The 285,928-nt window shown below is 37.7% G+C and overlaps 28 protein-coding genes and 3 pseudogenes across 30 annotated transcripts; 17 read left to right on the top strand and 14 right to left on the bottom strand.

Annotated features, from left to right (window-relative positions):
• Positions 1–19,741: 19,741 nt before the first annotated feature.
• LOC145907918 (DBH-like monooxygenase protein 1) lies at positions 19,742–26,435 on the bottom strand. Its single transcript, XM_082995034.1, has 15 exons — positions 26,263–26,435; positions 25,359–25,469; positions 24,658–24,807; positions 24,512–24,587; positions 24,117–24,298; positions 23,665–23,739; positions 23,123–23,227; positions 22,887–22,989; positions 22,466–22,635; positions 22,289–22,383; positions 21,906–22,062; positions 21,347–21,480; positions 21,178–21,277; positions 20,891–20,977; positions 19,742–20,149 (listed from the first exon to the last, which is right to left on the bottom strand). Exons 1-15 carry the CDS (start codon positions 26,416–26,418, stop codon positions 19,934–19,936), a joined length of 1,917 nt encoding a protein of 638 aa, XP_082851160.1. The 5' UTR covers positions 26,419–26,435; the 3' UTR covers positions 19,742–19,933.
• Positions 26,436–28,025: 1,590 nt separating this feature from the next.
• On the bottom strand, positions 28,026–35,492 carry LOC145908314 (DBH-like monooxygenase protein 1 homolog). Of its 2 annotated transcripts, XM_082995566.1 has the most exons (15): positions 35,320–35,492; positions 33,950–34,060; positions 32,889–33,038; positions 32,742–32,817; positions 32,438–32,619; positions 31,980–32,054; positions 31,387–31,491; positions 31,151–31,253; positions 30,729–30,898; positions 30,549–30,643; positions 30,273–30,429; positions 29,932–30,065; positions 29,769–29,874; positions 28,978–29,064; positions 28,026–28,676 (listed from the first exon to the last, which is right to left on the bottom strand). In XM_082995566.1, the coding sequence occupies exons 1-15, from the start codon at positions 35,473–35,475 to the stop codon at positions 28,398–28,400; spliced, it is 1,986 nt and encodes a 661-aa protein (XP_082851692.1). In that variant the 5' UTR covers positions 35,476–35,492; the 3' UTR covers positions 28,026–28,397. The 2 variants fall into 2 exon arrangements, with proteins under 2 accessions (XP_082851692.1, XP_082851691.1); XM_082995565.1 differs by having other exon boundaries at positions 29,769–30,065.
• Positions 35,493–36,534: 1,042 nt separating this feature from the next.
• LOC145908473 (ATP synthase subunit C lysine N-methyltransferase-like) lies at positions 36,535–38,748 on the bottom strand. Its single transcript, XM_082995765.1, has 5 exons — positions 38,556–38,748; positions 38,295–38,414; positions 38,002–38,076; positions 37,740–37,853; positions 36,535–37,607 (listed from the first exon to the last, which is right to left on the bottom strand). The coding sequence occupies exons 1-5, from the start codon at positions 38,697–38,699 to the stop codon at positions 37,467–37,469; spliced, it is 594 nt and encodes a 197-aa protein (XP_082851891.1). The 5' UTR covers positions 38,700–38,748; the 3' UTR covers positions 36,535–37,466.
• A 288-nt stretch (positions 38,749–39,036) lies between these two features.
• Positions 39,037–40,031, top strand: LOC145908169 (tRNA wybutosine-synthesizing protein 5-like). Its single transcript, XM_082995371.1, has one exon. It carries the CDS (start codon positions 39,056–39,058, stop codon positions 40,001–40,003), a length of 948 nt encoding a protein of 315 aa, XP_082851497.1. The 5' UTR covers positions 39,037–39,055; the 3' UTR covers positions 40,004–40,031.
• Positions 40,032–40,044: 13 nt separating this feature from the next.
• On the top strand, positions 40,045–44,113 carry LOC145908167 (uncharacterized). The gene is made up of 10 exons (XM_082995370.1): positions 40,045–40,533; positions 40,735–40,859; positions 41,012–41,509; positions 41,770–41,890; positions 42,004–42,157; positions 42,214–42,380; positions 42,671–42,852; positions 42,948–43,071; positions 43,359–43,594; positions 43,822–44,113. Exons 1-10 carry the CDS (start codon positions 40,219–40,221, stop codon positions 43,976–43,978), a joined length of 2,079 nt encoding a protein of 692 aa, XP_082851496.1. The 5' UTR covers positions 40,045–40,218; the 3' UTR covers positions 43,979–44,113.
• Positions 44,114–47,680: 3,567 nt separating this feature from the next.
• Positions 47,681–56,232, top strand: LOC145908166 (baculoviral IAP repeat-containing protein 3-like). Its single transcript, XM_082995369.1, has 14 exons — positions 47,681–48,675; positions 48,747–48,818; positions 48,983–49,193; positions 49,538–49,604; positions 49,714–49,847; positions 50,003–50,447; positions 50,586–50,775; positions 51,113–51,335; positions 51,706–51,833; positions 52,472–52,586; positions 52,946–53,150; positions 54,981–55,112; positions 55,188–55,319; positions 55,807–56,232. Exons 1-14 carry the CDS (start codon positions 47,817–47,819, stop codon positions 55,945–55,947), a joined length of 3,054 nt encoding a protein of 1,017 aa, XP_082851495.1. The 5' UTR covers positions 47,681–47,816; the 3' UTR covers positions 55,948–56,232.
• A 582-nt stretch (positions 56,233–56,814) lies between these two features.
• LOC145909559 (uncharacterized) lies at positions 56,815–59,931 on the bottom strand. The gene is made up of 6 exons (XM_082996940.1): positions 59,820–59,931; positions 59,576–59,633; positions 59,397–59,512; positions 59,033–59,152; positions 58,870–58,935; positions 56,815–56,996 (listed from the first exon to the last, which is right to left on the bottom strand). Exons 1-6 carry the CDS (start codon positions 59,929–59,931, stop codon positions 56,815–56,817), a joined length of 654 nt encoding a protein of 217 aa, XP_082853066.1.
• A 1,082-nt stretch (positions 59,932–61,013) lies between these two features.
• Positions 61,014–65,606, bottom strand: LOC145908234 (protein NLRC5-like). 2 transcript variants are annotated; one of them, XM_082995465.1, is made up of 10 exons: positions 64,880–65,606; positions 64,705–64,783; positions 63,392–64,465; positions 63,113–63,331; positions 62,634–62,690; positions 62,207–62,451; positions 61,995–62,150; positions 61,782–61,937; positions 61,368–61,529; positions 61,014–61,217 (listed from the first exon to the last, which is right to left on the bottom strand). In XM_082995465.1, exons 1-10 carry the CDS (start codon positions 64,925–64,927, stop codon positions 61,197–61,199), a joined length of 2,217 nt encoding a protein of 738 aa, XP_082851591.1. In that variant the 5' UTR covers positions 64,928–65,606; the 3' UTR covers positions 61,014–61,196. The 2 variants fall into 2 exon arrangements, with proteins under 2 accessions (XP_082851591.1, XP_082851592.1); XM_082995466.1 differs by lacking the exons at positions 61,014–61,217; positions 61,368–61,529 and having other exon boundaries at positions 61,805–61,937; positions 61,995–62,101.
• A 1,598-nt stretch (positions 65,607–67,204) lies between these two features.
• On the top strand, positions 67,205–70,957 carry LOC145908236 (cytochrome P450 2C3-like). Its single transcript, XM_082995467.1, has 9 exons — positions 67,205–67,389; positions 67,717–67,862; positions 68,012–68,114; positions 68,175–68,284; positions 68,786–68,907; positions 69,054–69,181; positions 69,776–69,920; positions 70,108–70,271; positions 70,620–70,957. The coding sequence occupies exons 1-9, from the start codon at positions 67,327–67,329 to the stop codon at positions 70,926–70,928; spliced, it is 1,290 nt and encodes a 429-aa protein (XP_082851593.1). The 5' UTR covers positions 67,205–67,326; the 3' UTR covers positions 70,929–70,957.
• Positions 70,958–90,460: 19,503 nt separating this feature from the next.
• LOC145909558 (NACHT, LRR and PYD domains-containing protein 3-like) lies at positions 90,461–93,982 on the bottom strand (the record flags this gene model as incomplete). The annotated part of the gene is given in 7 exon segments (XM_082996939.1): positions 90,461–91,322; positions 91,393–91,554; positions 91,647–91,808; positions 92,042–92,268; positions 92,381–92,476; positions 93,072–93,425; positions 93,427–93,982. Coding segments are annotated over 7 exon segments (1,800 nt in total), but the record flags the coding sequence as incomplete, so codon positions are not given.
• Positions 93,954–94,972, bottom strand: LOC145908237 (uncharacterized). Its single transcript, XM_082995468.1, has 3 exons — positions 94,867–94,972; positions 94,681–94,759; positions 93,954–94,380 (listed from the first exon to the last, which is right to left on the bottom strand). The coding sequence occupies exons 1-3, from the start codon at positions 94,918–94,920 to the stop codon at positions 93,983–93,985; spliced, it is 531 nt and encodes a 176-aa protein (XP_082851594.1). The 5' UTR covers positions 94,921–94,972; the 3' UTR covers positions 93,954–93,982.
• A 7,004-nt stretch (positions 94,973–101,976) lies between these two features.
• On the bottom strand, positions 101,977–108,113 carry LOC145909557 (uncharacterized). The gene is made up of 7 exons (XM_082996938.1): positions 108,060–108,113; positions 107,864–107,942; positions 103,334–104,662; positions 102,614–102,715; positions 102,369–102,508; positions 102,166–102,223; positions 101,977–101,990 (listed from the first exon to the last, which is right to left on the bottom strand). The coding sequence occupies exons 1-7, from the start codon at positions 108,111–108,113 to the stop codon at positions 101,977–101,979; spliced, it is 1,776 nt and encodes a 591-aa protein (XP_082853064.1).
• Positions 108,114–110,521: 2,408 nt separating this feature from the next.
• Positions 110,522–114,900, bottom strand: LOC145908312 (transmembrane protein 115-like). The gene is made up of 2 exons (XM_082995563.1): positions 114,013–114,900; positions 110,522–111,415 (listed from the first exon to the last, which is right to left on the bottom strand). Exons 1-2 carry the CDS (start codon positions 114,867–114,869, stop codon positions 111,190–111,192), a joined length of 1,083 nt encoding a protein of 360 aa, XP_082851689.1. The 5' UTR covers positions 114,870–114,900; the 3' UTR covers positions 110,522–111,189.
• Positions 114,901–117,043: 2,143 nt separating this feature from the next.
• Positions 117,044–118,397, bottom strand: LOC145908623 (transmembrane reductase CYB561D2-like). The gene is made up of 3 exons (XM_082995940.1): positions 118,211–118,397; positions 117,844–117,962; positions 117,044–117,603 (listed from the first exon to the last, which is right to left on the bottom strand). The coding sequence occupies exons 1-3, from the start codon at positions 118,395–118,397 to the stop codon at positions 117,169–117,171; spliced, it is 741 nt and encodes a 246-aa protein (XP_082852066.1). The 3' UTR covers positions 117,044–117,168.
• A 370-nt stretch (positions 118,398–118,767) lies between these two features.
• Positions 118,768–121,692, bottom strand: LOC145909755 (WD repeat-containing protein 82-like). Its single transcript, XM_082997107.1, has 6 exons — positions 121,514–121,692; positions 121,195–121,292; positions 120,728–121,011; positions 120,393–120,505; positions 119,451–119,563; positions 118,768–119,293 (listed from the first exon to the last, which is right to left on the bottom strand). The coding sequence occupies exons 1-6, from the start codon at positions 121,675–121,677 to the stop codon at positions 119,121–119,123; spliced, it is 945 nt and encodes a 314-aa protein (XP_082853233.1). The 5' UTR covers positions 121,678–121,692; the 3' UTR covers positions 118,768–119,120.
• A 1,973-nt stretch (positions 121,693–123,665) lies between these two features.
• LOC145909753 (tyrosine-protein kinase RYK-like) lies at positions 123,666–190,410 on the bottom strand. The gene is made up of 16 exons (XM_082997104.1): positions 190,262–190,410; positions 129,966–130,033; positions 129,726–129,895; positions 129,455–129,517; positions 129,173–129,356; positions 129,024–129,098; positions 128,794–128,935; positions 128,518–128,609; positions 128,364–128,460; positions 127,438–127,541; positions 127,218–127,364; positions 126,621–126,745; positions 126,063–126,133; positions 125,690–125,849; positions 125,050–125,186; positions 123,666–124,304 (listed from the first exon to the last, which is right to left on the bottom strand). The coding sequence occupies exons 1-16, from the start codon at positions 190,309–190,311 to the stop codon at positions 124,193–124,195; spliced, it is 1,797 nt and encodes a 598-aa protein (XP_082853230.1). The 5' UTR covers positions 190,312–190,410; the 3' UTR covers positions 123,666–124,192.
• LOC145908762 (uncharacterized) lies at positions 131,098–132,880 on the top strand. Its single transcript, XM_082996098.1, has 4 exons — positions 131,098–131,110; positions 131,996–132,162; positions 132,343–132,478; positions 132,573–132,880. The coding sequence occupies exons 1-4, from the start codon at positions 131,098–131,100 to the stop codon at positions 132,878–132,880; spliced, it is 624 nt and encodes a 207-aa protein (XP_082852224.1).
• LOC145909754 (uncharacterized) lies at positions 144,373–147,790 on the top strand. The gene is made up of 10 exons (XM_082997105.1): positions 144,373–144,396; positions 144,706–145,083; positions 145,201–145,389; positions 145,602–145,744; positions 145,832–145,949; positions 146,117–146,245; positions 146,476–146,546; positions 146,611–146,824; positions 147,045–147,111; positions 147,190–147,790. Exons 2-10 carry the CDS (start codon positions 144,861–144,863, stop codon positions 147,296–147,298), a joined length of 1,263 nt encoding a protein of 420 aa, XP_082853231.1. The 5' UTR covers positions 144,373–144,396; positions 144,706–144,860; the 3' UTR covers positions 147,299–147,790.
• On the top strand, positions 153,778–154,819 carry LOC145909757 (uncharacterized; annotated as a pseudogene).
• On the top strand, positions 183,446–213,764 carry LOC145909555 (uncharacterized). The gene is made up of 8 exons (XM_082996936.1): positions 183,446–183,452; positions 211,550–211,738; positions 211,933–212,075; positions 212,163–212,280; positions 212,451–212,579; positions 212,732–212,802; positions 212,866–213,079; positions 213,745–213,764. Exons 2-8 carry the CDS (start codon positions 211,687–211,689, stop codon positions 213,762–213,764), a joined length of 747 nt encoding a protein of 248 aa, XP_082853062.1. The 5' UTR covers positions 183,446–183,452; positions 211,550–211,686.
• Positions 183,618–186,379, top strand: LOC145909756 (uncharacterized). Its single transcript, XM_082997108.1, has 7 exons — positions 183,618–184,101; positions 184,201–184,318; positions 184,489–184,617; positions 184,848–184,918; positions 184,982–185,195; positions 185,425–185,491; positions 185,577–186,379. The coding sequence occupies exons 1-7, from the start codon at positions 183,961–183,963 to the stop codon at positions 185,683–185,685; spliced, it is 849 nt and encodes a 282-aa protein (XP_082853234.1). The 5' UTR covers positions 183,618–183,960; the 3' UTR covers positions 185,686–186,379.
• LOC145908760 (uncharacterized) lies at positions 192,498–193,593 on the top strand (annotated as a pseudogene).
• On the bottom strand, positions 196,556–197,548 carry LOC145909556 (protein NYNRIN-like). The gene has a single exon (XM_082996937.1). The coding sequence runs from the start codon at positions 197,546–197,548 to the stop codon at positions 196,556–196,558; it is 993 nt and encodes a 330-aa protein (XP_082853063.1).
• Positions 203,863–205,150, top strand: LOC145908758 (uncharacterized). Its single transcript, XM_082996094.1, has 5 exons — positions 203,863–204,015; positions 204,099–204,168; positions 204,261–204,427; positions 204,613–204,748; positions 204,843–205,150. The coding sequence occupies exons 1-5, from the start codon at positions 203,863–203,865 to the stop codon at positions 205,148–205,150; spliced, it is 834 nt and encodes a 277-aa protein (XP_082852220.1).
• Positions 213,765–219,575: 5,811 nt separating the features above from the next.
• LOC145909554 (uncharacterized) lies at positions 219,576–220,556 on the top strand. Its single transcript, XM_082996934.1, has one exon. It carries the CDS (start codon positions 219,606–219,608, stop codon positions 220,554–220,556), a length of 951 nt encoding a protein of 316 aa, XP_082853060.1. The 5' UTR covers positions 219,576–219,605.
• Positions 220,557–239,280: 18,724 nt separating this feature from the next.
• Positions 239,281–240,716, top strand: LOC145909752 (uncharacterized). Its single transcript, XM_082997103.1, has 4 exons — positions 239,281–239,474; positions 239,583–239,755; positions 239,974–240,040; positions 240,126–240,716. Exons 2-4 carry the CDS (start codon positions 239,623–239,625, stop codon positions 240,232–240,234), a joined length of 309 nt encoding a protein of 102 aa, XP_082853229.1. The 5' UTR covers positions 239,281–239,474; positions 239,583–239,622; the 3' UTR covers positions 240,235–240,716.
• Positions 240,717–245,141: 4,425 nt separating this feature from the next.
• Positions 245,142–245,750, bottom strand: LOC145909553 (uncharacterized). Its single transcript, XM_082996933.1, has one exon. The coding sequence runs from the start codon at positions 245,748–245,750 to the stop codon at positions 245,142–245,144; it is 609 nt and encodes a 202-aa protein (XP_082853059.1).
• A 10,776-nt stretch (positions 245,751–256,526) lies between these two features.
• Positions 256,527–259,408, top strand: LOC145908455 (uncharacterized). The gene is made up of 9 exons (XM_082995739.1): positions 256,527–256,642; positions 256,761–256,949; positions 257,140–257,282; positions 257,370–257,487; positions 257,658–257,786; positions 257,934–258,004; positions 258,068–258,281; positions 258,500–258,566; positions 258,652–259,408. Exons 1-9 carry the CDS (start codon positions 256,561–256,563, stop codon positions 258,758–258,760), a joined length of 1,122 nt encoding a protein of 373 aa, XP_082851865.1. The 5' UTR covers positions 256,527–256,560; the 3' UTR covers positions 258,761–259,408.
• A 2,483-nt stretch (positions 259,409–261,891) lies between these two features.
• On the top strand, positions 261,892–266,584 carry LOC145909550 (uncharacterized; annotated as a pseudogene).
• A 2,832-nt stretch (positions 266,585–269,416) lies between these two features.
• LOC145909549 (tolloid-like protein 2) lies at positions 269,417–277,878 on the top strand. Its single transcript, XM_082996932.1, has 9 exons — positions 269,417–269,474; positions 269,680–269,876; positions 270,197–270,350; positions 270,681–270,874; positions 271,174–271,327; positions 276,129–276,328; positions 276,645–276,820; positions 277,573–277,770; positions 277,821–277,878. Exons 1-9 carry the CDS (start codon positions 269,417–269,419, stop codon positions 277,876–277,878), a joined length of 1,389 nt encoding a protein of 462 aa, XP_082853058.1.
• Positions 277,879–278,252: 374 nt separating this feature from the next.
• On the top strand, positions 278,253–281,178 carry LOC145908456 (uncharacterized). The gene is made up of 10 exons (XM_082995740.1): positions 278,253–278,272; positions 278,348–278,557; positions 278,675–278,863; positions 279,070–279,212; positions 279,300–279,417; positions 279,588–279,716; positions 279,948–280,018; positions 280,082–280,292; positions 280,511–280,577; positions 280,663–281,178. Exons 2-10 carry the CDS (start codon positions 278,488–278,490, stop codon positions 280,769–280,771), a joined length of 1,107 nt encoding a protein of 368 aa, XP_082851866.1. The 5' UTR covers positions 278,253–278,272; positions 278,348–278,487; the 3' UTR covers positions 280,772–281,178.
• The last annotated feature ends 4,750 nt before the right edge of the window (positions 281,179–285,928 follow it).

Below are 285,928 nucleotides of genomic sequence, written 5' to 3'. Positions count from 1 at the left end.
GTGTTCTAAATGTTATAAATTTTCTTGTCTACCAACGAAAGTATTGAAATGGGTAGAATTACAAAAAATGCATTGATGAAAGCTAACAATATATTTACTGTATGAACCAGTGAACGTCACAGAAGTGGGAAATACCGTACGTACTTTAATTACAAAACTGCAAAAACACATGTTAAAGATGATTCAAAAAACATTTTTTTATCCGACGGTTTTTACTAACAAGGTCATAGTATGACAGGGTACCTAGGTATTAAGACCCGCTTATCGAACAATTTAATACCGAACAATAATTTGTTAATCATTGTTAATCACAGGTACATTTACATTTTTATAAATTATATCAAGAAAAACAAGGTTTATGTTTCGATATATATGCAATAGGGCTTTTATTTTTTTACCCAGACGATATTCGTTACCTTTAGAAATTACTCTTCTGTTGCAAAAATTATATTGTTATTATTATTGTATCATTTGAAAAAGTAGTTGCTAACCTGTGCCATGATTTTGTTACAAAAATGACAATTTCAGGTTCAAAAGAACACAAACAGGTCCAAACAACACAACTTCAGGATCAAGCAACACAAACAACTGAGGTATGTCGCAATATTCCTTTGTTTAATTTTGATATGGCGGGGATGATTCGTTTATTCCGTATTTGCGTGTGGTTTGGTTATCATTAATGACATTTGCATGTAGTGTTTTCAGCTGACTGAGGAATTCATTATTAAAGTGTATATATTTTATTATTAAAATGTAAATAAGCGATACCGATGATGCCTGTATGCACAGGCGAAATATATGTATCATAAACAAAGTCAAAGACGTCTTAGGATTATTTACAGTAGTTGTTATAAAATCTGTTATTGACTCATTTTTGGTCACAAAGACAACAAGGGATTCCAAGAACACAAACTTTAATTTATTGTAAAATTAAGGTTTGTTAACATGAAGGAAATAATAGGCAAATTGCTTGTGTTAGAACTGTGACTTTGTTTTCCGTTTTTATTGGCTTACTTGATGATTACGGTATAAAGTTGTTTTCCTTTAATTTGACTTTGCTGTAGTTAAATTGCACGGCCAGTCTATAGCACAATGACTTGAAGTTCAATTCTGACGAAAATCGATTATTTACCAGATCTAAAAAAATGTCACCGACCTTTTTTTGCTTAGAAAATCAGTGTAAGGGAGATACGTCAATTTAGTACTGGCAGCATTTTCGGTAACGACATGATTTTCGAACAAGGTAAGTTTTTTGCAAGTGGCACTTTTCAATATTTTAAACGTCCAGACAATACGTTTTCTAACCACTATAATAATAACAACAACGTGAGTCAAAATAGTTTCGCCAGTTTAACGTGGTTGTGAACTGAAATTTAATGCTGAAAACTTCCAACAAATTTGAGTAGCATAATTACAATACGACACAAGCATATTTAAAGGTCGCAACCAGATCGAAACTCCATATCGTGAAATTAACTAAGATTAGAGTTGAGTCATACAGTGTGCAGTTGAGATTGATGTAGGCCATAGTACCACATCTCTAAAGGCACTGTCGGGTTAGCATAGCGTAAAAAAATAATATCACAACAAACTTGTAGTCACTTCCCTTGCAAACCCCTGAAAGCGGCCCTTACATGACAGACCCTCACGTCTGCTTAACACCTATTAAGAATACTAAAAGTATTGCTAAAATCTCAACATGGCCTAATCTGCGTTGATAATAATGGTATTCGACAGGCGAATCGAAAACATTTCGGCCATAAAACATTGCCGTTGAAATCCTGTAACAGAGTGTGGCCAAGGTATCGGATACGGTGGTAGAGATCCCCTACGTATATGTGAAGGTTGCCTGGCAAGTTGAGCGCTTGCGCACCAGTGTACCTTGGTCACAATATACCCCGTGAAACCAATGAGCTCCTGTAGCTCAGTTGGTAGAGCGTTGGGCCTGGTTAGCCCGCAGGGTCGTGAGTTTAAACCTCACCGGGAGCTTGATTTTTCAAATCTCGCTCCGGCTTGTCAGGAAAAAGTGGCTGATCCAGCTGGGCTGCATTGCCTGGGCTGCCAAGCCCGAAAACCTTATGATTGTCTCAAAGGATGCACACTAATACAGAACAGTTGGCAGTAATTAAGTTTACCAGCAAATTGGTTATGGACAAGATTGCAACACACAAATATAACCAATGCTTTTAATAAACCCATCGGCATTAAAAAGTAGCGTGTTAAAATTTCCATCGGAAAACGTTCCGGGAAAAAGAAAACAATTCAAACAATAAAATCATGTCTGACAAACGCTCAAAGGTAAAGCAAAAACAAACCTTTTGCTTGAACATCTGCAGTTGTGCAAACATGCAAATGAAATTTGTTGTGTTTTAAATGTTTTTAAATTTTCTTGTATACCAACAAAAGCATTGAAATGGGTAGAATTACAAAAACATGTATTGATGAAAGCTAACAATATATTTACTGTAGGAACCAGTAAACGTCAGAGAAGTGTAAAAAACCGTACGTACTTTAATTACACAACCGCAAAACACATGTTAAAGATGATGCAAAAAATAACTTTTTATCCGACGGTTTTTACTAACCAGGGCATATATAGTATGAAGCCCAACAGGGTACCTGGGTGTTAAGATCCGCCTATCGAAGAGTTTAATACCAAGCGAACATTTTTGCAGGTGCATTTATATTTATACAAATGATATAAAGGAAAACATTTACCGATTTATGTTTCGATAAATATGCAATGGGGCTTTAAATTTTTAGGTTCAATAGAATACAAACAGGTCCAAGCAACACAAAGAGCTAAGGTATGTCGCAATATTACTTTGTTTAATTTTCAGTATGGCGTGGATAATTCGTTTGTTTCGTATTTGCGTGTGGTTTTTGTATCATTGATGACATTTGCATGCAATGTTTTTAACTGACTGTGGAAGTTTTATATAAATTTTGTGGGTGTGTTGGGCATCATGGCCATTTGAATGAGCGATAACGATGATGCCTGTAAGCACAAGCGCAATTTATGTATCATAAACAAAGTCAAAGACGACTCAGGATTGTTTACGGTTATTGTCATAAAATCTGTTATTGAGTCATTGTTGGTCACAAAGACAACAGGGAATTGCAAGAATGCAAACTTTGATTTATTGTAAAATTAAGGTTTGATAACATCATGGAAATAATAGGCAAATGGCTTGTATTAGAACTGCGAGTAATTTTCAATTTCATACTTACAGCATAAAGTTGTTTTCCTTTAATTTGAGTTTGCTGTAGTTAAATTGCATGGCCAGCCTATAGCACAAAGACTTGAAGTTTAATTTGGCGGAATAAAGTTAAATTGACGAAAATCAATTCACCAGAGCCAAATAACTCGCCTTTTTTCTCAGGAAATCTGTTTAAGGGAGATACGTGCATTTGGCGGCGTTTCCGTTTACGACATGATTTTCGAACAAGGTAAGTTTCTTTACATGTGCCACTTTTCAATATTTTGAAGTCCAGTCAATACGTTTTGTAACCACAACATCATTAACAACTTTTTCTTGCACTAGGACACAAAGAATAATAGCTCAACCATAATGCTCATATTTATATATTGGTTGTTCATTGGAAATGTGTGTATATTTTGATGTGAGGCGGAAAGGTAGGTATTTACCCTTTGATTATTTCGAATTATTAAGATGGGTCTTATTACCACGCATACAGCAGGCCTTACAGTATTATGAAATGTTCTCGTTTTCACAAGTTTAGGAAACCCTCTATCATCGTCTTTCATACACCTATTGAAATGTGTTCTCGCGACTTCCGAATGACATTTTAAACCTTTCTACGATTGTTGCAATACTTGGGGTTTCTTTCTTTAATTCCTAAAATAGTAGGCCAACTTATGTCTCAGTAGCAACCTGAAACAGAACAAATGCTAATCGACGCCTTACGAGATGACAGCATGCCAAATTTGACCTTTACAAGAGTTTTTAACTTTTCTTCTCAACCATGCTACCCCCATAGCATGACAAGCCAGGATTGCTTCACTGCACAGGCCCTTGCGGCGAATCTCTCGTATTTCGATTATGAGGTTCACTGGCTTCAAACCTTATCATTGGCGGTCGGTTACCTATAGCGGGGTCGATTTAGTTTAATTGTTTAATTACACCTTTCCACGAGCCCATATGATTGTTGTCGATCTGCCATCGTCATCATCGTATGATGAATGTTAAGAAATTGTATTGCATTTTTCCACATTGCTCTAGTAAAGTTGCAAACCTCGTGGTGACGACCTTTGGATCTCTGTACAAGGCAACCAGGCATGAGGCATTTGAGTTTACATCCCGGTATTGTATATCAGGGCAGTGGATATCCCGACATTGTATATCAGAGCATGAGGCTTCAGAGCATTGGATATATCTGATACATCAGGGCATGGGATATCAGGGCGGTAAAAATCACGGTAAACACACTAATAATGGCGACAACATTTAACCAGTAATTTAATTATGAAATGAAAAGTTCTATTAGGCTTGTCTTGTATTATCCAAAAGTTTTAAAATCTCCATATACGCGCTTCGATGGCATACGCTGTAAGGTACAAGAACTACAAAATTGAATTTGTTTTTGAATTTACTACGTCTTACGAGTAACATCCATTATTGTGTCTCATGACATTTACTTATCTGTGAAACGCATAAAGAAACACGCCCATCAAGTCTTTCGTTAGAAATCAACTCAAACGAACAACTTGTAAAAATTTCCGGGATTTCCAACTGAGTCTGTTGTGGCATCCTCAGAAAAGCTTATCCCACTACTTTATCCCTAAGTTAGTTTGAAACATGTACTGCGTTTGTGCCAAATGCAAACACGATTTACGCAACATTGTGACGTCACAAAAATCAAAACAGATTTTAGGTTTAAATCAGTCGAAAGACGTACCCTGTTATGAAGAGACAACCGGGTCTGGCAATGACCCTTGTGTTTGCGAGCCCTATGGCGTTAAATACAATTATGTGCTCAGTATTGTGACATCATAAATATACTCGCAATCGGGATAATGTATCTAGTTTATATTGTCACAAAATTGATGCGATTGGCAAACGCCAGACAACTGTATTATGTCATTTCCGAATTCCCTAAAGGGGTTGTGATAAACACAAAGGTTACACAACATTGCACGATATCGGAATATACTGTAAGTAGTTTCTCAACAACACATTATCGTCGGAAGTTGTGAACATGTTATATTCATGCCATGGCTGTTAACCAAATAAGCATCTTTGTGTGGCGTGGGTATACGTTCTTTCTGTAAGCAAGCACGTGGTGCTACAGTTGCCAACCTGTGTGTTTTTTGTAATGTGCTTTACAGTTTCAGGTGTTGCTCCACAACAAAGTCAATATAAGGTATGTTGTATCTTGTTGGTTTGTAAAGTTCTCAAAAAAAAACAAGTTTTACCGTATAGAGTTGTCACGTGTAAATCATATTCATTTTTTGCTTGCATTATACAACACATTTCCAGCTGAGTTGTTTACCATGTTGGCCTAATCAATTTGACTAATATTATGTAAGCAAGGGTATGTAGCTTTAAAAATCCCAATATTTTGCTGATAATTCTGATACTTCTGATTTCTGTATTTCCCTTAATCTATTTTTACGACTGTCAACATAAGCTGATTAAATGCAGTTGCTGTAGTTTGTCCAATAACCGCAATAGTCCGGCTATGTGATGTTGCTTGCCAAAACTCACCGGTTTGCAAGCGAGCTAGAAATATATGGAGTACCTTCAAATCTAAAATTACTTGCTTGTGGATTGGATAAACACTGCATTGACCACCATCATTGATATGTTACAGTGGGAACGTAAATAAGTGCATAATAGCCAACGTTATTTCAAACTCGTAGTCATCATCCATTGTTTTGAACGGAGCAACTATTTATAACCCTGGTATGAAATATCATTTGAAAAGGTGATAAAGATTTTCGCGCGCGACGCCCTTGGATATATTTGCTACACTTGCGACGCACCAATTATAAATGTAACAGAACGATTGTTGTAAGGTTTGCAATTTAAATAAAATTTGAATGTATATTTGTGCATATGCAAGACAACACAAAGAGCTAAACTAAAAAACATAGTCGTTCTTACAGGCGAAACGTTAAAAAATACAGTCATGCAAAAAGTGTATATTTGTTGTATATTCACCAGAAGAATGAACAGGTTAAAAGCTAAAATGCTCTGGAAGATGGCTTTGATCAAAAACAGTTTAAAAGTTATGGAGCACACCAAATGTTACAAAACGCAAGAAACATCAAGTTGATTTCAAACCACGTTTCTGTCTCGTGAATGGAATATCCAAAGGGGATGTAATTACTGAGGAAACTATGTTAAAACCAATCAGAACGGCGTTGCATCGCATAACGACATTCACGTTTTTCGGTTGGCTTCCTGCCTCTTTGTATGTTGTCTAAGTGGATAGATGAATTGAAATAATATGAAAATTTGGCTTGTTTGGAACACCACGACGCTCAGGTACAGCGGCAATTTGGGCAATTTGCAGTAAATCTTTATATTTTTCGTGAGTTTTAAGTACGATTAGTTTATAGTGATGGCTTCACACGCAATTGAAATACAAAAATACATTTTACATTGTAGTTATTTGATACAGATCTTAATGAAAACTAAAAATATGTTTTCACCACCACAGGCAACGTAATGAAATACTATACAAACATATTTGTTCGCACAGGCAAATTGGCAGAAAAACACAATTCTTTCAAAAGATACAGATATCTGACTTAGAGGAATGTGTGAGTCAATCCAATGACTGTATGTTCTCAACTGATTTGGGTTTACAATATGTGAGGAAATTCATTTGGGACTATGTAAATGCGCTTAAATGGACTTCAAGGACTCTTAAAGTCCTGACAAAGAGTTCTGACTGAACGAAACAAATCGATCATTCACTTTTACTTTTTTGTATACATTTCAAATATTTGTGAAAGATATTCGCTATTTACAAATTAACTTGTGTGTTCTCTTCCCTTGTGAAAGACCCGTCAGGTTCCTTGCATATGCAGCTTGACAAAATCTTAGGCCATGACTCAAAGGACAGTAGAACGCTTACTAGATTTACCATCATGTTGGCCTCGTACACCAATCCCGAAAGCTGACTGGTGTCTTCTTGAGGCAAAACAAAAACAAACAATGCCATTGTAAGAATATCACTGGACACGCAGATTCCCGCAGTTATCACTGAGCGACGAAGAAGTTTTTTGATTCTTTGCGCGTTACTTCCTTGGATGGTTGAGCGAAAGGGGTAAGTGAACAAAAACAAGAGCAAAATCTGGGCCACCACAGTCACACCAATGCCTACGTAAAGTCCGACTTCCTTTTTGGTTTTCATAAGCCCCTGGCATCCAAATTCCGAGGCTTTGTTCTTGCTTGGAATTGTGTACGCAAGCAAAGCCGAAAATCCTCCGACAAACATGAAAAACAAAGTGCCAAAGTTAACATAACGGACCCAGGGTTTACTGATGGAGCTCATAGACGGATGCTGGTAAAGCGAGCGTTGTCTGAACCACATGAACACGTGCACTGACATGATTGTTAGTGCGTACCCCGTGACTGACATATCAGATGCAATATCACATAATCCAGGTGGGCTTCCGGGATATCCAACGTTAAAAAGCAACTGATCACCAATTAGTCGTATGTAGCTGAACATGACAGCAATTACAGCTGCTGTGTAAACACCTCCTGCGTTTACATGCAGAACATTGCTTATATTCTTCCGTTTCCATTTCCCTGTGCGAATACCATAGGTGACGAGACTCACGCCCAACCAGGTAACAGCTAGAAAGGCGACAAAGTTCAATGATTCGCCCACAAACCACAACGGTTGGTTAAATCTGCTCGTTATGTTTGCAGATATATTATTTTGCACCATGTTGCGGCCTAATCATTCCTGGTTCATATTTCAATGAAGGTTTCTGGAAAAAATACATGGCTGAAAATTTAGAAGGAAAATCACAGTTGAAATCAACGCTCGACTGCTTCCTATTCACAATTTTGATATCTTTTTTTCATAAATAAACTATCACAGGGAATAGTTGTCTTGATGGCACCTTGTTACGCATATTACTTCCTCAATGGTTTCCTACAGCGTTGAAGAGTGGTCATAACGACTGTTTCTGTGTGAACGAACTGGTATTTTAAGGTCTATTCATGAAACAAAAACACTGCCAAGTTTGTTTTTCGAGAGACTTTTCCTTTACGCTAATTCAGCTTGTAATGGTTACAGTTTCTATTGTATTTTCAATGATTTGGATATTTAACTTCCAGTAGTCTACTTTAATTTTGCTTTGAACAGTGGAATGAATATATCTCAACAGATTTTCAAATATAATCGTTTCCCTTATTTAAGCACACAACAATATAGGTTTTCATGGGACAATCAACAGACTTTATATTACTTAACTGGTGAAATTTTTTGTTCTAAACAAATTCAGTTACTGACGCATACGTTTCAATTTAACCGATGTATACAGTTCTGACCAAAGTTGTTTCAACATGTCTGCAAGATGTAATTATGCGTGACAGCGAAAATTCTGCCAATACACAACGTTACGAAAGTCAGCCAATTTTGTCCTGGCCCGAAATAACATTTTAATTAAAGAGACTGACAAGGTCGCATGCAATGACGTCACGCAAACATGACATCAACGTAGAAACGCAGATATTAATTCCACGAACAAAAATGACGAATCTACTGATTCATAGAATAAACAGTCCGAGTTACCGAAACGTCGGAATATGAAATATAGTGAGGAAGTTTGAAATGTTATCTTAATGTTAATCTTTAGCTTAGAGTTACAACAAATACAGGCATTACATTTTTTAACGCGCAATGTTCCGACTACTTTCATTAAATTGAATTTAATTGTTAAACTGGTTTAAACAGAAAAGGAAGAAAACTGTCGCAAATATTCAAATCGAGAGTCACTTAACTTGAGTTTCCTGTATATTATGGACACAATATATCTTCACTCAACTTAAAATATATTTTCCCGATATGCTGCCGTGGCTGCGTGCATTTGCGTATACACAGCATACCAACGTCAGATGAGAAATGAATTGATTATCGCCTAGTTGACTGGAGTAAGTCACCAAAAGCAGGAAGTTTAAAACGTGCGAAGTGCGAGGAATAACGGCATGCGGTTAATAATTAAAGTAACTTGTTTAGATACGGTATTGCGTCAAAAAATACAGATAGCTTTAAAGGATTTGTAAATAAATCAAAGGACTGTATGCTCTCAGCAGTTTTGTGTTTACCAAATGTGAGATATTTCATTTAAGACTATAAATTGGCATAGATGGAATGCCCAGAACCAACATGAAACCTAGTCAAACGAGTTTCAAATATAAACAAAACAAAACAGGCATTCACTGTTGCTTTTCTGTATATGTAATCTACATTTTGAATGCGTTCGAAAGATATTTTCTATTTTACCAATTAAGTTGCAGGCCATAACTCAAAGGACAGTATAGAACGCTTACTAGATTCACCATCATGTTGACCACGTACACAAATGCCTGAAGTTGACGGGTGCATTGGTTAAGTAAATTCCCACTTACTGATGGATCTTATACACGGGTGCTGGTAAAGCGAGCGTTGTCTAAACCACGTGAACACGTACACTGCCATGACTGTAAAGACGTACCCCGTGACTGACATATCAGATGCAATTTCACATAGTTCAGGTGGGCTCCCGGGATATCCAACGTTAAAAAGCTGATCACCATTTAGTCGTATGTAGCTGAACATGACAGCAATTACAGCTGCTGTGTAAAGACCTCCTGCGTTTACATGCAGAACATTGCTTACATTCTTCCGTTTCCATTTCCCTGTGCGAATACCATAGGTGACGAGACTCACGCCCAACCAGGTAACAGCTAGAAAGGCGACAGCTAGAAACAGCTAGAAAGTTCAATGATTCGCCCACAAACCACAACGGTTGTTTAAATCTGCTTTTCACATTTCCAGTTAAGTTGTGTGCCTTGTTGGCCTAATTAATTTCGACTTAGTGTGTGAACAGAGGTATTCTGCAAAACTTTTAAATTCTGTGTTTAATCTTATACCCTCTGGTAAGTCTCATATGTTTCATCAAAAATCCCAATGTTTTGCTGATAACTCTGATACTTTTGCTTTCTGTATTTCCATTAATCTATTTAGCCTAAACGACTTTTAACATAAGCTGAATAAAACTCAGTTTCCCTATAGTTTTTCCAGTCATCGCAATAATCTGGCTGTTTGACGTTGCTTCCCAATACTTACTGGTTTGCAAGCGAGCTAGAAAATTAAGTTGTACGTTCAAAACTAGCTCGAAACTCTGTTCTTGGATACACAATGGATCGAACACCTTTGACTCCACACTTTTTCGTGGATGTGCCACAATGGAAACGAAAATAGGCTCACAATATCCAAGGTCATTTCAAACACGTACCCATCATCCATTGTTTTGAACGGGTCAAGTAATTATAACCCAGGTATGAAATATCATTTGAAACAGTGACAAAACCATTGTTTTGCAAATCGTCTATTCTGCACCGCTGGCAGTTTAGATCCAATTAGAAGCTGACCTGGCGCGGGTCTTGTATTTCTGTACGCAAGCAATGACTTTGGTGTATTTGCTTTTTCCAATGCCGACTGGAAATCAATCCATCCGATAGACGTCGTTGACGTCGATCCGCGGCGTCGCACAGCATTGTGAATCAGATCCTCAATGTTGCATCCTTAAACAACTTCCGAAAGCTCTCCTGTCGAGTTGAAATCAATTTCTTGACTTTCCTTGATAATATCCACGACTCGCTTTGCTTTGTATTTGAACGTCTTCGGCATAGAATCAATTACACGACTTTCGACAACATTTTTTTTTGTTTCCTCAACTTCTCCAGTGACAATTTTTCCTCGGGCTTCTTTGGTAACCCTAAACTTAAGTGGTTTATTTACAAGGGTATCGTTATAAAATTGATACCCCTGAAGTGCCTGGTTGTAAAGTTTTACTTTGTCTTCCATCGTCCCAGGCTCGTTTATGATGTCCTTCATTTTCCGATCCAGTGCGATAATGCGTTTTCAACAGGCGTCGTTTGTGAAGGTGTGTTTCCCTGTACAATTTTCAAAATATGAGGGTCCACCAAAGCGAATTTTTGAACACTTTTACTTCCCACCAGACAGAAGACTAGTGACGGCGGGTGTTATATAAATATTATATCAATCAATGGAGGTAACAACGCTGATAAAAATCCTCAACGTTGTATAAGAACTGGAGCTTGGTTATGTATAGTCGCCTTGACATGCTACAGAGATTTTGGTACGTACACAATCTGGGTTTCACCGCGAAAAATGTTGGTTCTTTAACGAAATTTTTCTGCTGTGCTCTGCTTGTCAAGTCAAAAACAAATAACCGTGTGGACGAGATGTCGCGTCACTAAACTTGCTTCGCAAGATGAGTTATTTGAGATGCGTCTCTTGGATTTTTAAAAACAACGAGGTAATGCGCGTTCAAGCTGATAGTGCGTTGCTCCTTTCCTTTGTGAAATAAATTCTGAACAATGTATATCACACTTATATTTTTGTGGTGGCTCCCCTTTGCGAAAAGATGGTCACGCTTTTGTTGCATTTACTCAATCATCAATATTCAAAAGTGTTCTCTCTGACGAATCAAAGTCAGTTGCCTATCCCCGAACAAGTCCATACCGCTAGTTTAACGTGATTGTAAACTGAAATTCAATGCTGGACACCAAAAACAAATTTGAGTAACTACAACGCTACAACCTGTCCAAAACATCATAGCCGGAATGTAAGCAAAGAGTTGTTATGTTTTTGGCACCTATCACGATGAGAATTTTTTCTGCACTTGATCGACCCAAATGAGGCAGGCATACAATTAGTTTGTTTCTTGCGTAGCAAAGTATTTACAATCACAAAGCGTTAGGATTGGCAAACATCAGAGAATTGTATCATGTCGTTTACGATTCCGACAATGACTGCTGCCAAAACGGTGTTAGGTAAGTATATTTGGGTGGCGTGAGAACATTTTGTCGTTAGGCAAACACGTGACGCTACAATGGCTAACCTGGGCGTTTTTTTATCAGTTCCACAACAATTCCAATATGAGGTATGTTGCATTTCATCGGGGAGTAAATTTCACATGCTTTTCAAGTACGGTGGTGCTACATTTACCATTTGGTCTTTGCTATGAAGAAATAGCTTTTAGCAGTATCCGTTTGCTAACGTTTAGGATATAATAGGTGAAAGTTTTACATTACAATTGTGGCTTCGTTATCCTGGCAGGTCATTTTCAGTAGCTTATTTTCTGCTTGCACTAAACAGTCGAACAGCCAATATTAAGTTAAATATTGCTCTCCTTTTGTATAATTTTACTGAAGTATATTTGCATATAGCCACCCTAAAGCATAATGACATTGGAATAAAGTTTTTCTGACTAATGTTTTTTTCTCCGCCGCCAACCTGTCACCGACTTTTTTTTATTTCAGTTATTAAGTGAGAAAAGGATTTTGCGTAAATAACTAACGCGATTAGTGTACTTTGTTTTAAGGTTGGTAGATTGGCGTAACATAACACTTTTGATCACAATCTCAGTCAAAATCTAGAAGACTAAGAGAAAATTTCATTTAGACAGCAGGAGTCAGCCTGTTGCTCGTCGGTGCCGGATATGTCATGTCTTGTCTGATATCCAAATTAACTAACACAGAAATAAATTTCAAATAAATCATCGCCTGACACTGATCGTCCACATTCTGTGTAATTAAAATCTGGAACTGTCAAATAATATGTCGGTAATAACGCAAGGCTAATTTTAAATCTTTGCAAAAATTCCTTCACCCAGTCTTCCCACTCGAAAACCTCCAAATAACTTAGTTTGATGATACTCAATGAACCCATACACGTATAAAATTTCAGCATATTGCAATTTAAAAATGTGCTGCTCTTTGGCATAAAATATACGTGCTGTTCTTCGACGTTTCTTCTGCCATGCGGCGAGACTTCAACGAATCATGAACCAACACACAGGTCAGTGAGGAATTATCTGTTCACAATGACATGAAACTAATATTCGAAATAATGTGTTGAGTAGAACAAGATATATACAAATATACATACTGCATAAGTTGCTCGCTGTGATGAAAACAACACAACGAAGGAATGAATTAACTACAGCTAAAACAAATGCAATTGTATCTACGAAACTTTAAGCGAATTTTTTATACATGTTTGACTTAAGAAAGGAACATGTTGATGAGCACAACAACAAGAAAAGCCATGGATGGATAAAAGGAAAATCTATGGGCGTTGGCACCAGAGGTTGTGGAGACTGTTGATGTCACTGTAGACGTGGAGGTGGAGGTGGTTGTAGGTGATACCGTGGTACAATTTACTGGAGGTTCAACGTAAGGTGTGTCGATCTTGGTGAGATTAATGCTTGTATAACCCTGCGCAAATAAAATTTGTAACTAGCGTGGCTTTGGTTGAATGACTTCCAATGCATGGAAAACTCTATGGGTTTTTATATTTTTGTTAAGTTTGGAGAAATTGCATAGGCGTCGATTTTTTAACGTTTTGTGAAATATTGAGGGTGACCTTCCGCCTTAAACATAGGCAAACTACGCAAATTCCGTTTCGTCTTACTTTGTTTTTACACCGAACCATGTTGTTATAGCACTAAAGTTTGAAACACTTCAATTACGAATCCCTTGACTGAAACCGGCATATTTTTATTTCACTGAGTCTATTGCAGATTTAGTAATTATGAAGTAACATACAGATCCATTACGCAACAATGCCGATTCCTAACATTATGCTACAACAATTGCTGTTCTGCGTAACAATCCAGAAGACACTTGAGTTTGTCATGATTATGACGGTGATAATACAGGTCGTTTGAAACTAGCTTAACGTATTCTCTGACAATAATTTTTAATTTAAAACGAAATCAAGGGGTGATAATACATACGTTGTCACCCCTGTTTGATTGTGAGGGGTGACACATGTCACCCCAGTCACCCCTAAATCGACCCCTACGGTTGTAGGTATATGGTATTCACAGAAAATATGTTTGGACTTAACAAGTCAGATCAGTGCAACTTAGTGATTGCTGTCCAGTTAAAACCAGACTTGTGAAAACTTCTTCCACTTTGTCGAAACAGTGGAACTGTAGGTCACTGAAATATCACTTGAGACATATTTTTGGTTCCATTTGATTGCCAACATAATGTTGCAATGACAATAAGATATATGATGGTTGTACATAGGTGTGATATATACAAAATCGGTACTCACGTTTACCAAAGGATGACATCTTTGGTCGTGGGGAATAGCATCCAAAAAGGCAGCAAATTCATCAGCAACTGTTTGATTCCATGGAATCTGCTCAACCAAACAGAATGTTTTGTGATCAGGATTTGTGCAGTCTTGAAACAATTATCCGACTCCGCGAAAATATTATCGTTCGACACCAACTGTTTTTGTTTATACTTGTGTTCTATTATTCTGATTTATTCCAAACCCAATCCGAGTAATTGTTGTTTTTTTGGTTTTGCTTCTACAAAAATGTAAGCCTAAAAAGGCAATTTACCTCATTAAGCACTTGAGTTACAGTTTTTCCAGCAAGGGAAGCTGGTTCAAGAACAGTAAACTCATCGTAGTTTGTGTAGCCATCAAACGATGTTGGGGTTCTGGAAGTAAAAATATATTTCATACTTACATGCTATTTACATGGTTCAACTGAAGGATTGTACATACGTGAGGTTTGTGATTCCGAGGTAATATCCTACAATGGCAGCGGTTGAAGGACCAGATGTACAATCCGTAAGTGGAATTTTAGGGTAGTAATACATGAATGCCATGCACATTTCTTGTAAGGTTCCAAATCCACCCTTAAAAATAAAACAATATGTCAAAATTTATTGGGAAAATCAACTTATGCCATGACCATTTGTGACTGAGGTTGGATTCACGTGCAGAACATTGCTTATATTCTTCCGTTTCCATTTCCCTGTGCGAATACCATAGGTGACGAGACTCACGCCCAACCAGGTAACAGCTAGAAAGGCGACAAAGTTCAATGATTCGCCCACAAACCACAATGGTTGGTTAGATCTGCTCGTTATGTTTGCAGATATATTATTTTGCTCCATGTTGCGGCCTAATCATTCCTGGTTCATAATTCAATGAAGGTTTCTGTAAAAAATACATGGCTGAAAATTTAGAAGGAAAATCACAGTTGAAATCAACGCTCGACTGCTTCCTATTCACAATTTTGGTATCTTTTTTTCATAAATAAACTATCACAGGGAATAGTTGTCTTGATGGCACCTTGTTACGCATATTACTTCCGCAATGGTTTCCTAAAGCGTTGAAGAGTGGTCATAACGACTGTTTCTGTGTGAACGAACTGGTATTTTAAGGTCTATTCATGAAACAAAAACACTGCCAAGTTTGTTTTTTGAGAGACTTTTCCTTTGCGCTAATTCAGCTTGTAATGGTTACAGTTTCTATTGTATTTTCAATGATTTGCATATTTAACTTCCAGTAGTCTACTTTAATTTTGCTGTGAACTGTGGAATGAATATATCTCAACAGATCTTCAAATATAATCGTTTCCCTTATTAGAGCACACAACAATATAAGTTTTGATGGGACAATCAACAGACTTTATATTACTTAACTGGTGAAATTTTTTGTTCTAAACAAATTCAGTTACTTACGCATACGTTTCAATTTAACCTATGTATACAGTTCTGACCAAAGTTGTTTCAACATGTCTGCAAGATGTAATTATGCGTGACAGCGAAAACTCTGCCAATACGCAACGTTACGAAAGTCAGCCAATTTTGTCCTGGCCCGAAATAACATTTTAATTAAAGAGACTGACAAGGTCGCATGCAATGACGTCACGCAAACATGACATCAACGTAGAAACGCAGATATTAATTCCACGAACAAAAATGACGAATCTACTGATTCATAGAATAAACAATCCTAATTACCGAAACGTCGGAATATGAAATATATTGAGGAAGTTTGAAATGTTATCTTAATGTTAATCTTTAGCTTAGAGTTACAACAAATACAGGCATTACATTTTTGACGCGCAATGTCCCGACTACTTTCATTAAATTGAATTTAATTGTTAAACTGGTTTAAACAGAAAAGGAAGAAAACTGTCGCAAATACTCAAATCGAGAGTCACTTTACTTGAGATTCCTATATATTATGGACACAATATATCTTCACTCAACTTAAAATATACTTTCCCGATATGCTGCCGTGGCTGCGTGCATTTGCGTATACACAGCATACCAACGTCAGATGAGAAATGAATTGATGATCGCCTAGTTGACTGGAGTAAGTCACCCAAAGCAGGAAGTTTAAAACGTGCGAAGTGCGAGGAATAACGGCATGCGGTTAATAATTAAAGTAACTTGTTTAGATACGGTATTGCGTCAAAAAATACAGTTAGCTTGAAGGATTTGTAAATAAATCAAAGGACTGTATGCTCTCAGCAGTTTTATGGTTACCAAATGTGAGAAATTTCATTTAAGACTATAAATTGGCATAGATGGATGCACAGAACCAACATGAAACCTAGTCAAACGAGTTTCAAATATAAACAAAACAAAACAGGCATGTATTGTTGCTTTTCTGTATATGTAATCTACCTTTTGAATGCGTTCGAAAGATATTTGCTATTTTACCAATTAAGTTGCAGGCCATGACTCAAAGGACAGTATAGAACGCTTACTAGATTCAAAGACCTCCTGCGTTTACATGCAGAACATTGCTTACATTCTTCCGTTTCCATTTCCCTGTGCGAATACCATAGGTGACCAGACTCACGCCCAAGCAGGTAACAGTTAGAAAGGCGACAAAGTTCAATGATTCGCCCACAAACCACAACGGTTGGTTAAATCTGCTTGTCACATTTCCAGTTGAGTTATGTGACTTGTTGGCCTAATTAATTTCGACTTAGTGTGTGAACAGAGGTATTCTGCAAAACTTTTAAATTCTGTGTTTAATCTTATACCCTCTGGTAAGTCTCATATGTTTCATCAAAAATCCCAATGTTTTGCTGATAACTCTGATACTTTTGCTTTCTGTATTTCCATTAATCTATTTAGCCTAAACGACTTTTAACATAAGCTGAATAAAACTCAGTTTCTCTATAGTTTTTCCAGTCATCGCAATAATCTGGCTGTGTATCGTTGCTTCTCAATACTTACTGGTTTGCAAGCGAGCTAGAAAATTAAGTTGTACGTTCAAAACTAGCTAGAAACTCTGTTCTTGGATACACAATGGATCGAACACCTTTGACTCCACACTTTTTCGTGGATGTGCCACAATGGAAACGAAAATAGGCTCACAATATCCAAGGTCATTTCAAACACGTACCCATCATCCATTGTTTTGAACGGGTCAAGTAATTATAACCCAGGTATGAAATATCATTTGAAACAGTGACAAAACAATTGTTTTGCAAATCGTCTATTCTGCACCGCTGGCAGTTCAGATCCAATTAGGCGCCGGTGACAATTTTTCCTCGGGCTTCTTTGGTAACCCCTTAAGTGGTTTATTTACAAGGGTATCGTTATAAAATTGATACCCCTGAAGTGCCTGGTTGTAAAGTTTTACTTTGTCTTCCATCGTCCCAGGCTCGTTTATGATGTCCTTCATTTTCCGATCCAGTGCGATAATGCGTTTTCAACAGGCGTCGTTTGTGAAGGTGTGTTTCCCTGTACAATTTTCAAAATATGAGGGTCCACCAAAGCGAATTTTTGTACACTTTTACTTCCCACCAGACAGAAGACTAGTGACGGCGGGTGTTGTATCAATACTATATTAATCAATGGAGGTAACAACGCTGATAAAAATCCTCAACGTTGTATAAGAACTGGAGCTTGGTTATGTATAGTCGCCTTGACATGCTACAGAGATTTTGGTACGTACACAATCTGGGTTTCACCGCGAAAAATGTTGGTTCTTTAACGAAATTTTTCTGCTGTGCTCTGCTTGTCAAGTCAAAAACAAATAACCGTGTGGACGAGATGTCGCGTCACTAAACTTGCTTCGCAAGATGAGTTATTTGAGATGCGTCTCTTGGATTTTTGAAAACAACGAGGTAATGCGCGTTCAAGCTGATAGTTCGTTGCTCCTTTCCTTTGTGAAATAAATTCTGAACAATGTATATCACACTTATATTTTTGTGGTGGCTCCCCTTTGGGAAAAGATGGTCACGCTTTTGTTGCATTTACTCAATCATCAATATTCAAAAGTGTTCTCTCTGACGAATCAAAGTCAGTTGCCTATCCCCGAATAAGTCCATACCGCTAGTTTAACGTGATTGTAAACTGAAATTCAATGCTGGACACCAAAAACAAATTTGAGTAACTACAACGCGACAACCTGTCCAAAAGATCATAGCGGGAATGTAAGCAAAGAGTTGTGATGTTTTTGGCACCTATCGCGATGAGAATTTTTTCTGCACTTGAACGACCCAAATGAGGCAGGCATACGATTAGTTTGTTTCTTGCGTAGCAAAGTATTTACAATCACAAAGCGTTAGGATTGGCAAACATCAGAGAATTGTATCATGTCGTTTACGATTCCGACAATGACTGCTGCCAAAACGGTGTTAGGTAAGTATATTTGGGTGGCGTGACAACATTTTGTCGTTAGGCAAACACGTGACGCTACAATGGCTAACCTGGGCGTTTTTTTATCAGCTCCACAACAATTCCAATATGAGGTATGTTGCATTTCATCGGGCAGTAAATTTCATATGCTTTTCAAGTACGGTGGTGCTACATTTACCATTTGGTCTTTGCTATGAAGAAATAGCTTTTAGCAGTATCCGTTTGTTAACGTTTAGGATATAATAGGTGAAAGTTTTGCATTACAATTGTGGCTTCGTTATCCTGGCAGGTCATATTCAGTAGCTTATTTTCTGCTTGCACTAAACAGTCGAACAGCCAATATTAAGTTAAATATTGCTTTTCCTTTTGTATAATTTTACTGAAGTATATTTGCATATAGCCACCCTAAAGCATAATGACATTGGAATAAAGTTTTTCTGACTAATGTTTTTTTCTCCGCCGCCAACCTGTCACCGACTTTTTTTTATTTCAGTTATTAAGTGAGAAAAGGATTTTGCGTAAATAACTAACGCGATTGTTTGTAAGATTCCTCATTAGTGTACTTTGTTTTAAGGTTGGTAGATTGGCGTAACATAACACTTTTGATCACAATCTCAGTCAAAATCGAGAAAATTTCATTTAGACAGCAGGAGTCAGCCTGTTGCTCGTCGGTGCCGGATATGTCATGTCTTGTCTGATATCCAAATTAACTAACACAGAAATAAATTTCAAATAAATAATCGCCTGACACTGATCGTCCACATTCTGTGTAATTAAAATCTGGAACTGTCAAATAATATGTCGGTAATAACGCAAGGCTAATTTTAAATCGTTGCAAAAATTCCTTCACCCAGTCATCTCACTCAAAAACCTCCAAATAACTTAGTTTGATGATACTCAATGAACCCATACACGTATAAAATTTCAGCATATTGCAATTTAAAAATGTGCTGCTTTTTGGCATAAAATATACGTGCTGTTCTTCGACGTTTCTTCTGCCATGCGGCGAGACTTCAACGAATCATGAACCAACACACAGGTCAGTGAGGAATTATCTGTTCACAATGACATGAAAATAATATTCGAAATAATGCGTTGAGTAGAACAAGATATATACAAATATACATTGCTCGCTGTGATGAAGACAACACAACGAAGGAATGAATTAACTACAGCTAAAACAAATGCAATTGTATCTACGAAATTTTACGCGAACGTTTTATATATACATGTTTGACTTAAGAAAGGAACATGTTGATCAGCACAACAACAAGAAAAGCCATGGATGGATACAAAGAAAATCTACGGGCGTTGGCACCAGAGGTTGTGGATACTGTTGATGTCACTGTAGACGTGGAGGTGGTTGTTGGTGTTGTAGGAGATACCGTGGTACAATTTACTGGGGGTTCAACGTAAGGTGTGTCGATCTTAGTGAGATTTATGCTTGTATAACCCTGCGCAAATAAAATTTGTAATTAGCGTGGCTTTGGTGGAATGACTTCCAATGCATGGAAAATGGGGTTTTAATATTTTTGTTAAGTTTTGAGAAATTGCATAGGCGTCGATTTTTTAACGTTTTGTGAAATATTGAGGGTGACCTTCCGCCTTAAACATAGGCAAACGACGCAAATTCCGTTTCGTGTCACTTTGTTTTTACATCGAACCATGTTTTAGTAGCACTAAGTTTTAAACTTTTTAATTACGGACACCCTTACTGAAAGCGGTGCATTTTTGTTTCACTCGGTCAATTGCAGATTTAGTAATTATGAAATAACATACAGAACTATTACGCAACAATGCCGATTCCTAAAATTACGCTACAACAATTGCTATTCTGCGTAACAATCCACAAGACGCTTGAGTTTGTCAAGATTATGACGGTGATAATACAGGTCGTTTGAAACTAGCTTACCGTATAGTATAATGTATGTGGTTTCTCTGACAATAATTTTTAATTTAAAACGAAATCTAGGGGTGATAATACATACGTTGTCACCCCTGTAGTGATTGCTGTCCAGTTAAAACCAGACTTGTGAAAACTTCTTCCACTTTGTCGAAACAGTGGAAGTTTAAGTCACTAAAATATCACTTGAGACATATTATGCGCTTGATTTGATTGCAAACATAATGTTGCAATGACAATAAGATCTATGATGGTTGTGCATAGGTGTGATATATACAAAATCGGTACTCACGTTTACCAAAGGATGACATCTTTGGTCGTGGGGAATAGCATCCAAAAAGGCGGCAAACTCATCAGCAACTGTTTGATTCCATGGAATCTATTCAACCAAACATAATTTTTGTGATCAGGATTTGTGTAGTCTTGAAACAAATATCCGACTCTATATTATCGTTCGACAGCAACTGTTTTTGTTTATACTTGTGTTCTATTATTCTGATTTATTCCAAACCCAATCCGAGCAATTGTTGTTTTTTGGTTTTGCTTCTACAAAAATGTAAGCCTAAAAAGGCAATTTACCTCATTAAGCACTTGAGTCACAGTTTTTCCAGCAAGGGAAGCTGGTTCAAGAACAGTAAACTCATCATAGTTTGTGTAGCCATCAAACGATGTTGGGGTTCTGGACGTAAAAATATATTTCATAATTACACAAGCAATTTACATGGTTCAACTGAAGGATTGTACATACGTGAGGTTTGTGATTCCGAGGTAATATCCAACAATGGCAGCGGTTGAAGGACCAGATGTACAATCAGTAAGAGGAATTTTAGGGTAGTAATACATAAATGCCATGCACATTTCTTGTAAAGTTCCAAATCCACCCTTAAAAAATAAAAGAATATGTCAAAATTTATGGGAAAATCAACTTATGCCATGACCATTTGTGACTGAGGTTGGATTCATGTTTTATCATTGGATTGTTACTTTAACCAAAATCAAACTGCAGTTATATACGGTCATGCTTTTTCATGACCAAACTTTTAACAACGCATGCTGTGTTCGCCAAACATTGACGTGTTTTTACAAAATTACAGAATTAAATTTTCGGAATATTTCCAGTGAATGTGCAAAGAATTTTAGTCATTTAAAGTCGCTTGTGAATCACCAATAATTACGATGCTAAAATAACGCTCGTCGACGTTTTAATCGAAACGTTACTAGAACGATAAATGCCCTCCCTCTCCCTCACACACAAATACACTATAACAGTGGTTGCTGTTTTTGCGATTGTTGTTTTCAAGACTTACATAAGTCACGTTGGATCTTGAGGTTGAGTCATAATTGCAAACCATCTGTAAGGTGTCTTCAGGTTTAATTGTAATTTCCTGGGGCAGCGTCCTTGTTTCTTGATAATTAAAGTCGTAGTTTGTGTCTTTGGAAATTGGAGCCATTTCTGTTCCATTTCTGCACATGGTTTACATAGAGTTATTGAAAAAATACCTATAGTTATGACCTTAAAGCTTATTTGCAATTTTTGGTGAACTTCCAAACAATAGTTGGAATTGCTCTTGTGCCACTTTAGATTCGAAAGTGTTTATGCACTAAAGTGCCAGAAGTGCAATTCCCATCAATTGTTATGCCTGGCAGCAAAAATAGCAGTTAATTGTTCTGTTTATAATTTCTATTATACCTTATGTGTTTTAATTCAAGTGACCGCCCCAATAAATGACTGTGAAGTTCGCATGCAAAAGCATTGATCGAAGACAAGTTGGCTGCGCTGAGTGCCTTTGAAACAAAACAAAAAGTAACTTCAAAGTTGCAGGTTAATTAGGGCTAAAATACATTCTAGTTTAATTGTGCATTTTACCCCTGATAGACATTGGGTGTTGCATTCCGAATAATCCAGGTACGTCTGGGCGTTAGGTGGAATAATATGATTAAATGCAGACACACCATGACCAATCAGCATGATTCCAGCATCGTATTGTCGAAGGTTAGGTGTATAAATAATCTTCAGTCCTGAGCTGTCCACGATGTCTGAACAGGAACAACACATTTATTCTTACATTCGCAACATAAAAATGTGTTTTCAAACGCAGTTTAAGGAGATTTGGCATGTTTTTGTCCTTCCTGTTAAAATGTGGCCCTTTTGAAACGCGGGGCTCAATAAATTAAATCGTTCAAATGTGCCTAAAGACCAGCTTAAAGAGTAGTATGTAACTTGTTTGCACCTTAGTTGAAATATTGAAAATTTAACAATAGTTAAATAAGCTCAAATTAGGAATTACTGTTTTTCAACGTAGGGTTGTCGTAATGTGTTTCCATCAATACATATTTTGGTGAATCAGAAGTTCCGATTGGAAAACCAACGTGGTTGGGAAAGTAAAACGCCTGTAGGTAATATTTTGTATGTAGGTTTAAAACATATGAAAAAATTACAATTATGTATTTTAGCGTGTTTGTATTATAAACCAGCAAGAGACGAATTGGTTAAATTGGAGCTCAAGTGAATTTTTACACTTACCGATGCTCCAATCGCCCATGCAGCCATAAGTTGATTGCAAAATCCGTGTTCTGGTGGTGACCCACGTGTAAAGCATCGACTGTCCTGACCAAGACTGGTCCCATTCTACAGAACAAACATGATTCTTATTTGTGCTGTATTTTTAATAACACACGTAATGGTCAAGTGTAAAAATGTAGTGTTGAAACTGAAATTTTGGTCAAAATCAAACGAAAAACGGTATATGTTGATAGTGATTGTGTATTAGTTTCCATTGTCGTTACCATTACCGTTATTAGCCAGGGTAAAATCTCTATGTTAGAGTTCGGTAAATTTTGATTTTGCATCATTTAATATCCAACTTCATTTTTGTTAAAATAAATTTTAATTAAATACGCGTAGTGTTTCTGGTTGGTCAGGCGATATTTCAAAACGCAAATTAAAAGCTTTTACCCTCTTAAACCGATAAAATATTTTTTCCGGATCGATTGGGCATTTATTTTTTTACTCTTATAGGATTATCACGTGTAGTTTGTAACACGTTTCTGTGTCTTTATACTTACTACTGTCAGTTCACATTGATAAAGCAAAATGTGGTGGACGTGATTTTCATTTCCAGCTTGGACAACTGGGGCAATCTAAAAAATACAAAACACGTACCAATGCTAATAAATTGATATAAGTGTTGTTAATGTCCGTTTACCAAACACAGTGAGATTAGTTTAGCGGGGAGTTTCCAAGTGAGTTCCACGTAACCCAGAGTTTCATAAATAAACATGGAGAGTTCCACTAGCTACTGATGGCCTATCAGGCAAGTTAAAAGGGGTGAATATATTTAATAAGCTTTTGGTCAACAGAGTTAAGACTAAACGGAAGAAAATAACACCGATAAATTAAGGTAAAATACCACAATCTTGGCGCTTTTAACGTTTTGGGGGTTCCTAGTTAGTTGAATAAATTTACATGGTTTCGTGGACAAAAAGTCTGGGAAACATTGATTTAGAGGTGACTTTACCTGCACTACATGTTGTTTCGTGGTGATATTTGGGGGAATTTGGATCACTCGGCAGTTGTAGAAAGTGTCGACAGAGGGAACGGCGAAGTTGTCGTTCAACAAGTCAAAACTTGAGGTGGTCTCGCCAGCAGGTTGTTGATTGCCGGAATTCGCGAAGGTAAGAACTATTAAACTACGGGTGCCTAAAAACAAAGTGATTACAATATAAGCCTGACAGAAAATGCCTACAGCAATGTTGGAAATCAACTGCCAGCAATAATAAATTTTATATCAGAATTTCATAAAGATGCATCAGCGAAGAAAGATTTTTGCAACAAAGGCTAATGCAAGAACTGGAGTTCCTTTAATAGCCAGTTGTATATTTATAGATAAGGTTTCTATCTGCCTGTTAATACCTCTGTTCGAGGTATGGTATGCAATATCAGGTCCGTCTGTACTTCCGAATGCATAGATCACTTTCATTGTGTTGCTCTGAAATTGATTCATTTGCAAGTAAGTTGTGTGTTCAGCTATATAAAGTGTTGACATGACTTGTGCTCACAGTTATAGTCATATCATCTGTATCACATGCTGTGATAGGTCTTGTAAATTTAATTTGAGTCCATCCGTTTTGTTCCATTCCACCAAGAAGTTGGACGTTTTGTTCCGCATCAAGAGGGGGGAAGGTATTGGAGTTTGCCCCGTGTCGATCCTGAAAATCAGGACGCCATGAATATGTAAGTGTTTTTTTTATAACCCGACGGGTATAGAATAAAGCAGTTGTCCGCTTTATTGAAAAGTTTTCGTCAATGAAGAAATCGCTTTCTACAGCGCATTGTTTTGCGACAACAAACAAGCGAAAACGTGGATTCAAAAAACGTTAAAATTCGAGTGCTTAAACGGTTCAAACAAGTTGGGTACCATTAACGTCACAATGTATGAAACATGCTTTGGAAGGCCTGGGAAGAGTTTCATTCAGCAATTGATGAAACTGCTATAATGTTTAAATTCACATGATAAAAAGGTTTACACATGCTAGGTTACATTAACGTTGTCGCATGCGGGGTAGTACCATAGAGCTATTCAATGACAAATGGATTACATTCGAATAACCTTAACACTGCCAACTCACTATCGACTGACAATAACTATCTGTTACTTACATACAAGTCGCATTGTGACATCATATTGCCTATATTGTGTCAATATACTAGTATAGTGCCTATAGCCTACATGTGTGCAATCGTAGAGCTAAATACTTACTGTTATGTTGGCTTGGCCATTTGCAACCCATCCCACATAAATATCAGCGTTCGCCATTCCACCGTTAGGTGAAAATCCAATACCGACCCAACCAGTTGTTTGTCCTTGAAGCTGCAATAAAACGATACTTGTTAAAGATGATACTGCTTCAATTTAATTCTGGATTTAAATCCATTGTTGCTTGCTTTGTTGCAACAATCGATTTTATATTTGTAACAAAAAAAAAACAGGCCTACTGTGTTTCTTGATAAAAAATGTGATTTCAATTAAAAAGGACCGTTATAATGTAAAACAAAAGATAAACAAAACCGTTTTGAGTATGTTTGGAGCTCATTTGGATGACTTTGCATTTACAACAAATGAACTTTTACCTAAAATCAAATCAGTCGTTGTTCCAGTCGCACCCCTTGACTCAATATTACGCAACTAAGTAAACGGCCCGCAACCCGAGAGGTCAACAATCAGTCTATTTAAAACCGGCGGTTCATTATTTAGAGGTAGATCAATCAGCTTGCATGAATAGGCGGCTTTGTGACAAATGTTGACAAAATGCCACAGAACCTGTGGGTTGTCATGGTAACAAATGATGCAAAAAATCAAACAAATAACTTGTAGATGTTGAAATGTTGAAAAGATTTTGTTGTGAGGTCATATATTCATTTCATAAATTTATCCTAATTCTTTGCTGTTGGGATATGGATAAATTTATTGGAATGTAAATTAACCTTAAATTTTACTGTTTGAGTCAATATGAATTATGTGAGCTGCATTATAGTCCATAGTCACACCAAGCCACAGTGATGAGACCTTATACGTCAAAACAGTGGCCAAATGTATGCAGCTCACAGATGTATGATTAGTTTATATTGACTTTATAAGTCGCTGTAATGCAATTAACACTTACCTCGAATGTGACGTGTGTATCATTCAAATTCCACCACAGATAAACCTTTCCATTGTTATCAAGCATCGCTGTGTGTTCGAATGTTTCGGTTGGAGCAAGTTGTCCCAATGATGAAACAGCGAAGCACATTACCAAAACAATTGCAACTTTATGCATGATTATCCTATTTTTTTCGCACTGGAAGTAAACGTACTTATTCGCTAAAAACTTGTGCATTGTTTTGGCATTGAAATTTGTGAAAGAATCAATCTCTTATAACTTATAAATTTCTTTCTATAGTTAATATGAAAAAAGTTTTTCCTCACTATTCTATGCTTTTATACGAACATTTTTTAACAAATAGAAGTACGTTGTCCACGTCGATCCACGTTTCACAAAAGTTGTCCATAAATGAACCTCACCAATGCCAAGGGACATTTAAATGGAAAGTTTTAAAATCCCAAACGGAATATTTTTTTCTTTTCACGGCAGGACATGTGATCGGGGTATACGTGACGTCACACTCGAGTGAGGAGAAACCGGAAAATTTGCACGTGGTGTGTTCGTAATGAATAGCGAGTGGATCCGTGATGCCAATAGGCCTGTACTAAGGTGCTTGCTATAGTAAAATGACCCAAATTTCAAAACAAAAATCAGTTTATCAGTGTATTTTTGCTTTCGCAAATCAATTTTCTCTGCACAGTAAGTTTTATTTGAATCAAAGAGAAAATTCGAACACATTTAAGTGTAGGTGGTTAAAAACTGTGTGGAGGGAACCAGACGAATCCAGTCAAGCGTTTCTAGCCTTCAAAAAGGCAGAATTTAAAATCGGGGTTTGGCTACTCATCAATTTAAAACCATCTCGACCGTATAGAAACCACGCGTATCGCTTGTGTTAACGACGGTAGGAATAATCATAGTGTTACACAAAGGTGGTGCCTAATTTTGCTTTATCAAAGAACTAATACCAAAGCCTATAAGAATCCAACTACACCTTTGTGGGAATAACTCCAAACCAAATTTTAGACGGAAATTTTTTTTTCACCATACGAGCGATGACTTTGCATTTTTTCCAGGAGTCGTTCTTTTTTCTGTTTATTTTGCGGTATTTCCTTTTTCTCTTCGTCGTGAGATCGTTGATGGAAGTTGGCTTCGTTTCTTATGAACCGTGTCGTTTGTTGATGTTGTATAATATTGGCGAGTGATGAAAGACTAGACTGCCTGTACAGAGTTCAACTAAGCAAGAATACACAAAACAACCTTTTCTTGATAACAACGCATTTATTTTCCAAGCGTAACTTTTTTCTTTGCTTTAAACTTTGAAGCTTCATAACATTTATACCAGATTGACAGTTTTTCCAAAAACTAATGTAGGTAGGTTATAGACTTCGTTTCGAACAGGGACTTCAAACAACTTTAAAACAAAAAGCCACCTTTATTGTGATTACACCTTGCATTAATATGTTAGTTCGTATTTCCTTTCTCGAGCTGAAAACAGACCTCCGATTTTCATTTAATTGAAGACTATATGCCCTAGGGCAGTGTTTCCCCAAAATTTTGTCCGACCTGCGCAGTGGGGAAATCCTGCCTTTGCATGTGATATTACTGCGTTATCTGACGTTGGTAGAGATCCCCTACATATATGTGAAGGTTGCCTGGCAAGTTGTGCGCTTGCGCACCAGTGTACCTTGGCCACTATATACCTCGTGAAACTACTGAGCTCATGTAGCTTGTGGGTGCGTGTTCTATGCAGAAAACCCCGCATAGATCTGACAACATTTCAGAATAAACAATCTTTTATTGAGATGGCAAAACTTGACAGACATCAAAACAGCAAATCCAAGAGTTGAGTTATCAATTTAAGTTCGGTATCGAAATAGTTAGAATGGCATCGAGTTGAGTTGTTAGAGTGATCTGGTCTGAATGACTGAATCTTTGAAATCTTTGACAAAAATTATCTGTTCAAATTGACATTATAATAATATTCGAAATCATGTGTTGAGTAGAACAAGATATATACAAATATACATACTGCATAAGTTGCTTGCTATAATGAAGACATAATACAAAAAAGGAATGAATTAACTACAGCTAAAATAAATGCAATTGTATCTGCGAAATTTTACGCGAACGTTTTATATACACATGTTAAATTCTTAAGAAAACATGTTGATCAGCACAACGACAAGAAAAGCCATGGATGGATACAAAGAAAATCTACGGGCGTTGGCACCAGAGGTTGTGGAGACTGTTGATGTCACTGTAGACGTGGAGGTGGAGGCGGAGGTGGAGGTGGAGGTGGAGGTGGAGGTGGAGGTGGAGGCGGAGGCGGAGGTGGAGGTGGTTGTTGGTGTTGTAGGAGATACCGTGGTACAATTTACTGGGGGTTCAACGTAAGGTGTGTCGATCTTGGTGAGATTTATGCTTGTATCACCCTGCGGAAATAAAATTTGTAATTAGCGTGATTTTAGTGGAATGACTTCCAATGCATGGAAAACTCTTTGGGTTTTAATATTTTTGTTAGGTTTTGAGAAATTGTATGTTTGAACTTTAAAGTCAGATCAGGGCAACTTAATGACAGTTGTCCAGTCAAAACCAGACTTGAGAAAACTTGGTCACTGAATTATCACTTGAGACATATTATTGGCTCCATTTGATTGCCAACATAATGTTGCAATGACAATAAGATATATGATGGTTGTGCATAGGTATGATATTTACAAAATCGGTACTCACGTTTACCAAAGGATGACATGTTTGGTCGTGGGGAATAGCATCCAAAAAGGCAGCAAACTCATCAGCAACTGTTTGATTCCATGGAATCTGCTCAACCAAACATAATTTTTGTGATCAGGATTTGTGCAGTCTTGAAACAATTATCCGACTCCGCGAAAATATTATCGTTCGACAGCAACTGTTTTTGTTTATGCTTATTTTCTATATTATTCTAATTTATTCCGATTCGAATGCGAGTAATTTTGTTTTGCATCATTCCTACAAATGTGACTTCGCCAAAATAACTGACTGTTATCTTAGCAATTATAGGAGTTGGAGGATTTTTAGCCACTCCGACTCCAAACACAACTTTGTTACCCTAATTTAGAACACTTTTTTCGCCTGGGGTTGCAAAAAAAGACGTTTAAACTAACTGCTATAATTACAAAAACCGCTGAGATAACGTCAAAAAGGCGGGGATCATGCAAAACGAAATTGCTCGAATTGGTATCAAAGTACAATAGCGTACAGATATTTTGCCAAATACGGATATACTCGATTTAGCGGCATTTTTAACAAAAGGAGTCAGAATCGCCGGATTCGAAAATATTTTCCGACTTCTCAACCTTGCACGCTTTACGGATCCTTGTGGGTAAAAATTCTCAAGAACCTGTGTATTTTGCTCACAAATATTGGCTCAACAAGGTCACTGACAAAGCACAGTACGACAACACACAGTAAATACCCAAGTGCAGATTGTGAATACCTTGGTTTTGCTCCTACAAAAATGTAAGCCTAAAAAAGCAATTTACCTCATTAAGCACTTGAGTCACAGTTTTTCCAGCAAGGGAAGCTGGTTCAAGAACAGTAAACACATCATAGTTTGTGTAGCCATCAAACGATGTTGGGGTTGTGGAACTAAAAATATATTTCATACTTACATGGTATTTACATGGTTCAAGGAAATGTACATACGTGAGGTTTGTAATTCCGAGGTAATATCCTATAATGGCTGTGGTTGAAGGACCAGACGTACACTCTGTAAGGGGAATTTTAGGGTAGTAATACATGAATGCCATGCACATTTCTTGTAAGGTTCCTAATCCACCCTTTAAAATAAAACAATATGTCAAAATTTAGCAGGAAAAGTGTCTTAACGCGCTTGAAAATCACCAATAATTTTTGATGTACCTCAATGCTTAAAGATCGTTGAATCGAAACGTTACTACAACAATAAATACTCCCCCCTCCCCCTTACACACAAATACACTATAACAGTGACTGCTGTTTTTGCGATTGTTGTTTTCAAAACTTACAAAAGTCACATTGGATCTTGAGCTTGAGTCATAATTGCAAACCATCTTTAAAGTGTCCTCAGGTTTAATTGTAATTTCCTGGGGCAGCGTTCTGGTTTCTTGATAATTGAAATCGTAGTTTGTGTCTTTGGCAATTGGAGTCATTTCTATTCCGTTTCTACGCACGATTTTACATACAGTTATTGACAAAAAACATATAGTTATGATATTCAGGCTTATTTGCAATTTTTGTGAACTTTCAAACACTAGTTGTTCTGTTTTCAATTTCTACTTTACCTTATGTGTTTTAATTCGAGTGCCCGCCCCAATAAATGACTGTGAAGTTCGCATGCAAAAGCATTGATCGAAGGCAAGTTGGCTGCGCTGAGTGCCTTTGAAACAAAACAAAAAGTAACTTTAAAGTTGCAGGTTAATTAAGGCTTAAATACATTCGTCTAGTTTAATTGTGCATTTTACCCCTGATAGACATTGGGAGTTGCATTCCGAATAATCCAGGTACGTCTGGGCGTTAGGTGGAATAATATGATTAAATGCAGACACAGTATGACCAATCAGCATGCTTCCAGCATCGTGTTGTCGAAGGTTAGGTGTATAAATAATCTTCAGTCCCGAGCTGTCCACGATGTCTGGACAGGAACAACACAATTATTCTTACATTCGCAATATTAAAATGTCTTGTGTCCAAACGTACAGTATAAAGAGTTTGTCATGTTTTTTTGGTCCTCCTAACCTTATAAAATGTGGTCCTTTCGGAGACCAAATTAATTAAATCGTTCAAAAGGACCAGTTTGAAGTGCAGTTTAATTAGTTTGCATCTCTTAGTTGATGGCATATTGAAACATTACCAATAGTTAGAGAAAATTCAAATTAAGAATCACTGTTTTTTAATGTAGGGTTGTCGTAATGTGTTTCCATCAATACATATTTTGGTGAATCAGAAGTTCCGATCGGAAAACCAACGTGGTTTGGAAAGTAAAACGCCTGTAGGTAATATTTTGTATGTAGGTTTAAGGCACAGGAAAATCTTATAACAGTTACGTATTTTAGCGCATATCATAAAGCAGCAAGAGACGAATTGGTTTAATTGGAGCTCAAGTAAAGTTTGTACACTTACCGTTGCTCCAATCGCCCATGCAGCCATAAGTTGATTGCAAAATTCGTGTTCTGGTGGTGACCCTCGTGTAAAGCATCGAATGTCCTGACCAAGACTGGTCCCATTCTACAGAACAAACATGGTTCTTATTTGTGTTGTATTTTTAATAACACACGTATTGGTCATGTGTTGGTGTTGCCACCAAAATTGTGTTTAAAATCAAATGAAAAACCGGTTGCTGGTAGTTATGTATTAGTTACCATTACCGTATCATTACCGTTACCAATAGCCAGGGTAAAATCTACATGTTAAAGTTTCGTAAATTTGTTTTTGGGTCATTTCATATCCAGCTTTATTTTCGTTAAAACAAATTTTAATTTATTGCATCAGCTCTCCAATATTATGGCTTTTTTTTGCACATATTGCTTAATTTAATACACATAGTGTTTCAGGTTTGTCGGGCGATATTTCAAACCACAAATTAAAAACTTTTACCCTCTTAAACCGTTAAAATATTTTTCCCCAGATTGATTGCTGGAGCCTACATTGATTTTTTCACGACTATAGGATTACCACGTGTAGTTTGTAACACGTTTCTGCGTCATTTTACTTACTACTGTCAGTTCACATTGATAAAGCAAAATGTGGTGGACGTGATTTTCATTTCCTGCTTGAACAACTGGGGCAATCTAAAACATACAAAACACGTACCAATGTTAATAAATTTGTGTTGTGTTGTTAATGTCCGTTTACCAAACACTGTGAGATTAGTTAGAGGGGAGTTTGTAAGTGGGTTCCACGTAACCCAGGGTTTCATAAATTAACTTGGAAAGTTCCATTAGCTACTGGCCTATCTGATTTAGGCAAATTAAGGGAGTGAATATATTTAAAAAGCTTTTGGTCAACAGAAACATGAGTTAAGATTAAACGGAAGAAAATGGCACCGATAAATTAAGGTAATATACCAATCTTGGCGTTTTTAACGTTTTTGGGGTTCCTAGTTAAGTTGAATAAGTTTACATGGTTTAGTCGACAAAACGTTTGGGAAACACTGAATTAGAGGCGACTTTACCTGCACTACATGCTGTTTCGTGGTGATATTTGGGGGAATTTCGATTACTCGGCAGTTGTAGTAAGTGTCGACAGAGGGAACGGCGAAGTTGTCGTTCAACAAATCAAAACTTGAGGTGGTCTCGCCAGCAGGTTGTTGATTGCCGGAATTCGCGAAGGTGAGAACTATTAAACTACGTGTGCCTACAGCAAAAACAAAGTGATTACAACATAAACCTGATAGAAAATGCCTACAGCAAAGAACTAGAGTTCCTTTAATAGGCAGTTGCATATTTTTAATAAGGTTGTCTATCTGTCTTTAATACCTCTGTCCGAGTTATGGTATGTAATATCAGGTCCGTCTGTACTTCCGAATGCATAGATCACTCTCATTGTGTTGCTCTGAAATTGATCCATTATGCAAGTAAGTTGTGTGTTCAGCTATATAAAGTGTTGACATGACTTGTGCTCACAGTTATAGTCATATCATCTGCATCACATGCTGTGATAGGTCTTGTAAATTTAATTTGAGTCCATCCGTTTTGTTCCATTCCACTAAGAAGTTGGACGTTTTGTTCCGCATCAAGAGGGGGGAAAGCATTGGAGTTTGCCCCGTGTCGATCCTGAAAATCACGACGCCATAAATATATAATTGCTTTTTGAAACCGACGGGCATAGACTATAAGAAGCAATTGTCCGCATTGTGTTTTAGTTACGTCACAGATTTTACCACCGTTGGAAAAACACTGAAATGATGAAATACATCATTTAGAGTTAGACGACAATGGTTTTCCAAATGGGGCGTCGTTGCGCATTGTAAAGTTGCTGTTATGCTTCGTTGAAAAAGGTTTTCGACCATAAAGAAATCGCTCCATCGCTCTCGCTGTTTTCTACAACGCGTTTTTTTGCCACGACAAGCAAGCGAAACCGTGTATTCAAGAATTGCTTTGCCCGTACAAAGGTGGGTCCCAGCACTAATGTGACATAGTGTATAAAAGTATTGTTTAACCTTTAGAACACTTTTTTTATTAACATAATTTTGCGGAACACCAAACTGTTGGAAGTACTGCGGCATTGTTCTTAACCAATAAGAAGCTCGCGCAATTACATTCTTATTGTTACACAACAATAAATTAAGCAATTCGCGATGGAACATTCAAACTTGTGATAGTGGATGACTACTCTCATAAAAAAGAGATTTTCGACCCGTGTTCCACGTATCATCAGTAAAACTAACAAAATTCTTGCGGAAGACCTGACGATCTTTCACGGAACACCGGTTGAAAATCACTGGTATAAAAACATACCATGAAAGGCAGGGAAAGAGTTTCGTTTAGCAATTTATGAAACTGCTATAATGTTAACATTTAGACGATAAAAAGGTTTACACAGTTTAGGTAACCATCACGCTGCCGCACACCGGTTGATCACAAATGACATACATTCGAATGACCTTAGAACTGCCAACCACAACCAAGAAAATTTAACGTCAATTACCAGAAACCATATTTTACAAAATCTAATAAACACTTACTGTTATGTTGGCTTGGCCGTTTGCAATCCATCCCACATAAATATCAGCGTTCGCCATTCCACCGTTAGGTGAAAATCCAATACCGACCCAACCAGTTGTTTGTCCTTGAAGCTGCAATAATACGATACTTGTTAAAAGATGATACTGCTTCAATTTAATTCTGGATTTAAATCCATTGTTGCTTGCTTTGTTGCAATAATCGATTTTTTATTTGTATCAAAAGATAACATTAGGCCTACTGTGTTTCTTGACAAAATGTGATTTCAGTAAAAAAGGAGGCGTTGTAATGTAAAACAATACACAAACTAAACCGCTTTGAGTTTGTTTGGAGCTCATTTTGATGACATAGTACATACGAACTTTTGCATAGAATCAGATCAGTCGTTAATACAGTCACACCCCTTAACTCGATATTACGCAACTAAGTAAACGATCACCAACCAGAGAGGTCAACAATCTATTTAAACCAGTGGTTTATTATTTACAGGTAGATCAATCAGCTTGCATGAATAGACGACTTTCTGCCAAATGTTGACAAAACGCCACATAACCTGGGGTTGTCATGGTATAACAAACAAACAAATAACTTTTCGCTGTTGAAGAAAATATTTTGTTGTGAGGTCATATATTCATTTGCTTTAATTTTATCCCAAACTTACGGATCTATGCTGTTGAGATCTGGATATGTTAATGGAAAGTAAATTATCCTTAATTTTCACTATTTGAGTCCAATATTGCTTGTGACTTTACCTTTACGCGCCAATCGTTGTACTGGCGCTGAGTATAGGCATCGCCGCTTTCGTTGCTAAAGGGCCATGGTATAACACTAAAATGCCTCTTAAAAAGATCAAATTGCTCTACTTATGTCATTGCGTTATGCTTTACGTTTTTAGCTGTACTAGCAATACAGCGGTATTCCATCGAAAGGCCACCTACTGCATTAACCAGTAAATCCCAGTGTTTGCCAATAGCACCGTTACCAATATTATGCAGCCATGCATTCACAAAAACATGTTTAGTGGTGTATTTGTTCAATGGCCTAGAAAATGCTATTCAATTCGCATTGTTGATGAATGGCACTTGCTCCTACACACGCAACGAAAGGATGCTATGACACTAATATGTTGCGTTGGGTAAGTTTGAGGATGGTTGTGTGGATAGTCTACAAAATTTTTTTGTGATTTAAGCATCATGTGATCAAGCATGGAGCCAATGATATGACTTATGTGAGCTGAATAATAGTCCATATAGACACATAAACCACAGTGATGAGACTTTGTAGGTCGAAACAGTGACCATCTGTATGCAGCTCAGACATATGAATAGTTTACATTGACTTTAGAAGTCGCTGTAATGCAACGGCCACTTACCTCGAATGTGACATGTGTATCATTCAAATTCCACCACAGATAAACCTTTCCATTGTTATCAAGCATCGCTGTATGTTCGAATGTTTCGGTTGGAGCAAGTTGTCCCAATGATGAAACAGCGAAGCAAATTACCAAAACAATTGCAACTTTATACATGATTATCCTGTTTTTTTCGCACTGGAAGTAAACGTACTTATTCGCTAAAATCTTTTCAATCATTTTGGCATTTAAATTTGCAATATAACTGCAAAATATCTCATAAATTTCTCGTTATATCTTATAAATTTCTGTCTATAAATTAATATGATAAAAACGCGAAGTTTTTTTCCATTGTTCTATGTTTTCAAAGGAACATTTTTGCTTTTAACAAATAGAAGTACGTTATCCACGTGCACGCTTCACATACGTTGTGCATAAATGAACCTTCACCAATGCCAAGGGCCATTCAGCAAATGGAAAATTTTGAAATTGCAAACGGCAGGGCATGTGATCTGCGGGTTCGCGACGTCACGCTCGTGTGAGGAGAAACCGTCACGCTCGAAATGAAGTCACGCTCTTGTGTGAAGTAGGTCTACACTAGGCTTGCCATGGCAAAAAGACCCCAAATTTACAAAAATCAATTTATCACTGATTGTTGCTTTCGTATATCAATTTTCTTGATGATTTCTTGTAGTTCGGTTGCTGTTAGCCTGCACACTAAGTTTTATTTTAATCAAAAGAGAAAATTCGAACACATTTAAGTGTAGGCGGTTAAAAATTGTGTGGTGGGAACTAGACGAATCCAGTCAAGCGTTTCTCGCCTTTACAAAATACTGAAGAACCCAAAATCGGGGTTTCGCCACTTGTCATTTTAAAACCATCTCGACCGCATAAAACAAATGAAGTGTTTCGCTTGTATAACGACAAATTATCATAAAGTTTTACACATAAGTGGTGCCTAATTTTGCTCTGTCAAAGAACTAATAGAAAAGCCTATGGGAATAACACCAAAACAAATTTTTAAAAATTAAGCATTTTTCCCCAGCTTACATGCGATGACTTTGCGTTTTTTTCTGGAAGCCGTTAGCTTACACTAATATCTTTTTCGGTATATTTTGCGGTGTTTCCTTCTTCTCCTCGTCGTGAGGTCGTTGATGGAGTTGCCAAAGGTTACCTTTGTTCTCTGGGACCGAGTCGGTTTGTTGATGTTGTGTAATATTGGCGAGTGATGAAAATGAGACTTGCTGTACAGAGTTCAACCAAGCCAGGATACACAAAACACCCTTTTCTTGATAACAACGTATTTATTTTACAAGCGTAACTTTTATACCAGAAGGACAGTTCCACCTTTATTGTGATTACACTTTGCATTAATATGTTATTTCGTATTTCGTTTTCGAACTCAAAACAGACCTTCGGGTTTCATTTAATTGAAGACTATATGCCGTAGCGCAGTGTTTCCCAAAAAATTTTGTCCGCGAAAGAAACAACGCAACAGAAAGTCAGACGATAGTAAATTTGACAAACATTTCCACGGCCGTTGTGAAAAAAAATTTGTTTTAAATATTTTTGCACAATTCTAATCCATTCCATGGCTGGTTTGTTATGTGTTTGTTTTATTTAATGAAGAAACTTAGTCGTAAAGAAAATCGAAACGCCTGTAAAATACATCCTTTTCCAACTAACGTGCATGTTTCGTTGTTTTCACCTTTTTGGAACGCTTTGGTTCCACGAAACCCACGTTGGGGGTTGAGCCGATGCCGGAAAACAAGAGCCTCATCCACGCTGGCGCAAAGACTCCTAAGATTTTTTTTGTTATCCTTGCCAATTTTCCTTATGTAAGTTTTGATTTCCATTGTATTCATTCGCATAAAGCTTATTTGATTTGGGGAAACAGCATGTTTGGAAAGCAAACACAGTAAATAAACAAGTCTTCCTAAGCTGGCAACACTATTTAACCTGACAAATTTCAATTGTTGACCTATATTCCAGCAGGCTCATTAGTGTTAAGTACTGTACTTATGCAGTGACTTAGTTTCAGTTTTAACTCATTTGACTTGAGTAAGGCAATGTGAAAATGCTGTATCCTATTTAAAAGATCAACATTAATACAAACAAAAATGTAGTTGTTTAAAAAATCCATTTGGTAAGTCACCAAAGATACTTTTTTATGCAATATAGGTCCACACAGTGTCAACGCCTTTTCCATGAACAGATTGTAAAGCAAGATTAGGAAAGGGAAATCGACAGGCAATTACTTTGGATCCAGGTTTCAGTTCCTTCACCAGCTTCTTTTCCAGATCCGGCATCTAACAATGACATACATTGGAACTAAACAGTTCTTTTACTGTGTGTTTCAATTGAAAACTAAGACACAAGCAAACATAAAATGGCACTGTTTTTGGTTTTCAGTGATCATGCAACTTTAATCCAACACTTACCAACTGGTCGACTCCAAAAATAACAACATTACTGAATTGAGAATAATCAACTTTCCACAAATCCTTTCTTCTAAATTTGGCTTGTTGTGAAACTCCATGTCTAAGAGCCTGAATCTTAAAAAAAAGAAAAATTAAAAGTTACAAAAAAGTTTAAAATTAAAATTTATTTTTTAAAATTCATCGCTTTTTTTGGTAAAACCTCTGAAAACAACTTGCCAAACATTTCATGCACAAAGTTATTGAAACAAAAAAAGCAATTAACCTTGCTGTAGAACACAAGCCAACTATTAAGTTCATATCCCACTGCATGAAATCCAACCTTTGCAGCTTTGATCACCTAAAGAGTCACAACAGTTTAGGAAATGCATTGTTATATGCCTGGCCTATTCTATTCATTTTAGGGGTAGTGCTTAAATAAGTAGTGCACTTTCATTGTAACAATCAAATCATGTTTTTGCACACAAAAAAACAACTACGCAGATAAACAATATACAAAAAAATAAAATGGCATGAGCACCGATAAAACCATAAAGGCAATCAAGTAAGATAGCCTACCACACGTCCATCTCCACTTCCAATATCAACAACATTTTTTCCATGTTTTGCTGGGTGCCTCAAAGCAGCGACAACATTTCTTAGCTGTGTGTCAGTGGCAGGAACATAAGGCAAACAAATCTGAACAATGACGGGGGTTATGTTTAAGAACCTAATCATCACTAAAGCCAGAACATCATAATGCCAGTGTTAATTTTACACAAACCTGTTTGTTCTATTTCACTTTCTTTTATCATCGAATTCAAAAATATATTTCCATACCTTCCTAAGAGCTGGGGCAATGAAAGATCCACAGACAACAATCAGACCAGCTGTGGCAGTCGTTACCACTCCCAACACTGCTAATCCGCCATTTGACTTTGGTTTTGGTAGTATTTCGTCCGATTTTGATGAAGGTTCCTGCATGTAACTTTCTAAAATGCGTATTTAAACAAATTCACACAGAGATAAACACTTTCTTCTGTCACATTTTAGTCTACATGAGGGAAACCCCCTGGTAATTACTAAATTTACTCATGCGTAAAAGAATTAATTTTGGACAGAAAACCGCAAATACCAGAAAGTAGAGATGTTTTGTAAATTTAATTCTACCTCAATCGCATAACAGAAACCCTGTGATATTTTTCCGTTTCATATCAGTTTGAGTAGAAAATACAACAATCACATTCGTGTTAGGCCTACTTGTTGTTGTCTGTCTTGTTACATTAGGCTGTTTACTAAATTATTTAATGCTGTTTTGTGTTTTAATAAATTAGTGGTAAATGTCCACAATTATGTCAAAAATTATTGAAGTTGAAGTATTGTCTGGTGTGGATGAAAATGTGTTTGAAACTTATTCAAAATCAAGAAAGCCAATTGTAATCAAAGGCAATGACATTGGACCTTGTGTTGAAAAGTGGACTGTGCAATATTTGTGTGAGAAAATGGAAGGGAAAGAAGCTACTGTACATGTTTGTCAAGACACTGCCATGAACTTTATTGACAAAAACTTTGTTTACAAAAAGTTACCCTTTTCTATGCTTGTGCAAAGGGCGTCAGAAGAGGTTCATGCAGAGTATTTTTTGTCATCAAAAGAGTTTTATTATTTTCGTTCATTAGGTACAGATGTTAGAAAACGGCCATCAAATATTGAAGAACAATATCCTTCTCTGAGGCAAGACATACAGTTACCTGATTTTTTTCCAAAAGAAAGATTTTTTTCCAGTGTGATGCGCATTGCATCTGCTGGAATGCAACTATGGACACACTATGATGTCATGGATAATTTTCTAATTCAAGTTGGTGGTCGCAAAAGAGTGGTTTTATTTCCGCCATCTGATGCACTCAATTTGTATCTTGTAGGTGATAAATCTGCTATCACTAATATTGATAACCCTGACTTTGCAAAATACCCACAATTTGCAAATGTGACCAGATACGAATGCACACTGGAGCCCGGTGACATTTTATTTATTCCTGCTTTGTGGTTTCATAATGTAGTTGCACTGGAGTTTGGAGTTGCAGTGAATGTGTTTTGGAAGCACTTGGATGAAAAACTTTATGACGCTAAGGATGTTTATGGAAACAAAGACTTGGTTCCTGCTGCTCGTAGTCTGGACATGGTTAACAGAGCTTTAAAAGTTCTTACTGAATTGCCAGAATCATACAGAGATTTTTATGCCCGGAAACTAATTGCCCATATTGAAGGAAAGGCTTTATCATATAGTTAGCATGTTTTACTGCCAAGAACTATTTTTATTGGAACTGGGTGAATTTTATTAAATTTTGTTTTATAAAATTAATGGAGAAATAGTTGTGCATTTTGGGTCACTTTATATATGTTTATAAAGTTGAGACACTACAAGCCTATTCTTGTGCCTAATTATTTGTTAATTTATTAAGATTGTGAGAAACACCTTGTGAGAAACATTAACATAAATAGGTAATGGAATCGGTAAATGGCCTTTATGAGTCTTGGTTTCAGTCATTTTCTGAGATAAATTTGCAAAACAAGATAACTGGAGACTGCATAATTGATTGGTCAGTTGACCACAACATTGCGATTGCCACAAGCGGAAAAATAGTTGTTTGCAATACAGCTCAACTGGGAAAAGCATCTGGTATTGATTATGATATTTCCACATTGCCAATACCCCAGGATGAATCTGAAGTTGAGATGTTAAACAAGCTGAATGATTACGGACATTTAACTTTACAATCCTCCAATATTTTATCCCAACCAGATTTTGAAATATACCAGGTAGGATTTTTGTGCCATGAGCATGTTTAACAATGGATGTTGTTTGAAAGCTAAGTCACTTTTTATTTTTGAAATAAATTCGGTCAAGTTAAGTTTGTGTATTTCTTCATTATTTTTATCGAATTTAGTATTTACTGAATTGAAAACAGTAACTGTACCTAAATTATTAACCATGACAATTTTGTTCTTTTTTTAATTTAGCTTCAACTTGATCCAAAGTTTACTACAAAGAAACAAGGTGCAAGCAATGGCTTTAGAAAATTGGAATTTCACCACCAACCTTCAGCACAAAAGTCAATTCTGGCAGCAACAACCTCAAACCAAAAGTAAGAGTGATTCTTTTTAGGTGTGATAAACAGAATGTAACAAAAAATAGTCATATAGATGCCAACTTATCTGTGTAAACAATGTAGGAAATATTGTTGTTTTTTTAAATTTTGTTTGTTTTACAAATATAGTTGGTTTTTATTTGGTTTAGGCTTCTGGTTTTCTGTAATGTTCCAACCGATCTTTGTGGAAAATGGCAGCTTGTTATTGACCTGTCGACCTTTTTGAAAGACTATTTTGAGTCACATAATAACATTTTATGTGAACATTTGAAACAAACTGAAGTTACAGCGCAAGAAAAAAGATGTTCGTCAGCTATTTCCTCATTTACATGGAGCAGTAATTTTCAGAATATCTGTTACCTTGTTGCTGTGACAGAAAATGGCTTATTAATAGTTTGGAAAATGAAGCTTCCATTTAAAGATTTGGATGATTCTTTGCTGGTGCACATTTCAAACCTGGAGCGTGGAAATATTTGTGACTTGTCTTTTTATAAACCAGTCGAGAGTGATCCTGTCAGATTGCACTTAACTCTCTCCAATTATCAAGGCTTGGTCTTTTGTATTGAATTCTCTATTGGTCCTGATGATAATTTTGTCAAATTAAAAACTCATGACCTGTGGACTGAAAAAGACAATTTACCCTGCAAGTAAGTTTTCCTGTCATCAGTTGGATAAGTTATGTTTGCTATTAAATTCTATATTAATACAATATGAAAACATTTGAAGGTACTTTTTAAGGTTTTTAAAGTGCAGAGAATTTGGAATATTTTTATCGTGTATAAAATCAGGGCGTTTTACTCACAATAAACTTTCGTTTCACAAACTCACATGTGCACACAAACGTATGAAACACGCTTAAATAAAATCATAATATTGTGGAAGGTGATTTAAAATATTTCTTTTATAGAAATCTCCGGTGGTTATCATCAGGTGATGCCAACACAAGTTTAATTCTTGGAACTAAAACCTGTCATTTATTAGCATGGAAGCTAAATGAAAATATGGAAATTTTGGGAGAATGCATCCAGGTCAATACCTTATTTTAAATTTTGTATAGTTTACATATTTGTTGACAGTAAATGCAAATAATAAATGTTTTCCTAACAATCAGGGTCCAACAAAAAAAGATTTTTACTTTTAGACCAGTGATGACTCAACAATTATAGATATTACTACATGCAAAAAAAACCTTCAAAAATTCTATCTTTGCAATGAGAGTGGAAATGTTGTTGAATGTAAAATTGAATATGATCCAACATTAAACATCATTCCAAATGAAACTATATGCATGCCAGGTATTTGTTTGAGAATTTATCATATATTTTGTGTGTTAAAATCGTAAATTGTGTAGATGAAGGATGTTACCGAAACTTTTCGCCTGTTACATATCATGGCCTATCTCTGTCACCCAATGATGCATTTCTAGCTATTGTTAAATCTTTTCCAAAAGTGTGTAGAAGTGTTCAAGTGGACAATACAGCAATGCTGTCCATGCGTCGTCTTATGGCAGTTGATCAGGTACAATGTTCTTATTATTTTGTTCATACATCAATTGTTTTTATACGTTCAGTGTTTGATGCATTTTTTTAATTTATAACATTTAAATAAAACGTTTGAAAAAGCGAATGGTAAACAACAGTTTTGTTTAGACTTTTGAGTTTCTTGTTTTACCAAAACTTTAGTTCATGCTAATAAATAGATAAATTTTATGAATCAAAACAAATTCCAAAGAATGCAAAGTCATAAATTGGGTATTTCTTTTTGGTATGCTGGTATTTTCAGTAGTTACTGTATCTGCTTTAAATCAGGCATCAAATCTACTTGTTCAATCTACCAACATTGCTTCAAATGAAAATGTCTTTCACTGCTTGGATTTAATTGAAATTGTCAGACAACACTACTTCATGACACAAGAATTTCCTCCGGCTCTAAAACAGTTTCTTCTGTCACCTCCAAGTGAAACAGATAGTGGTAGAACTTTATGCCTCAGGTACAACTTTATCTTAGGTGCATAAATGCAGACTTTATTTTATGAAATAATGTTTAAAATGGCTAAATTGTATTTACATATTGCAAATTTTGTAGGTGGTATTTATTGAAAATAAAACAGCAACACCTCAATACCAAAAATGGAAATATTGCCCAAATTGAAGATTTGTGTTTTGTTGAACTTCTTCTAACCTTAAGACAAATGGTAGAAGTTGTAAAGGTAAAACCATAAAATAAGTACTTATATAATTGATTTAAATGTTGTTTACTGATGTTGAATAACTTTAAATGGGCTTGCACTCTCTTAACATGCATGAGTTTGGCCATGAAATGGGTTACAAATTTGATGTACTTGATTTTGTCAAAATGTAACCAAATATATTTTTGATGAAAATAAAGCAAATGATTGAATCTTAGAATTTGTAATTAAAAACAAATGTTGGATTTTATATGTTTGAAAATTCCCTTGTATAATTTTTATTTATTATTTCTATGTATCAATTGCAGTGCTGGATGAATGCAGACAAAGAGATTTCCAAACAAGCCTGTCAAATTATAGCAGTAGTGGATTGGCTTGAAACACACAATAATTTATTGACTGAGGAGCAGAGATCAGTTATCAACCAAGCCAAGCATTCTGAAAAATTTTCTAAAATGCCAAGATATCTCACTTGTTATTTTACTTCTCAACGTATCACAATATCTGGTAATGCAAGGGAAGGAATGACGTCAGATGGATCCCGGTAAACACATGTTCTTTTTTTCAAAAATGACAAATGTGTTTAATTTCACAATAATTTTGTTGCTCTTGGTAACAAAAAAATTGAAAGTTAAACCATGTAATAAGCCATATATAAAGCAAAAAATGTTACAATTTGCAAAAAAACATTGTTTTTTAAAATATTGTAACACGATTTTATTGTTGCAAACCTTGGTGAAGAGTTTAATAATCACATCCAACATTTTGCAGTTGGCCTTTGTGTTCATTAACTTTCAACGTTCTTCAAACACCAAATAAGAGACTTTGTCGGCTATCAGGGCTTTTTGCTGACAAAGTTGTCGGCTCAAGTTGGACTGACACTCTGCTGGAGTCGCCATGCATTTTTTCACAAGCTCCTTTTACTTAATCGGCGTTTTCTAATCACAAGCAAGAAATTGTGTCTGCTTGGTTTTAATAAACTATTTTCCATCAGTTTTAGCGTCTTGTTTGCTGACTGTTATTGACGTTCCCTAAAAAAATTTTTTTGAAAACAAGAGGTTGAAAATAAAATCCCCAACTTTACTGAACAGTTTACAGTACTGCAAAAATTTGGTTCGATATTTTTGTCTGGGCTACATTTTTGTTAACTTCTTAATTGACACAAGAGATTAACAAACGCACTGCTTTAATTGTTTTTACCAAATAGTTCTGGTTTTTTTGGACTCTTTATGTAGTAGGTATATCAGGCTACCTGTTATCCATTTGTCCCATTGTTAACCACTTCAAAATATTGACAAATGCATGAACTCGACAAACTATAGCCTTCATCGCTTATATACGTGAGCATCTTCTATACTCCAAACCAGCACCATCTCAAGCACTGGCGAACTTCAGACCGCATATCAGTATTTCGATTAAAAAAGTTTCGCCCGCGGGGAACGCCCGTCTTGTACTTTGTCATAGAGAAACTCAGTGATGTCACAAGGCAACCGGTGAGGTCAAATTTATGGTTGAATGAGCAGGGAGTCACGTGCTGTTGGCATAGCGATTTTTAGCGTGTTTGGTGCAGTTTTAGTGCATTTTTCGCCCTTCTCATTCAGCGAGTCATTTGGTGCTGGGTGCTGTGAAAAAGATAGTTAAAAAAGCACCAAAATGCAAGTGTTCATTGCTCGCAATTGAATCACGGAAGTTTGTGATTTTATGCTAGCCCCGCCTCTTGTCTACGCATTCAGGTCAAAAATGGTTACAGGATAGTTGCCTAAAGTGCCCCCAGGAGGCATTTCGCCCCCTGGTCGTACATTATTTTAGCTGAATAGGCTATAAAAATTTTAAATTGGTTTTGCGATAAACTGAATCACAAAAACCTCATCCAATTTGCAATTTAATGTTGGCCCTAACCCTTTTCTACGCAATGGCAAAAAAATTGTCACAGGAAATTCTATGGGACATAAGATATTCCTGCAGGCTCTTCAGGTCCTTGCTGTGTCTCGTCCGATGCAGCTGCAATCTTTTTTTTTCTCTTTAAATTGTACAAGTGGATCTTCATGGGTCACCGACCACAGGAATTGTTGTTGGCAAACAAACAAATCACTCAGTTAGGTATTAATGCTGATAGCCTTCAAAACTAGATTTTGGGGATTTGATACTGACATGGTACAAGAACAAGGTTAAGGGTACTATAAAACAATGGCGTATCGTAGCTACCTGATAAACAGGATGTTTTTTTGGTTCACGAAGGCGTTATTGGGTCAAGTTGCGCAGGAGGCTGCTATCGGTTGCAATTGCGTATGTATGGTGCTTGTGCAATGCTGCAATAAAGGCATGACGTCACGATATATAAGGTTCGCATGAGTTACTGTTACACATGCCTATATTGATCTGACACAGTTCATAAAATTATTGTTATTTTTTTTCGCGACAGTACATGCCCGAACCTGCTGCACAGGACACAGTTTTGAGAAATCTGGTATGGATCATCGATATAATTTTGATGGTGTTTACCATGTACCTTCGGTTAGTCGAATTTATTTGGCCAAATCAGCGATTTTGACGAAGATTCATTTTCAGCCGAATAATTTGTTTTGATTGGCCAAAAGCAACCTTACCAACAATAATATTAACTGGAATAATGACGTGTGGACCTTATGTATATTTTTTAATACCGTGATAGTAGGCTATATTCGGGCAAAACTTGTCTTTTCCGCGTTATTGCGTATCACACAATGTTACAAACTGCGCTGAAACTAATGGCCAAGACAAACTTGAAACCCAAAAAACTACGATAATAATTCAACAACTATCCTTTTGTAGCACGATTGTTTGTCTTGCAGTAAAACTTCTAACAAAAACATAGCGTACGCGTTTTCGTGATGTCAAAAATGATTCAGTCCAATTTATTCGGCAAAACTGCTGAATATTCGGTATCGGTCCTAACCGAATTTAGACGATTCGATACACCACTATTGTTACTGCAGCGTACAAGTAGGATTCCCTATGTCACTGCTGTGCTAAAGCTAAAGTCTGTTTGCGTGTTCTTGCTGATATAGACTACTGAATTAAAAGCTCCGTGAACAGACTTCTTTATTAATGGAAACACACGATTGCAAATACCAGGTGGCTTAAGTTTAACTAGTTTCAAGCGCGTTTAACACGTGACTGAATTGCAGCGAATTTAACTATTAAAAGAACATGCGAACGTTTACAGCGCGATGGCAAGAATAACGACAGGGCCGAGAGAATACGAGCGACTGAGAGCAGGCAAGACTAGCCTAGACTGGGCTATAGACTGAAGAAGTTGAAGGATTACGAAATGAGCGTTTTATAACAAAGTGTCAGAAAAAATGTGTTGTCCAGCAGGATGCCAGAAAGCCTGTGGGAGCTCCTGCAGGAAAGCTTAACACCGTCTGCAGTCTTCGGTCCGTATGTGTTCCAAATGTGTACAGAATTAAGTAGGGAAACATGCGTGTTGCTACATTACAGCGAGAAATGACTTGTATGTGCTTTCTTTCCCTGTTTCTAGTTCATGTCAGTGATCTGACTTCATTAACTATGACGTAACAAGGCACTTAATTACCGTGATTGGTTAGAAAGCCAAAAACGTAACAATGCGTGTGATGTCATTAGGGTCGCAATCTTGTGCTGACCACGTTTTACAGTTTCTTTCTGTGCTGTAAGCAGCAGTTTCAGTTGTCGCAGTTCATAGTTGATCCAATTTAGTTTTGGAAATGTTTTGTTCTAACATTAGTGTTTTATGTGTAGCTATAAAAACATGAAAGTTTAATCAATTGAAATGTTAAAACGTCTTAGTCCTTTAAAAGTGCCTGTAATTCAGTCCTGGACTCCTAACAAGTTGGTACGTAATTGAATGTGAAATTGTGTTAGTTAAATGTCGTGATAATATTTGTGTATGAGTTAAGAGGTGTTGACTTTCTTAATGTAACATATTTCTTTGTGTAAGTTTATTGGCCATATTGAATGTGCGTATTATTGCCGATTGTGACACGTTTCTGTTCGTTTAACAGAGAACCAATGGTGTTGTGCAAGCGAAGAGGAATTTGTATCCGAAAAGGCAGGCGGTGTTGCGTTCAAAACAAATTAGGAAACCCCCTAGTGCGTGCGGCGGTCGGTGCAGGTCCAGGCCGCACAGATTTGAGTAAATTACGGCCGCTACAGCTATGTTTTTACGACCCTACCATTTGGACTATGATCCTACGGCAGATGGACAGTATATCCTCTACAACACCGCACGGCGGTTTTTTAACTATGTGTTATGCTGACATGTCTCTTGCCCCGCACAGTGGAAGCTTTCATGACGTCATAATAATAATTTCAGTGATCCTATATCGTGCAACATAAGCGGTGTTAGTTTCTCGTTCATTATATTAGTCTTCACTTTTCAACTATCTATTTGGGCAATAAAGGCGCCCAACTGGCCTTTGTTTGTCATGGTGACGCCATTATAAAAAGAGGAAGTAAAGTTACTAATTGTTTGTTCTGCTTGGTCTTGGTGACATAGAGTTTTGCTTTTTTAACGTTTAATAGTGAATTCTATTCAGACAATGTAGTATTTTTCCCTAAATAAATGTAATTTATGAATATATTTGTTTTTTGATGTATTTGCTGTAGAAAATTACATATTATATAACCTACATTGCACTTAATTTTGACATGGTAGATTTCTCAACCTATTGGACGTTACCATAACCGTACCAGTACCAGAAAGTGCTAAAAAATTGCCTGTTTCAAAGAATTATGAGGAAGATATCATGAATTCTCTGAAAGACCCAATGCGCCAAAGACTGTTTCATGATACAACGGACCACTTCGGATTGCATCTGCACACAAGAAATCAGGGTATTGGTTTTGAGGAAGTAAAAAACTGCTTTAAACACCATGAAAATCACACAACAGTGAAAGAAATTAGGCAACCTTCAACCAACTTGTATCAAACTGAAAGGAAACTTTCTGTGGAAGCATTTGTTGACATGGAAGATGAAATCAAATTTTCAACAGCTGATATGACAACTGTTAGTTCAAGTGCATTGCATTTTCCCGGTATAATGACCTACCCTCGTAGACTTTTATCTGACTGGTTCACTAGTCCAGTCCAACGTTTTGCCTATATAACAATGGTTGATGGAACATGTAAAAGCATATCAGAAATAACATACATTTTGCAGCTTAGAAATATGGTAAAGTTTTCTAAACCGAATAACTATGAAGATTGCAAAACTACCACTGCTAGTTTGTCACCTTACATGCTTCAGGTAGAAGCAAGCACAATAAACTGCACTTTAGAAAGGACTATTAATAGCAAGGCTATATATGAAGATAATAATGAGAACTCTAATCCAGGTAGACATTTGCGAATTAATGATGATCCACATGAGAACTTGAAACAATTTCTCAATCGGCTTGGATATTTGTACTTCCAAATTCTGTTAATATTTTTTTCTGCCGTGAAATTTTTATTTCCAAGTTTGAAGTGGAATCTAAATGCAAGTGGACAGTCCAATACTTCGGAATACACTAGAGTTTTCCAATCTGTAACTGAACAGAGAACATTTCAGGAAACAAATACTGATGTAAAGACGAGTTCCCCTACACCTGCCTTATATGAAAAAGGTAAGTTAGTAGCTATAATTGGAAAGTCAATTGTTTTTGCAGTGTTTCATGGAAATTATCTTGTGTTTCAGTATTAACCCACCAACAACAAGTAGAGAGGGTAGCTGATACACAATCAGATCCTTTCACACCTCGAGCTGGGTGTAAGTTTGTTTAAAATTGTTTAGTTGTTTATAATGGTTGTATGTTGGTACTATTTTGTTGCCAGAATGCGATTTTGTGCTTATAATGTAAAAGTATGTATTAAATTTACTGTTTAACGTTATTTGTTGTCACAATCTCTCAAAGTGCTTTGTTTACTTGACAGCAAGCAAAAGGCCAGAAGATCTATGCCGGGAAATCTACCGAATTACCACCTTTGAGACTTTTCCCCAAGACATTAGAATAAACCCAAGTGTATATGCAAAAGCGGGATTCTATTACCTTGGAACGAATGACTTGGTCAAATGCTTTGCATGTGAAAACATCATTGACAACTTGACCCCTCTAATTGACCCATTCTTACTTCGCTATCACAAGTAATGTATTGCTACATATTATGAGGAACTGAAATTCATTATGCTATGTAATTTGCATCACTTCCTAATATAAAAGCATTGCTCATTGTTCATCCAATTTTGCACAATATAATGTTGCAACATGATTGGTAGCCAAAGCCACATATTGGTATGTCTGTTGTACAAACATGCACCAATGCTTGTGATTCTTATTTTTTTTTAAATGTGAACATACCTTTTTTGCTTCAGAAAATTCTTGCGAATTTGCCCGCCAAACTGGTGACTGTGGCAATGTACCATTTTTTAAGTGGTTTTTATTTCACAAAGGATTGTTTTTAATTGCGAATATACCTTTTATGCTTCAGAAACTCTTGCAAATTTGCTCGCCAAACTGATGACTGTGGCAATGTCCCATTTAACACAACTTCTCGGGTAAAGACTGACTTGACTTTTTTAATATTTTTGTTATTTTACGCAGGTTTTTTCTTTTGAAAGCAGGTTTGTTGTTAAAATTTTAACTGAACATGTTTGTGATCTCAAGGTTGGAGCTGGTCAATCTACATCTATGCAAAGACGGCCTGCTGGCGAACTTTTGTTGTCAAGAGGGCCCACAAGCTCTTCACAACCCAACAATCCAAATGTTTCACAATCACCGATTCCAACGAATTTTAACCGGTAATTATGTTGCAACCAAAAATCATGATATACAAAGTCTTAGGTTTCAGGAAATTTAAGCTCTAATTATTTTTTCTGAAAAGCATTAAATATTTAAGTGTTTGGACCAAAATTGGACAGAATTTTAACATTGTTTTTATCAATAATATTTAAAGTTCATCTTCTGGTGCAACTCGCAACGCCACATACCAAACAGCACAGCCCACGTCCCAGATTTCTCCTTCGGCTTCCCTCCATCCACCCTACCCTCCACCATCATACCAAAGCCAGTTTCCTGTGATGCGAGAGCTGGCTTCCATTGTTGACCCAAATCATGAGCGTTTCATAAGAACTCTTTCATTAAACAAAGAAGCAGATAGATTTCAAAGTTTCACATCTTTATGGTCCACTACTAATAGCCCTTCGCCTCGCTCCATGGCAAGAGCAGGGTGGTTCTACCTTGGCAACTTGGATCGTACTCAGTGCTTTGTATGTGGTCAAGTCTTGAGAAACTGGAGAAGATCTGATGATCCAGCGGAGGAGCATCAACGACATTTTCCAGGATGCACCATGGCACAAGGAAACGATCCACACAATGTTCGAGATCGCACAGAAACTCAGGTGTTGTGTTGAATAAAAAGATTTTTTGCAAATAATTGGCTTGGAAAATGGTCTTTTAAATTGTTCCAGGATGTTGTTGTTATGATACAGTTGTTTTGTAATGGTACAAGTAGATTTTTACCCAGTTTATACTTTTAGACACAGAGACCTGTCAGAAGAACAAACCTGTCCGAACAGGAGAGGATGGATCTCCGAGACATGTTTCCCTGCAGTCATCCAGCTAATCAAAATATGAGATCTCATCAGAACAGAGCGGCTACTTTCAGAAACTGGCCTTACACCCGAGCAACTCCTAACATGATTGCGGAAGCGGGATTCTACTCATTAGGTGCATATTTAAAAATTTTATTTTCAACTGTTGTTGAACTAATGAAATTAGTAAATATAATTTTTATCTAAATGCTGAATTTGTTGTAGTCTAATAACTTGACACCATTTATAGGACTGAAGTGTTTCATTTTACATGAGTCGTTTTTTTGCAATCAGTGTCCATATTATTTTTTTTTGCAATCAGTGTCAAAAGTGGCTATTCTGTGTACTTTTGTTTTCATATAGCTTTACTTGAAAATTATGTAGATTTAGAATTTGGTATGCAAACAAACCCAGATCCAATATTCCATGATTCTAAAAAGTTTGACAAAACTTTACATTTTTTACCCCAACAGGAGATGGTGACCGTGTAAAATGCTTCTACTGCAACGGTGGACTTCAAAACTGGAAACTGAACGACGACCCTTGGGAGGAACATGCAAAGTGGTATCCAACATGTGAATATATCCTCCAACATCGAGGTCCAGAATATATTCACTCAGTTGTTACTCGATATCCTGATCTCGCTCGGCCAGTGCTTCGAGCACCAGGCCAAGATGTTCCTCCATCTCAACTACAGTATGTACTTATGTCAAACTTCCATTTAAATAAACTTTTGATCGTTTGTTCTGACCTAAACGTTGCCTGCAACTTCTGGGTTATTTACCCTCAACCAGCTTTTGTCCATAAATGTTTACCAAATAATGCTTAGCTTCTAGTACTATTTGTTTCACTTGTTTGTGGTTTGTAAACTTAGCTTTTTCCAGACATTGTAACAATGAAAACAGCAATTTAACTATGCTAAAGAAATGAATACAGAATGTGGCAAGTGTTTATGTTCAGCAATTTGTAAATATTTAGGTGTTTCTTTAGCCAAACTGTGCAGTCAAATCATTCTCAAATTAAAAGTTAACTTTAAATGTAAATGTTATGGAAAGCATGTTTACAGAACAGTTGAAAGTGGTCCAGAGTGGATAGATGAACCTGTACATGAAAACAACCCGAATGCTGAGGAAGATTTGAAAAAGAAACTTTTAACTGAAGCAATGCAATCAGATGTTGCAAAAACTGTAATAGGTATATATTGTAAATAACTTGTGCTTCATAAAGTTCAAAGCTTTTCTTAGTAAATCGTTTTTAAGGAATCTTTTAGTATGATTTTCCCTAAAATCTTCATTTTTTTAACAAATATAATGTTACTACTTGATTTCGTATGCTAATGCTAACTAAAATAATCACATTGTAATAAGTGACATGCTATTTTACTGTTATAAGTGCCAATAATTAGCGAAAATATGTCAATATTGCACCACTGGGCAAATGTTTCACACCTGTCTGTTTTATTTCTGAATCAATACTTGCCTATGGCACACTTTAAATATTGTGTACTCAGCTTGGTTTTTCCTAAATGCTCTCACAATGCACTTCATTTTGGAGTTGTTTATTCATGGCAAACAACAATAGTGTGGTTTGCAACCGTGCATAGTATAATTGTGGTGATATAATGCCACAAAGTGTAGCTAATGATTGACATTCATTCCACCAAACTTTACTGTTCCACCTTTTTATAGAAACCATGTACAATATATGTACATTGCTTATGTTCTCTTTGCAAAAAAGAAGGTTTTTGGCAATTTGTGTGGATATATTAAATTTGCAAATGAAGCTTGCAACCTTTTTTGTTATTTCAATGTAAATGTTAAACTTTGTCACAGGAATGGGATTTGATGAGTCAATTGTACACAAGTTAATGCAAGATAACATAGAACAAAATGGTGCAGCTTACCAAAGTGCAAGTGCACTTTTTGATGCTGTCTTCGAATATCAAAGGTATGTTCTATTCTATTCCCCAAAACCCTATTCAGTCCCAAAATGTTCCAATGTAACTAAATGTGCCATGGGGCTGTGAATGCCTTTGTCTATACAAAAAGAATTTGGCTTTATTATGGCAAGTTCCAAAATGGGTTTAATGAGCTATTTTGCTACATTTGGTCAAATGGTATCGTTTCGAAATTCACCAAATCCCATAGGGTTTCTATTACAAAACATAAAAGGTCCCTGAGGTTTTAAGCAAAACTGATGAATATAGCAGTTAAGACTTAGGTGGTTCCTTCCCAACTTAAATAACCAAGGTTTTTGTTGACGCAAAATTGTTGGGAAACACTGCTTTATTCTGATATATATTTTAGCACTCTGGAAATGGAAGAAACTCCACCTGCTCCTGCTCAGGAATTGCCCCATGCCGGAGCATCCACATCTCGGGAGTCACGCGTGGAGAGTCCAGTGGAAGAACTCTACGAGTCCGGTGGAATCGATTTTGGTAGTTCTGAATATTCTCCGTCAATTACATCAGGAGTTCAAGAAAGCCTTCACCCATCTGTCAACGAAATTCCGGTACGTTGCCTAGAAACTAACAACAACTTTTAGCTAGGTAGGCTTTTCCCATTCTTTTGCAATCACCGTAACGATTTTCCATTTATAACTTTGTTAACAACGATTTTAAAGTAATCCTTCTTATGGTTGTGGCTGAGCTAGGCTTGAATAAAATGTGGAATTGAAGTCCGTTGGTCCGTGCTACAGTAGCCAATGTCAAAACGTTTGTTGTGGAGTGTTTTTCTGTGAGGTGTTTTACCCAGAGTCAGTCCCCACAAGCGTATAGTTCCTTTGCCCTTCAAGTTAATGTTACAGCGTGGGTACGCGAGCAGGAAATGTCGCAATGTTTGTTTGAATGACGTTGTATAGTTGTGTATTAAGGACAGGCCTTTATGTTAATATTTTTCTTCTTTATTATTTACAATTTAAATACAATTAGAAATACTTTCTGTATAAATGTAAATCCTGGCCAATATTGTTTTTAAAGCTAGTGCTTTGTGTGTATATTTCCATTACGGAATACAGTGATCGTCAGGGCAGCATCTGTCGTCCATAGTTAAAATCTCTTTGAAGTCATTTATATATATATATATATATATATATTATTGTAATAGGGCGACCGACAGCCTTCCAGTTTTTATTTGAATCTAGTTCTGTGCATTACTGTTATTTTTATCAAGTTTTCGTACAAAACAACATTAAACTGTGGTAGTTTCTACGCCTCCAGACAAGTAGGCTATCGCTAAATATACTAAAAAGTTTACGAAAATTTTCGCAAAAATCACTTTTTTAAATATTTAAATATCAGATTTCAAACCCAAAGGGTCAACGAAAATTTTGATGAATTGAAAGAAACCGCGGGCGAAAACGTTAGGAAACGCTTGCTCTAACTACAACTCGGCACATGGGAAGTTCAGACATAATTGTCCAGGTTGAAATCACAATTAAACGAGTTAAGCGTTAGGATAAAATTCACAATCAAACCCACAGTACAAAAAAAACCTTCAAAAAGGATTGAATGCGAACTAATATGCTGTTTTTTTCGATGTATTGAAGTGAACTACGTTTGACACAAGGAATTTGTATATTGGGAGTTATTTTGTATACTCTATCATAGAGTAGTCCCTAATCAAACAGTAACATTCTCGTGTTATTTGCTTCAGGCCTATGTGTTTTTGCTCTTTTTCGTTGTGTTTTTTTACAGACACTGAAGATGCTTTACAGCGAAATATATTTGTCTTACATATAGGCGTCGATTTTTCAACGTTTTGTAAAATATTAAGGGTGACTTTTCAAGGTTTTAGAAACACGCAAAAATATTTCGTCGGTCGTATCGCCCTAAACATAGGCAAACGACGCAAATTCCGTTTCGTGTCACTTTGTTTTTGCACCGAACCATGTTTTTGTAGCACCAAGTTTTAAACACTTTAATTACGGACACCCTTACTAAAAGCGGTGCATTTTTATTTCACTCAGTCTATTGCAAATTTAGTAATTATGATCTGACAAACAAATCTATTATGCAACAATGCCGATTCTTACCATTAAGCTACAACAACTGGTGCGCTGCGTAACAATCCACGAGACGCTTGTGTTTGTCATGATTGTGACGGTCATTTACAGGTCTTTTGAAACTACTAGCTTAACGCATGCATGTGGTTTTTCTGAGAATAAATTTTAATTTAAACGAAATCCAGGGGTGACAATATATACGTTGTCACCCCTGTTTGTTTCTGAGGGATGACATATCACCCCAGTCACCCCTAAATCGACTCCTATGGTCTCATATGATAATCAATAGATTTTATCTCAGAAATCATATTTTCCCGTAAATGTGTTTATTTGCTACAGGATGAATCTCCGCACAACAGTTTCTTCGGCAACTCGATAAGCGCCTCAAACAATGCCCTGCTAAACCCTCTCTCGCCACACAGTGGACGCATGAATCCAAACCAGCAAAGACACCACTCGGGTCCTCCGCGCGTAAGAACTAGAACCAAACTTGGAAATGACCTTTGTTCTTTCACAGCATAACAAAAAAGGGGTTTTAAATCTCAGGCGTCGCATTTGGACCAGCCAACATCAAGTAGATCGGCATCTATGCCTGAACCACGTGATGTACGAAGGAAAGTTAATCCTGAGGAACTGAAGAAAACACTCGAACAACTTGAAGATCAGAAACTTTGCAAGGTTTGTTGTTAAAGACAACAGCAATCCGACTGTGTTGTTTATGTTGACCGATGGGTCTATTTTGTACGTAAAACTGTCCAGTAAAGTTGCAGACAACCACGTCCAGCATTATTTTTTCTTCATAAAAGCATAAATAGTAATTTCGCCTAGAAGCATCGTCAGTTTCTGCTTGTAAAGAAAAAAACGAAAACGAAAGACAACGTAGAGTCTGGAACACAATTGACAACTAGTCAGACTAAATAGAGGGGACAAAAACGATAAACTTGTCAGCAACAAAGACCAATAATGAAGAAACTAATAAAAAATGCTGCTAAGCGAATAAATATTTGTGGTAAATAAATAAATATTAGATGAACCTAACAGTGATCGTCTGTCACCATCTTGAATTTTCTGGTTTAAACAAATAATAGAAGCGTTTTGTTAAAGTATGGATGGCAATTTATTCACATTCATGTTTAAATATTTTGTTGTTTTTGCGTTAACTCAGGTGTGTTTGGACCGTGAAGCAGACGTTGTATTTATTCCCTGTGGCCACATTTGCTGTTGCATGGAATGCACGAGGGCTCTTAGGGCTTGTCCTATGTGCAGGGTTCGTATTGAGAGGGCTGTGAGAACCTACACCAGTTGAACTGGTCAATTGTTGTTTACATTTAAGATTTCGTGAGCAGTGTTACGAGCTAATCTATGTACAAACAGAAAATATATTTATCTCTGTATATTTAGAATTACCAATTGATTTTTGTAAAATTCGAATTGTATTTTTATTTTTGAAAGAACATTTGTCCATGTTTGACTTTCATTCTCATATATAGTTTGAATATGGGCTTGGTGAATTACAATCTACGAGTGTGCTTTTGTTCGGCACGAAAATGCACCGTTTTACTTAGCAATGGAAATAAAGTTTAGCACATCACTGGTGCTTTGAAAGTTTTGGTTAATTTTTGGAAACATTGTAGGAACCTATATGCCAATTAAACCAAAGAATTCGTGTTTTTAAGGCAATTATTCAGCAACTAACCTTGGTGGAGAGATGGTCCTTGCATTGAACCACAATAGATGTGATACTTAAAACGATTCATTTTTTCTGCAAATCAAATAACATTTTTTTTTTTTTACCCCAAATAATGTCCACCAGGGAGGGTTCAAATCCCCCAGGGGTCAAAAATGCACCAGTCAGACTGCGTAAATGACGGATCTTAAACTGCACGAAACTGGCTCAAATTCGCATGCATATGTGCTCACTCAACCATAAAATTAACCCCTGCATCACTAGTTGCTTTGTGGCAGAGAACTTGTTTTGATAGAAATACATGCATCAAATCTCGACCACCGTTCTTACTACATGAAGACCTACGCTAAATTACAACGTGTATTAGATTCTTTTTTCAAGATCGCTTGTTTATTAATTTTGAGTCCATGCAAATTAAAAGAAAACGTCCAAAGAAAATGTAACAGTAAAACTACCATTCAGTATCGCACGACACAATGCACACTTCTATCTTAAAGCCTTCGCAATGGAAGCAAATGTCCTCGGTTTGTTTCCACCCTCGTTTATTCTACTTCCGTCCTTCTTACGTGGGTCAACACCCGTTTTCGATGGAGAAATTCTGTCTGGTGTACGAATCCCACCACGCCTTTTTACTCTTTCAATGGATCGAAGTACGTTGTCTATTCTCCCTATTAGCGTGAAAACTTGTCATGTGAGAAAAATTAGTAGTTATTCGTCCACAGGTTTTGTATTATATCAGCATATATAATAAAGTTTACAAAATCACTGTAGGATATTGTCGCAGGGCATTCTGGAAAAATGTCTTAAGGCCGCATATCAGTATTAAATCCCAAAAATCTAGTTTTGAAGGCTATCACCATTAATACCCATACTGAGTGATTTGCTTTTTTGCCAACAACAATTCCTGTGGTCAGTGACCCATGAAGATCTACTGGTACTATTCATAGAGAAAAAAAATTGATTGCAGCTGCATCCGCCAAAACACAGCAAGGATCTGAGGAGCCTCCAGGAGGATCTTTTGTCCTATAGGATAGCAAAAACAGTCCCAGGGGGCAACCAAAGCAACTTTCCTGTGACAATTTTTTTTGCCATTGCGTAGAAAAGGGTTAGGGCCAACATTAAATTGCAAATTGGATGAGGTTTTTGTGATTCATTTTTTCGCAAAACCATCTTACATTTTTTTGCAGCCAATTTAGCTAAAATAATGACTAATCGGGGGCCTAAAAGACCCCTAGGTGGTGCTTTAAGCAACTATCTTGCAACTAATTTTCACCTTACTGCGTAGCCAAGAGGCGGGCCTAACATAAAATCACAAATTAAGGTATACTTCTGTGATTCAATTTTGAGCTACATCCCCTTGAACATTTTGGTGGTTTTTCAATTAAACTTTTCACAGCACCCTGCACCAAACGTCTGACTGACTGAGAAGAGCAAAAAATGCACTAAAACTGCACTAAACACGCTGAAAATCGCCCTGGCTACACCACGTGACTTCTTGCTCATTCAACCAGAAAATTGACCCCAACGCATCACCGGTTGCCTTGTGACGGAACTGAGACTATCTATGACGCAGGAGTACAAGACGGGCATTCCCCGCGGGCAAAACTATTTTAATATAATTACTGATATGCGGTCTTAAGGCCGCATCTCTCAATTAAATCCTAAAAATTGAGTTTTAGAAGTCATTTGTTATTGTGCACCTGGTTACAGTTTCTCTTATTTGCCAAAAACAATTGCCGGGTCTGATGACTCATGAAGGGGGACTACTATTGCTGAACAGAAAAAAAATTGATTGCAGCTGCATTAAGACAGCACATTGGGGGGTTTTGCAAAGGCTAACTGCTAAATTGTCAGTCCTAGGGGGTGTACAAACAGCCCCGGTGGGGCCCCAAGACAATTACAAGACATCTAATTCTTCATGAATTGTGTAGAGGAGGGTTGGTGGCTTCACTTAATCGCAAATGGAGGTAACTTTCTGTGATTCATTTTTTCACAAAACAAACCTACACTTTTTTCTGCTTTTTTGACCAAAATAATGGCCAACAGAGGGTCAAAATGCCCCCGGGGGAGCAGTTTAAGCAGTTATTTCGATTATAAATTTGGCCACAATTCCTTGCCAAGGGTCCGCACTGACAGAAAATCACAAATTGAACATACTTTCTGTGATTCATTTTTTCACAAAATCAACCTCAATATTTGGGTAGTTTTTCAGCTACATGTACAACAGCACCCTCTACCAATTTACTGCCTGACTAATAGCCCTGAAAACCAAAGTAAAACTGCCCCAAACACGCTGAAAATCGCCCTGGCAACAGCCTGTTCATCTGCGCTCATTCAACCAAAACACTGGCGCCCATGCATGACCCATTGCATTGTTACACATAATTTTACACTGTTACGCAGGACAGAGTTCGAGAAGGGCAATTCCCAACCGGGAAAGTCTTTTCCATAGAAATACAGAGATGCGGCCTTAACCTGCAGAACGCTAACTGCAAATTAATCAAGATTTTTTCGCCGACAAAACCCAAATACTAAACTTACTTGTATATTCGACAGGCGTATTTAAAACCAAGGGAAGAGCTTCTTTTATAATTCCTCCGCTTGTTCCTGAATGCATCAGTCAATGCTACAGTTAATTTATACGTTTGGCGGAATTACCTACATAAAGTGTTCCAAAATTTTGAAGCATTACTAGGAAATTTACGTTTAACTTGGCTCAGCATGTAAACTCCTCTGTCGTGCACGAAATTTCGAACTTTCAGCGACGGGTCGCGATTGCAAACTTCAGCAGGCATTGCACCATCGTCCAGCAGGTCAAGGCAAACTGTAATTTAAAGCATATTCGTCTTTACAACAAACAAACGTGGGTATTTTTAATGGTTATCAAACCAAACAAAAAGCAAGACTGAAAGAGAATGCCTGTGGCTAAAACAGCCCCAAAATAAGTCGTAATCAACAAGAAATTGTATTTTATCCAAAAACCTACGACTCCAAAAACCTTCGACAATGGAAAATCTAAACTACTATACATCTACTGCTGACTATATTATACGTCCTTTATTACGCACCTATCAGAGAAAGTTTCAGGCGACTTCCTTTTGTAGGAGATCTAACTCGTTCTACGTTGCTTGGAACGATACAAGTGTCGCTGGATATATTTCCCCCTTCCTCAATATATTTTTCGCTTAAAATTGCAGTTGCGAAATGATTTTTCCTTGTCCGAAACATAAAAATTAAAACTACCTACCTCAGAAATAGCATGAAATGCCGAATTGCGCAGTCTGTGTTTACCAGAATTTTTTTGTCTAAAAAACAACAAACAACTATAGGCTACTGGTCTGGTTTCACCAGACTTTAATTTGTTTATTGGGTAAAGGACACCGTGGAATAATTTGCTCGGCATTAAGATATACAAGCAGTAAAGTGAACAGGCTTAGCTTGATAATAAATCAAAACACTTTTTACAAATTACAAGCATATTCAAGACTTACTGGCGTATTTAACGGTTATAAACGTTGCATCAATCTGTGGTACGTCGTCGTGAAGTAAATCAAAGTTTGACTGTTTGGCAAACCTATCTGCTGCTTTTAGTGACCTTATCATTTTTCTTCCTTGTAGTTCTCGATCAATAATACACGGTTTATAAAGATTTGAAATGATATTTAACAAAGGACATTGTGTGTCATAAAGACCACATGACGTTTGCAAAATTGTAAATCAAGCATGGTAAGAGCATAACTATAACCGGTTACCGACAAGGCAAATTACGAATGTATATTTTTGATGCAAAGATCTATTGGGCCGATTCTGCCTTGGTAGACGATAGTACAGTTTTTGCAACTTTCAAACCTGTGTTAGCAGCATGTTGATAAGACAGTGCTGGAATTGTAAACAAATTGTTCGTTTTTATTTTACCGTGTTTATTTCACCTTTTCGCAGTTTAATTTGGTACGCTTGAGCAGTCGAGTTTGCGTGGCAGACGTGTGGTACGCTGATTGGTTAAGGTGCTGGCGGGCGAAGTTATCAGTGGCAAGCCAGACAGTTCATAGGTGATGGTGCGCGGTGAGCATGTGTATTTTGTTTTAGGCGCCGTTGTGTGATGGACGGAGTTTGCAGCGCTGTGGTCTGATAGAGACTGGTTGTTGGGCGCTAGATGAAGTGCTGTGCTGTTGTGTGTAAGCAGTAAAACAAACGCTTTGATCGTTTTAGCCAGTTTTATACGTATTATCGTCTGTTTTTATCAATACAAAGGTAGCCATCAATGTTGTTGCACGCTTTTAGGTAATTGCGGTAGGCCGCCTTTTTTTCCCGAGTTGCACTAATTTCAGTTACAGATTAAGGTTCTCGTCTGAGGTAAATTGTGAGTAGTGGACGGAATACTATAGGCACCTGATACATGTGTTTTGTTTGCCTACAATAAATCCAACACTGGGTTTAACCATATAGAGATTCGCAATTCGATATTGGCCATGTCTGCAAGCTACGACTTTTATCACTTAATTGTATATTCTTTACTAAGGCAAATGCCTTGTTGCCCCCATATGCTCTATTTTGCTACCCGCTCTGGGATAATTTAAAGGGAATCCCATGTCTTACGTTTGGGGTCCAAATACGTTTATTATTCACAATACGGTTGGTAAGCAGACAAATTTTCACATTACACATTTTCAAAAGATGTGCAAATTATTAAACTGCTAACATGACAAAACACGCATGTAAAAATAAAATTATCAGATATTTTGTTCAATTTGCGAGTCTAGAAATAACAACAAAACAAATTTGTTGAAAGGTTACATGATAAAAACAAATAAACACTTTATTGAGTAATTTCTTTGGGAATTGCGACAAGGTAGTTTGTTGCGCCGAATTTACCAAATCACTCTTCTTTCCTGTCAAAAAAACATTTTCTTTAAAATCGCAAGATCTAAATCGTTTGTTTAAAGTTTAATTTGTGCATCATTGAAAAGGAAAATTTTGTATAACATCTATTACAAATAGGGGATGGGGATTTTAAAAATGTTAGACTTTGATGTACTTACGGGAAGATTCAGCTCCCTGAGTTTTGCGCGAATTTGTTGTTTGCTTTGTGCAGAGATCGGACATTTGTACAATCTCACTCTCTCAATATTTGAAAGACATCGGATGAGAGCAGGAACTCCTTGATCGCCGAAAGGATTAAACGACAAATCAAGAAGTTTTAACTGAAAAACAAAACATAAAAAATTGATTTTTTTTAAGTTAAACTTCGTGAACAATGCATTAATGTACGGAAACACTATGGCCAGCAAATGCTAAAACCATTAGTATCGAAAGGCCTTGTGTCACGAAAGTTTTTGGCTCTACTCTTTATTTAATTATTTTATCCATGTGCAAATTCAAAAATGTATTGGATGAGGTTAACGTTTTAGTGATAGGGTGAACATAGAACCAAAATATTTTCATATTTTTTGAACCAAGTGGTTGTGTTCCAAAATGCTGTCAGCTAAACTGTCGATAATGGTGATTCCCCCTTCCCGAACTTCAAGTTCACTGATGTTATGAACGCACGAAGCAAGTGAATCTGCTCCTTCATTTCCAATTTCGTTTCCACTAAAACTGAGCTGTCTCATCTATAAACACAAAAATAAATTCTACTATAACTGCAAGAAAGTATTGTTCTATCAAACCGGTTGAATGATGTTGGCCACTGCTTGTGTCATAGGTCTGATGTTGGTGATGTTACACAATCGAAGATCCATTTCATCAACGTTGTGAACGCAGTGGGAAAGTGCCGCTATACCATGATCCCCCATAACACAACCACGAAGGCACAAATGGGTTAGCTATACATACAACTATAACATTAGCTGCAAAAACAAAAGAAATAACATATGCGTACCCTGTGCTTCATTGCTCCAATGCCCATGCAGATTTCTCTTAGGACGTCGGTCACAACGCACTCAATCAAGTCAATTTTTTTCAAAGGTTTGTCAACTTGTTCCAAAATCCGTGACAAAGCAAAACTGTTGCGTGAATCAAATGTGACCCACCTGAACCCGACAACAACAGGAAAGACGTCGACGAATGAAGTTAAGAAACGTTCGTTTGCTTCTTGCAGATCAATCAATAATTCAAGAAACTCATCTGCAGGTGAAGGATGTATACAAAGGTTATTTACTTGTTAAAGCGCAATATGTTTCGCTCATGTACTTCATTTGTGCCATGGAAGTAGGGACGAAATTTTACCGAAGTACAGAAAAGGCCTTAGTTCGCTAAACCCTGATGTTTCCTATATAAAAAAATTTGAAGTAATATGAATGGATTACCTTCGGTGACGTCTCGGTAATGCTCCATGAGTTTTCTATGAAACTTTTCTGTCTTTTCTAAACAACAAAAATGTTTCAAATTATGCATGAACAAAAAACGAGATTAGGTCGTGCTAATTTAAATGCAAAATACGTGCATTCTAAAATAGAAGTGAAAGACTTTCATAACGTGGACATTATTTCTGTCAACTTTACATAAACAGCGAGCAAATGCATGTAATCGATCGCCTTCGTTCAAGCCTCGTAACGCAGTATTACATGGCGTCCAGTGTGTTGTAAATGTAGTCGAAAAAAGGTTTGAAAACCAATACGTTTTACAACAATGAATCACGTGATTCCTTTTTGCGCGTGATTTTCTCCTACCGGTACAACCTGTGGCAGTGTTTTGGATGACACAGTACCCGCTGTTTGAGAAATTTGGCCGTCACCGTATCAACATTAGACTAACGTCAGATGTTGCTTGGACAAGCAATAATCACCTTTGTCAGGTGTGGATTCTTGCAGGAGAATTCCGCAAACAAATCTTCTTACCATCGTCCATCTGCTATCGGAAACGAGAACATCAACAACGATGTCGAACTGATCATGGGAGAGAAAGCAGCAGATGTAACGAGCGGTGAAATACTCCTGCCAGGTTTGATGAACAAAAAAGTACAGATGATCACCCGCGAGAAGTCGCTGCCCTGGACCATGGTAGCCTGTTTCAAAACAATATTCTGTGAACAGAAAGCAGAAGAAAAAAAGAGCAATTTCTATACCAGGAAGTGCAATAATGTAATCTTGAACTTCCTTTTCCGTAAGCTCCTCTCGTTCCAAATCTTCCACGTCCATCATTACAGCTTCTCTCTGTGTTGCATGGTACGCTAGTCTCCCAATCTGACACATTTTGGCAATCCCGGCTCCACGACTCAAGTCGGAGTGACTGATGTTTTCGAAAAGGGTGGAGTAGATCTCTGTGATTGTCTGCAATCCCCTCAAACCTTCTCTACGATTAATTGTGGCAAGGATGATGAAATGCAGGAGACCTGGAGTGCGACACAGCTTTAAAAGGAGCGGTGAGGATTGTATAAAATTATTCCAAATTTCGTCGGCGTTTCCACCAGCCCAAGCACTGAACAAAATACGCATTCCCTCTTCCTCCAATTCATGAACAAGAATTGTGAGCTTTGGTCTCAGTGCCTCGTGAATAGGAATCATGGAATGTGGTCGTGATGTGAAAATTACGGTCGCTTTTGGAAGGAACTTTCCATGACAAAGATTTGCCATGTGTTGTTGAATCAACAACGGGGTGTCGTAGTCACAATTTATCAGATCCGTTTCTTTCAGGCTCCAGGTAGCTTGATCGTAACCATCAAAAATAAATGCACATTTTTGTTGGTTATTTCTTATCCAATTAAATGCTGCTGTCTGTTGCGTTTCGCTAAGCTCTCGGTAAACGAAATCGATAAGCAATTTTTTTAAAGTAAATCTCTGGTCACGGTAGTTCATTTCCATTAGCTTATAGTGAAAGCATTTTATGCCTGAATTTAGCAGTGCAAGGCGTTTGGAGATGGTGGTTTTGCCACAACCAGGCGGACCAATTAGAGCGCAGAATCTTGTTTCTTTGGCTTTTTGTAAAACTTCTTCAATTTGAAGATTGGTATGATAATGAAAGCAATTGGCGTCTGGGTGATTGGAAGGACGAAACGCGGTAACATCGTTACCACCTCTGTAGAAATCTACGTCAAGCAGGATTGGATGAACCATTGGCAGATCTTGGTCATTGGCGCACTTGCGCAATTCACTACGCAGCCTTTTTGAAAGCTCATCAACACACAAACCTACGGCGAACTCTGTAAAACGACATAATTAGTTCGTTAAATTGTTGGTGCAGGGGGTTAAAATATCCTGAAGCTTTGGCAAATCTTTGGCATATCCCAAGATTGTATGTAATTTGATATTTCTTCTCTAAAATCAAAAATGTACAGTATTTATTTTGCGATACATAAAAAGTTTGCATTACATGCTATAACTAGTGACATAAATTATCCCCAGTACACACAAACTTTTAAATATTACATGATTTTGTTACCTTCGTCATGCGGGACTGGCGGGGTGACTGGTGGACTTTCCTGATTCACATGGATATGCAAGTTTGTATCTCCAAAGATCTAAAATTGAATCGAAAAACTCACTAGATGGCACGCTTTTTATAACGTTTACCAAAATTAATGCAAATATTCTTGGGAATTCGGGGATTTCCTTACCGTCACGCCATGCTGACATAGGTTACATACATTGTTTCCATCTGCCATTTTTTGGGTTTTAATCCTATTCCTGACAAACAGTAAGATATATGTTTTCTGTAAACATCCATGATTTCTATTTTAGAGACCTAATGCAATTATTCTTACAAAACGGTTTGAAACCGCCATACGTGAAGTTACTGGAAATTCTGTCCTGGTGGTTAGTTGGTTTTCAAAACGAAGCCATGCGGGTTTTTTGTGACCATTGTTCTTGCTACTTCTCGCAAATGCTTGTGTTCAACCGACGCCTGTGACTGTGTTCACAAATCACAACAATGATCAGACTACACTTCTCTGTATCAGGTTTCCCTGGGATAACATTCCAAGCTGTACGCGCCACAAAGCACTGAGGCTTGAAGGATTTTTGTTTATCAGCAGTGAAAACAAAAGTGAAAAATGCACATGAAGAAAAAAAACGTCTTTGTTAGATTCGGTGCCGAAGCTATTATTCCAAGTCGGCCTTCGACTAATAATAGTAATTGCTTTGTTTTTTAACGCACGTTTTTCGACTCGATGCTTTTTGTTGTGGCGTGCTGCCGTGAATCCCATTTCAACGCTACTCACAGATCAGCACTTTCTCGTAACTCCATTAAAGCACAACTAAGGTCATATGAAGATATCTACATTATCCCAGTTTGTATTTTCCGATTCCCTTTCATAAAGTTGCGGTCGTTGCGGGCAATGACAGAAAATTACCCCAGTGATGAATTTTGTTGATATTGTCGCATGTGAAACCGATTGTTTTTTTATCATAGAAAATGTGGCTGATGCTATATAAATTGTCGAGGTTTATCATACCTTGATGAAAAACAACTTTGCAGGCCACTGCATTTGGTGCAAATAATGTATCAACATGGTAGTGATTAATTAAAGCTTTGGTTTTGAAACCGTGAAACAATTTTGTACATCGTTACAAGCATTGGTTACAAAAATAAAAATTGATCTGGATTCGTATATACTTGTAAAGGGGCCAAAATAAATAAAATTTGGGCAGAACACGCCAATGCAGCGGGCCTACACACCAATGTGTCCAGAGAATGTACCTGTATTGTAAATGCAAGTGAGTGCAAGGTTTGAAGTTTCAACCGAGCCCGGGGTGCGGATCACTGATCTCTTTTAAGATCAGTGGTGCGGACACACCTATGTTGTAAAAGCTAGTGAAGCGTAACGTAACGCCTTGACGTGCATTGTTATTTTAGCAAAAGTTTAAAAAAACTTATTTATGAATAAATTTGAATTGGCTAAAAACATAATATAATTGTGGTGTATTTAAACGCATACATACGAGAAATCTCGTCATACACTTTTGAAAAAAGTGATTAGTCACGCTTTGGTGACTTCACTGCGAAGAGCCCGAGGGTAAAACACCAATACTGCAAAACTGTCAGATTAAAACGCCACCATGTAGTTTTATACACTCATAAGGAAATCATCCTTTTATGTGAAAAAAAGCATATTCAATTATCATTAGATGACAGGACAGAGAGAAATCATTATAGTAAGAGGCAGTGGAAGTAAAAGTGAACAGTTTTAAATTTCCAGCAACTATAGTATTTGCAAGAAGTGAACTCTGATTGCAATGAAGTGCAAACGCTACAAAATATCTCGACACGAGTTTATAGTAAGGTTTAAGACTAGCTGGTAAAATTGTTGAGGCAATTTTTTCGTGACCAAGAAACGTGATTGTTGGCTGTATCACGAGTCAACAATGCCGCATCCCAGCAGATTCACGAAATTCGTGCTGACATAAACCGAAAGCATTTTTTTTTAGAATGCCACACAGAGAACGGCTTTAAGTGTTGTTTAAACCTTTCATAAGTTGTGAAAGTCGTATTTATTAGAGTTTTTAACTGCGTAGCAATGTTTTATCGCCCATTAAAACTAACTGTGGAGGAATCTGGCCCTCGGCCAGGCATTGTCTATTTCACTGCGACAGTAAATTGCTGCAATTGTTATGCAGCAGCAAGTCTCTAATTTATCTCCGCAGATTTTATTTTGAAAATCAACTTCGCTTATGTAGACTGCTATAAGCTTATGTAGACTGCTATAAGGTAAAATTATTTTTTGGATGCTTATGGAGACTTGCGTCATGTATAATGGCCTCACAAACATCTAAGGAATTGGCCGTCGGTTCCTCAACAAATGTCACTAAAAAACTAATATTACTTTTTTTCTAATATTAGAACAAAATGTTACTGACTACATTTTCGTTTGTATTTAATATTTTTGACAACACCTATGTCATACTTGTTGTACTGGTGGCAATTCTGCTTCGGTCGTGGTGGAAAAGGCCCGAAAATTTCCCACCAGGTCCTCGAGGAATTCCCTTTTTCGGGGTTCTGCCCTTCTTGGGAAAATATCCAGAACGTGTTATTAAAAAATGGAGTGTTGATCGTTATGGACCGATTATGTCAGCGAGATTCGGTCGAGAAGATGTGATATTCCTAAATACTTTTGAAGCAGTAAATCAGGTTAGTATAAAGCAGTGAGTTTCAACCAGGTGCCAATTCTTACCTTCAAGGGTCCCACCTTTTTTTAAATTCCCCTTTTTTCGCCATATTGTTTCCTATTGAGGGTTTTTATGGTGATATTAACCACATCGATTTGCGGCCATTGGGTTCCGCAATATATGTTCGGAAGTTTCGCAGGGGTGCCATGAGCCAGTAAATGTTGGGAACCACTAGTATAAAGTACATATTATTTCGCATGTTAAGTTGATTAAAGGTTCAATTCCAGTCATAAAGTTTATGTACAGGAATATAATAACAAAGCATTTAAGCTTCAAATTGAAATTTCAGGCATTCGTAAAGCAAGGCTCACAATTTTCTGGACGACCACCGTTGTTTTTCTTCACGAAACTCACTGATAACTTTGGCCTTGTGACAAAAGATTACGATCCCGAATTCAAAGAACTAAAACATTTTGGCCTCAAAACTCTTCGCAGGTAAGAACAAACACACGATTCAGGTAAGAACAAACACACGATTTTTGGTTTGTTTAAAAAATTATTTCTTAAAATTAGTTTAGAACAAAATTAAATTTTACCTTGAAATGTTACTGGACCGAAATTAAGAATATAACGATTTTTCCTAGTTACGGTCTTGGAAAAAAGGCAATGGAAGATATTGTTAACGAAGAAACAGATAAGTTTATGGAATATCTTCAACCAAAATCTGGCTTGCCTTTAAACTTAAAGGTGCAGATATATTGCCATTGTAACCTAAGCTTAGCAAGAAATTAATTAGGAATCTTATAGGAATTATTCTTTTTCTTCACCGCCAACATCATATCGGTCACAGTCCTCGGGACGCGGTTTCAATACAGTGAGATGGGAAAGGCGCCGATGGTGGAGGCCATGCAAACACTGTAAGCTTGTAGGCTTGTAGCCATAGCTATATAAAGCCGGACGTCAAGCAACCAGACATGTTATTTGTTACAATTTTGACTTTTGTATCAGATTTTTAAACTCACGAACATGATTTTTTTTTGCAAACCTTCTATGTAGATAAGGTTGCCATAACGTCCTGATGTCTGAGATGTATCCCTAATTTTAGGGTCATTGCTAACAGAAGTACTTCTGTTCTTTTTCTATCAAATGTAAAGCCAGGGCAAGCGGAAACTTAACTAAGACACCTTTAAGTTAGCGTATACCGCATTCATAAAACACAGAAGTTTTTGTTTTACATAACGATGTGATAGTGTTATTCAAAACAGCCTAACCAAAATGTTGTGTTGATTAAATGTAGCTTTGCAGGCATTGCAGCCTAGCTGGATCCTGCCAAACATGACATTGTATGAAACATTACTGCGTTGTTTGATTAAACGCACAAAGGAATTTTAAATATTCTATTTTTGTTGCAAATTTAGGTTCGGAACACCCATGGAAGCGGCACTTTTGCTGGGTGTTGACTTGTACAGAAGTGCAGAAAATTTGCCGTTTATTAGTTCGATATCAAAACGTTTCTTTAGTAGACAACAGACAATTATAAGTAAGTGCATACGCTATTTTGAAAAGTTAAAATTACATCTAAAATTCAGAAAAAAATATTTAGATACATGATTCTTTTACTACATTATAATTTTTTAAGTTAAATATTGCATTACTTTCGCCATTATTATTATTTTTTAACTGCAGATCACATAGAGATTCTTGTTCAACAACATAAAGATAAAATAAAACAAAACGGCGAGAAAAGGGATTTTATTGATGCATTTTTAAGTGAAGAGATGAACCATGTCCATGAATCCGACAATCTCTATTCTGTAAGTTTAAATATTTTATTACATGTGATGATGATTTCCAATCCTGTCAAAAGTAACAATCAATATTTCCAAGATTGTAAGGTTGCAAAAAATTAGTCGACACTGACTGCTTTTGTTCAAAAAGTGCTGACAATTTAAGTAATAGTATAGCGTAGCGGTGGTGACGTCATGAATGGTTTGTTTTCAATCTTTCCTATATTCAACACTACCTAAGTGGCTGACCGTAATTGTAGTAAATAGTTAAAGAAGACGGACTCGTATTATTTTCGGCGACTCAATCACACGGAAACCATTAAGTTGGTGCACTTCGACTTCACAGCTCCGATTATTGCTGTATTTTGCTGTAGCGGTGGAAACATTGAAATCATATACTGAGTGTTTTGGCATTTGGAAATTTCACAGCATGTGTAGACAAAACACCACATCTTGATTTCCTCCAAACGGTTTTAAGACATCCACCTTGGGGTCTAAGGGAGAAATTTCCTATTCTTCGATCATTTTTTTTTGGTTCCAGAATGCTCCTAAATGCAAAAACTTTACACGAACCTTTTTGAAAAAAAATATATTTTGGAATTCCTTGTGGTCCCTTTGTAGAGCGAACAACTTGTTGCCTACTGTCGGGATCTGTTTACTGGCGGAACGGAAACTACAAGTACAACCTTGGGTTGGTTGATTCTCATCTACCTCCATCATACGGAATACCAGGATGTTATAAAAAGAGAAATAGAAGATATTATTGGTAAAATGCTGATAATCACTACATTAAAAATGCTATTTCATTAGATTAGGGGTACTTAAACACGCTCCGAGAGAATTTGATATTATAAAAGGGGTTTAAAACCACCAAGCCCTTCGTGGGGCGTTAAGGGAAACAAGTTCAAGAAAGACTGCATTAGTTGGTCAAGTAATCAGTTTTGTACACCTAGGTTTTCACGGAACTCCCACCATAGAAAAGAAAAGGCAAATGCCATTCACCAATGCATTCCTACATGAAGTTTTAAGATATAGAACAATGTCGGCGTTCGGTCTACAACACAAAACCACTGAAAACACAGAAATTAGCGGCTACACGATTCTTAAAGGAACAAGGGTGAGTAAAAATAGTTGGTATGTGCAGTGAAGCGCAGATGGACAATCTTTCAGACTGGATCACCTCATGAATCAAACAAGCTAATTTTTGCGGTTAAACTTTAGGTCGCAAAATGCGAGAAAACAATAAAGGATCCAGCGATTATTGATCTTGTCATTCCTTTGTTGAAGTGGAAACCAAAACGTGACTTTTAGGTTAATACACTATTCTACTGTTTCAAATTAGTTTTTTTGAAATACAGCGCTTTAATAAACTGAACTGCTGAAGTTATGCATTAAAACCAGTGACCTTTTTCACAATGGTTTCAGATAGTTACGAGCAATTACCTTCAATCAAACTTTGTTTCAGGTATTTTCAAATTTATGGGGTGTTCACAACGATTCAAAGACTTGGAAAAGTCCAGAAAAATTTGATCCCTTCCGACACATAGACGATAGTGGCAAATTCCGACCATCCAGTAAAGTTATTCCGTTCTCAATGGGCCCTCGATTCTGTCTAGGAGAAAGTCTTGCTAAAGTTGAAATCTTTGTGTTGTTTGTAAAACTAATACAACAGTTTAAGATTGAGGCTAGGGGCAAACTACCGTCACTAGATGATGGTATCAATACTTTGGTTTACTCTTGTATGAAATATGAGGTTGTGCTTACAAGAAAATAGATCTTTTCGTACCTTCCACGGTTCTTGATTTCTTTCTCGTTGTTTTGACTTTACTCACCTGTACCTATTCTTGTGGATACTTGACCTCATGTCAAATAAAAATTTTTTATAAGTGGTTCCCGATATTTTCTATGCTTTCTCGGTTTTTGCAGGTTTCGGGCGTTTTGCAATATAGTAATGGAAATTCAAATTCATTTACGTCGGAAAATATTTTATGTCGGTAACGATACAAAAGTTTTCTACATTCGCTGTAGGACTGTGAATTACTTTCATGTTTAAATGTATGTAATCAGTTGGTAAAATACAACCCAAACAAATGAAGTACAAACGCAAAGTATGAAGAAATGAAGAAACGGTTGCAAACAGTCGTTGTTGTCAAACAACGTAACTTTTTGTGCATTATTTGAATTAAAAATACGTCGTTCAACATGCCCTCTCAAAATTGATGGCACAATATACAGTATGAAAGATTAAGTTTCACTTTATACAACAAACTAAACGTACAAATGCAAACAAGGACAAACTGTATCTACATAAGCGACCCCTTTCGCAGCATATACATCAACAAATGTGTAAAGAGTTAGAAAAACAAATTTAAAGATCCGATGCATGGTGGAGTTGCGCCAGTCCTTAGATGAGTCAGAGAAACCACCAGTTCAGATTATAATTTCTTCGGATGAGCTTGAAGATGAATAACTTGAAAACAAACCTTTCAAAAAGTCATCATCAGTACCTAAAGGCCAAACAAATTAGATTGAACGCTTCAGGACACATGTTGGTATTTCAATTGATATAAGTTTTGCCGGTGGGAATAAATGCCCACCTTGTCCTCAATCACAATAGAGAAGGACGTCACAAAGCAACCACTGATGCATGGGGGTTATTTTACATGTTTTACATGCACATGTGCATGTTTTAAAGTTGTTTTTTTCCGATTCGCCCTTCAGGGTCAAAACCATAAATGAGGATAAAAAACGCCGGCGCGACGAAATGGAGTTTGCGTTTAACCGTTGAACAACATGGCAATAAAATCGTTGTAGCTGTAGTAAAACGTACCAATAACCGAGGCCGTTCCGACATCAAACACTACAACGTCGACTATAAAGCACTTTATGCACAATAGGTGGCTTCCAAACTATTTCGTTACTCAATAAAATCACCTTCTTTCAACCCCGTGACAGACACAAATTGAAACGCAAGCTATTTATTGCGTTTGGTAAACACACTGATGCAACAATTACATTGCACAAAATCCTGCAGTGGCAAACGAACGCGTTTATTGCCGCAGTAGGAAAGATACATGTTGCGAGACAACAACACCAATCATTTGACGTCACCATCAGAAATCCAATTTTTTCTTCTCAGTAAACATACCTTTGATGGCTTCACTTGCGTATTGTGAATTCGCTTGTAAATACTTGACCTGAACGAATTGACTTTGGATTCCTGCTGGTCATGACCTGTTCGCAATGACATGCTATCATTTGCTTGTTTCAGCTTCAATATTAATAAAATGTTACATCGTGATACTACTGTCTATTCTGAACTGCGAAAACTTTTTCTTTTACGTGCTTCACTTTAAAGTTATACCAATAGGCATTGCAAGGCCGATTCACACGCTGTCTATTTGGCTGTGACCATGCAATGCTGGGAGTCTGTCGTCAAAGCGAGCTTGTGAAACGTAACTCCTTGACATGTTGACTGATAACTATTCCCATGAGATGATTCATCGTTTGTCCTCCGTTTATTTAGCGAACGTCAATGCGCGAGGCATTTAAACAATACCGTCATTGAAAAATTTGCTGAAATTTTTTAGCTTTGTTTCAAGAAACAATATTTCACCGTATGTTGAACGAGCCAAGAATGATAAAAATCGCCCACTTGATTCGACACATTACGTAGTTGGATATCTCAACAGACCTTTAGCTACACTTTGTGGTATAGTTAAAGCTAAAACAAAAACTGTGGAACAAAATGGATAGATTATGCACCAAACACTTGAAAACGAAATTTCGTTCCCAGAAAAACAAGTGTTCGGGACCGCAAAATAAGATAAAAAACAAAATGGAGTTTGCGTTTAACCGTTGAACAACATGGCAATGAAATCGTTATGGCGGTAGTAAATCGTACCAATAACCGAGGCCGTTCCGACATCAAACACTACAACGTCGTCTATAAAGCGCTTTATGCACAATAGGTGGCTTCCAAACTATTTCGTTACTCAATAAAATCACCTTCTTTCAACCCCGTGAAAGACACAAATTGAAACGCAAGCTGTTTATTGCGTTTGGTAAACACACTGAGGCAACAATTACGTTGTACAAAATGCTGCAGTGGCAAACGAGCGCGTTTATTGCCGCAGTAGGAAAGATACACGTTGCGAGACAACAACACCAATCATTTGACGTCACCAACAGAAATCCAACTTTTTTCTTCTCATACTTTCTATATAAGCGATTGCGTATTCCCAATTCGCCATTATTCTGATTGCGAGTGAGTGATGAAAATTTATTGCTATGATAAGGGTTGGTATTTTGTGATAAGTCTTGTGTCAAAAATCATTACTTTTTTTCTTGAGAAAGAACTTTGTAGTTTCGGTACAACTTGACTTTTTTGGTTATAGTTCCAGTTCCTTCTTTATTTAGTTTTGTTGTAATTTTCATAAATTACTTATCAAAAAATATAAATCTGTTTTATTCGTTCTCTGTAATAGTTAAGACAGTTTAGGTAGTATATAAAGTGGCCCAACGGTTTCAATCATTTTTTCCACGGTGATGTCTTGTTCAAATTTATAAAGAAATGTATAAGGAACGCCATCCCCGGGAACATTAACTTTGCGTGCGAAAGTCAAAAAAGCTTAATTCGGTTTGGAACGGTCTTGTTGAACACTTTTTAAAAGAATTATTTTTGCAAATTTCTGACAAAAAATTGTGTAAACAAATAATAATCTCTCTACGTCTTGCACGTTGGTATATTATGTTACGGATGGTTGATTCTGCGCTTTGAAAAGAGGGGTATCGAATGGCGAATGTAGGTCAATCTTTACGAGATTACAAATAATCAATATTTTCAAAACGCAAACCACTTCAGGTCAATACACCTGTTATAGCAACAGATGAAAATTATTGACCAACATTTTTGTGTTACGTCATTGAATTAAACACAAACAAATGCTTCCGCATCAGTTTAAAGTATAACTTGTGATGTTTGATGTCGTAACAACACTAAACTTTTATGTTTATGCAACAAGCACAAATTTATGTACTGTAACTGATATACAAAGTTCCTAATACAAGAATGTCCGAAGAGCAAACCGACAACGAAAACAATTCACAAAATAAGGTACGGTAATTGTTCTTAAATATCAAGATTTTTGTTCTATGCGGCTTGGACAAGTTCAATCAGTACACATTTATAGCTAACCTGTCTTCAAAACTTGTTTGCACAATTATTTAGTAGTTTTTATGTTACGTTGCATTCCAGCCTATCAACGTAAGCATCGGTGATAACATTATCACAGAACATCATACCCATTACCATGAAGCAATCGGTTCCACATCTGTGGTTCAACAAGGTATGACATTTGCAACTGAATGTATTCGTAATCATAACCCTAACCCAGTTGATTCCGTATTTGATTGAATTTTATGGAAAGGGAAGATCATTGTAAAGGAAGTCATTCAAAATATTCATAGCAAAACTGTTTTAATTTTAATATCACCTCCGATAATCATTCATAGGGTTGTCGAATCTTCGTGTGTAGAAATCATCACCAGGATCGCACATTGTGCGCAAAAATGTTCTCATTAAATATTCGCACAATGTGCGCAAGGCATTGCCCGATGTGTTGGGAAATTTCGAAAAACGCCAAGTGTGACCGCCGTTATGTTGCCGAGCACATGTGTGTGGAATGTTAACATTTACGTAAAATTATGTGATGTTATGTTAAATTGGAAAATAAAAAGCTTTGCAAAACAGATGTGATTGGGTAAAATAGATCAATTTTGATGTAATTAATTCTCAAACGTTGAATGCAATGAAATGGAATACTAAATGATTATTAATACGTGGACTGCGGAAACAAGCGATGAATGTTTCCTGCAAATAATTGACACACTGTAAAAGGCTTATTTTACAGTTAAGTATGTGTACACCATAATGTTACTAGAACTTTTATCAAAACAAGCTCTAGGTATTAAAGAGTTTCATTCATACAACATAGCAACTTTAGCACAGAGTTAGAGATACTGCCAACTTCTAATACTGCCAACTCAAACACATTCCACACGCTTTTATTTATGTTGAATACATGCAAAAGTATAAAAACATGCTGGGGAGGTTTAATTGTGCATATCGTACTCAATGCCGGTGAAGGACAGAACAACACCAAAACACTAATTTGTAGCATATGCGGGACCTTCTCTTGGCTTAATTACACAAAATGCATCTCTTCAAGTCTTTGATACAATAACAAAAACAAACAGTTACGAAGTTTAGAGAATAACAGACCCCAAAACCACCACTGTTTAAAAAAGTAAGAAACGACCCCAAATATTTGTAAAACGTCATCCCCTTTTCGGGATTTGCGCCAAATACGGCGTATTTGCAGAAGTGCACAATAAGAAAATACTGGAAACAAATCGAGGTTAACATGCATACGCTGAAGGCAGATCTCACACAATGTGCAACTCTCTTACAACATTTTTCAACTAATTTTGGAAAAATACGCCGACACCCCATTCCACTCATAAATGTTTACATTGATAAATGTAAATGACATTGAATTCAAACACGGCCCTGTGACGTGTTACAGCAGTTGTACCACTGCCAATATTAACCCTGCTGCGCAACATTCAAAAGATGAATCAAGAAGCATACAAGTGCCTTTCATTTAAAGTTCCTACTATGTATCAAATATCAAGTTCAAATGGAGTTTGCGTTTAACCGTTGAACAACATGGCAATAAAATCGTTGTGGCGGTAGTAAAACGTACCAATAACCGAGGCCGTTCCGACATCAAACACTACGACGTCGACTATAAAGCACTTTATGCTCAATAGGTGGCTTTCAAACTATTTCGTTACTCAATAAAATCACCTTCTTTCAACCCCGTGAAAGACACAAATTGAAACGCAATCTATTTATTGCGTTTGGTAAACACACTGATGCAACAACTACATTGTACAAAATGCTGCAGTGGCAAACGAGCGCGTTGATTGCCGCAGTAGGAAAGATACATGTTGCGAGACAACAACACCAATCATTTGACGTCACCAACAGAAATCCAACTTTTTTCTTCTCATACTTTCTATATAAGCGATTTCCCAACTTACACGAAGCGTAAAGTGGAGAAGTCGCTGGATATAGGCGAACATTTGAAACCTTTCCGGGCCGTAGGATTTTTTTTAATTTTGCACAGAGCTTGCCTGGAGCATGCAGATGAACGCGGTAATATTTGAAATCCCAACAGTTTTCAAGTTTCCCAGCGAAATGAACTTAACTGCAGGTCACCCGCTGTGACGACATAGAGCCCTTTACGCGCGTATAGGCTGGCCACAAGGCCTATCGCACAGGCGAACATTTGAAACCTTTCCGGGCCGTAGGATTTTTTTAAATTTTGCACAGAGCTTGCCTGGAGCATGCAGATGAACGCGGTACAAGTTTTCAAGTTTCAAGAAATAGCAATGCAACACAAGAGAATGCATTGGTTTCGTTTAGCTGTATTGTCTTTGTATAGCTGCAAAACATCGCTAGCCTGTTGGAATGTTGATTCAATGTTTCTGTGTACACTACTACATACAACGGCACCCCGTTGTGCGTTATATTATTTTAATGGTTTATTCGAATTTGCTATTGTGGCACTTAAAATCTGTATTCTCTTTGCAAAAACTTCCATCCTGTAGAAGACGAGAGGAGAACCAAAGCTTTTATCAAATATTTAGCCAACTTTTAAATGTGCACCTGCTATGAAACATGTATGGCGCTAGTATCGACGTTATGAGTTATATCGTCAGTGCAGACTTGATGGTTTTTATCACAAAAAAAAATTAAAAATATTTTTGAAATGCAAATGAAATGCAAAGATCCTATGATTACATCATTATAGGCAAGTCACTAGTTTGAATGAAATGTAAACATATCGTTGCACAAAACTCTCTTTTAGGAACACATTAGACTCTTCGCGCTGGGCAACTGTATAAACACCTTGCCGAAATTAACCCAAATTTCTGGGAGTAAACAACGTTTTTAGAGGGATATGTGATTTGCTAGCAATTTTTACGATTTTTCTAGAAGTTTTATTGCGCTACTTATAATATAAAAATAAAAACGAATGTGGGTCTTGAGTTTAAGCTTCATCCAAAGCTTGATTTTAAGACTTGTCGGAAGTAGCGTTGATTTGCCTAGGTTGCAAAGCAATGAATGTGATGCCCGTTAACCTAGTGATTTCTTCAAAAAGCGACAATATTTAGTATAAACGATTTTGCACAAAGCGTAAGACTTGCGGATATGGTTTACAGCAGTGGTTCCCAGCCTTTCCTTTTCAAAAATTTACCTGTTGCAAAAAGCAAAAACCAAAAAAATTTACCTTTTAAATTTTTAAAAATGGATGCGAAATAGTAAGTAGCAAAAAGCAAAAACCAAATATATTCGAATTAAGCAACATCACGAAAAAGTGTAGTTAACGATAAAACTGGCTGTATTTAATCTCAGACCCCAGGTTGGGAACCACTAATCTGCAGTATTTCGACCACTTCCATGTCGGAAACCATGCAGGCACTTTCTGCATCAGTTGGGCTGCCATGATTGCGCTGTTTTGCCACTGTGTCATTTTTTCAGAGAAAGAACTCCAAAAAGCAGTTGATGAAATTAAACAACATCAGTTAAGTTCTGATCTAGATGTGGTTCCATTTATTGATAAGACACCTAATGATGAATCTGCCGTACCTGATGTTGATCCCGTCTTGATGTCACTAGACATTTACAAAGGACGTGTTGCTGAATATGCCAACAAATCTACAGATGTACATCGGAATGTAAAACAAATTGGCAAAGAGGTCAAACTTGCAGATCTCTTCTCAACGTTTGGAAAAAAAGATACATCTTTCATTTCATTCTATGGCCCTGCTGGTTGTGGAAAGTCCACGTTATCAAAAAAAATAATTAAACATTTGAAAGACTCCCATTTGGTACTTCGCCTCTGTTTCAAAGATAACTATGGTGTTCAAAAACTCACACTTCAGCAGCTCCTACTTGATAAACAGTTTCCGGATGTTGAACAATCCGTACTTGATGCTGTTTTTGCGTGGATTAAAAAGAATCAGAGCAAATGTGTAATAGTATGTGATGGTTTGGATCAGGCCACATGGTCAGCAGCAGACATGAAACCAGTTCAGACAACTTACGTCACAGAACTGACTGTCATAGAGCTTTTTGCAAATCTTTGCAGCAAAAAGTTCCTAAAAAAATCTTCACTAGTTTTTACTTCTCGCCCACATTCCCTGCTTTCAATTCCTTTAGGGCTTAGGCCAAATCAAACGATTTATGTCCACGATCTTTCTTCTGATGATATGAAGGAGTTGTTTGATTTCTATGCTAGAAACGAGGCACAAACACTTTGGAAGAGGCTTAAAACCAAATCTCCACAGGCACTTAATCTCTGTTACAATCCATTACTTTTGCAGTTTGTTATATATGCTGGTTTATATGGACCCACAGAAAAGATAAACTCTCTTACAAACATATTTGATGCTGTTCTTCAACTACTTGGTAACTCTGAACATACAGAAAAACGAAAAATAGAAGATACAAAAGTGCCTCTTGGTAATTTTGCTTACAATGGAATGAAAAATAAATCTGTAATGTTCAAAAAAACTGACTTACAAACAGTTGGTTTGGAGTATCTTGAAGTGCAGGATTTAGTTATAAAATTGGCAAAATATAGCTGGCTTCCAAACCGAAAAGTGTTTGATGGGGAAGAGATTTTTTGCTTTTGTCATCAGCTGTTACAGGAGTATTTGGCTGCTCGATACATTTCCATGTCAATGCCAGATAAAGAATTTGACAAATTGGTTGATGATTTGATTGAAAAATCTCACTGGCGTGCAACACGTCATTTTGTTTGTGGCCTCTTGCTTGGACAAAAATTTGGTGAGTAGAAATGATAAACCAAGCTCACTGTAATCTGACTTTTTGTGGAAAAGGATGAAAAATAATACATAATCTAATGTCTTAAAGCTCACGGCTAGATAATGTGAACGTTTTTCAGACTGTTTATTATTGAGTTTAAATAAAACTTCAGTAAGAATGCTTGGACGGTGTTTTTTAAAGTAAATGTTAATTCTTGTAATTTTTAGACAAACGTGGAAATATTTTTTTGAAGAAGCTCTCCAGTTTCTTCCAAACAAAGCTGGGAAGAGAAGATTTAAGAGGTTAATAGTTATGTCCAATTAAATTATTGGGTATTTGAAAACCTAATTGTGAATTATGCCTCTATGAGTGTTAAGTCCCGAAAATGAGAGTACAAATCACTCATTTAGATGGTTAAGCGTTTTTCAGACTGTTTATTATTAAGTTTAAATAAAACTTCAGTTCGAATGCTTGGACGGTATTTTTTAAAGTAAATGTTAATTCTTGTAATTTTTAGACAAACGTGGAAAGATTTTTTTGAAGAAGCTCTCCAGTTTCTTCCAAACAAAGCTTGAAAGAGCCGATTTAAGAGGTTAATAGTTATGTCCAATTAGATTATTGGGTATTTGAAAACCTAAATGTGAATTACGCCTTTATGAGTGTTACATCACAAAAATGAGAGTACAGATCACTCATTTGGATGGTTGACCGTTTATCCGGCAAAGATGGACATTCGTTGTCTTTGTATAATGCATTTGCGTGTGCCCATCAAAAAAGTCAGATGTAATATTGGCTTTACTTCAAACACATCCCAGTTATGAATAATTAATATTACGCAACAATCATAATGCAAAAATATTCGTGACAAAACAAATTTAGTAAAGCACGAATGTAGGTCATTAATTTCTCTCTGAATTAAAGTTTTCGATTAGTCGGATTGCAAGTTTTTTGATTGAATAAACCTCAAAGAAAGTCAAACCCCTTTCTATTTTAGACTTCCTCGGAGATTTACAAGAGATGCACGAAGATTTCAGAGATGAAATTGCCCTCGAGTGTCCTGAGGAGTTGGATTTGGACCCCATACCACTGAAGATCTTCGATTGCCATTCTCTGGTTGATTTTCTTCTTCGCACTCAAAGGCCGGGTCTGTGGCTGTGGTTGAACAATTGCCAGCTCAATTCCCAAACTTTAGACATAATCTGTGCTGGGATTATGAAGATGGAACACAAGGTATATTTATTTTATTATTTAGTTTGTAAATGTTTTTAAAAATCAAAAATATTTTGGTAAAATTGTCTTTTATTGTAGGTTTAACAGGCAATTAATTTTAATTGGATTTTCAATAAATTGCTTATTTGCAAACTAGATTAAACAAACATTTTCAATCAATCTTTGCATTTTAAATAGTTGAAAATTCTGGGTCTCAGTTTCAACAAATTTGACAAAAATAATGTTGAAAAAATCTGCCTGATTTTGCCGAAAGTGGAGCAGTTGTACTTGCGCGAGTGCGGATTGGATTCCGAATCTATTCGAGTTGTAAAGGAGGAACTCAGAAAACTGGAATGTCCAGTAAGAATTCTATTCTATCTGTAATCATTTGTAAACATGATTTATCATTCATTTTGATAAAAATTAAATTTTGTGCTCTTTTTTTCAGCCGGAAGTTGTTGATTTGGACATTCAGTAAGCAGTTCTTTCAATGGAAAAAAAAATCAACAGAAAATGCCTATTTTGCACGCAATTTTTCACATTTTAAATAATAACTGTACCAATGATAATCTTTTGCTGTTATTGTTTAAGCCTAGTGAGTGGTATTTATGTTATTGGAACACCACCGAGACAACTTCCAATTATTTTAATTTGACTATTATTTTCAAATGGTACAACGTTGTTTGAATCATGTGCAATTCCCTACATTTTGTACGTATTATCTTAGTGCCTCGCTGAACTTAACTCAGTATTGTTGATTTATTGTGTAAATTGTAAATCGTGCCAAACTGATTTTCTGTTGTTATTAGTAGATGTATCGCTGATGCTCGGATCACTGTAAAGTCGAGGAAAAATTTTGTGACACATTGTTATGATTTCTATATCTTCAAAATCAAAGTGAGGGGTCGCAGCTTAAACTTCTCGTGGGGCCGAATTAAAACGTGCAAAGTAACTCGAGGGATGCACTATGAGAACTATGCTTTTGTTAAAATGATAAAATGTCGCCAAACACACACAATAGGAATAAACTGTAGTACTGTAGTTGAAAAGGTGACAAAAACGGAATGATAGCGATGTAAACAAATAAGCGGTGCTTCTTCAAAGACCAACTAATAAAGGAACAATAGCATCCAGTGACGAAACACTATCAACTGCATTAACAATAGCAATCGCCTTCCAAAATAGCTTTCTCCAATCTTTACTATAATTTGGAATTTTAAAATGTTTCACGATCCGCACAAACTGCCGTCCAGGGCAGCATACGGTAAGCCGGTCGCATGTTTGTGACTCCTGATCTAAGCAGTGTTAATATTAAACTGCAACTGTTCGAAATTTGATTTTTAACATGGGTCATATTCTTATCAAATAAGGAGCATTCGCTCTTTCGGCATTGTAGTTTTTCGTGACGTAAATTTGGATTGTTTTTGTAAACTAGATTAATATATTATCACTGAAATGGAGGAGACTTTATGGGTCGGGCGCTCTTTAATCATATTAAAGTTAAAGCGTCTGGCATTCAGTTCCATTCACACAACATCGTTCACATAGCACCATAATTAACGCAATTTTTAACGTTATAGTCATATATTTCCACAAAGTCTGGATGCTTTTGAAACGCAGTAATATCACATTGTTTTTGTTTCTGGGTGACCAACAAAAACGTTAGAAGGTCAAAAAAGTCATATTTTATATGCATTAGGCCATAGGGCAAGGGTGCTCAAACTTTTCAGCGATTGTGACCGACAAGGAAACTTTTATTATTGCCTTTCCTTTTGCTTACATGTTTTATGCAAAGGATTTTGTAGGTGCTGAGTGTTTTAAAAATTTTATTCCTTCTGATAGTTGACTATGACAGCGCTGAAGTGTTTCCTGCTATCTGCGCTGTCTGACATGGTACAGATCCCCTACGTATGTGTAAAGGTATAGCCTGGCAAGTTGTGTGCCTGCGCTCCAGTTTTAGTCCAATCTTTGTATAAGTTATGCTACTTCAAAAAAGCCCTTTCTCGCATGCTGAACTAAAAGATATTGTGTATAAGCTGCAGACAGATGGCCACTGTTTCGACCTAAAAGGTCTCAAAGTGGAAGTCTTTGCTTGGCCGTTTGGTCAGCAAAGTCGTCTGATAGTCACACCAGCTGCACTGATGAGACCTTTTAGGTCGAAACAGTGGCCATCTGTCTGCAGCTCATACACAAATTCATATTATTGGCTCCACATTGCTTATCATATGATTATTGTGATACGGGGCCTGACGGCACTATTGGTTGAGCTTGCTTGGCCGTAGTGTTTCCACCTTGTTTGCTCCGTAAGGTTGCACCTAGTTTGGTGCCCAACGGATGACGGTGACTGTGTAGTCACCACAAAGTGGAAGTCTTTGCTTGGCCGTTTGGTCAGCAAAGTCGTCTGATAGTCACACCAGCTGCACTGATGAAACCTTTTAGGTCGAAACAGTGGCCCTCTGTCTGCAGCTTTTACGCAAATTCATATTATTGGCTCCACATTGCTTATTAAAAGATATTGACTCTGACGTCACAACGAATTTTATGTATGTCACAATGTGTCACCAATCAACGCTAAATAACCGCAGAGTTTGGAATTGAAATATTAGAAATCAAACGAAATTTGTGTCATTGCACCAACTTTCACCCAACGCATTAAAGTAACAAATAAATTCGTTGTGTTTTTTGTCTGTTTTGTTGGGCGCTGTTAAATGACCAAGCTGTTTGGGGGGCGGTACTGAAAAAGTTTGGGAAACACTGGTTTAACCGCTAAGCTCCCGTAGCTCAATTGGTAGAGTATACGTTGGGTCTGATATGCTCAGGATCTTGACTTCAAACTCTCGCTCCGACTTCTCATGAAATACCCAAACATAACGATATATAGTTTAGAGCATATTTTATTAGGTCATGAAAACTCGTCCACCTCAATTTTAGGAGGCTGACAGGCACATGTAGGTTGTTGTTCCAACAATTGTACAACAGGAAACGGACAAAAAAATCTTCACCCAATGGAATAGTTATCTCGACCAGGAAATCGGCGGGCCGCGTTCGTAGGGGATATAACCCTATCGATTATTGGAGAACTGTGTCATCTCAAGTACGAATCCATCAATGTCAGCCAAAGTGGATCCGGTAGCGTAGAAAAGCTGATTTAAATTAAATATATGGCATTATACGTACTTTTTGTGCAAGAACGAGCAACATTACATCCCGGGCACACAGATTTCCTTTGTGATACCTTTCGGTGAACGTCGATCCGTTGGGTACCCTATACTGAGTACCAAACAGAGACGATTGTTGAGCGCACTGTAGGACGTTGACCGAAAGGTATCACAAAGTGGAAATCTGTGTGCCCGCTAGTGTAAAAGCTAGCATAGTGCCACAGTCAACAGCTGCACTGATGAGACCTTACAGGCCGAAATGTACACCCTGTCTGCAGCTCTCCACATCTATAATTGACTGGTGGACCATGGTACAAACGCTCATAAGAATACAACAAATCACTAATAGAGGCCACAACATCATTGGTTTCAAGGTCATTCGGTGCTGCAGCTACATCACCTTGAATATGGTGATGTTTTTTTTGACTAACTTTTTCACAGCACCCAGCACCAAATGACTAGCTGATTAAGAAAGGGCAAAAAATGCACTAAAACTGCACCAAACATGCTGAAAATCTCCCTGGCAACAGCACGTGACTCCCTGTTCATTCAACAATAAATTTGACCCCAATGCATCACCGGTTGCCTTGTGACATCACTGAGTTTTTCTGTGACAGAGGAGACGGGCATTCCCCGCGGGCGAAACTTATTTCAAAGAAAATACTGCATGATATGCGGCCTAAAGATTTTTTGGATTTGCCAGACAAATAGGCTTACTTTCTTCCATAGAACTTTAATACGCCTTTTTCATTACAAAAGTATGCAGTCGCAACTTATTTAGTAATGCCACATTTATTTACAATGCTTCAGATTAGATTAAATCGCTGTACACACATTAGAGCGTTCACGCTAACACAAATTTACATTTGAAAAAAAGGTTAACAACGGGATTACTAAACAGGGTTACATTTTATGACTTTAAGCAGAATACACAACTTCATAATCCACACCACACATCCACACCCTATGATTTCTGTTCGATCATGATGGGTTGTATGCATATTCGCAAGAAATAATGCAGATTCGTGCCGACATTATGTGCTGACATTATTTCATGAATTAGAATACCATGTCACCAGGCAGTCAGGACTCGAAAAAAGGCGATAAATTCTTCAAGTATGCAACTTACGTTTAAAAAAATGCGTGCACAGGAAAGCCAGTGATATACGAAAAAGATAGGAAAACGATAGCCAAACTGCGGATGCGATTTTCTAGGAGTTATAGAAAATATTGCAGGAAATTTTTAGTAGACAGCAAATCAGTTTGGGTTAAGTTCAAAGTCAATATCGCGAACACGATATGGGCTAACTCACAAAAACAACGTTCCTGAGTCATTCCAGCGCCTCCCACGCAATCCATACGTAACAGGGGACGTTATATCGAGCTAGTTTGCATTTTTTAGAATTACCTTTAGCTACTTATATAAAACGCAAAAAGAATTTACTTTTTTTAAAAATGCAGGCTAATCTTAACAAATATCTGCGTATATTCTATAAAAGATGTGACGAACAGCAAAGCGGATGGAAGGAACCACTATAAATGAAATACTGTAAATCCATCAAGTTTTCATGGTACGCAAATTATGTATTTACACACAAAAATAAGAATATTATTGTTTGCTTTATAGCCCTATATATAATATATATACATATATACATGCAAACACGATGATCGAAGGGGCTAACCATTTCATAATTTACATTACAATCAGTTTTCAAATTAGAGCAATATTAAGACATATTTTTTGGGTTGGCGAACTTGGATTTGTAATTACCAAGGAACCACTCTTTTGGTTTTTTAGCGAGACGCATCATTGTTTCAGAAGGAAACAAAGATAAAAACCAAGATCCTAAACCCTTTAAGGTTATTTCGATATCCCAAAGCTTACGAACATAAATAAAATTGTGAAAGTTGCTGATGACTCCCCACATAGCTGCAGCGGCTTCTAATTCTGTTTTGAGTGAAGTACGTTGTGTGCTTGCAAACTCAGGTGGTAAACTATCTGCGAATTTCTGACCCTCGATTCTTGTGTTTTCATGTAAGGAATCAAAGTGCTGTTTTGTAACCTTTTTCTCAGCCAACATCTGAAACACAAAGTACGGATTAACATTTAATGAAACTCTGGATTGTAGTGTATGATGATGATGGTGGTAGCTTTGTTTTACCCAACGCATTTCATCGTGGTATTTTTTTATAATATGCTTTCTTTCGGCTGTTGTTCTTTCTAAGTCGAATTCCTGTTACATAAATAAATAAATAAATTAAAATATAGTACGAGAAATGAACACTGTATGTCACCTTTTGTATTTCTTCATGCATTTCTTGTGTATTTTTCCAATTAACAATTATTTTCTGAATGGAGCGGAACCTCTCCAAAACCAAAAGGTGCATGAAACCATGGTCCAATGAGATCAAGTTCAATTGTTCTTGTAAATTATTCAAGTTCTTTGAAGGTATGGTAAACAATGCTTTCAAGCGATCCAACTTAAAGGAAAGTTATTTTTAGTTGCGCAAAAAACATGATGCTTAAAACAAATTACAGATATTTTTTCATATGTTGATGTAGGATTATGTTTAATGCAAAATGTTTTCAATGCATTCTCAAACCTGTCAAATGCCTTTTCCTGTAAAATTTCTTTGTAACAATAAAGTTTCTAAACGGAATATTATCATAGCTCTCAAAATACGCACCTCGATGTCCACTTTTCATTTACAACACATGTAAATTCTACTGTTGAAGAACTGATTAGAAATGTATAAATGATTTCGTTCAACACCGATATTCCAGGCAATGGCAGATATTACCTCCAAAATGAGAGAGTACGTCGTTGCTATAACAAATTATTGCAAATGTGATGTCACTTAAACTTTTGAGATGGCAATATATGCATGTGTTGCTGCTTTGCGCAAGTAAACACTAACTGACGTATGCATGGGCAAAACATTCCTCTGTGTTAAATCATATAACATGTGGTTACTTTTAAAGCCAAGAATGCAGTAGCTTCATGAATGGAGTTAAATGTTTTCCGGTAAATGCTTTTTTCTGTCGTCTCTCCCAACGTAGACTACGTTCTCATACACACATCGGTCAAGCGCCCGCCCCCATATACCTAGAAGAAAACCTGATCGGAATTCGTGCCCAGGAAAATCCCGGTGAGGTCAGAAAAAAACACAAACGCGTGGGAGAGACGACAGAAAAAAGCATTTACCGGATAACATTTAACTCCATTGTAAAATTGTCAAAGTCTTACAGTTTAATTTAAAAAATCAAGAATTACAAAGAAACCTCAATAAGTGCGTCCGCTCCAAACTTCTTCTCTTCCACAGTGTTGGAAAACTTGATAGCGACATGAATAATATTTTCTCCAGTGATGGCTGACTCATCAAGTTCTTTTACTTCAACTTTTTCAAACCTTTTTGTCCAAAATTTGGTCCATTGCTTCCAAAAAATCTTCGTCAACATCTAAACAACTTTGTTGCTTGTGAAATTTGCCGTCCCTACTTTAAAACGTCTTGCCTACATTGTTGGTGAGTAATTTTTACCGATGATTTTTTATACGTTAAAACTAAGCGCTAAAATAGAAACACTACACCACATTACTAAACCAATTTTTACCTCAAATATTTCTTGAAAAATAGAAATTGGTCTGTATTTCAAAAATACCTTTGATTAGAGCACAACTGTCTGTTATCTTTTTTTTTTGCCTGGATGTGGAAACAGAGCACACTTAACTTCCTTAAATGAATCTCTTCCTTAGCAAATTGGCAAAATAGAAAGAACGTTTTAATGACATAAGGCCTTCACATATATAATTTCTAATCGTATAAAGTTCTTCTGGAATACGGCTTTTACAAAATAAATGTAACAGCAAACAGTTTTTTTATAATTTTGTTCCTACACCACCTTTTCGTATTTGTCGCTGCTTAGCCAGAAAGGTTCACTCCACACCAATATACTCTCTGTATGTCTTTCGGTACCACCACGCCAATCAAAACTTTCGTTAATCACTGCCTCGGAATCTTCTCTCCACTGTGGAACTTTTCCCGAGGCAAGCATTTTTGTTTTTCCTCCGGTCTGTAAAAAAATCTCTCCGTTGCAAACAGACGTTTACATATTTGAACTTATTTAAGAAAATACCTCATTAAACTTGTGAATTTGTAAATATCTGGCGACCAAGTTAAGCATGAAAGATTTTCCATTTCCTAAACTTCCTGCAATGGAATAGATCGCAACAGGGCATTTGTACACATCATCCCGTCCGAAAACATTTTCGATTGCTTTCTCGTCAATCATTGACACAATTTCGCCATCTATTTCGTTCATATTGGTAATCTGAATTGCTATCAACGCCAAAAGCTTTCTGAATTATGTTTCGTAGCATCTAGAGCTCGAGCAAATTGCGCTTTTTAAAACTAATACACTGTAGGGACACAATTCACGGATTTACTCATACTCATATAATTCTGAGAATAAAAAGACTGATCCATACTGTTATTAACATTGTCATGTTTAAAACGTTTCGGCAAAAACTTATGCCATCATCAGTTAGAATGACACGGTTGGTGTAGCTCCATCATAAAAGGAGCTGACCTGACCGACATCACAGATAAGGCTTGCGCGGGTGGTGACGTCATGTTGCTATCGGCCACACACCACTAGAGGCGGAAAATGCGTAGTGAGCGACGCAAAACACAAAATACACAATAAACGACATAAGACGCAAAAAAACACATTAAACAATAAATAAAAATAGTGGTGCAGAAGTGCCGTCCACATTAAGTTGTGGTTGTTGCTGTTGTATGGACAGTGACTCCATCAGCAGGAGACGATCACTGTCTCTCGCCAGAGCAAGGATTTGTGGCTCATTAAACTTAACCTTGTGAGTTGGGTGGTCAAGTAGGTGTTTACACACCTCCGATTTTGGCGAAACGATTTAGCAGTCGTTTTGAACACGACATTATCAGTGTTGTAAATAAGTTGCTGAGACAAACTTTCCCCCCAAATTTTAAACTTTTTGCAGTGTATTTGAGGAAGCGTCTACATTTTTTTCCTTACGTCGTTCAACATGCGTTTTCAAATTTGACGGTCCAATATACAGAATGAATGCTTAAAATTTCACTTCACACAACAAACAAAATGCACAATGCGAACAAGGAAAATCTGTATCTACATAAGCGATTTCTTTCGGTATATTCAACAATAAATGTGTAGAGAGTTTCGAAACAACAAATTTAAAGATCCGATGCATTGGGAAAGCCAGAGGAAGCTTTTCGCGACGCCTTTGGACATAACTTCCCGGAGTTGTGAGGGACCTTAGATGAATCAAAGAAATCCACAGTTCAGCTTGTCACTTCTTCGGACGAACTTAAAGATGAAGATCTTTAAAAAGAACCTTTCAAAAAGTCTTCATCGGTATCTGAATGACCCCACAAACCAATTAAGATTAAACGCTGTAGGAACAACCCAAGATAACTTATCACTACATTTTTTTTTAATTTCTTTTACAGGGAGACCTAACTTTTCAAGGTTTTCGCTAATCTTAACAATCCCGAATGGCGAAGCTCCACAACCTTCCAGGTTTATCTTATTTGACATTCTGCTTGTATCTTGTAAAAAATATAGTCCTTCGTCGCCGATGTGATTGTCACTGAAATCAAGGAGTTTCAGCTGTAAATCATAAATTAAAATATGGCTGAATAACTGATGAAAATAAAAAAAAAATCAATTCAGATAATAAGTTCTAATATTCAAATAGAAGCAATACTTACTATTGTTTTAATATTTTCGAGTGCCTCACATAAAACTTGAAATCTCTTTGTCGAAAATCGACAGCCTTTGAGCGAACACCATCACCAACATCGCCAATGTGATTTAATCTAAAATCAATCCAAGCCAACTAAAAGAACGTTTTATAACATGGAGAATGTCCAAGAATTCCAGCGTACTGCACTCATGCGTCGTGTTCATTTCTCTAAATATGTTGTCCACCCATTGCAGCTGGTCAGAGTGCCGTCTAGTATGTTAGCACCTGCGGTTTATACTGTTGGTCGGTATTAGCATTTAAAAATTTATTTGTGTGATTTCTGTTTATTTTGTTTAGAACTGAGGATGCTTAATAAAGCGAAACATGTTTTCAAAAAATAAAAGCGTTTGACATAAGGTTTATTAAAATAGTATTTAAAAATGACATTGAAGTTTTCACTTGTGTCACGACCAAGAAGTGTTGTTGGTTGGGTAGATTTTGTGAAGCAAAAATATTTTTATTATCAACATGAAATAATACTTTGTTCTTCCCCAGTAATATTACATGCAATGGCATAATAGGCAAGATCGCCCCACTGCGCAGGTCCTTGCTTGGCGATCACAGCTAACGTATCGCGATCATGAGGTTTTCAGGCTTGGCAGCCCAGGCAATACAGCCTGGCAAGATCAGCCACATTTTCCTGACAAGTCGGAGCGAGATTTGAAAAATCAAGCTACCGGTGAGGTTTGAACTCACGACCCTGGCCTAACCAGGCCCAACGCTCTACCAACTGAGCCACAGGAGCTCAGTGGTTTCCCGGGGTATATTGTGGCCAAGGTACACTGGTGCACAAGCGCACAACATGCCAGGCAATATTCACATATACGTAGGGGATCTCTACCACCGTATCTGATAACGCAGTAATATTACATTCAATGGCATGATAGGCAAGATCGCCCCACTGCGCAGGTCCTTGCTTGGCGATCACAGTTATTGTGCCACAATATACCCCGTGAAACCACTGAGCTCCTGTAGCTCAGTTGGTAGAGCGTAGGGCCTGGTTAGCCCAGGGTCGTGAGTTCAAACCTCACCAGGAGCTTAATTTTTCAAATCTCGCTCTGACTTGTCAGGAAAATGCGGCTGATCCAGCTAGGCTGCCAAGCCTGAAAACCTCATAATGGTTGTTCTTCCCCATTGACTTTTTTATTTGTGATCATAAAGCGTTAAAGACGGCTTCAATCATTTGCCAACTCTACACTCTTCATAAACTAATCGCAATGTCATGCTACACTGTTAATTGATGACATACTTTGCCACGATGTTTGTTAACTAAAGCACAGTCGAATACAACTTTACAAACCGGAGCGATGACGAAAAAGTGAACAACTGTTCGACTAATATCGGCCAAGCCAGGCATATGCAAAGACACAAAAAGTAGAAAAAAATAAGTAGGCGGTAAAACAGAAATCATGGCAAACGTGGGATTGATCTGACACCTTTCCAAAACCTTTTCATCAGAAAATGTTTGTATCTATAATTGTTCATTAAAATACATTAATAATGTTTTTCTGCTGTCACCTTTGGGCGTATTGGAGTACATGAGTTACTGAAAACATGAATTTGCCGATCGTGTTTGTTTTTCTGACTAAGTGCTGAATTTTGATCGGGGCAACACGAAATCACACGAATAGCATACAGTGATTAAAAAGTGCAGAAATCTTGGTTAAAACAAGAAGTAAGAAAAAATAGATATACGAACACGGGGAATTTTTATGTCCTTAAGTATGACTTTATAAATTGCTTTAGTGCAAGAAAAACAAATAAAAAACTGGTTTGTACAATACATGACCATCGCTTGGTATCCAAATAACGACAGACACCAATAGTAACAACATTGATTACAAGAAAAAGAGCTAAAAAAGATAACAACACATGTGGGTTACTTTGGGTGTGCCAGGGGACTCTGTTGGTGAAGTAGGAGCTGCATCTGAGGCATCATCAGATTCTTTTTTAGATTCGGGACGATCCTCCGATGAGTTAGAAGAACTTTCAGTCGGATTTGAATCTTCATCAGACGAGCTTGAAGAAGATGAATTTGACGATAAACCTTCCAAAAAGCTTTCATCGTTACCCCACAAACCAAATAAGGATGAACGCTGAAAACATAGAAAAAAGTCAACCGGGATGTGTGATGGATTTTAGTCACACTTTATAAGTTTTTCTTACAGGGATGCTTAGAATTTCAAGATTTTCACTCAATTCGACTATTCCGACTGGCGAAGCTCCACAATCTAGCAGAATTATTCTTTTTGCCGTCTTCAAGAATCTTGGAATAATTTTTAGTCCCTCATCACCAATTTCGTTGTCACTCAAATCAAGGATTGGAAGCTGCGTGATAAAAAAATTAAATACAGCTAAAGTAGAACCCAATTAAACAAACAGAATAACAAATTCATGGCGATTAATAAGACACTGCTTACTATTGTTTCAGTATTTTCCAGTTCTCCACATAAAACTTCAATCCCCCTTGCGGAAAATCCACAGCCTTTAAGGGACCACCAATAGACATTATTCAAACATTTTGAAATAATATTTGCACCAGCATCGCCAATGCGATTTAGACTCAAATCAATCCAAGCCAACTAAAACAAAACTGAATAAAGCAACTAGAAAAAATCTTTTTATGGATCTTTTGAACCAACAGATAGCTATACTGTTGCCAAACGTTGTGTTTATTGCATTATTAGTCCGATTTTCATCAACATACCGATTTTTAAATCAAGCTCTGTGCACTTTTGATACATTTTGCCTGGTGGTTATACAAACACCTTCAACACTATTGGAAATTTGCAAATTTACATTATAGACTACTTGCCTTAATGTTACGGACTCCATTGCAAATCCTTTCCAATGAATCCATGTTTAAACTACATGCAGAAAGCAGCAAGGATAAACCTGGGTCGCAACTTGGAAAAATGGTCGATAATGAATGGGCAGCAGTTGTTGACACTGGCGTTAAATTAAGGTCGAAACTATCCGGAAGGAAATGTGCAAGTGAAGCTTTTCTCTCTTCTGAACACTCTTGCAAATCAATGATAAGGTCTGAAATTCAAAATATCACTTATGTAGCTTAGCCTAAAAGGCTGGACAAAAAGGAAAAAAGTTAATTTTTTTATGTAGAGGAAAGCAGTTAAATGTAACAGTTTGTAATGACCCAACAGCTCGTTTCCAAAAAGTTCGTCCGACGTGTCAGTCATGAACTGAACCATGGCGATAAAAAAAACTTCCTTTTTTTCTAGTGAAGTTTCAACTGAAACACAAGACACCATTTAGAAAGAGAAAACAAGGTAAAATAGCAGTAAAATACTGGCTGTACGTTTACTATTGTGAATTATTCTAAGAGTGTTCTAATTGCCCAACAAACGACAAGAACATAAAAGTTATTCTATAGGTTCTTTAATTTTTTTTTATTGGAATAGCAATTACATGTGTAAGAAAATGTGGTCAATTATTTTTGTCAAAAGCGAAAATATAATTGCTTTCTGTTGGTGATGTGAGTGTTATGTTTCAGTTGCATATTTTTTCGAATATTCTATTGATTGGGCGTCAGGTTTTCCGCTCCTTGTCACTCATTTTGTTCAGGCCAAAAAGTCTAGAGGTCTTGTTATGTAATTGTGTCGTCAGTAATCTCAACAAAAGGGCGTTCTTTGTTTGCAGAGTAATTAACATTTTTTAACATTTTGGCTTAGGTCTGCGGAATTACTGTCTGCGTGTTTGCGTTTCTCTACAAACCCGCGCACCGTTCTTGTGAATAGAACAGGAGTCTAGAAATCCAATACTATTTTCAATTCGCGGGTTTTAGAAAAAAAGGTTTTCTCGAACATAGCTTGAGAAATATAACTCACCAGTTTGCAAACTGTCTCCAAGGAGCAAACCACACAAGAACCTTCTTATCATTTGCCAATGACCTTGTGTGACCACGTCTAAAACCACTTTTTCAAATTCCTCAATTGGCATGTACATAGCCATATAGCATGATGCAAATATCTCCTGCATCAGCTGGTGCGAGAAGTACAACAACATACTTCCTTCAAACAATCTTCTGTTTGAAAGGGAAGAATCCGGAACCTTAATCAAAAAATCTTGCACACTTGCATCCTGAAGACCTTCCCTTGTCAGATCAGCAGACTTAAAGGTTACGGTTTTATCCACCATCATTTTGTAGGCCATTCTCCCAAGTGGTTCAACGAGATCGTCAAATTCATGACTCAAGTTGGCGTGAAATAATTAACAAAACTTTGGTTATCGTATTAACTTCCTCGACGTTGCCATGTAAACCAGCGTAGACAATGAACTGGAGAAGAAGAGGATTTTTACAAAGGTCAATTAATTCGGGAAGACTGCGGTTTAATGTTTCCCACAACTCGGCTGCTTTGAGACCAGCAAACACGTTGAACAATGCCATCATATTTTCAGTAGTAAGGTCATAAACCCACACTGCAATACTTGGTCGTAGCTCGAAGCTCAATGAAACCACTGGATTTGGCCGAGAAGTGACAACTAGCGAAGATTTGCTCAAAAACTTTTTGCTGCAAAGGTTTGCGAAAATCTGCTGAACTGACAAGGGAGTTTCATAGGATGCATCAACTGGTGTTACTTTTTGCATTGCCCAGGTTGCTTGATCGAAACCATCCAACACTATGACACATTTGTGTTGGTTTTGTACTATCCATTTAAATGCGTTACAGTGAACCTCTCTGTCAATATCAATAAACTGAAAATCAAGCAAAAGCTGTTGAAGAGTGAGCTCGGTGTTTCACTCATAATTTAAATCCATAAACTTGATGCGTATTGCAAAGTGCTGTTTGGTGAGAATTAGTGATTTGGTAATACGTTTTGATAAAGTGGACTTTCCACAACCTGGAGCACCAACCAAAGCACAAAACCCGTTTTCAATGATGGTGGTCAACAATCTATCAAAACTAACTATTTGCGTGGTATCGAAATTCTCGCGGTTGTTTTGTTTTGATGAAGGTGCAAATTCTGTTTCTTGGCGTAGACTTTTCCCCTTGTATATATCAGATATTACCAGTTGTGGATGAACTTCAGGAATATCAGTGGCATCTGTTTCAAGACCATGAAGCTGCACTCCGTCTTCAAGGTTTTTGAGTTGACATTTCATGATGCAATCAACAGCAGCTTTTAAAGTGTTTTCTACAAGCAAAGTTTTTGAAGTTTTTGATCGTTCATGTTTTATTTCAGTGGATATAAAGTTATAGAAAAAAATAGATGGTGTTGGAAGAAACCATGGTCGTTTCGACGCAATTAAAATGGATGCGTTAGATTATTTGGGGAAATTCCTCCATTTTTACTGTTGTTTGTGTTTCAGCTTCGCAAACTACAGACGATCATTGCACACAAAATGCAAAAATCTGCCACCAGGTGGCATTTGCAGATAATAAATAACAAAAACACAGGACTTAAATAAAGTCATTGTCAAAAAATGAATACTACCTTCTTGTTCATTTTCCTCTTGTGTTTTTTTGCTGTTTTCATGATAGTGAAAGTGATACTGGTCTCCAGTATTAAGGTTCTATAAACAAGTAAAATTGTTTAAACAGTTGCGAAAACAAAAAGGAATAAAATCTTAGAATTATTTCCGAATATCATTTGCAGGCAAGTATATTTTTAATAATATACCTCGACGTTTTCAATACTTGTGTTTCCGATTTCTTCAACATGTTCTTGTGACATTGTTATATCGACAAATTGAGTAGGAGAAATTAAAACTCAAAATCTAACCTTAAATAACAAAATAATAATATTCATTTTGGATTATCGCTGCGCTACGTGAATACACGTAAAAAAGCCCCCAAAATTATAATTATTTCAAATCTAGCAAACACGATTTATGGCCAAGAGTTTAAAACCAATTGCAATCACATGGGAAACGCATGAGTAACATGCGGGGCCATTAGATGTAATGCGAAAAAAATCATGTGCCTGTATAATTTCCTGATTAGTTCAAGGTTCGAACGGACAATTTCGTAACGCAAACTTGCCAAGCTGGCCGCAGATAAATAAAAAACAGTCAATAGAGGCAAGACCAGGCAGCGACGACCTAATCGGAAAACAACTTTATGCTACCTAAACAACTTCCAGCTAAACAGTAAGCAACTCCACATGAGGTGAACACAACTTCCAGCTGAGCAAACAACTCCATATTGGGTGTCACCCAATTCGGGCTAAAAGATAAACAAGACCATATCAGGTGCGGATGCTGTAAACTAGACAGGTACAATGTACAAGTAAACAATACTGACTAGTATAAAAACGACTAGCACCTGCCAAATAGTGTTTTTAACAGTTGCTACGTTAGATTCTAGAGTGTTGCTTCTTCTTTGGGCACCTAATGGAATTATTGTGTCCAAAACGGTTGAAAACCGCCATGTCTGAAGCAACTGGAAATTCTATCGTAGTGCTTGTTTGATTTTCAAAACAAGCCATACGGCTTTTTATTGCCATTGTACTTCTTACAAATGCTTGTGTTCAACCGATGCCTGCCATTGTGTTCACAAATAACAACAATGATCAGGCTACGCTTCTCTGTATCAGGTCTCACCGGGAAAATATTCCATGCTGTACACGACATAGAAAGGAGGCTTGGGGGGAAAGTAATTACAGACCAATATCATTAATACCAATCTTGGCTGAAATATTTAAAACAATACAATTATACATAAAAGAGTGATAGACAACTTACTAAAATTTTACCTTCTCACCAAATTTCAAAATGGATTAAGGCCTGGACATTCTACTGACTTCTACAGCACAGATCTATGATCACATAGCCAATTTGTTAGACCACCAACAGAAAACATTCGCAATATTGCTAGACCTCCAAAAAGCATTGACACAGTCAACCATGACATCATGCTACAAAACGTAGAATTTCATGATTTCGGGGAAAAATCAAAACCTTCCTTAAGAGCCACCTAACAGGCCGACAGCAATATACAAAAATTATTTTGCTACCACAGCGGCGTGTCGTAGAAAACAGTTTTTTTTTAAATCGCTTTGTTTTTTTGCCGTGGCAGCCCCGAAAGTGGACTTACTGTTGAATTATTTTCATCTCTTTAAAACATTTTTGGAGAAAACAGTAGCTTGATACGGCGACTGGTTTCTGAGATATACCCGATCAAAGTAGCATATTTACAAAGGCAAAAAATGTATTATGACTTTACCCTTGTGAACGAAATCGTGCGAAAGCAAGATTATTGATGCGTGAAGTCTGTAACATTTCAAAATCACTCAGGCATACTACTACGTCATACAGTACGTCTAAGTGACATAACAATGGTATTAGAACTGCATTTCTTTCGGCCATTCTTGGTAACTTAGTTGTTGAGGTGTGTGTTGTATAGTATAGGGTGCTCTGAAGTTATAAATATATTGTACTGCAGTAAAAGTTAATCGATTCTATTTGAATAAGGCAATATAGACCTTTTATGGGTCAAAAGGGGTCTAGTGTATACTATTGTACGTACCTATCTTCTAAAAATCGGGAAAACCCCAAATTATGTAACAATGAAGGTGGGGGTCAAGTTATGACGTCACACCAAAAATTACGTCACTGTGACGTCACTAACTGAAGATATGCAACGACGAAGTTTCTCGCCTACACACACATACGCGGTTCTCCTGCAGGCATCTGAAGGTCGGCAAAAGGCACAACAGCAACGAAGAAATATATTTTTACGCTTCATTGTTTACATATTGAAACAAACCTGTGAGAAACTTGAGATTGGGTACGATCAACCACAAGGGTGCGTAAACCAATATATGAAAAAAATGTAAGTCGGGGTTAACGCGCTTTAGCGCCGTTGGCGGTAAACAAGTCCCAAAGTATACATCCATACGTATCAATAAGGGAGACGTCACACAAACTTTAAATTTGGTAGAGACAACCACAAGGGTGAATACACCAACATACTTAAAAGTTAACTCGATAGCACTTTATTAACCTTTTGTTTATTGACGACAAATATTTGTTTGTGACGTAACAATTACATTTAAAGTCGATTTTAATCCGTTCTCGAATATTATAAAGAAGAGTCCCTCCTTGACAATCGAGCCAATTCTCAACACAATCCAACAACTGTTTCTCTCAAAAATCATTAAAACGTCAACCGACGTTAACACGCTTTAGCGACGTTGGCGGTAATAAGGTTCCATAGTGTACAATTGTACGTAACAATGAAAAAGACGTTGTATGTACTTAAAATTAGGCACAAACAACCAGAAGGATTCCTACACCAACATACTAAAAAATTAACCCGATACCGCTTTATTAACCCTCTCTAAATCGACAAGGAACTTTTATTTGTAACGTAACAACTACATTTTACGTCGATTTGAATCGGTTCGCGAATATTTTAAAGAAGAGCTCCTCCTTGACAATCGAGTCCATTCTCAACAAAAACCAACATGCATTTCCTTCACAAATCATCAAAACGTCAACCGAAGTCGACGCGCTTTAGCGCCGTTGGCGGTAAAAAGATTCCATAGTGTACAATTGTACGTAACCATGAAGGAGACGTCGTACAAACTTTAAATTTGGTACAAACAACCACAAGGGAGTCTACACCAACATACTAAAAAATAAACCGGATACTATTTAATTAACCCACTTTTATTCGACGACAAACTTGTGTTTATGACGTAACAATTACACTTTTAATCGATTATAATCGGTTGTCGAATATTTTAAAGAAGATCTCCTCCTTGACAATCGAGCCCATTCTCAACGGAATCCAACCAGTATTTCTTTAAAAAAATCATTAAACGTCAACCGACGTTAACACGCTTCAGCGACGTTGACGGTAATAAGGTTCCATAGTGTACAATTGTACGTAACCATGAAGAAATTATTGCAGGGACTTAAAATTGGGTACAGACAACCACAAGGGTATCTATACCAACATAGTAAAATCTTAACCCGATACCACTTTATTAACCCTCTCTTAATGGACGACAAACTTTTGTTTGGGATGTAACAAATGCATTTTTAAAATGTACTGCTCTTCTGGCATAAAATAACGTACTGTATTTATTCGTCGTTTCGTCTGACATGCGGCGAGACTTCATTTGGTATAACACAAAAAGTGAACTGCACTAAAACACACAGGGGCACAAAAGAAAAAAGGTCACGTTGACACCGCTTGTCAAATCACGTGCTAGAGGCAAAAACGCCAAACATTGCAGGAGACACAACAGTTACAACAAATTAATATAAACTGCCGGAAAGAAAGCACATTGTTCTTTATCGTTGACGCACCCACTATTTTGTGGATGTGAAGCAACTCAAGAAACAGCCGCTTGAAGTGGTCCAACCCCTTTTCCAGAACTTGGGCTTTATCGAAGACAACTTCGTGTCGCAATGTCACCGCATGCTTGAACAACGCAGTCTTGCTGGCATCTTTCGATGCGACATCAACAAATACTGTTTTGAGCGACTCTTAATTATTATCAAGAAGAACCCCTCTTTAACAATCGAACCTATTTCCGCACTGTAATATTTTTTGGTTATTTGAGATTTTCCAACTGCACCCTTGAGGTAATCTCCATGCAGTCGTTAGGTTTTTTTGCAGCAGGACCCTTCGCCATCAGCCATATTTTACCTGCACGAGAGTTAGGTTTTTTGCAGCAGGCCCCTTCGCAATTAGCCATATTTTACCTGCACGAGAGTTAGGTTTTTTGCAGCAGGCCCCTTCGCAATTAGCCATATTTTACCTGCACGAGAGTTAGGTTTTTTGCAGCAGGCCCCTTCGCAATTAGCCATATTTTACCTGCACGAGAGTTAGGCTTTTTGCAGCAGGCCCCTTCGCAATTAGCCATATTTTACCTGCACGAGAGTTAGGCTTTTTGCAGCAGGCCCCTTCGCAATTAGCCATATTTTACCTGCACGAAAGTTAGTTTTTTTGCAGCAGGCCCCTTCGCAATTAGCCCTATTCTAACTGCGCACATGCGTCTTCCGCAACGGGAACGCCAGTCTATCTGAAAAATTACATTCGTATAAACTGTCAAAATGTACCACATTAATAACACTTACATTTACACTTGATATTTTGGATTAGTGCTGATGCCCAGCACCAAATCATGGAAATAGTGCGATTTTGGTCTCCTCTGACGCCACATGAATTCGTCCAGGTACGTCGGAATATACTCCCGATGAACACCATTTCTTTGGCGTAACTGTCGTTTAGCCGCCGATCACAGGCTTTCTGTAGTGTTAGTGTGGACGCCTTGTGACGTAACATACTACACAGAATGATTAACTGTTCTGTGAGTGTATCCGATGTCTACAAGTGCATAAACACACGTTTAAAAATCTACATTTACTGGTCACTAAGTGAAGTTACTTCCTAAATTGTTATAGGCACGCCACTCGTCGGACCAAATTTCTGTGCCGGGCAAAATATGTCGGCGTATAACTGCCTCCAAGGTTACTTGGTCCCTCGAAGGAACCAATTCCATAAAACAGTGCCTGTCAATATAGTTCTGTGCAATATGCAATTAATACATTTTTTAACTAAAAATACACGCATTTTTCGAAATTGAGACAGAGTGCAACTTTGCAACCTTGGTGTGACGGCCTCGCGGTGCCAGGCGCGAAAAATTCTGCCGTTACAATGTCATAGCAGGTGCTTTGGTTGTGCAAGTGCTGATAGCATCATGAATGGAAAACATTGTAAAACCGATTTATAATAGTATTGTATTAAACAGGGGACAACAAGTGAACAAGTGCAACAGACGGATTTTGATGTTAATTTGAGCTACAGACAGATGACCGCTGTTTCGGCCTATTATGTCTTATTTAGTTGTGTAATAGTAAAACAGATACTGGGACAGGGTGGTCTTGTTTACTTGTGAGTATAAAGCGTTACAGACGGCTTCCATCATTTGCCAACCTTACACTCTTCATACGTTAAACTAATCGCAATGTCTTGCTACACTGTCAGTTGATGTCATACTTTGGCACTATTTTTGTTAATAAAACACAGTCGAATACAACTTTACAAACCATAGCGATGACGAAAAAGTCAACGACTGTTCGACTAATATCGGCCAAGCCGGACTTGCAAAGACACGAAAACGGACCATAAGGCGCAATTTAAATCCTTTTTTTCCTCATAAATTGATCGTGCGCCTTATAAGCCGGTGCGCCTAATGTATGGATCAAGTAGTGCTTTATTGCCTACACTCAAAACCAGTACCGAAACTATTATTATATAAATAAACCACTGTCTTACACAATAAACTACGGTAAAAGCAACTAGCAACTGTGATATTCACTAGGCTAATTTTTTCTTTTGCTCATTGTACTATTGTGACTTGCTTACAATTATTACGTAACAAGTTTTTGTTTAATGAGCTTTATACGGTAACCCATACTCCTTAAAATGCGCCTTATGTATGAGCAAAAAACTAATCAAAGCAATTTATTGACAGTGCGCCTTATAATCGGGTGCGCTTTATGGTCCGTAAAATACGGTAGACGAAAAATAAGTGGGCGGTAATACAGAAATCATGGCGAACGTGGGATTGATCTGACACCTTTCCAAAACCGTTTCATCGGAAAATGTTGGTATCGGTAATTGTTCATTAAAATACATCCTTAATGTTTTTCTGCTGTAACCGTTGGGGGTATTGGAATACATGTGTTACTAAAAACATGAATTTGCCGGTTGTGTTGCTTTTTCTGACTATATGTGGTGATATTTATTCGGAGCAACACGAAATCGCAAGAATAGCATACAGGGATTGAAAAGTGCAGATATCTTGGTTAAAACAAGAAGTAAGAAAAAATAGATATAAGAACACAGCGAATTTTTACGTAAGCATGACTTTACCAATTGCTTTAGTGCAAGAAAAACTAATAAAAAAATGGTTTGTACAATACATGACCATCGCGTGGTATCAAACACCGGCAAGCTCCAATCGTAACAACATTGATTACAAGAAAAAAGAGCTAACAAAGACATATACACGTTGAAGGCCGCCCTGATCGGTAAAAATATATGTGTTGTAAAATGCCACTATGGGCAGGTTTAAAGGTAGGTTACTTTGGGTGTGTCAGAGGACTCTGTTGGTGAAGGAGGAGTTGCATCTGGGGCATCATCAGATTCTTTGTTAGAGTCAGGAAGATCCTCCGATGAGTTAGAAGAACTTTCAGTCGGATTTGAATCTTCATCAGACGAGCTTGAAGAAGATGAATTTGACGATAAACCTTCCTAAAAGCTTTCATCGTCACCCCACAAACCAAATACGAATGAACGCTGAAAATATAGCAAAAAGTCAACCAGGATGTGTGATGGATTTTAATCACACTTTATAAGTTTTTCTTACAGGGATGCCTAGAATTTCAAGATTTTCACTCAATTCGACTATTCCGACTGGCGAAGCTCCACAATCATGCAGAATTATTCTTTTTGCCGTCTGCAAGAATCTTGGAATAATTTTTAGTCCCTCATCGCCAATTTCGTTGTAACTCAAATCAAGCATATAAAGCTGCGTAATGGAAAAATTAAACACATCTGAAGTAGAACCCAATTAAACAAACAGAATAACAAATTCATAGCGATTAATAAGTCACTGCTTACTATTGTTTCAGTATTTTCCAATTCTCTACTTAAAACTTCAATTCCTCGTGCAGAAAATCCACAGCCTTGAAGGGACCACCAATAGACATCATGTAAACATTTCGAAATAATATTTGCACCAACGTCGCCTATGCGATTTAGACTTAAATCAATCCAAGCCAACTAAAAATAAAATCTGAATTTAAGCAACAAGTAAAACTCTTTTTATAGATCTTTTGAACCAGCAGATGATATGCTAAGCTAGTGCGTAGCACTCTTTGAGGGCACATCGCTATACTGTTGCCAAACGTTTCTTGTGTTTTTTGCATTATTATGCATATTTTCACCACATACCCACTTTCAATTGTAACTTTACGCGCTTTCGATACATTTTGCTTTTCTGGTAAAACGAAAACCTTAAAAACAGGACTAATTTCGTCAAAAACACACTATTGGTAGTATACAAATTCACATTACTTGCCTCAGTGTTACGGACTCCATTGCAAATCCTTTCCAATGAGTCCATGTTTAAACTACAGGCAGAAAGCTGCAAGGATAAACCTGGGTTGCGAAAATGGTCGATAATGCATGGGCAGCAGTTGTTGACAGTGGCGTTAAATTAAGGTCGAAAGTACTCGGAAGGAAATTTGCAAGTGAAGCTTTCTTCTCTTCTGAACACTCTTGCAAATCAATGATAAGGTCTGAAATTTAAAATATCTTTTATCTGACTTAGCCTTACAAGCTTGGCAAAAAGTTAGTTAGATTTTTTTTCAGGCAGAAGAAGGCAGGTAAAAGTAACAGTTTACAATCACCCAACAATGCATTTCCGAAAATTTCGTCCGACGTGTCAGTCATGAACTGAACCATGGCGTTGAAAAAAACTTCCGTTTTTTCTGGTGAAGTTTTAACTAGAATACAAGACACCATTTAAAACAGAAAACAAGGTAAAATAGCAATATACTGGTTGTACATTTGTACTATCGTGAGTTATTCTGAAAATATTCTGATTGCCCAAGAAAAATCGAAATCAGAGAATTAGTTAAATAAGTTCTTTCAAATGGAATAGCGACCTGCAAAAAAATGTGGTCAATTATTTTTATCAAAAACAAAAAGCTACACTACTCCTATTTGAAATACTGCACCAACAATAATGCGACACAAACTATTTATCACAATTGTCTTATGTTTGAACTAGCTGTGTCACCAACTTGCTGTTGGTGACGTAGGTGTTATGTTTTCGTTTTATGTTTTTACAGATTATTGAAACGTTAGGCGTCAGGTTTTCCGTTGCTTTTTACTCATTATTGGCGAAAAGATGCAAAATGAAAATGAAAAAAAAGACAAAATCACTATCACGCCAAAATGTCCAATTAAAAAGGTCCTTGTACGTAATTAGGTCGTTTTCTGTCCTCCAGTAAACTCAACAAAAGGGCGTTGTATGGTCCCAATAAATCCCAATATTATTTGCAACTCGCGGTTTTTAGAAAAACGATTTTCTTGATCATAGCCCTAGAAATATAACTCACCAGTTTGCAAACTGTCTCCAAGGAGCAAACCACACAAAAATCTTCTTATCATTAGCCAATGACCTTGTGTGACCACGTCTAAAACCACACTTTCAAATTCCCCAATTGGCATGTACATAGCCATATAGCATGATGCAAATATCTCCTGCATCAGCTGGTGCGAGAAGTACAACAACATACTTCCTTCAAACAATCTTCTGTTTGAAAGACAAGAATCCGGAACCTTAATCACAAAATCTTGCACATTTGCATCCTCAAGACCTTCCCTTGTCAGATCAGCAGACTTAAAGGTTACGGCTTTATCCACCATCATTTTGTAAGCCATTCTCCCAAGTGGTTCAACGAGATCATCAAATTCATGACTCTTTGAAAGATCGGAGTACTTAAGTTGACGCGAAATGATTAACAAAACTTTGGTTATTGTGTTAACTTCCTCGACGTTGCCATGTAAACCAGCGTAGACAATGAACTGGAGAAGAAGAGGATTTTTACAAAGGTCAATTAATTCGGGAAGACTGCGGTTTAATGTTTCCCACAACTCAGCTGCTTTGAGACCAGCAAACACGTTAAACAACGTCATCATATTTTCAGTAGTAAGGTCATAAACCCACACTGCAATATTTGGTCGCAGCTCGAAACTCAATGAAACCACTGGATTTGGCCTGGAAGTGACAACTAGCGAAGATTTGCTCAAAAACTTTTTGCTGCAAAGGTTTGCGAAAATCTGCTGAACTGACAAGGGAGTTTCATAGGATGCATCAACTGGTGTTACTTTTTGCATTGCCCAGGTTGCTTGATCGAAACCATCCAACACTATAACACATTTGTGTTGGTTTTGAACTATCCATTTAAATGCGTTACAGTGAACATCTTTGTCAATATCAATAAACTGAAAATCAAGCAAAAGCTGTTGAAGAGTGAGCTTTGTGTTTGACTCATAATTTAAATCCATAAACTTGATGCGTATTGCAAAGTGCTGTTTGTTGAGAATTAGTGATTTGGTAATACGCTTTGATAAAGTGGACTTTCCGCAACCTGGAGCACCGACCAAAGCACAAAACCCGTTTTCAATGATTGTGGTCAACAATCCATCAAAACTAACTATTTGCGTGGTATCCAAATTCTCGCGTTTATTTCGTTTTGATGAAGGTTTAAATTCTGTTTCTTGGCGTAGATTTTTCCCCTTGTATATATCTGATATTACCAGTTGCGGATGAACTTCAGGTATTTCAGTGGCATCTGTTTTAAAACCATGAAGCTGCACTCCGGCTTCAAGTTTTTTTAGTTGGCATTTCATGATGCAATCAACAGCAGCTTTTAAAGTGTTTTCTGCAAGCAAAGTTTTGGCCGTTCATGTTTATTAAGTGGAAGTTACAAAAAAATAGATGATGTGTGCGATGAAAGCAAAGAAAGCAAAGAAAGCATAGGGGAGACCGGGGATACCTCGGACCAGATATTTTACGTCATAATTAGGTATTGTTAAGACACTTTTACAAAAGCTTTATGTCTCCATCAAACGTTAACAGGAACTTTGGAATTAAATCATGTCTGCTTAAAAAATTATAATCGAAAAAGTCAATTTATCAGTGAAACCAAGTTTTTCAATTTGTATGTGCAAGGCTATATATCAGTCACAGTTAATAAAAATGCAGTAAGTTTTGGTTAATTTCATATTCAAATATGCATTCTTCGATGGGACAATAATGATTTTTTGTAACCTTAAAAAATACGGCCATATTTTAATAATTTCTATGTCGTCACGTAGTCGGGGATATTTTGGACACCATGGCAAGAAATCGCGAGAAGACAACACTTTTTGAGTTGTGGGAAAAATTATCAGATCATAGAAAAGAATAAACAGAGGCTGGATGAAATGATCGAATTTTGGCAGGAAGAAAAAGCCCCAAAGATAAAAAATCGTTTGTTGACCAGAAAATCTATGATATCCGTGCTACCGTTAAAAGTACACGAGTTACCTAAAACATGAACGTGTGGAAGGGTCGAAACGATAAGTGGTCACGCCCCGATTCCTGAAAGCTGGAATGATATCTTATGCGCTAATGCCCCAATGCTGATTTTGTGCCAAGTTTAATTTCAGTTATTTGTCAAATAAACAAAAAAACGTCTGTTAAAACTTGCTGTCCGAGATATCCCCAGTCACGTCCGATGTTACCCCGGTACCGGGTTGACTTCGGACATTTGAAAAATAAATGGGCTGAATGAGCATTTTTAGTGAGCTAAAACGAACGAAAAACCTTTTGTTTTTTTTAGCAATGCTTTACTAGTTACAACAAAATAAAATTTAAGAATGTAGTTCATAATTTAAAAAATTATGAGCAATTTTCCAAAAACCGTCCAATCCCCGGTCTCCCCTACATTATTCGATGGGGAGGTGCCTCTAAAATGTGTTCGTGCGACTTTGTGCTGATACGTGCAAGTATGTGTCGCTATGTGCAACTATGTGGAGCTATGTGAAACCATGTAAAGCTATGTGCAGCAATATGCATCTTTATCGACGACGCTAATTCCGGAAATCATGCAGACCCTTCTTGGCCAGAAAGACGCCATCGTTATATAATTAACTGTTTACTTCAAGCAGCCATCTATAGAAAGGCCCAAGATACATATTCAAGAGCTTTATATTGCTTTGGTATCGTGACTACCACGCACACAATATGACAGAAGTCTACGAACAGGTAGGCCTACAATATCTGATTTTATGTGACGAGAAATTTCAAAAAGTATAAACCCGCAGCCATTGACCGGGACTTTCTGAATGGGAGACGCACGTATGCAAACCTATATTCTGCTGGGAAGCCAACACATATGTCGGTTAAACGAACATGAAAGCGATAAAACAAGAAGCTTTATTGTAGATTTATAGCTGAGCAAGAAGGAGGAATAAATCCAACTTTCCAGTCAAGTTGACACAGGGCATCTTGGTAAAGTCCAGTAGACGTATGGCAATTTGTTAATGACAAAGTGATATCGACGTGACTCTAAGGCGCACAAACACAGTCATTGTCAACCAGATAATTCGTCAATCGTCTCTATATGAAATCATTGTGCATTGTGTGGGCTTAATGCCACCAATGATCGATGTTTAGGACGATTACAGTCCTTCGGACCCCAGTCGACACAATCGAGTTGCGTAAGTGTAGGCAACTACATTTAGCTGTTATGTCATTTATGTACAGATTGCCAAAAATGAGGGGCTAAGTATACAGGGAGCAGAAAATTCGATGGGATTTAGTGCTGTTATATAGCGAATTATTCATAATTCAAATTTGTAGAAATTTTGTTAAACAAAATTACTCAGATTTAAATCCCAGTAGGCCTTCAAATCCAACAGCCAGGTATGTGGCCAAATATAAATGTTCGTGACGTCCCAACCGCGACCATATTAAGTTAATTATTAAACAATAGAAGGCGAACATTTTCGCAACTGCCAACAAACCTTACATCAAAGGCCAGATAAATATTCGCACATTGTAAGATCAACATTATTGTGCCATACTTGAATTTACTATCCCCAAGCTGTTTGAAGCCTATGTAATTTCCACCTTTCTTTACTGACGAAAGCCACATGTAAGTCTCACTGTTTTTTTAAATGGACATAGTTAGACATAGCGACACGTAGTTACACATAGCGGCACATAGGTCTGCAGCAGAACTTTATGTTATTCTTTGTGTATTGCATTTATTTATTTTTTGGGTCAATCGCTTCGTTTCTATCCAACATACAGGTTAATCTTTGACATATGTGCAAATCGGCTTTGGGTTTTAATTTCACATCGACATTTTTAATAATCCTCTCGAATTTATTGTTTTCTGTAATCTCAATAACCGTGTATATATCGATGGCCGTAAGCCACAAAAGGGAAGCTAGAGGGAAGCAAAGAGTACGAGAACTAAAACTAAGACACAGAGCGATAAGGCCAAGTTACGCGCACACTAGGAAACATCGTGGGGAGAAAACTGCATTGAGTGCTTATGTGTATTGAACTGAGGTATGTCTTGTGGTTTGTTTGTGCGCCAATTAAAAGTTTGTAAAGGCAGTTCTTGACAGATGTTTTTAATAGCCTTAGGAGTCAGATACACGGAGTGTGTTCTCTCTGCAAACCCGGTCCCTGCAGGTCCACATAGCGACACATAGCTTCAGATAGTTGTACATAGCTTCACATAATGGCACATAGCTTCAGATAGTTGTACATAGCTTCACATAGTTGCACATAGCTTCAGATAGTTGTACATAGTTGCACATAGCGACACATAGCTTAAAATAGTTGCACATAGCTCCACATAGTTGCACATAAATCCACATTGTTGCACATAGCAGCACATAGCCCCACATAGTTGCACGAGCACATTTTAATAGGACCTTATGTAGACTACTTTGGGTGTCTGTGGTGATTATCGCGCAAATAATGTAAAAACCTGCTGTCGGGGATGTAGCCAACTAGCTGTAGACATTAAATAACAAAAAACACATGACTTTATAAAATCATTGTCAAAAAATGTATACTATACCTTCTTGTTCATTATTCTCTTGTGTTTTTTTGCCGTTTTCATGATAGTGGTAGTGAAAGTGGTCTCCAGTACTAAGGTTCTATAAACAAGTAAAATTGTTTAAACAGTTACGAAAACAAAAAGGAATAAAATCGTAGAATTATTTCCAGACATCATGTGCAGGCCTTAGAAGGTGAGTATATTTTTTATAACATACCTCGACGTTTTCAATACTTGTATTTCTGATTTCTTCAACGTGTTCTTGTGACATTTTTTACATTGACAAATACACTGGGGTGAAATTAGAACTCAAAATCTAACTTCTAATTACAAAATAATATTATTCATGTTGTATCTATAAATGTGTCTCAATGTCAAACTCTGCAATTTCCACAATTCTGATCGCCACTAAACAGTAACATTCGAATTGTAAGTGTATACTCTGTAAAATGCCAAGTTTAAATTGTATCTAAAAGTTCATCAACACTGCACTCCTCCCTTGCCAACATTCATTCGCTTTGTGCCGAATGGTGGAAAATAATTAACTTGTGAAACCACAACGTATTTGCTTTTAGATTGTATTCTGCTTGCACAAGTGCATAAAACACAATCAGCCAATACGTGGCATTCGTTCTCGCATGTTTGTTGCTTTTATGGTTTTAACCGGGAATAATGCTTTATGAAGCTCAAAATGCCATGTGTTTGCGTGGCTATTAATACCTCTGAATATATGTTACCAATCTTCTGTCAATTATTTATTGGGCGATAAGCGGGAGCTAAAATCGTATCGATGGAACTGTAGTAATTAGTTTTTTGACAATGCACTGACAATGTTCGTTAGCGCTTGCGTGAACCTCAAGTAAGGCTAAAAGTCCTATAGGCTAATTGTCTATAAATTGTCGGTCAGTCCGTGGTCTGAAATGACTGAAAATCTTTCAGGAAGGGCGTATTGTATGAAATCTTTTTTCGATGCATAAAATTCGGCCTTACTTTGGAAGCCCGGGTTTAAATAGTAGATCACGTGACGTGTTCAGTACTGTCTTGTGAGAAAATAAGGGTACTAGGTGGTGTTTATTAGCATGCACTGGGGGAATTAAATATTCACTCAGATTTAAACATTATCACGCTGTAAGAATTTTATGACCTCCGCGAGCCTGCATGTTGTTTCAATTGGTAACAAGCATATAAAAGGCCTATGTTTCATTTTAAGTCCCGTTACTTTACAGATTTACAGAGGGATGTTTCAAGACAGAAAATATTCGCATTCGGCCGAGTCCGAATAGCTGCATCCAATATGCTGCCGAATGCTGAAAAACACCTGCTATTGGGCCCAATCTCGGTCCGTCACATCATTTCTATATTCCCGCAGCTAAATGCTATAAATAGCCCTAATAAAGTTACAAACTTACAAAGTACGCGTGTTTATAACGCATTATGCAGTAACAATACAGGAGAACTTGCATTTAACTTTTTGAAATACGTTTTCAATTCATGTTTACGCTGTTCCAACACTGGCAAGCAGCACGTAGGCTAAATATATAGTTAAAATAAATTTTGCTACATTTCCTTGTAGAGAATTCGACTTGTCATGATTTGAAACCATTTAATAGTTTGTTTAAACATGGTTTTTGAAACTGCTTTCTACTCTTTCTAAATTACACCCGTCTTTCTAAAGCCATTGCTAGTTATCTCGTTTGCGCTACTTCTTCTAAGTCTCCTTTGTTGCTTAATCGCAGCAATTATTCCTTGTTTCTTGTTTCCTATTTGACATTTCCCAATATATTTGCGACGCTTAAACGGATTATGGTTTTCGGTTTAACTTCACATTTTGGTCTCACAGATTAGTCCAGATCTCGTGTTTTTGGTCTCAATATATTTGCGACAATCAGTAATGGGACCTGCAGCCAGCATGGTGTTGGACTGAACTTAGGTCGCAGTGGTACAATTCAAAACATCCCTCCACATCCCTTCGTATTTAACGGACAAACTTTTTTTTACAGAATAAGAACCAGAAACGGTTGTAATCGCAGTACTGACATAACTGATTAGCTGTTCCAGCCATTATTATCCGTAGCACGACATTTACGTCAAGTACAACTCCATGAACCCGATTGACCGCTTACAATTTAAACTATTGTTTTCACCCTTGCAAGCCTGATTCGGCTAATTTGGACCAAACAATAGTTTAAATTTTGTGTGGAGGAAAATGCCCACGCAGGCAGCTTCTATAAAAATGAAGGTTGCGGTTTTTGTCAATTGTGTGATTAAAGTGCACTAAACGATATCAAAGGTGCAAACTCCTTGCAAAACTACCATAATAATAGAGGAAAACGCGCAGTGTAATACGAGATAGGCAATATACTGATAAAATAAATCAGGGCAGAAGATTCTGGGAATTCCACACCAATTCGGACTTTGACTGTTGTATGCCTTTAATTCAGTTTGTCCAGCTCTGGAATGTATTATTTACATTTTGAACTTTTTTATGGGGAAATTCGTTGGCTGGCAGCATATGTTGCTTTGGCACACTCTCACTGCAATTCGACGCCTAATTTTTATGCTTGCGGTCAGACAATATCTCGTCCCGGATGCTCACGAATTTAAACCATCTGCACTAGCAACCACATCGTTAAGAATCAAAAAACGTTTCAATACATATCCAAGTTAATATTTGCCTTTCTTTATTAAGGACATTCTAGTTAAGGCGCACAAATAAAACTCTTTAAAATAATGCAGAAAAATACGCTAACACAAGAATTATTCGAATGAGCACTGCAAAAAGTAAATAAAGCTACTATGTGTTAACCACAGAAAGCAGATTCAATTTTTTGAAATATTGATTTGTGCAAAAACACTTCTGAAATCCTAATGCCAGTAGTTATGCATTTAAACAAGCTGAGTAAACATATATTTAAAATTAGATATATGTACAACTGTGTAATATGTACATTTAATAATTGTTGTTGTGGAACAGTGCAGCTTCCTTCCAGACATATAATAGCATGCTTTACATTGTTAAGGTATATGTAATCCTTATTCAACCAAGACTTTTCATGAAACCTGGCCAAAAGTAAATAACAGTTTGGAACATGCCACAAATAGATCTGTTTGTAAACAAGTGTGTTTACTTTGCAAATACATTGCACAAATGGTAATGGTAGAAAAAACTTTTGAGTAAAATTTTCTGATTAAGGTTCTCTCTGCCTTAGAAGTTACCACAGAGCAAAATAAGTATATACCTTGAAACTGGTGCTTTTAAACCATGCCTTGTAATACGTTTAAGTTTCTTAAACACATTTGCATCTGTCAATTGTTGTGGGTTACCCAAAACTACATTATAATATTAATCACAGTGTTGTGTTTTCGTCGGATGGTGATGATGTTTCAACATCTATTCTTACAATATCTGAAGGTGATGAACCAGAAGAATTTGAAGCAGCATCTTCTGTTTGCTTTTTACCAATTGGTTTCAAAGGTATTTGGTCTTCATCCAAATCTGGCCATTCCGATGTAACATCTTGTCCGGAATCTGTTTTTTGGAGCCTTTCATCCAAGGCCTTTATTGCCTTATTTCTGTGAAACAAACACCAAATGTCAGTATAAGCACTAAACTTGACCTTCATGTGGTTTAAAATAAAGTACAAAACATGTTGTTCGAAGGATGGATTTTTTTTGAAGCATGAAGAACATTACCACAAATAGTATCAATTACTACTTCCTGTAATTTCGCAAAATAAAGAAAATTTTAGCTCAGGAGAATAGCTTAAATTACTCTTGGGTCAGAATTATTTCTGTCAACAATCTTGAAGTAAACAGCTCTATTGAGTGAGTTGTGATCAGTCCCAACACTTTACATTCAAACCAAAAATAGTATGAAAATTAGCCTGAACCTGACTAGAAAAGTCAGGTACGACATAGGACTACACTACAACTCTTAACTACTCAGTATAAAAATGCATCATCTTGCAATAAATAATAAGGGGATAACATTGGAATTGCCAACAGTACAGCCAGCAGTATACTTGTTTGCAGTCTCTGACAAAAACACTACAAAACGGTTAGCATTTATTTTAGTCATGTCACCCAGATTGATTGTAAGTATGGATGGGCAATATAGAATAATACACTATTGTAGAACATTCTAGAATAGTTTAATCGAATCCAGAATACCGAATCCTATTTTGTTTTTGTTTTAGCTTGTGCACTGAAGCACAATTAATATAAAAGATTTTTTTACATGACTCCAACAACAAAGCACAATCAAAGAATAAAGTTACTGCACAGTCTATATTTAGGCTATATGTGCTTGCCTGCCAAGCGACAACATAATTTTGTGGCTGTCAAACTTGCACGTCACAACCGTAGCAGAAGATTGAGAAAATCAGATATTTACTCGATTGTAAGCCGCAGCATATGAAATTGTTAAAGCTAACGTTTGTGAAGCTTATAATCGAGGGCGACTTATATTATTCAATGTCAAGCCGATAATTTGTCTGCGACTCTGAGTTTCAATGAAATTCACGTTTAACTCCCTCTGCCGTACCAATATGTTTTAAAAAAACAGTTGTCAGTGTACCTGACAATTTTAAACAACAGATTTGTAGACAGTTATTGTAGGGCACTAAAGTTTGCCTTTAACATCTATGTGCGGCTTGCATTCGAGGGCGACTAACATTAATTTTTTAACACCGTCGCATGCGCATAATGGAAAGTTCCCTTACATAAAAGATAAATAACGAAACCTATGATTCGGTTTGAAGACATTTTTGATTCAGATAGTTTAAGATTCGAATCTTTCGGATTCGCTATACTGAATTGCACATCCTTCATTATAAGCAATGCTTCAATTACATGTGCTGATTAGACACAACTAATGGTAACATCACAATATCCAAAGATCATGAATGATAATTTATTATGTCCTGAATTTTAAAGAACCGGAAAATGTTGTGACGACGCACACAAAAATTGTCTATTTAGGTCATCTTTGAGTACCGAAAAGTAACAGAAAATATTGTTAAATTCTTCATTACACATTTTAGCGGACTAAAAATATTTTTTAGCAAAAATAAGATGAATATAGGTGATGGCGTTTGCAGACAAAAATGATTGGGGCATGCGCAAATAAATTCTGAAATGCACCCACACTCTAAAACAGGTGTAATTCTCACCATGTTAACCATCCACACAACAGATTTTCATGTGCGGATGGTCCCACTGGTTAAAAGGCACTGTTCTTTTAGTCTTTAAAATATTCATTAGTGACGCTTTATTAATTTAGTCCATTCATTTATACTTTACCCTGAAGCCTAAAAAATTTTTCTGGCAATCAAAAACGTTCGCATTTCTAACTGTTGTATTATACATACAGAATACCACATGTTACTTAGATGTAAGTAAAAACAGTGTTAAACTTTTTGAAAAACTCACAACCAAAAAAACTTTTATAAAAATGCCTATAGCCCAGCGGTTCGTAACTGGGGGTGGGGGGGGATAGGCGCGCCCCCCCAGTGGGGCGTTAACCAATTCTCATGGGGGGGCGCAAGATTTATAACAAAACTTCATTTTTTGTAGTGACTTTAATGTCCAATGCTGTCTGTCATATTTTTCTTACAGTTTCGGAACAAAAATCTTGTAGTTTCAATGAAAAATCCGCCTGTGCAGTTAAATTACTGTTATGTCACAAAGAAACCTTTGCGTCATAAAATACCTTTTGTAATGATTCATCTGTTTCGTTACAAACCGTTTATTGGTCCCGTAATTTTTTAGTTAAATAAGCAAACTTAAATTGATACATATTATGTTTTTATCGTGTTGCAGTGTTTAGCTCGCTAGATTATTTAGGTACATCGACAAAAACAGAATTGCTTTTGGTATGAAACTTATTTACAGTTTGGGGGGCGTAAGGCACAAGTCCGTTACTAAAAGGAGGCATGATAGAAAAAAGGTTAAGAACCACTGCTATAGCCAATTCAGTTTCACCATGACAAAGACTGTGTTTTTTGCACAGCAAGATACATATTTACAAACTTGTTGATTCAACTTGGCACAATTATTTTTTATTAGCTGAAAAAAACTCTGACAGTTAATGATGAATTCTGGCTTTAGGAAAAAAAACACTACATTATCGACTATGCAATAAACATATATTTATAAACAGTGAGACCAACCTTCTCCTCTCAGCATCCAGTTGCTTTACGCCAGAAAGAGTTATAGTAATTTTACTCGGAGCTCCAACATCATATGTGTATGAAGTTTTTCGACAGATCTTTAACTTCAGAAGAACATTGAACACTGCATTGCTGAATACGCCCACAGGGCCTTCTATGGGACCAGGAAAAAATGTTTTAAATGCAAACTTCTCTGCACTGTCACCTCTTCCCCTGCTGTGGCCTTGGTAGAACCTCAAATACGTCCAGGATACCAAAAGACCAAATGATACATGAACAAAACTCGATCCAGGAACAATTCCAATCAATTTCATGGCAAGCACCATGAGGATAAAGAGCAATGGCAAATGTTGAACATATATTCCCAATGCACCAACTACCATTTGATCTCCTTTACTTTGTTTCAATGCAACTAAAACCCCTGCAGTGTAAGCTCCCAAACCACATATGCTCACATCAAACAGATAAGCGAGTTTAAATGTCACCATGTAGCAGAATAAATAAAATACACCTGTAAGTACTCCAGACAAAACTGTCACAATGCCAAAAAATGTCATGAAACCTACTATGTTCCATGCTTGTTCAAAGGTTCTCGATGAAAAAATCAACACTAAGCAACTGAATATCAGACTCCACAGATTCACCTCAATGAACTGATGAGTTACAATAGTCCATATCCAGAAGTTTGGTGGAATTAAATTTCCCGGTGTTATTCCAAATGGCTTCTGTAGGTTCACCAGGAATGAGAGTGCGTACAACAAACTAAGAAGCACGCATCCAATTTTGGCAAAAACACTTGTTTCATGCAGAAATGAAACAGCAGAAAGTCTAGCATTTACAAGTAATCCAGATGCCATTTTATGTACAGGCCATGAACTAACCAATCTATTTCCTGCAAAAAAGGCAAATTGCAAGGTTGGCAAATTTTGTAATTAAACACTTTAAAACTATTTTTCATTAATCACATATATAAATATATTTATAAAAATATATCACTTCAAATATTTAAAAATTGAGATCTAAACTATAGACTGCAGATGCTGGCTTAGCTCTATACATTCCAGAATGGCAATGAACACAAAGCACTAATATTTGACAACAGGATCAGCTTGGCTGCTGTTTGGAATATATATTTCGCCCTGTGGGCATCTTCAGTTCCTTTGTTACAGAAAACACAATAATAAAACAGGTTGAAGTTGTTTTTTATCCTTGGTCCATTTAGTGTTGTTGTCTTTCAGACACTTTTTTAATCAATTTATAATTTATTTTATATGTGTGCCCACAGGGCGAAATATATATTCCAAACAACAGCCTGATCCTGTTGTCAAAAGCAAGTGCTTTGTGTGAAATAATGTATTTTTCTTTCTGTAAGTTTTTTACTGTTAAATCAATCTAGTAAGTTACCAAACTTAGTTGGCAAATATGAGCTTGACCTGACTAAAACACCAGAGGGATGTTAGTTGACAAAAAAAAAATCGCCAGTTAACAAAAGTTTGAACGTGCGTGACTCGGCTGCCTTACGAGGTAGCGACTTACTTTTTTCACACAAAGATAGATCACATGCTGAACTTTCCAACGAAATTTAAAATCACAAAAAATTCGTATTAATATTTGAATATGAATATGATATGTTTGCTATGTCATAACCATAAGTAAACATCGATTCCCGCTGAAATCCTTAAGGGTAGATATTCTTTGGTGTCTGTACTATCTAAAAATAGTAAACTTTTTCGCAAGAAAAAACGCGCGCCCTCTCAAATTTGAAGAATATTAACCATAACCCCCATATTTTTCGAATGTTTACTTATGGTTATGACATAGCAAACATATCATATTCATATTCGAAAATTAATGCAAATTTTTTTTTGATTTACTTTCGTTTAAAAGTTCAGCCTGTGATCTATCTTTGTGTGAAAAAAGTAAGTCGCTACCCCGTAAGGCGGCCGAGTCACGCGCGTTCAAACTTTTGTTAACTGGCGATTTTTTTTTTGTCAACTAACATCCCTCTGGTGACTAAAACACAAACCATTCCCATATACCACCATGCAATTAGTCACATCTATAAACGATTGCAAAAAAATGTTTTGTTTTTTTTGCAATCAAGTTTTCATGCCTCAAGGAGGTATAAGCACCAAAATTTAATGTATAGTAATGTGTATTAGGATTTTTTGAGAATCATTTTTACTGTGTGGGACCAAAGTTTTTCGTATGTATTTGTATCAGTTAGTTTTTTCTGCATGAACAGCCAACAAAAATGTGCTTTCCAATCTGGTAGTGTTCGAATCATAGAGACAACTGTTAAACACACAACATCACATTGCAAAATGTTGATTACATTGACAAGATTATGCCATAATATTGACTGTTTGTTGTTACAAACACACATAGCCCAAAATTTTTTCTAAAGTCACTCGCATAATTGTGTGTATAATAGTTTATACACAAGCTTTGTTTACCTTCTTCCAAGGTACATAGCATTGGTTTAAACTTACAAAACATTAATTTCAATGGTTTTGTAGCTGCAAATGTTTCCCACCTAAAAGCTTACGTATTTTGCAATATATTTTCTACCTGTTGCACAAGCGGCGGAAACACATCCAATTCCGCGACGTCCTGGTTTTCGTGAGCGCATATAAGGTTTATCCTGTAAATTAGGCTTGCCCTCATCCTTTTGCTGACCTTATTGTCGTTCATTTGTTATGGTCAGCCTGGCACGTCATGCTAACGTTGACAACTGGTTTAGTCTAGTCACGTGTCACAGTGTACAGTCGTAGGTACCGGTAGCTAACCCACTTCCTGTTTATATAATGCTAAACAAAATACAAAAGTAAATCGGAGGTACGCTATAACCTTAGCGTACTGATGTGATAGTTTGTTACGACAGACGATCAGTTCGTATACGTCGGCAATAACCCGGACTCATATTACTCACCACAGCGAACAGTCCATCGAAAATCGTTGATGGGTGACGATATCATAGAATTATACAATGGTCGCGAAAAGCACATTCTCTCTATTTATTTTACTAGTCCAGGCGAGTATGCCATTTATTCACAATTATTCACCACAACTTTGTTGCACAATACAACATAGAAAATAGCAACGCTCTGTATATTGTATAGCACATAGGAATTTTTACAAAAAACTTAAAAAAGGTTAGAGTGGAGCTGACTTGCGTGTAATTGGTAAGTAAGTATTGGTGACCTGATTCATGACAATAAAACCACACCACATTGGGCAGATGAAGCAAATTACCCAAGCAATATCCTTAACATTGGCAACAATAAAATTAGAATAAAGCGACAAAATCACTGTTATACAAGCCAGAGTAAACCCTAACAAGCCAAAGGTGGCATGGTAAACTTTCAGTTGTATCAATTTCCAGTTCCACCTTTTTGCTACTTGAGGATACAAAAGCAAAACTCCAAACGATGCTTGTACAATGCAATAAATCATTGTTATCAACCCAAAAGTCCCGTGCCATGATTTAAAATGCTCCTTGTTGTTTTGTATTTTGTTGATCACAATTGCTGTAAACCCAAGGCTTGCACATGCTATTGCACTTGTTTGCAGTATCCAGTGAATACGGACCTAAACAAAACACAAAAAGATTATTTCCACACAGAGATCCATGCTAAAAGAATAAAAAAAAACCAAACAATCTTTAAAAAACAATAACCTATGGCATAAATGCCTATGCACTAGTGTTCAGTATATACCAACAGACTTTAATACATCACTGACCTTATTACAGTTTCAATAACACACATACAAAAACAGAACAAAACATACTAAAAAAGGCCAAAAAACATTTAATCAGGTTATTGATACCTTGGTTTTTCTGGAAGCCTTTGAGATTAAACTGCTGTCAGGAGAAAAAACAAGAATTGCTTCTACCATTAGACAGCAAAATGCAATAGCCATCAGTGTAGGATGCCATGAGAATAAACCTGAAACAACAGTCTTTACTATAACACTGCTTCACAAGGTCCAACTGATATCAGTAACAAGAGAACTTGTCCAGCTACAAATTTGTCTTACTGAGGCAACAGCATGTGAACAGGCTGATCGGTTGATATTTGGAGTTACCCAACAATAGTGAGATCAGACAGTGAAATCAGGTTATGACACCCAAAATTTTAACGAAAAAGGTTTTACTAACGTCCCGAACACACAAGCATACGAAAACACAACTCACTTGAACCAGGGACGGCAACGTATATAATATACGCAGTAAATGCAATCGCTGCTAGATGTGCCACCATTCCGCAAATTGTTCGTAGTCCAGCAAGGACTCTTTCACTTTTCGAACTCGAATTTCGCATTAAATCTTCGCGAGGATCAAGATGACACTTCTCCGTTCTCTCATCGTCGGAAGCCACCATTCTTTTTAATTTTTATTTTAACGACGTCGCCACTCAAGCGTAAAGTTTGACAATTATATTTAAAAGTTTCGTAGGTCTTCTGAATATAAAATACGAAAGACCAGTCATGTAGTTGCAATGCGCCACAGAGAAATTTTTTTTTAAATCTGAGCAACATTAGCTTCTGCCACAGATTTCCTGCAACTGTCATCATAATTCATCATCACCAAGGTTGCATGGAAGTAGGGAACTGTATTTGATTGATATCATTCACAATCATAGCTTCAGTAACACTTCCCATAGTGATGTAGGTGCTATTTATTTCTCTCATCATTGGTTTTGTTTTATTGTTCTTATTCACATAACACTGTCAATTATGTTAAACTCCAGGTAACCAAACAAATGCGCCCCTTTTTATTGTCAAAGATCGCTATTCAAAATAATTAACACAGGAAGAGAAGTGAATTGCAGCTCAAAGTAGCACATAGCAGCTGTTGTGGAATATCCTGCTGATTAATTTAGAACATACACTGCTATTGATGTTGAACAAAAAAGGCAGAAACATTTTCTGTGTATCAAATCAAAACAATTTTGGTTGCACTTTGGTGGCAGTGTGAAAAAGAACAAAACAAATTAGATACCACTAAAATCCTCTCCTTGGGACATAAAACCAACCACTTGGTGGGAAGGAACAGTCTAGACAACGACCAAGCAGTAACAGCATGTGTCACAACAGAATTGGTCTCATTCTTCCACGGTTGGAAGCCAGAAAGCCATATTTGAACATGATGAAGCCAGCATCATATACTTAGGATTAAATTTTACACACTGCAAAGGTCCAGGGTGTTTTCCATCAAGTACTGCAGTTTTGCTCCCATTTTCAGAATTCCATACATGTATTCGTCCATCTTGTGAGCCTTAAATTATTGTTGATGGTAAAATTGGACTGTTTTCAATTTGTTTCACCAAATCACATTTTATTTTGTATAAAACATTGGTTTTTTGATGTTTTCAAAATGAAAAATATTATTTATATACTCATACAATCTAAAATGAATCTACAATTACACTCACCAGATAAAACATATTGAGCATCAGGACTAAAACTTGCTTCTAATGGCAAACCTTTTGTATTTAAGTGACCCATGAATGTCTGTAGAGGTTGACCATGAAATGCATCTATTAATCTGCACAAAAAATATTGCAATACAAATCAACAAAATTTGCAGCACAAAAGGTAATTTATTGCAAACTTTAAAGGAAATGCTTTTTTTAGTATGACTTACTTGCATGCTCATTACCACTATTATACCCTGTATTGTTAAACTCACACTCAACAATTAGGAATCGAAATAAATTATTTTCTTGAACCAAAAATTCAGTGCTACATCTAAGCACTTAAACTAAATCTGTTTGTATTATATACATGGGCGTATCCAGGGGGGGGGGTCCGAGGGGTCCGGACCCCCCCCCCCCCTTTTGTGAAATATTTTGGTCTTTTTTGATAACTAAACAAGCGCCACTGTATTTTTTGTCAAAATCCGGTGAAAACCAGAAATTTTCTTTGACGTTGACCTAAAAACCGCATCGTGTTGCATTCGCCATTGTTTCCAAACAGGGAGCATTGTTACCGAACACTTGGCATTGTTACCAAACATGTTGCATTGTTACGAAACAAGTGTCATTTTTCGTCAGTTCACGGACGAAACGTCGTTTTTCAGTGGCCACGTTGTAATGACAAGCGGTTTATTTGCGTGATAGTCAATTAGTTTCGTTGTTAAACTTTCCATAACGTTACACAATTGCGCAAGCCAGAAAGCCACCGTTTATGTGACGATTTGCGCGAACACCGGCGTTCGTATTTTGCGATTCTCGCCCATAATAGTTTAGTTTGTACTTGAAAATCGGGGAATTCCCTAAACAAATTTGGACCCCTCTTTTAAAAATTCCTGGATACGCCCCTGATTATATACACTTTATCTGTATCCGTTTCCATGTTTATATTACATAATATACCTAACAACTGTTCCATTTGTTGAAATCAAAATTAACTTTCCATCAGAACTGAACTTCAATCCAGTCCAATCGCAGTCTTTGTCTTGTTGCAGCCGAAAAGTTGTAAAAGGTCCCTATAAAAATGGCAGTGGACAATGGTGAATTAGTCAACTTGACTAAACAACAAAAATATTTGCTATGCAAGAATTTGATTTTAGTCTTAGAAAAACGACTTTTCATAATCCCGGATGGAGGTTTAATAGAATATAAGCAATGTTGCCTAGAAATGGCCATTTTTTTCAATGCTTTTGATAAACACATTTTATCATCGTAAAGGCCATTATTTCTTGCCATACCTTATCAAAAGACCTCAGATCATACAACTTTATCATTTCTGAATTAATTCCAGCAGCAAATATTAATCCTTCTGGGTCAAAGGATGCCACTGGCCTTCCAGGCATTTGCATTAGCCCTTGACAACTCTGGGATCTTAAATCCCACAATCTTATCGTTTTGTCCAAAGATCCAGAAAGGAAAGAATCATCAACAGGAGACATACACAGACACACTACACGCTTAGTGTGTCCAGGAAAATATCGAATATATTTGTTGTCATGGAGGGATTGGTATCTTATCGCATCTGCACACAAAACTTCATGGTAATAAACAAAATGTTGTTTTGCATAATTTGGTTAATCTTATGTTATTTTCCATAATAACACAAAAACATCACTACAAGATATATATACTATTTTATACAGATTTCTAGCAAACTAACTGCTAGAAAATGTATATATACACATAAATATATGTAAACACATACCATCAACCTTGTTGGAACTATATATTACTGTATTTCCAGCATGTGTGTAATTAATATTGTCAACTCCATACTTTTTGCTGAATAAGTTTCGCTTCTGCCTGCAAAATACAGAAATATGAGTAAGTGAAGCTATAGTATGCAACGACAAGAGTCTTAACTATTTGGGATTACAAGACAATGTAATAGTTTACAATATGAAAATTATTTTATGACAGAAAAATTAAATATATAAAATGTTTTCCTTTTTGTAAAGTCGCAATACGTAAATAACTTTTAGAAAAATCACATTAAAAAAACACATTTATTTGTAGGAACTCACTTTCCTTCATTCGCACAGTCATAAATAACAATTGTGTCATCATCACTTCCAGAAATCAAAGTTTCTCCATTCGGAGCAAAATCAACGCTATTAATTTTGTCAGAGTTGTCCCGAAAAACTTTGGCAACTCGAAAGCTTTTCACAACACTATCTCCCAGCTTCATTATAAAGTTTTACTTCAAAACTAAAAACATACCACAATGTTAGAAAGGACTGGCTATCTATTTCTACCAAATCTGGTCCTGGTTTGGAGTGAATTCTAATGTGCACCATGTTAAGCGAAATCGACATTCATAAACTACAAAAACTAGCTGACATTGGCCCAATTGCAAAGACTGTAGCTTATAAGAATCCCAAAGAATGTCGCATCCTACATAAAACGCACAAACACGTTGATGCCTTGCAAACAACGAAACACGTGTTTAAAACTAATTTATATGGCTGAAATGCACAAACGCTCAAACAACTCGGAGTCTAACGCCATAATTGTCCAGCCTTACTCAAAACGGACCCCCGTCATTTGTGTGTAACGTGAATCAAAAAATAAAACAAAACACGTTATATCTCATTTTTCATGTACGCAAAACGCTTGTAGCGATATTCAAGTTTCGCGAAACCGGTAAAAAAAACACGCAATACTGTGTTGACAGGTGCCCGCTGATGCGTAACGCAACGAAGCGGTGCGGTGCGGCGTGTAACAACTTGCAAATTTTTTTTTGAAAAAGTCTTAACTGATGTCCTTTACTTAAAAGAAAACTCCGCTGGCATCTTCCTAGTATTATTATTATCATTACTTCGCTTGTAGTCGTTTTGGATTCCTTTTTTCGCGTCGTATATTGCGTTTGTTCTTTATATCTTCCGTTTGTTTTCTATCAACCACTGTGTAGGCTACTTCCGAAGAACAATTTACTGCCGCCGGATCTGTTATAGTTTTAAAGTTAGGGGGGGTGCAAACCTACATGACAACGTGCGATTCTTCATAATTGGACTGACCTCGGAACATTTATGTTCATCGATGTGGTTCCCAAAGTGGGCGCCATGCAGCAGCGCCCCCCTAGGGGCGTTGGCAATCCAACCGGTGATACGTTTACCACTAGTGGTATGCGACCGCATTCCGAGTGATACGCGAGCACCTTTCCGTAATTATCTTAGCTCTTACTTGGTGGAACGTGCGTTCAGCGCATTCACCACTCTTTTAGATGGAAAAATAAATCGTCTTGATAAAGACAATTGAGGAGACTTACGATTGTTTTTGTCCGACATGAAACCTAATGTTGAGAAATTTTTGTCATTGCACCAACCTCATCACCACCATCGCATTAATTGACAAGCAACAAATAAATTCTTTGTGTTTGTTGTATGTTCCGTTAGGCGTTGTTAAATGACTAAGGTGTTTAGGGGGGCGGTACAGAAAAATAGTTTGAGAAACACTGACATAAATCCAAAGAAATGTTCCGAGTCGATTTGTTGTTTTAGTTTTGAAGGGTTTTGCTTTGGTCAGCACAGGGTGGCCGCCTAACGTTCAATGTAACCCTTACCTACCAATGTGAATGGCTGCGATTCTGCAGTGGAGCGTGCTTCTCCACAAGGAAATTACCGTCACATGGGCGCTTGAATCGATTTTGTATTTTGTCCACGCCATTTATTTCAGTGTCCTATGGCATTTTATTTCTTGTTATAATTGTTCAGCATTCGCATGTTAGGCTATACGTAAAATGCAAATGATTTGATTTAAGGTTTCTGAGAAAAATAAAGAAATGAAATTTCAAATAGCCTATCAGCACCTGCGTGGCTTCGTTCTACAATTTGTGTTCTCTGACATAGAGATCCATTGGTACATTTTTTTGACCCTGATTGTTAAATGCAATACAAATAATTGCCATTTTTAACTATACTCCCCTGGAATAGGTGTATTAATTTGCATCCAGAAAAATCCAGCCTGACACTGTCACTTTTTTTTACAGCGGATGTTGTTTCAAACATACAACAACACGGTAAATTCCATTATTGCTTGTTTTCTTTTGAGTAAAATCCATTTCGAATCTTGTTGGTAATTTATACAGGAATTCACTGTAGGAATGAATTAAGCAAGGTTGTTGACGCTTTAACATTTAGCCTACTTGAATAATTGTAAACTTTTCACACAAGTTCATGTATTTGTTGTTGTATTTATTTCAAGTGACAAAAATAGCAGGTAAGAAAAAATTTAAAAAAGTAAAAGAAACGCCAACATTTTTGATCGAGCTGAATTTTTTGCACCGGCAGATTTTAAACGAAATTCCGGGAAAACAAAACAGCGGGATGACCAGTGCTGTACATAAAAATGACACAAAAATCTGTCAATACTTCAACCTTTGCCAGAAACAACTCCGATCTTGTCGTTATCGGTGTCCCCACTTGTCGTTCGCTTCCGAAAACGTCAGTAAATACAAGAAAAAGGATCAAAAACTGTGTGTGGCAGTATGACGGAAACTGCACACAATGTCTCTAACATAAGCGGGTTTTACGTGAAAAATTACAACAAACATCGCCACTTTCCAACGTGCAACTAAACTCCAAACACAAAGACTGGTTAAAACATCTCGTATAAAAACTTGCATACCCAGTCGATAGAATTTGACGGATATATGAAAGTTAAAATCGTTATAAAAAGGCACCAAAGTAGAAAAATGTAAATAGTTAAACATAATCCCCGAGCTCAGCGTTAAACTCGTTGAGAAATTGTAGTAAGATCGAAAACGACGGTCGTTGGTCTGGTGAGTAGTGCCAACATCTTGCCATAATATCGTATCTAAAAATGCAATCAAAATGGCCGTTTACAAAATGGACAAACGAACGGTTGCCAAGCTTTTGCTTGCATTTAATTGAAACCAACATTAAATTAAAAAAAAAACTATTACGGTACACTGGGGATGTGGCAAAACACAAAAAGATTCGGGTTCGTCCGAATCCGAATACCTGCACCCAATATTCTACCGAATCCAAATACATATCGACGTCATAAAATATACATATTGGTCGTAAAAAATCACATTATATATTTTCGATGCAGTAACATAATTCTATTCTGATGTCGTTATTTATCAGTTAAATTTGCCGTGTGCAAATCCCAACGACAATACGGCTTTTCTAATAATCGTATGTTTAAACTAAGGAAAGCACCACGAATGTAGGATTCGGAGTCAATATTCGGATTTAGTCTAACACATCCCTACGTTATACAACTAATTATAGAGAAATAATAACAATTTCAAAAATTTAAAACAAATAAAAAAAATCAATGAAAGAGGACAAGCGTTGTAACTGCCAAGAAATACAGTCCCTCCAAAAACCGATTGTAGGCATCGTAGGCATTGAGTCTAGGCATTGACAGCTTATACGATGCCTAGACTCAATGCCTGCAATGCCTGCAATGGCATTTTAGAGGCACCCAAGAAATAGTGGTCAATTTATTTTAGGTTTCGTAATTCCTCATTCACGGTATTAAACTCGGAACACAACTATATTACTGGAGGATATAATTGAACGAGGCTTACAAAGGATCTGGGCAGTTAATTGGTTGAACAAGTCGGTAACCGTCTTGCAAATAATCGGCCATCTCAAAGTCATCAATGTCCAAATATGGAGTTGCTGCGAGCGACTGAAGTTCCCATAGCAACACTCCAAAAGACCACTGAAAAAAATGATTGTTGGCTTAATATTTGTAATGATTGCCTGAAAATCATTGGTTTATTTTTATTGGTACATCAACACGTTTTTCTTATTCCAGTGGCCCTGGATACATTGGCGTAGCTCAGGAAGGGTCCAAAGGTGTCATGATCCCTAACTTGAAAGATAATGATTTGCAAGTTATGGGGTTTTCATAATTTTTTGTTAAAATAACGCACGCTTGATCGTTTTCTAATGTGTGTGGCGATTTTTCAGTCAAAAACTTTTACTCGCCTTATGGGAGAATCCGCGTATTCGCGATAACACAACTGCGACCATTTTATCATGGTTGACGGCATTTTAGGCGAACGGGGTCGACGAATAACGGATAATATTTCACTTGGCAAATCGGTTGAAACGGTTTCGACAAAAAAAAATAACCAATACAACAAATTTAAACAAAACATGCATCAAGCAATAATGACTTTTTACCAAAAAATACATTCCAGTACTGACGGGAAAACTTACTACGTCACTCGCAGACGAATAAACTTCATGTACAAGACTTTCCAGAGCCAGCCACCGCACCGGTCGGTTTTCGTTGTCACCAAGGCAACAGTAATCACCAGGAAACGTGTCTCTCGATAATGCGTTGTCAGTTATTTTGATTTTTAAGTCACTGTCGATGCTAAAAAAATAAAAAAATCATTATCTTAGATGTTGCTGAAAATCCCTGAAGCGTGAAAACAAGAATCCCATTATATGTGAATCATTAAAATACTGAATATATCGAAGAAATTTATATTCATAAAATGTGTTCATTTGATGTCACACCATACTTTATACTGAAAGAGTTTTTTAAGTGACAAAAATTTGAACAAATCAACTCCTTAAACCTTACACACAGTTTCTTGTGGCCAAATCTTTGTGCACGACTCCACGTTTGGACAAATGTGTCATACCACAAGCAATCTGCAAGAAAAACTTCTTGTTAATTTTCTTTTACTGTTGGGTTTATAAAAATAAAACAATCATTGCAAGCTTAATTTGAGCATTTGATCTTTTTTTATTTTTTCTGGAGCCAAATTTTAAAGTGTAGCCTATTTTTCTATTATTTTAAAATTTACAATTGGATGGTAAAGGTGTTAGGGATCGGGATACACTTTTTTATACTTACAAAATGTAGACATGTTTTGTTTATTTAAGACATTTCGGCAACAACTTTTGCCATCATCATTTCAATAAAATGACATGAATTGTTGTTGAAATACATTTAAAAAATGAAAGTGTTTTTGCAATATGGGCCGAGCATTTATGTTCTCACAAATTACACAAAAATGTGTTTTAGGGATAAATTTAAGTGTAGAGTATTTCGTTAACATAATTTGAATGTTAATTTACTCGATATGGAAGGTTCGCCAGTTAATGATACATTCTTTATCACATTGAAAACACTAACCTGTATTGCCATCTCAACAAGATCCTGGGTTGAAGCTTGCTCAAAGTTTGTGTGGACAGAGGGATAATAACAACCAGGTACATCAGTTACTTTCACTCTTTGCAAGTAATGTTTTAAGTTTCCACCTAAAATAGTTATTCTGGTCTTTATAAGATAAACTTCGCTCTCAGGTGAAACTCTGCTAACCGACATAACCTATATTCTTATTTCAATTCTATATCAACTATGCTATGTGCAGTCAGTTGGATAATTTTAAACAAAAGTGACGATTTGCTCGTCACAGTTTAAACTAACAAAACCAGTTCTTTGTTTATGACCATAATCATGTAACAAAGAGTTTTTGAGAATTATCGCTTATTTGAATGAACCAAAAAAAGTTTTGATCAATGGGAGTCTGCAAAAACTGACCAAGTACCAATGAGTTACATGGATAAAAATTTCAAACTGCATTTAAAAAAAAATATTATATGAATAATCTGATGTGAACAGTAGGATGCAACAAATCAAGCCATGTCTGCATGCAGGGAAGCATTTGGACCAACACAATATAGTATAATATATATACAATAAAAATGAACCAAGGAAGTGGGTACATACCATAACCAAATGGAAACAACATTATTGGTGGCAATTGAGCATCACTAATAACCACCCATTTTACAGATAATAAATATTTGTGATGTAAACCCTTTAACATAGAACCTTCCAACAACAGCAAACGTTGCTGTTTCTCAGTGGCAGCCTCTGTACACAACAACGTAATAATTTTAAAATTGGTTTCCCAAAACAAATATATTTACTAAGAATAACATTGTACCTGATACAGTTTTAATCATGACCTGGGTTCCATCTTGTAAATAGCCTTTGTAAATTCTTGCAAAAGTCCCCTTTAATACCAGATCGCCAAACTCCACTTCTGACCTATTTATTACAAAGAGAAAACCTTAACTTAGAAAACACTAACAATGTTGTTTTTAAATTAATCCTTACAAACGTTTATAAATTGAACAATAAACTTGGAAAACCCACATGACTTCCTATATTCCTAATACATACATGCATGGGCGTATCCAGGGGGGGGTTCCGAGGGGTCCGGACCCCCCCCTTTTGTGAAATATTTTGGTCTTTTTTGATAACTAAACAAACGCCACTGTATTTTTTTGTCAAAATCCGCGTGAAAACCAGAAATTTTCTTTGACGTTGACCTAAAAATCGCATCGTGCTTGCATTCGCCATTGTTTCCAAACAGGGAGCATCGTTACCGAACACTTGGCATTGTTACCAAACATGTTGCATTGTTACGAAACAAGTGTCATTTTTCGTCAGTTTACGGACGAAACGTCGTTTTTCAGTGGCCACGTTGTAATGACAAGCGGTTTACTTGCGTGAAAATCAATTAGTTTAGTTGTGAAACTTTGAAAGCAGTAACTTGCATCGAGTGTTCCATAACGTCACACTTGCGCAAGGCAGAAAGCCATCGTTTATGTGACGATTAGCGCGAACACCGGCGTTCGTATTTTGCGATTCTCGCCCACAATTAACCTTAGTTTATACCTGAAAATCGGGGAATTCCCTAAAAAATTTGGACCCCCCTCTTTAAAAATTCCTGGATACGCCCCTGCATACATGCACACATACATACAATATTTCTTAATCTCATGCATTATATCAGTTGCAAAATCTGAATCTAGGAAAAAGCTTTACCTTATTTAAATATTTTTATCCATCAGTAAGACAACCTACCTGGGAATTGCAATGTCAGAAAGTTTGTTTCTTATTTCACTGATATCGGTGCCCAGATCATTAATGAATGGTGTGAAGTGCATTATTCCTGTAGGAGCTGGAAATAAATATTGATATCAATGATTTCCACGAGACAGTCAGTATGTTCAAATACCGTGAGGTGCGTGGGCATTGTTGGGCAGATCAGGTCGAAGAAATTGTGCCAACTGGGGGGAGTGAACTTGTAATGACCGAGCATTTTTGTTCCTAAAATTAAACGCAGGCACTAAACATCCATTCACCACAGAAATGTATATAATTCTAGTTTGGTAAGCATTGTTTTTTTTTATGTATATCAGGGTTAAAAAAATTACAAATTTATATGGTCTGACAATTGCTACAATGTTATGGGTCAAAATATGGAGATATTTTGAATACATTTCTAACAAACCTGACTTCAGCATTGAGTTTGCTTGTGTGACAGTGCCACAAGCCACATCCTACTACAATTAACACAATCAAAAAGGAGAAGACAGATATAGAAATATAAAACACATAGGTGCTTTTATCTGATGGGGATCGAAAAGTTGCATCTAAAACATTTAAAAATGATTGTATTAATGTTGTACAATAACATTCATTGCCACTGTTGTACCCTTATCATAAAAACATACATCCTACCTGTCAGTGACTTTTCAGTGTTAACTTGTGTTGTTGTTGTTGGAGGTGGTGGTGAATACAAAAATCTGTTCAAATCTAAAAAGGAGACAATTTTCATGTGTTTACATGTTATCATATTCACAATCAGCAGCAACTAAGTTTACTCTTACCCTTTTGGCACTTTTTTAAACGGAAAATTTCCAAGTTCAAAACACGGGGGGAACCATCGTTATTTTTTTGAAACTTTATGCTGGTTATCACAGTAACATTGCCATTAAATTCACCAGTGCAGGACAAAGTAAGGGAAAAGGGTTTATTGCTTGATGGAACTTGGCCACTGATTGGAATAGTCAACTGAAATGCCAAATATAGGATCATATTATAAGCATGTCAAATAATCTGAAAAAATGTAAGATCCTTCCAAGGTTGTATTGGGATATATATATATATACCTTAGGCTCTTTAATTATTTCGCACACATCTTCATTTGAACAATAATCTTCATCCAAATATTTCTGTAAACATGTAAATTAATGCCATGACAACAACCTCTTAAATATCCAGATTTGAAAGTTTGTAATTTGTGAGGGGGATTGTTTTAGAAAATGTTCATTGCATGGAGAAACTGGCGTTTTTTTGTATATATGTAATGCATTAGCTAATTGTTTTTGCAAAACACTCTGCACAAGTCATTATTTCCAATCAGAATACAAACTACTGCACATTTTCCTCCTTCCATGTTATATCATATACGACCAAATCCTTCTCTGGAGCAGTTGTATGCCAATAAAATGTAAGGTTTTGGTGTTCTGGCTGAACATGTGCAACAAACTTCGCAGCATTTTTATTTATATTTCCATCATTGATGTAAAAAAGTTGAGCATCTTGAATGCCTGAAGAGATGGTAGATTATTTTGAAGAGTTATTGCTAACTTGTTGACATAAAAATGCAATGCGCCTTACCAAATAATTTGTAAACTTCATCCTCTGCAAGATAAAAGTTAATGCTTGCAGATCCATACCAAATAACACTTGAGTAAACAAACAAAATGATCCCCAAATTTTTCAACATGACTATCAACAGCACACATTATAAGTTACATATAAAAAGGCTAAGATTGAAATTGTGTAACATAAAAAAAAGAGACGCTGTAGTCGACTAAATTTCAAACGCACATAACTCTGTCGTTACTCGTGGGATTTTGATAATTTTTTCGCAAGATGCACAGATTGACATTTTCAATCATTTTAATAGCTTTTGTTCATCCATGAAAAAACAAGAGAATTGTTTTTTGCCAGGATCGACCAAATGGTCGCTTAAACTTTAAACGCACGCAACTTTGCTGTGTCCTAATGGATTTTGATGATTTTTACACTGGGTGCATAGAATTACATGTACCGCATAGCATTGTTACAAGTTCTACATAAAATTACAACTTGCTCAAATTGGAGAGGAGAATGTATGTTTATAGACCCAATATTAATCATCAACGTCATTAAAAATTGCATTTTTCTTCTTTTCACAACTACGCGGCCCCAACTATACCTACACCATCAAAATTTTATGTTTTTTATGGTTTGTTATAATACCTTTCAAACCATACCCAACTTTCTTTAAATTGGCAAGGGGAATGTATGTCTACTGAACTCAATAAGTTTCTTCGTTTGTCGGATGTATAAAGTCTTGCATTCATTACATCTGGTACAATATATATATCAACATTCATTCATAAGTCGGAGCAAGATTTGAAAAATCAAGCTCCGGTGAAGTTTGAACTCACGACCCTGGGCTAACCAGGCCCAACGCTCTATCAACTGAGCTACAGCTGGTTTCACGAGGTATATTGTGGCCAAGGTACACTGGTGCACAAGCTCACAACTTGCCAGGCAACCTTTACATATAGGTAGGGGATCTCTACCACCGTATCAGATAACGCAGTAATATTTCATGCAATGGCATGATTGGCAGGATCGCCCACTGCGCAGGTTGGCGATCACAGCTATCGTATCGTTGGACCTGGTTAGCCCAGGGTCGTGAGTTCAAACCTCACCGGGAGCTTGGTTTACAAATCTTGCTCCGACTTGTCAGGAAAAAATGGCTGAACCAGGTAGGCTGCAATGCCTGGGCTGCCAAGCATGCAAACCTAATGCTCATTGGATTGTAGGCATGGATTGTCGCAGCCAATCAGAATTTCCAGAAATTTAAAGCAATTCGTTTCTTAAAATGTAACCGCAGATCTATTCCAGTTTCTGTGACTTGATAAACGAGTGTTTGCTGCTTTAGTTGCTGTAAAATTTTATTTCTACATTCACATTTTTTCTGCCTTGACACATTCTGAAATCAAAATGTTACCTATTGTAAATCATATCTTGGACAATAAAATCGCAAAGACATGTGACGATTGAAAACTGCCAACACATTACTTGCTTGTCATTAAGCATTAATCCAATAATGTTGTTTACTCCATGGTCAGCAGAAACACGAAAATCGCAATTGCGGACCAACGAAGTCGTGACGTCATAGTCAACTAAGTGTTAACTTTTTAGTTCAACTCTGACGAACTGTTGGCAGAAGTGCTTGGTCGCCTTATAAAAGGAGCGTGGGCTCGTCTGCAAATCATTACCATCTTGTTCAACGGATATATACTGTATCACACGAACACTTTTTCAACACCAAACAAATCAAAGGTATGTCTAGAATTAGATTTGTCAATTTTTGATCAACATTGTCATATTTAAAAATCGTAATGAAATCAAGTTTGATTTTTTAGATGAATTCGATGATTTTCGCCCTTTTGTGCATCTTTGTCGTAACAACTCATGCAGTCAAGTATTATCCTTGTTAGATCAACTTTCATAATAGAACTATTTTCGTATTTATAATTTAAAATCTTGAAGTAAAAGAGCTAGGAGGAAATACCCATGCAAAACAACAATTTGTGAAAGTCATATTTGGCAAGATTTCCATTAAACAAAGATCTTTTCTCTTTCAGTTACTCTTAACAATCTCGGATGTTGGGCGGACTCTGAAAACAGGGCAATCCCCACAAGAGAAGGAAATCCTATTCTTGATGGAGCAAATTACAAAGCAAGAGTGAATGCGATCGCCAAATGTGCCAGAGTCGCTCACAACAATGGTGACGACGTATTTGCTGTCCAGGTATAATTCTTAACAACAATAATTTATGAATAAAAATTTTCCAAAACTGGGAAAACTGACAAAATCACTAAAATACAGAGTTTGTCGCATGCTAGTTTTACTACAAAACGTTTATTGCATATTCTAATCCTATTTTGGATCACAGTTTTTGTTGGTTGGTAAACACATTGCAATTTGTAGGACGGAGGTTGGTGCGCAAGTTCTGCCACAGCAAGAAACACATACAGAAAATACGGAAAAAGCACATCTTGCGCAATTGACGGAGAAGGTGGAGGTTGGGGTAACCAAGTTTACGAAATCGCCACCATATCACGAGGTATATCTTTTTTCGATATTTTTTGCACGGTTTCCATAAAATGCACCTTTGTGTCACTTATCAGTTAAATTTACGGTGTTATTTTGTACATTAGTGTCGCTTACCGATTTGGGTTGTTGGCGGGACACTGCAAATTACGCCATCCCGACGCTTGAAGGGTTGGAGCGAGTTCTCGACGGGCCTTACCGAAGCCGTAATGAGGCGATCGCCAAATGTGTGCAAGCCGCCTACGCCCGTGGATACAACATCATTGCGTTGCAGGACGGTGGTTGGTGCGTCGGATCACGTGACGCAGTAAAGACGTACAAGAAACATGATGAGAGTCACGCCTGCCCTGCTTCTGGAAAGGGTGGGTCTTGGGCAAACCAAGTTTACCGAATCAACGTTGAAGTTACCACGTAAGTTATGTGATTCGATTCAAGAATTTTTTTTTAACATTTTGTTGTTTTTTGTAACTTACTGATTTTTGTTACAGAACGTACTAAATCACACCATCGCTGCATGAAAATGAAGAAACTATTCATTTGTATTTGTATCATTATCTCATGTTTTTAACGCCTATAAATAAAGTTTTGCAAATACATGTCACATGTAACCGAAAATCTACATTCTTTCGTGTATGATACAAAACCACTCATTACTTTGGAGGATGATTAAATACCAATAAATAAGATGTTATTTGACTGTTCAATGCACACAGTCAATAACAACAGAATTGCGACAAACCAGTGGTCTCATACAACTTATTCTCATAGTTTGCAAATTAGCTAATAAGGAGCTCTTGTCCTTTATATCATTCTAATTCAGATTTTTTTAGACAGAAAATCATTGTCATAATATCGATTTTAAGTTATCGTGTTTTTGTGAGATGTGAATGGTTTTAACTGGTCAGGTTGTTGCCTGGTTAATAAACAAAGGAATAAGACGGCAAGCATTGTTGTTGACTACATGTTTTCCTCACCTTCATTAAAATACACCCTTGAAAATAATCATTGTCAACCTCGGCTTAGAGAGTCGCATGAGCTCCCCAACAACCTTTTTCAAGACCACACTGTAACTCAAAAACTATGGGAAATCCCACCCATGCGCATGGTCTTTTTTTTCCACGATAATGTGGAAGAATCCACTGCTTCAAATCAAAAGGTGGTAAATTCCACAACTTCAATTCCACCACTATGGGTGGTGTTTTCCATGGTCTGTGTTGCAATTTTTTGTGAGTTTTCCTAGAATTTCCCACCCCTTTTCTTGTAAAGTTCCACGGTTACATGGTAAATTTAACAATATATTTGCCCTTTCATCTACGTTCTGGCAAGCTACAATCTAACATAAAAACAATTCACAGTTCGCACAACAAAGAAACTTTATTTTCGGGAGTCACAAATTATTTAACGCCCGTTGCACATGGGTGCAAACCGAAATTTCAATTCCCAATAGCCTGCACAGGAACTGTAGGCTCTTCTTTTGCTTAGGGGCAAATGAAATATCTAAGCTCCAATAAGCAAACAATAGAAGCATGACTCCATGGTTTACACTTGGGACCACACAAACGTTTTTGCATTCAACATGCAAAAACATGCCCTTGTCACCGACACAAATAACCACTGGGTACGGCGAAGGTGCCATTACATCCTAAATGCAAGAACAGTCAGAAAACAAACAAAGTTTACATATTGTATCACTACCTGGCTATAAACAAAAAAGGCATCTTCCTTAAACAAAGCTGGTAGTAATATGAAGCATCGCTCTAACTCTGTAACATCATTACCACAAGTTAATGAAATAAAAAAATAGTTGAAGAATTAAGCTTACCCCCATTAACAAAAGATGACATGTCCACTGGAAATTGCTTCTTTGACAATACCAATGAAAATTTTTGAAGTTTGTCATCAGTCATTTTAATATCTGAATTTATGTTTAAAATCCTTCTTCCCTCGTTAATGAGCTGCAATAAAACAAAATGTTCATATGATAACTAGGCTTTTTTTTAAGAAATAGACTAACATACCCCTTCATAACTACACAACCCTGGATATTTGTCCAAAATTTCAACTACACTTAGTTTTCCTTCTTTAACTTCTGCTCTTCTGTAGTTAAATGTGCTCGCCATATTCTCCTCAATAAATCCATAGTCTGGATTTTCCTTTTTGTATTCTGTAGCCATGTCTTCTATGCACTTTGCTGGAATATCACCAATCTCTGGAGGCTCCTTAACATATTGCAACGAACCTACTTAATATTTCGATTACAAGTAACTTACACTATCATGCATTTTGCTACAATAACAACTAATTCTTACAGGACTTGTTGCTCTTCTTTTTATCCCATACTTTTGTTTCATCAATGACACCTGTTTATTGGACGTGAGTGGACGACAAAGGTCCCTAAACCTCTGCCTCAAACTTTCTAGCCATGTTCCCTGCATACAACAAAAAAAAACATGGACTGCTGTTTTCAACTGAAGTTAAAAAATACATACAATTGGATTGTCTGAATGTCTATCTGCCAATACAGGGTACTGTCTCACAAGCTGCATACAAACATTTCTGGGTACCTAAAAAGTCTTTTTTTGCATTCTGATCATACTTAACACAACCATTGTATATACTTACAACCATGGGCGTATCCAGGGGGGGGGTCCGAGGGGTCCGGACCCCCCCCTTTTGTGAAATATTTTGGTCATTTTTGATAACTAAACAAACGCCACTGTATTTTTTGTCAAAATCCGCGTGAAAACCAGAAATTTTCTTTGACGTTGACCAAAAAAACGCATCGTGTTGCATTCGCCATTGTTTCCAAACAGGGAGCATTGTTACCGAACACTTGGCATTGTTACCAAACATGTTGCATTGTTACGAAACAAGTGTCATTTTTCGTCAGTTCATGGACGAAACGTCGTTTTTCAGTGGCCACGTTGTAATGATAAGCGGTTTATTTGCGTGATAGTCAATTAGTTTAGTTGTTAAACTTTCCATAGCGTTACACAATTGCGCAAGCCAGAAAGCCACCGTTTATGTGACGACTGGCGCGAACACCGGCGTTCGTATTTTGCGATTCTCGCCCACAATAGTTTACACTTAGTTTGTACTTGAAAATCGGGGAATTCCCTAAACAAATTTGGACCCCCCCCTTCAAAAATTTCTGGATACGCCCCTGCTTACAACGTATAAACAGAAATTTAATTAAACAAAATTTTCCCAATCGCTCGTCTTACGCAGCCACTGATTTCCTGGTTCTGTATGGCATGCACAACCAATAGTGGAAAATCTGGTAGATTATACTTCAGCAACCAATTTGGGTCCGGTTGTTGTATGTCTGCTCCAACACTCTCAGACGTACTAGTATTTGCCAGGGTTTCTTCTGAGCCTGTGTCATCTTCAACTAAAAACAGCATTTATCAGCTACATTTCCAGACCACATGTGTTTGTAGCACTCAACTAGAAAACCTTTATAGGACGTAGGTGGTACCTAAGATTTGTATAAAATGATACATTACATGACAAACAAAACCTAATAAACACCTTTTATTTGACAAAAGCACATGCAATCAACACCTATTCTTCGCTTGTACATACTTGATTGAATCCTAATCTTTGCCTTGTATTCAATTTGATCTCCCCTTTCCCAGTCAATCCATTCGTCAAATTCGCTGCAGTATACTTGGATTTTCATATCATCGACACCAAATGTTTGTTGCATATTGTCATACAAATTTGATGGATCACATTTTATTATTTTCTTCAAACTTCTATACTCAACAAGGTAAGTTCCAGCACTTGACATGATTATGTTTATATATAACCTAAATTTTAGTTCTGATCACCTGGAAGCATAAACAGCAGTTGCAAAATCATGCAGTTAACCAACACAGTAATGCTACATGCAAAATACCAGGTTACAGAAGTTCGGGAACACAAATGCGGTAATTTAATCGAATATATAGCTTCGAGTTTTGACTATAAATGTCTAAGGGGTGTGATGATACTTCACAGCCAGCCTGAAAAAACATATGCTTTTGTGTAGTTTCAACTGCAAAACATTGAATGTGTCTGTTAAAAGAAACAGGCCTCATGTATTTTCCGATGACCAAAAAATCATTTTCAAAGCAAACAATCCATCTCGCTTTCACAAAAACTGGAATATCATCCAATACATCGAGCACATAAACACTGTCAACAGCATAATTAACATGATTTACCATTGCCCAGGCAACAGTTTTTACAAAAGTATCCATAGTAACTGATTGAATTACCGAAATAACATCTTGAGGAAAGCTGCTAAGTGACATGCATTTTGCTTTAGGAATATCAGTATCTGAAGTGAATGAATTGTCTGCATAAAGTAAGCATTTTTGATGTTGAACACGTTTTGCCACAGTGCAACATATGTTCTTGAAGTTGCAGCATTTTCTTGCTACAGTTTTAATTTTTTGATGAAAAGATTCGAACCTCATACACCATAGATGTCGCAATGGTCCATAATACAGCATCATTTTTGGATAGTGCAAAATGTAATGACATTTTGGCTTAACAAGATCTGGGGCAAAACTCACAAACCCAGAGTAAAACTCAGGTATTTTTAAGGATAAACAACTGACCAAACCTTTGGATACAATTAGAGCACAAACAATCTCCATAATTTTGGAGAGAATTATAAGCAGTTCCCATCCTTTATCAGTATTTGGAACTTGATCTCCAAGTATAAGTGGCAGAAGCTTGAAAAGGCAGAAGGACTCGCTAGCTGATAAACGAATTTTTCCAGATTGGTGAACAACATTCAAAGGCAAACATCTTGGTTTATTTTTTTGGTCATGTACACCAAATCTGAATGACCGAATTTTCTCATTTAATAAGTTTATTGTGTAAATCTTGACCTTCAAAAGATGTCGAAACAAAGCCCACATAAAGTGCTGCAGAACCCCTTCAAAACAATCATGCATTATGTCAGGAGGAAAAGAGGATGTTGCCAAAAACCCACAAACCTGACTAAAAGCACACTTGTTACTAACTCCCATGAAATGTGATTGCAAGGGATTGTGCTCTAGCATTTGCAAGTGAATTGAATGGCTCTCCTCTGTCCTCTTGATAAAATTTTGTTCACAAAACTTAACCCTCAAATCATCATATTCACACAAGCAGTAACGACATATTTTTCCACTATTAAAACATTTTCTAAAGCCTCCAATTTCATGGGCTGCTAAATTGTCAGCAGACAACGTCACTACTGTACCATAAATAACCACTGAACTATTATCAGGAGACTTCACTAAAAATCCACTTTCCAAAATTGCAATGTCATGTAGTAGAGGTTTCATAACAGTTTGGTAACCATATGCCTTCAGATCATTAGTTTTGACAACCAAAGCCAGAAATATGTGCTTTAAAGATGCATAACACTTTGTTTCAATATTTCCAATGAAGTAATAAAGACATGTTAGCTTGTTTTTTACTCTTGATGTACCAAGCGGATTACATACTTCAATTTCATCACAGTACAGGTGGATTCTTATGTATTTTTCATTGCCATGCAAATAACTATGTCCCCGAAAGTATTCACCATCAGTAAAAGTGCTCAAAAAATTCTTTGAAACTTGTTTTTTTTGTTTATTAACCATTTGCCAGACAGCATCATTGTGGAGATAATTTGACAAAGTTTGTAGTATCGAAACATACTGAAATGAAATACATTCATCTAAACTTATTCGGGTTGGTGAAACATAACCAATAGACTGACAATAATTTGAAAAAAGTCCAGGGTTTTGAATTTTAGTCCACATATCACCTATAGTATGACTATCCAAAAGATATCTGTACTGCGAATCGATCTGATTGTGATCGCTACAAAGTGCCATTTTCAATACATCATTATGAAAAGTAGAAAAGAGATTTGCTATATCCTCCATAACTTCCACATAAGTTGAATGCGGCAAAACAAAATGCTCCTTCAATTTTAAACAAAAGTTAAACATATTTTCAGAGAAAGTGCCTTGTGGCACACAAATCGCTTCATTGTCAACATGTGTGAACTCCATTACTTCCACCACGTTTGTGTTATCGTCCAAATCAATTTGATCCACACTATCAGTAGTTGACGTTACCTGTTCCAACCGATGCATTCGGATTAAATGTTTTGAAAAACTTCCAATTGTTGAATAAATTTGTTCACAACCGGACACTTGACAGGGAAAAGAAGTTTCCATAAAATGTTCTAATCTGAGATGCTGAGCTAATTTTCTTCGAACATCATTAAAATTGCACGCAACATTAAAAGGACAAGTAAACATTACTTCCGACGACATTTCGCAGACTTCCACTTACAGTAACCGCTCTCATGGAAGTCATCCAACCGTAGCAGCCACGTTTTGGGCAAGGCGCCACTAGTGGATATTTTTTTAATGGGAAAATATCACTGATCTCTATAAATTGTTTGTTTTTTGGGTAAGTTATCTACCATACAAACGATAATACATTATACTGTGTTGCTACAAAAAATACCTAAATTAATAAAAAAAGGTTTCTATTAAATCCATTTGCTATGTTGCATTTCAAAGATGGGTTGATAAGGTCCACCATATTTGCACCTTTGTGTTGATGTGCTGCAGTCGATAAAGTAATAACTATTAGGAACGCATTGTCCGACAACAAAGCTTTAATTAAACAAAATTCCACCTTTAATCCTTAGCACAGTGTAGATTTCCACCATATAAAGTGTTTTATTCTAAGGGGTGGATTTTACCACGTTCGAACAAAAATTTCCACCACAATGGTGTAAAAATCCAACCATAATCCACCCTGTATTTATTTTCCCACCCTTGCGATTTACAGTGCAGGAATGTTTGTAGGAAACGCGGGAAACGATTCAGAAAATGTTTAGTTTGTATGACGCCAGAATTTTGCATCGAAAGTAGAATACTCACCTTTACTGCACTACCAGAGAACCTCACATATTCATTGACCCTTAATGAAAAACGCGGTTTGACAGAAAATTAACAATCTCCTTTTTTTCTGGTTTTGAAATATTTCAAACTTCCAATAAATATGTCCAATCTTATTCTTACCAAGTGTCAATTGAATTGCAGGACGCAAGGTTAACCTCAATCCTTTGCGCACAAGCAGTTTACGTGACGAACTATAGAAATAGAGTCGATTAGAAAAGAATGACCAGCAAGCAGCGAACTGCAAGCACAGACATGCCAGAGTAGAGGAAACAATTTACGCTGTAACATTGACTAACATTCAACAGTTCGCATGAAGAAACATTTGCTCAACACAAACATGCATTGAACATATTGCACAACTCAGTTGCCTTTGTTGTGATGACGTTCTTATTGCACTAATTTAACTTGGTAATTATAAATACCATGCAGACACATTGAATAAAGTAATAACACGGATGCTGCAGGTAATGAACGGCCAATGTTTACGTTAGTGTATTCCAATTTTGTTGTCCATGGAACTATGCAAAGTTATTTGACTTGGCTGGGAATTCCTCAAACATTAGTGTCACATGCGAAAGCATGGCAACACTCTCGGATAATTATGTCGTCGTGATTTTTTTTCTTTTTCTTTGCTCTTGTTGCCCAAAGGAATATTGAACACATTTACCAGCATTTTCCTAAACCCGATAATACCTTTCCATTTACTTAGACCCCTCTTAAGGAAAAGCCGTTTTACGTCAACCGAAACTTAAAGAGTCAATAGAGTCAAACTTCCTGGTTCAGACAAACCTACTATATTCATGTTAGGTTTTAGGCAAATTATATTTATAACCGAAGTAGAAACTATTCATAGTAAAACAAACGTTTCGAACAACTACTGTGTTCATCATCAGTGCTGTTAGGTAAAATATTTATACTACTGTCAAATAACAACAACATACAACAGATCATAATTAACATCGCAACTTCTTCACTTGTACCATAACTTACGTGCTGTCATTATCCCGTTCATCTTCCGGACTTTCCATTATGATTAGCAACACTGAAAAGCCTTTACTACATAACAATAAATCTTCCAGTGCGATAACAATAGCTGTGGCTTTTGGCTTTTTGAACCAGGAAGTTTTCGCATGGTTGAAACTTGAAGTTTCGATTCACGTAAATAAGTTTATCTCCTGTTGCTTCACTTCTCGGTTAAATTGGGCTCTCGAAGGTAGCTGAGACTTTTGTTTCAATCGCACTGGAAGATTTAATGGCTTTTGACTGCAGAGAGCGAAAATTTTGATTTGAAATCGTAAGTCTTGTGTTTATTATTGGGACGTTTTCAAAGAGAAACAAGAAAAACTCGAGCCAGCATGTTTTGTGAATAAAAAACGTTTATTCTGATCACCAGGAGTATGTGAACAACCAATACTTTCAGCACGCATAACAAACTTTGTTGAAATATCCTGACTAACAGTCAGCATTGTGTGATACCATACCTTCTGCTAAACAACGTACTTAATCAAACATATATCTGCGACTTGTGAAAAATGTCATCGAAAGTCGACGAAAACAGACAAAGTTATGTGCGTTTAAAGATTTGTCGACCATCAGCGTCTCGTTTGCAAAGGTCATTATAACTTTCTGAAACACAAATCATGTGACCTTTATCTGGTAAACTGATGAAGCCCTTTTTTGATGCGCGGGGTTTCCTTATGGTGCCGGGCCCAATTTGATTAAGGACCGACCCTCATTATATCGCAAGTAACATATCAGGAAATCCTATTTAGGATATACCATATCTGTTACCTAAGTGACTTTATAACAATTAACTGCTACCAAAATTATACCCAGGTATAAGAAGTGGTGATATATAAATTTCGATGATGAACAAACGGCTTGCATTGCAGATAAATTTTGGTTTTCTTGTGATGTTCAATACAGGTAGGACTTACTTTTCGACATCGTTAAAAGTAAATACGAAAAACTAACTATAGGGGAATATGTTGCGATTTTAAAGTCCCTGTAGCAAATTTATTCAAGCAATAAAAAAGTAACCCCACACATCACTTATTCGACATCGATAAAAATTATTTGCGATAAAAATTAAATAGTATCAAACCTAAATACTTACCAATATTGTCGAAGTATTTTGGAGTTCTCCATGTGGTGAAATCAGCCGCACAGCAAGTGTCAGTGTGGAGAAAGTCCTCAAATCCCCTGGTTGGCCTGGAAATTACAAAAACAGTGAAAACTGCCAATGGTTTATTATTGCCCCGCCAAATCACGTGATCAATTTCGTGGTGAATTCGTTTCAAACTGAGTCATGTTGTGACTATCTCAAAGTAAGTTTCAACACTTTTATGTTGAGTCATTCTGATTTAATGAAAAGTATCTTGAGGCTAAATAAGTCCGGGGCCACACACATGGTTTGCGCCGGCGAAATCTTTCTTCGTTTTATCGTAAGCTTTTGCACGAGCGAAAATCTGTGTCAATATAACAAACAAACAAAGATTCCAACAGCGCAAAATGTGTGTGTTTTGGACCCGGCCGAAAAGAAAATCAAAAATGTGTCGATCTAAGCAAACGCAGTGCCCTAAAATAGCTCACGCCCCGTTTTGAAAACTTGCTACTGCTTTAGACTTTTGATATTACTATTACAGATATACGACCAAGGCGGAAGTGCATTGTTACGTTCTTTGAGTGGATCTGTGTCGTCAGGTTCCACTGTCGCTTCGAATTTAAATGCAGTTCGATTAACATTTACTTCGGATGGAGGTTTAACTTCTTCTGGATTTTCAATCAACTACATAGCTGGTAGTTGCAGTTTAGCATTTTCGTATGTTTATTAAGTTACATTCCTTGGTGTTTTGGAAATGCTTTGTTTAGGTTATTGTTTGATGAGGTTCGCGGCACAACTGAGCCTGTTTCGTCGCTCCCAGTTTAAGAAACACTGATTTATAGACATTGCTATGTCGTATAAAAATTTTTGTAGCATTTTATAAAAAAGATGAATTGTTAAAAAGGAAATTTTGTATTTAATTATATTCGACGGTTTACAAGAAAACCGGTCATACTTTTTCCTTGAAGTTGTAATTATACGTGTTGAATCAAAACTTCAAATATTTGTGAATTGCGTTATTCTAGTCAGGAATCCTCGTTGTGGCGAAACCAATCGCACAGCAAACCTCAGAGGGACGGAAGTTCTCACATCCCCTGGTTGGCCTGGAACTTACAACAACTATGAAAACTGCCAATGGTTTATCAATGCACCGCCAACTCACGTGATCAAGTTCGTGGTGAATTTGTTTCAAACTGAATCAGGTTACGATAAATTGCGGGTAAGTTTGTGCGCTCTTACACCTGGATTGGCACTTGCTGATTAGTTTATAACCCATTATGGAAATTCCAAACGAAAAGGAGTCATGCATAGAGTCGTGCTGCAGCGTACCAGTTGTTTCCCGGTCGGCTGCTGCTGTGCTGAAACTAAAAGTCTGCTTGCGTGTTCTTGCTGTATAGACTACTGAATTACCAGGTGGTTTAATTTAATAAAGACACGTTTGCAATACCAGGTGGTTTAAGTTTAATTTGGTTCAAGCGCGTTTAACAAGAGTTTATCCCATGAATAGCGAATTAACTAACAACAGAACATGCGAACTTAACAGCGCGAATGGCAAGAAATAATGGCACACCGATTGGGGACGAACGATTACTACGAGGGCGTTTTATAACAAAGAGTCAGAAAAAATGTAGTTGTCCAGCAGAGTATCAGCAGCTTGCTTTTAGCTCTGCAGGAAGGCTTAACTCCGCCTGCATCCTTTCCGTTTGGTGTTCCAGTGTTGAATTTCAGAAAACATGCGGCGTGATCAGAACTAGGCCAGGGAAACATGCGTGTTGCCACAATGCCGAATAAGGTCATCAATATAAACAAAGTTTGAAAGTTTGCATCAGATTTGAAGCAACTTGTAATTTTCCAACATTACCCTGATGAAGCCTCGTTGAATAGCTGGCGAAATTTCCATTAATAATTATCAACATTAAATTGTGCCAGAAAACCAGAAATTATTTCTAATTTCCGATAAAATATTCTGTTATTATCACAGATTTACAACGAAAACAGAACTTTGAATTCTTTTTCTGGATTTCTATCATCTGGTTTCAATTTTACTTCTGTTGGAAGTGTGGCTCGGTTGACTTTCACTTCTGGCAGCAGTGGAGCACATCAGGGGTTTTCAATCAATTACGCAGCAGGTATAAGAAACAGTTTTAACACATTGGTATGTTTTGTGACAACATTTTCTGCAACAGCAAGACTTAAAAATACAGTGTATGTTTGTTGACTCTTTGTTACGTCACTAGTTATCTGGACACGTCGATGTGGCGAAACCAATCGCACAGCAAACGTCAGAGGGACGGAAGTTCTCACATCTCCTGGTTGGCCTGGAACTTACAACAACTATGAAATCTGCCAATGGTTTATCAATGCCCCGCCAAATCACGTGATCAAGTTCGTGGTGAATTCGTTTCAAACTGAATCAGGCTCTGATAAATTGCGGGTAAGTTTGTGCGCTCTTACACCTAGATTGACACTTGCTGATTTGTTTATGACACATTATAGAAATTCCAAACGAAAAGGAGTCATACATTGAGTCATGCCGAGATAAGGTCATCAATATAAATAAAGTTTGAAAGTTTGCATCAGATTTTAAGAAATTTGTTGTTTCCCAGCATTATCCTGATGAAGCCTCGTTGAATAGCTGGCGAAATTTCCATTAATAATAATTAACGTTTAATTGTGCCAGAAAAGCAGAAATTATTTGTAATTTCCGATAAATTATTCTGTTACCATCGCAGATTTACAACGAAAATGGGTCTTTAAATTATTTTTCTGGATTTTTATCATCTGGTTTCAATTTTACTTCTGTTGGAAGTGTGGCTCGGTTGACTTTCACTTCTGGCAGCAGTGGAGCACATCAGGGGTTTTCAATCAATTACACTGCAGGTATAATATGTAGTTTAACATTTGTGTATTTTGCGTAGTCGTTTCCTATGTAGTAGAACAAATTAAAAACACAATGCTTATTGTTGAAAACACTTGCAAAATTCACCACTGCCTTACTTTGCGAAATTTTACACCAATTGTTTTGTTATATATCAAGACATAGGAAGTATAGAGAAAAGTCATTGAGAAATTTATGCCACTTTCCGGCGCATAACAGACATTTCTGAACAAAAACCTCGAGCCTCTGGATCATTTGCTGAGATCAAGATTAACAACAATGTTGAAATTTCCACAATTCGTCTTTTCTAGAAACATGCTGGCACGCTTCTGTGCGATCGGTCGGAAACTACGCGAGTCCAAGTTTTATATGGTCTACTGGTGTTCCAAACATCACCATATTATTCCATATAACCTACTACGGGCCGGCAACTAAGGATTTCGATCTATACTTGTTGAAGGAAGCAATGAATGGGAGAAGTGAGCTGTTGGCAATATACAAACCTTCGAGTCCCAATCCCATAACTGACAAAACTATCGGTGTGCGGGTGTCAACACTGCGATTAATGGACAATCACTTCCTTAACGTTACAATCCTTTCCCCGTCTATGTTTAACAGGAGCGTACTTAGAATTATATCTTGTTGCTGCAAACAATCCCATCTGGGAAGTCCAAGAATAATTTTGAAAGGTATCTAATGCATTCGTTATCTCACAAAATAACATTAAAAACAGTGTAAACTCATCGAGAAGCGTTCGAATAAGTCAAGAATAGATAGGTTTGTAAACTTTGTTTCGTTTGTTTTAGATTGCCCTTCTCTTTCAAACTTTAAAATTGTACAACTTACAAATCAACGGCCATGGACATACAGCACACAGGTAACTGCACAATGCAAGGATTCTGTTTTCGTTGATAACTCAGCTGCGGTCGGTCGAAACGTCACAATGTCCTGCACCGAAACTGCTGAATGGAGCGTCCCTTACCAATGCTGGAACGGTTGGTGAAAGTAAACTAAACTAAACAATGCTCTTAGATAATAAAGTGTAACGTTAGCAAGAATAACAATGCCAGTATGTTTTCTGAAAGCGTCTGATTTTTGCACAAAATATTTTAAGACACGGAAACAAAACGTTTGAAATATGAAACTTTTTAGTTCCACAATGGCGTTGTTAAACTCGTCTCACTTATTAAATGTTGAATGAATTTAGGTACGCTTTTGGATTTCAACTCACTCAGAAATACATCTGCATTGAAAGAGGGGGAATTAGTTTTGATATTCTGCGATAAATTCAGTGGGAAAATGCATTTCATAAATATGACTGTGCACAATCTTCAGCTTGTTAGGAAAGAGGTATGGTTAGAACAATTTTATGAAGCCGCTTTTCATAAAGCGATGATCCACATGTTGTCAAACCTAACTTCTTAATAATATATTTAGTTCGCTTCAGCGACCATCCGCTTGACGTCATCAGATCACGGATCATTAGTGACGTGTCATCAGAGTTCGGAAGATTACAAGGAAACAGAAACCAAATCACTGAAACTAAAAGTTCAATGTAAGGATGCAAGAATTTTAATTGAGTATAAAAATTTTTTGTATTGAGTTGTAAATTGTTACGAGACAGCAACACAAAAACATCAATTTTGTAGGTTCGTTAGCCGTGAATAGTATTTAATGGAGACCTGTCTTTTCTAAGATTAACAGTCCTTTAATTGTTGCAAGTTCCTCCCAAAATCGACGAAACCATAATATTGAAAAAGGTCAGACTACAAGAGAAAGCGTCTGTGGGATTCGGGTTTCCGTCAAATCCGCCAATTCGTGGAAACGGGGATGTTGTGGTGATGAAAGGAGGTATCAGTTTCTTTCTTTGTATTTCAATCCTTTGGAGGCTTTCGGTTTGTGACGCATCCGTAGCACTGTGCTTTCTCCAAGCTTTTCGCCTCGTTTGCATTTAAACTTCTACAAGCAGTTCCTCTGACAATTATTTGATGTATTTTTTTTTAAAATCTGAATCAAGCAAAGTTTATCTAATACTGTGATTTGTTTCACGGGTTTATGTGAAATACTTGTTTGCTTAACAGGTGCCGAGGTTACAATCGCAAAGTTATTTTCCAACGGGACTCAAAACCGAATCGACCTATTGTTTACGAAGGTAGCTTTGGAGTAATATGCGCAAATTTTAATACCGAAAGTGTTGATGAAAACATTTTTTTAAGGTTTCTGAACGCGATCTTGGAAACTACTCCATTACCATCAGGTCCGGACCTCCATTTTACGTTGAGAAGAAAGTAGTAGTAATGGTTGAAGCAATACTAGCACCGACACACACCCTCCTTACATTGCTGTTATCCTTTGGTCTGGGACTTGTTACTCTCATAGCAACAGGGTTTGGGATAAGGCTGTGTTGCCTGGCATCAGCTGCAAAAAAAGGTAAACAATCGTTCTCGAAAATCTTTCAAACTTGTGATAACGAAATATGACGAGATTACTCGATAGATGTTGAGTTGCGCATCGACCAGGAGAGAAATTTAATTACGTGTGGCGAAAATATTTGTATGTTTCGTATTAATCAGTATATGACTTTCTAACACAATATTTCTTATAAACCACTACTCTTTATACCACTACAAGGTCTATGGTTTTTTTGCAGACGTCCAGCCTGAAGGAATAGAAATGAAAGTCGTTGAAAATCGCAACCCACAGGACAGAGGACAGCAGTGAGTTTTCATATTTCACAAACCTCATATAAATTGGGTTTAAAATTCTCGTCTGTGAAAAATTTCTCGTCGTTGCAGTGTTGTTGAAAGATCGACAAACGAACAACCTGACCCTGCTGCATACTGCAATGTCGACGTCACGCATGCTACTTCCCAACCTGATGAAAATGCGTACGAGACATTTTAATGATCAATTTGACGACCTATGTATCTTTGCGAGTGTTGCCAATTTTTTTGCTTGAGGCAGTATTTTGAGTTATGATCAGCTTTTCAACTGGTAAACATAAACCCAACTTATAGCCAAACAGAACATTACCGCAAAATATATACATGAATAAAAGCCTGGTAATCATAAATTAATTTTTTATTGTTTATTTTTTGATAACGTCGGTGAATAAAAGTGACGTTTATTTGTGCCAGAAGAACAGTTTAATTAATATATAATATGCCTGGCAGCAACAGCAATATAACCGTCTGTTTTGAATTCGATATTTTTCGCCATGACCTCTATTTCATGGCAATCTTTCAAATTTGCTTCTATGTTACCACGATTTGTCATGCATTGTTTTATTCTCGTTTCCATAGTGATTTTATCAACTTACCATGAATCAAAATTAATGTGCTACAACGGACATAGCCAAGTTTTAACTGTAATTATGTTGTTTTGCGTTCTTTCTCGTTCACCTCCGTGAAATCACATCAGTGTATTTCATGTTCAATTCGATTCTGTATTATTGCTTGACAGGACACTGGTATCATTTCTGAGACATCAAGTTTTGCGCTTGCTTCTGATTTATTCCCACAAGCCTGATAATAAACTGTTTATTCGTATCAAGCCGTTTGCCAGTGAATCCTGCATTGTATGTAAAACAGACATAAATCACAGGTAGTCGTTTTTTGGTAGGGCGATTGTTCAAACCATATTCATTTATAAGTCTTTGAAATATTTGGCGCGTTCCAAGATTTTGAGCCCACAATATCGCCCCGCTGACAACAGGAAGACGCAAATAGCTTTTTTTAAGTTGCGTCATAGATGTGAGCAGCATACGATGCTCAGTTTTACATAATCATTTGGCGATTTTACACAACATTTGTCCAAGTTATGTTGGTAAAATTGCAAGTTTGATTTTAGACAATTTAGTAAAAAATCAACAACAAAAATGGTCAAATTTGGTTGCATTGTTGAAAGAGGGAATAATTTTAAAATATTTGATTCTATTTGGATGAGATTTAGGCGGTGATATGATAACCGGTTAATAAATTCAACTTTCACACCTGAAAAGCATATGTCTCTTACTACGCCGAAAAAAACAACACAAACCACATTGTCAACTAAAGTGGATCAATTGATTCTACAAATTCAGCAAAATAAGCATGAAACGAAACAGAGGCTGAACATTATTAACAGAAATTCATATAATAAAAAAAAAAATAACTTCTATCAATCAAATGTAGCCGATACCAGCTCTCAAACACTGGTTGCTATAGCTAGCCACTTTATTCAACTGCGCCTCGGCCGATCTTAATTATAGGCGAGGCACACACCGACATGAATCACCAGACACACGGACACACGTGACTACAAACACATAATGAAGCACAAAATCGCTACAATGCCCCCCTCCAACTAACATAATTTCGCCCTCGAAATGAAACGTGGTACACTTTACACACATAGTCACACTACAACACATAGTCACACTACAACACATAGTCACACTACAACACATAGTCACACTACAACACATAGTCACACTACAACACATAGTCACGCAAATACGCAGATGAACGTCGCACACGTCCGCGGAGGGACGTTCCACCGTCCTCAAGGGGAGAAATGTCTATGTCCGATGTTACAGTATTTTCATCGGAGTCGTAGTGCGATTCCTCTTCCTCAGGTTGTAGCCAGTTATTAGGCATGGTTTCTGCCTCGAATCTCCTTAACTGGTCACCTTTGGTGAATGATCCGAAGATTACTGGATTTTGTACAAACTTTTGGACAACTTCCGTATCACAAGGAATGGTCCTGTCAACCCTCTTCCGAGTTTCTGCTTCCCAAGCGGTGGATAGTAATACCACACAAACTGGCCAACGTTAAATTCTTGTGGTAGAACTGATTTGTCATATGTCTTCTTCTGTCTTTCACTAGATGGTTTTAGTTCCCTTCTGGTCAACGCGTACGCGTTTCGTATTGCCTGACGCATATCTTCCACATACTGACATCGACATGCTGTATCATGGTGATTCGGAGGAAGTCTCCACATCAGATCCGGAGGAGCATTTACTTCCCGTCCGAGCATAAGTCTGTTAGGGGTGTATTTGGTGGACTCGTGGACCGATGATCTGTAAGCCATCATTACGAAAGGAAGCTGAATATCCCAATCATTATGGTTATCATTTACATAAGACGAAAGCATTTGCAATAAAGTTCGATTGAATCTTTCTACAAGACCTGATGATTGTGGGTGATAAGGGGTCGATCGTGTCTTGCTGATGTCTTCTTCTGCAAACTTCTGCAAAAAGAATGCTCTCGAAATCACGGCCTTGATCAGAATGCAAGGAAACGTGAATTCCAAACCGAGTAAAAATCTCCTCAACCAGAGTTTCGGCGACCAACTCAGCTCGTTGGTTTGGCAAAGGAAAGCATTCTGTCCACTTTGTAAAGTAATCAGACAGGACAAAGTATTTGTTTGTTACCGAGATCAGTGATAGGAAGCGGGCCTAAAAAATCAATCCCGATCCGTTGCATCGGAAAATGGCTTCTCTCCTGGACAAGTTGGGCGCGGTGACGTCCATGTGTTGGCTTCCGTTTAGCACAAGTAACGCACCACCTGCACCAATGCTTTATATCCCCAAGCATTCCAGGCCCAAAAAATCCCAGTCGAATTCTTTCCGAAGTTTTGGCAATACCTAATTGGCCTGCCGTCCGTAAGGTGTGTAACTGGTAAAAAATGTCCCTCCTCACGCTGTGGGGCGCTACTATCAATGGAAATTCACCTTCATCGGGGTACCATATTCGGTAAAGCACTCCGTCGTTAACCTCTAAGTGATCCCACTGAGAATAATTCTTCTCGCTACCTGTCTCTTCAAGGAAATTTGATAGCGGAGGTTTGTGTTGGCCAAGGCTTTTGAATCGTAGCACAAATTTCAGTATCTTTAATTTGCATCGAGCGTGTATCTTCGACACTCCAAGTTTCCAGCCAATTACTGTCTTGGTTCGGACGAGATGAAATCTGCAGAACTTGTCCCTCATGAAAGCAGGCATCGGAATTGCAATCAACGCATACCTCCCGGCATCAGCGCTGCCTCGACAACCCGTCTGCATTCGTGTGTTTCTTTCCCGGTCTGTGGACGACTTCAAAGTTGTAAGTGTCCAGTGTAGTCAACCATCTGGCAAGCATCCCTTCCGGTTCCTTAAAGTGCAAAAGCCACAGCAATGAAGCGTGGTCTGTACGTAGCACAAGCCTTCGACCCCACAAGAAATGGCGAAAATGCTTGACAAAGTAAACAATTGCGAGCAACTCTCTATATGTAGCGCAATAGTATCGTTCGGATTTGCTTAGTGTTCGACTGGCATAAGCTGTGACCCGTTCTTCGCCGTTGACAAGCTGCGACAACACGCCACCTAAACCCGTTCCACTGGCATCTGTGTCCAAAATAAAGGGATCAGTGCGTGTAGGATAACTGAGCACAGGGGCAGTGACAAGTATTTTTTTTAATAAATTAATGACTGTAAATTGAAATAAACCTTTTCCAGGAACGTTGAAGGCGTTTTTTTCCTTGTCAGTTTCGCTCATCTCCACTTGCCAATACCCGCTAGCGAGGTCCAATATGGTAAAATATTTCGCGTTGCCCAAAGTATCCAAAATTCCCTCAATTTTAGGCAAAGGATAGGCGTCTTTGCGAGTAACTTCATTAAGTTTTCGGTAATCCACACAGAAATGGTACGTTCCATCTTCTTTAGGGACAAGAACAACAGGAGAAGCCCAAGGCCCATTGCAGCGCTCAATTACACCTGCTTCGAGCATTTTTTCAATCTCAGCCTCGACAATTTTTCTTTTCTGCCACGTTACTCGACGCGGTCGTTGCCGAATTGGTCTGGCGATTCCTGTTTCGATGCAATGTTTAACAAGGGACGTTCGCCCCAGTGTCCCGTGTTCATCGACAAACACATCAACAAATTCTCGTAATATAGCACAAATTTCAGTATCTTTAATTTGCATCATTTATCTAACAACGATACCATTGAACCTGTATCGATAAGAAAAGAATGTAATTTAACTGAATTGTCAATAGAGAATTGGGCGTACCATATACATTGTTGTTGTCCAAAGCCGTATGAGCCATCACTGGTGTGCCGGCTAAAACACCAGCTAGCGGCGGCTTCTCGCTCGTGGCGCATTTGAATGTGTGAAATGATTGTTTAAAGCCATACAAAGGTCCTCATAGCACCGATTTTTCTCTGTGGGTATTAAGTCTTGTATTAAGAGAGCTGGGCCTCGTAAACAAGCAGAGAGATGAATTCCCTTTTGTTGATTGTTCCAATTATTGACCACAGATACGTTTTCGATATATAGATTAAACTCCTGCAAATTCATCCCAGAACCGCCGGAAAAGAACTCTGTCACCTTAATATTAGTTTTTGGAAGACTGTTTTGCTTTGACAACCTCTCTTCTAACTCCGAAACTCGAGCTTGCAATTCCTCGCTTGTTTTGCCGAGAAATCGATTCTCCATTTTCACAGAAAGCATTTCCTTTTCCAAGGCACACAGTCTCACCTCCATATCAGAAAGTTCCAGAGGGGCCTGGCGTGCTCGCCAATGTAGCCGATACCAGCTCTCAAACACTGGTTGCTATAGCTCGCCACTTTATTCAACTGCGCCTCGACCGATCTTAATTATCGGCGAGGCACACACCGACATACATCACCAGACATTGTGAAATATTTAGGTCTGTTTTCATAGCTAAGCACCCCCTGCACCAATCATAGTCGCAAAACCAGGAATCAAATCTTTGACAGTCGATCTAAGCTATCTGCACTTAATACAACACAGACCAATCAAGGTAAAATCTATTTAAATGAAAGCTTAAAGTGCATATGCCACGGCCATAACAACTTTGCGCAAAACTAAAGGTATATCTACAACAAATATATATCCAAAGTTTTACGGTTCTACGTCAACTAAAAAATGTAGAAAACTGCACGAAAAGTAACGGCGACCAAAAATCGTAAACCTTTTGCGCTGGGGAGAAAAGGACATCACATAAGGTGCTTGCGTCGAAAAAATGCATTGTTTAGATAGGAGAAGGCGCCTGTTTTTGTAGATATCGAATAGTTTCAAACATAGGAGAATCCACAGTTTACATTACCTTAAAGGTCAGGACAGGGTTTTGCATCACACAAAAATTTGGCATTGTGACGTCACGAATCGAAGGCTTATTTGTCCCTAATTAACGGAAGACCATAGGGTATAGCAGAAACGACATAACTGTGAGTGGACAAAACGACAATGCTAAACTAATGGTTTGTCTCTGTCGTGTTTTCAAAAGTTCATGTATCACGTTAGCGATCATAAATGCTGTAACAACAAGAACACCCTGTCCCAGTAACTGTTTTATTATTGCACAACTAAATTAGACATAATTGGTCGAACAGCGGCCATCTGTCTTCAGCTTAAATTAACATCAAAATCCGTTTATTGCACTTGTTCACTTTTTGTCCCCTGTTTAATGCAATATTATGCTCAAATCAGTTTTACAATGTTTTCCATTCCTACGTATAAGGCTTGCTGCCAGCACTCGCGCTCGACCGAAGCGCCTTCTATGACGTCACGCAACAATATCTCGCTTTCGCACGATTTCGTTCGCAGCGGCAAAAGTGCGTCTTTGATCAGCTGTATCTCAGAAACCAGTCGTCGTATCAAGCTACTTTTTTCGCCAGAAATGTTCTAAAGTTATGAACATTTCCTAGTTTGATTATTAACATGTTTGATTTTTACGTGTCATATGCACTTTAACAGAAGAAAATGGACAGATATTCAACATATGTCTAAACTACAAAAAGCAACATGGATTCAAATACATCTGGAGAAGAAATGAACACACATACCTTCAAAGAACGGACACAAGCACATCAATATTTATATCTACATGTAATGATCTACAGAAATACAATAAACACGTAACCTAAGAGTTTAACTATGATGAACTACATTAAATATTTCTATAAACCAGTTTTGTCTCTTTGTATTTGTGTGTGTTTGTTTCATATTCTGTCACCCAATCCCTCATTGATTATTATTGCAGCGTATTCACGTCAAATAGCCATACAACTTGGCAAATAAACATCCATAAGTATACAAAACGTAATTAAAAATAAATGCAATTACTCTAAAATGAATGAATTTTGACGACTGTTTGTCAACAAATATGCCAATTAACGCCATACTGCACCACAACATAACAAGCATAAAAAAAATTTTCGGTGCATACAAAACAAACTCTGGATGACAAAAGGAATCTTAACATCAATTTAAAACAAAACGATATTTTTCAAAATGCTAAAAACTTTATGCCACACCATAAAAAATGAATATAAATTTTGCTACAGCAAAAAAATAGACTATAAGGCATTTCACACAACGATCAAAAAATTTCACCGGTTCTCCCATTTCACCGGTTCTGGCCAACATTATAATGGAACAACTTGAGCAAACCGCTCTTGCTTCCTTCAAAACACCCCCGCGACTTTGGCTCCGCTATGTCGATGACACGTACGTCATCATAGCAAAAGACGAGGTCGCAGGGTTATCATAATCACATAAACAACATCGAACCTTCTATTAAGTTTACCCAGGAAACACAACACGACCTTAGTCTGTCATTTTTGGACGTAAACGTCACTGCAAAACCGGACGGGAAACTTACCACCTCCATTTTTTACAAGCCTACACACACTAACCGCTACTTACAATACACCTCACACCATCCGAAACATCAAAAACTCACAGTGGCCAGAACCTTATATAACAGAACGATCACACATATTGCCGATCCACACACTCGGAGGGTTGAACGCAAACACATTCTTAACGTTCTAAAACTAAACAAATTTCCCACCAACCTAAATCTCACACCCCACACACACAACAAACCCACACAAACATACACAGCATTCACTTCCATACCATATGTACAAGGAGTTTCTGAGCGGATATCAAGAATACTCAACGGCACTGGCGTAAAAGTTGCCATGAAACCGGTATGCACTTTAGAAAACATGTTTCCCAAACCTAAAGACCGTATTCCCATGCTTCAAATGACCGGTGTAGTTTACTTAATCCCTTGTCTTGATTGTAACACTGTGTATATTGGCCAGACTACGCGCAATTTAACGTCCCGTATTAAAGAACACAAGGCAGCCATACGCAATATGGAACCCAATAAATCTGCCCTATGTGCCCACATGCTTGACACCGACCACCGTATCAATTGGAAGGAAGCAAAAGTATTAAAACAAGAAACAATTTTGGCAAAACGGTTGGTTGTGGAAAATTATTATATTAATTCGCTACCGAATGTTTTAAATCGGAACGATGGAAAAGTACTTTCGCCCGTGTTCCGCAATTTCGCCCGTAACAATTCGTGACTTCTGTTTCCCATGTATGGCCGTTTGACCCGTGTTCGATGTTGTCCATTGATTTATGTCCCGCTGTGTTTTAGCTGTTACGCCCTTTTGTTCTTTTTCGTCGCTCAATTTCTTTGCCCTGTGGGTTCGCTTCGCTACTGTGTTTGTTTTATTCTCTGAAGAAGCCTAGTCGTAGTCGTACGTACAGGCGAAACGTCAGAAAATACAATCTTTTTTTAAACAAAAGGTGTATATTTGTTGTTCTCCACCAGAAGAGCGTCAGATTCTTAATTCATATTCCGGATACTGGTAACCATTAGTGAAAAATGTTTACACCTACAGGGGAAGCATGTTTGTCAGTTTTGCAGCTTCCCGCTTTTCGTTTGTGGCCTTTTTTTCGTTGTTCAAACCAAACACGTGATATCGTCCATTTTTTTACCAGCCAAACACCAATAACACGCGATTACTGCGAACAAACCTTCATCAGCGCCAATCCGAAACAGCATCTCGAGCTTTATTCAACCTACTCTCAACCAAATGTCCTGCTTGAAACGCATTGTGTGGTTCTCCGACGGGTCCAAAAAAACACAAACAAAATTCTGCTCCACAAAGCACCGCACGCTATTACTTGAACACAGCAGCTCGAAAAGTTGCGTGAAATGCTCCCAGTCGTATCGAAAACAACAAACACCCGCCTATAGTGCCCACGCCCAGACTAGACAAAAAGAACAATTAGCAATTTTCCCTTTCATGGTATCATTATACATCAATGTATCGACACTAAACAAAGCACCCAACCCAAAATATCACGGATGTCAGCACACGATGCTCGATGTAACAAACACATCTTTCTTGTAATATAGTTGTAATTTAGTGTGTGCTCTAACTTTGATATCGACCTAACGTTTAGCTCCAAAAAAGCGCGCTCTTCTTTGAACGTCTATCACTCGGCTTAGGCAACTAAATTTGGATCGCCCAAGCGATCTTTATGACCGAGCGCCAGTCAAGTTTCCCATCACCACTGAGGGAGAGATAAAATACAACCAGCCAACATCGACATAACCTTATCACGCAAACAGAAGCGCCTCGGATGCCCTGTAAGCTCACTGGGCTTTGGCCGTGCTTTGACCATTTATCACTGGTTTAGAACTCTCATTGAGCAAAACATTTCAATATGATTTATGAAATAGTGCTGCAGATTCTGTGCACTGCACTATACTGGCGTCATTTGAGCTGTAGGTTATGCTGGTACAGTTGTTATTTGTTTTGCTCAATACATTGTTGGTTTGAATCCTTCCAGTAGGGGCCAAGAAGGTCATTTGCACGACATCTGCAACTCCGTGATGTGTAAGTCGATTTTGTGGGCACTTGTTTCTGCAAGTATTTGCTCCACAGGGATCCTGGGCTAAGAGACGGTAACTATAACTTGTTGTCTATATAAAATAATAAAAGTAAAATAAAAGTATACACACAAACCTCGCATTTTTCAGCTGTTCAGGAATTGGTCAAGGTTGATCCTACTTGACCTTCTGTGATATTTTTCACTTGCTTGCACGGTTAACAAATTTTCCGTCCAACCTATTTGTTGTCAAAACAAAGACACTTTGATTTGTGGTTGTCAGGATGTTGAATTGAGAGAGGAATCATGTTACCTGATGGAAGGTGAATTGCATTTTTTTCATAGGACAACAAATTATGCTTTGATATTGTAACATAGGCTATGTATCATATCATAATGTGTTTGACTTAGTTCAAAAAATGTAAATTTAGGTTTACAAGGACAATTGTATTTACGGCATGTGCTGTGATAGCAAATTGAGTTGAAAAATTTACCGGTGGCATTTATGACAGAAGGACAGATTCATAAACGGAAAATCGGAATATCATGTACACCAATCACAGCAATTTAATTGAAAAGTGGAGATATCTTGCTAAAGTTTGTACAACATGTTCACATTGCAGCGTTCAAATGAGTTTGTTCAGCTGCTATGCGTGTTCTTTACTTCTTGAGTAGACTTCTATAAGAATTGAACAACACGTTGCAATATCAATTGACGTAAAATAAATTATCCCAGCGCTTTTATAGTGACTGAAAAGTTATAATAAATATTTGAAATACGTGACAGAATTGCAGCGAGCAATTTACCAAAATGAGCGCGACAACGAGAAATAGCAGACTGATTCAGTGAGTAACTGCAGTGCTTTTAGTAAGTTAGTTGAGTGTCAGAGTGAAGTGCGAACGAGTAACACGTTTATAATAAGTTGTGATCAAAACGTCTGTCGTTGTATCGAATGCCACGAGACCGTTGGAGTTCTGCAGGAAGGCCTAATTTCCTCCGCATTCTTCACTCCACACTCGTCTGCGTTCCACGGAATTAAGTCGTGTAATATATATATATCCACTGCAAAGCAAATTAAAGTTTTCTATTTAAGGAGTAATGTAATAACATGGGGTGAAACTTTTCAAATATACATTTTAAATTGTTGGTACTGGCTAATTGTTTCAATTTAGTTATGAAATAACAAATTTTGGGTAATTTTCATCAATTTGCGTCATTATCAGAAATTTGCAAAACAAATTAATTAGAAAAACAAAGTTAGAGACGAGGAGCCGGTTAAATTCATGTTTGGTTGTGTACAACTTACTCTTAGGTGTAGGAATATGACATTAAGTTTATATAAATCCAAATCTTGTGTAGCAATTCGTGGATTTAGTGAAAACCTTTGTGAAAATAAATAGTAAAGAAGATACTTAGCTTCTGGTCACCAGGTCTTCAGGCCGATGAATTTTAATGTTTGATCTAGAACATATACATCTTTTCTATGGATGAATATTTAATATTAACAGACGTAACATAGGATATAATGTAAGTTTCGTGGATGGCAGGGTGACACCTCTGATGTTAAACTTTGTTTCAACCAGCATAAAGCAGATTTCTGAGTCTTGAGACTGGAAAGTGGAATTTTAACAAAACTCGTTGTCACGCTCAATAACTGTGCGAGTTATTATGCAGCTATTCTCCATATCAAACCAACATAACTCGGTAAAGTGCATCGGGGCCACCACTTTGAACACACAACTGTTTTGAGTCGTTTTTTTGCGAGTCGGCAATTAAAATAAAATTTGTTACGTTTCCAGCGGACATTTTCTACAAAGTTTTTTCATGTTATACGGTTCGAAGGTTAATACCCATGTTACTTTGGATTGGCTTCATTTTTGCACGGAATATTGATGGTCTAAACTGACAAAAATATTTCATTTAGATTTCTGACGTTCCGCCTTTTATATGTGCATACAAGATCCCTCTGTTGCGATTTGTCCTGCATACCCAGATGTGGTAAGATGCATATTTGACGTGAAGGATCTTTGCAAACATTACTTTGTTCTCAGGGATGATTTGACAACTAGGGTTGATTGTGGTAAGCGATTTGAAAAATTCCGCTGTTAAACATTTGCTTTGTTATAAGAATATTAGTTTACTTATTATTTGAGAAACTTTGTGTCGAAAATCATTTGAAGTTGTTCAGCAATAGTGGTTACGGCGTTGGGTGTGCAGTGATTGGTCGTGTCACCCTACCCATAAAACAAGTAAAAAACCTGATCGAATTCGAGTCGAAGGTGAAATGGTTTTAAATCGGAGACATGACTAAACAAAACAAAATCACATAACAACTTTCATCTAATCATGAAAATAAACACTTGGCAAAAAGTATATTTTTTACGACAGAATTTTACGAAATGCCTGAATAGTAAAGCAATTACAAGTTTCTCCACTTTCTTACAGAATGTCATCCAAGTCGAGTCTTTTACCCAATTGGCCACCGATGTGGGAAGACTTGCGCTGACCCTAATCTTTATTGTTCGTTTTCCCTGCCTGGTTGTGGATGTCGTGAAGATCAACACTCAACTGGACTTGAATCCGTGGATGAATGTGGTTAGCTTACGTTTTTTTCCATTTTATTAGGACGAAACTTATATACAACTGTTAGGGAATGTACTAGTGCTCTTTAAATGTACTTGTGCTCTTTAAATGTATTTGTGCTCTTTAACCTAGAATTATGTCGCGGTAAGGTCATACATATACTGTGGGCCAACTCCTAACGGTGCCGGAATACTGTGACCTCATCCTGAATAAAAGCAAAGCTAGTTGTTGTTTTGTCACGTATATGTTCCAGAATGCCAACCAAACCCAATGCTATTTCCAATTTTATTTTATTAAGGCCAAACGCGTTCTCCATAGAACTGTTTGGGAATGTATTTGTGCCCTTACAACCAAAGTTGGTTGAAACTCGCATTTGTCGCAGAACGATGTCCACCAGGTGTCTCACATACGTCCTAATTGATCGTGATTGGTGTATGGTCAAGCGGTTTTTGTTTGGAATCTTGCTTGGTGACATGACAGATAATTTATCAAATCAAAAAAATGTTATAAATGTTCAACAGAAGTTCCATATTTATTGCTGAATATTGTTAACTAAATTTACGATATTTACTGGTTTGTAGATCGGAATGAGGCCTCGCAATCAACTGAAGTCATTGCACAAGCAACCGCCACGGTTGCACAAGGTAAATAAAAACGTGTACTTTTTTTTCTCGTTGTGTGTAGTTATTAAACAGGTTCGTTTAGAAAAGAAACGAACAGTATTCGGCCAAATTCGCAAGATATATATAAAGCAACCCACTCTGTTGTCACAACAAAGGGTAATATATTATATTGTGTTGCAAACATATCAACCCAAATTAAATTTCCGTAAAATGTTTGCAGCAAAGCATGAAATATTTTTTGACGAAGTTACGCTGTTCATCAAAAACTTGGACTGGCGTAATTTCGGACCAGGTAATAGTAACATGACGATATGTATTATTTTAATTCATAAATATCTTTTCAATAACATGACGTTTATATTTCAAAACAAAAAATCTTTGCAATGCGATTTTAAATTTACATTGGCAAAAGTTTCAATTTAGAGCTATTGATCGATCTACAAGAATGTTCAGAAGATTTTGGCATACACCTATGCCCCCAACTGCGTGTTATGCATTGGCAAATTTTCTTCCAATACTCAAGGGAAGTAGCTGTAAACTGTGGCCAATAGGATGCGGCCTTAACTGTGAATCGTTGACGTTGATTTGCAACGGAATTAAGAAAATGAATATAACGGTACGATGACGTTACTTGTATGTTTGGAGGACTTAGTGCTTTCAAATCGCGGAGTTTTTGTTTGCAGTTGGAAGTTTTCGATATCAGTTACAACAAACTGGGATTGGAGGAAGTGAAAATTGTTTGTGGTACTTTGCAAAACATAGGCATGTTGTTTCTGTGGGGCTGCGGATTGGATTCCGTGTCAACTCAAACATTACAACAAGCACTTTGTAATCACCACACTCCTATAAATGCAACCTTTGTAAGTTGGCTATGTTTTAACTCAAGAATAAAATAAACTGTTTCTGGCAGGTATGCAAAATTTAAAACAGAACTGATCTCATTGCAATAATTAACGTAGTTTAGTTCTCCAATGTTTCGTCTGCCATACAGTAAGACATTTAACACCGTAATTCAATCGTAAACCACACAAGCTGTAAAAGCACAAAAATGATAAAGGACACGCTAACACCGCTTGTGAAAATTTATGCCAGTAGATCACTTCTACTAAAATTGTTGTATTTTTGCATGAAAATTAAACATTTTATACCATATTTGTTTCTTTCCAATATCAAAAATTTTTTTTGCTTTTTAGCCGTTTGTTTTAAATTGCGAAGACCAGAGATTGCCAAATGAATCATGAGTATTACATATATACTCAAGAATAAGTTTACACTTTAGACTTTGTTTTATGCCATGTTCTGGTGTCCTGGTGCAGTTTTGTGGGGAATTTGCCAATAAACCACTCAATTAATTTGTTTGTTATTTAAACTTTTGCTTTAGGCGACAGACTTTGCATTTGTTTAACCTGTTATTGTTTTCTGAAACCCATGTTCCACACGTGTGTGTTTTCGCATACAAGTTTGTAACGGATTGATGTAGCACACTAACATTTATTATATTCATAGTAATTTGGCCCATGGTTAACATTCATGTGATCTGGCCGTTCCATGACGTATTTCAACGATTTGACCAAATTTGGCCCCTGGCTTGAAAAGTAATACCAAGACCAAACGTCAAAACACCTAATTTTGCTTTCCCTGATTGTGTTTTTATCGATATTTCATTGAATTCCGAAATATCGTTGCCTTTTGTTGTGTTTTATTTAACTCGGACATAAATCGCTATAACCGGTTATAAAAGCAAAAATGTTGTCGAAACGCATATGGCCGGTTATAACGGTTGCAACCTTTAAAATACAAACAGCTGCTTGACACTTTTTGCAGTATATTAAAACATCTTCCGTAGTCGCCAAACTTATTTCAAGCTGCAGAGTTTATTTAGTTTCTTTGTAAACAGAATTGATAAGAATAGAATGACCAGCTAGCACCGGATTGCAAACACAGACATGCCAGAGTAGAGGAAAGAATTTACGCTGTAACATTGACTAACATTCAAGAGTTCGCATGAAGAAACATTTGCTCAACACAAACATGCATTAAACATACTGCACAACTCAGTTGCCTTTGTGGTGATGACGTTGCAATTGATCATATTGCACTAATTTAACTTGGTAATTAGAAATACCATGCAGACACATTGAATAAAGTAATAACACGGATGCTGCAGGTAATGAACGGCCAATGTTTACGTTAGTGTATTCCAATTTTGTTGTCCATGGAACTCTGCAAGGTTATTTGCCTTGGCTGGGAATTCTTCAAACATTATTGTCACATGAGAAATCATGGTAACACTCTCGGAAAATTATGTGGTCGTGATTTTTTTTCTTCTTTAAACTCATGCTCCTGTTGCCCAAAGGAAACCCAAAGGAAAAAACACATTTACCAGCATTTTCCTAAACCAGATAATAACTTTCCATTTACTCAAACCCCTCTTAAGGAAAAGCCGTTTTACGTCAACCGAAACTTAAGGAGTCAACGGAGTCAAACTTCTTGGTTCAGACAAACCTACGATATTCATGTTAGGGCAGTGATATTTAAATTAATTAATTTATCATGGATTTGTTGAATAGATATTCAATGCTATGCAATCAATCAAAAACTGTCCTATGAATACTATATAGACACTGCGGCTCTAATAAGCCTACCCGCGTCAAACACATTTCGGTAAAAAAATTGCGTTTGCAAGTTTTTAAAGTTTTAAGCAAATCATATTTATAACCGAAGTAGAAACTATTCATAGTAGAACAAACGTTTCGAACAGCTACTGTGTTTATCATCAGTGCTGTAATGTAAAATATTTATACTACTGTCAAATAACAACAACATACAACAGATCATAATTAACATCGCAACTTTTTCACTTGTACCATAACTTACGTGCTGTCATTATCCCGTTCATCTTCCGGACTTTCCATTATAATTAGCAACACCGAAAAGACCTTTACTGCATGACAACAAATCTTCCAGTGCGATAACAATAGCTGTATGGCTTCCTGAACCAGGAACAGCTGTATGGCTTCCTGAACCAGGAAGTTTTCGCATGGTTGAAACTTAAAGTTTCGATTCACGTCAATAAGCTCTCGAAGGTAGCTGAGACTTTTGTTTCAATCGCACTGGAAGATTTATTGGCTTTTGGATGCAGAGAGTGAAAATTTTGATTTGAAATCGTAAGTCTTGTGTTTATTATTGGGACGTTTTTAAAGAGAAACAAGGAAAACTCGAGCCAGCATGTTTTGTGAATAAAAAACGTTTATTCTGATCACCAGGAGTGTGTGAATAACCAATACTTTCAGCACGCATAACAAACTTTATTGAAATATACTGACTAACAGTCAACATTGTGTGATATCATACCTTCTGTTAAACAAGGTACTTAATCAAACATATCTCTGCGACTTGTGAAAAATGTCATCGAAAGTCGACGAAAACAGACAAAGTTATGTGCGTTTAAAGATTTGTCGACCATCAGCGTCTCGTTTGCAAAGGTCATGATAACTTTCTGGAACACAAATCATGTGACCTTTATCTGGTAAATTGATGAAGCCCTTGTTTGGATGCGCGGGGTTTCCTTATGGTGCCGGGCACAATTTGATTAAGGACCGACACTCATTGTATCGCAAGTAACATATCAGGAAATCCTATTTAGGATATATCATATCTGTTACCTAAGTGACTTTATAACAATTAACTGCTAGCAAAAATTATATCCAGGTACAAGAAATGATGACATAAATCTCAATGATGAACAAACGGCTTGCATTGCAAATTAATTTTGGCTTTCTTGTGATGTTCAATACAGGTAGGACTTACTTTTCGACATCATCAAAAGTAAATACGAAAAAATAACTATAGGGGAATATGATGCGGTTTTCAAGTCCCTGTAGCAAATTTATTCAAGCAATAAAAAAGTAACCTCACACATCACTTATTTGACATCGATAAAAATTATTTGCGATAAAAATTAAATAATATCAAACCTAAATACTTACCAATATTGTCGAAGTATTTTGGAGTTCTCCATGTCATGAAATCAGCCGCACAGCAAGTGTCAGTGTGGAGAAAGTCCTTACATCTCCTGGTTGGCCTGGAAATTACAAAAACAATGAAAACTGCCAATGGTTTATTATTGCCCCGCCAAATCACGTGATCAAATTGGTGGTGAATTCGTTTCAAACTGAATCAGGTTATGACAATCTCAAAGTAAGTTTCAACACTTTTATGTTGAGTCATTCTGATTTAATGAAAAGTATCTTAGGGCTAAATAAGTCCGGGGCCACAAACATGGTTTGCGCCGGCGAAATCTTTCTTTGTTTTAACGTAAGCTTTCGCACGAGCGAAAATCTGTGTCAATAAAACAAACAAGCAAAGATTCTAACAGAGCAAAATGTGTGTGTTTTGGATCCGGCCAAAGAGTAAACCAAAAATGTGTCGATCTAAGCAAACGCAGTGCCCTAATATTGCTCTTGCCCTGTTATAAAAACTTGCTACTGCATTAGACTTTTGATATTACTATTACAGATATACGACCAAGGCGGAAATACATTGTTACGTTCTTTGAGTGGATCTGTGTCGTCAGGTTCCACTGTCGCTGCGAATTTAAATGCGGTTCGATTAACATTTACTTCGGATGGAAGTGTAACTTCTTCTGGATTTTCAATCAACTACATAGCTGGTAGTTGCAGTTTTGATTTTTCGTATGTTTTTGAAGTTACATTCCTTGGTGTTTTAGACATGCATTGTTGCGTTTATTTTTGATAAGATTCGCGGCACACCTGAGCCCGTTTCATCGCACACAGTAACGGAAACCCTGATTTAGAGACATTAATATGTCATTGTAAAAATATATGAATTGTAAAGAGGAAATTTTGTATTCAATTATATTCGACACTTCACAAGAAAACCTATCATATTTTTGCCTTGAAGTTGCAATTATACGTGTTGAATCAAAACTTCAAATATTTGTGAATTGCGTTATTGTAGTCCGGAATCATCGTTGTGGCGAAACCAACCGCACAGCAAGCCTCAGAGGGACGGAAGTTCTCACATCTCCTGGTTGGCCTGGAACTTACAACAACTATGAAATCTGCCAATGGTTTATCAATGCCTCGCCAAATCACGTGATTAAGTTCGTGGTGAATTCGTTTCAAACTGAATCAGGTTCCGATAAATTCCGGGTAAGTTTGTGCACTCTTACACACCTAGATTGGCACTTGCTGATTAGTTTATAACACATTATGGAAATTCCGAACGAAAAGTAGTCATACATAGAGTCATGGCGAGATAAGGTCATCAATATAAACAAAGTTTGTATCAGATTTGAAGCAACTTGTAATTTCCCAGCATTATTCTCATGAAGTCGAGTTGAATAGCTGACGAAATTTCCATCAATAAAAATTAACGTTTAATTGAGCCAGAAAACCAGAAATTATTTGTAATCTCCGATGAATTATTCTGTTACCATCGCAGATTTACAACGAAAATAGAACTTTAAATTCTTTTTCTGGATTTCTATCATCTGGTTTCAATTTTACTTCTGTTGGAAGTGTGGCTCGGTTGACTTTCACTTCTGGCAGCAGTGGAGCATATCAGGGGTTTTCAATCAATTACGCAGCAGGTATAAGAAACAGTTTTGACACATTGGTATGTTTTGTGACAACATTTTCTGCAACAACACAATATAAAAATACAGTGTATGTTTGTTGACTCTTTGTTACGTCACTAGTTATCTGGACACCTCGTTGTGGCGAAGCCAATCGCACAGCAAACGTCAGCGTGACGGAAGTTCTCTTATCTCCTGGTTGGCCTGGAATTTACAACAACTATGAAAACTGCCAATGGTTTATCAATGCCCCGCCAAATCACGTAATCAAGTTCGTGGTGAATTCGTTTCAAACTGAATCAAGTTCCGATCAATTGCGGGTAAGTTTGTGCGCTCTTACACCTAGATTGGCACTTGCTGATTAGTTTATAACACATTATGGAAATTCCAAACGAAAATTTTAAAGTTTGTTTCAGATTTTAAGAAATTTGTTGTTTCCCAACATTACCCCGATAAAACCTCGTTGAATAGCTGACGAAATTTCCATCAATAAAAATTATCGTTTCATTGTGCCAGAAAACCTGAAATTATTTGTAATTTCCGATGAATTATTCTGTTACCATCGCAGATTTACAACGAAAATAGAACTTTAAATTCTTTTTCTGGATTTCTGTCATCTGGTTTCAATTTTACTTCTATTGGAAGTGTGGCTCGGTTGACTTTCACTTCTGGCAGCAGTGGAGCACATCAGGGGTTTTCAATCAATTACGCAGCAGGTATAAGAAACAGTTTTAACACATTGGTATGTTTTGTGACAACATGTTCTGCAACAAAAAAAATACAGTGTATGTTTGTTGACTCTTTGTTACGTCACTAGTTATCTGGACACCTCGTTGTGGCGAAACCAATCGCACAGCAAACGTCAGCGTGACGGAAGTTCTCACATCTCCCGGTTGGCCAGGAACTTACTACAACTATGAAAACTGCCAATGGTTTATCAATGCCCCACCAAATCATGTGATCAAATTCATCGTAAACTCGTTTCAAACTGAATCAGGTTCCGATAAATTGCGGGTAAGTTTGTGCGCTCTTACACACCTAGATTAGCACTTGCTGATTAGTTTATAACAAATTAAATCAGTGTTTCCAAACCGGTGGTACGGGTTCCAATACTGGTACGCGACGGCATTCCAGGTGGTACGCGAGCACATTTTCGTAATTAAGGGATATAGCTCGAATTTAAAAATTCGTAATTGACCTCAAAATGTTGGTTACTTCATCCACTAGGTTACTTTGTAACACTCAACTAGTTGGTACGCGTTCAAATTTTTTACCTCGAAGTTGTGTGCAACCACCAAATGGTTGGGAATCACTGCCCTAAAGGAATATCGAACGATAATGAGTTATACGAAGAATTATTCCACGATAAGCTCATAAATATAAACAAAGTTTAAAAGCTTACTTTAGATTTTGAACAATTTGTTATATCCGATGAATTATTCTGTTACTATCGCAGATTTACAACGAAAATAGATTTTTGAATTCTTTTTCTGGATTTCTGTCATCTGGTTTCAATTTCACTTCTATTGGAAGTGTGGCTCGGTTGACTTTCACTTCTGGCAGCAGTGGAGCACATCAGGGGTTTTCAGTCAATTACGCAGCAGGTATAAGAAACAGTTTTAACACATTGGTATGTTTTGTGACAACATGTTCTGCAACAAAAAAAAAATACAGTGTATGTTTGTTGACTCTTTGTTACGTCACTAGTTATCTGGACACCTCGTTGTGGCAAAACCAATCGCACAGCAAACGTCAGCGTGACGGAAGTTCTCACATCTCCCGGTTGGCCTGGAACTTACTACAACTATGAAAACTGCCAATGGTTCATCAATGCTCCACCAAATCACGTGATCAAATTCATCGTAAACTCGTTTCAAACTGAATTATGTTGTGATAAATTGCGGGTAAGTTTGGTCATTTTGATTTGAAGAAAAATATATTGAGGCTGAATAAGGCAGGAATCACAGACACGGTTTGCGCCGGCGAAATCTTTCTTTGTTTGAAAAGCTGGCGCACAAGTGTACATCTGCCACAATATAGCAAACAAACAAATATTCCAACAAAGCAAAATGTGTGTGTTTTGCATCCGGCCAAAGAGAAAATCAAAAATGTATCGCTCTAAGCAAACGCAGTGATCAAAAATAGCTCTCGACCTGTTTTGAAAACTTGCTACTGCTTTAAACTTTTGATATTACTATTACAGATATACGACCAAGGCGGAAGTACATTGTTACGTTCCTCAAGTGGATCTATGTCGTCAGGTTCCACTGTCGCTACAAATTTAAATGCGATTCGATTAACATTTACTTCGGATGGAAGTGTATTTTCTTCAGGATTTTCAATCAACTACATAGCTGGTAGTTGCAGTTTTGCTTTTTCGTATGTTTTTGAAGTTACATTCCTTGGTGTTTTAGACATGCATTGATGCGTTTATTTTTGATCAGATTCGCGGCACACCTGAGCCCGTTTCATCGCACACAGTTAAAGAAACCCTGATTTAGAGACATTAATATGTCATTGCAAAAATATATGAATTGTTAAAGAGGATATTTTGCATTTAATTATATTCGAAACTTCACAAGAAAACCTATCATATTTTTTCCTTGAAGTTGCAATTATACGTGTTGAATCAAAACTTCAAATATTTGTGAATTGCGTTATTCTAGTCCGGAATCATCGTTGTGGCGAAACCAATCGCACAGCAAACCTCAGAGGGACGGAAGTTCTCACATCTCCTGGTTGGCCTGGAACTTACAACAACTATGAAATCTGTCAATGGTTTATCAATGCCCCGCCAAATCACGTGATTAAGTTCGTGGTGAATTCGTTTCAAACTGAATCAGGTTCCGCTAAATTACGGGTAAGTTTGTGCGCTTTTACACACCTAGATTAGCATTTGCTGATTTGTTTATAACACATTAAAGCAGTGTTTCCAAACCGGTGGTACGCGTACCACTAGTGGTACGCGACGGCATTCCAGGTGGTACGCGACGGCATTCCAGGTGGTACGCGAGCAAATTTCCGTAATTAAGGGATAGCCTAAAGCTCGAATTTAAAAAAATCCTAAGTGATCTCAAAATGTTGGTTACTTCATCCACTAGGTTACTTTGTAACACTCAACTAGGTGGTACGCGTTGAAATTGTTTTACCTCGAAGTGATATGCAACCACCAAATGGTTGGGAATCACTGCTCTAAAGGAATGTCGAACGATAATGAGTTATACGTAGAATTATTCCACGATAAGGTCATAAATATAAACAAAGTTTAAAAGCTTACTTTAGATTTTGAACATTTTGATATTTCCGATGAATTATTCTGTTACTATCGCAGATTTACAACGAAAACAGAACTTTAAATTCTTATTCTGGATTTCTATCATCTGGTTTCAATTTTACTTCTGTTGGGAGTGTGATTCGGTTGATTTTCACTTCTGGCAGCAATGGAGCACATCAGGGGTTTACAATCAATTACGCAGCAGGTATAAGAAACAGTTTTAAAACATTGGTATGTTTTGTGACAACATTTTCTGCAACAACAAAATATAAAAATACAACCCATGTTTGTTGACTCTTTGTTACGTCACTAGTTATCTGGACACCTCGTTGTGGCGAAACCAATCGCACAGCAAACCTCAGCGTGACGGAAGTTCTCTTATCTCCTGGTTGGCCTGGAATTTACAACAACTATGAAAACTGCCAATGGTTTATCAATGCCCCGCCAAATCACGTGATCAAATTCATCGTAAACGCGTTTCAAACTTACTCACGTTCCGATAAATTGCGGGTAAGTTTGGTCATTTTAATTTGATGAAAAATATATAGGGGCTGAATAAGGCAGGGATAACAGACACGGTTTGCGCCGGCGAAATTTTTTTTTGTTTTATCGCAAGCTGTCGCACGAGCGCACATCTGCGACAATATTACAAACAAACAAATATTCCAACAGCGCAAAGTTTGTGTGTTTTGGATCCGGCCAAAGAGAAAATCAAAAATGTGTCGATCTAACCAAACGCAGTGATCTAAAATTCCTCTTGCCCTGTGAGAAAAACTTGATACTGCTTTAGACTTTTGATATTACTATTACAGATATACGACCAAGGCGGAAGTACATTGTTCCGTTCTTTGAGTGGATCTGTGTCATCAGGTTCCACTGTCGCTACGAATTTAAATGCGGTTCGATTAACATTTACTTCGGATGGAAGTGGAACTTCTTCTGGATTTTCAATCAACTACATAGCTGGTAGTTGCAGTTTTGCTTTTTCGTGTGTTTTTGAAGTTACATTCCTTGGTGTTTAGACATGCATTGTTTAGATTATTGTTTGATCAGGTTCGCGGCACACCTGACCCTGTTTCGCCGCACACAGTTAAAGAAACACTGATTTAGAGACATTAATACGTCGTATAAAAACTTTCACAGCTTTTTAACTATTATATTTTTCCCTTGAAGTTGAAATTATACGTTTTGAATCAAAACTTTCAATATTTGTGAATTGCGTTATTCTAGTCCGGAATCCTCGTTGTGGCGAAACCAACCGCACAGCAAGTGTCAGTGTGGAGAAAGTCCTTACATCTCCTGGTTGGCCTGGAAATTACAACAACTATGAAAACTGCCAATGGTTTATTATTGCCCCGCCAAATCACGTGATCAAATCCGAGGTGAATTCGTTTCAAACTGAATCAGGTTATGACTATCTCAAAGTAAGTTTCAACACTTTTTTGTTGAGTCATTCTGATTTAATGAAAAGTATCTTGGGGCTAAATAAGTCCGGGGCCACACATATGGTTTGCGCCGGCGAAATCTTTCTTTGTTTTAACGTAAGCTGTCGCACGAGCGAAAATCTGCGACAATATAACAAACAAACAAAGATTCCAACAGAGCAAAGTGTGTGTGTTTTGGATCCGGCCAAAGAGAAAACCAAAAATGTGTCGATCTAAGCAAACGCAGTGCCCTAAAATTGCTCCTTACTTGTTTAAAAAACTTGCTACTGCTTTAAACTTTTGATATTACTATTGCAGATAAACGACCAAGGCGGAAGTACATTGTTCCGTTCCTTGAGTGGATCTGTGTCGTCAGGTTCCACTGTCGCTTCGAATTTAAATGCGATTAGATTAACATTTACTTCGGATAGAAGTGGAACTTCTTCTGGATTTTCAATCAACTACATAGCTGGTAGTTGCAGTTTTGCTTTTTCGTATGTTTTTTAAGTTGCATTCCTTGGTGTTTTAGACATGCATTGTTGCCTTTATTTTTGATGAGATTCGCGTCACACCTGAGCCCGTTTCATCGCACACAATGTTAAAGAAACACTGATTTAGAGACATTAATATGTCATTGTAAAAAATACGAATTTTTAAAGAGGAAATTATGTATTTAATTATATTCGACACTTTACAAGTAAACCTATCATATTTTTGCCTTGAAGTTGTAATTATACGTGTTGAATCAAAACTTAAAATATATGTGAATTGCGATATTCTAGTCAGGAATCCTCGTTGTGGCGAAAACAACCGCACAGCAAACGTCAGAGGGACGGAAGTTCTCACATCCCCTGGTTGGCCTAGAACTTACAACAACTATGAAAACTGCCAATGGTTTATCAATGCCCCGCCAAATCACGTGATCAAGTTCGTGGTGAATTTGTTTCAAACTGAATCAGGTTCCGATAAATTACGGGTAAGTTTGTGCGCTCTTACACACCTAGATTACCATTTCTTGATTTGTCGAAATCTTTCATTGTTTCAAAAGCTTGCGCACAAGTGTACATCTGCCACAATATAACAAACAAATATTCCAACAGAGCAAAGTGTGTGTGTTTTGGATATGGCTAAAGACAAAACCAAAAATGTGTCGTTCTAAGCAAACGCAGTGCCCTGAAATTGCTCCTGCCTTGTTTCAAAAATTTGCTACTGCTTTAAACTTTTGATATTACTATTACAGATATACGACCAAGGCGGAAGTACATTGTTGCGTTCTTTGAGTGGATCTGTGTCGTCAGGTTCCACTGTCGCTTCGAATTTAAATGCGGTTCGATTAACATTTACTTCGGATGGAAGTGGAACTTCTTCTGGATTTTCTATCAACTACATAGCTGGTAGATGCAGTTTTGCTTTTTCGTATGTTTTTGAGTTACATTCCTTGGTGTTTAGAGATGCATTGTTTAGATTATTTTGATGAGGTTCGCGGCACACCTGACCCTGTTTCGTCGCACACAGTTAAAGAAACACAGATTTAGAGACATCAATACGTCGTATAAAAACTTTCGCAGCATTTTAACTAATCATATTTTTCCCTTGAAGTTGCTATACGTGTTGAATCAAAACTTCAAATATTTCTGAATTGCGTTATTCTAGTCCGGAATCATCGTTGTGGCGAAACCAACCGCACAGCAAGCCTCAGAAGAAAGGGAGTTCTCACATCTCCTGGTTGGCCTGGAACTTACAACGACTATGAAATCTGCCAATGGTTTATCAATGCCCCACCAAATCACGTGATTATGTTCGTGGTGAATTCGTTTCAAACTGAATCAGGTTCCGAACAATTGCGGGTAAGTTTGTGCGCTCTTACACACCTAGATTGGCACTTGCTGATTAGTTTATAACACATTAAAGCAGTGTTTCCGAACCGGTGGTACGCGTACCACTAGCGGTGCCCGACGGCATTCCCGGTGTTACGCGAGCACATTTCCGTAATTAAGGGATATAGCTCGAATTTAAAAATATCCTAAGTGATCTCAAAATGTTGGTTACTTCATCCACTAGGTTACTTTGTAACATTCAACTAGGTGGTAGGCGTTGAAATTGTTTTACCTCGAAGTGGTACGCCACCACCAAAAATGGTTGGGAAACACTGCTCTAAAGGAATGTTGAACGATAATGAGTTATACGTAGAATTATTCCACGATAAGGTCATCAATATAAACAAAGTTTAAAAGCTTACTTTAGATTTTGAACAATTTGTTATATCCGATGAATTATTCTGTTACTATCGCAGATTTACAACGAAAATAGAATTTTAAATTCTTTTTCTGGATTTCTATCATCTGGTTTCAATTTTACTTCTGTTGGAAGTGTGGCTCGGTTGACTTTCACTTCTGGCAGCAGTGGAGCACATCAGGTGTTTTCAATCGATTACGCAGCAGGTATAAGAAACAGTTTTAACACATTGGTATGTTTTGTGACAACATTATCTGCAAAAGCAAAATTTAAAAATACAGTGTATGTTTGTTGACTCTTTGTTACGTCACTAGTTATCTGGACACCTCGATGTGGCGAAACCAATCGCACAGCAAACGTCAGAGGGACGGAAGTTCTCACATCTCCTGGTTGGCCTGGAACTTACAACAACTATGAAAACTGCCAATGGTTTATCAATGCCCCGCCAAATCACGTGATCACGTTCGTGGTGAATTTGTTTCAAACTGAATCAGGTTCCGATAAATTACGGTTAAGTTTGTGTGCTCTTACACCTAGATTGGCACTTGCTGTTTAGTTTATAACACAAAATGGAAATTCCAAACGAAAAGGTGTCATGCATTGAGTCATGCTGCAGCGTACCAATTGTTTCCCGGTCGGCTGCTGCTGTGCTGAAACTAAAGTATGCTTGCGTGTTCTTGCTGAATTTTAAACTCTGTGAACAGACTTATTTATTATATGAAAGACACGTTTGCAATACCAGGTGTCGTAAGTTTAATTTGGTTCAAGCGCGTTTAACAAGAGTTTATCCCATGAATAGCGAATTAACTAACAACAGAACATGCGAACGTAACAGCGCGAATGGCAAGAAATAATGGCAGACCGAGTGGGGTCGAACGATTACTACGAGGGCGTTTTATAACAAAGAGTCATAAAAAACGTGGTTGTCCAGCAGAGTATCAGCAGCTTGCTTTTAGCTATACAGGAAGGCTTAACTCCGCCTACATCCTTTCCGTTCTTTGTTCCAGTGTTGAATTTCAGAAAACATGCGGCCTGATCAGAACTAGGCCAGGGAAACATGCGTGTTGCCACAATGCCGAATAAGATCATCAACATGAACAAAGTAGTTTGAAAGTTTGCATCAGATTTGAAGCAACTTGTAATTTCCCACCATTATTCTGATGAAGTCGAGTTGAATAGCTGGCGAAATTTCCATTGATAAAAATCAACGTATAATAATTGTGCAAGAAAACAAGAAATTATTTGATATTTGCGATGAATTATTCTGTTACTATCGCAGATTTACAACAAAAATAGAACTTTAAATTCTATTTCTGGATTTCTATCATCTGGTTTCAATTTTACTTCTGTTGGAAGTGTGGCTCGGTTGACTTTCACTTCTGGCAGCAGTGGAGCACATCAGGGGTTTAAAATCAATTACGCAGCAGGTATAAGAAACAGTTTTAACACATTGTTGTGTTTTGTGTCAACATTTTCTGCAACAACAAGATTTAAACATACAGTGTATGTTTGTTGACTCTTTGTTACGTCACTAGTTATCTGGAAACCTCGATGTGGCGAAACCAATCGCACAGCAAACCTCAGAGGGACGGAAGTTCTCACATCTCCTGGTTGGCCTGGAACTTACAACAACTATGAAAATTGCCAATGGTTTATCAATGCCCCACCAAATCACGTGATCAAATTCATGGTGAATTTGTTTCAAACTGGTTCCGAAATATTGCGGGTAAGTTTAGTCATTTTGATTTGAAGAGAAATATATTGGGGCTGAATAAGGCAGGAATCACAGACACGGTTTGCACCGGCGAAATCTTTCTTTGTTTCAAAAGCTGGCGCACAAGTGTACTTCTGCCGCAATATAACAAACAAACAAAGATTCCAACAGCGCCAAATGTGTGCGTTTTGAATCCGGCCCAAGAGAAAACCAAAAATGTGTCGCTCTAAGCAAACGCAGTGCCTTAAAATGGCTCTCGCCCTGTTTTGAAAACTTGCTACTGCTTTAGACTTTTGATATTACTGTTGCAGATATACGACCAAGGCGGAAGTACATTTTTACGTTCTTTGAGTGGATCTGTGTCGTCAGGTTACACTGTCGCTACGAATTTAAATGCGGTTCGATTAACTTTTACTTCGGATGGAAGTGGAACTTCTTCTGGATTTTCAATCAACTACATAGCTGGTAGTTGCAGTTTTGCTTTTTCGTATGTTTGTTAAGTTGCATTCTTTGGTGTTTTGGAAATGCATTGTTTAGGTTATTGTTTGATGAGGTTCGCGGCACACCTGGGCCTGTTTCGTCGCTCACAGTTTAAGAAACACTGATTTATAGACATTAATATGAAGTATAAAAACCTTTGTAGCATTTTATGAAAAAGATGAATTGTTAAAAAGGAAATTTTGTATTCAATTATATTCGACACTTTACAAGAAAATCTATCATATATTTCCCTTGAAGTTGCAATTATACGTGTTGAATCAAAACTTCAAATATTTGTGAATTGCGTTATTCTAGTCAGGAATCCTCGTTGTGGCGAAACCAATCGCACAGCAAACGTCAGAGGGACGGAAGTTCTCACATCTCCTGGTTGGCCTGGAACTTACAACAACTATGAAAACTGCCAATGGTTTATCAATGCCCCACCAAATCACGTGATCAAGTTCGTGGTGAATTTGTTTCAAACTGAATCAGGTTCCGATAAATTACGGGTAAGTTTGTGTGCTCTTACACCTAGATTGGCACTTGCTGATTAGTTTATAACACATAATGGAAATTCCAAACGAAAAGGTGTCATGCATTGAGTCATGCTGCAGCGTACCAATTGTTTCCCTGTCGGCTGCTGCTGTGCTGAAACTAAAGTCTGCTTGCGTGTTCTTGCTGTATAGACTACTGAATTTTAAACTCTGTGAACAGACTTATTTATTATATGAAAGACACGTTTGCAATACCAGGTGGCTTAAGTTTAATTTGGTTCAAGCGCGTTTAACCAGAGTTTATCCCATGAATAGCGAATTAACTAACAACAGAACATGCGAACGTAACAGCGCGAATGGCAAGAAATAATGGCAGACCGAGTGGGGTCGAACGATTACCACGAGGGCGTTTTATAACAAAGAGTCAGAAAAAACGTGGTTGTCCAGCAGAGTATCAGCAGCTTGCTTTTAGCTCTACAGGAAGGCTTAACTCCGCCTACATCCATTCCGTTCTTTGTTCCAGTGTTGAATTTCAGAAAACATGCGGCCTGATCAGAACTAGGCCAGGGAAACATGCGTGTTGCCACAATGCCGTATAAGGTCATCAATATAAATAAAGTTTAAAAGTTTGCATCAGATTTGAAGCAACTTGTAATTTCCCAGCATTACCCTGATGAAGCTTCGTTGAATAGCTGGCGAAATTTCCATAAATAATTATCAACGTTTCATAATTGTGACAGAAAGCCAGATAATATTTGATATTTCCGATGAATTATTCTGTTATTCACACAGATTTACAACGAAAATGGAACTTTAAATTCTTTTTCTGGATTTCTATCATCTGGTTTCAATTTTACTTCTGTTGGAAGTGTGGCTCGGTTGACTTTCACTTCTGGCAGCAGTGGAGCATATCAGGGGTTTACAATCAATTACGCAGCAGGTACAAGAAACAGTTTTAAAACATTCTGATGTTTTGCGACAACATTTTTTGCAACAGCAAAATTTAAAAATACAGTGTATGTGTGTTGATTCTTTGTTACGTCACTAGTTATCTGGACACCACGATGTGGCGAAACCAATCGCACAGCAAGCCTCAGAGGGACGGAAGTTCTCACATCTCCTGGTTGGCCTGGAACTTACAACAACTATGAAAACTGCCAATGGTTTATCAATGCCCCGCCAAATCACGTGATCAAATTCATCGTAAACTCGTTTCGAATTAAATCAGGTTCTGATAGATTGCGGGTAAGTTTGGTCATTTTGATTTGAAGAGAAATATATTGGGGCTGAATAAGGCAGGAATCACAGACACGGTTTGCACGGGCGAAATTTTTCTTTGTTTCAGAAGCTGGCGCACAAGTGTACTTCTGCCGCAATATAACAAACAAACAAACAAATATTCCAACAGCGCTAAATGTGTGCGTTTTGGATCCGGCCAAAGAGAAAACCAAAATTGTGTCGATCTAAGCAAACGCAGTGCCCTAAAATAGCTCTCGCCCTGTTTTGAAAACTTGCTACTGCTTTAAACTTTTGATATTACTGTTGCAGATATACGACCAAGGCGGAAGTACATTGTTACGTTCTTTGAGTGGATCTGTGTCGTCAGGTTACACTGTCGCTACGAATTTAAATGCGGTTCGATTAACTTTTACTTCGGATGGAAGTGGAACTTCTTCTGGATTTTCAATCAACTACATAGCTGGTAGTTGCAATTTTGCATTTTCGTGTGTTTTTGAAGTTACATTCCTTGGTGTTTTGGAAATACATTGATTAGGTTATTGTTTGATGAGGTTCGCGGCACATCTAAGCCCGTTTCGTCGCTCACAGTTCAAGAAACACTGATTTATAGACATTACTATGTCGTACAAAAACTTTTGTAGCATTTTATGAAAAAGATGAATTGTTAAAAAGGAAATTTTGTATTTAATTATATTCGACGGTTTGAAAGAAAACTGGTCATACTTTTTCCTTGAAGTTGTAATTATACGTGTTGAATCAAAACTTCAAATATTTGTGAATTGCGTTATTCTAGTCAGGAATCCTCGTTGTGGCGAAACCAACCGCACAGCAAACATCAGAGGGCCGGAAGTTCTTACATCCCCTGGTTGGCCTGGAACTTACAACAACTATGAAAACTGCCAATGGTTTATCAATGCCTCACCAAATCACGTCATCAAGTTCGTGGTGAATTTGTTTCAAACTGAATCAAGTTCCGATAAATTGCGGGTAAGTCTGTGCGCTCTTACACCTAGATTGGCACTTGCTGAATAGTTTATAACCCATTATGGAAATTCCAAACGAAAAGGAGTCATGCATAGAGTCGTGCTGCAGCGTACCAATTGTTTCCCGGTCGGCTGCTACTGTGCTGAAACTAAAAGTCTGCTTGCGTGTTCTTGCTGTATAGACTACTGAATTTAAAACTTCTTGAACAGATTTATTTATTATATGAAAGACACATTTGCAAAACCAGGTGGCGTAAGTTTAATTTGGTTCAAGCGCGTTTAACAAGAGTTTATCCCATGAATAGCGAATTAACTAATAACAGAACATGCGAACGTAACAGCGCGAATGGCAAGAAATAATGGCACACCGAGAGAGGGCGAACGATTACTACGAGGGCGTTTTTTGACAAAGATTCAGAAAAACGTGTTTGTCCAGCAGAGTATCAGCAGCTTGCTTTTAGCTCTGCAGGAAGGCTTAACTCCGCCTGCATCCTTTCCGTTTGGTGTTCCAGTGTTGAATTTCAGAAAACATGCGGCGTGATCAGAACTAGGCCAGGGAAACATGCGTGTTGCCACAATGCCGAATAAGGTCATCAATATAAATAAAGTTTAAAAGTTTGCATCAGATATGAAGCAACTTGTAATTTCCCAGCATTACCCTGATGAAGCCTCGTTGAATAGCTGGCGAAATTTCCATAAATAATTATCAACGTTTAATAATTGAGCCAGAAAACCATAAATTATTTGATATTTCCGATGAATTATTCTGTTATTCACACAGATTTACAACGAAAATAGAACTTTAAATTCTTTTTCTGGATTTCTATCATCTGGTTTCAATTTTACTTCTGTTGGAAGTGTGGCTCGGTTGACTTTCACTTCTGGCAGCAGTGGAGCATATCAGGGGTTTACAATCAATTACGCAGCAGGTACAAGAAACAGTTTTAACACATTGTTATGTTTTGCGACAACATTTTTTGCAACAGCAAAATTTAAAAATACAGTGTATGTGTGTTGATTCTTTGTTACGTCACTAGTTATCTGGACACCTCGATGTGGCGAAACCAATCGCACAGCAAGCCTCAGAGGGACGGAAGTTCTCACATCTCCTGGTTGGCCTGGAACTTACAACAACTATGAAAACTGCCAATGGTTTATCAATGCCCCGCCAAATCACGTGATCAAATTCATCGTAAACTCGTTTCGAACTAAATCAGGTTCTGATAAATTGCGGGTAAGTTTGGTCATTTTGATTTGAAGAGAAATATATTGGGGCTGAATAAGGCAGGAATCAAAGACACGGTTTGGGCCGGCGAAATTTTTCTTTGTTTCAAAAGCTGGCGCACAAGTGTACTTCTGCCGCAATATAACAAACAAACCAAGTTTCCAACAGTGCCAAATGTGTGCGTTTTGGATCCGGCCAAAGAGAAAACCAAAATTGTGTCGATCTAAGCAAACGCAGTGCCCTAAAATAGCTCTCGCCCTGTTTTGAAAACTTGCTACTGCTTTAGACTTTTGATATTACTGTTGCAGATATACGACCAAGGCGGAAGTACATTGTTACTTTCTTTGAGAGGATCTGTGTCGTCAGGTTACACTGTCGCTACGAATCTAAATGCAGTTCGATTAACTTTTACTTCGGATGGAAGTGGAACTTCTTCTGGATTTTCAATCAACTACATAGCTGGTAGTTGCAGTTTTGCTTTTTCGTATGTTTGTTAAGTTGCATTCCTTGGTGTTTTGGAAATGCATTGTTTAGGTTATTGTTTGATGAGGTTCGCGGCACAACTGAGCCTGTTTCGTCGCTCACAGTTTAAGAAACACTGATTTATAGACATTAATATGAAGTATAAAAACTTTTGTAGCATTTTATGAAAAAGATGAATTGTTAAAAAGGAAATTTTGTATTCAATTATATTCGTCACTTTACAAGAAAATCTATCATATTTTTCCCTTGAAGTTGCAATTATACGTGTTGAATCAAAACTTCCAATATTTGTGAATTGCGTTATTCTAGTCAGGAATCCTCGCTGTGGCGAAACCAACCGCACAGCAAACGTCACAGGGACGGAAGTTCTCACATCGCCTGGTTGGCCTGGAACTTACATCAACTATGAAAACTGCCAATGGTTTATCAATGCCCCACCAAATCACGTGATCAAGTTCGTGGTGAATTTGTTTCAAACTGAATCAAGTTCCGATAAATTGGGGGTAAGTTTGTGCGCACACCTAGATTGGCACTTGCTGATTAGTTTATAACCCATTATGGAAATTCCAAACGAAAAGGAGTCATGCATAGAGTCGTGCTGCAGCGTACCAATTGTTTCCCGGTCGGCTGCTGCTGTGCTGAAACTAAAAGTCTGCTTGCGTGTTCTTGCTGTATAGACTACTGAATTTAAAACTCCGTGAACAGACTTATTTATTATATGAAAGACACATTTGCAATACCAGGTGGCGTAAGTTTAATTTGGTTCAAGCGCGTTTAACAAGAGTTTATCCCATGAATAGCGAATTAACTAATAACAGAGCATGCGAACGTAACAGCGCGAATGGCAAGAAAAAATGGCACACCGAGAGAGGGCGAACGATTACTACGAGGGCGTTTGATAACAAAGATTCAGAAAAACGTGGTTGTCCAGCAGAGTATCAGCAGCTTGCTTTTAGCTCTGCAGGAAGGCTTAACTCCGACCGCATCCTTTCCGTTTGGTGTTCCAGTGTTGAATTTCAGAAAACATGCGGCTTGATCAGAACTAGGCCAGCAGGGAAACATGCGTGTTGCCACAATGCCGAATAAGGTCATCAATATAAATAAAGTTTGAAAGTTTGCATCAGATTTGAAGCAACTTGTAATTTTCCACCATTACCCTGATGAAGCCCCGTTGAATAGCTGGCGAAATTTCCATAAATAATTATCAACGTTTAATAATTGTGCCAGAAAACCATAAATTATTTGATATTTCCGATGAATTATTCTGTTATTCACACAGATTTACAACGAAAATAGAACTTTAAATTCTTTTTCTGGATTTCTATCATCTGGTTTCAATTTTACTTCTGTTGGAAGTGTGGCTCGGTTGACTTTCACTTCTGGCAGCAGTGGAGCATATCAGGGGTTTTCAGTCAATTACGCAGCAGGTATAAGAAACAGTTTTAACACATTGGTATGTTTTGCGACAACATTTTTTGCAACAGCAAAATTTAAAAATACAGTGTATGTGTGTTGATTCTTTGTTACGTCACTAGTTATCTGGACACCTCGATGTGGCGAAACCAATCGCACAGCAAGCCTCAGAGGGACGGAAGTTCTCACATCTCCTGGTTGGCCTGGAACTTACAACAACTATGAAAACTGCCAATGGTTTATCAATGCCCCACCAAATCACGTGATCAAATTCATCGTAAACTCGTTTCGAACTAAATCAGGTTCTGATAAATTGCGGGTAAGTTTGGTCATTTTGATTTGAAGAAAAATATATTGGGGCTGAATAAGGCAAGAATCACAGACACGGTTTGGTCCGGCGAAATTTTTCTTTGTTTCAAAAGCTGGCGCACAAGTGTACTTCTGCCGCAATATATCAAACAAACAAAGATTCCAACAGTGCCAAATGTGTGCGTTTTGGATCCGGCCAAAGAGAAAACCAAAAATGTGTCGATCTAAGCAAACGCAGTGCCCTAAAATAGCTCTCGCCCTGTTTTGAAAACTTGCTACTGCTTTAGACTTTTGATATTACTGTTGCAGATATACGACCAAGGCGGAAGTACATTGTTACGTTCTTTGAGTGGATCTGTGTCGTCAGGTTACACTGTCGCTACGAATTTAAATGCGGTTCGATTAACTTTTACTTCGGATGGAAGTGAAACTTCTTCTGGATTTTCAATCAACTACATAGCTGGTAGTTGCAGTTTTGCTTTTTCGTATGTTTTTGAAGTTGCATTCCTTGTGTTTTGGAAATGCATTGTTTAGGTTATTGTTTGATGAGGTTCGCGGCACAACTGAGCCTGTTTTGTTGCTCACAGTTTAAGAAACACTGATTTATAGACATTAATATGCAGTATAAAAACTTTTGTAGCATTTTATGAAAAAGATGAATTGTTAAAAAGGAAATTTTGTATTCAATTATATTCGTCACTTTACAAGAAAATCTATCATATTTTTCCCTTGAAGTTGCAATTATACGTGTTGAATCAAAACTTGAAATATTTGTGAATTGCGTTATTCTAGTCAGGAATCCTCGTTGTGGCGAAACCAACCGCACAGCAAACGTCAGAGGGACGGAAGTTCTCACATCCCCTGGTTGGCCTGGAACTTACAACAACTACGAAAACTGCCAATGGTTTATCAATGCCCCACCAAATCACATCATCAAGTTCGTGGTGAATTTGTTTCAAACTGAATCAAGTTTTGATAAATTGCGGGTAAGTTTGTGCGCACACCTAGATTGGCACTTGCTGATTAGTTTATAACACAGTATCGAAATTCCAAACGAAAAGGTGTCATGCATAGAGTCGTGCTGCAGCGTACCAATTTTTTCCCGGTCGGCTGCTGCTGTGCTGAAACTAAAAGTCTACTTGCGTGTTCTTGCTGTATAGACTACTGAATTTAAAACTCCGTGAACAGACTTATTTATTATATGAAAGACACATTTGCAATATCAGGTGGCGTAAGTTTAATTTGGTTTAAGCGCGTTTAGCAAGAGTTTATCCCATGAATAGCGAATTAACTAATAACAGAACATGCGAACGTAACAGCGCGAATGGCAAGAAATAATGGAACACCGAGAGAGGGCGAACGATTACTACGAGGGCGTTTTATAACAAAGAGTCAGAAAGGTGGTTGTCCAGCAGAGTATCAGCAGCTTGCTTTTAGCTCTGCAGGAAGGCTTAACTCCGCCTGCATCCTTTCCGTTTGGTGTTCCAGTGTTGAATTTCAGAAAACATGCGGCCTGATCAGAACTAGGCCAGGGAAACATGCGTGTTGCCACAATGCCGAGATAAGGTCATCAATATAAATAAAGTTTGAAAGATTGCATCAGATTTGAAGCAACTTGTAATTTCCCAGCATTACCCTGATGAAGCCTCGTTGAATAGCTGGCGAAATTTCCATAAATATTTATCAACGTTTAATAATTGTGCCAGAAAACCATAAATTATTTGATATTTCCGATGAATTATTCTGTTATTCACACAGATTTACAACGAAAACAGAACTTTGAATTCTTTTTCTGGATTTCTATCATCTGGTTTCAATTTTACTTCTGTTGGAAGTGTGGCTCGGTTGACTTTCACTTCTGGCAGCAGTGCAGCACAGGGGTTTTCAATCAATTACGCAGCAGGTATAAGAAACAGTTTTAACACATTGGTATGTTTTGTGACAACAATTTCTGCAACAGCAAGATTTAAAAATACAGTGTATGTTTGTTGACTCTTTGTTACGTCACTAGTTATCTGGACACCTCGATGTGGCGAAACCAATCGCATAGCAAACGTCAGCGTGACGGAAGTTCTCACATCTCCTGGTTGGCCTGGAACTTACAACAACTATGAAAACTGCCAATGGTTTATCAATGCCCCGCCAAATCACGTGATCAAGTTCGTTGTGAATTTGTTTGAAACTGAATCAGGTTCCGATGAATTGCGGGTAAGTTTGTGCGCTCTTACACCAAGATTGGCACTTGCTGATTAGTTTATAACACATAATGGAAATTCCAAACGAAAAGGAGTCATACATTGAGTCATGCCGAGATAAGGTCATCAATATAAACAATGTTTGAAAGTTTGCATCAGATTTTAAGATATTTGTTGTTTCCCAGCATTATCCTGATGAAGCCTCGTTGAATAGCTGGCGAAATTTCCATTAATAAAAATTAACGTTCAATTGTGCCGGAAAACAAGAAATTATTTGTAATTTCCGTTAAATTATTCTGTTACCATCGCAGATTTACAACGAAAATAGGTCTTTAAATTATTTTTCTGGATTTCTATCATCTGGTTTCAATTTTACTTCTGTTGGAAGTGTGGCTCGGTTGACTTTCACTTCTGGCAGCAGTGGGGCACATCAGGGGTTTTCAATCAATTACACTGCAGGTATAATATGTAGTTTAACATTTGTGTATTTTGCGTAGTCGTTTCCTATGTAGTTGAACAAATTAAAAACACAATGCTTATTGTTGAAAACACTTGCAAAATTCACCACTGCCTTACTTTGCGAAATTTTACACCAACTGTTTTGTTATATATCAAGACATAGAAAGTATAGAGAAAAGTCATGGAGAAATTGATGCCACTTTCCGGCGCATAACAGACATTTCTGAACAAAAACCTCGAGCATCTGGATCATTTGCTGAGATCAAGATTAACAACAATGTTGAAATTTCCACTATTCGTCTTTTTTAGAAACATGCTGGCACGCTTCTGTGCGATCGGTCGGAAACTACGCGAGTCCAAGTTTTATATGGTCTACTGGTGTTCCAAACATCACCATATTATTCCATATAACCTACTACGGGCCGGCAACTAAGGATTTCGATCTATACTTGTTGAAGGAAGCAATGAATGGGAGAAGTGAGCTGTTGGCAAAATACAAACCTTCGAGTCCCAATCCCATAACACACAATACCATCGGTGTGCGGGTGTCAACACTGCGATTAATGGACAATCACTTCCTTAACGTTACAATCCTTTCCCCGTCTATGTTTAACAGGAGCGTACCAAGAATAATTTTGAAAGGTATGTAATGCATTCGTTATCTCACAAAATAACATTAAAAACAGTGTAAACTCATCGAGAAGCGTTCGAATAAGTCAAGAATAGATAGGTTTGTAAACTTTGTTTCGTTTGTTTTAGATTGCCCTTCTCTTTCCAACTTTAAAATTGTACAACCCTCAAATCGACGGCCATGGACATACAGCACACAGGTAACTGCACAATGTAAGGATACTGTTTTCGTTGATAACTCAGCTGCAGTCGGTCGAAACGCCACAATGTCCTGCACCGAAACTGCTGAATGGAGCGTCCCTTACCAATGCTGGAACGGTTGGTGAAAGTAAACTAAACTAAACAATGCTCTTAGATACTAAAGTGTAACGTTAGCAAGAATAACAATGCCAGTATGTTTTCTGAAAGCGTCTGATTTTTGCTCAAAATATTTTAAGACACGGAAACAAAACGTTTGAAATATGAAACTTTTTAGTTCCACAATGGCGTTGTTAAACTCGTCTCACTTATTAAATGTTGAATGAATTTAGGTACGCTTTTGGATTTCAACTCACTCAGCAATACTTCTGCATTGAAAGAGGGGGAATTACTTTTGATATTCTGCGATAAATTCAGTGGGAAAATGCATTTCATAAATATGACTGTGCACGATCTTCAGCTTGTAAGGAATGAGTTATGATTAGTACAGTTATATAATGGCGCTTTTGATAAACCGATGATCCACATGTTGTCAAACCTAACTTCTTAATAATGTATTTAGTTCGCTTCAGCGAACATCCGCTTGACGTCATCAGATCACGGATCATTAGTGACGTGTCATCAGAGTTCGAAAGATTACAAGGAAACAGAAACCAAATCACTGAAACTAAAAGTTCAATGTAAGGATGCAAGAATTTCGATTGACTATACAAATTTTTTGTATTGAGTTGTAAATTTTTACGAGACAGCAATACTGAAACATCAATTTTGTAGGTTCGTTAGCCGTGAATAGTATTTAATGGAGTCCTGTCTTTTGATGTAAGATTAACAGTCCTTTAATTGTTGCAAGTTCCTCCCAAAATCGACGAAACCATAATATTGAAAAAGGTCAGACTACAAGAGAAATCGTCTGTGGGATTCGGGTTTCAGTCAAATCCGGCAATTCGTGGAAACGGGGATGTTGTGGTGATGAAAGGAGGTATCAGTTTCTTTCTTTGTATTTCAATCCTTTGAAGGCTTTCGGTTTGTGACGCATCCGTAGCACTGTGCTTTCTCCAAGCTTTTCGCCTCGTTTGCATTTAAACTTCTGCAAGCAGTTCCTCTGACAATTATTTGATGTGTTTTTTTTTTAAATCTGAATCAAGCAAAGTTTATCTAATACTGTGATTTGTTTCACGGGTTTATGTGAAATACTTGTTTGCTTAACAGGTGCCGAGGTTACAATCGCAAAGTTATTTTCCAACGGGACTCAAAACCGAATCGACCTATTGTTTACGAAGGTAGCTTTGAAGTAATATGCCCAAATTTTGCCACCGAAAGTGTTGATGAAAACATTTTTTAAGGTTTCTGAACGTGATCTCGGAAACTACTCCATTACCATCAGGTCCGGACCTCCATTTTACGTTGTGAAGAAAGTAGTAGTAATGGTTGAAGCAATACTAGCACCGACACTTACCCTCCTTATATTGCTGTTATCCGTTGGTCTGGCACTTGTTACTCTCATAGCAACAGGGTTTGGGATAAGGCTGTGTTGCCTGGCTTCAGCTGCCAAAAAAGGTAAACAATCGTTCTCGAAAATCTTTCAAACTTGTGATAACAAAATACGACGAGATCACTCTACAGATGTTGAGTTGTTGAGTTGCGCATCGACCAGGAGAGAAATTTAATTACGTGTGGCGAAAATATTTGTATGTTTCGTATTAATCAGTATATGACTTTCTAATACAGTATTTCTTGTATACCACTACTCTTTATACCACTACAAGGTCTATGGTTTTTTTTGCAGACGTCCAGCCTGAAGGAATAGAAATGAAAGTCGTTGAAAATCGCAACCCACAGGACAGAGGACAGCAGTGAGTTTTCATATTTCACAAACCTCATATAAATTGGGTTTAAAATTCTCGTCTGTGAACCATGCTTGCGAATTTATCGTTGCAGTGTTGTTGAAAGATCGACAAACGAACAACCTGACCCTGCTGCATACTGCAATGTCGACGTCACGCATGCTACTTCCCAACCTGATGAAAATGCGTACGAGACATTTTAATGATCAATTTGAGGACCTATGTATCTTTGCGAGTGTTGCTAATTTTTTTGCTTGAGGCAGTATTTTGAGTTATGATTAGCTTTTCAACTAGTAAACATCAACCCAACTTATAGCCAAACAGAAAATTACCGCAAAATATATACATGAATAAAAGCCTGGTGATCATAAATTAATTTTTTATTGTTTATTTTTTGATAACGTCGGTGAATAAAAGTGACGTTTAATTGTGCCAGAAGAACAGATTAATTAATATATATTATGCCTGGCAGCAACAGCAATATAACCGTCTGTTTTGAATTCGATATTTTTCGCCATGACCTCTATTTCATGGCAATCTTTCAAATTTGCTTCTATGTTACCACGATTTGTCATGCATTGTTTTATTCTCGTTTCCATAGTGATTTTATCAACTTACCATGAATCAAAATTAATGTGCTACAACGGACATAGCCAAGTTTTAACTGTAATTATGTTGTTTTGCGTTCTTTCTCGTTCTCCTCCGTTGCTGTTATATCACTTGATCTTCTGATTAAATCACAGTGCATTTTCAGTTCTGTTCTAAGTCAGTTCATAAATCACATCAGTGTATTTCATGTTCAATTCGACTCTGTATTATTGCTTGACAGGACACTGGTATCATTTCTGAGACATCAAGCTTTGCGCTTGCTTCTGATTTGTTCCCACAAGCCTGATAATAAACTGTTTATTCGCATCAGGCCGTTTGCCAGTGAATCCTGCATTGTATGTAAAACAGACATAAAGGCGATTTTACACAACATTTGTCCAAGTTATGTTGGTAAAATTGCAAGTTTGATTTTAGACAACGACAATTTAGTAAAAAATCAACAACAAAAATGTTCAAATTTGGTTGCATTGTTGAAAGAGGGAATAATTTTAAAATATTTGATTCTATTTGGATGAGATTTAGGCGGTGATATGACAACCGGTTGATAAATTCAACTTTCACACCTGAAAAGCATATGTCTCCTGCTACGCCGAAAAAAACAGCACATACCACATTGTCAACTAAAGTGGATCAATTGATTGTACAAATTCAGCAAAATAAGCATGAAACGGAACAGAGGCTGAACATTATTAACAGAAATTCATAGAATCAAAAAAAAAGAATTTATATCAATCAAGTGTAGCCGATACCAGCTCTCAAACACTCGTTGCTATAGCTCGCCACTTTATTCAACTGCGCCTCGAACGATCTTAATTATAGGCGGGGCACACACCGTCATGCATCACCAGACACACGGACACACGTGACTACAAACACATAATGAAGCACAAAATCGCTACAATGCCCCCCTCCAACTAACATAATTTCGCCCTCGAAATGAAACGTGGTACACTTTACACACATACTCACACTACAACACATAGTCACACTACAACACATAGTCACACTACAACACATAGTCACACTACAACACATAGTCACACTACAACACATAGTCACGCAAATACGCAGATAAACGTGGCACACGTCCGCGGAGGGACGTTCCACCGTCCTCAAGGGGAGAAATGTCTATGTCCGATGTTACAGTATTTTCATCGGAGTCGTAGTGCGATTTCTCTTCCTCAGGTTGTAGCCAGTTATTAGGCATGGTTTCTGCCTCGAATCTCCTTAACTGGTCACTGTGTACTACCTTGGTGGATGATCCCAAGATTTCTGGATTTTGTACAAACTTTTGGACAACTTCCGTATCACAAGGAATGGTCCTGTCCACCCTCTTCCGAGTTTCTGCTTCCCAAGCGGTGGATAGTAATACCACACAAACTGGCCAACGTTAAATTCTTGTGGTAGAACTGATTTGTCATATGTCTTCTTCTGTTTTTCACTAGATCGTTTTAGTTCCCTTCTGGTCAACGCGTACGCGTTTCGTATTGCCTGACGCATATCTTCCACATACTGACATCGACATGCTGTATCATGGTGATTCGGAGGAAGTCTCCACATCAGATCCAGAGGAAGATTTACTTCCCGTCCGAGCATAAGTCTGTTAGGGGTGTATTTGGTGGACTCGTGGACCGATGATCTGTAAGCCATCATTACGAAAGGAAGCTGAATATCCCAATCATTATGGTTATCATTGACCGACTGCATTAAACCGGACAAATGAGCGTGTTTTTGGCATCAGTCGCGGTCGACCTCGTCAAGAGGTTCCTTAAAACTACCGCTTGAACTGGCGCATGGCCTTCAACGTTTTTTCCTTCCGTCCCAGTCTTAGGTGTTGGAAAGCACTACCACGATTTCTTTGTTGATATTGGAATTTTTTAATCCTTTCATCCCATAAATTGTGGACAATCTGCAAAAAAATCAAAAGTATAAATCAATTAGTTCTGGTTGTGTGAAGTGACCGCCATCACGACCAGTGAATGTTGGTGCTTAATGGGGTGTGAAACGATGAACAATGGAATAACAAAGCCGTGCGTAAGGGAGTCCCATGTTCAGTAACAATAATGTAAAAGATTTCCAAAGTACAGCTATGTATCTTCAAATACTTTTTTGCTGTGATGGCTAATGCTTTTTTGCTGTGATTACCACAAAGGAATGTTACTTATCGGTTGTTTTCGCAACATTATTTTTACGCTGGACCCTATTAGGCGGGGGGGTATCTGATAAGTCGGTGAGCCGAGTGATCGGAATCAGCGGGGCTCAAGGCCGCGCGGCGGGTAGAGAGATCGGGGGTTACGAGACTCACGATCGGGCGGCGTGTTTTCTGATCGGCACAAATTGGGTAATTATAGATTCTTCAATATAAGCAAACACAAACAGAAAGTCATTCATTCTCATTGAGAAACCAATTGCAAACGGCGAAGCTACGACATACATTGTTACGAAACAAGCTATGGAGAAGTCGATTATTGAAAACTGGTTGAATGTTTGTACCCAGCCAAAGGTAAGAACTCTTTTTCGAGCATTGTTTATTGTTAATGTGTATAAATTTAACTTCGTTTACTTTTTTTGCAGCCATCAAGAGTGGAGAAGTACGGCCTTGGGATATCTAGGAAGCAGACAATGTGGCGGGTTCCCGTCAAAAGCAGCCGGAAACGGTTGCTGTTCATTTCCAACAGCAATGCTCGGAAATACGTTTCGCCTTATGAGGTAGGTGAAACCATCTACTTCTTTTTCTTTTGATTTTGCAGCTTTAAGCATGCCTGGTGGTACGATCTGGCATGCAATACAGGAACTATATGGTTTGGAACCAATGATGTTCTCGCAATGAAAGGTGACAACCCTATAGGTTTATGAATGGTGGCATTAAAGGAATTGTTGGCCGCATGAAAGCTCTTGTCCGATTGGTACAGGCTCTTTATCCATTCGCCAAGGTATGTAGAAATACTATACATTACTATGCGTTATTTAAATACTTTGCTTTCTAAGTATACACTATTTCATTTTACAGATTTTTCACACGGGAATTTTGCCTTCGACCAAGAAGCCACGTTTCGTTGCAGCGCTCAACAAAGAGATGAGGAAGTCAGCAGAGGAAGTGGAACTTCAGTTTATTGAGGGTAGCATCCCATCGCAGTTACTTGGTAACGGTGGGATCCATCTCTCAAGGCTATCCTGGATTTCCCCGAATTAAAATGCGGGAAAACAGATTACGCCGACTCCACTGTCGGTGAGTACGAATGTTTTTACCAACAAAATTATTAAATAAACAATAATATTTTGCACTAGAAGTCCATTGAACAGGCGGAAGCGGTGAAATCAAGGCAAACATTTCTTGATGTTGTGAAGGAAAGGGCGCAGCAGGTAAAACATTAATCTATTATATTATAACTCCCTGTATCTTAGTATAACTGGTAGCTATACAAACTGCATTTGTATTTGCCAGGTTGACAAACCGTCATATGGTTAATGTTCTTCAATTTTGGAGAGCGCGCGTTTTTTCTCGCAAAAAAGTTTAATATTTTTAGATAGTACAGACACCAAAGAATATCTACCCTTAAGGATTTCAGCGGGAATCGATGTTTGCTTATGGTTATGACATAGCAAACATATCATATTCATATTCGAAAATTAATGCAAATTTTTTTTTGATTTTTCTTTCGTTGGAAAGTTCAGCCTGTGAACTATCTTTGTGTGAAAAAAGTAAGTCGCTGGCTTTTAAGATGGCAGAGTTACATGCGGCCAAAGTTTCGTTAACTGGCGATTTTTTTTGTTACCTTTCGCGGCGAGCGTAAAGCGTTGAAAAATATGGGGGTTATGGTTAATATTCTTCAAATTTGAGAGGGCGCGCGTTTTTTCTCGCGAGAAAGTTTAATATTTTTAGATAGTACAGACACCAAAGAATATCTACCCTTAAGGATTTCAGCGGGAATCGATGTTTACTTATGGTTATGACATAGCAAACATATCATATTCATATTCGAAAATTAATGCAAATTTTTTTTGATTTTTCTTTCGTTGGAAAGTTCTATCTTTGTGTAAAAAAAAGTAAGTCGCTACCTCGTAAGGCGGCCGAGTCACGCGCGTTCAAAGTTTTGTTAAATGGCGATTTTTTTTTGTCAACTAACATCCCTCTGGTCGCTATTATAGTCGACAAAACTTCAAACGCACATAACTCTGTCGTTACTGGTGGGATTAGATAATTTTTTTGCAGGATGCATGGAGTGATATTTTCAATCATTTTAATAGCTTTTGTTCATCCATGGAAAACCAAGAGAATTGTATTTTGTCAGGATCGACCAAACGGATCCTAACACCATGCAATGATACATGCAACAAAGGAGACGCTGGTCGGCAAAACTTTAAACGCATGTAACTTTGTCGTTTGAGGATTTTTACACTAGGTGCATAGAATTACATGTACCGCATAGCATTGCAACAAGTTTTACATAAAATTACAACTTGCTTAAATTGGAGAGGGGAATGTATGTTTACAGACCCAATATTTATCATCAACGTCATTAAAAATTGCATTTTTTCTCTTTTCACGACTACGCGGCCCCAACTATACCTACACCATCAAAATTTTATGTTTTTTATGGTTTGTTATGATACCTTTCAAACCATACCCAACTTAAATTGGAAAGGGGAATTTATTTCTACTGAACTCAAAGTTTCTTCGTTTGTCAGATGTATGAAGTCTTGCAATCGTTACATCTGGTACAATATATCTATCAACATTCATTCATAAGGTTACCGCAAATGCAATTGCCAAAACGCCACAATTACCAGAACCGCGGTTGTCGGATATTTAGGCTAACTAATAAATTTTGATGTACAGTGTTAATAAAGCTTCGGAATTACAAAATGGTCATCGGAATTGTACCGGAAAAATGCACTGTCATAAATTTGAACAGTGTTTATATCTGTAGAAAACACGCTTTGACGCAGTAGCCAGTGATTTCCGTTGGGGGGTATAAGTGGGTAAGAGATCCATATGCCGGGATTAAGCTAGTACACTTTGAAGTCCGTTGTTATCGGAAAATTGCTGTTTCACAACCTGATGGGGCGAATCCGTGTGTTTATCACTGAGCCAAAGGCCTGTATCAAGCAATTCCTCATAGTCTTATTGTCGTTTACATTGCGCGTCAGCATCATTTCAAAAAACAACCTCCTGAAAGTTGAATGTTTGTATTTTTTTCGATTTTGATTCAGATTTATACGTAGCAATTCAAATATGCTCATTGGATAACGCAGTAATATTTCATGCAATGGCATTTGATTGGCAGGATCGCCCCACTGCGCAGGTCCTTGCTTGGCAGCAATTTTGACAGCTATCGTATCTCGAATATTAGGTTTGCAGGCTTGGCAGCCTAAGCATTGCATCCTAGCTGGATCAGCCACTTATTCCTGACAAGTCGGAGCAAGATTTGAAAAATCAAGCTCCGGTGCAGTTTGAACTCACTACCCTGGGCTAACAAGGCCCAACGCTCTACCAACTGAGCTACAGCTGGTTTCACGAGGTATATTGTGGCCAAGGTACACTGGTGCACAAGCTCACAACTTGCCAGGCAACCTTTACATATAGGTAGGGGATTTCTATCACCGTATCAGATAACGCAGTAATATTTCATGCAATGGCATGATTGGCAGAATCGCCCACTGCGCAGGTCCTTGCTTGGCGATCACTGCTACCTTATCGTTGGACCTGGTTAGCCCAGGGTCGTGAGTTCAAACCTCACCGGGAGCTTGGTTCACAAATTTTGCTCCGACTTGTCAGGAAAAAAAATGGCTAATCCAGGTAGGCTGCAATGCCTTCAAAAAACAATTCGTTTCTTAAAATGTAACCGTAGATGTATCCCGGTTTCTGTGAATTGATAAACGAGTGTTTGCTGCTTTAGTTGCTGTAAAATTTTGTTTCTACATTCACATGTTTTCTGCGTTGACACATTCTGAAATCAAAATGTTACCTATTGTAAATCATATCTTGTACAATAAAATCGCAAAGACATGTGACGATTGAAAACTGCCAACACATTACTTGCTTGTCAGTAAGCTTTAATCCAATAATGTTGTTTACTCCATGGTCAGCAGAAACACGAAAATCACAATTGCTGACCGACGAAGTCGTGACGTCATAGTCAACTAAGTGTTAACTTGTCATGCATTTTTGGTTTAACTCTGACGAACCGTTGGAAGAAGTGCTTGGTCGCCTTATAAAAGGAGCGTAGGCTCGTCTGCAAATCATTACCATCTTGTTCAACGGATATATACTGTATCACACGAACACTTTTTCAACATCAAGCAAATCAAAGGTATGTCTAGAATTAGATTTGTAAATTTTTGATCAACATTGTCATATTTTAAAATCGTAATGAACTCAAGTTTGGTTTTTTAGATAAATTCGATGATTTTTGCCGTTTTGTGCATCTTTGTCGTAACAACTCATGCAGTCAAGTATTATCCTGGTTAGATCAACTTTCATAATAGAACTATTTTCGTATTAATAATTTAAAATCTTGAAGTAAAAGAGCTAGGAGGAAATACCCATGCAAAACAACAATTTGTGAAAGTCATATTTGGCAAGATTTCCATTAAACAAAGATCTTTTCTCTTTCAGTTACTCTTAACAATCTCGGATGTTGGGCGGACTCTGAAAACAGGGCAATCCCCACAAGAGAAGGAAATCCTATTCTTGATGGAGCAAATTACAAAGCAAGAGTGAATGCGATCGCCAAATGTGCCAGTCGCTCACAACAATGGTGACGACGTATTTGCTGTCCAGGTATAATTCTTATATGCAATAATTTATGAATAAAAATTTTCCAAAACTGGGAAAACTGACAAAATCACTAAAATACAGAGTTTGTCGCATGCTAGTTTTACTACAAAACGTTTATTGCATATTCTAATCCTATTTTGGATCACAGTTTTTGTTGGTTGGTAAACACATTGCAATTTGTAGGACGGAGGTTGGTGCGCAAGTTCTGCCACAGCAAGAAACACATACAGAAAATACGGAAAAAGCACATCTTGCGCAATTGACGGAGAAGGTGGAGGTTGGGGTAATCAAGTTTACGAAATCGCCACCATATCACGAGGTATGTCTTTTTTAGATATTTTTTGCACGGTTTCCATAAAATGCACGTTTGTGTCACTTATCAGTTAAATTTACGGTGTTATTTTGTACATTAGTGTCGCTTACCGATTTGGGTTGTTGGCGGGACACTGCAAATTACGCCATCCCGACGCTTGAAGGGTTGGAGCGAGTTCTCGACGGGCCTTACCGAAGCCGTAATGAGGCGATCGCCAAATGTGTGCAAGCCGCCTACGCCCGTGGATACAACGTCATTGCGTTGCAGGACGGTGGTTGGTGCGTCGGATCACGTGACGCAGTAAAGACGTACAAGAAATATGATGAGAGTCACGCCTGTCCTGCTTCTGGAAAGGGTGGGTCTTGGGCAAACCAAGTTTACCGAATCAACGTTGAAGTTACCACGTAAGTTATGTGATTCGATTCAAGAATTTTTTTTAAACATTTTTTTGTTTTTTGTAACTTACTGATTTTTGTTACAGAACGTACTAAATCACACCATCGCTGCATGAAAATGAAGAAACTATTCATTTGTATTTGTATCATTATCTCATGTTTTGAACGCCTATAAATAAAGTTTTGCAAATACATGTCACATGTAACCGAAAATCTACATTCTTTCGTGTATGATACAAAACCACTCATTACTTTGGAGGATGATTAAATACCAATAAATAAGATGTTATTTGACTGTTCAATGCACACAGTCAATAACAACAGAATTGCGACAAACCAGTGGTCTCATACAACTTATTCTCATAGTTTGCATATTAGCTAATAAGGAGCTCTTGTCCTTTATATCATTCTAATTCAGATTTTTTTAGACAGAAAATCATTGTCATAATATCGAATTTAAGTTATCGTGTTTTTGTGAGATGTGAATGGTTTTAACTGGTCAGGTTGTTGCCTGGTTAATAAACAAAGGAATAAGACGGCAAGCATTGTTGTTGACTACATGTTTTCCTCACCTTCATTAAAATCACCCTTGAAAATAATCATTGTCAACCTCGACTTAGAGAGTCGCATGAGCTCCCCAACAACCTTTTTCAAGACCAGTAATGTTTGTAGGAAACGCGGGAAACGATTCAGAAAATGTTTAGTTTGTATGACGCCAGAATTTTGCATCGAAAGTAGAATACTCACCTTTACTGCACTACCAGAGAACCTCACATATTCATTGACCCTTAATGAAAAACGCGGTTTGACAGAAAATTAACAATCTCCTTTTTTTCTGGTTTTGAAATATTTCAAACTTCCAATTAATATGTCCAATCCTATTTCTTAGTGTCAATTGAATTGCAGGACGCAAGGTTAACCTCAATCCTTTGCGCACAAGCAGATTACGTGACCACGGATAGAAATAGAATCGATTAGAAAAGAATGACCAGCAAGCACCGAACTGCAAGCACAGACATACCAGAGTAGAGGAAACAATTTACGCTGTAACATTGACTAACATTCAACAGTTCGCATGAAGAAACATTTGCTCAACACAAACATGCATTGTACATATTGCACAACTCAGTTGCCTTTGTTGTGATGACGTTGCAAATTTGATCTTATTGCACTAATTTAACTTGGTATTTAGAAATACCATGCAGGCACATTGAATAAAGTAATAACACGGATGCTGCAGGTAATTAACGGCCAATGTTTACGTTAGTGTATTCCAATTTTGTTGTCCATAGAACTATGCAAGGTTATTTGACTTGGCTGGGAATTCTTCAAACATTAGTGTCACATGCGAAATCATGGCAACACTCTTGGAAAATTATGTCGTCGTGATTTTTTCCCCTTAAACTCATGCTCCTGTTGCCCAAAGGAATATTGAACACATTTACCAGCATTTTCCTAAACCCGATAATAACTTTCCATTTACTTAAACCCCTCTTAAGGAAAAGAATGCGAATATATCGTTGCAGTGTTGATGATTTTAAAAGCTCGACAAACGAACAACCTGACCCTGCTACATACTGCAATGCTGACGTCACGCATGCCACTTCCCAACCTGATGAAAATGCGTACGAGACATTCTAATGATTAATTTGACGACCAATGTATCTTTGCGAGTGTTGCTAATTTTTTTGCTTGAGGCAGTATTTTGAGTTATGATCAGCTTTTCAACTGGTGAACATAAACCCAACTTATAGCCAAACAGAACATTACCGCAAATACATAAATCAAAGCCTGGTGATACTAAATTAATTATAAATTGTTATTTTTTGATAACGTCGGTGAATAAAAGTGACGTTTAATTGTGCCAGAAGAACAGAATAATTTAAATGTAACAGTTTAAAGCGATGTTTTTCGCCATGATGTTGACCTCTATTTAATAACACTTTCAAATTTGCATCATGTTACCACGATTTGTCATGCATTGTTATATTCTCGTTTCCATAGTGATTTTATCAACTTACTATGAATCAAAATTAAACGGTCATAGATAAATTTTGACTGTAATTATGTTGTTTTGCGTTCTTTCTCGTCCACTTTCCGTTGCTGTTATATCACTTGATCTTCTGTTTAAATCACAGTGCATTTTCAGTTCTGTTCTAAGTCAGTTCATAAATCACATCAGTGTATTTCATGTTTAATTCGATTCTGTATTATTGCTTGACAGGACACTGGTATCATTTCTGAGACACCAAGCTTTGCGCTTGCTTCTGATTTATTCCCACAAGCCTGATAATAAACGGTTTATTCGCATCAAGCCGTTTGCCAGTGAATCCTGCGGAGTGTTGTATGTAAAACAGATATAAATGACAGATAGTCGTCTTTGCTTGGTAAGGCGATTGTTCAAACCATATTCATTTATAAGCCTTTGAAACATTTGGCGCGTTCCAAGATTTTTTGCCCGCAATATCGCCCCGCTGACAACAGGATGACGCAAATAGCTTTTTTTAAGTTGCGTCATAGATGTGAGCAGCATACGATGCTCAGTTTTGCATGATCATTTGGCGATTTTACACAACATTTATCCAAGTTGTGTTGAAAGATTCATTGGCAAAATTGCAAGTTTGATTTTAGGCAATTTAGTAAAAAATCAACAACAAAAATCTTCAAATTTGGTTGCATTGTTGAAAGAGGGAATAATTTTAAAATATTTGATTCTATTTGGATGAGATTTAGGCGGTGATATGATAAGCGGTTGATAAATTCAACTTTCACACTTGAAAAGCATATGACTCCTGCTATACGCCGAAAAAAACAACACATACCACATTGTCAACTAAAGTGGATCAATTGATTCTACAAATTCAGCAAAATAAGCATGAAACGGAACAGAGGCTGAACATTATTAACAGAAATTCATAAAATTAAAAAAAAAAAATTTCTATCAATCAAGTGTAGCCGATACCAGCTCTCAAACACTAGTTGCTATAGCTCGCCACTTTATTCAACTGCGCCTCGAACGATCTTAATTGTAGGCACACACCGTCATGAATCACCAGACACAACAAGCGGCAAACTTCTGCAAAAAGAATGCTTTCGAAATCACGGCCTTGATCAGAATGCAAGGAAACGGGAATTCCAAACCGAGTAAAAATCTCCTTAACCAGAGTTTCGGCGACCAACTCAGCTCGTTGGTTTGGCAAAGGAAAGCATTCTGTCCACTTTGTAAAGTAATCAGACACGACAAGTATGTGCTTGTTACCGAGATCAGTGATAGGAAGCTGGCCTAAAAAATCAATCCCGATCCGTTGCATCGGAAAATGGTTTCTCTCCTGGACAAGTTGGGCGCGGTGACGTCCATGTGTTGGCTTCCGTTTAGCACAAGTAACGCACCACCTGCACCAATGTTTTATATCCCCAAGCATTCCAGGCCAAAAAAATCGCAGTCGAATTCTTTCCGAAGTTTTGGCAATACCTAAGTGGCCTGCCGTCCGTAAGGTGTGTAACTGGTAAAAAATGTCCCTCCTCACGCTGTGGGGCGCTACTATCAATGGAAATTCACCTTCATCGGGGTACCATATTCGGTAAAGCACTCCGTCGTTAACCTCTAAATGATCCCACTGAGAATAATACTTCTCGCTACCTGCCTCTTCAAGGAAATTAGATAGCGAAGGTTTGTGTTGGCCAAGGATTTTGAATCGTAATATAGCACAAATTTCAGTATCTTTAATTTGCATCGAGCGTTTATCTTCGATACTCCAAGTTTCCAGCCAATTACTGTCTTGGTTCGGACGAGATGAAATCTGCAGAACTTGTCCCTCATGAAAGCTGGCCGCGGAATTGCAATCAACGCATACCTCCCGGCAACAGCGCTGCCTCGACAACCCGTCTGCATTCGTGTGTTTCTTTCCCCGTCTGTGGACGACTTCAAAGTTGTAAGTGTCCAGTGTAGTCAACCATCTGGCAAGCATCCCTTCCGGTTCCTTAAAGTGCAAAAGCCACTGCAATGAAGCGTGGTCAGTACGTAGCACAAACCTTCAACCCCACAAGAAATGGCGAAAATGCTTGACAAAGTAAACAATTGCGAGCAACTCTCTATATGTAGCGCAATAGTATCGTTCAGATTTGCTTAGTGTTCGACTGGCATAAGCTGTGACCCGTTCTTCGCCGTTGGCAAGCTGCGACAACACGCCACCTAAACCCGTTCCACTGGCATCTGTGTCCAAAATAAAGGGATCAGTGCGTGTAGGATAACTGAGCACAGGGGCAGTGACAAGTATTTTTTTTCATAAATTAATGACTGTAAATTGAAATAAACCTTTTCCAGGAACGTTGAAAGCGGTTTTTTCTTGTCGGTTTCGTTGATCTCCACTTGCCAATACCCGCTAGCGAGGTCCAATGTGGTAAAATATTTCGCGTTGCCCAAAGTATACAAAATTTCCTCAATTTTAGGCAAAGGATAGGCGTCTTTGCGAGTAACTTCATTAAGTTTTCGTTAATCCACACAGAAACGGTACGTTCCATCTTTTTTAGGGACAAGAACAACAGGAGAAGCCCAAGGCCCATTGCAGCGCTCAATTACACCTGCTTTGAGCATTTTTTCAATCTCAGCCTCGACAATTTTTCTTTTCTGCCACGTTACTCGACGCGGTCCTTGCCGAATATTAATTTCCCATTGGCAGAATCTAACAGGGCGTTAAATGGGCACGCAAAAAATCCAAGCCAAGTATACCCGCGCAAAAACTAAGATCGGTCACAATTAATTTACATGCAAGTCTTATAGTGCCTGTGGAGAGTTCGACATTTTTTACTCCTAATGTGCGTAAACGGGTGCCATTTACAGCATTTAATTTGGTGGAACATATCGACAGATTTGACATGTTGCAATAACATTTATCTAACAACGATACCATTGAACCAGTATCGATAAGAAAAGAGTGTAATTTAACTGAATTGTCAATAGAGAATTGGGCGTACCATACATTGTTGTTGTCCAAAGCCGTATGAGTCATCACTGGTGTGCCGGCTAAAACACCAGCTAGCGGCGGTTTAAAGGTCGTTGTTGCCGCGAGTCGCCTTGGTTCCAATCACTCGTCCCATAACTTCTACGTTGAAGCGGAGTCAGGTTGCAATTCCACTCTCGGTGCCCAAACTGCCCTCAGCAGTTGCATGGCGTTGCTGTCTGGCGCTGATTAGATGCATGACTGCTGTAGGCTCCCAAAGAACTCAGCAAATCCACCGCTTCCTGGAGACTCTTTGTTAATGGAGCTTATCGCAACCAGAGATAAATCGTTGAACTAAAAGTTCTTCTACACAGGTATCTGGCAGTTGTGGATGACCCTCTTTTTGTAAATGTCTTAGTCAATTGCCAAATTCACGATAGGATTCATCAGGTTTTTTCACTGAAATATTTAGGTCTGTTTTCATAGCTAAACACCCCCTGCACCAATCATAGTTAAGTTTGTAAAACCTGGAATCAAATCTTTGACAATCGATCCAAGCTATCTGCACTTAATACAACACAGAACAATCAGGGTAAAATCTATTTAAATGAAAGCTTAGCAGAAGAAAATGGACAGATATTCAACATATGTCTAAACTACAAAAAGCAACATGGATTCAAATACATCTGGAGAAGAAATGAACACACATACCTTCAAAGAACGGACACAAGCACATCAATATTTATATCTACATGTAATGATCTACAGAAATACAATAACCACGTAACCTAAGAGTTTAACTATGATGAAATACATTAAATATTCCTATAAACCAGTTTTGTCTCTTGTATTTGTGTGTGTTTGTTTCATATTCTGTGACCCAATCCCTCATTGATTATTATTGCAGCGTATTCACGTCAAATAGCCATACAACTTGGCAAATAAACATGGAATCCATAAGTATACAAAACGTAATGAAAAATAAATGCAATTACTATGAAATGAATGAATTTTGACGACAACTGTTTATCAACAAATATGCCAATTAATGCCATACTGCACCACAACATAGAAAGCATAAATAAAATGTCCATGTATTGTGTGGAATGCGAAGCAATTTACATAGAACCCCTGAGGTGATTGCTCTTACAGAAACACATAATAATGACACTAAATTGTTGGACAAAATTACACTCTAAGGGTATGAATTGTTTTCATGTGATGCCATTACCAAATGTGGAGGTGTTGGCATACACGTCAAGGAGTCCCTTTGCTACTAAATAAATCATGATCACCATTTCACATCTGCTGACTGTGATAACTTGTGGTTAGACATAATTATCAACAAGCAAATCTACAACATTGGTGTAATTTCCCATCATTCCTCAGCTGATTTTCTTGAATTTCAATACATTGAAATGTGGAGCAGTCAATCTACAGCCAATATTGATTTTTAAGCCTTTAACATGATCTTCAAAATTATCATTAACAGACATGCTCCTATTCGTAAGTAAACCAATGGATATTTACAACATCTTTCGTGTTTTACAAAATTTGACAAACATAATTTGTGCGCGTAACATGTTTTCTTTCGCATTCAAAAAAATCGAAAATTCTTACTCATTTGTGGATTGTCATGCAGTATATATTGGCAAAACTTTGCTGGTTTTCTTACCTTCGAAAATAATTGGTTCGAAGCGATTTAAGCAGCAAAGTTAAGTAACAGTTTTTCGTTGTGACAACGTAGCAACATATTCAGGATAATGGTAACCATTACTGAAAAATATTTACGCCTATAGGGGAAGCATGTTGTCAGTATTGCAGCTTCCCGCTTTTCATTTGTGGCCTTTTTTTCGTGGTTTAAACCAAACACGTGATATCGTCCATTTTTTTACCAGCCAATCACCAATAACACGCGATTACTGCGAACAAACCTTCATCAGCACCAATCCGAAACAGCATCTCGAGCTTTATTTTCAACCAACTATCAACCAAATGTCCTGCTTGAAACGCATTGTGCGGTTCTCCGACGGGTCCAAATAAACACAAACAAAATTCTGCTCCGCAAAGCACCGCACGCTATTACTTTAACACAGCAGCTCGAAAAGTTGCGTGAAATGCTCCCAGTCGTATCGAAAATACCAAACACCCGCCTATAGTGCCCACGCCCAGATTAGACAAAAAGAACAATCAGGAATTTTCCCTTATATGGTATCGTAATACATCAATGTATCGACACTAAACAAAGCACCCAACCCAAAATATCACGGATGTAAGCACACGATGCTCGATGTAACAAACACACCCTTCTTATAATATGGTTGTATAATATGGTTTATTACTATGGCATTGTTTTGACTAGTGTGTGCTCTAACTTTGATATCGACATATCGTTTTGCTCCAAAAAAACGCGCTCTTCTTTGAACGTCTATCACTCGGCTTAGGCAACTAAATTTGGATCGTCCAAGCGATCTTTATGACCGAGCGCCAGTCAAGTTTCCCATCACCACTGAGAGAGAGATAAAATACAACTAGCCAACATCGACATAACCTTATCACGCAAACAGAACCGCCCCGGATGCCCTGTAAGCTCACTGGGCTTTGGCCGCTTTAGCACTGCATTGAGCAAAACATTTCAATATGATTTATGAGATAGTGCTGCAGATTCTGTGCACTGCACTATACTGGCGTCATTTGAGCTGTAGGTTATGCTGGTATAGTTGTTATTTGTCTTGCTCAATACATTGTTGGTTTGAATCCTTCCAGTAGGGGCCAAGAAGGTCATTTGCACGACAGCTACAACTCCGCGATGTGTAAGTCGATTTTGTGGGCGCTTGTTTCTGCAAGTATTTGCTCTACAGGGATCCTGGACTTCAATCTGAGAGACGGTAACTATAACATGTTGTCGAAAAAATAAAAGTATACACACAACCGTCGCATTTTTCAGCTGTTCAGGAAATGGTCAAGGTTGATCCTACTTGGCCTTCTGTAATATTTTTCACCTGCACGGTTAACAAATTTTCCGTCCAACCTATTTGTTGTCAAAACAAAGACACTTTGATTTGTGGTTGTCAGGATGTTGAATTGAGAGAGGAATCATGTTACCTAATGGAAGGTAAATTGCATTTTTTCCATAGGGCAGAAAATTATGCTACTGAAATTGTAATTTATAATGTTACTTTTTACAGTGTTACCAGGGTAAAAATTTAAACACCAATACTTTAAACCAATTTTGGTAAATATATATCTTGAAATTTTGTGATATTTACAAAGATTGAGCATTAAATATATCATATCATGCTATTGATTTGCAAATAGTTTTTGGAAATGCAGATTTGGAATACATTAATTTAGATATAAATTTATGGAATTATTAACGTTATGAAACAACAGTCAAATACGTTGCAGAGCAAACGCACATAATGACATCTTCATGTGTTTGACTTTATTTAAAAAATGGACAAGTCTTCAAGGACAAGTGTATGTACGGCATGTGCTGTGATAGCAAATTGAGTAGACTTAATTTAAGGACAGAATCATAAACGGAAAACCGGAATATCATGTACACCAATCACAGCAATTTAATTGAAAAGTGGAGATATCTTGCTAAAATTTGTACAACATGTTCACATTGCAGCGTTCAAATGAGTTTGTTCAGCTGCTATGCGTGTTTTTTACTTCTTGAGTAGAATTCTATAAGAATTGAACAACACGTTGCAATATCAATTGACGTAAAATAAATTATCCCAGCGCGTTTATAGTGACTGAAAAGTTATAATAAAGAATTGAAACAAGTGACAGAATTGCAGCGAGCAAATTACCAAAATGAGCGCGACAGCGGAAAATAGCAGACTGATTCAGTGAGTAACTGCAGTGCTTTTAGTAAGTTAGTTAAGTGTCAGAGTGAAGTGCGAACGTGTAACACGTTTATAATAAGTTGTGATCAAAACGTCTGTCGTTATTGTATCGAATGCCATGAGACCGTCGGAGAGGCCAGGAAGGCCTAATTTCCTCCGCATTCTTTACTCCGTCTGTGTTCCACGGAATTAAGTCGTGTAATATATATATATCCACTGCAAAGCAAATTGAAGTTTTGTATTTAAGGAGTAATGTAATAACATGGGGTGAAACTTTTCAATTATACCTTTTAAATTGTTTGTACTGGTTTCAATTTAGTTATAAAATAACAAATTTTCGGTAGAATATTTTGAAGAGTAATTGATAACTTGTTGACAAAAAAATGCGATGCGCCTTACCAAATAATTTGTAAACTTCATCCTCTGCAAGATAAAAGTTAAAAGTTAAGTTATGTTTTTTTAACTGTGAAGCAGCTTTACCTACAAACCTTTACTGCTGTCTGTTTTCAACGATCCTTATTTAAGTTTCACCGCATGATTTATCTATCAAAACTATAAAGAAATCTCCATTCTTGTTTTGTTGACCAAGAGTATCCTTTTCATATTATATTCATGCTTCTGTGAACCTGAGACTACAGAGATTGCCCACATGGTCACAATACTATAATCTTGTTCACTTCCGTACATTGACAACGTCATTCATATTGTATTTTTTGGTGATAGTGGTGTTGGGAAAAGCAGTCTTCTTTTACGGTTTGCTGACAACACATTTTCTGGAAGCTACGTTACTACCATTGGTGTTGATTTTAAAATAAGGACAGTTGAAATCAATGGTGAAAAAGTTAAGCTTCAGATCTGGGATACAGCTGGCCAAGAGAGGTTTCGAACAATAACTTCTACGTATTATCGTGGAACACATGGTGTAATTGTAGTGTATGATGTTCAAAGTGCAGGACCTGGTTAGCCCAGGGTCGTGAGTTCAAACCTCACCGGGAGCTTGGTTTACAAATTTTGCTCCGACTTGTCAGGAAAAAAATGGATAATCCAGGTAGGCTGCAATGCCTTGGCTGCCAAGCATGCAAACCTAACGCTCATTGGATTGTAGGCAAGGATTGTCGCAGCCAATTAGAACTTCCAGAAATTTAAAACAATTCGTTTCTTAAAATGTAACCGTAGATGTATCCCGGTTTCTGTGAATTGATAAACGAGTGTTTGCTGCTTTAGTTGCTGTAAAATTTTGTTTCTACATTCAAATTTTTTCTGCCTTGACACATTGTGAAATCAAAATGTTAGCTATTGTAAATCATATCTTGTACAATAAAATCGCAAAGACATGTGACGATTGAAAACTGCCAACACATTACTTGCTTGTCATTAAGCATTAATCCAATAATGTTGTTTACTCCATGGTCAGCAGAAACACGAAAATCACAATTGCTGACCGACGAAGTCGTGACGTAATAGTCAACTAAGTGTTAACTTGTCATGCATTTTTGGTTCAACTCTGACGAACCGTTGGAAGAAGTGCTTGGTCGCCTTATAAAAGGAGCGTGGGCTCGTCTGCAAATCATTACCATCTTGTTCAACGGATATATACTGTATCACACGAACACTTTTTCAACATCAAACAAATCAAAGGTATGTCTAGAATTAGATTTGTCAATTTTTGATCAACATTGTCATATTTAAAAATCGTAATGAAATCAAGTTTGATTTTTTAGATGAATTCGATGATTTTTGCCGTTTTGTGCATCTTTGTCGTAACAACTCATGCAGTCAAGTATTATCCTGGTAAGATCAACTTTTCTAATAGAAATATTTTCGTATTTATAATTTAAAATCTTGTCAAGACCTCCATTAAACGAAGATCTTTTCTCTTTCAGTTACTCTCAACAATCTCGGATGTTGGGCGGACTCTGAAAACAGGGCAATCCCCACAAGAGAAGGAAATCCTATTCTTGATGGAGCAAATTACAAAGCAAGAGTGAATGCGATCGCTAAATGTGCCAGAGTCGCTCACAACAATGGTGACGACGTATTTGCTGTCCAGGTATATACAATAATTTATGAATAAACATTTTCCAAAACTGGTAAAACTGACAAAATCATTAAAATACAGAGTTTGTCGCATGTTAGTTTTGACATACAGAAAATAACTACAAACGTTTATTGCATGTTCTAAACTTATTTTGGATCACAGTTTTTGTTGGTTGGTAAACACATTGAAATTTATAGGACGGAGGTTGGTGTGCAAGTTCTGCCACAGCAAGAAACACATACAGAAAATACGGAAAAAGCACATCTTGCGCAATTGACGGAGAAGGTGGAGGTTGGGGTAATCAAGTTTACGAAATCGCCACCATATCACGAGGTATGTCTTTTTTAGATATTTTTTGCACGGTTTCCATAAAATGCACGTTTGTGTCACTTATCAGTTAAATTTACGGTGTTATTTTGTACATTAGTGTCGCTTACCGATTTGGGTTGTTGGCGGGACACTGCAAATTACGCCATCCCGACGCTTGAAGGGTTGGAGCGAGTTCTCGACGGGCCTTACCGAAGCCGTAATGAGGCGATCGCCAAATGTGTGCAAGCCGCCTACGCCCGTGGATACAACATCATTGCGTTGCAGGACGGTGGTTGGTGCGTCGGATCACGTGACGCAGTAAAGACGTACAAGAAATATGATGAGAGTCACGCCTGCCCTGCTTCTGGAAAGGGTGGGTCTTGGGCAAACCAAGTTTACCGAATCAACGTTGAAGTTACCACGTAAGTTATGTGATTCGATTTAAGAATTTTTTTTTAACATTTTGTTGTTTTTTGTAACTTACTGATTTTTGTTACAGAACGTACTAAATCACACCATCGCTGAAAATGAAGAAACTATTCATTTGTATTTGTATCATTATCTCATATTTTTAACGCCTATAAATAAAGTTTTGCAAATACATGTCACATGTAACCGAAAATCTACATTCTTTCGTGTATGATACAAAACCACTCATTACTTTGGAGGATGATTAAATACCAATAAATAAGATGTTATTTGACTGTTCAATGCACACAGTTGAAAACAACAGGATTGCGACAAACCAGTGGTCTCTTACAACTTATTCTCATAGTTTGCGAGTTAACCAATAAGGAGCTCTTGTCCTTTATATCATTCTAATTCAGATAATTAGACAGATAATCATTGTCATAATATCGATTTTAAGTTATCGTGTTTTTGTGAGATGTGAATGGTTTTAACTGGTCAGGTTGTTGCCTGGTTAATAAACAAAGGAATAAGACGGCAAGCATTGTTGTTGACTACATGTTTTCCTCACCTTCATTAAAATCACCCTTGAAAATAATCATTGTCAACCTCGACTTAGAGAGTCGCATGAGCTCCCCAACAACCTTTTTCAAGACCAGGAATGTTTGTAGTAAACGCGGGAGACGATTCAGAAAATGTTTAGTTTGTATGACGCCAGAATTTTGCATCGAAAGTAGAATACTCACCTTTACTGCACTACCAGAGAACCTCACATATTCCTTGACCCTTAATGAAAAACGCGGTTTGACAGAAAATTAACAATCTCCCTTTTTCTGGTTTTGAAATATTTCAAACTTCCAATTAAAATGTACAATCTTATTCTTACCAAGTGTCAATTGAATTGCAGGACGAAAGGTTAACCTCAATCCTTTGCGCACAAGCAGTTTACGTGACCACCGATAGAAATAGAATCGATTAGAAAAGAATGACCAGCAAGCAGCGAACTGCAAGCACAGACATACCAGAATAGAGGAGACAATTTACGCTGTAACATTGACTAACATTCAACAGTTCGCAAGAAGAAACATTTGCTCAACACAAACATGCATTGAACATACTGCACAACTCAGTTGCCTTTGTTGTGATGACGTGGCAAATTTGATCTTATTGCACTAATTTAACTTGGTAATTATAAATACCACGCAGACACATTGAATAAAGTAATAACACGGATGCTGCAGGTAATGAACGGCCAATGTTTACGTTAGTGTATTCCAATTTTGTTGTCTATGGAACTCTGCAAGGTTATTTGACTTGGCTGGGAATTCTTCAAACATTAGTGTCACATGAGAAATCATGGTAACACTCTTGGAAAATTATGTGGTCGTGATTTTTTTTTTCTTTAAACTCATGCTCCTGTTGCCCAAAGGAAACCCAAAGGAAAAAAAAAACATTTACCAGCATTTTCCTAAACCAGATAATAACTTTCAATTTACTTAAACCCCTCTTAAGGAAAAACCGTTTTAGTCAAACTTCCTGGTTCAGACAAACCTACTATATTCATGTTAGGGCAGTGATATTTAAATTAATTAATTTATCATAGATTTGTTGAATAGATATTCAATGCTATGCAATCAATCAAAAACTGTCCGATGAAAACTATATAGACACTGCGGCCCTCATAAGCCTATACCCGCGTCAAACACATTTCCGTAAAAAAATTGCACTAACGTTTGCAAGTTTTTAAAGTTTTAGGCAAATCATATTTATAAACGAAGTAGAAACTATTCATAGTAGAACAAACGTTTCGAACAACTACTGTGTTCATCATCAGTGCTGTAAGGTAAAATATTTATACTACTGTCAAATAACAACAACAGAAACAACATACAACAGATCATAATTAACATCGCAAATTCTTCACTTGTACCATAACTTACGTGCTGTCATTATCCCGTTCATCTTCCAGACTTTCCATTATAATTAGCAACACCGAAAAGACCTTTACTGTATGACAATAAATCTTCCAGTGCGATAACAATAGCTGTATGGCTTTCCTGAACCAGGAAGTTTTCACATGGTTGGAACTTGAAGTTTCGGTTCACGTAAATAAGTTTATCTCCTGCTGCTTCACTCGGTTTAATTGGGCTCTCGAAGGTAGCTGAGACTTTTGTTTCAATCGCACTGGAAGATTTATTGGCTTTTGACTGCAGAGAGCGAAAATTTTGATTTGAAATCGTAAGTCTTGTGTTTATTATTGGGACGTTTTCAAAGAGAAACAAGGAAAACTCGAGCCAGCATGTTTTGTGAATAAAAAACGTTTATTCTGATCACCAGGAGTATGTGAATAACCAATACTTTTAGCACGCATAACAAACTTTATTGAAATATACTGACTAACAGTCAGCATTGTGTGATACCATACCTTCTGTTAAACAACGTACTTAATCAAACATATCTCTGCGACTTGTGAAAAATGTCATCGAAATTCGACGAAAACAGACAAAGTTATGTGCGTTTAAAGATTTGTCGACCATCAGCGTCTCGTTAGCAAAGGTCATTATAACTTTCTGAAACACAAATCATGTGACCTTTATCTGGTAAATTGATGAAGCACTTTTTTTGATGTGCGGGGTTTCCTTATGGTGCCGGGCCCAATTTGATTAAGGACCGACCCTCATTGTATCGCAAGTAACATATCAGGAAATCCTACATAGGATATACCATATCTGTTACCTAAGTGACTTTATAACAATTAACTGCTAGCAAAAATTATATCCAGGTACAAGAAGTGATGACATAAATCTCAATGATGAACAAACGACTTGCATTGCAAATTAATTTTGGCTTTCTTGTGATGTTCAATACAGGTAGGACTTACTTTTCGACATCATTAAAGTAAATACGAAAAACTAACTTTCGGTTAATATGATGCGGTTTGAAAGTCCCTGTAGCAAATTTTTTCAAGCAATAAAAAAGTAAACCCCAAACATCACTTATTCGACATCGAGAAAAATTATTTGCGATAAAAATTAAATAATATCAAACCTAAATACTTACCAATATTATCGAAGTATTTTGGAGCTCTCCATGTGATGAAATCAACAGCACAGCAAGTGTCAGTGTGGAGAAAGTCCTCACATCTCCTGGTTGGCCTGGAAATTACAAAAACAATGAAAACTGCCAATGGTTTATTATTGCCCCGCCAAATCAAGTGATCAATTTCGTGGTAAATTCGTTTCAAACTCAATCAGGTTATGACAATCTCAAAGTAAGTTTCAACACTTTTATATTGAGTCATTCTGATTTAATGAAAAGTATCTTGGGGCTAAATAAGTCCGGGGCCACACATATGGTTTGCGCCGGCGAAATCTTTCTTTGTTTTAACGTAAGCTGTCGCGACAACAAAACAAACAAACAAAGATTCCAACAGCGCAAAATGTGTGTTTTGGATCCGACCAAAGAGAAAACCAAAAATGTGTCGATCTAAGCAAACGCAGTGCCCTGAACATGCTCCTGCCCTGTTATAAAAACTTGCTACTGCTTTAAACTTTTGTTATTACTATTACAGATGTACGACCAAGGCGGAAGTACATTGTTCCGTTCTTTGAGTGGATCTGTGTTGTCAGGTTCCACTGTCGCTACAAATTTAAATGCGGTTCAATTAACATTTACTTCGGATGGAAGTATATCTTATTCTGGATTTTCAATCAACTACATAGCTGGTAGTTGCAGTTTTTGCTTTTTCGTATGTTTTTGAAGTTATATTCCTTGGTGTTTTAGACATGCATTGTTTAGATTATTTTTGATGAGATTCGCGGCACACATGAGCGCGTTTCATCGCACAAAGTTAAAGAAACCCTGATTTAAAGACATTAATATGTCATTGTAAGAAAATATGAATTGTTAAAGAGGAAATTTTGTATTTAATTATATTCGACACTTTACAAGAAAACCTATCATATTTTTGCCTTTAAGTTGTAATTATACGTGTTGAATCAAAACTTGAAATATTTGTGAATTGCGTTATTCTAGTCCGGAATCATCGTTGTGGCGAAACCAACCGCACAGCGAGCCTCAGAGGGACGGAAGTTCTCACATCTCCTGGTTGGCCTGGAACTTACAACAACTATGAAATCTGCCAATGGTTCATCAATGCCCCACCAAATCACGTGATCAAATTCGTGGTGAATTCGTTTCAAACTGTATCAAGTTCCGATGAATGACGGGTAAGTTTGGTCATTTTGATTTGAAGAAAAGTATATTGGGGCTGAAAAAACAGGGACCACTGGCACGGTTTGCACCGCACCGGCTTAGTTTGTTTCAAAAGCTTGCGCACAAGTGTACATCTGCCACAATATAACAAACAAAGAATCCAACAGCGCAAAATGTGTGTTTTGGATCCGGCCAAAGAGAAAACCAAAAATGTGTCAATCTAAGCAAACGCAGGGCCCTAAAATAACTCTCGACCTGCTTTGAAATCTTGCTACTGCTTTAAACTTTTGATATTACTATTACAGATATACGACCAAGGCGGAAGTACATTGTACCGTTCTTTGAGTGGATCTGTGTCGTCAGATTCCACTGTCGCTACGAATTTAAATGCGGTTCGATTAACATTTACTTCGGATGGAAGTGGAACTTCTTCTGGATTTTCAATCAACTACATAGCTGGTAGTTGCAGTTTTGCTTTTTCGTATGTTTTTGAAGTTACATTCCTTGGTGTTTTAGACATGCATTGTTTAGTTTATTTTTGATATGATTCGCGGCACACCGGAGCCCGTTTCATCGCACACAGTTAAAGAAACCCTGATTTAGAGACATTAATATGTCATTGTAAAAATATACGAATTGTTAAAGAGGAAATTTTGTATTTAATTATATTCGACACTTCACAAGAAAACCTATCATATTTTTGCCTTGAAGTTGCAATTATACGTGTTGAATCAAAACTTCAAATATTTGTGAATTGCTTTATTCTAGTCCGGAATCATCGTTGTGGCGAAACCAACCGCACAGCAAGCCTCAGAGGGACGGAAGTGCTCACATCTCCTGGTTGGCCTGGAACTTACAACAACTATGAAATCTGCCAATGGTTTATCAATGCCTCGCCAAATCACGTGATTAAGTTCGTGGTGAATTCGTTTCAAACTGAATCAGGTTCCGATAAATTGCGGGTAAGTTTGTGCGCTCTTACACCTAGATTGGCACTTGCTGATTTGTTTATAACACATTATGGAAATTCCGAACGAAAAGGAGTCATACATAGTCATGCCGAGATAAGGTCATCAATATAAACAAAGTTTGAAAGTTTGCATCAGATTTTAAGAAATTTGTTGTTTCCCAGCATTACCCTGATGAAGCCTCGTTGAATAGCTGGCGAAATTTCCATCAATAATAATTAAAGTTTAATTGTGCCAGAAAACCAGAAATTATTTGTAATTTCCGATAAATTATTTTGTTACCATCGCAGATTTACAACGAAAATAGGTTTTTAAATTATTTTTCTGGATTTCTATCATCTGGTTTCAATTTTACTTCTGTTTGAAATGTGGCTCGGTTGACTTTCACTTCTGGCAGCAGTGGAGCATATCAGGGGTTTTCAATCAATTACACTGCAGGTATAATATGTAGTTTAACATTTGTGTATTTTGCTTAGTCGTTTCCTATGTAGTTGAACAAATTAAAAACACAATGCTTATTGCTGATAACACTTGCAAAGTTCACCACTGCTTTACTTTGCGAAATTTTACACCAATTGTTTTGTTATATATTAAGACACGGAAAGTATAGTGCAAAGTCATGGAGAAATTTATGCCACTTTCCGGCGCATAACAGACATTTCTGAACAAAAACCTCGAGCATCTGGATCATTTGCTGAGATCAAGATTAACAACAATGTTTTCCACTATTCGTATTTTCTAGAAACATGCTGGCACGCTTCTGTGCGATCGGTCGGAAACTACGCGAGTCCAAGTTTTATATGGTCTACTGGTGTTCCAAACATCACCATATTATTCCATATAACCTACTACGGGCCGGCAACTAAGGATTTCGATCTATACTTGTTGAAGGAAGCAATGAATGGGAGAAGTGAGCTATTGGCAATATACAAACCTACGAGTCCCAATCCCATAACACACACCATCGGTGTGCGGGTGTCAACACTGCGATTAATGGACAATCACTTCCTTAACGTTACAATCCTTTCCCCGTCTATGTTTAACAGGAGCGTACTTAGAATTATATCTTGTTGCTGCAATCAACCCCATCTGGGAAGTCCAAGAATAATTTTAAAAGGTATGTAATGCATTCGTTATCTCACAAAATAACATTAAAAACAGTGTAAACTCATCAAGAAGCGTTCGAATAAGTGAAGAATAGATAGGTTTGTAAACTTGTTTGCGTTTGTTTTAGATTGCCCTTCTCTTTCAAACACAAAAATTGTACAACCCACAATTCGACGGCCATGGACATACAGCACACAGGTAACTGCACAATGCAAGGATTCTGTTTTCGTTCATAACTCAGCTGCGGTCGGTCGAAACGTCACAATGTCCTGCACCGAAACTGCTGAATGGAGCGATCCTTACAAATGCTGGAACGGTTGGTGAAAGCAAACTAAACTAAACAATACTAAAGTGTAACGTTAGCAAGAATAACAATGCCAGTATGTTTTCTGAAAGCGTCTGATTTTTGCACAAAATTTTCTAAGACATGGAATTTGAAATATGAATCTTTTTAGTTCCACAATGGCGTTGTTAAACTCGTCTCACTTATTAAATGTTGAATGAGTTTAGGTACGCTTTTGGATTTCAACTCACTCAGCAATACTTCTGCATTGAAAGAGGGAGAAATAGTTTTGATATTCTGCGATAAATTCAGTGTGAAAATGCATTTCATAAATATGACTGTGCACAATCTTCAGCTTGTTAGGAAAGAGGTATGGTTAGAACAATTTTATAAAGCCGCTTTCTTTAAAGCGATGATCCACATGTTGTCAAACCTAACTTCTTAATAATGTATTTAGTTCGCTTCAGCGAACATCCGCTTGACGTCATCAGATCACGGATCATTAGTGACGTGTCACCAGAGTTCGGAAGATTACAAGGAAACAGAAACCAAATCACTGAAACTAAAAGTTCAATGTAAGGATGCAAGTATTCCAATTGAGTATACAATTTTTTTGTATTGAGTTGTAAATTTTTACGAGACAGCAATACAGAAACATCAATTTTGTAGGTTCGTTAGCCGTGAATAGTATTTAATGGAAACCTGTCTTTTCATGTAAGATTAACAGTCCTTTAATTGTTGCAAGTTCCTCCCCAAATCGACGAAACCGTAATATTCAAAAAGGTCAGACTGCATGAGAAAGCATCTGTGGGATTCGGTTTTTCGTCAAATCCGTCAATTCGTGGAAACGGGGATGTTGTGGTGATAAAAGAAGGTATCAGTTTTTATCTTTGTAACGCATCAGTAGCACTGTGCTTTCTCCAAGCTTTTCGCTTCTACAAGCAATACCTTTGATATTAATTTGATATAGATTTTTTCAAATCTGCATCAAGAACAGTTTATATGAAATACTTGTTTGCTTAACAGGTGCCGAGGTTACAATCGCAAAGTTATTTTCCAACGGGACTCAAAACCGAATCGACCTATTGTTTACGAAGGTAGCTTTGAAGTAATATGCCCAAATTTTGCCACCGAAAGTGTTGATGAAAACATTTTTTAAGGTTTCTGAACGCGATCTCGGAAACTACTCCATTACCATCAGGTCCGGTCCTCCATTTTACGTTGTGAACAAAGTAGTATTAATGGTTGAGGCAATACCAGCACCGACACATACCCTCCTTACATTGCTGTTATCCGTTGGTCTGGGACTTGTTACTCTCATAGCAACAGGGTTTGGGATAAGGCTGTGTTGCTTGGCATCAGCTGCCAAAAAAGGTAAACAATCGTTCTCGAAAATCTTTCAAACTTGTGATAACGAAATATGACGAGATTACTCGATAGATGTTTCTTGCGAGTGTTGCCAATTTTTTGCTTGAGGCAGTATTTTGAGTTATGATCAGCTTTTCAACTAGTAAACATAAACCCAACTTATAGCCAAACAGAACATTACCGCAAAATATATACATGAATAAAAGCCTGGTGATCATAAATTAATTTTTAATTGTTTACTTTTTAATAACGTCGGTGAATAAAAGTGACGTTTACTTGTGCCAGAAGAACAGATTAATTAATATGCCTGGCAGCAACAGCAATATAACCGTCTGTTTTGAATTCGATGTTTTTCGCCATGACCTCTATTTCATGGCAATCTTTCAAATTTGCTTCAATGTTACCACGATTTGTCATGCATTGTTTTATTCTCGTTTCCATAGTGATTTTATCAACTTACCATGAATCAAAATTAATGTGCTACAACGGACATAGCCAAGTTTTAACTGTAATTATGTTGTTTTGCGTTCTTTCTCGTTCACCTCCGTTGCTGTTATATCACTTGATCTTCTGTTTAAATCACAGTACATTTTCAGTTCTGTTCTAAGTCAGTTCATAAATCACATCAGTGTATTTCATGTTCAATTCGATTCTGTATTATTGCTTGACAGGACACTGGTATCATTTCTGAGACATCAAGCTTTGCGCTTGCTTCTGATTTATTCCCACAAGCCTGATAATAAACTGTTTATTCGTATCAAGCCGTTTGCCAGTGAATCCTGCATTGTATGTAAAACAGACATAAATCACAGATAGTCGTCTTTGCTTGGTAAGGCGATTGTTCAAACCATATTCATTTATAAGCCTTTGAAATATTTGGCGCGTTCCAAGACTTTGAGCCCGCAATATCGCCCCGCTGACAACTTTTTTTAAGTTGCGTCATAGATGTGAGCAGCATACGATGCTCAGATTTACATGATCATTTGGCGATGTTACACAACATTTATCCAAGTTGTGTTGAAAGATTCATTGGCAAAATTGCAAGTTTGATTTTTGAAAATTTAGTAAAAAATCAACAACAAAAACGGTCAAATTTGGTTGCATTGTTGAAAGAGGGAATAATTTTAAAATATTTGATTCTGTTTGGATGAGATTTAGGCGGTGATATGATAACCGGTTAATAAATTCAACTTTCACACCTGAAAAGCATATGTCTCCTACTACGTTGAAAAAAACAACACAAACCACATTGTCAACTAAAGTGGATCAATTGATTTTACAAATTCAACAAAATAAGCATGAAACGAAACAGAGGCTGAACATTATTAACAGAAATTATTGGAATTAAAAAAAAAAGAATTTATATCAATCAAGTGTAGCCGATACCAGCTCTCAAACACTCGTTGCTATAGCTAGCCACTTTATTCAACTGCGCCTCGAACGATCTTAATTATAGGCGAGGCACACACCGACATGCATCACCAGACACACGGACACACGTGACTACAAACACATAATGAAGCACAAAATCGCTACAATGCCCCCCTCCAACTAACATAATTTCGCCCTCGAAATGAAACGTGGTACACTTTACACACATACTCACACTACAACACATAGTCACACTACAACACATAGTCACACTACAACACATAGTCACGCAAATACGCAGATAAACGTCGCACACGTCCACGGAGGGACGTTCCACCGTCCTCAAGGGGACAAATGTCCATGTCCGATGTTACAGTATTTTCATCGGAGTCGTAGTGCGATTCCTCTTCCTCAGGTTGTAGCCAGTTATTAGGCATGGTTTCTGCCTCGAATCTCCTTGACTGGCCAGTGTGTACTACCTTTGGTGGATGATCCGAAGATTTCTGGATTTTGTACAAACTTTTGGACAACTTCCGTATCACAAGGAATGGTCCTGCCCACCCTCGAGTTTCTGCTTCCCGAGCGGTGGATAGTAATACCACACAAACTGGCCAACGTTAAATTCTTGTGGTAGAACTGATTTGTCAAATGTCTTCTTCTGTCTTTCACTAGATCGTTTTAGTTCCCTTCTGGTCAACGCGTACGCGTTTCGTATTGCCTGACGCATATCTTCCACATACTGACATCGATATGCTGTATCATGGTGATTCGGAGGAAGTCTCCACATCAGATCCAGAGGAACATTTACTTCCCCAAGTCTGTTAGGGGTGTATTTGGTGGACTCGTGGACCGATGATCTGTAAGCCATCATTACGAAAGGAAGCTGAATATCCCAATCATTATGGTTATCATTTACATAAGACGAAAGCATTTGCAATAAAGTTCGATTGAATCTTTCCACAAGACCGGATGATTGCGGATGATAAGGGGTCGATCGTGTCTTGCTGATGTCCAACAAGCGGCAAACTTCTGCAAAAAGAATGCTTTCGAAATCACGGCCTTGATCAGAATGCAAGGAAACGGGAATTCAAAACCGAGTAAAAGTCTCCTTAACCAGAGTTTCGGCGACCAACTCAGCTCGTTGGTTTGGCAAAGGAAAGCATTCTGTCCACTTTGTAAAGTAATCAGACACGACAAGTAGGTGCTTGTTACCGAGATCAGTGATAGGAAGCTGGCCTAAAAAATCAATCCCGATCCGTTGCATCGGAAAATGGTTTCTCTCCTGGACAAGTTGGGCGCGATGACCTCCATGTGTTGGCTTCCGTTTAGCACAAGTAACGCACCACCTGCACCAATGCTTTCTATCCCCAAGCATACCAGGCCAAAAAAATCGCAGTCGAATTCTTTCCGAAGTTTTGTCAATACCTAAGTGGCCTGCCGTCCGTAAGGTGTGTAACTGGTAAAAAATGTCCCTCCTCACGCTGTGGGGCGCTACTATCAATGGAAATTCACCTTCATCGGGGTATCATATTCGGTAAAGCACTCCGTCGTTAACCTCTAAGTGATCCCACTGAGAATAATTCTTCTCGCTACCTGTCTCTTCAAGGAAATTTGATAACGGAGGTTTGTGTTGGCCAAGGCTTTTGAATCATAGCACAAATTTCAGTATCTTTAATTTGCATCGAGTGTGTATCTTCGATACTCCAAGTTTCCAGCCAATTACTGTCTTGGTTTGGACGAGATGAAATCTGCAGAACTTGTCCCTCATGAAAGCAGGCAGCGGAATTGCAATCAACGCATACCTCCCGGCATCAGCGCTGCCTCGACAACCCGTCTGCATTCGTGTGTTTCTTTCCCGGTCTGTGGACGACTTCAAAGTTGTAAGTGTCCAGTGTAGTCAACCATCTGGCAAGCATCCCTTCCGGTTCCTTAAAGTGCAAAAGCCACTGCAATGAAGCGTGGTCTGTACGTAGCACAAGCCTTCGACCCCACAAGAAATGGCGAAAATGCTTGACAAAGTAAACAATTGCGAGCAACTCTCTATATGTAGTGCAATAGTATCGTTCGGATTTGCTTAGTGTTCGACTGGCATAAGCTGTGACCCGTTCTTCGCCGTTGACAAGCTGCGACAACACGCCACCTAAACCCGTTCCACTGGCATCTGTGTCCAAAATAAAGGGATCAGTGCGTGTAGGATAACTGAGCACAGGGACAGTGGCAAGTATTTTTTTTAATAAATTAATGACTGTAAATTGAAATAAACCTTTTCCAGGAACGTTGAAGGCGGTTTTTTCCTTGTCAGTTTCGCTCATCTCCACTTGCCAATACCCGCTAGCGAGGTCCAATGTGGTAAAATATTTCGCGTTGCCCAAAGTATCCAAAATTCCCTCAATTTTAGGCAAAGGATAGGCGTCTTTGCGAGTAACTTCATTAAGTTTTCGGTAATCCACACAGAAATGGTACTTTCCATCTTTTTTAGGGACAAGAACAACAGCAGAAGCCCAAGGCCCATTGCAGCGCTCAATTACACCTGCTTCGAGCATTTTTTCAATCTCAGCCTCGACAATTTTTCTTTTCTGCCACGTTACTCGACGCGGTCGTTGCCGAATTGGTCTGGCGATTCCTGTGTCGATGCAATGTTTAACAAGGGACGTTCGCCCCAGTGTCCCGTGTTCATCGACAAACACATCAACAAATTCTCGTAATATAGCACAAATTTCAGTATCTTTAATTTGCATCATTTATCTAACAACGATACCATTGAACCTGTATCGATAAGAAAAGAATGTAATTTAACTGAATTGACAATAGAGAATTGGGCGTACCATACATTGTTGTTGTCCAAAGCCGTATGAGCCATCACTGGTGTGCCGGCTAAAACACCAGCTAGCGGCGGCTTCTCGCTCGTGGCGCATTTGAATGTGTGAAATGATTGTTTAATGCCATACAAAGGTCCTCATAGCACCGATTTTTCTCTGTGGGTATTAAGTCTTGTATTAAGAGAGCTGGGCCTCGTAAACAAGCAGAGAGATGAATTCCCTTTTGTTGATTGTTCCAATTATTGACCACAGATACGTTTTCGATATACAGATTAAACTCCTGCCAATTCATCCCAGAACCGCCGGAAAAGAACTCTGTCACCTTAATATTAGTTTTTGGAAGACTGTTTTGCTTTGACAACCTCTCTTCTAACTCCGAAACTCGAGCTTGCCATTCCTCGCTTGTTTTGCCGAGAAATCGATTCTCCATTTTCACAGAAAGCATTTCCTTTTCGAAGGCACACAGTCTCACATCCATATCAGAAAGTTCCAGGGGGGCCTGGAGTGCTCGCCAATGTAGCCGATACCAGCTCTCAAACACTGGTTGCTATAGCTCGCCACTTTATTCAACTGCGCCTCGACCGATCTTAATTATCGGCGAGGCACACACCGACATACATCACCAGACATTGTGAAATATTTAGGTCTGTTTTCATAGCTAAGCACCCCCTGCACCAATCATAGTTAAGTTTGTTACTCGCAAAACCAGGAATCAAATCTTTGACAGTCGATCTAAGCTATCTGCACTTAATACAACACAGACCAATCAAGGTAAAATCTATTTAAATGAAAGCTTAAAGTGCATATGCCACGGCCATAACAACTTTGCGTAAAACTAAAGGTATATCTACAACAAATATATATCCAAAGTTTCACGGTTCTACGTCAACTAAAAAATGTAGAAAACTGCACGAAAAGTAACGGCGACCAAAAATCGTAAACCTTTTGCGCTGGGGAGAAAAGGACATCACATAAGGTGCTTGCGTCGAAAAAATGCATTGTTTAGATAGGAGAAGGCGCCTGTTTTTGTAGATATCGAATAGTTTCAAACATAGGAGAATCCACAGATTACATTACCTTAAAGGTCAGGACAGGGTTTTGCATCACACAAAAATTTGGCATTGTGACGTCACGAATCGAAGGCTTATTTGTCCCTAATTAACGGAAGACCATAGGGTATAGCAGAAACGACATAACTGTGAGTGGACAAAACGACAATGCTAAACTAATGGTTTGTCTCTGTCGTGTTTTCAAAAGTTCATGTATCCAGTTAGCGATCATAAATGCTGTAACAACAAGAACACCCTGTCCCAGTAACTTAAATTAACATCAAAATCCGTTTATTGCACTTGTTCACTTTTTGTCCCCTGTTTAATGCAATATTATGCTTAAATCAGTTTTACAATGTTTTCCATTCCTACGCATAAGGCTTGCTGCCAGCACTCGCGCTCGACCGAAGCGCCTTCTATGACGTCACGCAACAATATCTCGCTTTCGCACGATTTCGTTCGCAGCGGCAAAAGTGCGACTTTGATCAGCTGTATCTCAGAAACCAGTCGTCGTATCAAGCTACTTTTTTCGCCAGAAATGTTCTAAAGTTATGAACATTTCTTAGTTTGATTATTAACATGTTTGATTTTTACGTGTCATATGCACTTTAACAGAAGAAAATGGACAGATATTCAACATATGTCTAAACTACAAAAAGCAACATGGATTCAAATACATCTGGAGAAGAAATGAACACACATACCTTCAAAGAACGGACACAAGCATATCAATATTTATATCTACATGTAATGATCTACAGAAATACAATAAACACGTAACCTAAGAGTTTAACTATGATGAACTACATTAAATATTTCTATAAACCAGTTTTGTCTCTTGTATTTGTGTGTGTTTGTTTCATATTCTGTCACCCAATCTCTCATCGATTATTATTGCAGCGTATTCACGTCAAATAGCCATACAACTTGGCAAATAAACATCCATAAGTATACAAAACGTAATTAAAAATAAATGCAATTACTCTAAAATGAATGAATTTTGACAACAAATGTTTGTCAACAAATATGCCAATTAACGCCATACTGCACCACAACATAACAAGCATAAAAAAAATTTTCGGTGCATACAAAACAAACTCTGGATGACAAAAGGAATCTTAACATCAATTTAAAACAAAACGATATTTTTCAAAATGCTTAAAACTTTATGCCACACCATAAAAAATCAATATAAATTTTGCTACAACAAAAAAATAGACTATAAGGCATTTCACACAACGATCAAATAATTTCACCGGTTCTCCCATTTCACCGGTTCTGGCCAACATTATAATGGAACAACTTGAGCAAACCGCTCTTGCTTCCTTCAAAACACCCCCGCGACTTTGGCTCCGCTATGTCGATGACACGTACGTCATCATAGCAAAAGACGAGGTCGCAGGGTTTCATAATCACATAAACAACATCGAACGTTCTATTAAGTTTACCCAGGAAACACAACACGACCTTAGTCTGTCATTTTTGGACGTAAACGTCACTGCAAAACCGGACGGGAAACTTACCACCTCCATTTTTTACAAGCCTACACACACTAACCGCTACTTACAATACACCTCACACCATCCGAAACATCAAAAACTCACAGTGGCCAGAACCTTATATAACAGAACGATTACACATATTGCCGATCCACACACTCGGAGGGTTGAACGCAAACACATTCGGAACGTTCTAAAACTAAACAAATTTCCCACCAACCTAAATCTCACACCCCACACACACAACAAACCCACACAAACATACACAGCATTCACTTCCATACCGTATGTACAAGGAGTTTCTGAGCGGATATCAAGAATACTCAACGCCACTGGCGTAAAAGTTGCCATGAAACCGGTATGCACTTTAGAAAACATGTTTCCCAAACCTAAAGACCGTATTCCCATGCTTCAAATGACCGGTGTAGTTTACTTAATCCCTTGTCTTGATTGTAACACTGTGTATATTGGCCAGACTAAGCGCAATTTAACGTCCCGTATTAAAGAACACAAGGCAGCCATACGCAATATGGAACCCAATAAATCTGCCCTATGTGCCCACATGCTTGACACCGACCACCGTATCAATTGGAAGGAAGCAAAAGTATTAAAACAAGAAACAATTTTGGCAAAACGGTTGGTTGTGGAAAATTATTATATTAATTCGCTACCGAATGTTTTAAATCGGAACGATGGAAAAGTAGTTTCGCCCGTGTTCCGCAATTTCGCCCGTAACAATTCGTGACTTCTGTTTCACATGTATGGCCGTTTGACCCGTGTTCGATGTTGTCCATTGATTTATGTCCCGCTGTGTTTTAGCTGTTACGCCCTTTTGTTCTTTTTCGTCGCTCAATTTCTTTGCCCTGTGGGTTCGCTTCGCTACTGTGTTTGTTTTATTCTCTGAAGAAGCCTAGTCGTAGTCGTACGTACAGGCGAAACGTCAGAAAATACAATCCTTTTTGTTAACAAAAGGTGTATATTTGTTGTTCTCCAGTAGAAGAGCGTCAGATTCTTAATTCATATTCAGGATACTGGTAACCATTAGTGAAAAATGTTTACACCTACAGGGGAAGCATGTTTGTCAGTTTTGCAGCTTCCCGCTTTTCGTTTGTGGCCTTTTTTTCGTTGTTCAAACCAAACACGTGATATCGTCCATTTTTTTACCAGCCAAACACCAATAACACGCGATTACTGCGAACAAACCTTCATCAGCGCCAATCCGAAACAGCATCTCGAGCTTTATTCAACCTACTCTCAACCAAATGTCCTGCTTGAAACGCATTGTGTGGTTCTCCGACGGGTCCAAAAAAACACAAACAAAATTCTGCTCCACAAAGCACCGCACGCTATTACTTGAACACAGCAGCTCGAAAAGTTGCGTGAAATGCTCCCAGTCGTATCGAAAACAACAAACACCCGCCTATAGTGCCCACGCCCAGACTAGACAAAAAGAACAATTAGCAATTTTCCCTTTCATGGTATCATTATACATCAATGTATCGACACTAAACAAAGCACCCAACCCAAAATATCACGGATGTCAGCACACGATGCTCGATGTAACAAACACATCTTTCTTGTAATATAGTTGTAATTTAGTGTGTGCTCTAACTTTGATATCGACCTAACGTTAAGCTCTAAAAAAACCGCGCTCTTCGTTGAATCACTCGGCTTAGGCAACTAAATTTGGATCGCCCAAGCGATCTTTATGACCGAGCGCCAGTCAAGTTTCCCATCACCACTGAGAAAGAGATAAAATACAACTAGCCAACATCGACATAACCTTATCACGCAAACAGAACCGCCCCGGATGCCTTGTAAGCTCACTGGGCTTTGGCCGTGCTTTGACCATTTATCACTGGTTTAGAAATCTCATTGAGCAAAACATTTCAATATGATTTATGAAATAGTGCTGCAGATTTTGTGCATTGCACTATACTGGCGTCATTTGAGCTGTAGGTTATGCTGGCACAGTTGTTATTTGTCTTGCTCAATACATTGTTGGTTTGAATCCTTCCAGTTGGGGCCAAGAAGGTCATTTGCACGACATCTACAACTCCGCGATGTGTAAGTCGATTTTGTGGGCGCTTGTTTCTGCAAGTATTTGCTCTACAGGGATCCTGGACTTCAATCTGAGAGACGGTAACTATAACATGTTGTCGAAAAAAATAAAACTATACACACAATCGTCGCATTTTTCAGCTGTTCAGGAATTGGTCAAGGTTGATCCTACTTGACCTTCTGTGATATTTTTCACCTGCTTGCACGGTTAACAAATTTTCCGTCCAACCTATTTGTTGTCAAAACAAAGACACTTTGATTTGTGGTTCTCAGGATGTTGAATTGAGAGAGGAATCATGTTACCTGATGGAAGGTGAATTGCATTTTTTTCATAGGACAACAAATTATGCTTTTGATATTGTAACATAGGCTATGTATCATATCATAATGTGTTTGACTTAGTTCAAAAAATGTAGATTTAGGTTTACAAGGACAAGTGTATTTACGGCATGTGCTGTGATAGCAAATTGAGTTGAAAAATTTACCGGTGGCATTTATGACAGAAGGACAGATTCATAAACGGAAAATCGGAATATCATGTACACCAATCACAGCAATTTAATTGAAAAGTGGAGATATCTTGCTAAAGTTTGTACAACATGTTCACATTGCAGCGTTCAAATGAGTTTGTGCAGCTGCTATGCGTGTTCTTTACTTCTTGAGTAGACTTCTATAAGAATTGAACAATACGTTGCAATATCAATTGACGTAAAATAAATTATCCCAGCGCGTTTATAGTGACTGAAAAGTTATAATAAATATTTAAAATACGTGACAGAATTGCAGCGAGCAATTTACCAAAATGAGCGCGACAACGAGAAATAGCAGACTGATTCAGTGAGTAACTGCAGTGCTTTTAGTAAGTTAGTTGAGTGTCAGAGTGAAGTGCGAACGAGTAACACGTTTATAATAAGTTGTGATCAAAACGTCTGTCGTTGTATCGAATGCCACGAGACCGTTGGAGTTCTGCAGGAAGGCCTAATTTCCTCCGCATTCTTCACTCCACACTCGTCTGCGTTCCACGGAATTAAGTCGTGTAATATTCAATTCAATTCAGTTTATTTACATCATAATCCGCGAAAATAAAATACGGAACAGTAAAACACAATGAATGATCCAGTTGGGATTAGATGAAGGGACGGTAGAAACCTCAATTGGTTATTTGAAACCGCCCCTGGGTTGTTTCGAGGTTGCAAAAGATTTACGCGGTTGTACGCAATGACATTGATGAGGCAAGGAACATTTAATCAACAATCATTCTGCATTACAATAAACAAAGAAGTACAAAAATAACACGAAACAGAGAAAAGACAATCAGTAAGTATTGCGCATGTTACAAAACTAAAAGATACAATATAAATAAGAATGAATCGTTGTGAATTTTACCATTTGCATATGTCAAGGGCAATTACCAATTAGGCCGGCGGTGAAGTGACGTTGTGATTTTTTGCTAAATTGCGCCCTATCGCATCAAAACATTCCTGCGGGTGTTTACATCGCACGTGGTCATCTCTACAGCTGTGCAGCATTGGCATATAAGTGAAGAAAGTGTAATTTTAGTGCTTTAAGAAACCCTTTTAAGCTAAAGCTTTTAATGTTTTGCGGGATGTTATTCCATATTTCTGCGCCTTGGTATTTTATAGTTTTTTTACCTAGTTCAGTGAAAACACGTGGGAGATAATATTGATGTGTGGTTTGACATCGTGTTATGTGGGTGTGAATGTTTGCTAATGGGGTAAAGTAGTCCTTAAAGGCTGCGGGTAGACGATGATTTTTGTAATTGTAAGCAAATTTACCAAGTTGCAGCTTGTGCTGTAGATTGACTGGAAGAATTTGTGCTTTAATGTACAGTTGATAGGTGTGGGTGCGAAAGGGACTGTTTGTTATTATGCGAAGCGCTCTATTTTGCAGGACCACCACTGGATGTAACAATGATGGGCAAACAAAACCCCACGCCAAAAGGCCATAAGACAAATGCGAATGAACAAGTGCGTGATACACTGTTTGTAATGTACACTGTCCTATGATGTGCTTCAGCTTGTAAAGAATTGCAACGCTTTTTGCAATTTTTTTGCAGGTTGAGTTAACATGTGGGGCCCATGACAAGGTATCATCAATATGTACACCAAGGTACTTTGTGGTCTTGACTTGCTCTAGTGTGGTGTCATTAATCTTAAGGGTAAAATCCGTATTGTTTGTCTTTTTGCTGTTTGCGAAGAGCATGAATGTGGTTTTTTTGCAGTTAACTGTTAGTTTGTTCGAATTGAGCCATGTATTAACCTTATCTAGTTCGATATTTGCAGCCTTTTCTAAATCCCTTACATTTTTGCACGACTTGATGAGACATGTGTCATCTGCGAATAATCTTGTGCAGAATGAGGAGGCGCAAGGCAAATCATTTACATAAATGAGAAACAGAAGTGGTCCTAGAGGAGATCCCTGGGGCACACCACATTCCACGTTACAGACATTGGAGCGGGAATTGCAAATTTTAGTGTATTGTTGCCTGCCAGTGAGGTAGTTTTCAAAAAAGCTTTTAATTTTTCCCCGGAATCCATAAAACTCCAATTTTTGCAGGATGATTTCGTGGTTGACGGTATCAAATGCCTTTGATAAATCCAGGAAAATTGCGCATGTTTTTTCTTTGTGATCTGTGGAATTAGCTATATGCTCATAAATTTGTGCGACTGTCAAATCTGTGGAATGGCCAGGCCTAAATCCATTTTGAAATTTGGTCAGAAGGTCAAATTTTGTTAAGTACTCGGTAACTCTTTTGTGTATAATTATTTCAAAAATTTTGGCAAAAACTGGTATAAGCGATATCGGTCTGTAGTTGTTGACATTTTTTTGGTCCCCGCCCTTGAACAATGGTGATATTTGAGACAGTTTAAGGCAACTTGGGTAACTTGCTGTTTGAATGCAACAATTAAACAACATGCAAAGAATTGGAGAGATGACTGGTGCTGCTAGTTTTACTAGTTTTATGGGCATGTCATAGGGACCAGGTGATTTACTTGAATCTAACTGTACAATAGTATTGAAAACTTCATTTATTTCTATGGTGTAAAAAAAGAATGATGATGACGGGCCATTTGTGAGGTATTCTGCTGGTGATTTAGATGTTGGGGGGACAAGAAGCGCCATATCTTTTCCAATGCTGGTGAAAAAAGTATTGAATGTATTTGCCATGATCAATGGGTCATTTGTCACTGTACCATTTGTTGTAGTAATTTGTGATATGTGTGTTTTCCCTTTGATGTTGTTTGTAGTTACTTTATTGATAAGTTTCCATGTTTGTTTTGGACTTGATTTGTTGTGTTCAAACATGACTTTGTAGTAGTTTCTCTTTGCTGCTCGGATGGTTGATTTTAGCTTGCTTGAATATGATTTGTATTTCATTGCATTGATTTTTTGTTGGATGTATTTTTTGTAAAGTTTATTTTTATGTTTTATTGATTTCAGGATACCTTTGGTAAGCCAAGGATTTGCCTTGCGCCTGGTTGATAAAGTTGTATATGGGGCCTGCTCTTCTACAGCACTTTGAAAAATTTGGATAAAAGTTACCATTTTCTGGCTAATATATATATATCCACTGCAAAGCAAATTAAAGTTTTCTATTTAAGGAGTAATGTAATAACATGAGGTGAAACTTTTCAAATATACATTTTAAATTGTTGGTACTGGCTAATTGTTTCAATTTAGTTATGAAATAACAAATTTTGGGTAATTTTCATCAATTTGCGTCATTATCAGAAATTTGCAAAACAAATTAATTAAAAAAACAAAGTTAGAGACGAGGAGCCGGTTAAATTCATGTTTGGTTGTGTACAACTTACTCTTAGGTGTAGGAATATGACATTAAGTTTATATAAATCCAAATCTTGTGTAGCAATTCGTGGATTTAGTGAAAACCTTTGTGAAAATAAATAGTAAAGAAGATACTTAGCTTCTGGTCACCAGGTCTTCAGGCCGATGAATTTTAATGTTTGATCTAGAACATATACATCTTTTCTATGGATGAATATTTAATATTAACAGACGTAACATAGGATATAATGTAAGTTTCGTGGATGGCAGGGTGACACCTCTGATGTTAAACTTTGTTTCAACCAGCATAAAGCAGATTTCTGAGTCTTGTGACTAGAAAGTGGAATTTTAACAAAACTCGTTGTCACGCTCAATAACTGTGCGAGTTATTATGCAGCTATTCTACATATCAAACCAACATAACTCGGTAAAGTGCATCGGGGCCACCACTTTGAACACACAACTGTTTTGAGTCGTTTTTTTGCGAGTCGGCAATTAAAATAACGCGTGCGCAAAATGTTCAACTACCTGTTTTGCTTCTTACAATACTGCGCCGAGATTTTTAATGGATTGACGGTTAATACTATTGGTCCCTTGAATATTTTCACTTTGTTACGTTTCCAGCGGACATTTTCTACAAAGTTTTTTCATGTTATACGGTTCGAAGGTTAATACCCATGTTACTTTGGATTGGCTTCATTTTTGCACGGAATATTGATGGTCTAAACTGACAAAAATATTTCATTTAGATTTCTGACGTTCCGCCTTTTATATGTGCATACAAGATCCCTCTGTTTCGATGCGATTTGTCCTGCATACCCAGATGTGGTAAGATGCATATTTGACGTGAAGGATCTTTGCAAACATTACTTTGTTCTCAGGGATGATTTGACAACTAGGGTTGATTGTGGTAAGCGATTTGAAAAATTCCGCTTTTAAACATTTGCTTTGTTATAAGAATATTAGTTTACTTATTATTTGAGAAACTTTGTGTCGAAAATCATTTGAAGTTGTTCAGCAATAATGGTTATGGCGTTGGGTGTGCAGTGATTGGTCGTGTCACCCTACCCATAAAACAAGTAAAAAACCTGATCGAATTCGAGTCGAAGGTGAAATGGTTTTAAATCGGAGCCATGACTAAACAAAACAAAATCACATAACAACTTTCATCTAATCATGAAAATAAACACTTGGCAAAAAGTATATTTTTTACGACAGAATTTTACGAAATGCCTGAATAGTAAAGCAATTACAAGTTTCTCCACTTTCTTACAGAATGTCATCCAAGTCGAGTCTTCTACCCAATTGGCCACCGATGTGGGAAGACTTGCGCTGACCCTAATCTTTATTGTTCGTTTTCCCTGCCTGGTTGTGGATGTCGTGAAGATCAGCACTCAACTGGACTTGAATGCGTGGATGAATGTGGTTAGCTTACGTTTTTTTTTCATTTTATTAGGACGAAACTTACATACAACTGTTAGGGAATGTACTTGTGCTCTTTAAATGCATTTGTGCTCTTCAACCTAGAATTATGTCGCGGTAAGGTCATACATATACTGTGGGCCAACTCCTAACGGTGCCGGAATACTGCGACCTCTGCAGGAATAAAAGCAAAGCTAGGTGTTGTTTTGTCATGTATCTGTTCCAGAATGCCAACCAAACTTAATGCTATTTCGCACAATTCCGTTTTAGTGCATAAATCCTCCACAGGTTATTTCAAAAGCAAGATTTATACATTTAAAAAGTATTCGGATTCTATTGACCTTATTATTCGGTCCAGCACATTCCCAGTCATTTCAACGTAGTTTTTAGTAAATATATTGCTTTTGTTGGTATAACCCATTGATACATTGTTGGAAAAGTAAACATTGTCTTCTTGACATAGTCTTATGTTGTGGAAATTAATTTGTATTGAGGTGGACTGTTGTTTTTGCATCCGTGATTGCTCTGAACCTTCGTCAACCTGTAACCTTTGTCAAAACGGATGTCAATGCGACATCACATACAACCGGGGACCTGGGACCATATGCTGGGGAACATATCAGTGCTACCTTCCATAACATAATTGTTTAATGAGTGCTTAGCAAAACCCGATTTTTTTTGGCTAAGTCTTTTGGACTACTTTAATGTTTTTGTTGATTTTTCATAATAAATCTCGCACTGTTGCTTGATCGTCTGCCACAAGTCGTGAACAGTGATTCATTAGTATATAAAGTCGCCTTTTGTCGTGAGAGATAATGAGTGAAGCAAAAGTTTCATTCTCGATTTTAAACAAAAACAAAGTCGTTATCATGCTCACTAACTTACGATCATCTGGCTATCATGACGTAATCATTAGCCAATAAACTTGCGGTAAAATTTTCCATATGCTCGCTCCATATGCTCTTTCAAAGGAGTCATGCATAGAATTATGACGCGGTTAAATTATATATAAATACTACGCTTACCGCAATCAACGAAGTTGTCAAATCATTCCTGAGAATGAAGTAATGCTTGCAAAGAACGTTGTGCGCACGCGTCATTTTCTATGACGACTCGCAACAAAAGGACGCAAAACAGTTGTGTGTTCACAATGGTGACCCCGACGCACTTTTCCGAGTTATCTTGGTTTGATATGTAGAATAGCTGCAAGATAAATATCCCAGTCATTTTTTCACAACGATTTTAGTTTTCACCTTTCTGGTCACACGACAAAGAACTCTGGTTTCTGCAGATGGAAGCACAGTTCAAAATCGAAGGTTTCAACCCAGCCATGTACACAATTTACATTCTATCCGATGTTACGCCTGATATTGCGACATATTGTGTGGTTGGGGATAATATTAAATATTTATGTAGAGAAAAACTGCATAAGCTCCAGAGTCTAGACCAAACATCAAAATTCATCCGCCTAAAGAGCTAATGATCGCAAGCTTCCTACAGCAAAGAACACGCACAGCTGCTGAACAAACTCTTTTGAACGCTGCAATATGAACATGTTGTACCAACTTTAGCAAGATATCTCCGGAAAATTAAATCTTCTTAATTTACTTTTGCTGCACATTTGTCCTTGTAGACCTAGCTCTACGTTTTTTAAATGAAGTCAAACATTTGCTGTATATGTTAGTAATTTTTGGTAAAGATGTCATTATGTGTGCATGTTGCCCAGCAACGAATTTGATTGTTGTTCTAATAGTTCCATCAATTTGTATCTAATTGAATTTGTTTTTGTATGGTTATACCCGGTTTATACATGAACTATTAGGTAAATCAATAGGAAAAAATAATACAATGAAATTTAAAATATTTTTTAACATAAACTGGTTTGGATTTGGAAAGGATTGTAACGTTAAGGAAGTGATTGTCCACTAATCGCAGTGTACACCCGCACACCGATAGTTTTGTGTTTTATGGGATTGGGACTCGAAGGTTTGTATATTACCAACAGCTCACTATTCCCATTCATTGCTTCCTTCAACAAGTATAGATCGAAATCCTTAGTTGCCGGCCCGTAGTATAGGGGTGATATGGAATAATATGGTGATATTTGGAACCCCTGCAGACCATATAAATCTTGGACTCACGTAGTTTCCGACCGATCGCACAGAAGCGTGCCAGCATGTTTCTAGAAAAGACGAATTGTGGAAATTTCAACTTTGTTGTTAATCTTGATCTCAGCAAATGATCCAGATGCTCGAGGTTTTTGTTCAGAAATGTCTGTTATGGGTCGGAAATTGGCATAAATTTTTCCATGACTTTTCTCTATACTTTCTATGTCTTAATATATAACAAAACAATTGTTGTAAAATTTCATAAAGTAAAGCAGTGGTGAAAAGTGTTTTCAACAATAAGCATTGTGTCTTTAATTTGTGCAACTGCATATAGGAAACGATTTCGCAAAATACACAAATGTTAAACTTCATAATACACCTGCAGTCTAATTGATTGAAAACCCCTGATGTGCTCCACTGCTGCCAGAAGTCAAAAAAGTCAACTGAGCCACACTTCCAACAGAAGTAAAATTGAAACCAGATGATAGCAATCCAGAAAAAGAATTTAAAGACCTATTTTCGTTGTAAATTCGTGATGATAACAAAATAATTCATCGGAAATTACAAATAATTTCTGGTTTTCTGGCACAATTACATGTTGATTTTCATTGATGGAAATTTCGCCAGCTATTTAACGAGGTTTCATCAGGTTAATGCTGGAAAATTACAAGTGGCTTAAAATCTGATGCAAACTTTCAAACTTTGTTTATATTGATGACCTTATCTCGCCATGACTCTATGTATGCAAATGCCAATCTTAAAGTGTAAGAGCGCACAAACTTACCCGTAATATATCGGAACCTGATTCAGTTTGAAATAAATTCACCACGAACTTAATCACATGATTTGGCGGGGCATTGATAAACCATTGGGAGTTTTCAAAGTTGTTGTAAGCTCCAGGCCAACCAGGAGATGTGAGAACTTCCGTCCCTCTGAGGTTTGCTGTGCGATTGGTTTCCCCACAACGATGATTCCGGACTAGAATAACGCAATTCACAAACATTTGAAGTTTTGATTCAACACGTATAATTGCAACTTCATGGAAAAAGTATAATAGGTTTTCTTGTAAAGTGTCGAATATAATTAAATACGAAATTTCCTCTTTAGAAATGTATTCTTTTGTATAAAATGTTGCAAAAAAATTTTGTACTTCATATTAATGTCTGTAAATTAGGATTTCTTTTATTGTGTGCGTTGAAACAGGCTCAGGTGTGCCGCGAACCTCATCAAACAATAACCTAAACAATGCATTTCTAAAACACCAAGGCATGTAATTTCAAAACATACGAAAATACTAAACTGCAACTAACTAGCTATGTAGTTGATTGAAAATCCAGGATATCCTATGTCATGCGAAATAAATCTTAATCGAACCGCATTTAAATTTTTAGCGAGAGTAAATCTTGACGACAAATATCCACTTAAAGAACGTAACAATGTACTTCCGACTTGGTCGTATATCTGTAATAGTAATATAAAAAGTCTAAAGCGGTTGCAAGTTTTCAAAACGGGCAAGAATTATTTTAGAGCACTGCGTTTGCTTAAATCGACACATTTTTGGTTTTCTCTTCGACCGGATCCATAACACACACCCTTGCGCTATTGGAATCTTTGTTTGTTTGTTTTATTGTCGCAGATGTACGCTCTTGTGTTAGGTTTTGAATCAAACAAAGATTTCTCCGGCGCAAACTATTTGTGTGGTCCCGGACTTATTTAGCCCCAATATACTTTTAATTAAATTAGAATAAGCAAACAGAAACTTAAAGTACGTTAAAACTTACCAACAATATACAGGAACACGATTCAGTTTCAAACGAATTCACCACGAGTTTGATCACGTGATTGGGTGGGGCTTTGATAAACCATTAGCAGTTTTCATAATAGTGGTAACTATATCGAAGCCCTCCTGGAGAAGTGAGGACTTTCTCCACACTGACACTTGCTTTGCGGCTGATTTCACCACATGGAGAACTCCAAAATACTTCGACAATATTGGTACGTATTTAGGTTTAAATCTTATTTTATCTTTTATCATAAATAATTTTGTCAAATAATTAATGTGCGGATCTATTTTTATTTCTTTTAAACAGATTTGCTACAGGGACTTTATAACCACAACATATTGACCTGACGTCATTTTTTCGTATATACTTTTAATGATGTTGTGACGTATGTCCTACCTGTGTTGAAAATCACAAGAAAACCAAAATTAATTTGCAATGCAAGCCGTTTGTTCATCATCGAGATTTATATATCACCACTTCTTGTACCTGGATGTAATTTTTGCTAGCAGTTAATTGTTATAAGTCGCCCAGGTAGACAGATGTGGTATATCCTATAGGATTTTCTGATATGTTACTTGCGATAAAATGAGGGCCGGTCCTTAATCAATTGTGCCCGGCACCATAATGAAAATCCGCCCAAAAAAAGAACTATCACACGATGCTGACTGTTAGTAAGGATATTCAAATAAAGTTTGTAAGACGTGATGAAAGTATTGGTTTGTCACGCACTCCTGGTGATCAGAATAAACGTTTTCTTAATCACAAAACATGGCAATTGGTTGGTAAAACACGATAACGAGAGTTCCTCATGATGTCACTTTACTCACAATGCCAACGGTTATGCGATAACGGTCTTATGTCGACGAAAGTAATTTTAGCATACTGTTACTCGATACTAATCGTTTTTCTCTTGTGAGTGTGAAGACAAAAGTACGGAACAATCTCGACTATGCAGCCGACCTCGGTTGTGAATTGTCGTCCACAAAACCACGTATTAAAGACCTGGTTTACAAAAAAACAACCCTATTCCTCCCATTGATGAGTGATATCAAAAATATATAATAGACTTTTTCAAGTAATGGGAGGCGCTAAATAAAATAAATGATGTCAGAGGGGGCTTGACCAAAAAAGTTTAAGAACCACTGACGTATGATGATGCTTATTTTGTTTCCAATGCATTAATGAAACAAAATATAGTGCAAAAAGTGTCTAACAGCTGTTTGTATATTAAAGTTTGCAACTGTTGTAACCGGTTACTAATACGTTTCGGGAAGTAGCTGTAAACTGAGGCTAATAGGATGCGGCCTTAACTGTGAATCGTTGACGTTGATTTGCAATGGAATTAAGAAAATGAATATAACGGTACGATGACGTTACTTGTATGTTAGGAGGTTTTCGTGCTTCTAAATCGCGGAGTTTTTGTTTGCAGTTGGAAGTTTTCGACATCAGTTACAACAAACTGGGATGGGAGGAAGTGAAAATTGTTTGTGGTACTTTGCAAAACATAGGCATGTTGTTTCTGTGGGGTTGCGGATTGGATTCCGTGTCAATTCAAATATTACAACAAGAACTCTGCAATCACAACAATTCTATAAATTCAACCTTAGTAAGTTGGTTATGTTTTAACTCAAGAATAAAATAAACTCTTGCTGGCAGATATACAAAATTTTAAATAAAACTGATCTCATTGCAATAATTAACGTAGTTTATTTCTCCAATGTTTCGTCTGCCATACAGTAAGACATCTTGTGTTTTTGTCGATATTTTATTTGTAAAAATACGTTTCGACTAGCCAATAAATTTGTCACAATCCGAACTATCATTGCCTTTTGTTGTATTTGATTTATCTCGGCCAAAATTCGCTATAACCGGTTATAAAAGCAAAAATTTAGTCGAAACGTATTAATGACCGGTTATGACGGTTGCAACCATCCATTTCCTTTTGAAACCCTCGTGATGAAACACCGTTTTTCGTCAAGCGAAACTTGAGGAGTCAAGAGAGTAAAACTTCCTGGTTCAGACAAACCTACTATATTCATGCTAGGGCAGTGATATTTAATGTAATTAATTTATCATGGATTTGTTGAATAGATATTCAATGCTATGCAATCAATCAAAAACTGTCCGATGAAAACTATATAGACACTGCGGCTCTCATAAGCCTACCCGCGTCAAACACATTTCGGTAAAAAAAATGCACTAACGTTTGCAAGTTTTTAAAGTTTTAAGCAAATCATATTTATAACCGAAGTAGAAACTATTCATAGTAGAACAAACGTTTCGAACAACTACTGTGTTCATCATCAGTGTTGTAAGGTAAAATATTTATACTACTGTCAAATAACAACAACAGAAACAACATACAACAGATCATAATTAACATCGCAACTTCTTCACTTGTACCATAACTTACGTGCTGTCATTATCCCGTTCATCTTCCGGACTTTCCATTATAATTAGCAACACGGAAAAGACCTTTACTGTATGACAATAAATCTTGCAGTGCGATAACAATAGCTGTATGGCTTTCCTGAACCAGGAAGTTTTCGCATGGTTGGAACCTAAAGTTTCGATTCACGTCAATAAGTTTATCTCCTGCTGCTTCACTCGGTTTAATTGGGCTCTCGAAGGTAGCTGAGACTTTTGTTTCAATCGCACTGGAAGATTTAATGGCTTTTGGCTGCAGAGAGCGAAAATTTTGATTTGAAATCGTAAGTCTTGTGTTTATTATTGGGACGTTTTTAAAGAGAAACAAGGAAAACTCGAGCCAGCATGTTTTGTGAATAAAAAACGTTTATTCTGATCACCAGGAGTATGTGAACAACCAATACTTTCAGCACGCATAACAAACTTTGTTGAAATATACTGACTAACAGTCAGCATTTTGTGATACCATACCTTCTGTTAAACAACGTACTTAATCAAACATATATCTGCTACTTGTGAAAAATGTCATCGAAAGTCGACGAAAACAGACAAAGTTATGTGCGTTTAAAGATTTGTCGACCATCAGCGTCTCGTTTGCAAAGGTCATTATAACTTTCTGAAACACAAATCATGTGGCCTTTATCTGGTAAATTGATGAAGCCCTTTTTTTGATGTGCGGGGTTTCCTTATGGTGCCGGGCCCAATTTGATTAAGGACCGACCCTCATTATATCGCAAGTAACATATCAGGAAATCCTATATAGGATATACCATATCTGTTACCTAAGTGACTTTATTACAATTAACTGCTACCAAAATTATACCCAGGTATAAGAAGTGGTGATATATAAATTTCGATGATGAACAAACGGCTTGCACTGCAGATAAATTTTGGTTTTCTTGTGATGTTCAATACAGGTAGGACTTACTTTTCGACATCATTAAAAGTAAATACGAAAAACTAACTATAGGGGAATATGTTGCGGTTTTAAAATCCCGGTAGCAAATTTATTCAAGCAATAAAAAAGTAACCTCACACATCACTTATTCGACATCGACAAAAATAATTTGCGATAAAAATTAAATAATATCAAACCTAAATACTTATCAATATTGTCGAAGTATTTTGGAGTTCTCCATGTGGTGAAATCAGCCGCACAGCAAGTGTCAGTGTGGAGAAAGTCCTCACATCTCCTGGTTGGCCTGGAAATCACAAAGACAACGAAAACTGCCAATGGTTTATTATTGCCCCGCCAAATCACGTGATCAAATTCGTGGTGAATTCGTTTCAAACTGAATCATGTTGTGACTATCTCAAAGTAAGTTTCAACACTTTTATGTTGAGTCATTCTGATTTAATGAAAAGTATCTTAGGGCTAAATAAGTCCGGGGCCACACACATGGTTTGCGCCGGCGAAATCTTTCTTCGTTTTATCGTAAGCTTTTGCACGAGCGAAAATCTGTGTCAATATAACAAACAAACAAAGAATCCAACAGCGCAAAATGTGTGTTTTGGATCCGGCCGAAAAGAAAATCAAAAATGTGTCGATCTAAGCAAACGCAGTGCCCTAAAATAGCTCTCGCCCCGTTTTGAAAACTTGCTACTGCTTTAAACTTTTGATATTACTATTACAGATATACGACCAGGGCGGAAGTACATTGTTACGTTCTTTGGGTGGATCTGTGTCGTCAGGTTTCACTGTCGCTACGAATTTAAATGCGGTTCGATTAACATTTACTTCGGATGGAGGTGTAACTTATTCTGGATTTTCAATCAACTACATAGCTGGTAGTTGCAGTTTAGCATTTTCGTATGTTTATTAAGTTACATTCCTTGGTGTTTTGGAAATGCTTTGTTTAGGTTATTGTTTGATGAGGTTCGCGGCACAACTGAGCCTGTTTCGCCGCACACAGTTAAAGAAACACTGATTTAGAGACATTAATACGTCGTATAAAAACTTTCGCAGCTTTTTAACCATCATATTTTTCCCTTGAAGTTGAAATTATACGTTTTGAATCAAAACTTTCAATATTTGTGAATTGCGTTATTCTAGTCCGGAATCCTCGTTGTGGCGAAACCAACCGCGCAGCAAGTGTCAGTGTGGAGAAAGTCCTTACATCTCCTGGTTGGCCTGGAAATTACAACAACTATGAAAACTGCCAATGGTTTATTATTGCCCCGCCAAATCACGTGATCAAATCCGTGGTGAATTCGTTTCAAACTGAATCAGGTTATGACTATCTCAAAGTAAGTTTCCACACTTTTATGTTGAGTCATTCGGATTTAATGAAAAGTATCTTGGGGCTAAATAAATCCGGGGCCACACATATGGTTTGCGCCGGCGAAATCTTTCTTTGTTTTCACGTAAGCTGTCGCACGAGCGAAAATCTGCGACAACAAAACAAACAAACAAAGATTCCAACAGCGCCAAATGTGTGCGTTTTGGATCCGGCCAAAGAGAAAACCAAAAATGTGTCGATCTAAGCAAACGCAGTGCCCTAAAATTGCTCCTGTCCTGTTTTAAAAACTTGCTACTGCTTTAAACTTTTGATATTACTATTACAGATATACGACCAAGGCGGAAGCACATTGTTACGTTCTTTGAGTGGATCTGTGTCGTCAGGTTCCACTGTCGCTACGAATTTAAATGCGGTTCGATTAACATTTACTTCGGATGGAAGTGTAACTTCTTCTGGATTTTCAATCAACTACATAGCTGGTAGTTGCAGTTTAGCATTTTCGTATGTTTATTAAGTTACATTCCTTGGTGTTTTGGAAATGCTTTGTTTAGGTTATTGTTTGATGAGGTTCGCGGCACAACTGAGCCTGTTTCGTCGCTCCCAGTTTAAGAAACACTGATTTATAGACATTAATATGTCGTATAAAAACTTTTGTAGCATTTTATAAAAAGATGAACAGTTAAAAAGGTAATTTTGTATTAAATTATATTTGACACTTTACAAGAAAACCTATCATATTTTTCCCTTGAAGTTGTAATTTGACGTGTTGAATAAAAACTTCAAATATTTGTGAATTGCGTTATTCTAGTCCGGAATCCTCGTTGTGGCGAAACCAACCGCACAGCAAGCCTCAGAGGGACGAAAGTTCTCACATCTCCTGGTTGGCTTGGAACATACAACAACTACGAAAACTGCCAATGGTTTATCAATGCCCCACCAAATCACGTGATCAAATTCATCGTAAACTTGTTTCAAACTGAATTAGGTTCTGATGAAATGCGGGTAAGTTTGGTCATTTTGATATGAAGAAAAATATATTGGGACTGAATAAGGCAGGGCAGGAATCACACACACGGTTTGCGCCGTCGAAATCTTTCTTTGTTTCAACACCTGGGGCATAATTGTACATCTGCGACAATATAACAAACAGACAAAGATTCCTGCAAAGCAAAATGTGTGTGTTTTGGATCCGGCCAAAGAGAAAACCAAAAACGTGTCGATCTAAGCAAACGCAGTGCCCTAAAATAGCTCTCGCCCTGTTTTGAAAACTTGCTACTGCTTTAAACTTTTGATATTACTGTTGCAGATATACGACCAAGGCGGAAGTGCATTGTTACGTTCTTTGAGTGGATCTGTGTCGCCAGGTTTCACTGTCGCTACGAATTTAAATGCGGTTCGATTAACTTTTACTTCGGATGGAAGTGGAACTTCTTCTGGATTTTCAATCAACTACATAGCTGGTAGTTGCAGTTTAGCATTTTCGTATGTTTTTGAAGTTACATTCCTTGGTGTTTCAGTAATACATTGTTTAGGTTATTGTTTGATGTGGTTCGCGGCACACCTGGGCCTGTTTCGTCGCACACAGTTAAAGAAACACTGATTTAGAGACATTAATATGTCGTATAAAAACTCTTATAGCATTTAACAAAAAATATGAATTGTTAAACAGGAAATTCTGTACTCAATTATATTCGACACAAGAAAACCTACCGTATTTTTCCCTTGAAGTTGTAATTATACGTGTTGAAAAAAACTTCAAATATTTCTGAATTGCGTTATTCTAGTCAGGAATCCTCGTTGTGGCGAAACCAACCGCACAGCAAACCTCAGAGGGACGGAAGTTCTCACATCTCCTGGTTGGCCTGGAACTTACAACAACTATGAAAACTGCCAATGGTTTATAAATGCCCCGCCAAATCACGTGATCAAATTCATCGTAAACTCGTTTCGAACTAAATCAGGTTCTGATAAATTGCGGGTAAGTTTGGTCATTTTGATTTAAAGAGAAATATATTGGGGCTGAATAAGGCAGGAATCACATACACGTTTTGCGCCGTCGAAATTTGTCTTTGTTTCAAAAGCTGGCGCACAAGTGTACTTCTGCCGCAATATAACAAACAAACAAAGATTCCAACAGCGCCAAATGTGTGCGTTTTGGATCCGGCCCAAGAGAAAACCAAAAATTTGTCGATCTAAGCAAACGCAGTGCCCTAAAATAGCTCTCGCCCTGTTTTGAAAACTTGCTACTGCTTTAAACTTTTGATATTACTGTTGCAGATATACGACCAAGGCGGAAGTACATCGTTACGTTCTTTGAGTGGATCTGTGTCGTCAGGTTTCACTGTCGCTACGAATTTAAATGCGGTTCGATTAACTTTTACTTCGGATGGAAGTGGAACTTCTTCTGGATTTTCAATCAACTACATAGCTGGTAGTTGCAGTTTAGCATTTTCGTATGTTTTTTAAGTTGCATTCCTTGGTGTTTTGGAAATACATTGTTTAGGTTATTGTTTGATGAGGTTCGCGGCACACCTGAGCCCGTTTCGTCGCTCACAGTCTTAGAAACACTGATTTATAGACATTAATATGTCGTATAAAAACTCTTATAGCATTTAACCAAAAAGATGAATTGTTAAAAAGGAAATTTTGTGTTCAATTATATTCGACACTTTGCAAGAAAACCTATCATATTTTTCCCTTGAAGTTGTGATTATACGTGTTGAATCAAAACTTCAAATATTTGTGAATTGCGTTATTCTAGTCAGGAATCCTCGTTGTGGCGAAACCAACCGCACAGCAAGCCTCAGAGGGACGAAAGTTCTCACATCCCCTGGTTGGCCTGGAACTTACAACAACTATGAAAACTGCCAATGGTTTATCAATGCCCTACCAAATCTCGTGATCAAGTTCGTGGTGAATTTGTTTCAAACTGAATCAGGTTCCGATAAATTGCGGGTAAGTTTCTGCGCTCTTACACCTAGATTGGCACTTGCTGATTAGTTTATAACACATAATGGAAATTCCAAACGAAAAGGAGTCATGCATTGAGTCATGCTGCAGCGTACCAATTGTTTCCCGGTCGGCTGCTGCTGTGCTGAAACTAAAGTCTGCTTGCGTGTTCTTGCTGAATTTAAAACTCTGTGAACAGACTTATTTATTATATGAAAGACACGTTTGCAATACCAGGTGGCGTAAGTTTAATTTGGTTCAAGCGCGTTTAACAAGAGTTTATCCCATGAATAGCGAATTAACTAAACTGTTCTTGATGCATATTTGAAAAAATCTATATCAAATGAATATCAAAGGTATTGCTTGTAGAAGCGAAAAGCTTGGAGAAAGCACAGTGCTACTGATGCGTTACAAAGATAAAATCTGATACCTTCTTTTATCACCATGTAACCCCCGTTTCCACGAATTGCCGGATTTGACGAAAACCCGAAGCCCACAGATGCTTTCTCATGCAGTCTGATCTTTTTGAATATTATGGTTTCGTCGATTTTGGGAGGAACTTGCAACAATTAAAGGACTGTTAATCTTACATGAAAAGACAGGTTTCCGTTAAATGCTATATTCACGGATAACGAACCTAAAAGCTGATGTTTCAGTATTGCTGTCTCGTAAAAATTTACAACTCAATACAAAAAATTTGTATACTCAATTGGAATTCTTGCATCCTTACATTGAACTTTTAGTTTCAGTGATTTGGTTTCTGTTTCCTTGTAATCTTTCGAACTCTGATGACACGTAACTAATGATCCGTGATCTGATGACGTCAAGCGGATGTTCGCTGAAGCGAACTAAATATATTTTTAAGGTTTGACAACATGTGGTTCATCGGTTTATCAAAAGCGCCATTATATAACTGTACTAATCATACCTCATTCCTTACACGCGATCTCGGAAACTACTCCATTATCATCAGGTCCGGACCTCCATTTTACGTTGAGAAGAAAGTAGTATTAATGGTTGAAGCAATACCAGCACCGACACTTACCCTCCTTACATTGCTGTTATCCGTTGGTCTGGGACTTGTTACTCTCATAGCAACAGGGTTTGGGATAAGGCTGTGTTGCCTGGCATCAGCTGCAAAAAAAGGTAAACAATCGTTCTCGAAAATGTTTCAAACTTGTGATAACGAAATATGACGAGATTACTCGATAGATGTTGAGTTGCGCATCGACCAGGAGAGAAATTTAATTACGTGTGGCGAAAATATTTGTATGTTTCGTATTAATCAGTATATGACTTTCTAATACAATATTTCTTATAAACCACTGCTCTTTATACCACTACAAGGTCTATGGTTTTTGCAGACGTCCAGCCTGAAGGAATAGAAATGAAAGTCGTTGAAAATCGCAACCCACAGGACAGAGCACAGCAGTGAGTTTTCATATTTCACAAACCTCATATAAATTGGGTTTAAAATTCTCGTCTGTGAACCATGCTTGCGAATTTATCGTTGCAGTGTTGTTGAAAGATCGACAAACGAACAACCTGACCCTGCTGCATACTGCAATGTCGACGTCACGCATGCTACTTCCCAACCTGATGAAAATGCATACGAGACATTTTAATGATCAATTTGACGACCAATATATCTTTGCGAGTGTTGCCAATTTTTTTGCTTGAGGCAGTATTTTGAGTTATGATCAGCTTTTCAACTGGTGAACATAAACCCAACTTATAGCCAAACAGAACATTACCGCAAAATATATACATGAACAAAAGCCTGGTGATCATAAATTAATTTTTTATTGTTTATTTTTTGATAACGTCGGTGAATAAAAGTGACGTTTAATTGTGCCAGAAGAACAGATTAATTAATATATAATATGCCTGGCAGCAACAGCAATATAACCGTCTGTTTTGAATTCGATATTTTTCGCCATGACCTCTATTTCATGGCAATCTTTCAAATTTGCTTCATGTTACCACGATTTGTCATGCATTGTTTTATTCTCGTTTCCATAGTGATTTTATCAACTTACCATGAATCAAAATTAATGTGCTACAACGGACTGTAATTATGTTGTTTTGCGTTCTTTCTCGTTCACCTCCGTTGCTGTTATATCACTTGATCTTCTGTTTAAATCACAGTGCATTTTCAGTTCTGTTCTAAGTCAGTTCATAAATCACATCAGTGTATTTCATATTTAGATCGATTCTGTATTATTGCTTGACAGGACACTGGTATCATTTCTGAGACATCAAGCTTTGCGCTTGCTTCTGATTTATTCCCACAAGCCTGATAATAAACTGTTTATTCGTATCAAGCCGTTTGCCAGCGAATCCTGCATTGTATGTAAAACAGACATAAATCACAGGTAGTCGTTTTTTGGTAGGGCGATTGTTCAAACCATATTCATTTATAAGCCTTTGAAATATTTGGCGCGTTCCAAGATTTTGACCCCACAATATCGCCCCGCTGACAACAGGAAGACGCAAATAGCTTTTTTTAAGTTGCGTCATATATGTGAGCAGCATACGATGCTCAGTTTTATATGATCGTTTGGCGATGTTACACAACATTTATCCAAGTTATGCTTAAAGATTCATTGGTAAAATTGCAAGTTTGATTTTAGACAATTTAGCAAAAAATCAACAACAAAAATGGTCAAATTTGGTTGCATTGTTGAAAGAGGGAATAATTTTAAAATATTTGATTCTATTTGGATGAGATGTAGGCGGTGATATGATAACCGGTTAATAAATTTAACTTTCACACTTGAAAAGCATATGTCTCTTACTACGTTAAAAAAAACAACACAAACCACATTGTCAACTAAAGTGGATCAATTGATTCTACAAATTCAGCAAAATAAGCATGAAACGAAACAGAGGCTGAATATTATTGTAACGAATTTTATTTCCTTCACGTCACCTTTCACTTTTGTTAAGTATTGTATGTATTTCATTGTTTTCACCTTTCTTGCTGGCACCTTGTAATTTCACTGTTTTCTTTCGTTGTTACCACCTTATTTATTATATTGTTTTACGCACGTATATTGCTTTAAGCATCACACTTCACCTATTTTCACCACACTATTTTATTACCTCCGTCTCCCCTCTTCTTCCTATTATTTTACGCTCCGTTTATTTTTGTATGCCCCGGATGTGCCGCGTGTCGAGAAGGCGCATCCTGATTGGTTGGTGATTGTGTTGTAGCGAAGGATTTCCCTAAACCTGGAGAGTCTTCTTCTGGGCGTCGTGCAGTGAGCATCTCTGTTACGGTGTTGTGGATAATTGAGATCTTGGCCAGTGTCATTTGTACTGTTTTTATTCGTTTTATAGTTGAACACGACGTCCAATAAGTTAAATCAGCCTGGGTTACTTTGGCTTCGTGGTGAGCCGTTATTGCAGGGTTCTGGGCAGTATCAGAATTAGAGAGGCAGTTTTGTGCAAAGTACCAAATTAGGTAGAAGGGTTAATTGGGGGATAACATCGCCACCCAAAAACATCTAACCGCTTAATTGCAAAGCTGCCGAAATAATTCCGTAACAACTTGGCGAGCACGCCGGGACCCTGTCACCACACCCGGCTGGTTTTACTGGGAAGACTCCCTACGTGTATTTTGGTTTTATGATGTTTTAAAGGTTGGTTTTTCTTAACAATGGCTTTTAATGTTTTAATGCAACCTCCGCCTTTACGGCCGGGAGCTGACCTAGGACAGTATTTTAATGTATTTGAGTCATATTGTACGAGCGTCGAGGCCTCGGAAGAAATGAAACGACACTTGTTCCTGGCAAGCATTGACAACGACTTGAAATGGACAATACAAGAAAAAGACACAAACTTGTTCGAGGTTTCCGACAAGGACCTCAAAGAACGCGCATTGCGCCAAAGGGCTACTGGTCAACACGCAGAGCGTCAACGCGCCGAGCTGATAAGGCGCGTGCAATTACCTGGCGAATCAGCACGTGAATTCGTTTACGCCCTACAGGCACTGGGCGATGGTGCCTACAGCAACTCCACCGAAGTTGCCCTTAAAAATGAGGTTCTGTACATTACCTTATTGCAAGGCTTGCAAGACCGGCGCCTCGCGGACACTATCCCGATCACCATCAAGTATGAGCGATCATTCAGAGTCGCAGCTCAAGTCGTTGTCAATACACAAACACCGAGCTTTGTCCAAGTCGCTGCGGTAAACACCAAAGCATCAGAGATGGGATTAGTACTAAAAAAGTTAGAAGACATGGAGAAACGTTCCAAGGAAAAGAACACACAACTCGAGGATGCCTTAGCGACGTTACAAGCTCAAGTGGATGCCATAAAGCGCGAACGACCACAATACAACAACGTGCGAGCACGGACTTGCTATGGTTGCGGTGGACTGGGCCATATGCGGCGCGACTGCCCGCATACCAGTATACACACAAGGGATGTCGACACGAGACGTCAAAACATACCATGTACACCTTCGTTTTCCAGGTCGATTCGTCGCGCATCGGAGATAAAATGTCACTTCGACCAAAAACGCATAGCTCGAGATACATCCGAATATTTGGCGCCAAAGTCGGTGCAAAAACTCGCCACACCCCGCCGCCTGCCCCACCACAACAAGGCGAAAGTGGAAGAGATTATGGCAGAAATGGACAAACAAGGACTGATTCGGCCGTCTAAATCGCCGTGGAGCAGTCCGATCGTGTTGGTTCGGAAGAAATCCGACTCCCTGGAGGATGATCCAGAATGTCCATACAAGAGAGCGGATGAAGGCCGAGGGATTGAACAGGTCAACGCCGTGGACTTGAAAGCAACCACCGGATATGAACCGGACGAGCTGCCAGAGCGGCAGAGTAACCACCCAGAGCTAGCTGCTAAAGACGAACGACGATGGGACGAGGCGTTGCCAGGAGTAGTCGCAGCTTACAACGCAAGCGCCCATGAAGCAACGGAGGAAGCTCCGCACACCCTTTTGACCGGCCGACCGTTGCGCCTTCCGGCAGATTTATTGGGATCCCTCCGAGAAGATTCAAGACGATCTTACGGAAGGGAGATCGACCAGTTACGCGACGGCCTAGAGCTGGCCGAAGAAATTGTCAGGGAAAGTCTCATGACACAGCGCAAGCGTATGGAAGACCGCTACAACTTGCGACAACGGGGAAAGCCATACTCGATGGGAGACTATGTGCTGTTAACGAACCCGGTCGTTCCCGTAGGTCGGTGCAAGAAATTGCAGTATCCCTACAAAGGTCCGTACCGAGTGGTCCAAGTACGCGGGCCTGTGAACTATGTCATTGAAGATGGGACTGGTAAACAACAGACTGTCCATTTCAATCGGCTGAAACCGACCACAGATACATTCCCAATGCCCGCTGAGCAAACGGCAGAACCTCCGCAGGCCGAAGACCAACAACCTACGTTGGTGTATGTATTTAGGCCAAATACAACCCGAGTGGACAATGGAGAGGCATCGAGTTCACCGGATAATTCAGGCGGATGCAGAAGGTCTACACGGACCCGATGCCGGCCAGTTCGATTCTCGTCGGAGACACACGTGTAGACCAATGTCCAACAGGAGTAGGACAATTTTTGGGTTGGGGGGAGTGTAACGAATTTTATTTCCTTCACGTCACCTTTCACTTTTGTTAAGTATTGTATGTATTTCATTGTTTTCACCTTTCTTGCTGGCACCTTGTAATTTCACTGTTTTCTTTCGTTGTTACCACCTTATTTATTATATTGTTTTACGCACGTATATTGCTTTAAGTCTCGCACTTCACCTATTTTCACCACACTATTTTATTACCTCCGTCTCCCCTCTTCTTCCTATTATTTTACGCTCCGTTTATTTTTGTATGCCCCGGATGTGCCGCGTGTCGAGAAGGCGCATCCTGATTGGTTGGTGATTGTGTTGTAGCGAAGGATTTCCCTAAACCTGGAGAGTCTTCTTCTGGGCGTCGTGCAGTGAGCATCTCTGTTACGGTGTTGTGGATAATTGAGATCTTGGCCAGTGTCATTTGTACTGTTTTTATTCGTTTTATAGTTGAACACGACGTCCAATAAGTTAAATCAGCCTGGGTTACTTTGGCTTCGTGGTGAGCCGTTATTGCAGGGTTCTGGGCAGTATCAGAATTAGAGAGGCAGTTTTGTGCAAAGTACCAAATTAGGTAGAAGGGTTAATTGGGGGATAACATCGCCACCCAAAAACATCTAACCGCTTAATTGCAAAGCTGCCGAAATAATTCCGTAACATTATTAACAGAAATTCATGGAATTGAAAAAAAAGAATTTCTATCAATCAAGTGTAGCCGATACCAGCTCTCAAACACTCGTTGCTATAGCTCGCCACTTTATTCAACTGCGCCTCGACCGATCTTAATTATAGGCGAGGCACACACCGACATGCATCACCAGACACACGGACACACGTGACTACAAACACATAATGAAGCACAAAATCGCTCCAACTAACATAATTTCGCCCTCGAAATGAAACGTGGTGCACTTTACACACATAGTCACACTACAACACATAGTCACACTACAACACATACTCACGCAAATACGAAGATGAACGTCGCACACGTCCGCGGAGGGACGTTTCACCGTCCTCAAGGGGACAAATGTCTATGTCCGATGTTACAGTATTTTCATCGGAGTCGTAGTGCGATTCCTCTTCCTCAGGTTGTAGCCAGTTATTAGGCATGGTTTCTGCCTCGAATCTCCTTGACTGGTCAGTGTGTACTACCTTTGGTGGATGATCAGAAGATTTCTGGATTTTGTACAAACTTTTGGACAACTTCCGTTTCACAAGGAATGGCCATGTCCACCTTCTTCCCAGTTTCTGCTTCCCAAGCGGTGGATAGTAATACCACACAAACTGGCCAACGTTAAATTCTTGTGGTAGAACTGATTTGTCATATGTCTTCTTCTGTCTTTCACTAGATCGTTTTAGTTCCCTTCTGGTCAACGCGTACGCGTTTCGTATTACCTGACGCATATCTTCCACATACTGACATCGACATGCTGTATCATGGTGATTCGGAGGAAGTCTCCACATCAGATCCAGAGGAACATTTACTTCCCGTCCGAGCATAAGTCTGTTAGGGGTGTATTTGGTGGACTCGTGGACCGATGATCTGCAAGCCATCATTACGAAAGGAAGCTGAATATCCCAATCATTATGGTTATCATTTACATAAGACGAAAGCATTTGCAATAAAGTTCGATTGAATCTTTCTACAAGACCTGATGATTGCGGATGATAAGGGGTCGATCGTGTTTTGTTGATATCCAACAAGCGGCAAACTTCTGCAAAAAGAATGCTCTCGAAATCACGGCCTTGATCAGAATGCAAGGAAACGGGAATTCCAAACCGAGTAAAAATCTCCTTAACCAGAGTTTCGGCGACCAACTCAGCTCGTTGGTTTGGCAAAGGAAAGCATTCTGTTCACTTCTGTTCACTGTAAAGTAATCAGACACGACAAGTATGTGCTTGTTACCGAGATCAGTGATAGGAAGCGGGCCTAAAAAATCAATCCCAATCCGTTGCATCGGAAAATGGCTTCTCTCCTGGACAAGTTGGGCGCGGTGACGTCCATGTGTTGGCTTCCGTTTAGAACAAGTAACGCGCTACTATCAATGGAAATTCACCTTCATCGGGGTACCATATTCGGTAAAGCACTCCGTCGTTAACCTCTAAGTAATCCCACTGAGAATAATACTTCTCGCTACCTGCCTGTACAAGGAAATTTGATAGCGGAGGTTTGTGTTGGCCAAGGCTTTTGAATCGTAATATAGCACAAATTTCAGTATCTTTAATTTGCATCAATCGTGTATCTTCGATACTCCAAGTTTCCAGCCAATTACTGTCTTGGTTCGGACGAGATGAAATCTGCAGAACTTGTTCCTCATGAAAGCTGGCAGCGGAATTGCAATCAACGCATACCTCCCGGCAACAGCGCTGCCTCGACAACCCGTCTGCATTCGTGTGTTTCTTTCCCGGTCTGTGGACGATTTCAAAGTTGTAATTAAGTTTTCGGTAATCCACATAGAAACGGTACGTTCCATCTTTTTTAGGGACAAGAACAACAGGAGAAGCCCAAGGCCCATTGAAGCGCTCAAATACACCTGCCTCGAGCATTTTTTCAATCTCAGCCTCCACAATTTTTCTTTTCTGCTACGTTACTCGACGCGATCGTTGCCGGATTGGTCTGGCGATTCCTGTGTCGATGCAAAGTTTAACAAGAGACGTTCGCCCCAGTGTCCCGTGTTCATCCACAAACACATCAACAAATTCTCTGAGCAGCTTGCGCACATGCGTCCGTTCATTTTCCGACAGATGTTCGCAATCACTTTGTAGGCATTTTTAATGGTTTGGCAAGTCAGTTGGAGCGGAAGGCATCGGCGGAACAGAACAAAATTGCGATAACAAAAAATTTGTGAAATATTTAGGTCTGTTTTCATAGCTAAACACACCCCTGCACCAATCATAGTTAAGTCGCAAAACCAGGAATCAAATCTTTGACAATCGATCTAAGCTATTTGCAGTTAATACAACACAGAACAATCAGGGTAAAATATATTTGAATGAAAGCTTAACATAAGAAAATGGACAGATATTCAACATATGTCTAAACTACAAAAAGCAACATGGATTCAAATACATCTGGAGAAGAAATGAACACACATACCTTCAAAGAACGGACACGAGCACATCAATATTTATATCTACATGTAATGATCTAGAGAAATGCAATAAACACGTTTTGTCTCTTGTATTTGTGTGTGTTTGTTTCATATTCTGTCACCCAATCCCTCATTGATTACTATTGCAGCGTATTCATTACTATGAAATGAATGAATTTTGACAACAAATGTTTGTCAACAAATATGCCAATTAATGCCATACTGCACCACAACATAGAAAGCATAAGAAAATGTCCATGTATTGTGTGGAATACTAAGCAATTTACATAGAACCCCTGAGGTGATTGGCATACACGTCAAGGAGTCCCTTTGCTACTAAATAAATCATGATCACCATTTCACATCTGCTGACTGTGATAACTTGTGTTTTGACATAATTATCAACAAGCAAATCTACAACATTGGTGTAATTTACCGTCATTCCTCAGCTGATTTTCTAGAATTTCAATACATTGAAATGTGGAGCAGTCAATCTACAGCCAATAGTGATTTTTAAACCTTTAACATGATCTTCAAAATTATCATTAACAGACATGCTCCTATTCGTAAGAAAACCAATGGATATTTACAACATCTTTCGTGTTTTACAAAATTTGACAAACATAATTTGTGCGCGTAACATGTTTTCTTTCGCATTCAAAAAAATCGAAAATTCTTACTCATTTGTGGATTGTCATGCAGTATATATTGGCAAAACTTTGCTGGTTAAATTACCTTCGAACATAATTGGTTCGAAGCGATTTAAGCAGCAAAGTTAAGTACCAGTTTTTCGTTGTGACAATGCAGCAACATATTCAGGATAATGGTAACCATTAGTGAAAAATATTTACGCCTATAGGGGAAGCATGTTTGTCAGTTTTGCAGCTTCCCGCTTTTCATTTGTGGCCTTTTTTTCGTGGTTTAAACCAAACACGTGATATCGTCCATTTTTTTACCAGCCAATCACCAATAACACGCGATTACTGCGAACAAACCTTCATCATCGCCAATCCGAAACAGCATCTCGAGCTTTATTTTCAACCAAATATCAACCAAATTTACTTCTTGAAACGCATTGTGCGGTTCTCCGACGGGTCCAAATAAACACAAACAAAATTCTGCTCCGCAAAGCACTGCACGCTATTACTTTAACACAGCAGCTCGAAAAGTTGCGTGAAATGCTCCCAGTCGTATCGAAAATACCAAACACCCGCCTATAGTGCCCACGCCCAGATTAGACAAAAAGAGAAGTTAGGAATTTTCCCTTTCACGGTATCGTAATACATCAATGTATTGAGACTAAACAAAGCACCCAACCCAAAATATCACGGATGTCAGCACACGTTGCTCGATGTAACAAACGCACCCTTCTTATAATATGGTTGTAATTTAGTGTGTGCTCTAACTTTGGTAACGACCTATCGTTTTGCTCCAAAAAAGCGCGCTCTTCGTTGAACGGCTATCATTCGGCTTAGGCAACTAAATTTGGATCGCCCAAGCGATCTTTATGACCGAACGCCAGTCAAGTTTCCCATCACCACTGAGAGAGAGATAAAATACAACTAGCCAACATCGACATAACCTTGTCACGCAAACAGAAGCGCCCCGGATACCCTGTAAGCTCACTGAGCTTTGGCCGTGCTTTGACCATTTATCACCGGTTTAGCACCCTCACTAAGCAAAACATTTCCATATGATTTATGAGATAGTGCTGCACACTCTCTGCACTGCACTATACTGGCGTCATTTGAGCTGTAGGTTATGCTGGTACAGTTGTTATGTCTTACTCAATACATTGTTGGTTTGAATCCTTCCAGTAGGGGCCAAGAAGGTCATTTGTACGACATCGACAACTCCGCGATGTGTAAGTCGATTTTGTGGGCGCTTGTTTCTGCAAGTATATGCTCTACAGGGATCCTGGGCTTCAATTTGAGAGACGGTAACTATAACATGTTGTCGAAAAGTATAAAACTATACACACAACCCTCGCATTTTTCAGCTGTTCAGGAAATGGTAAAGGTTGATCCTACTTGGCCTTCTGTAATATTTTACACTTGCACGGTTAACAAATTTTCCGTCCAATCATTTGTTGTCAAAACAAAGACACTTTGATTTGTGGTTGTCAGGATGTTGAATTGAGAGAGGAATCATGTTACCTGATGGAAGGTGAATTGCATTTTTTCATAGGGCAACAAATTATGCTTTTGATATTGTAATATATGCATCATATCATGATGTGTTTGACTTCGTTCAAAACATGTAGATGCAGGTTTACAAGGACAAGTGTATTTACGGCATGTGCTGTGATAGCAAATTGAGTAGAAAAATTTACCGGTGGCATTTATGACAGAAGGACAGAATCATAAACGGCAAACCGTAATATCATGTACACCAATCACAGCAATTTAATTAAAAAGTGGACATGTCTTGCTAAAATTTGTACAACATGTTCACATTGCAGCGTTCAAATGAGTTTGTTCAGCTGATATGTTTTACTTCTTGAGTAGACTTCTATAAGAATTGAACAACACGTTGCAATATCAATTGACGTAAAATAAAGTATCCAGGCGCCTTTATAGTGTCTGAAAAGTTATAATAAAGAATTGAAACACGTGACAGAATTGCAGCGAGCAAATTACCAAAATGAGCGCGACAGCGGAAAATAGCAGACTGATTCAGTGAGTAACTGCAGTGCTTTAGTAAGTTAGTTGAGTGTCAGAGTGAAGTGCGAACGTGTCACACGTTTATAATAAGTTGTGATCAAAACGTCTGTCGTTATTGTATCGAATGCCATGAGACCGTCGGAGTTCTGCAGGAAGGCCTCATTTCCTCCGCATTCTTTACTCCGTCTGTGTTCCACTGAATTAAGTCGTGTAATATATATATATCCACTGCAAAGCAAATTAAAGTTTTCTATTTAAGGAGTAATGTAATAACATGGGGTGAAACTTTTCAATTATACATTTAAATTGTTTGTACTGGTTTCAATATAACAAATTTTCGGTAATTTTAATCAATTTGTGTCATTATCAGAAATTTGCAAAACAAAATAATCAGAAAAACAAGGTTAGAGACGAGGAGCCGGTTAAATTCATGTTTGGTTGTGTACAACTTACTCTTAGGTGTAGGAATATGACATTAAGTTTATATAAATCCAAATCTTGTGTAGCAATTCGTGGATTTAGTGAAAACCTTTGTGAAAATAAATGGTAAAGGAGATACTTAGCTTCTGGTCACCAGGTCTTCAGGCCGATGAATTTTAATGTTTGTTCTAAAACATATACATCTTTTCTATGGATGAATATTTAATATTAACAGACGTAACATAGGATATAATGTAAGTTTCGTGGATGGCAGGGTGACACCTCCGATGTTAAACTTTGTTTCAACCAGCATAAAGCAGATTTCTGAGTCTTGTGACTAGAAAGTGGAATTTTAACAAAACTCGTTGTCACGCTCAATAACTGTGCGAGTTATTATGCAGCTATTCTACATATCAAACCAACATAACTCGATAAAGTGCATCGGGGCCACCACTTTGAACACACAACTGTTTTGAGTCGTTTTTTTGCGAGTCGGCAATTAAAATACTGCGCCGAGATTTTTAATGGATTGACGGTTAATACTATTGGTCCCTTGAATGTTTTCACTTTGTTACGTTTCCAGCGGACATTTTCTACAAAGTTTTTTCATGTTATACGGTTCGAAGGTTAATACCCATGTTACTTTGGATTAGCTTCATTTTTGCACGGAATATTGATGGTCTAAACTGACAAAAATATTTCATTTAGATTTCTGACGTTCCGCCTTTTATATGTGCATACAAGATCCCTCTGTTTCGATGCGATTTGTCCTGCATACCCAGATGTGGTAAGATGCATATTTGACGTGAAGGATCTTTGCAAACATTACTTTGTTCTCAGGGATGATTTGACAACTAGGGTTGATTGTGGTAAGCGATTTGAAAAATTCCGCTTTTAAACATTTGCTTTGTTATAAGAATATTAGTTTACTTATTATTTGAGAACCTTTGTGTCGAAAATCATTTGAAGTTGCTCAGCAATAATGGTTATGGCGTTGGGTGTGCAGTGATTGGTCGTGTCACGTTACCCATAAAACAAGTAAAAAACCTGATCGAATTCGAGTCGAAGGTGAAATGGTTTTAAATCGGAGCCATGATAAAACAAAACAAAATCACATAACAACTTTCATCTAATCATGAAAATAAACACTTGGCAAAAAGTATATTTTTTACGACAGAATTTTACGAAATGCCTGAATAGTAAAGCAATTACAAGTTTCTCCACTTTCTTACAGAATGTCATCCAAGTCGAGTCTTCTACCCAATTGGCCACCGATGTGGGAAGACTTGCGCTGACCCTAATCTTTATTGTTCGTTTTCCCTGCCTGGTTGTGGATGTCGTGAAGATCAACACTCAACTGGACTTGAATGCGTGGATGAATGTGGTTAGCTTACGTTTTTTTCCATTTTATTAGGACGAAACTTATATACAACTGTTAGGGAATGTACTTGTGCTCTTTAAATGTACTTGTGCTCTTTAAATGTATTTGTGCTCTTTAACCTAGAATTATGTCGCGGTAAGGTCATACATATACTGTGGGCCAACTCCTAACGGTGCCGGAATACTGTGACCTCATCCTGAATAAAAGCAAAGCTAGTAGTTGTTTTGTCACGTATCTGTTCCAGAATGCCAACCAAACTCAATGCTATTTCCAATTTTATTTTATTAAGGCCAAACGCGTTCTCCATAGAACTGTTTGGGAACGTATTTGTGCCCTTACAACCAAAGTTGGTTGAAACTCGCATTTGTCGCAGAACGATGTCCACCAGGTGTCTCACATCCTAATTGATCGTGATTGGTGTATGGTCAAGCGGTTTTTGTTTGGAATCTTGCTTGGTGACATGACAGATAATTTATCAAATCAAAAAAATGTTATAAATTTTCAACAGAAGTTCCATATTTATTGCTGAATATTGTTAACGAAATTTACGATATTTACTGGTTTGTAGATCGCAATGAGGCCTCGCAATCAACTGAAGTCATTGCACAAGCAACCGCCACGGTTGCACAAGGTAAATAAAAACGTGTACTTTTTTTTCTCGTTGTGTGTAGTTATTAAACAGGTTCGTTTAGAAAAGAAACGAACAGTATTCGGCCAAATTCGCAAGATATATATAAAGCAACCCACTCTGTTGTCACAACAAAGGGTAATATATTATATTGTGTTGCAAACATATCAACCCAAATTAAATTTCCGTAAAATGTTTGCAGCAAAGCATGAAATATTTCTTGACGAAGTTACGCTGTTCATCAAAAACTTGGGACTGGCGTAATTCCGGACCAGGTAATAGTAACATGATGATATGTATTATTTTAATTCATGAATATCTTTTCAATAACATGACGTTTGTATTTCAAAACAAAAAACCTTTGCAATGCGATTTTTAAATTTACATTGGCAAAAGTTTCAATTTAGAGCTATTGATCGATCTACAAGAATGTTCAGAAGATGTAAAAAGCAAATTTCTCCAACTACTTCCTGAGGTATTCGACTTTTGGCATACACCTATGTCCCCAACTGCGTGCTATGCATTGGCAAATTTTCTTCCAATACTCAAGGGTTTGCAACGGAATTAAGAAAATGAATATAACGGTACGATGACGTTACTTGTATGTTTGGAGGACTTAGTGCTTTCAAATCGCGGAGTTTTTGTTTGCAGTTGGAAGTTTTCGATATCAGTTACAACAAACTGGGATTGGAGGAAGTGAAAATTTTTTGTGGTACTTTGCAAAACATAGGCATGTTGTTTCTGTGGGGCTGCGGATTGGATTCCGTGTCAACTCAAACATTACAACAAGCATTTTGTAATCACCACACTCCTATAAATGCAACCTTAGTAAGTTGGCTATGTTTTAACTCAAGAATAAAATAAACTGTTTCTGGCAGGTATGCAAAATTTAAAACAGAACTGATCTCATTGCAATAATTAACGTAGTTTAGTTCTCCAATGTTTCGTCTGCCATACAGTAAGACATCTTCAAGGTTTAACACCGTAATTCAATCGTAAACCACACAAGATGTAAAAGCACAAAAATGATAAAGGACACGCTAACACCGCTTGTGAAAATTTATGCCAGTAGATTACTTCTATTAGAATTGTTGTGTTTTGCATGATGTATTTTTGCATGAAAATTAAACACTTTATACCATATTTGTTTCTTTCCAATATCAAAAATTTTTTTTGCTTTTTAACCGTTTGTTTTAAATGGCGAAGACCAGAGATTGCCAAATGAATCATGAGTATTACATATATACTCAAGAATAAGTTTACACTTTAGACTTTGTTTTATGTCATGTTCTGGTGTCCTGGTGCAGTTTTGTGGGGAATTTGCCAATAAACCACTCAATTAATTTGTTTGTTATTTAAACTTTTCCTTTAGGCGACAGACTTTGCATTTGTTTAACCTGTTATTGTTTTCTGAAACCCATGTTCAACACGTGTGTGTTTTCGCATACAAGTTTGTAACGGATTGATGTAGCACCCTAACATTTATTATATTCATAGTAATTTGGCCCATGGTTAACATTCATGTGATCTGGCCGTTCCATGACGTATTTCAACGATTTGACCAAATTTGGCCCCTGGCTTGAAAAGTAATACCAAGACCAAACGTCATAACACCTAATTTTGCTTTCCCTGATTGTGTTTTTATCGATATTTCATTGAATTCCGAAATATCGTTGCCTTTTGTTGTGTTTTATTTAACTCGGCCATAAATCGCTATAACCGGTTATAAAAGCAAAAATGTTGTCGAAACGCATATGGCCGGTTATAACGGTTGCAACCTTTAAAATACAAACAGCTGCTTGACACTTTTTGCAGTATATTAAAACATCTTCCGTAGTCGCCAAACTTATTTCAAGCTGCAGAGTTTATTTAGTTTCTTTATAAACAGAATTGATAAGAATAGAATGACCAGCTAGCACCGGATTGCAAACACAGACATGCCAGAGTAGAGGAAAGAATTTACGCTGTAACATTGACTAACATTCAAGAGTTCGCATGAAGAAACATTTGCTCAACACAAACATGCATTAAACATACTGCACAACTCAGTTGCCTTTGTGGTGATGACGTTGCAATTGATCATATTGCACTAATTTAACTTGGTAATTAGAAATACCATGCAGACACATTGAATAAAGTAATAACACGGATGCTGCAGGTAATGAACGGCCAATGTTTACGTTAGTGTATTCCAATTTTGTTGTCCATGGAACTCTGCAAGGTTATTTGGCTTGGCTGGGAATTCTTCAAACATTATTGTCACATGAGAAATCATGGTAACACTCTCGGAAAATTATGTGGTCGTGATTTTTTTTCTTCTTTAAACTCATGCTCCTGTTGCCCAAAGGAAACCCAAAGGAAAAAACACATTTACCAGCATTTTCCTAAACCAGATAATAACTTTCCATTTACTCAAACCCCTCTTAAGGAAAAGCCGTTTTACGTCAACCGAAACTTAAGGAGTCAACGGAGTCAAACTTCTTGGTTCAGACAAACCTACTATATTCATGTTAGGGCAGTGATATTTAAATTAATTAATTTATCATGGATTTGTTGAATAGATATTCAATGCTATGCAATCAATCAAAAACTGTCCTATGAATACTATGTAGACACTGCGGCTCTAATAAGCCTACCCGCGTCAAACACATTTCGGTAAAAAAATTGCGTTTGCAAGTTTTTAAAGTTTTAAGCAAATCATATTTATAACCGAAGTAGAAACTATTCATAGTAGAACAAACGTTTCGAACAACTACTGTGTTTATCATCAGTGCTGTAATGTAAAATATTTATACTACTGTCAAATAACAACAACATACAACAGATCATAATTAACATCGCAACTTTTTCACTTGTACCATAACTTACGTGCTGTCATTATCCCGTTCATCTTCCGGACTTTCCATTATAATTAGCAACACCGAAAAGACCTTTACTGCATGACAACAAATCTTCCAGTGCGATAACAATAGCTGTATGGCTTCCTGAACCAGGAACAGCTGTATGGCTTCCTGAACCAGGAAGTTTTCGCATGGTTGAAACTTAAAGTTTCGATTCACGTCAATAAGCTCTCGAAGGTAGCTGAGACTTTTGTTTCAATCGCACTGGAAGATTTATTGGCTTTTGGATGCAGAGAGTGAAAATTTTGATTTGAAATCGTAAGTCTTGTGTTTATTATTGGGACGTTTTTAAAGAGAAACAAGGAAAACTCGAGCCAGCATGTTTTGTGAATAAAAAACGTTTATTCTGATCACCAGGAGTGTGTGAATAACGTTTGTATCAGATTTTAATAAATTTGTTGTTTCCCAGCATTATCACGATAAAGCCTCGTTGAATTGCTGAAGAAATTTCCATCAATAAAAATTAACGTTTCATTGTGCCAGAAAACCTGAAATTATTTGTAATTTCCGATGAATTATTCTGTTACCATCGCAGATTTACAACGAAAATAGGTCTTTAAATTATTTTTCTGGATTTCTATCATCTGGTTTCAATTTTACTTCTGTTGGAAATGTGGCTCGGTTGACTTTCACTTCTGGCAGCAGTGGAGCATATCAGGGGTTTTCAATCAATTACACTGCAGGTATAATATGTAGTTTAACATTTGTGTATTTTGCTTAGTCGTTTCCTATGTAGTTGAACAAATTAAAAACACAATGCTTATTGCTGATAACACTTGCAAAGTTCACCACTGCTTTACTTTGCGAAATTTTACACCAATTGTTTTGTTATATATTAAGACACGGAAAGTATAGTGAAAAGTCATGGAGAAATTTATGCCACTTTCCGGCGCATAACAGACATTTCTGAACAAAAACCTCGAGCATCTGGATCATTTGCTGAGATCAAGATTAACAACAATGTTTTCCACTATTCGTATTTTCTAGAAACATGCTGGCACGCTTCTGTGCGATCGGTCGGAAACTACGCGAGTCCAAGTTTTATATGGTCTACTGGTGTTCCAAACATCACCATATTATTCCATATAACCTACTACGGGCCGGCAACTAAGGATTTCGATCTATACTTGTTGAAGGAAGCAATGAATGGGAGAAGTGAGCTGTTGGCAAAATACAAACCTACGAGTCCCAATCCCATAACACACACCATCGGTGTGCGGGTGTCAACACTGCGATTAATGGACAATCACTTCCTTAACGTTACAATCCTTTCCCCGTCTATGTTTAACAGGAGCGTACTTAGAATTATATCTTGTTGCTGCAATCAACCCCATCTGGGAAGTCCAAGAATAATTTTAAAAGGTATGTAATGCATTCGTTATCTCACAAAATAACATTAAAAACAGTGTAAACTCATCAAGAAGCGTTCGAATAAGTGAAGAATAGATAGGTTTGTAAACTTTGCTTGCATTTGTTTTAGATTGCCCTTCTCTTTCAAACTTAAAAATTGTACAACCCACAATTCGACGGCCATGGACATACAGCACACAGGTAACTGCACAATGCAAGGATTCTGTTTTCGTTGATAACTCAGCTGCGGTCGGTCGAAACGTCACAATGTCCTGCACCGAAACTGCTGAATGGAGCGATCCTTACAAATGCTGGAACGGTTGGTGAAAGCAAACTAAACTAAACAATACTAAAGTGTAACGCAAGAATAACAATGCCAGTATGTTTTCTGAAAGCGTCTGATTTTTGCACAAAATTTTCTAAGATATGGAATTTGAAATATGAAACTTTTTAGTTCCACAATGGCGTTGTTAAACTCGTCTCACTTATTAAATGTTGAATGAGTTTAGGTACGCTTTTGGATTTCAACTCACTCAGCAATACTTCTGCATTGAAAGAGGGAGAAATAGTTTTGATATTCTGCGATAAATTCAGTGTGAAAATGCATTTCATAAATATGACTGTGCACAATCTTCAGCTTGTTAGGAAAGAGGTATGGTTAGAACAATTTTATAAAGCCGCTTTCTTTAAAGCGATGATCCACATGTTGTCAAACCTAACTTCTTAATAATGTATTTAGTTCGCTTCAGCGAACATCCGCTTGACGTCATCAGATCACGGATCATTAGTGACGTGTCACCAGAGTTCGGAAGATTACAAGGAAACAGAAACCAAATCACTGAAACTAAAAGTTCAATGTAAGGATGCAAGTATTCCAATTGAGTATACAATTTTTTTGTATTGAGTTGTAAATTTTTACAAGACAGCAATACAGAAACATCAATTTTGTAGGTTCGTTAGCCGTGAATAGTATTTAATGGAAACCTGTCTTTTGATGTAAGATTAACAGTCCTTTAATTGTTGCAAGTTCCTCCCCAAATCGACAAAACCGTAATATTCAAAATGGTCAGACTGCATGAGAAAGCATCTGTGGGATTCGGTTTTTCGTCAAATCCGTCAATTCGTGGAAACGGGGATGTTGTGGTGATAAAAGAAGGTATCAGTTTTTATCTTTGTAACGCATCAGTAGCACTGTGCTTTCTCCAAGCTTTTCGCTTCTACAAGCAATACCTTTGATATTAATTTGATATAGATTTTTTCAAATCTGCATCAAGAACAGTTTATGTGAAATACTTGTTTGCAGGTGCCGAGGTTACAATCGCAAAGTTATTTTCCAACGGGACTCAAAACCGAATCGACCTATTGTTTACGAAGGTAGCTTTGAAGTAATATGCCCAAATTTTACCACCGAAAGTGTTGATGAAAACATTTTTTAAGGTTTCTGAACGCGATCTCGGAAACTACTCCATTACCATCAGGTCCGGTCCTCCATTTTACGTTGTGAACAAAGTAGTATTAATGGTTGAGGCAATACCAGCACCGACACATACCCTCCTTACATTGCTGTTATCCGTTGGTCTGGGACTTGTTACTCTCATAGCAACAGGGTTTGGGATAAGGCTGTGTTGCTTGGCATCAGCTGCCAAAAAAGGTAAACAATCGTTCTCGAAAATCTTTCAAACTTGTGATAACGAAATATGACGAGATTACTCGATAGATGTTGAGTTGCGCATCGACCAGGAGAGAAATTTAATTACGTGTGGCGAAAATATTTGTATGTTTCGTATTAATCAGTATATGACTTTCTAACACAATATTTCTTGTAAACCACTGCTCTTTGTACCACTACAAGGTCTATGGTTTTTGCAGACGTCCAGCCTGAAGGAATAGAAATGAAAGTCGTTGAAAATCGCAACCCACAGGACAGAGGACAGCAGTGAGTTTTCATATTTCACAAACCTCATATAAATTGGGTTTAAAATTCTCGTCTGTGAACCATGCTTGCGAATTTATCGTTGCAGTGTTGTTGAAAGATCGACAAACGAACAACCTGACCCTGCTGCATACTGCAATGTCGACGTCACGCATGCTACTTCCCAACCTGATGAAAATGCATACGAGACATTTTAATGATCAATTTGACGACCTATGTATCTTTGCGAGTGTTGCCAATTTTTTTGCTTGAGGCAGTATTTTGAGTTATGATTAGCTTTTCAACTGGTGAACATAAACCCAACTTGTAGCCAAACAGAACATTACCGCAAAATATATACATGAATAAAAGCCTGGTGATCATAAATTAATTTTTTATTGTTTATTTTTTGATAACGTCGGTGAATAAAAGTGACGTTTAATTGTGCCAGAAGAACAGATTAATTAATATATAATATGCCTGGCAGCAACAGCAATATAACCGTCTGTTTTGAATTCGATATTTTTCGCCATGACCTCTATTTCATGGAAATCTTTCAAATTTGCTTCTATGTTACCACGATTTGTCATGCATTGTTTTATTCTCGTTTCCATAGTGATTTTATCAACTTACCATGAATCAAAATTAATGTGCTACAACGGGCATAGACAAGTTTTAACTGTAATTATGTTGTTTTGCGTTCTTTCTCGTTCACCTCCGTTGCTGTTATATCACTTGATCTTCTGTTTAAATCACAGTGCATTTTCAGTTCTGTTCTAAGTCAGTTCATAAATCACATCAGTGTATTTCATGTTCAATTCGATTCTGTATTATTGCTTGACAGGACACTGTGGTATCATTTCTGAGACACCAAGCTTTGTGCTTGCTTCTGATTTATTCCCACAAGCCTGATAATAAACTGTTTATTCGCATTAAACCGTTTCCCAGTGAATCCTGCATTGTATGTAAAACAGACATAAATCACAGGTAGTCGTTTTTGCTTGGTAAGGCGACTGTTCAAACCATATTCATTTATAAGTCTTTGAAATATTTGGCGCGTTCCAAGATTTTGAGCCCGCAATATCGCCCCGCTGACAACAGGAAGACGCAAATAGCATTTAACAACATACGTCATAGATGTGAGCAGCATACGATGCTCAGTTTTACATGATCATTTGGCGACGTTACACAACATTTATCCAAGTTATGTTGAAAGATTTATTGGTAAAATTGCAAGTTTGATTTTAGACAATTTAGCAAAAAATCCACAACAAAAATGGTCAAATTTGGTTGCATTGTTGAAAGAGGGAATAATTTTAAAATATTTGATTCTATTTGGATGAGATTTAGGCGGTGATATGATAACCGGTTAATAAATTCAACTTTCACACCTGAAAAGCATATGTCTCCTACTACGCCGTAAAAAACAACACATACCACATTGTCAACCAAAGTGGATCAATTGATTTTACATATTCAGCAAAATAAGCATGAAACGAAACAGAGGCTGAACATTATTAACAGAAATTCATGGAATTAAAAAAAAAGAATTTCTATCAATCAAGTGTAGCCGATACCAGCTCTCAAACACTCGTTGCTATAGCTCACCACTTTATTCAACTGCGCCTCGAACGATCTTAATTATAGGCGAGGCACACACCGACATGCATCACCAGACACACGGACACACGTGACTACAAACACATAATGAAGCACAAAATCGCTACAATGCCCCCCTCCATCTAACATAATTTCGCCCTCGAAATGAAACGTGGTACACTTTACACACATAGTCACACTACAACACATAGTCACACTACAACACATAGTCACACTACAACACATAGTCACACTACAACACATAGTCACACTACAACACATAGTCACACTACAACACATAGTCACACTACAACACATAGTCACACTACAACACATAGTCACGCTACAACACATAGTCACGCAAATACGCAGATGAACGTCGCACACGTCCGCGGAGGGACGTTCCACCGTCTCAAGGGGAGAAATGTCTATGTCCGATGTTACAGTATTTTCATCGGAGTCAAAGTGCGATTCCTCCTCCTCAGGTTGTAGCCAGTTATTAGGCATGGTTTCTGCCTCGAATCTCCTTAACTGGTCACTGTGTACTACCTTGGTGGATGATCCCAAGATTTCTGGATTTTGTACAAACTTTTGGACAACTTCCGTATCACAAGGAATGGTCCTGTCCACCCTCTTCCGAGTTTCTGCTTTCCAAGCGGTGGATAGTAATACCACACAAACTGGCCAACGTTAAATTCTTGTGGTAGAACTGATTTGTCATATGTCTTCTTCTGTTTTTCACTAGATCGTTTTAGTTCCCTTCTGGTCAACGCGTACGCGTTTCGTATTGCCTGACATATCTTCCACATACTGACATCGACATGCTGTATCATGGTGATTCGGAGGAAGTCTCCACATCAGATCCAGAGGAACATTTACTTCCCGTCCGAGCATAAGTCTGTTAGGGGTGTATTTGGTGGACTCGTGGACCGATGATCTGTAAGCCATCATTACGAAAGGAAGCTGAATATCCCAATCATTATGGTTATCATTGACCGACTGCATTAAACCGGACAAATGAGCGTGTTTTTGGCATCAGTCGCGGTCGACCTCGTCAAGAGGTTCCTTAAAACTACCGCTTGAACTGGCGCATGGCCTTCAACGTTTTTTCCTTCCGTCCCAGTCTTAGGTGTTGGAAAGCACTACCACGATTTCTTTGTTGATATTGGAATTTTTTAATCCTTTCATCCCATAAATTGTAGACAATCTGCAAAAAAATCAAAAGTATAAATCAATTAGTTCTGGTTGTGTGAAGTGACCGCCATCACGACCAGTGAATGTTGGTGCTTAATGGGGTGTGAAACGATGAACAATGGAATAACAAAGCCGTGCGTAAGGGAGTCCCATGTTCAGTAACAATAATGTAAAAGATTTCCAAAGTACAGCTATGTGTCTTCAAATACTTTTTTGCTGTGATGGCAAATGCTTGTTTGCTGTGATTACCACAAAGGAATGTTACTTATCGGTTGTTTTCGCAACATTATTTTTACGCTGGACCCTATTAGGCGGGGGGGTATCTGATAAGTCAGTGAGCCGAGTGATAGGAATCAGCGGGGCTCAAGGCCGCGCGGCGGGTAGAGAGATCGGGGGTTACGAGGCTCACGATCGGGCGGCGTGTTTTCTGATTGGCACAAATTGGGTAATTATAGATTCTTCAATATAAGCAAACACAAACAGAAAGTCATTCATTCTCATTGAGAAACCAATTGCAAACGGCGAAGCTACGACATACATTGTTACGAAACAAGCTATGGAGAAGTCGATTATTGAAAACTGGTTGAATGTTTGTACCCAGCCAAAGGTAAGAACTCTTTTTCGAGCATTGTTTATTGTTAATGTGTATAAATTTAACTTCGTTTACTTTTTTTGCAGCCATCAAGAGTGGAGAAGTACGGCCTTGGGATATCTAGGAAGCAGACAATGTGGCGGGTTCCTGTCAAAAGCAGCCGGAAACGGTTGCTGTTCATTTCCGACAGCAATGCTCGGAAATACGTTTCGCCTTATGAGGTAGGTGAAACCATCTACTTCTTTTTCTTTTGATTTTGCAGCTTTAAGCATGCCTGGTGGTACGATCTGGCATGCAATACAGGAACTATCTTCATATGGTTTGGAACCAATGATGTTCTCGCAATGAAAGGTGACAACCCTATAGGTTTATGAATGGTGGCATTAAAGGAATTGTTGGCCGCATGAAAGCTCTTGTCCGATTGGTACAGGCTCTTTAACCATTCGCCAAGGTATGTAGAAATACTATACATTACTATGCGTTATTTAAATACTTGCTTTCTAAGTATACACTATTTCATTTTACAGATTTTTCACACGGGAATTTTGCCTTCGACCAAGAAGCCACGTTTCGTTGCAGCGCTCAACAAAGAGATGAGGAAGTCAGCAGAGGAAGTGGAACTTCAGTTTATTGAGGGTAGCATCCCATCGCAGTTACTTGGTAACGATGGGATCCATCTCTCAAGGCTATCCTGGATTTCCCCGAATTAAAATGCGGGAAAACAGATTACGCCGACTCCACTGTCGGTGAGTACGAATGTTTTTACCAACAAAATTATTAAATAAACAACAATATTTTGCACTAGAAATTCATTGAACAGGCGGAAGCGGTGAAATCAAGGCCAACATTTCTTGATGTTGTGAAGGAAAGGGCGCAGCAGGTAAAACATTAATCTATTATATTATAACTCCCTGTATCTTAGTATAACTGGTAGCTATACAAACTGCATTTGTATTTGCCAGGTTGACAAACCGTCATATGGTTAATGTTCTTCAATTTTGGAGAGCGCGCGTTTTTTCTCGCAAAAAAGTTTAATATTTTTAGATAGTACAGACACCAAAGAATATCTATCCTTAAGGATTTCAGCGGGAATCGATGTTTGCTTATGGTTATGACATAGCAAACATATCATATTCATATTCGAAAATTCATGCAAATTTTTTTTTATTTTTCTTTCGTTGGAAAGTTCTATCTTTGTGTAAAAAAAAGTAAGTCGCTACCTCGTAAGGCGGCCGAGTCACGCGCGTTCAAAATTTTGTTAAATGGCGATTTTTTTTGTCAACTAACATCCCTCTGGTCGCTATTATAGTCGACAAAACTTCAAACGCACATAACTCTGTCGTTACTGGTGGGATTAGATATTTTTTTTGCAGGATGCATGGAGTGATATTTTCAATCATTTTAATAGCTTTTGTTCATCCATGAAAAACCAAGAGAATTGTATTTTGTCAGGATCGACCAAACGGATCCTAACATGCAATGATACATGCAACAAAGGAGACGCTGGTCGGCAAAACTTTAAACGCATGTAACTTGTCGTTTGAGGATTTTTACACTAGGTGCATAGAATTACATGTACCGCATAGCATTGCAACAAGTTTTACATAAAATTACAACTTGCTTAAATTGGAGAGGGAATGTATGTCTACCGACCCAATATTAATCATCAACGTCATTAAAACTTGCATTTTTTCTCTTTTCACGACTACGCGGCCCCAACTATACCTACACCATCAAAATTTTATGTTTTTTATGGTTTGTTATAATACCTTTCAAACCATACCCAACTTTCTTTAAATTGGCAAGGGGAATGTATGTCTACTGAACTCAATAAGTTTCTTCGTTTGTCGGATGTATGAAGTCTTGCAATCGTTACATCTGGTACAATATATCTACCAACATTCATTCAAAAGGTTACCGCAAATGCAATTGCCAAAACGCCACAATTACCAGAACCGCGATTGTCGGATATTTAGGCTAACTAATAAATTTTGATGTACAGTGTTAATAAAGCTTCGGAATTACAAAATGGTCATCGGAATTGTACCGGAAAAATGCACTGTCATAAATTTGAACAGTGTTTATATCTGTAGAAAACACGCTTTGACGCAGTAGCCAGTGATTTCCGTTGGGGGGTATAAGTGGGTAAGAGATCCATATGCCGGGATTAAGCTAGTACACTTTGAAGTCCGTTGTTATCGGAAAATTGCTGTTTCACAACCTGATGGGGCGAATCTGTGTGTTTATCACTGAGCCAAAGGCCTGTATCAAGCAATTCCTCATAGTCTTATGGTCGTTTACATTGCGCGTCAGCATCATTTCAAAAAACAACCTCCTGAAAGTTGAATGTTTGTATTTTTTTCGATTTTGATTCAGATTTATACGTAGCAATTCAAATATGCTCATTGGATAACGCAGTAATATTTCATGCAATGGCATTTGATTGGCAGGATCGCCCCACTGCGCAGGTCCTTGCTTGGCAGCAATTTTGACAGCTATCGTATCTCGAATATTAGGTTTGCAGGCTTGGCAGCCTAAGCATTGCATCCTAGCTGGATCAGCCACTTATTCCTGACAAGTCGGAGCAAGATTTGAAAAATCAAGCTCCGGTGAAGTTTGAACTCACTACCCTGGGCTAACAAGGCCCAACGCTCTACCAACTGAGCTACAGCTGGTTTCACGAGGTATATTGTGGCCAAGGTACACTGGTGCACAAGCTCACAACTTGCCAGGCAACCTTTACATATAGGTAGGGGATCTCTATCACCGTATCAGATAACGCAGTAATATTTCATGCAATGGCATGATTGGCAGAATCGCCCACTGCGCAGGTCCTTGCTTGGCGATCACTGCTACCTTATCGTTGGACCTGGTTAGCCCAGGGTCGTGAGTTCAAACCTCACCGGGAGCTTGGTTTACAAATTTTGCTCCGACTTGTCAGGAAAAAAATGGCTAATCCAGGTAGGCTGCAATGCCTTCAAAAAACAATTCGTTTCTTAAAATGTAACCGTAGATGTATCCCGGTTTCTGTGAATTGATAAACGAGTGTTTGCTGCTTTAGTTGCTGTAAAATTTTGTTTCTACATTCACATGTTTTCTGCGTTGACACATTCTGAAATCAAAATGTTACCTATTGTAAATCATATCTTGTACAATAAAATCGCAAAGACATGTGACGATTGAAAACTGCCAACACATTACTTGCTTGTCAGTAAGCTTTAATCCAATAATGTTGTTTACTCCATGGTCAGCAGAAACACGAAAATCACAATTGCTGACCGACGAAGTCGTGACGTCATAGTCAACTAAGTGTTAACTTGTCATGCATTTTTGGTTTAACTCTGACGAACCGTTGGAAGAAGTGCTTGGTCGCCTTATAAAAGGAGCGTAGGCTCGTCTGCAAATCATTACCATCTTGTTCAACGGATATATACTGTATCACACGAACACTTTTTCAACATCAAGCAAATCAAAGGTATGTCTAGAATTAGATTTGTAAATTTTTGATCAACATTGTCATATTTTAAAATCGTAATGAACCCAAGTTTGTTTTTTTAGATGAATTCGATGATTTTTGCCGTTTTGTGCATCTTTGTCGTAACAACTCATGCAGTCAAGTATTATCCTGGTTAGATCAACTTTCATAATAGAACTATTTTCGTATTAATAATTTAAAATTTTGAAGTAAAAGAGCTAGGAGGAAATACCCATGCAAAACAACAATTTGTGAAAGTCATATTTGGCAAGATTTCCATTAAACAAAGATCTTTTCTCTTTCAGTTACTCTCAACAATCTCGGATGTTGGGCGGACTCTGAAAACAGGGCAATCCCCACAAGAGAAGGAAATCCTGATGGAGCAAATTACAAAGCAAGAGTGAATGCGATCGCCAAATGTGCCAGTCGCTCACAACAATGGTGACGACGTATTTGCTGTCCAGGTATAATTCTTATATACAATAATTTATGAATAAAAATTTTCCAAAACTGGGAAAACTGACAAAATCACTAAAATACAGAGTTAGTCGCATGCTAGTTTTACTACAAAACGTTTATTGCATATTCTAATCCTATTTTGGATCACAGTTTTTGTTGGTTGGTAAACACATTGCAATTTGTAGGACGGAGGTTGGTGCGCAAGTTCTACCACAGCAAGAAACACATACAGAAAATACGGAAAAAGCACATCTTGCGCAATTGACGGAGAAGGTGGAGGTTGGGGTAATCAAGTTTACGAAATCGCCACCATATCACGAGGTATGTCTTTTTTAGATACTTTTTGCACGGTTTCCATAAAATGCACGTTTGTGTCACTTATCAGTTAAATTTACGGTGTTATTTTGTACATTAGTGTCGCTTACCGATTTGGGTTGTTGGCGGGACACTGTAAATTACGCCATCCCGACGCTTGAAGGGTTGGGGCGAGTTCTCGACGGGCCTTACCGAAGCCGTAATGAGGCGATCGCCAAATGTGTGCAAGCCGCCTACGCCCGTGGATACAACGTCATTGCGTTGCAGGACGGTGGTTGGTGCGTCGGATCACGTGACGCAGTAAAGACGTACAAGAAATATGATGAGAGTCACGCCTGCCCTGCTTCTGGAAAGGGTGGGTCTTGGGCAAACCAAGTTTACCGAATCAACGTTGAAGTTACCACGTAAGTTATGTGATTCGATCTTGGCACAGCGCGTCAAGAATTTTTTTTTAACATTTTGTTGTTTTTTGTAACTTACTGATTTTTGTTACAGAACGTACTAAATCACACCATCGCTGCACGAAAATGAAGAAACTATTCATTTGTATTTGTATCATTATCTCATGTTTTGAACGCCTATAAATAAAGTTTTGCAAATACATGTCACATGTAACCGAAAATCTACATTCTTTCGTGTATGATACAAAACCACTCATTACTTTGGAGGATGATTAAATACCAATAAACAAGATGTTATTTGACTGTTCAATGCACACAGTCAATAACAACAGAATTGCGACAAACCAGTGGTCTCATACAACTTATTCTCATAGTTTGCAAATTAGCTAATAAGGAGCTCTTGTCCTTTATATCATTCTAATTCAGATTTTTTTAGACAGAAAATCATTGTCATAATATCGAATTAAAGTTATCGTGTTTTTGTGAGATGTGAATGGTTTTAACTGGTCAGGTTGTTGCCTGGTTAATAAACAAAGGAATAAGACGGCAAGCATTGTTGTTGACTACATGTTTTCCTCACCTTCATTAAAATCACCCTTGAAAATAATCATTGTCAACCTCGACTTAGAGAGTCGCATGAGCTCCCCAACAACCTTTTTCAAGACCAGTAATGTTTGTAGGAAACGCGGGAAACGATTCAGAAAATGTTTAGTTTGTATGACGCCAGAATTTTGCATCGAAAGTAGAATACTCACCTTTACTGCACTACCAGAGAACCTCACATATTCATTGACCCTTAATGAAAAACGCGGTTTGACAGAAAATTAACAATCTCCTGTTTTTCTGGTTTTGAAATATTTCAAACTTCCAATTAATATGTCCAATCTTATTCTTACCAAGTGTCAATTGAATTGCAGGACGCAAGGTTAACCTCAATCCTTTGCGCACAAGCAGATTACGTGACCACGGATAGAAATAGAATCGATTAGAAAAGAATGACCAGCAAGCACCGAACTGCAAGCACAGACATACCAGAGTAGAGGAAACAATTTACGCTGTAACATTGACTAACATTCAACAGTTCGCATGAAGAAACATTTGCTCAACACAAACATGCATTGTACATATTGCACAACTCAGTTGCCTTTGTTGTGATGACGTTGCAAATTTGATCTTATTGCACTAATTTAACTTGGTATTTAGAAATACCATGCAGGCACATTGAATAAAGTAATAACACGGATGCTGCAGGTAATTAACGGCCAATGTTTACGTTAGTGTATTCCAATTTTGTTGTCCATAGAACTATGCAAGGTTATTTGACTTGGCTGGGAATTCTTCAAACATTAGTGTCACATGCGAAATCATGGCAACACTCTTGGAAAATTATGTCGTCGTGATTTTTTCCCCTTAAACTCATGCTCCTGTTGCCCAAAGGAATATTGAACACATTTACCAGCATTTTCCTAAACCCGATAATAACTTTCCATTTACTTAAACCCCTCTTAAGGAAAAGCCGTTTTACGTCAACCGAAACTTAAGGAGTCAACAGAGTCAAACTTCCTGGTTCAGACAAAACTACTATATTCATGTTAGGGCAATGATATTTAAATTAATTAATGTATCATGGATTTGTTGAATAGATATTCAATGCTATGCAATCAATCAAAAACTGTCCGATGAAAACTATATAGACACTGCGGCTCTCATCAGCCTACTCGCGTCAAACACATTTCCGTAAAAAAATTGCACTAACGTTTGCAAGTTTTTAAAGTTTTAAGCAAATCATATTTATAACCGAAGTAGAAACTATTCATAGTAGAACAAACGTTTCGAACAACTACTGTGTTCATCATCAGTGCTGTAAGGTAAAATATTTATACTACTGTCAAATAACAACAACATACAACAGATCATAATTAACATCGCAAATTCTTCACTTGTACCATAACTTACGTGCTGTCATTATCCCGTTTATCTTCCGGACTTTCCATTATAATTAGCAACACCGAAAAAAACTTTACTGTATGACAATAAATCTTGCAGTGCGATAACAATAGCTGTGGCTTTTGGCTTTTTGAACCAGGAAGTTTTCGCATGGTTGAAACTTCAAGTTTCGATTCACGTAAATAAGTTTATCTCCTGTTGCTTCACTTCTCGGTTAAATTGGGCTCTCGAAGGTAGCTGAGACTTTTGTTTTAATCGCACTGGAAGATTTAATGGCTTTTGGCTGCAGAGAGCGAAAATTTTGATTTGAAATCGTAAGTCTTGTGTTTATTATTGGGACGTTTTCAAAGAGAAACAAGGAAAACTCGAGCCAGCATGTTTTGTGAATAAAAAACGTTTATTCTGATCACCAGGAGTATGTGAATAACCAATGCTTTTAGCACGCATAACAAACTTTATTGAAATATACTGACTAACAGTCAGCATTGTGTGATACCATACCTTCTGTTAAACAACGTACTTAATCAAACATATATCTGCGACTTGTGAAAAATGTCATCGAAAGTCGACGAAAACAGACAAAGTTATGTGCGTTTAAAGATTTGTCGACCATCAGCATCTCGTTTGCAAAGGTCATTATAACTTTCTGAAACACAAATCATGTGACCTTTATCTGGTAAATTGATGAAGCCCTTGCTTGGATGCGCGGGGTTTCCTATTATGGTGCTGGGCCCAACTTGATTAAGGACCGGCGTTCATTATATCGCAAGTAACATATCAGGAAATCCTATTTTTGGATATACCATATCTGTTACCTAAGTGACTTTATAACAATTAACTGCTACCAAAATTATGTCCAGGTATAAGAAGTGGTGATATATAAATCTCAATGATGAACAAACGGCTTGCATTGCAGATAAATTTTGGTTTTCTTGTGATGTTCAATACAGGTAGGACTTACGTCACAACATCAACAAAAGTAAATATGAAAAACTAACTATAGGGGAATATGTTGCGGTTTGAAAGTCCATGTAGCAAATTTATTCAAGCAATAAAAAAGTAAACCCCACACATCACTTATTCGACATCGATAAAAATTATTTGCGACAAAAATTAAATAATATCAAACCTAAATACTTACAAATATTGTCGAAGTATTTTGGAGTTCTCCATGTGGTGAAATCAACCGCTCAGCAAGTGTCAGTGTGGAGAAAGTCCTTACATCTCCTGGTTGGCCTGGAAGTTGCACACCCAATGAAAATTGCCAATGGTTTATTATTGCCCCGGCAAATCGCGTGATCAAATTCGTGGTGAATTCGTTTCAAACTGAATCAGGTTATGACTATCTTAAAGTAAGTTTCAACACTTTTATGTTGAGTCATTCTCTGATTTAATGAAAAGCATCTTAGGGCGGAATAAGTCCGGGGCCACACACATGGTTTGCGCCAGCGAAGTCTTTCTTCGTTTTATCGTAAGCTTTTGCACGAGAGAAAATCTGTGTCAATATAACAAACAAACAAAGATTCCAACAGAGCAAAATGTGTGTGTTTTGGATCCGGCCAAAGAGAAAACCAAAAATGTGTCGATCTAAGCAAACGCAGTGCCCTAAAATTGCTCCAGCCCTGTTATAAAAACTTGCTACTGCTTTGGACTTTTGATATTACTGTTACAGATATACGACCAAGGCGGAAGTACATTGTTCCGTACTTTGAGTGGATCTGTGTCGTCAGGTTCCACTGTCGCTACGAATTTAAATGCGGTTCGATTAACTTTTACTTCGGATAGAAGTGGAACTTCTTCTCGATTTTCAATCTACTACATAGCTGGTAGTTGCAGTTTTGCTTTTTCGTATGTTTTTTAAGTTACATTCGTTGGTGTTTTAGACATGCATTGTTTAGATTATTTTTGATGAGATTCGCGGCACACCTGACCCTGTTTCGTAGCACACTGATAAAGAAACACTGATTTAGAGACATTAAGATGTCGTATAAAAACTCTTGTATCAATTTATATTAGAGATGATTTTTTAAAGAGGCAATTTTGTAATCAATGATATTTGACACTTTACAAGAAAACCTTATCATACTTTTCCCTTGAAGTTGCAATTATACGTGTTGAAACAAAACTTCAAATATTTGTGAATTGCGTTATTCTAGTCCGGAATCATCGTTGTGGCGAAACCAACCGCACAGCAAGCCTCAGAGGGACGGAAGTTCTCACATCTCCTGGTTGGCCTGGAACTTACAACAACTATGAAATCTGCCAATGGTTCATCAAAGCCCCACCAAATCACGGGATCAAATTCATCGTAAACTCGTTTCAAACTGAATTAGGTTTTGATAAATTGCGGGTAAGTTTGGTCATTTTGATTTGAAAAAAAATATATTGGGGCTGAATACGGCAGGGATTACCGACACGGTTTGCGCCGGCGAAATCTTTCTTTGTTTCAAAAGCTGGCGCACAAGTGTACATCTGCCACAATATAGCAAACAAACAAATATTCCAACAAAGCAAAGTGTGTGTGTTTTGGATCCGGCCAAAGAGAAAACCAAACATGTGTCGCTCTAAGCAAACGCAGTAACCTAAAATAGTTCTCGACCTGTTTTGAAAACTTGCTACTGCTTTAGACTTTTGATATTACTTTTACAGATATACGACCAAGGCGGAAGTACATTGTTACGTTCTTTGAGTGGATCTATGTCGTCAGGTTCCACTGTCGCTACGAATTTAAATGCGATTCGATTAACATTTACTTCGGATGGAAGTGGAACTTCTTCTGGATTTTCAATCAACTACATAGCTGGTAGATGCAGTTTTGCTTTTTCGTATGTTTTTGAAGTTACATTCCTTGGTGTTTTAGACATGCATTGTTTAGATTATTTTTGTTGAGGTTGGCGGTACACCTGGGCCTGTTTCGTCGCACACAGTTAAAGAAACACTGATTTAGAGACTTTAATACGTCGTATAAAAACTTTCGCAGCATTTTAACTATCATATCTTTCCCTTGAAGTTGCAATTATACGTGTTGAATCAAAACTTCAAATATTTGTGAATTGCGTTATTCTAGTCCGGAATCATCGTTGTGGCGAAACCAACCGCACAGCAAACGTCAGAGGGACGGAAGTTCTCACATCCCCTGGTTGGCCTGGAACTTACAACAACTATGAAATCTGCCAATGGTTTATCAATGCCCCACCAAATCACGTGATTAAGTTCGTGGTGAATTCGCTTCAAACTGAATCAGGTTCCGATAAATTGCGGGTAAGTTTGTGCGCTCTTACACCTAGATTGGCACTTGCTGATTAGTTTATAACACATTATGGAAATTCCAAACGAAAAGGCGTCATACATAGTGTCATGCTGCAGCGTACCAATTGTTTCCCTGTCGGCTGCTGCTGTGCTGAAACTAAAGTCTGCTTGCGTGTTCTTGCTGTGTTGACTACTGTATTCAAAACTCCGTGAACAGACTTATTTATTATATGAAGGACACGTTTGCAATACCAGGTGGCATAAGTTTAATTTGGAGTTTATTCCATTAATAGCGAATTAACTAACAACGGAACATGCGAACGTAACAGCGCGAATGGCTCGAAATAATAGCACACCGAGAGAGGGCGAACGATTACTACGATAAACAAAGAGTCAGAAAAACGTGGTTGTCCAGCAGAGTATCAGCAGCTTGCTTTTAGCTCTGCAGGAAGGCTTAACTCCGCCTGCATCCTTTCCGTTCTTTGTTTCAGTGTTGAATTTCAGAAAACATGCGGCGTGATCAGAACTAGGCCAGGGAAACATGCGTGTTGCCACAATGCCGAATAAGGTCATCAATATAAACAAAGTTTGAAAGTTTGCATCAGATTTTAGGCAACTTGTTATTTTCCAGCATTACCCTGATGAAGTCGAGTTGAATAGCTGTCGAAATTTCCATCAATAATTATCAACATTTAATTGTGCCAGAAAACCAGAAACTATATGTAATTTCCGATGAAATATTTTGTTACTATCGCAGATTTACAACGAAAACGGAACTTTGAATTCTTTTTCTGGATTTCTATCATCTGGTTTCAATTTTACTTCTGTTGGAAGTGTGGCTCCGTTGACTTTCACTTCTGGCAGCAGTGGAGCACATCAGGGGTTTTCAATCAATTACGCAGCAGGTATAAGAAACAGTTTTAACACATTGTTATGTTTTGTGACAACATTTTCTGCAAAGGACACGCTAACACCGTTTGTGAAAATTTATGCCAGTAGATCACTTCCATTAAAATTGTTGTGTTTTGCATGTTGTATTTTTGCATGAAAATTAAACACTTTATACCATATTTGTTTCTTTCCAATATTAAAAATTTTCTTTTTGCTTTTTAGCCGTTTGTTTTTGGTTTGAATTGCGAAGACCAGAGATTGCCAAATGAATCATGAGTATTACATATATATTCAAGAATAAGTTTACACTTTAGACTTTGTTTTATGTCATGTTCTGGTGTCCTGGTGCAGTTTTGTGGGGAATTTGCCAATAAACCACTCAATTAATTTGTTTGTTATTTAAACTTTTCCTTTAGGCGACAGACTTTGCATTTGTTTAACCTGTTATTGTTTTCTGAAACCCATGTTCAACACGTGTGTATTTTCGCATACAAGTTTGTAACGGATTGATGTAGCACCCTACCATTTATTATATTCATAGTAATTTGGCCCATGGTTAACATTCATGTGATCTAGCCGTTCCATGACGTATTTCAACGATTTGACCAAATTTGGCCCCTGGTTTGAAAAGTAATACCAAGACCAAACGTCAAAACACCTAATTTTGCTTTCCCTGATTGTGTTTTTATCGATATTTCATTGAATTCCGAAATATCGTTGCCTTTTGTTGTGTTTTATTTAACTCGGCCATAAATCGCTATAACCGGTTATGAAAGCAAAAATGTTGTCGAAACGCATATGGCCGGTTATAACGGTTGCAACCTTTAAAATACAAACAGCTGCTTGACACTTTTTGCAGTATATTAAAACATCTTCCGTAGTCGCCAAACTTATTTCAAGCTGCAGAGTTTATTTAGTTTCTTTGTAAACAGAATTGATAAGAATAGAATGACCAGCAAGCACCGGAATGCCAGAGTAGAGGAAACAATTTACGCTGTAACATTGACTAACATTCAACAGTTCTCATGAAGAAACATTTGCTCAACACAAACATGCATTAAACATACTGCACAACTCAGTTGCCTTTGTGGTGATGACGTTGCAAATTTGATCTTATGGCACTAATTTAACTTGTTTCTCTGATTGGCACTCTTTTGCAAAAGACTGACTTTTGTATTGTAAATGGTACACAAGCTTTCGCGATTTTCCTTCGCTTCGTCAGGTGTAAATAAACACAATGCGATACAAAAAAACAAGCGCAAGGCGGTCGAAGAAAAAAGGCACTGTAAATGATAAGCTGCCGTTAATTGGCGTCGTCGTGTTGCTGCATCGTTCCTGCGGCATCGTCGTGTTGATAATGGCTCAGGAATCCCCCGGTTTTTCTTCGACCGCCTTGCGCTCGTTTTTTTGTATCGCATTGTGTTTATTTACACCTGACGAAGCGAAGGAAAATCGCGAAAGCTTGTGTACCATTTACAATACAAAAGTCAGTCTTTTGCAAAAGAGTGCCAATCAGAGAAAGAATTTATCACATATAGACTGATACGGCAAGTTTAATAAATTTAATTTAACTTGGTAATTAGAAATACGATGCAGACACATTGGATAAAGTAATAACACGGATGCTGCAATTAATGAACAACCAATGTTTACGTTAGTGTATTCCAATTTTGTTGTCCATGGAACTATGCAAGGTTATTTGCCTTGGCTGGGAATTTTTCAAGCATTAGTGTCACATGTGAAATCAACACTCTCGGAAAATTATGTCGTCGTGATTTTTGTTTTACTTTAAACTCTTGCTTCTGTTGCCCAAAGGAATATTGAACACATTTACCAGCATTTTCCTAAACCGGATAATAACCTTTCATTTACTTAAACCCCGCTTCAGGAAAAGCCGTTTTACGTCAACCGATAGTTAAGGAGTCAATAGAGTCAAACTTCCTGGTTGAGACAAACCTACTATATTCATGTTAGGGCAGTGATATTTAAATTAATTAATTTATCATGAATTTGTTGAATAGATATTCAATGCTATGCAATCAATCAAAAACTGTCCGATGAAAACTACATAGACACTGCGGCTCTCATAAGCATACCCGCGTCAAACACATTTCGGTAAAAAAATTGCAATAACCTTTGCAACTTTTTAAAGTTTTAAGCAAATCATATTTAAAAACCGAAGTACAAACTATTCATAGTAGAACAAACGTTTCGAACAACTACTGTGTTCATCATCAGTGCTGTAAGGTAAAATATTTATACTACTGTCAAATAACAACAACATACAACAGATCATAATTAACATCGCAACTTTTTCACTTGTACCATAACTTACGTGCTGTCATTATCCCGTTCATCTTCCGGACTTTCCATTATAATTAGCAACACCGAAAAAAACTTTACTGTATGACAATAACAATAGCTGTGGCTTTTGGCTTTTTGAACCAGGAAGTTTTCGCATGGTTGAAACTTCAAGTTTCGATTCACGTAAATAAGTTTATCTCCTGTTGCTTCACTTCTCGGTTAAATTGGGCTCTCGAAGGTAGCTGAGACTTTTGTTTCAATCGCACTGGAAGATTTATTGGCTTTTTGGATGCAGAGAGCGAAAATTTTGATTTGAAATCGTAAGTCTTGTGTTTATTATTGGGAGGTTTTCAAAGAGAAACAAGGAAAACTCGAGTCAGCATGTTTTGTGAATAAAAAACGTTTATTCTGATCACCAGGAGTATGTGAATAATCAATGCTTTTAGCACGCATAACAAACTTTATTGAAATATACTGACTAACAGTCAGCATTGTGTGATACCATACCTTCTGTTAAACAACTTACTTAATCAAACATATATCTGCGACTTGTGAAAAATGTCATCGAAAGTCGACGAAAACAGACAAAGTTATGTGCGTTTAAATATTTGTCGACCATCAGCATCTCGTTTGCAAAGGTCATTATAACTTTCTGAAACACAAATCATGTGACCTTTATCTGGTAAATTGATGAAGCCCTTGCTTGGATGCGCGTGGTTTCCTATTATGGTGCTGGGCCCAATTTGATTAAGGACCGGCCTTCATTATATCGCAAGTAACATATCAGGAAATCCTATTTTTGGATATACCATATCTGTTACCTAAGTGACTTTATAACAATTAACTGCTACCAAAATTATATCCAGGTATAAGAAGTGGTGAGATATAAATTTCGATGATGAACAAACGGCTTGCATTGCAGATAAATTTTGGTTTTCTTGTGATGTTCAATACAGGTAGGACTTACTTTTCGACATCATTAAAAGTAAATACGAAAAACTAACTATAGGGGAATATGTTGCGGTTTTGAAGTCCCTGGAGCAAATTTATTCAAGCAATAAAAAAGTAAACCCACACATCACTTATTCGACATCGATAAAATTTATTTGCGATAAAAATTAAATAGTATCAAACCTAAATACTTACCAATATTATTGTAGTATTTTGGAGCTCTCCATGTGGTGAAATCAACACCATCACAGCAAGTGTCAGTGTGGGGAAAATCCTCACATCCCCTGGTTGGCCTGGAAATTACGCACCCAATGAAAACTGCCAATGGTTTATTATTGCCCCGTCAAATCACATGATCAAATTGTTGGTGTATTCGTTTCGAACTGAGTCATGTTGTGACTATCTCGAAGTAAGTTTCAACAATTTTATCTTGAGTCATTCTGATTTAATGAAAAGTATCTTAGGGCTAAATAAGTCCGGGGCCACACACATGGTTTGAGACGGCGAAATCTTTCTTCGTTTTATCGTAAGCTTTTGCACGAGCGAAAATCTGTGTCAATATAACAAACAAACAAAGAATCCAACAGCGCAAAGTGTGTGTTTTGGATTCGGACGAAAAGAAAATCAAAAATGTGTCGATCTAAGTAAACACAGTGCCCTAAAATAGCTCTCACCCCGTTTTGAAAACTTGCTATTGCTTTAAACTTTTGATATTACTATTACAGATATACGACCAAGGCGGAAGTACATTGTTACGTTCTTTGAGTGGATCTGTGTCGTCAGGTTCCACTGTCGCTACGAATTTAAATGCGGTTCGATTAACATTTACTTCGGATGGAAGTGGAACTTCTTCTGGATTTTCAATCAACTACAAAGCTGGTAGATGCAGTTTTGCTTTTTCGTATGTTTTTGAAGTTACATTCCTTGGTGTTTTAGACATGCATTGTTGCGTTTATTTTTGATAAGATTCGCGGCACACCTGAGCCCGTTTCATCGCACACAGTTAAGGAAACCCGGATTTAGAGACATTAATATGTCATTGTAAAAATATATGAATTGTTAAAGAGGAAATTTTTTATTTAATTATATTCGACACTTCACAAGAAAACCTATCATATTTTTGCCTTGAAGTTGCAATTATACGTGTTGAATCAAAACTTCAAATATTTGTGAATTGCGTTATTCTAGTCCGGAATCATCATTGTGGCGAAACCAACCGCACAGCAAGCCTCAGAGGGACGGAAGTTCTCACATCTCCTGGTTGGCCTGGAACTTACAACAACTATGAAATCTGCCAATGGTTTATCAATGCCCCACCAAATCACGTGATCAAATTCATGGTGAATTTGTTTCAAACTGGTTCCGAAATATTGCGGGTAAGTTTGGTCATTTTGATTTGAAGAGAAATATATTGGGGCTGAATAAGGCAGGAATCACAGACACGGTTTGCACCGGCGAAATCTTTCTTTGTTTCAAAAGCTGGCGCACAAGTGTACATCTGCCACAATATAACAAACAAACAAAGATTCCAACAGCGCCAAATGTGTGCGTTTTGGATCCGACCAAAGAGAAAACCAAAAATGTGTCGATCTAAGCAAACGCAGTGCCCTAAAATAGCTCTCGCCCTGTTTTGAAAACTTGCTACTGCTTTAGACTTTTGATATTACTGCTACAGATATACGACCAAGGCGGAAGTACATTGTTACGTTCTTTGAGTGGATCTGTGTCGTCAGGTTACACTGTCGCTACGAATTTAAATGCGGTTCGATTAACTTTTACTTCGGATGGAAGTGGAACTTCTTCTGGATTTTCAATCAACTACATAGCTGGTAGTTGCAGTTTTGCTTTTTCGTATGTTTGCTATGTTGTATTCCTTGGTGTTTTGGTAATGCATTGTTTAGGTTATTGTTTGATGAGGTTCGCGGCACACCTGGGCCTGTTTCGTCGCTCACAGTTTAAGAAACACTGATTTATAGACATTAATATGAAGTATAAAAACTTTTGTAGCATTTTATGAAAAAGATGAATTTTTAAAAAGGAAATTTTGTATTCAATTATATTCGACACTTTACAAGAAAACCTATCATATTTTTCCCTTGAAGTTGCAATTATACGTGTTGAATCAAAACTTCCAATATTTGTGAATTGCGTTATTCTAGTCCGGAATCCTCGTTGTGGCGAAACCAACCGCACAGCGAGCCTCAGAGGGACGGAAGTTCTCACATCTCCTGGTTGGCCTGGAACTTACAACAACTATGAAAACTGCCAATGGTTTATCAATGCCCCACCAAATCACGTCATCAAGTTCGTGGTGAATTTGTTTCAAACTGAATCAAGTTCCGATAAATTGCGGGTAAGTTTGTGCGCACACCTAGATTGGCACTTGCTGATTAGTTTATAACCCATTATGGAAATTCGAAACGAAAAGGAGTCATGCATAGAGTCGTGCTGCAGCGTACCAATTGTTTCCCGGTCGGCTGCTGCTGTGCTGAAACTAAAAGTCTGCTTGAGTGTTCTTGCTGTATAGACTACTGAATTTGAAACTCCGTGAACAGACTTATTTATTATATGAAACACACATTTGCAATACCAGGTGGCAATCAATCCCATCTGGGAAGTCCAAGAATAGTTTTAAAAGGTATGTAATGCATTCGTTATCTCACAAAATAATATTTAAAACAGTGTAAACTCATCAAGAAGCGTTCGAATAAGTCAAGAATAGATAGGTTTGTAAACTTTGTTTCGTTTGTTTTAGATTGCCCTTCTCTTTCAAACTTAAAAATTGTACAACCTACAAATCAACGGCCATGGACATACAGCACACAGGTAACTGCACAATGCAAGGATTCTGTTTTCGTTGATAACTCAGCTGCGGTCGGTCGAAACGTCACAATGTCCTGCACCGAAACTGCTGAATGGAGCGATCCTTACAAATGCTGGAACGGTTGGTGAAAGCAAACTAAACAATGCTGTAGATACTAAAGTGTAACGTTAGCAAGAATAACAATGCCAGTATGTTTTCTGAAAGCGTCTGATTTTTGCACAAAATTTTCTAAGACACGCAAACAAAACGTTTGAAATATGAAACTTTTTAGTTCCACAATGGCGTTGTTAAACTCGTCTCACTTATTAAATGTTGAATGAATTTAGGTACGCTTTTCGATTTCATCTCACTCAGCAATACTTCTGCGTTGAAAGAGGGGGAATTAGTTTTGATATTCTGCGATAAATTCAGTGGGAAAATGCATTTCATAAATATGACTGTGCACAATCTTCAGCTTGTTAGGAAAGAGGTATGGTTAGAACAATTATATAAAGGCGCTTTTCATAAAGCGATGATCCACATGTTGTCAAACCTAACTTCTTAATAATATATTTAGTTCGCTTCAGCGACCATCCGCTTGACGTCATCAGATCACGGATCATTAGTGACGTGTCATCAGAGTTCGGAAGATTACAAGGAAACAGAAACCAAATCACTGAAACTAAAAGTTCAATGTAAGGATGCAAGAATTTTAATTGAGTATAAAATTTTTTTGTATTGAGTTGTAAATTGTTACGAGACAGCAATACAGAAACATCAATTTTGTAGGTTCGTTAGCCGTGAATAGTATTTAATGGAGACCTGTCTTTTTATCTAAGATTAACAGTCCTTTAATTGTTGCAAGTTCCTCCCAAAATCGACGAAACCATAATATTCAAAAAGGTCAGACTACAAGAGAAATCGTCTGTGGGATTCGGGTTTCAGTCAAATCCGGCAATTCGTGGAAACGGGGATGTTGTGGTGATGAAAGGAGGTATCAGTTTTTTTCTTTGCATTTCAATCCTTTGGAGGCTTTCGGTTTGTGACGCATCCGTAGCACTGTGCTTTCTCCAAGCTTTTCGCCTCGTTTGCATTTAAACATCTTCAAGCAGTTCCTCTGATAATTATTTGATGTAGTTTTTGTTTCAATTCTGAATCAAGCAAAGTTTATCTAATACTGTGATTTGTTTCACGGGTTTATGTGAAATACTTGTTTCCTTAACAGGTGTCGAGGTTACAATCGCAAAGTTATTTTCCAACGGGACTCAAAACCGAATCGACCTATTGTTTACGAAGGTAGCTTTGGAGTAATATGCCCAAATTTTACCACCGAAAATGTTGATGAAAACATTTTTTTAGGTTTCTGAAGGCGATCTCGGAAACTACTCCATTACCATCAGGTCCGGACCTCCATTTTACGTTGAGAAGAAAGTAGTATTAATGGTTGAAGCAATACCAGCACCGACACTTACCCTCCTTGTATTGTTGTTATCCTTTGGTCTGGGACTTGTTACTCTCATAGCAACAGGGTTTGGGATAAGGTTGTGTTGCCTGGCCGCTGCCAAAAAACGTAAACAATCGTTCCCTAAAATCTTTCAAACTTGTGATAACGAAATATGACGAGATTACTCGATAGATGTTGAGTTGCGCAACGACAAGGAGAGAAATTTAATTACGTGTGGCAAAAATATTTGTATGTTTCGTATTAATCAGTACATGACTTTCTAACACAATATTTCTTGTATACCACTACTCTTTGTACCACTACAAGGTCTATGGTTTTTGTAGACGTCCAGCCGGAAAGAATTGAAATGAATGCCGTTGAAAATCGCATCCCACAGGACAGAGCACAGCAGTGAGTTTTCATATTTCACAAACCTCATATAAATTGGGTTTAAAATTCTCGTCTGTGAACCGTGCTTGCGAATTTATCGTTGCAGTGTTGTTGAAAGATCGACAAACGAACAACCTGACCCTGCTGCATACTGCAATGCCGACGTCACGCATGCCACTTCCCAACCTGATGAAAATGCGTACGAGACATTTTAATGATCAATTTGACGACCAATGTATCTTTGCGAGTGTTGCCAATTTTTTTGCTTGAGGCAGTATTTTGAGTTATGATTAGCTTTTCAACTGGTGAACATAAACCCAACTTATAGCCAAACAGAACATTAATTTTTAATTGTTTGTTTTTTGATAACGTCGGTGAATAAAAGTGACGTTTAATTGTGCCAGAAGAACAGATTAATTAATATATAATATGCCTGGCAGCAACAGCAATATAACCGTCTGTTTTGAATTCGATATTTTTCGCCATGACCTCTATTTCATGGCAATCTTTCAAATTTGCTTCTGTGTCACCACGATTTGTCATGCATTGTTATATTCTCGTTTCCATAGTGATTTTATCAACTTACCATGAATCAAAATTAATGTGCTACAACGGACATGGACAAGTTTTTACTGTAAATATGTTGTTTTGCGTTCTTTCTCGTTCACCTCCGTTGCTGTTATATCACTTGATACTGTTTAAATCGCGACGCATTTTCATTTTTGTTCTAACTCAGTTGATAAATGACCTCGGTGTTTCATGTTCAATTCGACTCTGTATTATTGCTTGACAGGATACTGGTATCATTTCTGAGACACCAAGCTTTGCGCTTGCTTCAGATTTATTCCCACAAACCTGATAATAAACGGTTTATTCGCATCAAGCCGTTTGCCAGTGAATCCTGCGGAGTGTTGTATGTAAAACAGATATAAATGACAGATAGTCGTCTTTGCTTGGTAAGGTGATTGTTCAAACCATATTCATTTATAAGCCTTTGAAACATTTGGCGCGTTCCAAGATTTTGAGCCCACAATATCGCCCCGCTGACAACAGGAAGACGCAAATCGCTTTTTTTAAGTTGCGTCATAGATGTGAGCAGCATACGATGCTCAGTTTTGCATGATCATTTGGCGATTTTACACAACATTTATCCAAGTTGTGTTGAAAGATTCATTGGTAAAATTGCAAGTTTGATTTTAGACAATTTAGTAAAAAATCAACAACAAAAATGTTCAAATTTGGTTGCATTGTTGAAAGAGGGAATAATTTTAAAATATTTGATTCTATTTGGATGATATTTAGGCGGTGATATGATAACCGGTTAATAAATTATACTTTCTCGCCTGAAAAGCATATGTCTCCTACTACGTTGAAAAAAACAACACAAACCACATTGTCAACTAAAGTGGATCAATTGATTCCACAAATTCAGCAAAATAAGCATGAAACGAAACAGAGGCTGAACATTATTAACAGAAATTCATGGAATTAAAAAGTCAAGAATTTCTATCAATCAAGTGTAGCCGATACCAGCTCTCAAACACTCGTTGCTATAGCTCGCCACTTTATTCAACTGCGCCTCGAACGATCTTAATTATAGGCGAGGCACACACCGTCATGAATCACCAGACACACGGACACACGTGACTACAAACACATAATGAAGCACAAAATCGCTACAATGCCCCCCTCCAACTAACATAATTTCGCCCTCGAAATGAAACGTGATACACTTTACACACATAGTCACACTACAACACATACTCACACTACAACACATAGTCACGCAAATACGCAGATAAGCGTCGCACACGTCCGCAGAAGGACGTTCCACCGTCCTCAAGGGGAGAAATGTCTATGTCCGATGTTACAGTATTTTCATCGGAGTCGTAGTGCGATTCCTCTTCCTCAGGTTGTAGCCAGTTATTAGGCATGGTTTCTGCCTCGAATCTCCTTGACTGGACAGTGTGTACTACCTTTGGTGGATGATCCGAAGACTTCTGGATTTTGTACAAACTTTTGGATAACTTCCATATCACAAGGAATGGTCCTGTCCACCCTCTTCCGAGTTTCTGCTTCCCAAGCGGTGGATAGTAATACCACACAAACTGGCCAACGTTAAATTCTTCTGGTAGAACTGATTTGTCATATGTCTTCTTCTGTCTTTCACTAGATCGTTTTAGTTCCCTTCTGGTCAACGCGTACGCGTTTCGTATTACCTGACGAATATCTTCCACATACTGACATCGACATGCTGTATCATGGTGATTCGGAGGAAGTCTCCACATCAGATCCAGACGAACATTTACTTCCCGTCCGAGCATAAGTCTGTTAGGGGTGAATTGGTGGACTCGTGGACCGATGATCTGTAAGCCATCATTACGAAAGGAAGCTGAATATCCCAATCATTATGGTTATCATTTACATAAGACGAAAGCATTTGCATTAAAGTTCGATTGAATCTTTCTACAAGACCTGATGATTGCCGATGATAAGGGGTCGATCGTGTTTTGTTGATGTCCAACAAGCGGCAAACTTCTGCAAAAAGAATGCTTTCGAAATCACGGCCTTGATCAGAATGCAAGGAAACGGGAATTCCAAACCGAGTAAAAATCTCCTTAACCAGAGTTTCGGCGACCAACTCAGCTCGTTGGTTTGGCAAAGGAAAGCATTCTGTCCACTTTGTAAAGTAATCAGACACGACAAGTATGTGCTTGTTACCGAGATCAGTGATAGGAAGCTGGCCTAAAAAATCAATCCCGATCCGTTGCATCGGAAAATGGTTTCTCTCCTGGACAAGTTGGGCGCGGTGACGTCCATGTGTTGGCTTCCGTTTAGCACAAGTAACGCACCACCTGCACCAATGCTTTATATCCCCAAGCATTCCAGTCCAAAAAAATCGCAGTCGAATTCTTTCCGAAGTTTTGGCAATACCTAAGTGGCCTGCCGTCCGTAAGGTGTGTAACTGGTAAAAAATGTCCCTCCTCACGCTGTGGGGCGCTACTATCAATGGAAATTCACCTTCATCGGGGTACCATATTCGGTAAAGCACTCCGTCGTTAACCTCTAAGTGATCCCACTGAGAATAATTCTTCTCGCTACCTGTCTCTTCAAGGAATTTTGATAGCGGAGGTTTGTGTTGGCCAAGGCTTTTGAATCGTAGCACAAATTTCAGTATCTTTAATTTGCATCGAGCGTGTATCTTCGATACTCCAAGTTTCCAGCCAATTACTGTCTTGTTTCGGACGAGATGAAATCTGCAGAACTTGTCCCTCATGAAAGCAGGCAGCGGAATTGCAATCAACGCATACCTCCCGGCATCAGCGCTGCCTCGACAACCCGTCTGCATTCGTGTGTTTCTTTCCCGGTCTGTGGACGACTTCAAAGTTGTAAGTGTCCAGTGTAGTCAACCATCTGGCAAGCATCCCTTCCGGTTCCTTAAAGTGCAAAAGCCACTGCAATGAAGCGTGGTCTGTTCGTAGCACAAGCCTTCGACCCCACAAGAAATGGCGAAAATGCTTGACAAAGTAAACAATTGCGAGCAGCTCTCTATATGTAGTGCAATAGTATCGTTCGGATTTGCTTAGTGTTCGACTGGCATAAGCTGTGACCCGTTCTTCGCCGTTGACAAGCTGCGACAACACGCCACCTAAAGTGACAAGCATTTTTTTTAATGTCAAGTATTTTTTTTAATAAATTAATGACTGTAAATTGAAATAAACCTTTTCCAGGAACGTTGAAGGCGTTTTTTCCTTGTCAGTTTCGCTCATTTCCACTTGCCAATACCCGCTAGCGAGGTCCAATGTGGTAAAATATTTCGCGTTGCCCAAAGTATCCATAATTCCCTCAATTTTAGGCAAAGGATAGGCGTATTTTCGAGTAACTTCATTAAGTTTTCGGTAATCCACATAGAAATGGTACGTTCCATCTTTTTAGGGACAAGAACAACAGCAGAAGCCCAAGGCCCATTGCAGCGCTCAGTTACACCTGCTTCGAGCATTTTTTCAATCCTAGCCTCGACAATTTTTCTTTTCTGCCACGTTACTCGACGCGGTCGTTGCCGAATTGGTCTGGCGATTCCTGTGTCGATGCAATGTTTAACAAGGGACGTTCGCCCCAGTGTCCCGTGTTCATCGACAAACACATCAACAAATTCTCGTAATATAGCACAAATTTCAGTATCTTTAATTTGCATCATTTATCTAACAACGATACCATTGAACCTGTATCGATAAGAAAAGAATGTAATTTAACTGAATTGTCAATAGATAATTGGGCGTACCATACATTGTTGTTGTCCAAAGCCGTATGAGCCATCACTGGTGTGCCGGCTAAAACACCAGCTAGCGGCGGTTTAAAGGCCGTTGTTGCCGCGAGTCGTCTTGGTTCCAATCACTCGTCCCATAACTTCTATGTTGAAGCGGAGTCAGGTTGCAATTCCACTCTCGGTGCCCAAACTGCCCGCAGCAGTTGCATGGCGTTGCTGTCTGGCGCTGATGAGATGCATGACTGCTGTAGGCTTCCGAAGAACTCAGCAAATCCACCGCTTCCTGGAGACTCTTTGGGATTTTAACAAGCAAACTGCTTTGTAAATGGAGCTTATCGCAACCAGCGATAAATCGTTGAACTAAAAGTTCTTCTACACAGGTATCTGGCAGTTGTGGATGACCCTCTTTTTGTAAATGTCTTAGTCGATTGCCAAATTCACGATAGGATTCATCAGGTTTTTTCACTGCCGTGTGAAGCAAGCTTCTCGCTCGTGGCGCATTTGAATGTGTGAAATGATTGTTTAAAGCCATACAAAGATCCTCATAGCACCGATTTTTCTCTGTGGGTATTAAGTCTTGTCGTAAACAAGCAGAGAGATGAATTCCCTTTTGTTGATTGTTCCAATTATTGACCACAGATACGTTTTCGATATATAGATTAAACTCCTGCCAATTCATCCCAGAACTGCCGGAAAAGAACTCTGTCACCTTAATATTAGTTTTTGGAAGACTGTTTTGCTTTGACAACCTCTCTTCTAACTCCGAAACTCGAGCTTGCAATTCCTCGCTTGTTTTGCCGAGAAATCGATTCTCCATTTTCACAGAAAGCATTTCCTTTTCCAAGGCACACAGTCTCACATCCATATCAGAAAGTTCCAGAGGGGCCCGGCGTGCTCGCCAATGTAGAGGATACCAGCTCTCAAACACTGGTTGCTATAGCTCGCCACCTTATTCAACTGCGCCTCGACCGATCTTAATTATCGGCGAGGCACACACCGACATACATCACCAAACATTGTGAAATATTTAGGTCTGTTTTCATAGCTAAGCACCCCCTGCACCAATCATAGTTAAGTTTGTTACTCGCAAAACCAGGAATCAAAT

The sequence above is a fragment of the Ascidia mentula genome, chromosome 7, assembly GCF_947561715.1.
Source record: "Ascidia mentula chromosome 7, kaAscMent1.1, whole genome shotgun sequence".
Taxonomy (NCBI): Eukaryota; Metazoa; Chordata; class Ascidiacea; order Phlebobranchia; family Ascidiidae; genus Ascidia; species Ascidia mentula.
This window is presented reverse-complemented; position numbering and strand designations above follow the sequence as displayed.

Excerpts from the sequence above, each read along its gene's own strand:
- LOC145907918 (XM_082995034.1), bottom strand. The coding sequence starts at position 26,418 with ATGCATAAAGTTGCAATTGTTTTGGTAATGTGCTTCGCTGTTTCATCA. Across the intron at positions 22,384-22,465 it reads ACACCCAATGTCTATCAGGG|GCACTCAGCGCAGCCAACTT; the intron begins GTAAAATGCACA and ends TTTGTTTCAAAG. Across the intron at positions 20,150-20,890 it reads GATGTCATCCTTTGGTAAAC|GGTTATACAAGCATAAATCT; the intron begins GTGAGTACCGAT and ends TTATTTGCGCAG.
- LOC145908314 (XM_082995565.1), bottom strand. The coding sequence starts at position 35,475 with ATGTATAAAGTTGCAATTGTTTTGGTAATTTGCTTCGCTGTTTCATCA. Across the intron at positions 31,492-31,979 it reads ATCAATGTGAACTGACAGTA|AATGGGACCAGTCTTGGTCA; the intron begins GTAAGTAAAATG and ends TTTGTTCTGTAG. Across the intron at positions 30,430-30,548 it reads CTCGAATTAAAACACATAAG|AAACGGAATAGAAATGACTC; the intron begins GTAAAGTAGAAA and ends AATCGTGCGTAG.
- LOC145908473 (XM_082995765.1), bottom strand. The coding sequence starts at position 38,699 with ATGCAGGAACCTTCATCAAAATCGGACGAAATACTACCAAAACCAAAG. Across the intron at positions 38,415-38,555 it reads TTGCCCCAGCTCTTAGGAAG|ATTTGTTTGCCTTATGTTCC; the intron begins GTATGGAAATAT and ends GTCATTGTTCAG. Across the intron at positions 37,608-37,739 it reads TTTTTGGAGTCGACCAGTTG|ATGCCGGATCTGGAAAAGAA; the intron begins GTAAGTGTTGGA and ends TGTCATTGTTAG.
- LOC145908169 (XM_082995371.1), top strand. The coding sequence starts at position 39,056 with ATGTCCACAATTATGTCAAAAATTATTGAAGTTGAAGTATTGTCTGGT.
- LOC145908167 (XM_082995370.1), top strand. The coding sequence starts at position 40,219 with ATGGAATCGGTAAATGGCCTTTATGAGTCTTGGTTTCAGTCATTTTCT. Across the intron at positions 40,534-40,734 it reads CAGATTTTGAAATATACCAG|CTTCAACTTGATCCAAAGTT; the intron begins GTAGGATTTTTG and ends TTTTTAATTTAG. Across the intron at positions 43,595-43,821 it reads ATGACGTCAGATGGATCCCG|TTGGCCTTTGTGTTCATTAA; the intron begins GTAAACACATGT and ends AACATTTTGCAG.
- LOC145908166 (XM_082995369.1), top strand. The coding sequence starts at position 47,817 with ATGAATTCTCTGAAAGACCCAATGCGCCAAAGACTGTTTCATGATACA. Across the intron at positions 48,819-48,982 it reads TTTCACACCTCGAGCTGGGT|CAAGCAAAAGGCCAGAAGAT; the intron begins GTAAGTTTGTTT and ends TTTACTTGACAG. Across the intron at positions 50,776-51,112 it reads AGCGGGATTCTACTCATTAG|GAGATGGTGACCGTGTAAAA; the intron begins GTGCATATTTAA and ends TTACCCCAACAG.
- LOC145909559 (XM_082996940.1), bottom strand. The coding sequence starts at position 59,931 with ATGATAAGGTCACTAAAAGCAGCAGATAGGTTTGCCAAACAGTCAAAC. Across the intron at positions 59,634-59,819 it reads TATAACCGTTAAATACGCCA|ACAAAAAAATTCTGGTAAAC; the intron begins GTAAGTCTTGAA and ends GTTGTTTTTTAG. Across the intron at positions 59,513-59,575 it reads CATTTCATGCTATTTCTGAG|CGAAAAATATATTGAGGAAG; the intron begins GTAGGTAGTTTT and ends TGCAATTTTAAG.
- LOC145908234 (XM_082995465.1), bottom strand. The coding sequence starts at position 64,927 with ATGGCAGATGGAAACAATGTATGTAACCTATGTCAGCATGGCGTGACG. Across the intron at positions 62,691-63,112 it reads AGAATCCACACCTGACAAAG|AAAAGACAGAAAAGTTTCAT; the intron begins GTGATTATTGCT and ends TTTGTTGTTTAG. Across the intron at positions 61,530-61,781 it reads TTTTGGAACACAACCACTTG|TTAAAACTTCTTGATTTGTC; the intron begins GTTCAAAAAATA and ends TTTGTTTTTCAG.
- LOC145908236 (XM_082995467.1), top strand. The coding sequence starts at position 67,327 with ATGTCAGCGAGATTCGGTCGAGAAGATGTGATATTCCTAAATACTTTT. Across the intron at positions 67,390-67,716 it reads CTTTTGAAGCAGTAAATCAG|GCATTCGTAAAGCAAGGCTC; the intron begins GTTAGTATAAAG and ends TTGAAATTTCAG. Across the intron at positions 67,863-68,011 it reads GGCCTCAAAACTCTTCGCAG|TTACGGTCTTGGAAAAAAGG; the intron begins GTAAGAACAAAC and ends GATTTTTCCTAG.
- LOC145908237 (XM_082995468.1), bottom strand. The coding sequence starts at position 94,920 with ATGTCACAAGAACATGTTGAAGAAATCGGAAACACAAGTATTGAAAAC. Across the intron at positions 94,760-94,866 it reads CAAGTATTGAAAACGTCGAG|AACCTTAATACTGGAGACCA; the intron begins GTATATTATTAA and ends ACTTGTTTATAG. Across the intron at positions 94,381-94,680 it reads AGAGGAAAATGAACAAGAAG|AAAACACTTTAAAAGCTGCT; the intron begins GTAGTATTCATT and ends CTTTGCTTGTAG.
- LOC145909557 (XM_082996938.1), bottom strand. The coding sequence starts at position 108,113 with ATGTCACAAGAACACGTTGAAGAAATCAGAAATACAAGTATTGAAAAC. Across the intron at positions 107,943-108,059 it reads CAAGTATTGAAAACGTCGAG|AACCTTAGTACTGGAGACCA; the intron begins GTATGTTATAAA and ends ACTTGTTTATAG. Across the intron at positions 102,716-103,333 it reads TGGAGACAGTTTGCAAACTG|TTAAAACTTCACCAGAAAAA; the intron begins GTGAGTTATATT and ends CTTGTATTCTAG.
- LOC145908312 (XM_082995563.1), bottom strand. The coding sequence starts at position 114,869 with ATGGCATCTGGATTACTTGTAAATGCTAGACTTTCTGCTGTTTCATTT. Across the intron at positions 111,416-114,012 it reads CTGGATGCTGAGAGGAGAAG|AAATAAGGCAATAAAGGCCT; the intron begins GTTGGTCTCACT and ends TTTGTTTCACAG.
- LOC145908623 (XM_082995940.1), bottom strand. The coding sequence starts at position 118,397 with ATGGTGGCTTCCGACGATGAGAGAACGGAGAAGTGTCATCTTGATCCT. Across the intron at positions 117,963-118,210 it reads CGTTGCCGTCCCTGGTTCAA|GTTTATTCTCATGGCATCCT; the intron begins GTGAGTTGTGTT and ends CTGTTGTTTCAG. Across the intron at positions 117,604-117,843 it reads AGGCTTCCAGAAAAACCAAG|GTCCGTATTCACTGGATACT; the intron begins GTATCAATAACC and ends TGTTTTGTTTAG.
- LOC145909755 (XM_082997107.1), bottom strand. The coding sequence starts at position 121,677 with ATGAAGCTGGGAGATAGTGTTGTGAAAAGCTTTCGAGTTGCCAAAGTT. Across the intron at positions 119,564-120,392 it reads ACAAATGGAACAGTTGTTAG|ATTAATAGATGCATTTCATG; the intron begins GTATATTATGTA and ends TTTTTTGTGCAG. Across the intron at positions 119,294-119,450 it reads TGCTCAATATGTTTTATCTG|GCTCACAAGATGGACGAATA; the intron begins GTGAGTGTAATT and ends CAATAATTTAAG.
- LOC145908762 (XM_082996098.1), top strand. Across the intron at positions 132,163-132,342 it reads ACGACGTATTTGCTGTCCAG|GACGGAGGTTGGTGCGCAAG; the intron begins GTATAATTCTTA and ends TGCAATTTGTAG. Across the intron at positions 132,479-132,572 it reads AATCGCCACCATATCACGAG|TGTCGCTTACCGATTTGGGT; the intron begins GTATATCTTTTT and ends TTTGTACATTAG.
- LOC145909754 (XM_082997105.1), top strand. The coding sequence starts at position 144,861 with ATGAATGGGAGAAGTGAGCTGTTGGCAATATACAAACCTTCGAGTCCC. Across the intron at positions 145,950-146,116 it reads ACTGAAACTAAAAGTTCAAT|TTCCTCCCAAAATCGACGAA; the intron begins GTAAGGATGCAA and ends AATTGTTGCAAG. Across the intron at positions 146,246-146,475 it reads TGTTGTGGTGATGAAAGGAG|GTGCCGAGGTTACAATCGCA; the intron begins GTATCAGTTTCT and ends TTTGCTTAACAG.
- LOC145909756 (XM_082997108.1), top strand. The coding sequence starts at position 183,961 with ATGAATTTAGGTACGCTTTTGGATTTCAACTCACTCAGCAATACTTCT. Across the intron at positions 184,618-184,847 it reads TGTTGTGGTGATGAAAGGAG|GTGCCGAGGTTACAATCGCA; the intron begins GTATCAGTTTCT and ends TTTGCTTAACAG. Across the intron at positions 185,196-185,424 it reads GGCTTCAGCTGCCAAAAAAG|ACGTCCAGCCTGAAGGAATA; the intron begins GTAAACAATCGT and ends TTTTTTTTGCAG.
- LOC145909753 (XM_082997104.1), bottom strand. The coding sequence starts at position 190,311 with ATGCATCCTGCAAAAAAATTATCTAATCCCACCAGTAACGACAGAGTT. Across the intron at positions 128,461-128,517 it reads CAATGCCCACGCACCTCACG|CTCCTACAGGAATAATGCAC; the intron begins GTATTTGAACAT and ends ATTTATTTCCAG. Across the intron at positions 126,746-127,217 it reads GTTGTTTCCATTTGGTTATG|GTGGAAACTTAAAACATTAC; the intron begins GTATGTACCCAC and ends TAACTATTTTAG.
- LOC145909556 (XM_082996937.1), bottom strand. The coding sequence starts at position 197,548 with ATGCTTGCCAGATGGTTGACTACACTGGACACTTACAACTTTGAAGTC.
- LOC145908758 (XM_082996094.1), top strand. The coding sequence starts at position 203,863 with ATGCATTTTTGGTTCAACTCTGACGAACCGTTGGAAGAAGTGCTTGGT. Across the intron at positions 204,016-204,098 it reads CAACATCAAACAAATCAAAG|ATGAATTCGATGATTTTTGC; the intron begins GTATGTCTAGAA and ends TTGATTTTTTAG. Across the intron at positions 204,428-204,612 it reads ACGACGTATTTGCTGTCCAG|GACGGAGGTTGGTGTGCAAG; the intron begins GTATATACAATA and ends TGAAATTTATAG.
- LOC145909555 (XM_082996936.1), top strand. The coding sequence starts at position 211,687 with ATGTCCTGCACCGAAACTGCTGAATGGAGCGATCCTTACAAATGCTGG. Across the intron at positions 212,281-212,450 it reads ACTGAAACTAAAAGTTCAAT|TTCCTCCCCAAATCGACGAA; the intron begins GTAAGGATGCAA and ends AATTGTTGCAAG. Across the intron at positions 213,080-213,744 it reads GGCATCAGCTGCCAAAAAAG|GACACTGGTATCATTTCTGA; the intron begins GTAAACAATCGT and ends ATTGCTTGACAG.
- LOC145909554 (XM_082996934.1), top strand. The coding sequence starts at position 219,606 with ATGGAACAACTTGAGCAAACCGCTCTTGCTTCCTTCAAAACACCCCCG.
- LOC145909752 (XM_082997103.1), top strand. The coding sequence starts at position 239,623 with ATGGTTGAAGCAATACCAGCACCGACACTTACCCTCCTTACATTGCTG. Across the intron at positions 239,756-239,973 it reads GGCATCAGCTGCAAAAAAAG|ACGTCCAGCCTGAAGGAATA; the intron begins GTAAACAATCGT and ends TGGTTTTTGCAG. Across the intron at positions 240,041-240,125 it reads CCACAGGACAGAGCACAGCA|TGTTGTTGAAAGATCGACAA; the intron begins GTGAGTTTTCAT and ends TTATCGTTGCAG.
- LOC145909553 (XM_082996933.1), bottom strand. The coding sequence starts at position 245,750 with ATGGCTTGCAGATCATCGGTCCACGAGTCCACCAAATACACCCCTAAC.
- LOC145908455 (XM_082995739.1), top strand. The coding sequence starts at position 256,561 with ATGTTTAACAGGAGCGTACTTAGAATTATATCTTGTTGCTGCAATCAA. Across the intron at positions 256,643-256,760 it reads TCCAAGAATAATTTTAAAAG|ATTGCCCTTCTCTTTCAAAC; the intron begins GTATGTAATGCA and ends CATTTGTTTTAG. Across the intron at positions 256,950-257,139 it reads TCCTTACAAATGCTGGAACG|GTACGCTTTTGGATTTCAAC; the intron begins GTTGGTGAAAGC and ends GAATGAGTTTAG.
- LOC145909549 (XM_082996932.1), top strand. The coding sequence starts at position 269,417 with ATGAACAAACGGCTTGCATTGCAGATAAATTTTGGTTTTCTTGTGATG. Across the intron at positions 269,475-269,679 it reads TCTTGTGATGTTCAATACAG|TATTTTGGAGTTCTCCATGT; the intron begins GTAGGACTTACG and ends ATATTGTCGAAG. Across the intron at positions 277,771-277,820 it reads AGTTGCAGTTTTGCTTTTTC|GTTATTGTTTGATGAGGTTC; the intron begins GTATGTTTGCTA and ends TGCATTGTTTAG.
- LOC145908456 (XM_082995740.1), top strand. The coding sequence starts at position 278,488 with ATGAAACACACATTTGCAATACCAGGTGGCAATCAATCCCATCTGGGA. Across the intron at positions 279,213-279,299 it reads TTCAGCTTGTTAGGAAAGAG|TTCGCTTCAGCGACCATCCG; the intron begins GTATGGTTAGAA and ends TAATATATTTAG. Across the intron at positions 280,019-280,081 it reads TCGACCTATTGTTTACGAAG|GTTTCTGAAGGCGATCTCGG; the intron begins GTAGCTTTGGAG and ends ACATTTTTTTAG.